The sequence below is a fragment of the Electrophorus electricus genome, chromosome 24 (genome assembly GCF_041902795.1).
Source record: "Electrophorus electricus isolate QZ-2024a chromosome 24, ASM4190279v1, whole genome shotgun sequence".
NCBI lineage: Eukaryota > Metazoa > Chordata > Actinopteri > Gymnotiformes > Gymnotidae > Electrophorus > Electrophorus electricus.
In genome coordinates, this window is record NC_137520.1 from 12,239,084 (window position 1) to 12,465,211 (window position 226,128).

The 226,128-nt window shown below is 44.0% G+C and overlaps 11 protein-coding genes and 1 long non-coding RNA gene across 63 annotated transcripts in view; 9 read left to right on the top strand and 3 right to left on the bottom strand.

Annotated features, from left to right (window-relative positions):
- Positions 1 to 2,673: 2,673 nt before the first annotated feature.
- ctnnbip1 (catenin, beta interacting protein 1) lies at positions 2,674 to 19,155 on the top strand. The gene is made up of 4 exons (XM_027016337.3): positions 2,674 to 2,832; positions 9,058 to 9,172; positions 9,551 to 9,641; positions 17,064 to 19,155. Exons 2-4 carry the CDS (start codon positions 9,077 to 9,079, stop codon positions 17,120 to 17,122), a joined length of 246 nt encoding a protein of 81 aa, XP_026872138.1. The 5' UTR covers positions 2,674 to 2,832; positions 9,058 to 9,076; the 3' UTR covers positions 17,123 to 19,155.
- Positions 19,156 to 31,111: 11,956 nt separating this feature from the next.
- On the top strand, positions 31,112 to 61,506 carry clstn1 (calsyntenin 1). 4 transcript variants are annotated; one of them, XM_027016341.3, is made up of 19 exons: positions 31,113 to 31,398; positions 42,225 to 42,347; positions 46,003 to 46,032; positions 47,619 to 47,814; positions 48,218 to 48,426; positions 49,055 to 49,204; positions 49,586 to 49,771; positions 50,184 to 50,432; positions 50,991 to 51,112; positions 51,672 to 51,834; positions 52,189 to 52,233; positions 53,126 to 53,283; positions 53,486 to 53,634; positions 53,790 to 54,016; positions 54,402 to 54,572; positions 55,201 to 55,346; positions 55,609 to 55,744; positions 57,239 to 57,423; positions 58,073 to 61,506. In XM_027016341.3, exons 1-19 carry the CDS (start codon positions 31,317 to 31,319, stop codon positions 58,265 to 58,267), a joined length of 2,922 nt encoding a protein of 973 aa, XP_026872142.2. In that variant the 5' UTR covers positions 31,113 to 31,316; the 3' UTR covers positions 58,268 to 61,506. The 4 variants fall into 4 exon arrangements, with proteins under 4 accessions (XP_081562715.1, XP_081562716.1, XP_026872142.2 ...); XM_081706589.1 differs by lacking the exon at positions 52,189 to 52,233 and having other exon boundaries at positions 31,112 to 31,398; XM_027016342.3 differs by lacking the exon at positions 46,003 to 46,032.
- Positions 61,507 to 62,180: 674 nt separating this feature from the next.
- On the bottom strand, positions 62,181 to 64,932 carry lzic (leucine zipper and CTNNBIP1 domain containing). The gene is made up of 7 exons (XM_027016343.3): positions 64,644 to 64,932; positions 64,241 to 64,350; positions 63,892 to 64,027; positions 63,708 to 63,806; positions 63,519 to 63,614; positions 63,185 to 63,266; positions 62,181 to 62,818 (listed from the first exon to the last, which is right to left on the bottom strand). Exons 2-7 carry the CDS (start codon positions 64,339 to 64,341, stop codon positions 62,760 to 62,762), a joined length of 573 nt encoding a protein of 190 aa, XP_026872144.2. The 5' UTR covers positions 64,342 to 64,350; positions 64,644 to 64,932; the 3' UTR covers positions 62,181 to 62,759.
- A 69-nt stretch (positions 64,933 to 65,001) lies between these two features.
- Positions 65,002 to 68,825, top strand: nmnat1 (nicotinamide nucleotide adenylyltransferase 1). Of its 2 annotated transcripts, none has more exons than XM_081706591.1 (5): positions 65,002 to 65,065; positions 65,957 to 66,111; positions 66,420 to 66,603; positions 67,007 to 67,137; positions 67,770 to 68,825. In XM_081706591.1, the coding sequence occupies exons 2-5, from the start codon at positions 65,997 to 65,999 to the stop codon at positions 68,165 to 68,167; spliced, it is 828 nt and encodes a 275-aa protein (XP_081562717.1). In that variant the 5' UTR covers positions 65,002 to 65,065; positions 65,957 to 65,996; the 3' UTR covers positions 68,168 to 68,825. The 2 variants fall into 2 exon arrangements, with proteins under 2 accessions (XP_081562717.1, XP_081562718.1); XM_081706592.1 differs by lacking the exon at positions 65,002 to 65,065 and adding an exon at positions 65,086 to 65,137.
- A 1,007-nt stretch (positions 68,826 to 69,832) lies between these two features.
- rbp7a (retinol binding protein 7a, cellular) lies at positions 69,833 to 72,721 on the top strand. Its single transcript, XM_081707247.1, is given in 6 exon segments — positions 69,833 to 69,877; positions 70,021 to 70,108; positions 70,447 to 70,625; positions 71,408 to 71,453; positions 71,456 to 71,508; positions 72,656 to 72,721. Coding segments are annotated over 6 exon segments (477 nt in total).
- Positions 72,722 to 73,782: 1,061 nt separating this feature from the next.
- ube4b (ubiquitination factor E4B, UFD2 homolog (S. cerevisiae)) lies at positions 73,783 to 91,066 on the top strand. 2 transcript variants are annotated; one of them, XM_027016328.3, is made up of 29 exons: positions 73,783 to 74,067; positions 76,156 to 76,375; positions 77,844 to 77,979; positions 78,478 to 78,565; positions 78,752 to 78,896; positions 79,021 to 79,246; positions 79,553 to 80,023; positions 80,540 to 80,659; positions 81,702 to 81,843; positions 82,242 to 82,342; positions 82,593 to 82,707; positions 83,117 to 83,200; positions 83,549 to 83,605; positions 83,708 to 83,824; positions 83,923 to 84,021; positions 84,239 to 84,352; positions 84,881 to 85,079; positions 85,387 to 85,525; positions 86,097 to 86,196; positions 86,360 to 86,487; positions 86,574 to 86,672; positions 86,845 to 87,080; positions 87,357 to 87,483; positions 87,608 to 87,752; positions 87,949 to 88,083; positions 88,566 to 88,757; positions 88,953 to 89,127; positions 89,807 to 89,953; positions 90,118 to 91,066. In XM_027016328.3, exons 1-29 carry the CDS (start codon positions 74,044 to 74,046, stop codon positions 90,183 to 90,185), a joined length of 4,149 nt encoding a protein of 1,382 aa, XP_026872129.2. In that variant the 5' UTR covers positions 73,783 to 74,043; the 3' UTR covers positions 90,186 to 91,066. The 2 variants fall into 2 exon arrangements, with proteins under 2 accessions (XP_026872129.2, XP_026872131.1); XM_027016330.3 differs by lacking the exons at positions 79,553 to 80,023; positions 80,540 to 80,659.
- Positions 91,067 to 91,818: 752 nt separating this feature from the next.
- On the top strand, positions 91,819 to 147,787 carry kif1b (kinesin family member 1B). Of its 37 annotated transcripts, none has more exons than XM_081706901.1 (53): positions 91,841 to 92,135; positions 93,734 to 93,885; positions 107,375 to 107,451; positions 107,660 to 107,839; positions 108,091 to 108,156; positions 108,402 to 108,580; positions 109,390 to 109,501; positions 110,006 to 110,083; positions 110,338 to 110,403; positions 110,533 to 110,550; positions 110,763 to 110,838; positions 110,924 to 111,002; positions 111,166 to 111,308; positions 111,931 to 111,972; positions 112,366 to 112,452; positions 113,687 to 113,898; positions 115,889 to 115,968; positions 116,259 to 116,334; positions 117,451 to 117,513; positions 117,764 to 117,843; positions 118,041 to 118,147; positions 118,440 to 118,523; positions 118,819 to 118,999; positions 119,258 to 119,330; positions 128,394 to 128,496; positions 128,702 to 128,850; positions 129,514 to 129,692; positions 129,903 to 130,040; positions 131,162 to 131,413; positions 132,575 to 132,693; positions 133,759 to 133,844; positions 134,196 to 134,325; positions 134,615 to 134,765; positions 134,884 to 134,974; positions 135,483 to 135,601; positions 135,875 to 135,930; positions 136,721 to 136,921; positions 138,371 to 138,479; positions 138,592 to 138,658; positions 138,860 to 138,944; positions 139,046 to 139,151; positions 139,564 to 139,590; positions 141,786 to 141,900; positions 142,136 to 142,269; positions 142,446 to 142,507; positions 142,608 to 142,753; positions 142,882 to 143,124; positions 143,225 to 143,296; positions 143,400 to 143,500; positions 143,612 to 143,764; positions 143,983 to 144,175; positions 144,272 to 144,390; positions 144,584 to 147,787. In XM_081706901.1, the coding sequence occupies exons 2-53, from the start codon at positions 93,780 to 93,782 to the stop codon at positions 144,624 to 144,626; spliced, it is 5,814 nt and encodes a 1,937-aa protein (XP_081563027.1). In that variant the 5' UTR covers positions 91,841 to 92,135; positions 93,734 to 93,779; the 3' UTR covers positions 144,627 to 147,787. The 37 variants fall into 37 exon arrangements, with proteins under 37 accessions (XP_035378233.2, XP_035378234.2, XP_081563029.1 ...); XM_081706907.1 differs by having other exon boundaries at positions 113,765 to 113,898; XM_081706904.1 differs by having other exon boundaries at positions 112,399 to 112,452.
- A 306-nt stretch (positions 147,788 to 148,093) lies between these two features.
- pgd (phosphogluconate dehydrogenase) lies at positions 148,094 to 154,069 on the top strand. Its single transcript, XM_027016309.2, has 13 exons — positions 148,094 to 148,209; positions 148,572 to 148,647; positions 148,772 to 148,951; positions 149,037 to 149,102; positions 149,227 to 149,345; positions 149,438 to 149,507; positions 149,599 to 149,733; positions 149,920 to 150,109; positions 151,370 to 151,500; positions 151,695 to 151,828; positions 152,150 to 152,249; positions 152,708 to 152,830; positions 153,066 to 154,069. Exons 1-13 carry the CDS (start codon positions 148,202 to 148,204, stop codon positions 153,183 to 153,185), a joined length of 1,452 nt encoding a protein of 483 aa, XP_026872110.1. The 5' UTR covers positions 148,094 to 148,201; the 3' UTR covers positions 153,186 to 154,069.
- A 4,016-nt stretch (positions 154,070 to 158,085) lies between these two features.
- Positions 158,086 to 162,537, bottom strand: tardbpa (TAR DNA binding protein a). 5 transcript variants are annotated; one of them, XR_014119712.1, is made up of 7 exons: positions 161,780 to 162,535; positions 161,446 to 161,609; positions 161,104 to 161,244; positions 160,676 to 160,846; positions 160,504 to 160,588; positions 159,595 to 159,741; positions 158,086 to 158,785 (listed from the first exon to the last, which is right to left on the bottom strand). XR_014119712.1 is itself a non-coding variant. In XM_027016312.3 (6 exons), exons 1-6 carry the CDS (start codon positions 162,018 to 162,020, stop codon positions 159,647 to 159,649), a joined length of 912 nt encoding a protein of 303 aa, XP_026872113.1. In that variant the 5' UTR covers positions 162,021 to 162,535; the 3' UTR covers positions 158,860 to 159,646. The 5 variants fall into 5 exon arrangements, 3 of the variants coding, with proteins under 3 accessions (XP_026872113.1, XP_026872112.1, XP_026872111.1); XR_003411053.3 differs by having other exon boundaries at positions 160,676 to 160,861; positions 161,780 to 162,534; XM_027016312.3 differs by lacking the exon at positions 158,086 to 158,785 and having other exon boundaries at positions 158,860 to 159,741; positions 160,676 to 160,861.
- Positions 162,518 to 167,711, top strand: ciroz (ciliated left-right organizer protein containing ZP-N domains). 5 transcript variants are annotated; one of them, XM_027016335.3, is made up of 13 exons: positions 162,518 to 162,656; positions 162,741 to 162,864; positions 163,326 to 163,436; positions 163,585 to 163,667; positions 164,015 to 164,116; positions 164,228 to 164,352; positions 164,488 to 164,631; positions 164,730 to 164,768; positions 164,947 to 165,084; positions 165,347 to 165,431; positions 166,113 to 166,309; positions 166,399 to 166,522; positions 166,687 to 167,711. In XM_027016335.3, the coding sequence occupies exons 3-13, from the start codon at positions 163,339 to 163,341 to the stop codon at positions 167,538 to 167,540; spliced, it is 1,989 nt and encodes a 662-aa protein (XP_026872136.3). In that variant the 5' UTR covers positions 162,518 to 162,656; positions 162,741 to 162,864; positions 163,326 to 163,338; the 3' UTR covers positions 167,541 to 167,711. The 5 variants fall into 5 exon arrangements, with proteins under 5 accessions (XP_026872136.3, XP_081562919.1, XP_026872135.3 ...); XM_081706793.1 differs by having other exon boundaries at positions 162,741 to 163,436; XM_027016334.3 differs by lacking the exon at positions 162,518 to 162,656 and having other exon boundaries at positions 162,672 to 163,436.
- Positions 167,712 to 196,489: 28,778 nt separating this feature from the next.
- Positions 196,490 to 198,926, bottom strand: LOC145653555 (uncharacterized). Its single transcript, XR_014119781.1, has 3 exons — positions 197,782 to 198,926; positions 197,308 to 197,469; positions 196,490 to 197,161 (listed from the first exon to the last, which is right to left on the bottom strand). It is a non-coding gene; the product is annotated as an uncharacterized LOC145653555 (long non-coding RNA).
- Positions 198,927 to 202,141: 3,215 nt separating this feature from the next.
- The window catches only part of casz1 (castor zinc finger 1), a 155,258-nt gene continuing 131,271 nt past the window's right edge, over positions 202,142 to 226,128 (top strand). The window contains exons 1-2 of one of the 3 annotated variants that reach the window (XM_035522419.2): positions 202,142 to 202,310; positions 204,924 to 205,000. The gene's annotated coding sequence lies outside the window, so the exon portion shown is untranslated. Of the gene's footprint in view, positions 202,311 to 204,923; positions 205,001 to 219,757; positions 219,852 to 226,128 lie in introns of all 3 variants that reach the window. The other 2 variants (XM_035522418.2, XM_035522415.2) reach the window with 2 other exon arrangements.

Sequence of the window (226,128 nt, forward strand, 5' to 3'; positions counted from 1 at the left end):
CTAGGATGGTAAAGAGGATACACTTATGTAAAAAGCAATGAAGATAGATACTACAGTGAAAGGTGAGCTTGGTTGAAGGCTAAAGTGCAAGCTGCACACTACGGTGAATGGGGCCCTCAGCACTGGAGTCAGAGGCAGTTCTTGTGTTTGGTTGTGCTGGTTTGCGTCTTTGGCCTCCCAGGGGTTGGAAGAGATTACGTCCAGAGTGAGAGAGTTCAGCTATGATTTTGCAGGCGTGCATGCTTTATGTCTTTAAGTGCTGGCAGGTTACATACAATAATCCCCTCTGCAGTGCCCATTGCTATGGCCTGTGGCATTCTTAGGGAATGATGAACCAACAGTTAACGAGTGCGAGAGAAATGGAAAGAGGAGGGTGCGATAATAAAAAGAAAAGAAAAAAAAACGCACGTGATCCAAAGCGTACCATCTCATTTATTTCCTTACGAATCATGGGAAGGTGGGCGTTCATGCCTGCCACTGGCCCACTTCTTTTCAATGATAATATGACTGCAGAATTAATCCTGGAGCATATAGAGGGGTTTTCAATGCTCAGATCTAATAAAATACTTCAAAACACAATGCATGGCAGATAGCCTTATAGCAGGATAACGACACTAAGCTTACAACTTTAGGGGGCTCCTTAAGAGCCAACTCAGTCACTAATTTGAATCCCATTGGCCATTTTACATATGGAAGACTGAACATGTTAGGCAGTCATTAATTTTGAACCCAAATTTCAATCAAATTTCTAGGAGTAATTAAACATGTAATTTCTCCTAGAAATGTATGCATGTATAAAAGTGCTGTGATTTGCCTATGGTTTATATATGAATAGAGAACAGCTTCAAAATAAACATTGCACAGTGAATAAATAAATAAACAGTGAATATAGCATTTCCAACAGCAGCCAATCTTTCCCAGTATCGGAATTTGCACTCACCCATTCCATCATAAGCCAGAGGATTTCTGCTCTGCTCCTGGGACCCCACTAACCTGCACAGTCGTAAGCTGTGCCTTCTCTAACATACCTGATCAAGCTTGACAGTTAATTATCCAGCCATTCAATAGGCAGATCAAGTGCGCTAAAGCAGGGAAAGCCTGAAACTGTACAGGGCAATGGGGCCCGAATGTGCAGAGCAATGAGGCAGTGATAAGATCTGCCATATTGTACAGCAGGGTATGTTCAGAATTCCACTCGCCGTCTGTTTTAGCTTGGCTTTCCAGGATTTCTTTCCTAGATTCTTATATGTTCCCTTCCCTAATGGTGATTCACCACTGCAATTACACTGGTGTGAAAGTGTAATTTAAGTGATAAGACTCACTGTGCTAAATTGAGAAATGTTTAATTTATTAGGTTAATTCTATTTTTTTCCCATGCCAAGCATAGGTTAATTGGTTTCAGTAAATGTACATTTTTTTTTTCAATTGTTTTATTCTTTTATTTAATATTTAGACAAAATGAAAACTCTCAGGCACTTCAATCCCACCCCACCCCACCCACCACATGGGTTTCAAAAATAAATAAATAAAAATCAACAAACAAACAAAAATGTAATAAGAGTAGCATAGGAGACTGGGGTTACATTACTCACAGTATACATATTTCCATACAATCAAATAAGCCAAAGGTACATTTCTTTTGTTATTCCATCATGCAATATTTGTAAAGTTCTAGGAGCGGTGTTGTTCATTCTTGCAGATGATTGGTTTTAACAATGGATAAAGGTGTTGACATAAGTCCATGCAAACCAGGCAGAGCTTAAGCTTTGATTCAATTCAGAAACTTGTCATAGAGAAAGTAAACTATTTTTTAGTAAAAATAAATAAATAAAAATGTAAAAACATTTTCACTATGTGATATTTTTCACACCACTGTGCACACTTTATATCAATTTATTTGGGTACATTCTGGAGTAAAATATGGGTCTTTATACTTCAAGTTCCTGTTTGCATCAGTGATGCTTGAAATACTAATTTTCCCTCACGTTTTAACGTCTTCATTCCTTCTTCACTCCCAGTTTGGACTTATAAAGAACCGGCCAAAATCTTTTTTTCAAAACCAGTGCCTTATTGCAGCACGTGGAATGAAAGTCACTGTTCACCATTTCATAGCGGTTAGGACATTCCAGGTGGCCAGATCACAGCCATAAACGGTTTGTGCGTACTCTGCCAAAGCATGTAAGTACCATTTTTGAGTCTGTTTCCACTGATAGTCACAGTTTTGGAGACAGGACGTTTACCTGTGCACCTCCTATAAACAGACACCCTATTCCTGGTTCCACTACACTTACATAATGGCTTGTTACTTCGGTGAGGTCATAATCTGTAGCCTATTTAGAACGTCTGCGGGAAATGCATGCTAGAAACACCAACCATTTTAATTTGGGAATATAATAGAAGTGTAACTGCATGTGCTTTTAACACCACAGTTTTAAATATATTAATACATCTAATTGAATTTGTTTTAATATTTTTAAGATAATATTATTTCATAATTCTCTTTAATTTGTCTATAGCCTATAACTGAACTTTGACTTTTATCATAAAGATACATCAGGTGGTATCGTTTTCCCTGCTCTGATCTGTGATGTAACGGAGGGCTCATTGCCCGGTGAGATGTCGCCCCCTTGCGGCGAGTGGCATGTACGCCTCGGCAGGAAGCCGCTTCAGCAGTGGGTGCTTCGGCTTGAGCCGCCCACTCCGCTCCCTCTCCGGCTACACGCAGACTGTCGGGATGTGACCCCGGAACAGGACGCTTCCTTAGAAACAATAAATTAAAAAATAAAAAATAAACACGAACGAAAAATTTAAAAAAATCCTGGACCAGGAGAGGTGAGTGGCAATACGGTGTTTGTTGAACTTATTAGTGGCCAGCGCAGGACTATATTTCAGCGGTAGGTTACATTAGCCCGTGCTAGCTAAGATAAGCTAGCTAGTACCTGGACGGCATTGTGGGAACTTCATTCAGGGCTTTGTTAGCGATCCGGTATGCTGGGCTGTTCGATAAATTGTCCACTTTCTTTCCTTCGTGCATTTAAAAATGTCGTTTGAGCTCCGACTTCTCCCGAATGAAGGTGTAATGGTTGTCACAGTCCGTCCATTTTATTTCAAAACGACGGGTTTGGCGGTTGAATAGTGGCGGCCGGCTGCTCGGAGGCTGCCTGAAGCGAGGGGCTCTTCAGCGGCCGGAGTTGTATTGTTAGTGCTCAGCTGTTTTCTGATAACGAACTGTGAATATCCAGCTGTCAGTCTACGTTTTAAACAAGTTTTACTCGGTTTTTCACTGATTAGTCAATTTTATCCCTCCTTACAAAGCATTAACAGAACGTTGCTGAACATTGTAGAAAAAAAAAATGTTGGAGGAGGAAAAATACTCTGGTAGGCTGCCACACAATGAAACTGTTTTTAAAAAGTGTATAAGTACAATATCACAGGAGTGATCATTGGTCATGAGATTTGTCCATATAAATCAGGAATCTGACAGCACAGTGAGACTTTCACTCCCTCCTCACTGTGTCCCTGAGTGGTGATGATGGTCTATTTTTGTCTTTCCACACCCTTAACTCATTGTGAATACGCCACGCTTCACTTCTCTCGAACTGTCAGCCTGCAGTGCAGCTAGTCCACATTCGGTTATGAATTTGATAGTGGCAGGCAGCGTGCCCGTTTAGGGTACGTAGGAGGTGTGATGATCATTTTGGAGCTGACTCTGCAGTACAAGCCACCTGTGTGCTTGGAAATTAAGCTGTAACACCTTCAGTCAGGACAGTCCCCAGAGGCGGGCGTCTGGCTCTTGAATCCGTGTCAACTCCCCGCTCTGAGACTGGGGGCAGGTGTTGCTCACGCAGGGCTCAACCTCCATGCCCCAAGAGGGACGTTAATACCGCGCTGTCTGTGAGCAGCCAGCTTATGCACGGTTCAGACATCCCCTCCCCTCCCCTCCCCACCCCTCCCCTCCCCTCCCCTCCAAGCTCCAGCATGGTTTGTGTGCGGGAGGGGTTGAGGCCTCCCCTGCAGAACTCAGCCTATTCCAACCTCAGTTTGTATCAGTCAGGCATGGCTCGGCCACTTCTACTGGCTCTAGGGGTACTGCTGCATGAAGAAGTTCATTCTGATCTTGTGACTATAGTTCTGGAAACTAAACAGTGAATTTTGTGTGTATGTGTATATGATGGGTACTAACAAATGTCTAATGTGAAACAGGCAATGACACAGTTTCCTTCTAGTCTAAGACTAGACTGCACAGTTCACAGTAGCCAAGTGGATAGCAGCTTGCTGCAGGTATCTTGAGGAGAGCGCTTCATGGTTATGGAAAGGAGGTGATGCTATAATCTTGTTTACTACAAAATGCTCACAAGAAAGGTGATGGTTAGAAATGAGGACTACTACTTATTTATTTAATCGATTATTCATTTAATCATCCAGTTTGATTTATACTTTTGCATGGTATAGTTGGCCCTGTATTGCTTAATTTTATTGGTGTTATCCAATTGTTTTATCATTTGATCTTTTCACTGTTTTGCGTTACAGCACCAAAATCTTTGTGTCTATGTTTAGTCAGGGCAGGTAGCTTCAGCTGCTGGGATAAGTGGAAAAGCACATTAAAAAAAAAAATTATGTGGAAATTCCTATCCTCAGAGTCCTGGTCAGCATACATGGTCTTATTATGCAGTGTAGTAGCTGGCAGCCTCAACAGTGTAATCCAAAGGGACAAACCCACTGCAGTCGTTTTTGTATTGTAATTCATGACAAGCGCTCCAGTGTGAGCCGAACAGTCGTGTATAGCAATTACCCTCGTGATTTTTAATTCCAGCTTCAGTGTAACCTAGGTGTTTTGCCATCGCTCAGGGCTCATGGAAGTTTGTCTAGCTTGTGTGATCTGTCAAGACGTCCTGAGAGCAACTAATATCTTTGTGCTTGAATACAGTAAATCCTGTTTAACTTTAGGAAACACCTCTCCACAGCCTTATCTAAAGAATTTTATAGATTAATATTAATTTTGTGAGTGAGCCAGTGTCACAGGTGACCGTTTAATTAAAACAAAGTTTTCTTTATAAAATGAACACTAGCCCAGTAAGTGGGAATCGCGAAAGGAATTGCTGGACAGCTGGAGGCAAGTTTGAGATTACTGGCATTTAGTAAACCCCACTGGAGGCTCACGCCTCACGTACTGCCAACAAACAACAAGTCATGACCTACTTATTAATCACACTGGTGCCGCCCACATCATTGCCAGTCTTGCCAAATATAGCGACAGTTCCTAAAAAAAATGAAGTGGCAATGTCCAGTGGTACCTTATTCCTAATGCGCTTTCCAAACACAAACTTCACAAACTGACACCAGCACCACTTCTGTGCCTGACTGTGGGAAAAGTAAAAAGGTCTGTCAAACCAGGGCAGATTTTCTAATGATTTGAACAAATTGGCCTGTATTCACTTATTTCTTATGGCTGAAATTTTCACATAAAAAAAAAAAGAAGGAAGCATTTTTATGTAATTTTCTATTTCTTAACTGCACAACTGCAAATGATACAGAAAATGCATTAGTATATTGGGTAGCTTACGCTAGTTCATGGTGTGTGCCACCAAGAATCTGTTGTTCTCGGTATGTGCCATCTCTGTATGTGTTATCTAACACACACTGACAGAGGAAAGACAGGGTGCATTCTTTCCAGATTAAGCGCTTGCTTGGTTTAAGTGCTTTTGAAATGACTTGGTCAGTAAGATCTGCTTTCTGACACCGTCATTCATTTAGACAAACTCGGCAAGCCAGTGAAGGCACACGAATGTTCCCTATTTGAAAAGGAATGCAAAGTTGAAAGCACCTTTTCCAGAACACGTCATTTATAGATAATTGACAAGAACATGCAAATGACTGTTTGTTTTAGTATGCAATTTCAATTCCCCGTCCAAACCGCTGAGCTAGCTAAAATCTGGAGAAGGCACTGTTCCTCCTGTGTGGCAGTGCCCTTCTGCCCATCCTCCTTGTCCCCAGCTGTTCCAGGAGGGCCGGGAACGTTGGCGAGGGTGGTATAACTGCTGGCAGATTTATGCTGAGGAAATTATTGGCTTTTCAGGTTATGCTGTATTTCTTCTCATTCCCTGCCATGCATGTAGTGAATGTGAACGCACTGAGCGTCTGAGCTCGGCCTGTGGCACCAGCAGCGGGAATATCGAGGTTACCTGCAGTCCCTCGTCGGAAACTGGTGCTTAAGTATTTGGCGAAAAGTCTTCCAGAAATAAATGAATCAGGAGCCAAGGAAAGAACCTCGATGACCGGAGCAGAACGTCTGATGATGACCATTATAATGTTTTAGTGCTTTATGTTCTAATCACACAGATGCAAATAAATTGCTAAATGCTTGTGGTTAAGCTGTTTTCCACTGAAAGTAAACATGAGTCCCTTCCTGTTTTAGTCATTTCAAGCCCTCAGAATGAATTCTTTGGACTGCGCTCTTCCGTGGTTTTGCTTTAGTAAAATGTTCCCTGCCCTTGATTAGATTACACTGAAGATGTCTTGTGTCCTTGTGCCTTTAGGACCGGTTTGGTCAGCTGCCGTGTGCTGGGCGGCATGCGGGCACCACTGGACTGTAAAAGGATTCGACCGATGGAGGGTGACCTCCACGACCCCGACACATGCATGGCCCTATCTCATTGCACTGGCTCGATCCCCTGAATCGTTGCCACGGCGCAGTGAGGGAGGGCTTCCCTGCGTCTGCTCTGCAGCTGCAGTACCTTTAGACAATCGAGCCTCCGATTAAGTGGGGTAAACCGAGACTTAACGAATGAGAAAAAGCACTCGTTTCTTACAGGTGCTCGAGGGAGTGCCAGGGCCGAACTAGATCTCTACATTTGGCAAGAGACAGCATGGGTGTGGTTTTGCCAAGATGTTTTGCAAGACCTTCCATGGGGTGCAGACCTACCATTTTTGTAGTGTCAGAATGTACAGGCGGGCAAAGGCCATGTCATGGTATCGGGGAAAACCTGTATTAGGGTTTCTGGAACTGAAGTATTTGCTTGTTTTCTCCTGCTCAAAAGTGAAGTAGTAATTAGCCTTTTATGTTGAATCATGCACCTGCTGCTGCATGCCCTGAGACGCTTTACAACCTTAATTTACTTTCCTGTCAATTTTTCGGGTTGGCAGGGAGAACTTTTTTTCTTTTTTTCTTTTTTTTAACCTTTTTTTCCCAGAAGAATACTGCACCGCAGGACTAGGGAACAGCACGTAGACGTTTCTGGGTGCGAAGCGACAATGTGCCTCTCGCCGTGTTTTTCAGCACAGAGTGTCTCAGCCTCTGAGACTGCGTGTGCCGTCTGAGCCGTGTCCCGCTGCTCCTGTGCTCAGCCCAGACATGATCAAATGAGGAGGGGACAGGGGTTGGTGGTGGTTGGGTCTCTGAAGAGCTGCCTTCCCCCCTGAAGGTGTGCCCTGTGTCACAGCGCTGCAGAGCTGATGCACTGCTCCCTCTCTGCCTTTCATCTTCCTTTCTCTGTCTCCTCCTTTCCTCCAGCATTTATCATCATCCCCTTCTCCTGCCTATAAAATGCCAAAGATGGGTGTGGGTGTGTGTTTGTGTGTGTGTGTGCGTGCATATATACATTTATGCGGCAAACTCTTTGTCATTGTGCATTTTGGTGACTTCCCCTAGTGAAGCTACAGGAGGAGCCCACAACTTGGACATATTGAAGACATTTAAAAAAAAATTTAATCCCATATTTGTGTCTCTAGTACATGTCGTTTTGATGGGCGGCTAGTCATCAAGTCCGAGTGATCAAAAAAGACCTGAAATTTCGACCTTAAACTGTGTGATTAGTAGCTGTGCAGCACTGTCTTTCCGTGCCAGACAGAATGAATCTCTGCACCTTTGTGCCATGTGTCATGGAGCTGGGTGGGGGTGTGCCAGCTTTTTAATTAAACATGACCCCACATCAGAAGAGCTGTCAGCCTGCCTTAGAGGGGCCTTGAGCAGATAAGTGGGTGAGGGGCATTCAGCGTTGGATATCTGCAGAGGGATTCGCTCCAAAAACCAGAAGGAAGCAGACTGAGCGCTGCGCAGTTTCTTCCCGTCTCTTTTGCGTCCTTTCTAACTCTGCCGTCTTCGTACGGCTGTGCCGTAGCACAGACGGAGTCCGTGGTCTCGGGAGGCCGATTGTCATCGCCGTGCCATCGTTTTAGGGACTAGAAACCGCGCTCCTCCGCTCCAGCCTGCGAGCACGTTTTTGTGCGCCTGCTGCGTATTGTAAGCGAGCGTCGGCGCGGGTGTCGGCTGCCGCTCGCGCTGCCTTGGCCCCTCCCTTTTTCCGCTCATTCCCGTCCTCTTCTGCTTCTCTCTCGGCGTCTGTCTTTTTAAAGGGCTGTGCAGGGAGCACGGCTGTAGAAATGGGTCATTAGTGGGGTGGGGTGCGGTGCTCAAAGGAACCTAGCATTAAATATGGATGAGATCCATTTGTATTGCTCTGCCAGCCTGCTCTGTGACTTCAAGTGCAACGTAGCTTCCATCGTGGTGTGTGTGTTCTGGGGAGATGCACTGATCAAAGGTTCCTGATGATTAGAAACTTTCTACTGCAGCATCCGTCTTTGTCAAAGGCTCTAGTGTGTTCTGCATTTATTTTAGGTGGAGGATGGGGGTTTGTTTAGTTTGGTGTAGGCATGGACAGCCAGAAGGGTCCCAGTTAGTTGCTTGGAAGGCAAAGCAGTTGTGGGTTTGTTTCACCAGGCAGATGATTGATAATAGCAGATGATGATGATGATATAAGATTAACTTTTACGTTTCTTAGTAAATTTATTTTATATGTTTAGTACATGTGGTTTATGGATTGGAATTATGTTCACATCACGATCGGAAGAATGTTTAGGTAGGAATAATGTTTGGGTTTTTTGTGTGTTTAAATATATCGTATTCAATTTGTGTGCGCAAGCGTGTACATCTGTGTGTTTATGCAAACATTCATCTGGTGTGTGTGTGTGTGTGTGTGTGTGTGTGTGTGTGTGTGTGTGTGTGTGTGTGTGTGTGTGTGTGTGTGTGTGTGTGTGTGTGTGTGTGTGTGTGTGCTGCAGTGCGTCAGGAGCAGGGGGGATGAATCGCGAGGAGGCCCCTGGGAAGTCTCCTGAGGAGATGTATGTTCAGCAGAAGGTGCGAGTGCTGCTCATGTTAAAGAAGATGGGATCAAATGTAAGTATTGCAAATATCATCCCAGCCATCCTTACACACTCCGCCACAGGGGGGCGCTCCCAACACCACATACGTCTCTCCCCCACCCCCCCAGCCTCGCTCACAGATGAATCGCCAGCTGTAGTTTGTATGTCAGAGCAGCAAAAATGAGTCAAGCCCTCCAGGAGCTAGCAGCCTTTATCTAATCTGATATTACCATCAGTTCATAGATAGATGGTGCCATAGTTCCTGCAAATTCAGGCACATTCCTAGGCACTGTCGGTGTCGTATTGTCTTGTTTTTGCTCATTTACCAAAAAAAAATCCTCTGCGCTTTACATGCCCTGTTGTGTATTTGGCCTTGTAATATTTTTTCTCTCCCCCCCCCGTGCCCTCGCAGCTGACACCAAGTGAGGAAGCGTTCCTACGGAACTATGCAGGTGTGGTGCACAGTCAGATGAGCCAGCTCCCGCAGCACAACATCGACCAGGGTAAGGCTGCAGTCACGCCGTCCTTCCTGCAGAGCAGGCCGGGCCACATGCCTGCTGACTCTGCACGGGTGCTGGGGGCTCTTTCCTAAAAGACTGGGTGCTCGGTGCAGAGCCAAAGGGGTTTGGTCTGACTTTATCCCATTAGCTTGCTACCAGGTCTGCAACTGTGAGGCGCAACCAATAGCTTTCTTTTTACCTCCCCAAATCATATTTCTGTTGATTTTTCTTGTAAGGAATAGCAGCTGAACAGAAAACACCATGTTGTGCAGTCATTAGCTACCAGTTTAATAAATGTAATGAAAATGGTTATGGCAGACTGAACAGAATTAGATTGAAAACAACATTGCTTACCTTTTTTCTGCTCCATGGTCAGTATTCCTGTTCACCACCAGAGGGCGCCAAAGCAATAGGATTGTGCTTCGCAGAGTTGGTTGACCCTCAGCCAAGTAAACAGTCTGATGCAGAAGCCCACTGCAAGGCGTGGTGCTCATGACTTCTACCAAGCTTATCAGCTGGGCTCCAGGCTCACGAGTCAGTTGAGTTCAGCATGAATTTGTCTAGTTCCTGCTGTTTCCATTTGCTGACCATTGCAGGCCGGTTGGTCTTTGCTATCCATAGTGAAGCCCTAGGCTGGGCAATTTGTCTCCATGACACTCCGCCTGTGTGTGGAACCTGCGCTCTATACACTCCCCCATCAGTTTTCAAACCTTGGGGGGCGGGGGGTACTGTTAAGTGAAAAGCTTTAATTCTATTTTGGCTATAAATGAAGGCATCTGGAATGCGGGACCTATGGTATAACAGCTAGCACAACACATTAGGCTTGAAATATGCATACTCGCCTAGTAAGGAGCAAGGATGTCAACGTTGTGTTTTTTTGTTTTTTGTTTTTTTTTGTTTTTTAAAATTTATTTATTTATTTTTTGAAAGAGCTGCATAAACAAATCATCACTGAGGGAAAGATGGGTATAAACATGTATTGCAGAACAGATTTTTCCTTTTCAGTGATGTGTGCGTGCGTGCGTGTGTGTGTGTGCGTGCGTGCGTGTACACATGCAGGGTTTGCAGTTCAGGCCACTGGAGTTGCTACAGATGCTCTGTTTAGAGCTGTTTAGAGCTGTTGTTCTTTCATCTGCACAAACAGTTAAACAGTTGCTAAAGAGATTTCATTGTATGAAACTGACTAGTGTGAAATTATTCAAAGGTTTTCTGGTTAAACTGACAGACTCCTTTTAAAACAGGTTTTATTGAAACAGGCATTCTGAAACCTGCTCAGATTGACTGCTTACAGTCAGTGGGTTAAAGATTAAAACCTTTGGTTTAAGGTATTACATGATTCCAGGACACAACAGTTGGCTTAAAGCTATAAACAGACAGAAGGGTTCCTTAGCCACAGGGACCTGATGAGTTCCTGATTGTATCTACACCTATGTGTGCAGCAGACATTTTGTCAGTACTTGATCTTAATGTTTTCAGACTAAAATGGCTTATTCTCACCCAATAGTCACTTTTAATAAAGATTTAATGTTTAGTTAGCTATCATCAACTGTGGCTAACACTGATTGACCTGATATGTATTTGACTCAGATCGATACAGAACAAGGAGGATATCTATAATAGTCATGCTAATAATATGCAGCCTCATAGGAGGCTATAGACCTGGGCATTTTGATCAAAATTGTAGCTAATGTTAGCTATCTAGATGAAAACACTGACCATCTTAGCCTATCTGGTGATTCGTTCAGGTAAAGTCAAAAATAAGTGCTGGCTGGCCATTCTATGGGATAATTTTTTCTGCACTGATTTTGAAACACAACAGGGACCATGTGGAATCCTGTTCTTTGGGGAGAAGGGTATTGAAATGGCCTGCTGATAATATTTTATGTTAAAGTTGTTTCAGGACTTTGTGTCCCACAATTTCCCATTCACCCTTTTAAACTTAACTTTAAACTGGAGTATTTTCCCCCATTAGAGACATGGTTTTCCCCTCTGTTAACGCATGACCTCTAGAGACATCACGTCAACAGATACTGGGTAGGGCACTATGATTGGGTGGGGTCACTGCGGTTGGGCGGTGCCATTGCACATGGGCTAAGAGCACAAAATCAATTTGGAAGCATGTCTGCAAGCCAGTGTAAGAAACTTCAGGTCTTTTTTTTTTCTGGGGGTTTAGGGTAAGAAGAGCAGAAAGTTGGGTTTCCATGGCGATGGGAAGGCGTGGCTTCCTTTTGACTGGAAGGCAGGAGCGGAACTGTTAGGTGGTGCGGGGGGTGAGCTGGGGTGTTAATTTATGAACGGACGATGTGAAAGGCCTAAAATGCAAGAATTTTGTGGCTTTGAGTGCTGCCTCCCCCTACCCAAAACACTGCACACCAACACCTGCAGCGTCCATTTGCATCATGCATATGAAAAATCAATGCAAAATCAATGCTGACGCTCTTTTTATAGTTGGCCCCTTTTGTGCTACGATTGTGGCAATCAATATATCATCCCACAGCAGTGCCATCTGAATGCGTTTCTCAGAAGCCAGACACGTACAGTAGTCTATAATCGTGTACGCTCCAAACCCTGCGCCAGATGCCTAACACAGCAGAGTTGGCACTCCTCTGTCGTCTGTGTTGGCCTTTAATCTTTGCAGGCAGCATATTTCTGAATTGCCCTCCCTTTACAGTACTGCTGGGACACAAAGGAAGGTCTTTGGGACTGTTCAGCTAAGCCAGTGGGTCATGCGCCTCAAAAAACATCCTTAGAAAAATAGGAATACTCAATAGTAGATGGTTAATTTACTGCAATTAAAATAACTATACCTTACCTGTGATTCAGGTGTCACTTATTCAGTTATTTCATTGTATTCTGGAGAATTTCTGCTTTATACAGTTTCATTTAAATGTTATTTTAGTCAGTTGTTGAGATTGGAGAGATTAGCCTGAGTCATAGCTGCACATGAAGTTTAGCCACCAGGGTTGATAATGGTGCACACGTGATGGCTAGAATACTCAGTCGCTCTGACTGTAATGTTGTCCTTTCTTTGATCTGACAGGTAACCCACTCTGTTAACTTGCTTGTTTAGTAGCCGCATGCGTGGATGTTTGGGGGTGGGTGTTCTGCTAGTTTACAGAGGAAGCCCTTGGCCTTTTGGTTTTGAGCCCCTGTTCATTCAGCTTTGAGCATGTTTAAGTGTGAGAGAGAGAGCGTGCTCATCACCTTGACCTTGATTTATTACTCCTCCCCAGTCTTCCTTGCCTTCTGAAATGGCGTCTTAATTCTGCCTGTGCTTCGTTTGCTAAGCTCTGCAGCCCTTCTGGCGTGCTGCTTCTGTTGAGTCATGATCGCTGTACTGCACCTTTTACACTCGAGTGCCCAGAACCATCATGGGGAAATTTGAATTTAGGTTTGTAGGCTGAAGTGAATGTGAGGTAAAGGCTAATGGAAATACTGAGGATTACACCGAACTATTTCATCGTGTTTTTTTTTTTTTTTAATATAATATAAATAATTTATTTTGGATATGCTGTACTTCGGAATCTAATTATTCTGTTAATCTAATCTAATTTACCATGTGAAGATATGTACGACTGAGGGAGAATGGCCAGACACAGAAGAAGTACAGATAAATGGAGCAGGTAGCAGCTGTTTGTTCATAGGCGTTAGTGGCCTGCAGGGTGGTGATGCAATCGGATTCCGCGCTGTTGCTAGGCGACAGCACCGGGAGGGCCCTGACGTCTGGCGTGTTGGCTGGTGCCCGCGGGACGCCGCCTCTCCCAGGACGGATGTGGGAGCAGCAGGCTGGGCCGCTCACCTGGGCAGGGGGACCGCGCTCCATTCCTCGGAGCTCCTCTGCTCTCGTACAGTTCCAGCCTCTCATGACAGGCAGGCTTGTTTTTAATTTCCTAAGCCTGTAAAACATATTCACATTTACAATATCAACATTATCATCAATATTATTTTTTTTCATTTTAATTTTTGCCTTTTACTAGAATGCTTGTTTATGTTTCTAATGACTAATGTCTGAATTTATTTAGACCACAGCAGAGCACAGCTAAATCTCATCTTGGGTTTGTCCCTGAGTGTGTTTGTGTAGGTGCTGGGTGCTTTCAGTCTCAGTCATCATGACCTATTTTATCACCATAATGCAAAATGACAAAAGCAGCATGCTTCTCTGAGAATATGCCCCTTCTCATGCGCAGCTCCATAGATACGTCTTTCCCAATAATGTGCCTATTCCTGTTCTTGGCTCAAATCATTGTTTTAATACACATCTTATAGTAATGTCATTACGTTGTTGATTTTGCAAATGAAGTTCTCCAGCATACAGATGTCAGATGAGAGAATGTTTTGGAGTAAACACCATCTTTGATTTGTGGGAATCGTTGTATTAAAAGGTGTGTGTGTGTGTGTGTGTGTGTGTGTTGATCCTGTGGTCCTGTTCCTCCTAGGCACAGAGGACACAGTGTCCTTGAAATCCTTAGCATCTGTCCTCTTCCTGAGCATGTAGCTCCCTGCTAGCTCTAACAGGGTGCGTTTCCTCCCCCTCTGCAGTCAGCATTAGAGCATTTGCATGACAGCATGGTGTGTAGTTTCTACCCAAGTGGGAGAGCGTGCGTTCAGGGCACGCCATCACATGGGGTTTTGCACGTAGCACTCTAAAGCAGCTCACTGCATCATTGAGCTGTTTGCCTAATGTGTTTGTTGTTGTTGTTGTTGAAATCAGTAGCCTAAAGCTTTAATTGTTAATATACTGAAGATTTTAAAAGGGGGATATAAATAACGCAATACCCCAAGCAAGCTTAATTAAAGTTATGCTCTGAGAGCCCAGCAAAAGGCACATGTCTGGCACAGATTAATGGATATACTTTTAATTCCAATAGAGAGCAGGTTATAGGAGAATTTTAATGCTACTTTTTGAAACCATATTTTTGGGAGTTGGTATTTAGAAACGCCAGCAAGCATTCAGTGCTTGTTGTTAAACTGTATTTGGGCCAGACCTAATTTTAGTACATAACCAGAATGCACTGCCCACCTTTACACTACACAGGGCGGCTTTGAAGTTAGACCTCTTCCCTTTTTCGTGTTGACGTGCAACTGATAAAGAGACTTAAGCAAAGGCTTCTAGCCAATGAGCTGAGTCCTCAGTGAGCTCTTCCTGCCAATAAGCTGAAACCTCGATGAGCTCTTCTAGCCAATGAGCTGAGTCCTCAGTGAGCTCTTCCTGCCAATAAGCTGAAACCTCGATGAGCTCTTCTAGCCAATGAGCTGAGTCCTCACTTCCCTCATGCAGGAGCTCTGTGTGATCTGGAAGCATCATGGACATGAAAGGGGAATAAGGAAACATGAAAGGGCCTCCCCTCCCCCCGACTCCATGCTTATAAAGCTTGGGTCAGCCAGAACCCAGCACAGAGACATCTTAATGATAGCCCTGGCTATGGGCCACTGAGACAACCAAGCTAAACTTGCAATGCCAGAGGCTCACTGTTAGTGGTGTAGCCTTTGAAGAAAAGGCCACACCTCTTTAAAAAAAACACACACGTATGCACACACATGCTGATGCCGTCTGGTGGGTGCTTGTGGGTTTAATATGGTCTGTGGCCTACTTTTATCTTTGCACATAATTAAATCCGTCAAGTACAGGAGGTGTTGTAGGAAATTATGAAAACTTTTTATGGTAAAGGTAAAATAAATAAAAACGGGCTTTGTTTTCGGACTACTTAAAATGCGTCTGCCGGCAGACTAGAGGCATCCTCGGATCAAAGCGTTTACCATCAATGACCTCTGCTTCGCTCTGTCTGGGTTTGCCTAGTTGCAACAAATATCGCTCAGGACACAGACTTTGGCATTTTAGAAGCTTCATACCGTTCAGTTCAATCACCTCACTCAGACACCTGCAGAAAGCGAGTCCACAGCAGTGGTTTGCCCTGGGCAAGGAGGAGCTGTGCTTCGGTTTTGTCTTGGACATTTATCACAGGTTGGTCAAAAGCCTGGTGGTTGTAACTCCGTCTGCAGTGGCGCCTGCCCTATGGGATCGTGCCAAGCTTTGGGTCACGGGATTAGCTCCACCTGCCTCGGCTGAGGCTGCAGCAGCCTTATCAAGCCACAGTCAAGGACAAGGTTGGGTTCTTGGTGACTTCCACTGGAGACATGAGTTCTTCCTCCATAACAGACACCCTCCTTATCCCCCAGGCCTTGAATGCTATATTGCGGCTCAAGGGCTTCTGAGTGTTTTGGGCTGATTTTTATTTACTGTTTTGATGAAATTGTTGTTAAACAGCTGGATCTCCAAATCCTGTTTACCTTCCACACCAAGTTCGTTTCCTGAGCTGAGACAGAATTGGTAATGAAGGATTTAAATTGATAATCACCCCCCCCCCACCCCAAGTTTCACCTGATACCTGAACAGAATCACAAGTGATGCCTTTCATCTTGTAGCTGTCAGACTTCCCAACAAGGCGGTGAAAATGACATTTCACATCTTTGTTACAGCAGAGACCATGTGGCCGATTGTTCTGCAGGTGAATCCTTCATACATTCTTGCCGACGGACACACCCCTCCACACAGATAGCAGGGGTCGTCTTTAAATGTGATTGCTAGCCACGTGTTATTGAATTATCTTTTTGATCTTTTGTCCTGCTTTAGACCTGGATGTACAGTTTCCTTGGTCTTCAGATATCTTGTAAAAATGGTCTGGGTGAATTAAAGACAATATACATAGAGGGGATTTTTTTTTTCCCTGCATTTTTAAAAAACTGCTACGGTTGTCTTGTTCATTTATCCTGCTTAGACATATCTTCTAATTCCTAATTTGCTCCTATTGACCTGATTTCATATTCCATTGAGGTATTGGGCCAAAATGTAGAGCTGGAGTTTAGTTACAACATGAAGTGCACTTTTAATAATGTACTTTGCTATCATTTGTAAGGCCTCATTCTCTGTAAGGCAATCATTCTCTAGCCTTGAGCTTGCCCCACCTGTACTGGTACGTACTCTTATGACAGTAATACCCTTGAAATGGGGGTGACTATATGGCTGGATTTGGGTTTGCACCTCCCACGTCATGATTTATCACAGCTGCCGTCTCCCTGCAGCTTTGGTCCTTTCACGCTTGGATCTTCCAGTTGGGTAACATGATAATAACAAGTAGAGACCATCTGGAGTCAAGTATGTGAAGACATGCGAGGAATTTGTTTCCAGTTAAAGACATTTGTTGTGTGATTTACAATAATAAAACAACATGGCAAGGATTTATAACCACAGCTGCACAACAGTGGTAAAGGAACGGCACGCAAAATAAGGGGGGGAATAACGTATGGCAACCCAACCGGATCCAACGTGGAGTGGCACGCATGCGAATGTGCACTGTTTCTGTTTACTTCTTTCTTGTGTGGTCTTTGCTGGACTTACTAAATCCTCCCAACTGTGTTCTCTGTCAGGTGCGGAGGATGTGGTGATGGCCTTCTCCAGATCAGAGACAGAGGACAGGAGGCAGTGAGCTCTCGCCCTGGACCGCCGCCCCCTCGGTGCAGCCCTTCCCATCACTGCAGAGGCGGTCGGAGTGAGGAGGAGTGCGGCTGGGCTGAGGAAGGAGCGGGTCTTCATTGATCGCTGCCTGCCCTCAACACCCCCACACCCCACACCCCCCACGCCTCTTCTTCATTGCCCTCCTCTTCCTTACACTAACTGTGACACATTAGCGGCTGAGCTCCAGGGCTGCCCTGGCTCTTGGATGAGGTCATAAAAATGAGTCGCAAAGAGTGACTTTTATTTTATTTTATTTTTAAAATCGTTGTCGTCGTTGTTGTTATTGTTGTTGTTGTTGTTGTTGTCGTCCTCGGCGTGACGCTTGAGGCAGCGGTTGTATGCTTCTGTCCTGATGAGAGGCGAAACGGACCAAGAGCTTCATTTGTCTGGTCAAACCAAGAACAAAGTCTGGATGAGTTGAGATAATGGACTTTTGCATTATTGTTTTGGGAATTATTTGATTTTGTTTGTGTGCATTTTCCTGTTGCTGTTGTGTATGGAGTCCTGCAGGTAGAGAATGTTAATTAGGTGACTGTGTTGTTTCTCACCCCCCCCCCCCCTTTTTTTTTATGTGTGTTTAACTCTCAACCAGATTGTAATCCTCACATCATCATGTCACCATATTAATGTGCAAGGTGTTGAGAAAGCCACTGCACTACATATAAAAACATGGAATGATTGTGTGTGCATGCATGTGGGAGTGCAAGGGTTTGTGTGTTTTGTGTGCACATGTGTGCACAATGCACACATTCTCACACAGGTGCACAAGAATTGCCTGACTCATTCAGTAATGTCTTTTTTTGGATGTTTGGATTAATGTGAAAATTCAAAGCTTTTTTTATTGTAAAGACAATACGGGGGAAAATACTAATGAGCAAATTGTGCCACCTGTTTTATTGTAAAATAATTTTTAAAGCTATTTACTAAATGTCTTGGGTCATTATTTATTTTTCCACTACAAATCAAAACTGAAGGTGAACAAGAACACTTTATGAACACTTTCTGCAAAAGAACATTTTTACCCAGGTTGCCATATATGGGGAAAATAAGTAAGCAAAGTTAGATCAATACTATCTCAGCCTTAAGCTTCATAACCCGCTGTCCTGGAGAGTTCAACATTGATTCTAGCCCCTGTATTAGATGTCTGTGCTAGAACAGACGTGGCCAAACATTTGTTCCCCCCTTTAAACTGGAACGTTTGAAATGGATTGAATTTTGCTGTTTTCATTATATTTGGCCTCAAACATTTTTGGTAACATGCTTAATTTTTAATGTGCATTCATATATTTTGTTAACTTGCTTAACTTAACAGTAACTTCAGTGTTTTTGAAAAAATGATGCATGCCTGCCTTGTGGTCTGATGGTGTACTTTCAAATAGATCTTTTGAAGGACGTGTAAAGCCTTTGCCACAATGAACATCACTGAATATTTTTTGATATCTGTGGAAGCTCTTTTTAAATATTCTCAGAATGGAAGTTGTCATGGTAACTTATTGGTATCCTGTTGGCAATAAGTGTTACACTGAATGTCCTGAGTTGTCACAGCTACTTGTGTACACAGCCTTCTCGTCTGTCTGAAAATCTGCACCACCAGTGATAAGGGTGTCTGTACAGCTGTGTTTTATTGTCATTTGTCTATGCATTTTTTTGTTGTTGTTGAAGGATAAAATGTAGATTTTTGGAGCATAGCTAGAGCACAAGTCTCTATGTAGTCACTTCCTTTGATGGTTGGATCATTTCAACAAGTTAAATTGGAGAATCCGCTCAGAGAGGAGTCATACAGAGACTGAATGTGATAGACGTTTTGTTCAAAAATGCTAAAGATATCCTTTAATCTGTAGCCCAAAACCATCTATTACTGCAGTCATATCAGATTAAATTGCATTTCTAGTCTTTTGTTCTCATTTAAGTTTTTTTTCCTTGTCTTTCTCAAAATTGCTACTTCCATGTTCTTTAACTTAATGCTTCCAAAACGTGAACCAATAAAAAATGAGTTTAAGGCTACCAGTGGTATGGAGTGTTGTTCCAGGAAGAGTTTAATCTGAAAACTCCACCCAGCAGATATGGTTTATTTGCACACAGAGTGTGTAGAAAGTTTAGGACTACATGATATGTGATTGCTGCTATCACAGGCATGGTCTGGATGAGGTCACATCTTATTCCAGCTACTGAGCTCATATTCTAGCCTGCTCATTCCTTTTGGCTCCTCATAATATGCTATAATAGAGCAAGAATGGTGCTACTCAAATCTTGTCCACCCAAAGAGGCTGGTTGCATTAACACTGATGATGTGAGTGCTATAAATAATGTGGGCAAGTGAAATAAAGGAATGATTTGATATGATAATAAAGCTGAGGCAGATTATATATATATATATATTTATTTATTTTATTATTTTTTTTTTGCATTTTTGCATTTTTGCTAGTGTGTTTTTCCTACAAATAATGCCATATGAAATAAATATATAAAGCTTTTAATACAGCAATACTATCCGTCTCGGGCCTCATGAATAGAGGAATGACACATTGCTTATTGTACTATTTTCTTAAACTACTCCACTATTATGCTCTTTTTATAAATGCTACCTTAGGACTAGGAATATGGCAACCTCCATTCATCATGCATAGATGCTGATTCTAATTGCACACTGTGGTCTAATTCGCCATAAGGGGGTATCATATTTTTTCTTATAATAACCAACATCTGTTCACCATCCTGACAGTCATCTTTCACAGACGCAGCAGAGATTCTGAAAACAGTGGCTGAGAGGGGGAAAAAAGAGACAGCTGGTGATAAATTTGAAAGAACATTCATCATCCTCAAAATGGACTAGGCACTTTCAGGCATTAACACTTTTGGCAGACCACCCAAAGCTTACTGCCTAAAGATTTAGATAAATATTTGATCTTATCTGCTTATTAAAAGATGGATAATTGTGTGCTAAGAACACACATGCCCAGACATGTGCCAGGTTTCTCTCTAGCTTGAAGAGCAATCCACAGACGGCGTAGACACACTGGAGCGGCACAGCGTCGTTGGCTGCTGCCTGAGAGAGACAAGAGCTCCTCATTGGAGAATAGCAGTAGGAGTTGGTTAGGATTCTCCGTGCCAGCCGATAACCGCCCTCGGCACTCTGCGTTACAGCAAGATGACAGGCCGGATGGCCAGATGCCGCCCAACCAGTCCAGGCGTGTTGTGACACAGAACGAGCACAGCCGAAGCTTTCCAGCACAGTTATACTGAAGGACATCATGGCTAATCGATCTGATACAATCAGAGGGACCCATCAAAATAACTGATAAAAACCTCCATCCCTCTTTCCCCTGATGCCATGGCTGTTATCATTTACTTTGAAATTAGAAGTCACCATGGTGTCTGTTGTTTCAGTCCAAGATAATATTTGGCTGTAAAAGCATGAAAAAATTAAAACCAAAAGGGTCTTTCACTTTAGCAGGAGACGCATGCACATTTTCTGTAAATGCAGCGCATATGTGGAACTTTCACACTCTCCCAAATGTTTCACAAGTGCCTTGAAAACTAATATAGTATATAATGCATCCCATCAGGTTAACACTCCTATTACTACTTACATTACTAATTCTATCTGAGACATGAGTATAGTGTAGACGAGATCACACTTTACATACAATACTCTAAACTCTGTGATGTATTGGCACAGCTTAGACCAGTTCAAAGTCATTAGCCTAGGCTTTGTTGACTTTTTAAGATGTAGCATTGACCTCTGTTTCTATAGTCAGTTAGTGTTTGCTGTATATAAGTCGATTGTCTCCTTTATTATAGTGATGTGGAAATGGGTGCATATAGCCATCTGTTCAGCACAACACAGGATAATCTTTGCGTGAACAGTAGGCCTTGCATCGTCATGGGCTCTTTCATCCACAGGCAGTCCACTTAGTTCAAAGACCCTCTTTAAATGATTCATGTGTTTGAAATACCCTGTTCAAACCGCACTCCTGCCCTTTATTCCCGTGCTAGAATCTGAATGATGCACTGATGCTTAAATCGATGCTCTCTATTGGGAATTTAAAGAGCTCTGATGTAGTTCCAGTCGATTATCTGGTGTTTTCTGACCTAGATGACAATCTCCAGAATACTGGTAAAAGAGTTCCACTGTAAAGTACTGTAACGTTTAGAGGAAGCTTGCAAACACATATGTGAATGTAAGCAAATAGCAATACTGACATTGACCAAACGCTGCAGACGTTTGTATTTTTGTACTTGCAGGTAGGATATTTTTCCTCCAATGAGTTAAGCAGACCTGTCGTGGCTCTTGCACGCCTCCTCACTATAGCCCTGAGCTATATACCTTATGACTGATCCTGGTGATGGATATGTGGGTGGGCAGGCACTGCTTATCTGTGCACTGGAACGCCATTAGGCTGGCTCGCTGCTGCTCACATTCATTCAGTTGCACGATCATTTGGTTCAGCAAAGTTCGATTCTGGCATTCGTCTGTTTGTGTCTGTGTTTTGACACCTGTCTTTTCTTACAGGATTAGGAGTAAAGCAGGAAATAACGTGCGGTGATAAGCTTAACTGAGAATTTAGACTTGCTAGTTGATGGGGGGAAAAGGATGAGCTACAAGTGAGGACATGATTTATCAAGGTGTGGAGTTATAAATAAAAGTGTTTAACACACAGAGGATCAATTTTCCCTCCTTTTGCAGTGATGTTATGCCGCAAGCATAAAGGTGGAAATCAGCATGGTGGTTTCCCTGCCTTATCCTACTTACTAAAGCTGATAATTAAGTAACTAGTTGAATAAGGTGTATTGTGCAAAAAAATCACCAAACTATACTGGACTCTAGGATAGGAGGCGAGCACACGTGAACAGGTACCATTTAACATATTAGTACAGTCCAACATATTTAATATCTGCCATGCCCACTGTAATAAGGTCTCAGCCACTGACTCAAAAATCCCCATTAACATGTAGAAGAATTCCACAACATTTAATTTGTGAAATCTTCATTATCTGCCAGGGCACTTTTTTTCCCACCGGTTTCTCACATTTATGACACATTAAAAGCACCACTGTTGAAAAACAGTCAGTGGGTTTGGTTTAGTAATGATGGAGAAGGTCTTTGTGAAGGCCACTAATTGTCTCTGCTTTCTATAGCCAAGCTCGGCAAATGAGCGCTCTTTCAGCAGGAGCATAATGGAAGGACAAGACGAGCATGAGGAGTGCCCCAGTTTGCCTTTGATGATGAACACGCTTCCGGTGATATGGAGTGGAGGCGGAAGCTCCTGGTGCCGTCTCATGACTCCACGCAAAGACTGGGAGCAAAACCGTAGTTTGCACACATCCGTCGCAGTCGGGGTTTATGAGGCGAGCGCCCCGTCTATGGTCCCAGCGCACGCCTCCCCCCCGTCTGCTGCTTTGGCTATCAGGCTGTGTTGTGGCTTCCTCTGGTGATCCGATGTGGGAGACTGTAGGGATTTCACATGTGTGAGCGAAAATCCGACACAATGCGGATTGTGCGAAAGCTTTGCTACCATGTCTCCCACAGCATGAACAAAGCTTGCACGTTTCTTGGCAGGTCAGCTGGCTTATTTAGATGTCTGATTTAAATAATGTGCTATTAGACTCCTTGCCTTATTGTCATGGGAACATTCATTTAGAAAAATCTGACTTGACATTAGTCTAAGACAATATAATCTCATTTAGTTTCTGTGACCTAGCTCGTTACAATAGACACGGCACATAGTGTCAGAATTATGTGCAATAGATCGCTGCTGCCTGCATCATTACCTAGCTTGCCACTCAGACCCAGGAATCCTGCAGATGCAGCCTGCTGGGTTATTAATCCAAGCTTTGTCTGAGAAAAAAATAGCACAGGATGATTTAGCACTGTAGAAATGCAGGAACATGGCACCAAATATAAATGCATTTGCTTCTATTCTGAAGTTAAGAATGTTGACGGGTAGACTATCACTTACAGCCTTTAACATTTGGAGCAGGATTTGTATCTGCCAACCACTGCTGATCCTGGGACTCGTGTGTTGCAGTACATAACTGTGGATTTCTGTACCATCTATCGTCTATCAAAACCTCAGGCATTTGCTATTTGAATAGGAGTATACTTACACACCCAGATATAAATATAAACAATATAAACACACACTAAAGTTAGGAACACATAGTGATCCCTTTTGTTTAGCATTTTTCTTTATACTGTTTTGCTAATTTTATTTTTGCAAAGCTCACATGAACTTCTAAATGCTGCATTAGCTCCACATGAAGGAAATTTCTCTCTCAGTGCTGTAGGGTTTTTATCTCGCTCTAGTTTGTCTTCAGGAAAGAACATCCAGGAAGCTCAGTTTACCTCAGGAGAAACTCCAGTGTGATAAAAGTCCTCCCCTGGGAAAGGGGGTGGAAAAGGGATGCACAGTAGGCAGTTGCCATAGAAGTGAATAATAAAAATGACTGTAAACTTGGAGGTTCAAAAACATATTCATTATCCCTCCCACATGGGCCGGTGAAGGTTACAACAGGAAATACATGCACCCAGATACAGTGAAAGGACACAGAAGGGTTGGGTGAGAGTGTGGGATATTCTCTCTCTCTTTCTCTAAACATTTATGCCAAATGTGCTTGTCCCTGTTATTGGGAAGAACGCGAGAGGATCTCACCTGCATGGTGCTGAACAAAGCTTATGATCCCTGTCTCATGATTTGCCATCTCACATGCGCATGTGCACGGAGGGGAATGGGCAAAACTGCACTCACACCAGTGCGTAGGGCAGCCATGAAGAAATGCCGTGCCTGTGAAAATAGGGCAGGCGTTTCGTGACTCAGCAGTCTAGGCTCGTCTTGGCAGGGCATCCATCACACCCCTGGCAGCTGGTGCTCAGGAACCTGCTGCTCTTATGACTCCCAGCTGATGATCTCTCGTAGCGCAGAGCCAGAGGTTGGCTGAATGAAATCCGTCAATAGCCCCCTTGTACCGCTCCAGTGTCAGCCGTGTCCTTTGAAAGCTGGGAGGAGCCAAGAGAACACAACGTCCTTGGATTCCTGTTTGCTTTTTTGGTCTCTCCCTCCTGTACTAACTGATGTATGATGATTCATGTATTGATGTGCTTGCTTATGGCTTGGAGAGTTATTGGATGAGGATGGATGACATGGGTGAACACATCATGTCCTTTGGTGTGTAAACAATGATATCTCCATGCTTATCACACATCAGTGGTGTGTCTGTGTGTGTGATTTCCTAGCCTTCTATTATGGGTCAGAGGTCCAAATATTTTGCTTGTCTCCGAGGTGCAAAGCTTCATAATTAAATCAACATTTAGAAGAAGAACCTACCTACTCCTTACACAGGAAAACTGTGCTTTTACGACTTACTGAGGTAGAACAGAGACTATAGCAGCACAAGGACAAAGGTCATGAGATTTGTACCTCGATCTCCTCTCTGCTGTAAGAAACGCTCAGCATCAATGAATACAGTACTGACTAAATGTAGTGTAGAACGACATTTTGAGTCAGATTTTTTAAAATGTAAGTCTTATTTGAGTCTTATTTTTTATATTTAAGAAAGATCTGGGGGATTCTACTGAGTACATATAGTCATATTACTGTAAAAGTTATGTTCGTCAGAAATATAAAGTTCTGCTCATATAAGAAATGGAGCTAAACAATAAGGGCTAAAAAAATAATCATTTGAATCATATAAAAAATAAAACAGGGAAACCTCTCTGGCACTACAGCCAGGTCACCTCTGGAGGTAGTTTGAATCCATCCGTATTAGGATATACTCTGTAACTCTACTGGGACTAGGGTATACTTTATCCATACCTTTATCCTTCTCCTTACACAGTAAAATAAGAGATGAGCTGTCCTCACATTCTCTTATACTGAGATAAATTCCAAAAATTCAGCAATGGTGGGCAGAGGAATGACACCGACAACCCATCTCGAGTGGGATCCTACTGCCATCGTAATGCGCGAGTGGGCCGAGGGGAGTGACGTGCTTGTGTGAGCAGACTATTTAAAGACTTCCATGTGTTATGCCAGCTTGGGTGAGGGACACTCACCGTTTCCTGTGGAAGTGCAAGCGGCACAAGAACAGTGACGACATCGAGAGCTTTCGCGAACGCAATAGCAACACAATCACAATTTTGAAAATAGATTTTTTAAAAACCCTGATATTAATTCCATTTGTGTGTGTTAACCTGAAGACCAGCCACCATAGTTGAAATGATACACCATCTAAGTGTTAGACATGACGAGACAGGAAGCCCGCTGGGTGCTCCTGGCTGTATATGAGGATGAAGATGGATGATGATGATGATGTATGAGCACGCCTCTGTTCCACTTCAGTGTAATCTAATGGTTCTCGGTATACTAAGGACCTGGGAAGTATTCGTTCACCTTGTGCTGTGCTGACAGCCCCGTATGAATTACCCAGCCATCTTACAGTGCTGACACTGCAGGTGTACCGCAGCCAGGAACTGAATATAAGGCTGCAGGAAAAGATGTGTGCTGCTGCTGAACAGAGGATCAATAATTAAAAGGTCACGCAAAGTGGCTGAACTGCTGGTGGAACGCAGTATGAAGAGTTGCTCTGTGTGTGTGCGTACGTGTGTGTGTGTGTGTGCATGCGTGTGTGTCCGTGCGTGTGTGTGTGTGTGTGTGTGTGTGTGTGTGTGTGTGTGTGTGTGTGTGTGCAGGGCTCAGGTGATCTCCTGCTATTGGACAGCCTGGCTGCACGTGGAACACAGTGGACAACACAACTCGAGTGTTTGCCAGAAAAACGTGCAGCAGAATAAATGCAGAGGGTGTCATTATTATGTCTCCAAAAAGCTTTTACTCCTACACTCATACATTTTACATCTCACTCACTTGTGCTGGCTCGATAGCTCGTGTATTGTGTTTCTCTTTCAGGTGGCAGAGTAATCTCCAGCCCGCTGTAATGTGAGGTACCTTCATAAGAGCCAGGTTTTGTGGGAGATCCTGACAGAAATCACACCTGAATTCATCAGGCAGCAGTTCTGCTGCAGAGTGCCTCACCCGTCTCTGGTTTTAGCGCGAGAACCTGGAACAGAGTGGAAATCAGAGTCAGTGTTGTATGCTAGCCAGCTCTCAGTCCCACACACTCCTCTCATCCACAGAGCGATGGGGTCCAGCCCCCCCCTCAACTTCGCCCACGCCCTATATCAATGGCTTTTGGGGTCATGGAGCAACCGATTCCCCACTTCCTGTGCCTGGTTAGCAGATTTTCTTCCTACCCCCAGTAAATGCTGTAACAGATCCGTCACATCTGGAACTTTGCCCTGCCTGTGTCTCTGCAGTGGTCAGCTGACTAACACACGCTGGTGATTTCGGTGTGGCTGCATTCGTCAGTTTGTGGGGAAGAGCGTGAGGGTGTGTGCCAGACTCCCATTGTCTACCATTTTGCTTTTGGACTGCAATAGAGGAGCAATGACCCTTTCAACAGACCAGCAAAGGGCTGTAACCCTTAAACTAGCCTAAAGGGTCATATGGGGTAGGGAGGGAGGGGCGTCTCAGGGGAGCACAGCCTGCAGGGGAGTGATGGGGGCAGCGTGTGAGGCAGTAGAAGGCGAGTCATCTTCCCGTGGTGCAGAGAAGGCATATGAGAGGAGCTCCAGAAAAAGGCGTGAACCCGAGAGTCCGACACTGGCTTTTATGGAGGTCAAAGATCAATGTCTTTAAAACGCAACTGGCTAAGCCTCTCCATCACTGCTCTGGGAAAAAGCATGTGCGATCTATACGGAGAAGTACCCAGGCAGGATGAGGCCCATGAGGTCTGCTCAGGCGCATGGGAATGCGGGGCTGATTTCACCTCATTATAATCTTTCGCTCTAATTTGCTAAACTGGAATTTCAGGTTACGCCCACCACATAAAGCCAAATAAAAGAATAAGATATAAGGCCAGATAATACTACTAATAAAACACTTCCTGGAAAACCACAGTATGGCCCACAAGCCCAAGAGTTTATAAATACTTATGATTCAAGAATGCATTATTTAAAGCTGAACCAAACAATTTTCCATTTGTTTCCATTTGTTACTCATGTCTTAATCAAGTTTTTTTTTATCAAGTCTTTATTTGATTCTTATTTGTATTCCGTTATCCTACATGAAGCCTGTATCTGTCTTTTTGCTACCACTTCATTCAAACACATAAAGAGGCCTGAGATCTTGTAGATTTCTGCAGAAGCTTTGTGGACTCGCCTGACAGAGGTCAAGCTGTGGTTAATCTTTTAGTGAGGAAATATATGAAAAGTATATATATGAAAAAAAAATTTCTTTAGCCAATTAAATATTAAAAGTTTTTTATAACTGATTAAATAAAGTAAATACTACAGCACCCCACTGTATTTGTTATTTTTTCAAAGCATATGCATCCAGTTCCTCATATTAATATTCTAATATAATCCACAGGCCCTGCGTGATCTACTGGGAACGTAGTTTGAGTCTACAGCAGAAGAAGAAGACATCCTCCACGGCAGAGTAGCGGTACAACAGGAAAGGACCGCACGGTAGGTGTCAGGCTTCTGACAGCTTCCTCTCTTTGTTTACGATACCGTGGCAGCTCTACAGAAAGCAGCTATCCTAGGTCATGTCTTCCTAAAGGAAAACACTAAACATTATTGTCCAGCATTACTCAAGCCTGAGAACTTATGGAATTATTACCGAGGCAGTGGAGAGATATGTTTCGTGTTCCCTAGGTATACAAGCTCAAACAATATTTGCTCATTGGTGATGCTGAAGTCAAAAATAAATTAAATAAATGTTTATTTGTAACTTTGATGTCTCTACTGTTTGTTTGTTTTTTCAGAAAGTGGGTGGAGTTCCTCTGAAAGTAACATGCTTCAGTGAGAACTGAAAACTCAAAAGGAAAGCACAGGTTTAATAAGTAAGTGACCTTGAGCAGTAATAGGCTTGACTGCTTTGCGAGAGTGACTCATAAGGTAGGGCCTTTGAAGTTGTGCTGTTGAATATGCATGAAACAGACTGCAGGCAAATCTGCTGCGAAGCGCTACTGCTGCCACACTCTCTGGGGCTCCATCAACATACTGATTTGATTTGTCATCACCCCTGTCTGTTGAAGAATCTAAGCAAACAATTAACATAAAATACAAAGAGTTCATCACCGCAATACCAAGTAGTGAAGTCTGACAAGTTTGTAAACTAACAAAAGATGGGATATGCATTAAACAACTGTTTCTACTTTTTTTCCCCCAAATGTTTTGTTTTGACATTTGACAAATGGTGAGTGAACTAAGTGAACTAAGGTGAGCTAAGGTGTACACACACACACACACACACACACACACACACACACACACACACACACACACACACACACACACACACACACCTTTTAAAGGAAATGCTTTTATGTTTAAGAGCTGCTTAAGCACTGCTAGTTCAGTGATACACCATCTAGTCTCCCCTCTCTGCTTGTTATTAATGCTTTGCATAGAGCAAGACCTGCTCCTCATAGCTATGACAGTCCTGTTATCATAACTGCAGATGGGTCTGTAAACACCGCTGTTAGAAATGAAGCATGCAGCATGAATAGCATGCTATGGTAGACGCCACTAACATTTAGGTAAATCTCAGTACAAAACGAGGGGGGTGTTTTGTGACCTGACGTTTGCTGCTGGAAGCAATTTCTTTAGTGATTCCTTTTCGTGTCCTGTTTAATGTGATGCCTAGCATTGTTGAAAGCGTGAAATTAGCCTGACTGTTCATAACCATGTGATTATGTTAATACAAAGTCAAACCAGGCGACCGCGTTAACGCTATTTTCCATGTTGTCTCTCTTACTCTCTTTCTGTTTTCTTTACGGAATACATATGATATAATGATGATATAATGTAGGAAGAGGGGCCCACACACACACACACACACACAGAGACCCCCCCCACACACACACACACACTCACACACTCACACATACAAGAACCAAAATAACCTGCCTATTTTGAAGTCTGTTGCTGCAAGCCTGAGAGAAAAAAACCCTGCATGGCTTAGGGAAGGTGAGGCTCAGCGGAATTAGGGGAACAGAAGCGAAGCTTTACTGAGTCTTGCTTTCTTTCTAAGAACATGACAAACCCAAATCCTTCTGCCCCTTAAAGAAGGAAAGGGGGACTTCAGGTTCTCCCACACACAGTCAAATATAAAAAGGTGAGTGATCTCAGCAGTAGAAACAGCTCTTTGGAGTCTGTTGTTCTGGAATGCCTGGTGAAGTTACCTTTACACCTCTATTTGAGGTGCTATTTTTAAAATGTGAGGGATTCACTGGAAAACCGGAGAAGATACAAAACTGTAACGAACAGGAGAGACCTTACTTTATACAAATTCTCAAGTGCTCTCCTTCAGCAAATAGGCAGGCAAACCAGGAGTGGAGCCAAGCTCCATTCATACCCAGGAAGAACATTCTGTCTATATCAGAGTTAAGAGGATGGACGCCTTCTGGAAACACCTCTATTAAAAAAATGCTCTTCCCTCAAACATTGGCTTTTCCGTCCAGAGCATCCACAATAACTTCACTATTCCACAGAGTAACAAACTATAGGGGTGGTGCTGGTGGGGTCTTCCACTTTTCTGAGCCAGTTTGTGTATCACCACAGAGAAACAAATGCTCTTTGTATCGCATTCCAGGAAGTGACCAAAGGCGTCCTTAGTTCATAGAGCCATCCATTTATAGTAGATAGCAGTTTATCGGTCTGTCTGTTTGGTTAATGAATAATACAAAGACAGGCCTTGCATTAATGTTAGGGATTTTATTATGAATTATCCCTAATAATTAATTATGAAATTATTTAATTCATTTTTTGTCACACACATTTGCTACTGATGCGGTTGTCTCAGTGGGAACAGTGCCAGAAATGGTCAGACTAGAACAATGAACTGTAATATTCATGGCTATTTCCCCATTGCCTCATCTTGCATTGATGAGTGTATTCAGAAATGGCCTGGGGAGCTATATTCATTCATGCACTGCTCTTTAAAAAAAAACATGTATTCAATTAACCGAATAACAATATCATGTTAATGAGTGCATCATTTGGAAAGTAACTACACACATACTATTAAAATGATCTAGATGTCTGTGCCACACAGAACAAGTAATGATGGGCCATTGTAAGAACCATTACAGGGACAAGTTTAGGTGCCAAGATCATGGATGGAGAATGCTTAATGTGGAACAGCTAAAGCGAAACGGCAGCCACAAGCATTGATCCTAGGTGAATAAGTACAGTGGGGCCAGGACAAGACAGCCAGAGCCATAAACTATCCAGTAAACAAGATATACCCTCTGTTTTGGTCAGTAGTAAATATTCACCACACATATTAGTTGTGTAAAATATCAGGTTTAGCATATTTATAGTATGCATGTATGAAATTAAAACCACTAAACAAACTATCAGGTCAATAAATAAATCAAATGCCAGTGATTTCTAAGCGGAGGAAATGACTCACTTTACAGAGAGTTTAAAAGGCACGACCACGCCCACGTTTATTTATGGTTGCTTACGACATCACGGCCAAAGTTAATTATTTTTAAAGTCGTGGATGTGCAGGCATATCTGCAATAAGACACTGTAAATTCAATAATAGTAATATTGCTAGAATACAATAAATACACAAACAAACAAATAGAAACAAATAAAAAGAATAATCAACTCACTGCCATTGTTACACAATTTAACATTTGTCAGTATTCTCAGTAATAAATTGGTCCACGATTGACCCTGTGGTCACTGTGCAGTCTTATAAATAAACCACGATCACCATGTTGTCTTAAGTAAAGGCGATTATAAAATATTTTTATTCCAGCAGATCGCATCCCCCATCCCTCCCCAGATCTATGTTTAGTTGTATATCAGCCTGCACTCTTACAATAACAGCCCTGACGTCACCCAGGCGTAGCTCCCGTTGGATACAGCTGCAAAACTGCTAGAGAGAGAGAGAGAGAGAGCGAGAGAGAGAGAGACAGAGAGAGAGAGAGGGGGGATCGAACGGTGGCGGCTCCGGCAGCCATTTTAGAGCTATCTCGCTAACCAATATACATCTTCTGGATATTTCTTCATAAAGTGAATAATATTGCACGGCGTGAAAGGGGAGCAGTAACACCGATTCAGCCCTTTCGTTCTTTAAAACAAAGACGGGATGCAAATCCGTAGGTATAAACCCCTCGTTTGTGCAATCGGACTGGTCCTTGGACTGTTATGCGTGGCGGAGGCATCCAAAGGTGAGCTTTAAAACCACGCACGCATCAGTCGATGTGTTTCCTGTGCTTTCCACTAACCGAACCGCGTCCTCGCGAAAAGGAATGTCAAGGATCTTTAGGATCCCTTGAAGGATGCGGCGTCGGCGTTCCTGACAGCGGGATCGGTGGGATAACTCGAATCTGGGACGCATGGATGTTGCGACCCCCGCGCGTCCGTGTAATTTCGCGTGACACAGTGTTTTCCTTTTGAACGCGACAACATTGCTGCAGCGTTGTGCACGCTTTGATTTGACAGCCTGTGTGAAACACGTCGTCTGAATGTGATTCTGATGTTCGTAGCTGTGCTCTTTCTCCGGACAGCTATCGCTAGCCCATTTAAAGCGTCTTCGCCGGCAACACCCTGTAGCCACGCATGGGGTAACCCTAAGCAAGCTAGGTTAGCTGTGTGTGTGTGTGTGTGTGTGTGTGTGTGTGTGTGTATAAGGGGGATTTTTGTACAAGGGAGGTTTTTGTAGTTCGTCCAATTTCTTGTTGTGTGCGATCACAAATCACGACTCAGAGATGCCTGTATAAGGTAGGAGCAGATAGCAAGCCATCTGTATAAGGTACCATATTTGGTGGCGGAGAGGTGGGGTCGTCGTAATAAAAAAAGTCAAATGGCACAGTGTTAAAGAAAAGCAATTACGCATTGCAGATCCTGCGAACAGACTCCTTGTATAACCATTTAAAAATGCGTGTCCGTAATGCGCGGAAGGGCATCGCTGCAGGTGCACAAGCGGGCGCTACGACAGTGTCGGAGAAGCGTGGACTGCCCTCTCCAAGCCAGGGCCAGCGTGCTTAGGCTTCTGCTTCCCATCGCCATGTCCCGGGAAAACGCCTATGAGACGTTTCCCCATAGACCTGCCGTGTAAAGGCAGGCGCTGCTCAGCGGAGAATATTAGACAACCTTTCGCTTGCGCTCGCTTTTCTTTCCGCGCGCCTGTTCCTGCAGCGTGTGAAACGATACGTGTAACGTTAAAGCAGTGTGTCGGCTGCACATGCCATTTCACATTAGGCCACGTCGAGGAAAGAAACAAACATCTCAGATGGGATCTGCTTTGACATACGAGGACAATAATGGGCTGAAAGGGTGGCAGTAATTGTCAAGCATAATGAAGTTGCCATGCGATGCAGCTGAGAATGCATGAGCAGAAGCCACCAGTGAAAACACTGGATAATTAAGTAATTGTGCAGAACAGTCATGATGGGCTGGCTGCTCAATTCCCTGGTATCATATCAGCTTACAGAAGAAGACTTTCATTGCTTTTTATATAGAGAGCAGAGAATATGTTTTGTATATGCAATTTATTGTTTGTTTGTTGTTGGAAGAGGAGACCAGTGTCTAAGCTTTGCTAGATATTTTGGCAAAGCATGCGTTTAACGCAGGAAATGATGAGAAGTAGACTTGTGTGTGAGTTATGATATTATCCCAAGTATTAAGGATCTGTCACTTGTTGATTAGTTGCTAACCATACAAATCATGAGCTGCACCAAATCACTGTTCCACGGTCCCTGTGCTATAACCCAACTTCCATGATTTATTGCCATTTGTGTTATTGGGTAAAGTGAGCAGTTTACTACCTTTGATGGTTTTGACAAAGGCTCTGTGTTTGACTACATCAGCACACCTGTTCACGTCCCTTTTGCTATCAGCTGAAGAGCACGTGTGAAGCCCAGCAGAGACCAGGTCAGGTCACACGTGCGGTGTTTTTTTTTTTCTCTTTTGTGCATGCCTTATTTTTCACTTGGTCCATGCAGATATAACAATGAAAAGGGCTTCAGGACCCACAAAGAGCTGCTCATTTTGCGTGTCTGATTCATGCTCCTCTCGGGCTTCAAGGAAGGACTCTTTCAGATGGTATACTTTTTCACTCTCTATTCAGACATTTCTAAAAAGACCATTGTTCCTCTTTCGCACACCTCAGAGCAAACAACAGAACGTATGCTATTGAAGAATGGCAAAATTTTAAGTGTACACCACCCAGACAAAAAACAAAAAAAACCTATTCATATAACCATGATGTCATTAACATCTCTAAATGTGTTTAAAGAGTAATACTCCAGTGTAATAGGGGCTTATGCATAGCTATATTATTGCTTATTGAGCTTGTTGAGTCACTGTGACATGATTTGCTTTTACACAGGTTTTACACAAATTTACACAGGTTTGCTTTTAGGCTGCTGCTTCCCAATATAAGCTTAACACCCCTGTTCTCAAAAAAACCCAAAAAACCTACAGATAAAATGCTGCAAATTGGCCTAGATGGCTTATTCATGGTTGCTACGTGTGAATTTCTTGGCTTCTGTCACGGCCCTTTAGAATATTTCGAATTAGAGTGGGTTAAGTGTAAACAGCTGCATGCTCATTGCTGAAGGACTCCGGCCTGCCTTGGCGGAGCAAGCTCAACTAGAAACTTGGCGTGAGGCATTTTCTGTCTTAAAGGCAGCCTGATGGGTAATCTCGAAGCATCCTCTGTCCCGGAGCCCACAGTCTGGCCGGTAACCGAGCTTGCTCCGTGTGGTTGCGTGGATCACTGAGCACATCCTCAATGGCACCTTTCTGCTCTATCAGACATGGAGGAAATGTAGGCTGAGGGCTAGGCCTCGGCGAAACAATGCCAGGCAGAACGAACTCTGCCTGGATGCTGGATTGAAATAGCTAACCATGCATGCCCTCGGGATAAAGACATTGCTTTCGTAGTTCTCCTTGATGAGCCGAGGAGAGTGAAATTGCATGCCTTAAATTTATATCCATGAAATTCAATTAGCAGCTATGGAGAATGCAGTGCACAGGGTGGAGTTAGCAAGACATAGTAAATTATGACTGCCATATAGAACTTGGACAAGGATGTAAGATTTTTTTTTTTTCCTGAAAATAATCTTTGAAGGGTCACAGAGTTGTTAGTATGTATTTCAGTGCCAAGTAAACTTACATTTGGGATAATATTTTAGTGAAATTAATTGGCTGATGGATAATATTTACAGAGACGCTTAGTGTGTTATTTATCAGGATGTATAACCTTTTGGCATGCAGAGTGCTAGTTTTGTTTTCTTCTGTTTCTTCATCCTCCATAAATGTTTAAATGCTGAATTTTGTCTCTCCGTATTGCAGATGCATTATATCACTTGTTGCTCTATGTTTGTCACAGGATCTAGACCCTGTGGAACAAAGGGCGTCTTGGCCTGAAGTTCAGGGCTGCACACTGGAATGAGCATGCCACAATGCATCCACTGTTACTAGCATATTAACTCAAGCTCTCTGCATGCATTCTAAACCAGATTCTGAACATGATCGTGCAGTATGGTTGATCTTTTACAGCCAAAAGTTATTATTACGACTCAAGAATTTTGACAGTTAGCTTGTCCTGTAATGATTTTTGCTTTTTTTTTCTTCTTCTCTTTTGTTAGGATTTGAACTAAGTCCAATTTTAAAACATCGAAAAAGATGTAATTGCAAGTATGTCCAGTGTAGGAGTAGGAGCTTTTTCCATTAATGTATGCAGGGTTAACTGAAATAAATGTGACATTTCTTTGTATGTTGCCCATATAATATGACTAAATATGAGTGGAAATGATGAAAATGTAATAGCATTCCATTTGATGAAGGGCAATACAATCACAGTATTACCTTTCAAATGAAATCAGTATATTCTCAGAGCTCATCTGAGTAGTCTTTGTCTGTGGTGGAAATGTGGCCCTTTGCCAGTTTGCGCCCGTCTGCGTCAGAACAGCTGACTCCATGGGAACAGGTAACCAGAGAGCACGTTACCTGCAGGTAAGGGTGCTCTGCGTCTGAGCCACAGGTCGGGCTGAAAGCCAACCTTGTGCTGTGTGGCAAGATTTCACTCTCACTGGCTCTTTGTGCAGCCCACAGAGGCTGGACTGAGCTCTGTTCACACCCACCCTGCCCCCACCCTCTGTGAACCGGCACTGCCTTGTGGTGTGTGTTGGGATTGCTTTGGTGGACAAACAGACGTTTCCTTGAGTACATAAGGACCCCCTGCCCTGCTGCCTGTCGCCAGCACTCCCTTTGGGGCGACAGGGGCCCCAGGCCCGGATTTGCCTACATGAGGTTAAGGTTCGGAGCAGCCATTGCCTGAGAATCACTTCCACACTATCTCTTTATTCAAATGCAAACGCTTAACTTTCTTGGCTATCATTAAGTCGGCTTATTGAAGGGGAATCTATGCTTGCCTGGAAAACCAGTAGAAGACCTAATTGAACTGATTAGCAATTATTTATGTTGTCAGAAAACCACTGGGTCATGGCCGTTATACGGGCTTAATTGAAAATCCTTGAGTGAGAGTGTTGCACCATACCAGCGCTTGCTGATCTGATGTGATGTAACATTCTGCAGCACGATTTGAGTAGGAAGGACATCTTCTGCACGAGAAAGTCGGAGTGTTATCAGCCGCCGTCTGCTGCTGGAGCGAGAGTAGGAGTGTGGGCTGACGCACGTTTTCGTGGCGCTCCGGCCCACTCTCGTGCATAAGGTGTGGTGTGACTGAGTTACCCTGGGAGCTTTCTGTGGAAGGAGCCCATTGTAATGGCGGACCAGAGTACACCATTGTCCTTGGCTTATTCTCATCGGAGAATTTCACACCGCCACAGTAACAAATTTTACAATTATACTTTGAATAGAGGGGCTTCTTTGTCAAACCTTTTAACATCTACCTGCACAATCCATCAAAGTGCAAATGCAGGTAGTTTGAGAAGGAAGCTGCGGTCTGGATCACAAAGTGCTTCGCTTTTTTGTTTCACTGTGAACAGAATTGTAGCTGCGACTGCAGACTGCATGCTTTGTGAGATCTCGCGGCTCTCTTACACTTGAGGTGTGAAGGGAGGGGGGTCAAGGGCGTTAATTGGCAACGGCTGTCGTAGCTTACGCTATAGTTGTCTTAACTTTCACTGTGGGTGGTACCGCTTGTACCATACTGATCTCAAACAGCAGCCTTAAACCAGGCCATTGGAAGGTGCAAGACACTGGGCCGTCATGTCCAATACACAGGATACACTAATTGCTGCCCCTTGAACTTTCGTTTTCTGCACTTTTTAAAGAAATAGCATATAATTAACAAAATAACATGGCTTTCCATTAGTATCCCTACAATATGTGGGTTTGTGCAGGCCAATCACACGCAAGAGCGGCGAGCTATTTTTCTAGAGAAGGGTAGCTCTATAAGTATTGTTTCACCAGCCGGGTTAACATTGTAACCTCTAACTTTGACTGATGAAGGAAGAGGCACACACACGCACACGCACACGCACACGCACACGCACACACACACACACACACACACACACACACACACACACACACACACACACACACACTATGTTGCATTCAGTGCTCCTCTGAATACATATGATAATGTAGCATTGACATAGGAAGAGGGGCCCTGTGTACATGCCAGCACTGGACAGGTTCAACAAAGGAACTTGCTAAATTGTTACATGCTTGGTTGCAGCAGATAAGATGTCTCTTGGGCTCTGTGTCCATGTCCCTTTAATTGTGCATATTTCCTATTGTGGATGGCTACTGATAACTTGAGCTAGTTCTCTCCTAATTACAGGAAAATGACTTCCATTATTCAAAAAAAGGATAATTTATGTTTCCCTCCTAAATGCTGTTGACTTTTCACAAAATCCGAGTGACATACATACTGAATACAACATATTTTATGAATTCTCCCTCCAAACGTTCTTTTGCTCCCAGTATTTCACAAGCAACCTTATTATTAGCAAGTGTGTGTGCTCCAGCACAGCTGGTGCACTCTGTTCCTTGAGGCATGCATGTATATCTTGACTAACGGGACCTGAGCCGGTAGACGCCTGCCTTAGGCTCGTGTCGTGACACAACCTGTGTGACACACTCCTGTATTCCCAGACACTTCCCAGACCTTAGCCATGAACATAACAGGCTCATCCCATTAAAGGATTAGGTGTCAGTGGGTCTACATGAGGGGAAGAGGATCACATTTCTCGTCTCCCCCAGGCACTCCCTTTGCACATGCTTCCTGTACTGCGATGACGTCGCTCATTGATTTGCTAAGTGCTAATGCCAGAGCGAGTGGCAGTGGTGGGTAAGGCCCCAGAGCAGGCCAGGCTGCCTCCAATATCTCACCTACATCAGCAGCATCCAGCCTTGACTGCTGAGGTTAGCAGTCAGAGACCGTTAGGCAGTCGTGTTCCGGATGCCTCCACTTCCCTGGGATAGATGGGGCTTATTTACCCCCGATGTCTCCCTCTCTCTCACACACACACACACACACACACACACACACACACACACACACACACACAATCCCCTGACTTTGCTCGCGGTTTCCACTGCACAGGGGCCCCACACAGCTTCAAATTGAGCATGTCTCCGTTCTCTCTGTCATTAACTGTTAATTTGAGTATACAGACTCCCATAAGGGTTTGATCACGAGTAAGTGGTGTGATTGTGCAATTTTGTAGATTTCACATGTATTAAGGAAGTCTGGAATTATGACTAACCATTCTCATTAATCATAACGGGCGAGAAGAACAGCACTAATCAGACTGATATCTCTTCCACCAGTTTTGGAAAGGAAACATTTTTAAATATGGTCTGTGTGATTTAAAGCATGTATCAACATTTTTCATTGTCAAAGTTTGGTACGTTCATTCCCGTGATGATTTTAAACTTTTTGAATCCTTTATGTCACGGTGCACAGTGTCATAAACTGAATGATATCAGGCTACCATCGAAGATGATAAATAATATAATAATATGACATTTTAATCATAATAGTATGATAATAATATGGTAAGACTATAAAACTGCATACATTGCTTGGGAACAGTATTAATGTCACAAAATATCTTGACTGACATTAACAGTTTACTGTACAAGGCTGTCTCTTAATATAACATTGAACTATATTGCCCATATGTGCGGATTGCAGTATGGGTAGGCTGCTATAATGTCCACTCTATTTGCAGCATAGGAGCATAGGACATAGGAGCTTTACTAGGCTAATAATAACACAATGCAGTGCTTTCAGAATTCCACGTGTGTGCTACTGTATTTCAGTGAATTGGGAGATGTGAAATGCACTAATGTTTTCATGTTGTTTTCATGTTGACCTTAGTATTCAAAAATAGCTTGAGTATTCAAAAACGGTTCCCTAAGCAGACCTTTAAATCAGTAATATTTGTGTGTATTTAGCGTCGATGAAATGAGAGGCTGCTGCTAATTTGTCTGTCTTTAGCAAACAGCTGTGTCTCCTGATGCAGTTTTATTTATTCTTGTGTGTGCGGTGCAGTCCTCTTGCCTGGGGGGATGGGGGGGGGGGGGTCCGTGCATTTTAGGTTAATGGTGCGGCACATCGCGTTAAGCGGTTCTGCGTATTGTGGGACTGAGGGGAGCCGGCTGGCCGCCGGCCCTGCCACGCTGCAGGCATGGGCCCGAGCGGCAGAACTCTGACAAATTATTGGCCACACCAGCGTTTCCTCTGTAATCTAATTTCCCCACAGCCCAGAAGCGAGCCCTCTCCCAGAGACTCCTTAGGACTCTGCTGTGCAGCTGGCACTGTTGCCCAGAGTCACTTAAAGAAGCTAATTTACTACAACGTCTGGGGCAACTTGTGGGTTTGGTGCCTTGGCAAAGTATACAATGGCAAGATGTCGTTTGGAGCCGGAACCATGGCCTTTTTTGGTTCCTGGTTGTGTTTTTCCACTTGACTTGTTGCACCGTAACCGCTCCTATAATAACCGGGCCCTGGTGGCATTTCAGATGCGTTCAAATGTGTTTCTAATTCCAGATGGGTCCCTAATAGGCCAATGCTATGGCTGTTCAGGCTGGGAGCGAATACATGCAGGAACTGGAAGGGCTCTGAACGTGAGTGAGGAACAGTTTTCCCCAAGGTCCCACCCAGACCACGAGCACTGCCTGATCTCATAAACTGAATATAGGAAAGCTTTATAGGACATGATGGTATGTAGAAACAAGTGTCCCTGTGTGATGCTAATGCAAAAGAGTTGTAATAAACCAGCATTTAAGAAGTTCATTTGATATGTTATAGGAAGTATATTTTATATGTTATAGGAAGTGTATTTGATATCTTATAGGAAGTATATTTGATATATTATAGGAAGCAAAACCATTAGCGCATGCAAACGCTGACGTAACGTGCAATCTAAGATACTTGCTGTATCTAGCTAGAAGGATCATCACATTCCAGTAAAATTGTTCAGGAAAATGAAAATTATGACCTGCTTGATTTACATGGCTATTTTGCAGGAAGAGCCATAAGAGTTACAAAGTGAGGCTGTTGTGCACAGGAATAATCTAAGACGGTTTAGCCTCAAGGGTTTGCCTGCAAGGCTGTGTCACATATATCGTACCACTGCAGTTAACTAAGCAGGGCACACCATTAAATGTCCATCATGAATAACTGAATGAATAATTTACCAAATACTAATTGTTATGTTCCTCCTTTGTAATTTCTTACTGTGTTCTGGAGTCATTAAAAAACTTAACAGAGGCATTTTATTGTCCCCCAAAAAAACCAAAGACTTGTAAATGCTCTAATTAAAGGTAGCGTTGTATCCTAGTCTGCCCTTGGGAGACATGTGGCTTAACTGTGTGCAGGCTCTTAAAGTTTTACGAACCCTGGACTCTAAAGGGGATTATGTGTGTAGTCTGGGCTGACAACCTGTTCAGAGACAACCAGCTGCAGCAGTCCGTGGGTCACATGAGCTTTGCTGTTATGACGATTTATGAGGCAGAACCACAAATGACTTATAGACGGTAACTACCGCACCATTTTGCTACGTACTGTTGTTGAAATTCAAAGGAGAACTCAAGGAAATCAAAGAGAACGAGATGATTGTGAGAAGTACAGTACATGGTGATGTAACATATCATAGCACACACACACACACACACACACACATATATATATATAAAATGAGAGAGAGAGAGAGAGAGAGAGAGAGAGAGAGAGAGAGAGAGAAAGAGAGAGAGAGAGAGAGAGAGAGAGAGAGAGAGAGAGAGAGAGATCATATGCATATATACACAGTACCAGGTTTGGACACACCTAATCTGTTTATTTATTTATTACTATCTTCTTCATTTTACAAAAAGAGAATATGAAATAACACATTTGTTATCATGCTCTGGTAGACAAATTTTGTTATTGTCTAAACAAATATCTAAGTATATATATAGTACGTGCTATACATTAGGAAAAATATTTGTAAAAGAACATATAATAAGATGCAGTAATTACAACATTACAAGAATGCATTCATTTAATACTGTGTTTGCCATATGAAATTGAATATGGAAGCGCCTACAGGGGTGATATCTGATCTGTTATGATTTCTGAAGAGCCTCCCCATGCATGCTCAGGTCCTGTCAGATCCCAGGAAGGAGGGCACAGCCCATCAGTCACCCCAGGCTGTTCACATATGTTAGACATAGCAGCTGCGCAAAGTGTTCCCTGCTTGCCATGCCTGTGTTCCCTGTGGAAATATACAGGTGCGTGAATCAAGGTATGTCTGGCGCGTGTGATTGTAACTGGTTATTGCTATTTTCACACACAAGCTGTGAGTTCATTCTCAGCCATGGAATTTGAAAGGGCTGTCCAGGAATTGCTGATGAAGTCTTTATTCATGGAAATTACACACGTTTCCTTGTTGACAAAGTTAAAATGGAGCTGTACATGCTCCAAAGGTCAAGATGTTTTCTCATGCTAATGTTTCAGACAGGAGGAAATGTAGCAGTTGAGCAGTAGGTGGCATGTTGGAATGGTTAGGGAAACTGATAATGCACTCGTACAAGTGCCAGTCGGTAGATGGACACGATGCATCATTATCTTCTTGGAGGCTGACAAGCCATTTATGAGCGTGCAGTACAGGTGCATGGTGGGACGTGGCAGAAAGGGATGTGAGACGTGAAGTCGCGCTGTCGACTAATCAGAAGGCCTGTCAGTCTCTCGTTTGTTGTTTTATGCCTCTGTACGGCTTGTTCCTGTTGGTATACAAGAGGAACAGGGTGATGTGCACCAAATTGTCTGCAGGAGAACTCTTTCTGATGGGGGGACCCTTTCGTAGCAATGCTGTGAAAAGAAACCATTGCCACATGGCCTTGGTTGTGTCTATGAACCCCCCTACCAAAAAATCTTTTCTAGAACTGTACAAGAATTTTTCCATAAGAGTGTTTGACAGCCCTGTTGCTATCCATTTTATGTGATTCTGTAGCGCTGGCAGTCGTGTTCGGCAGCGTGACGGCCTGCCATGCCGACGGCTCCCGTGCTTCCTGCTTCCTGCCCCCTGGCTGCTTCCTGCCCCCGTCCGGCTGTCAGCGTGGTCCGCGTGCAAAGACCTGGAGCGTGGCTGGGGTGACGGAAGCAGGTTTTGGTGCTTATGGCCTCCCGTTAGCCGTGGAAGCGGGCGTGGACCAGCGCTCTGCGTGGCGTTGCGTTCCAGCCTGAGCAAAGCCTGACTGCCTGCAGAGGCACAGCTCTCATGCCCTGCTGAGCAGAGGGCTCCCTGTCAGCATTAATGAGCCGCCTCCATGCTGGGCGAAAGGCTCATTGCCGGCTCTCCCTATGAGTACCTGTACGCCACTGCTGCTGAGAAGCGAGACAGACTGGGGAGCCATTAGTGTTCAAGGCCGAGGGTGTCCTGCGCATTTAAAATGCCATATCGCTATTTAACTGTCACATTGTGTCTTGATAAGCGCAAAAGGGTACACGGAATTAATTTGAGCCTTTGTCTAGGAGAAAGATTTCATACCTGTTTTTTTTGGTGTGTGTTTTTGTTTTTTTTTACAGTAAATAAACATAAGCCATGGATTGAGACCACATATCACGGCATTGTCACGGAAAATGATGACAAAGTTCTCCTGGATCCTCCACTCATAGCCCTGGATAAGGATGCCCCGTTGCGCTATGCAGGTAACAGGAACCTTCTTCTTACCTTCTCATCCTCTCTCAACCTTCAGTTGTCATTTCATAGCAGTGTTGATACTGTTGTACAAATATATAAAATATGTGGCTGCATGCAACTGCTTTAATCCTGTATGTGATCTCAAAGTTTTAAATTGGAACAAATTACACCAAAAAACTTCACAACCTTGTGAGTTTGTTGGGTAATATGACAATCAAGCGTATCAAGCGTGTCAGTCATTCAACCAGAAACCATATTCAGGGCAGGGTAGTTGAGGAGAGGTTATTCACGATCATGTTTCTTTGCTCCGCACTTGCAAACACTTTCAGTGACCTCTAGTTGAATAGGACCTTAATGATGTGATTGAACCTTTTCTTAGAGAGATTTCTCTGTGCATCTGTGCAATCCCAAAATGCCTCATGGCTTCAAAGCTTAATCACATTGCTTCTTCTCTAATGTCATTATACTGCAGTCAGACCTGCAGTTTTAAATCCTAATCAGTATCGTCAGCTCTTGCTGGTTGGTTATTAGTTTGGCAGACATACTTTTGGGCTGCGCTCTCCCAGGTTAAATGAGGCTATTTGCTTTGGTGAAGTATTCAAGTTGTAGTGTTGGGTGCTGTAATGCAGAAGGTTGTTGTATGTTGTACATCCTCTAGCATGTTCCAAATTTACACCATCCTGTTAATACCTTCATATTCATTATTTTTAGATGTACGTGATTTTATGGTTAGTTTGTTTGTTTTGGTGTTATGAAATGCACACGGTTTATTAATAATGGTATTGGTGTAATTTATTGCATAAATCTGTCACATGCCCCTCCCTCATCTTCCACTGGCTGTTTCATCTCAAGATCAATGAACTTTGCTTATGGATTGTTGCCTCTTATATATGAGAGACAAAAGCGAGCTGCTTTGAGCTGCGGCCTCTTCTAATCTCTGAGATTTACTTTGGCCTCATTTCAAAGCCTTTATGGGGGCCGTCAGGAATGCCGCGTCTCCGTTCCCAGCGCTGGGGCCCGGCATCCACGCTCGCCCAGGCTGCCTTACACCTGGCCAATGCTGGAACGTCGGAACGCCAGAGCAGTTCAGCTACTGGGGAATCCTGTACATCTGCTGCACTCTACAGTCTAACCTCCTTTAATTATTGCACTGCATTAAAGGTTTTAGTGCATTGCTCATGAAGTGTGTGTGTTACTTTTATTTTTAGGGTTTAATGTTTAATGTAGATGCTGATTAGATGTTGTTGGACTTGATGATCACTTTAAGGAAGCCTCTCAAGGCTGTGTGGGTGATTCAAGCCAGGTTAGCCAGAGGCGGGGAGCATGCACACAGACTCTTACCCTGCTGTTGAACTACTGGGCCCCCAGTAATGCAGGTCTACTGTCCTAATAATTCATGACTGTCCACTGCACTTGTTTTTTACACACACACACACACACACACACACACACACACACACACACACACACACACACACACAGAGACAGAGAGAGAGAGAGAGAGAGAGAGAAATATGTGCCACACTAGCCTTAGCTTTGGAACCTTAGCTGGAACCTAACCTTAGCGTTCTTAGCTGGATGGCAAATGGCTTTCCATTTTGAAATTATGACACTGTAATAATCCTTTCTCAGTGGAGTCATGAAACAAATGTTTATACATCTTACAGACTACAGCACTGGGGGAATTTATTTATTTCTAATTTGATCTAATTCTTAAATTTTCCATTGTAGCAAAAATTCAGAAATTCAGCCTGGGTGATTTGCCTCTCAAAATCAATAAGCGCACATAACCTGTCATGCTGGTTTCCAAAATAACATCCATATTTGGCAAAGACTTGTAAGGTGGTAGTTTGATCACAGGGGTGAAATAGCATATCTTAGATATGATTCTCTTTTTTTTTTTTTTTTTTCCCCCCAATTTTATGTACAAACGAAGGTGGTATGGGCTGGTTTTCCAAATGCATATCGTCTCAAGTTTGGGTTACTTATTGGAAATCAATTTTTAGCCTTTGACTATGTTTAACAATGTCCCGAAAAGCTTTGTCCATATAGATGCCTTTTCATGGCTTAAATATGAACATGTACATTCTTATGTCATCACAGAAATATGTGGTATCATGAATTCTATTTTTTTTTTTTTTTGACTGAGCTTTTTGAATAAGAATCCAGGGGCATTTTAAAGGGGCGTATAGAGGCGTTTTAAACAGGCCAGCATGACCGCTGCTCAGATGAGCTGGCATAAACAAGCTCCAAGTATTGAATTATGCTGCAGACACAATGCAATACAGTCTGGGCTTTTTGCCTGCAGTCACTTGTGAGACTGCTGTATGGCGCTATTTCAGTGCCAAGTGTCTGTCGGTTTCCAGTACTGTTTGTGACTCATAAAGATCAAGTCCTTAACAACTTTTAAGGCCACCGGAGTCATCCTGCAAAAAATGAAAGCAAAGTAAACAATGAAAGTGTATAAACAAGTGGCCTAACACTTTGCCAGTCTCATCTTTCTCATATCTCATATAGGCATGATAACTGACATAACTATTGTTATGTGCTGACTAAACAACATCTCCAGTATGGATGACCGTGGGGCAGGGGGCAATACTCATTGTTCATTTGGTGTGCTGGGAAATGGAGTCTTTGGCAGTGGGTGTGTGAGACGCAGCATTGGGTTGTTGCTGGGGAAAATTGCCAGAGGTGGTCTCGGGAGGTGTGGAGTCCACTGAAGAGGTTCAAAACCTCTCTCCCACTTGACCCACTCAATAACAATGGCCAAAGGCAGCTACCCTACCCAGGACTTGAACCCAGGTCCGGTAGGATGTAAAGATGAGCGCTGAACACCGGATCAAACAGCCAGCACGCCAGCTCGTCCTTCCTAAGTGAAAGTCTCCGTCACGCAGCGCCTTATAAAAAATCCATCTCTAATTGGTGGAATGAATATGCAGATGACTAGAGGCTGGTGATCGACAGGCAGCCATGGAAAACTAACCCAAAGAAAATGACCACTAACGTCTGTGGACTGTGTCCAGCATTATGTCAGTGTAGAACCAATGAATGACCACCTATAAAGTAGAACTTGCCTGCAGTTTAGAGCATTCCCCACCTGTGAAGAGGATCATTGCTCTGGTCTGACTGAGGTTTTATTGTCTGGTTCTGGTAATGTGACTATGCTTTTCCTAACACTTGTTGGATCATTTAGCGGTAAGTTATTCTGTGAGTATGAAGAAATTGCTGATATTTTCAATCACAATACACAGTGCTTTTTAGTAGGTGGCTTAAATCTTACTAAAACTCCTTTTCCCCCCTTTTCTGCTAAACATAATTGGCTGTTTGTTGGTTCTGTGAATGTGCATCTGAGACATAAATAACTAATGATGTAAACTTGGTACATTCCATGAACAAACATATCAGGGCTTGAAATAAGCAGTGAATCTCCACCATCTGCATCATAGAGCAAATGGCAGACGCACCTGGCCCTGCTGAATACCTGGTACTGAAGTTGGTTAGAATAGATACCAACCAGAACTACATAACACATACACCCCAGATATATTTCTAGCCCTGTATATCCATAGGAATGTGATCATATCTTTGTCTCTCTTCCTGATCTCGCCTGAAGCGCCTCCATTCTCTGACTGACCCGGGTTTATCTTCTCTCCCTTCTTGTAGACAGTTTTGAGGTGACCTTCACCAAAGAAGGTGATGATGGCCTCTTTCTTCTGCCTTGTGAATTGTTTTATTAACCCACTAATGCAAAATGGCCTTGGCACTTCACATTGAAACTCCTGTCATTGTCTTTAATTTCCACCTTCCTCTTTATGGTTTGGATTATTTTGCTTATACGGACACCCCCCTCCCCCCCGCATTTATATTTCACCAAATAAATATAACTGGATGAAAAGTTTGATGTGGGGTTAATTGAAACTAGAAATATCTGTGCATGAGACATCCATTGTAGTTTGAATGTCCTAAAAGTACCAGGAGCAAACAAATTGGACACAGGCATCTGCACTAAATGACAACATAAAACACTGAAACAGTCTGTGATAGGTGGAATCAGTTCTATTCTTGAAACCATACAGTATTGATCATAGTCACATTTTGGAGCTATTTACTGGAAATAAAAGGCATCTCGTGTGATGTAAATAATGCTATTTCTAGTAACAAACATTCCCTTAAAATACAGTGTATTCATGTGCACATTAGATCTATTGCTATTCAACTCTTGACCGATTTGACCTGCTAAACGAAGAATTTTGACTATGGTGTGGTCACACAAGAAATCTGTTTCTACTCGATGCCTAAGTAACATTTCTGAGCGTTGTAGCTGTGGCGTACTCTCTCTGCTCAAGTGCGGGGCGCTGCACCCACTGGTAGTGCAATCTTTTCTTCTTTATCTGCACGTGTAGTCCGGGTGTTGGCATGACTGCTGCTGCTTTGATGTGGATATTTCTAACCCCAGCACTCATCCAGTGGTCTAGCTCCACCTCTTCTATTCTCTCCTTTACTATTGTTTCACTCTTTTTCGTTCCCTAAAGGCTGAGAGAGACGACATTACACAGGATGACTTCCCTACCACCAAAAGTTAGCTGTGACAGATTTTTTTATTTTTTAAATCTGGGTTCTTTTTATTTGTTTATTTGTCTTTGTTATTTGTTTGAAGGTTTTGAACCGGTGCAGGACCTCTGTCGTAACTCATCACGCGCACTGTTAATGTAACATTTTAACTTTGCTTTCTTTTCTGTTTACTCTCACTAAATCCATCGAGCAGGTCCCTGTAACGCACATACTTGATATTCCTAAACGGACCGCTCAAATGGAAGATATGCAACAGATATTGGCTAGCCATTCCCTGCCTTTATTTTAGCTCCTTTCCTTTATCCTTCTCTGGCAAGTATTCCTGTGAAATGCCTGTCCACATTCTGGGTTTCTCACTGCATGACTGGATGCAATGCGAGCAAGCGGCTTGGACAACATGCTGAGCCCCTCCCTAATCCTCCCCCACCCCAACCCTTGTAAATACTCACCCATTCGACAATGCTTCTGGCTTCCTCCACAGACCCTAAAGTACCAACCCCTTTTGGCTGCCAAAACAACGTTGGCTGTTCTTATTTTAGTGTGGTGTGCTGTTTAAATTATTTCTTTTTGTTGTTGTTGTTGTTGTTGTTGTTGTTGTGGGTTTCTTTTATGTTGCGAGCAGTGGTCACTATCCATCTTGGAGGCAGCTTTGGGCTGATCCGGTGTGGGTTGTTTTTTGTTTTTTTTCCTTCTCTCGCCGTGTCTAGGGGAGATTTGTGGCTTCCGGATTCACGGCCAAAACGTGCCATTCGAGGCGGTGATGCTGGACAAGTCGACGGGAGAGGGAGTGATCCGGACCAAGGAGAAACTGGACTGTGAGCTTCAGAAGGAGCACACGTTCACCATCCAGGCCCATGACTGCGGGGAGGGGCCTGATGGAAGCAACATGAAGAAATCCCACAAGTGTGTAACTGATGTTATCCAGCGTCACCTCCATTTACATCCTGATCTTTTAAAATCCCAGATTTTAAATATTAACACTATATTATCTAAACAGCCTTTATGCATGCTTCTGTGACTGACTGGTGATATATTAACTTATTAAGGCTGTTCTAAAACCCTGGAACACATTCTAGATCTTCAGATCCCTGAAGTACATGCAGTATAATTTTTTTAGCTGAGCCACACAATTATTTCTTTTTTTAAAGATTTGTGAGATTCATTACTGCCCTAGCATTGCTGTGAATGTCATGTGGAGATGGATGGTTATATTCCAGTGCTGGCCCAGTGCTGCACAGGTGGCGTGGTCAGGACCGTTTCCTCTGCTGCTCTGCGCCCTCTGCTGACTCTCCTCTTGTCTCTGCAGGGCCACCGTCCACATCCAGGTGAACGACGTGAATGAGTACTCGCCCGTGTTCAAGGAGAAGACTTACAAGGCCACAGTCATCGAGGGAAAGAAGTACGACAACATCCTGAAGGTGGAGGCGGTGGATGCTGACTGCTCCTTCCAGTTCAGTCAGATCTGCAACTACGAGATCGTCACTCCCGACGTGCCCTTCACCATCGACAAGGATGGTGAGGCGCAGAGATGTGGCATACACACACAAAACACAAAAGCACTTATTTATAGAACACACACAGTCTCAAATTGCATTTTTATTTATTTTGCTGAAGCTGAACCTGAAGCACCAGAAACGGACACACTGCTTTTTGTGGGCCTCTTTTGGCTGGGACATTTGTAACAAGGTTCGATTGATATGTTAATGTTGAAAAATTAAGCTTTATCTTATGTTTGTCTTTGGTGAAGTCAGACAGTGAGAGCATATTTTCCCAGGTCTCAGGACTCCTGACCCTGCGAGATGCTAAAACAACTTCTCGGTTAGACTTTGAAATGGTTTCTCTGAGTTATTAACACAAACTAAGAGGCGCGTGCAGCTTGAAACACTGCAGCAGACCTAGTGCTGACGTGAGCGCCGAAGAAAGGGCGCATTACACCTGTTTGAATATACCAGCAGACATTTCAACATCCTACATTCTTCTTAAAGGACTCCAGATCTGGCAGTGATATAGTTTTACCGTTGTTATTTATGTTCTTTTTAAACATACTTCGGTTTCATGCCATGCAGGAGAAGTGCTATTTAAATGAAGAGTTTGTTTGTTTGTTTGTTTGTTACTGAAACTGCTGCTTTTCTGCCATATGCAGGCAACATCAAGAACACAGAGAAGCTGAACTACAGCAAGGAGCGCATGTACAAGCTGACGGTGACAGCCTACGACTGTGGCAAAAACCGCGCGTCGGAGGACGTCCTCGTCAAGATCAACATCAAACCCACCTGCAAACCAGGCTGGCAAGGTAACGTGGGACACTTTTAAGCACTGAGTGCTCCAACAGCAGCTAGTTCCACCATGAGTCCTGACGTACACTTTGTTAGATATGGTTCATTTTTTTTGTTTGCAATCAGTCCAATTTAAAGAAATCAAACTGCTATGTGAGGCTTCATGATGCCACAGTCTACTGTTAGCCTGCTTGTTGAACTTCATTGTACAGCTGGTTTCTGCACTATGGAGGGTCACATGACCACTCATATTTACTGCCTTAACTGATCTGCAGTTTGCTTTATTATTTCCAGAAAAGATCAGGCATCAGGTTTCAAAGAGCTGAATGTGCCGTGTGTGTGTATGTGTGCGTGTGTTCCTGTGTGTGCGCATGTGTGTGCGTGCGTGACCACGGCAGGCTTTAATAAACGTGTGGAGTACGAGCCAGGCACAGGCAGCTTGGCACTCTTCCCAAGCATTCAGCTGGAGACCTGTGAGGAGCCCATCACCTCCATCCAGGCCAGCATCGAGCTGGAAACCAACCACATCGGCAAGGGCTGTGACCGGGACACCTACTCGGAGAAGTCCCTGCACCGGCTGTGCGGTGAGTCAGAAAGCATGGGGCAGCGGATGGGGCTCAGGTGACATCCCTGCTGATTTCTTTCTGATTTCAGCTAATTTTAATGTGACTGATTTGATTTGATTTCATTTGATTTTGTGTTTACCCTCATTCATCATCAGGGCTGTCATTAAATTTACCCCTGCCTTTTGAAATCTGTTCCTTTTATTGTTATTGCCTTCCTCTTCTGGCAGTATTATCTTTATATAATATCTTTCCTCAACACAGTGTGATCATGGTAGTGCCTTGGCCCACCGCTGGGTCACTGATGGATAACTTGTGTTTATCTGCTGGGTCACCGCTGAGTCACTGCTATTTAACTGCTGTTTATCCAGTCGCACACTCCTGTGTAACCGTTGCGTAACAGCTGTGTAACTGCAGTCCGTGTGTTGTTCAGGTGCCAGCTCAGGCACCGTAGAGCTGCTGCCTGCTCCGAGCAGCACTGCCAACTGGACTTCCGGCGTGCCCACCGACAACGGGCACGACAGCGACCTGGTGTTCGAGTTTAACGGCACCCAGGCCATCAGGGTCCCCGAGAGCATGGTGAGCACCAGCCTGAGGGAGCCGTTCACCCTCTCTGTGTGGATCCGACATGGCCCCAGCAGCAGGGAGAAGGAGACCATCCTCTGCAACTCCGACAAGACAGGTGAGAGCAGCCGCTCCATAACGCTGAAATGTACCGGGATTATATTCCACGGGATCATGATATGTTACATGTTACTCAGCGTTGCAATCCGTGCATAGTGCTCATATGAAATGTTCAAGATCACTCAAAGGTGTAACGACACCACTCACCAGTGATGTTAGGGAAGGACGCAGAGCGTTTAAAGGGCTGAGTGTTGGAGAAAAGGGTTAAAGCCGAAGGCTTGTGTAAGAGGAGCTCCATCATGCGGACGGCCTTGTGTGCTTCACGGAGAGCAGGCACGTCCGTGCAGCCTCGGGCAGTGTGCCCAGGCACCTGTTTAGATTAGTGTGAGTGTAGCTGGAGCACGTGCACTGACCCAGACGCCGGACGTGTTCGCACACCACCGATGTTCCGCAGTGCACCGCCCGATCCTTCCTCGTGGCTTCGGCGAGCGGCACAAACCGCTGCAAAGCTGGTAACGAGGGTTTTGTCAACGCAGCGGTTGTCGGAGGCTCAGACCACACGACCTGTCCGCAGATGGTTAAACGTAGGTGTTGCATGTGTCTGTGTCTCCTGTAGAGATGAACAGGCATCACTATTCGCTGTACGTGCACAACTGCCGCCTCGTGTTTCTCCTGCGCCAGGAACCCAGCGAGTCCGAGAGCTACAAACCAGCAGAGTTCCACTGGAAACTGGACCAGGTGAGTGAGCAGGTTTCTAAGGCCCGTGTGTTTGCGTGCAGACGCATGAGCAGCTCTCCGTGTGTCCGGTGACTGAGCTACTTTGCGCAGTATATGAGCTTCGACACAAGCAAGGCTTAGGATTGCCACCACCTCGTCCTTAAAGTTGCACGTATGAGATAAAAAGCTAAAGAGAGTGCCCAAATATTCAGCCTGAATGAAGTATTGTAGGATGGCTGACCGGGAAACCGCTCTGAATGTAATGTTATTTATATGAAGAAATTTGGGAGAGTAAATGTTAATTTTTTACATACATTGGGGCTTTTCATAATTATTTCTGCGTAGTGAGACAAACAGGTTTTTTTTTTTCTGCTGCTGGAACCCTGAAACGTCAGCCCTTGTCTGCAGCCTGTATGGTTTTGGTGTGGTGCTGCCTTTCTCACATACAATCCTGAAGCCCTTTGAGAAAGCCGAGCTGGGGGTAGCGAGCTGTCCTCGTAGGCGGGCGGTGAATGTGCACTGCACGGCCGTCCCTAACAGTGTGTGCAAGCGCACATGCTGAGCTGTTGCCTCTGCTCAGGTGTGTGATAAAGAGTGGCACCACTACGTGCTGAACGTCGAGTTCCCCGCCGTGGCTCTGTTTGTCGACGGTGCCTCCTTTGAGCCGTTCCTGGTCACAGAGGACTACCCTCTCCACACCTCCAAGATCGAAACGCAGCTCACTATCGGCGCCTGCTGGCAAGGTACACCTTTCAGTGAAGCGTTTTATTCCATCTTCAGAAATGATCTTTTTGCTAGAGCTGAAAACTGTTTTCTGCCTCTAATGTTCTATTGCAAATGGAAGCATGAAGAATATTGGCGAGGTGGCTTATAGATTATAAAGTAATCTGTAATTTACCTCACCGATATGCCTCGTGCTGTACTAGTAGATGTGATTTGTACAGTCACAGACTGTGGTAATAGTAGTCATACTGTCAACAGCGTGCGACTGAAATGTAATGTAATGCATGGCATCAGATCAAAACCAAGCTTACCTTTTTTTCTCCTGACTAAAGCAAATGCTTTCCTGTCCCGACTCTTCTGTCTCACCTCCCCAGACCTATCAGGACACGACAATGACAGCGTCTCAGAGCCTTTCACAGGTTGCCTAAATCTTTCCCAGTGTGTTTGTGAATTAACATGGCGCTCGCGCGGCTGACGGCAGCCCCGCCTCAGCTGGCTGAGCGCCGCGCGCCCTCAGCGTCTGTTCGCGTAACATTCCCAGCATGCAACGGTCCTGGCCAGATGCTCCGCCGCCCATCCCACCTGCTCCTACGCACCGCTTTATCTGTTGTTTGTTTTTATGTACACCAACTGCTTACGCTTTGAGTTTTGCGTGCAAATCCGGAGACATATTGCCGATAGCACAGCAGAAAGTGCTATGGAGTCAGACCAACGGCGGCAGACGTGTTGTGTGTGATGTGCTGTGGCGTGTGGTTTACCGCTGCTTGGGCGGCACTCTGGCGCACCTACCTGCTTCGTGACCCCGAGGTCGCACAGCTGTGTAGGTCACAGTGCAGCGGATCTGTCTCCAGGACAGAGGGGTACAGTTTCTTTGCACAGTGCACACTTGTATTCACATACAGGAGCTGCAAACACGTCAAATATAGCAGCCGATCATTTCTAACGGGCTGAGAGATAATGCGCAGGCGTTACTAAGATGTATTTGCTTTGCGGAACGGGAAACATAACTTGAAGGCTACCCTCCCCCTTTTCACTTATCCCTGCTCATATTAATTTCCATTCATCTTCCATTGTTTGACCTCCATGTTTCACAGTAATTACGCTCCCTGCCTGGGGGAGCTGCATGAGGCTGTCCATCCGTCACAGCTGTCTCTGGGTCCGTGGCCATGGCCCCGCCTGGCCCAAGCAGAGCGGCCGTACTAACTTGCATGGGCAACAGTCACGTTTGCTTGTGCACGTGGAGACGCGGGGCATGCTCGAGACCCTGGCCCTGCCGATGCTCACCCCTCCCCCCCCTCTGGGTCTGTACAGGAGGCAGTGCCCACATGACCCAGTACTTCCAAGGCAGCTTGGCCGGCCTCATGATCCGCTCCGGCAAGCTGGAGGACAAGAAGGTGATCGACTGCCTGTACACCTGTAAGGAGGGCCTGGACGTGCAGCTGCCCGAGGAGGTGGCTTCTGCCGTGAAGGTGAAGGAAACATCGAAAAGGAGAAACTTTCTGGGTTGATCTAACATCAAAGGCTAAATGGCAGGGAGCTGCTATTTGAGATGAAAGGCTACGGGATTAAACTATATTTAGATGCAGAGCTGAGAAGGCAGTGGACTGAGGGTGTTCTGCTGCAGTGACTCAGCAAGTCTGATTCCGTACTCCCCGCTGTGTGCCTGCGCAGGTGGAGTTTAACCCCAACCAGGCCTCGTTGACCCTGGAGGGGGATGACATCGAGAGCGTCGAGAAGGTCATGCAGCACATTTCTTACCTGAACTCCAGGCAGTTCCCCACGCCAGGGATACGGCACCTCCGCATCACCACCACTGTCAAGTTAGTGTCCTGCTGCGCACTCTCCTTCAGAACACACTCACGCTGACAGTAACATCAGGCTTCTGGGGAACGTCTTCTGTCTTTCTTGTCTCCGAGTGCGTAGAGAGGAGGGTCTGCGTATAGCGGCAGGTTAAGCTCATGCTTGTGCCCTTTAGGTGCTTCAACGAGGAGACGTGCATCTCCATGCCCGACGACGAGGGCTACGTCATGGTCCTCCAGCCCGAGGAGCCGAAGATCAGCCTGCGCGGCATTGACCACTTTGCCCGCAGCGCCGTCGAGTTCGAGAGTGTCGAGGGCGTCACGCTGTTCCCGGAGCTGCGTGTCATCAGCACGATCACGCGCGAGGCCGAGGCCGAGGCCGAGGGGGAGGACGAGCCCACAGGTAGCGCCCCCCGGTGGCCATCTGCCTCACTGCTGGTGAGGGAGGATGAGGGACAATAGAGAGGGAGAATGAGAGAACCATGGAGGAGGCCAAAAGGCTTTATTGCCTTATAAGAGCTGGTGGTTGGGTGGGTGGCGCAATGACCTCTGTCTCCTGTGTTTCTGTTGAGAGGAGGAGAGGAAAGATTTTCAGGCTAGACACGTTATGCAATACTGATGCTTATGAAATTCGATAGAGGTGAAATGCAAACTTTATATATAGAATGAATATCTCTTGACTTAAGATTTTAAAAAGTATTCATTTGCAATGCTAATATTGGAGTTAGACTCCTTGGAGAAAATATGACCAATGTAATATGTACCAATGTAAAATGTGTCTTTGGCAGTGCAAGAGACTGTGGTTTCTGAGGAGATCATGCACAACCTGGATACGTGTGAAGTAACGGTAGTGGGGGACGACCTTGACGGAGAGCACGAGAGTCTCGAGGTGGACCTGGCACAGGTGCAGCAGAGAGGCCTGGAGGTCAGCTCCACCAACGTGGGCGTGGTCATCACTGGTATGTTTCTCTCTTTTCCTTGGGTCCTCGACCAGAGCCCTCGGGACTTGAGGGTCCTGCGTAGTACCTTAACTGTTCCCAGGACAGCTCCGTGCACACTTTTTGAGAGAGATCTCGGATGTTGTTCCTGGGATCTGGAACCACTGTTGCCTTCGCACCTTACTTACACACACACACACACACACACACACACACACACACACATATATATATATGTGTGTGTGTGTGTGTCTGTGTGTGTGTGTGTGTGTGTGTGTGTGTGTGTGTGTGTGTGTGTGTGTGTGTGTGTGTGTGTTTAATACATATGTATTATATTACATCAAATCAGTATTGACTAAGGCTGACCAAAAGCTGAATTTGTCATTTTTTGTCTGATAATGTTAAAAATGTGAATAAAGGCAGAACTTCTATTCTCTTTTCCAAATCGCAGTCCAATGAGCAAGGACGTAAAACAGTTCTGTGGCTAATTTCAGATGGAATCTGTCCTTTGAACTGTGTTTGAGTTTCACTCTAGTGTGGCCCTGAGATGGCTGTTACTTCTGCGGTTCTGATGGTGTGTTTCGGTGGTTCTGGTGGTGTGTTCTGGTGGTTCTGATGGTTCTGATGGTGTGTCCTGGTGTTTGGTCAGGTGTGAACACCATGGCAAACTACGAGCAGGTGCTGCACCTGATCCGCTACAGGAACTGGCACACGGAGACGCTGTTTGACAGGAAGTTCAAGCTGGTCTGCTCCGAGCTCAATGGCCGCTACATCAGCAATGACTTCAAGGTCGAGGTATTGCTGAGCGTGCAGTCTCGCACTGATTACAGCTTTCACGTCGTGTTTTCTAAACGAATGCATTGCAGTGAATTGCATTTTTATGTAAGCGCATATATTCAAAAACACTTACATTTTCAAGCACAGAAAACTAAGCGCATTTATGCAGTTTTTCTTCCATGACCATGTCAGTATCCAGTATCCTCAACATTTAAAAATAGCTCCCAGGATTCAATTTACCCCGAGTGAAATGTGTGTTGCTGTGGGTGTGCTCCCTCAGGTCAGCATCATCCACACAGCCAACCCCATGGAGCATGCTAACAATGCCATGTGGCAGCCTCAGTTCATCAACCAAGTCAAGCACGCGTCCGTGGACCTGTCCGGACACAACCTGGCCAACACACATCAGGCTTCAGGTGCCCCAGCATCCATCTGGGCTGCTCTCCTACGAGCACCCGTCCGTTCAAGCATGCCGCAGTTCCCGCAAGCATTCCGACTATCTATGGGTTGCTCCAGTTCTCAGTTTACAACTCATAATCCAGCTAAGAAGGATTCGTAATCAAAGCAATAATCTGCTTAATTTCAAATTTATCTTTCCTAGAGCCAAATCAGTTAAAATCTGGGGTAGATAAAGATTTTTTTATGGTGCATATTTGCACACCACTTGTGACATCTGGATGGCCAATCTCCATGTCACTCTGTCCAGCTGTCCACAGTGTCTGAGTGGTGATACCTGAAGTTTGTCTATATGATGATCTCCTTTGCTCTCTCTTTTCTCCGGTCTCCTTACTCTTCTTTCCCTTGTCCTCTCTCCTCTCTCTGGTCTCCGCTCTCATATCTCTCCGGTCTCCTCTCTCTGGTCTCCGCTCTCATATCTCTCCGGTCTCCTCTCTCCTCTCTCTGGTCTCCGCTCTCATATCTCTCCGGTCTCCCCTCTCCTCTCTCTGGTCTCCTCTCTCCTCTCTCTGGTCTCCACTCTCATATCTCTCTGGTCTCCTCTCTCCTCTCTCTGGTCTTCGCTCTCATATCTCTCCGGTCTCCTCTCTCTGGTCTCTGCTCTCATATCTCTCCGGTCTCCTCTCTCTGGTCTCCGCTCTCATATCTCTCCGGTCTCCTCTCTCCTCTCTCTGGTCTTCTCTCTCCTCTCTCCGGTCTCCTCTCTCCTCTTTCTGGTCTCCACTCTCATATCTCTCCGGTCTCCTCTCTCCTCTCTCTGGTCTCCTCTCTCATATCTCTCCGGTCTCCGCTCTCATATCTCTCCGGTCTCCTCTCTCCTCTCTCCGGTCTCCTCTCTCCTCTCTCCGGTCTCCTCTCTCCTCTCTCTGGTCTCCGCTCTCATATCTCTCCGGTCTCCTCTCTCCGGTCTCCTCTCTCCTCTCTCTGGTCCCCGCTCTCATATCTCTCTGGTCTCCTCTCTCCGGTCTCCGCTCTCATATCTCTCCGGTCTCCTCTCTCCTCTCTCTGTTCTCCGCTCTCATATCTCTCCTCTCTCTGGTCTCCTCTCTCCTCTCTCCGGTCTCCTCTCTCCTCTCTCTGGTCTCCGCTCTCATATCTCTCCGGTCTCCTCTCTCCTCTCTCTGGTCTCCGCTCTCATATCTCTCTGGTCTCCTCTCTCCTCTCTCCGGTCTCCTCTCTCCGGTCTCCGCTCTCATATCTCTCCGGTCTCCTCTCTCCGGTCTCCTCTCTCCTCTCTCCGGTCTCCGCTCTCATATCTCTCCGGTCTCCTCTCTCCTCTCTCCGGTCTCTGCTCTCATATCTCTCCGGTCTCCTCTCTCCTCTCTCTGGTCTCCGCTCTCATATCTCTCCTCTCTCCTCTCCCTGGTCTCCTATCTCCTCTCTCCGCTCTCATATCTCTCCGGTCTCCTCTCTCCTCTCTCTGGTCTCCTCCCTGTCCTTTCCACCCGTCACAGTCGTGCCCAGTGCTGCCACCATCGTCATCGTGGTGTGTGTGAGCTTCCTGGTGTTCATGATTATCCTGGGTGTATTTCGGATCCGGGCCGCACACCAGCGCACCATGAGAGACCAGGAGAGCGGCAAAGAGAATGAGATGGACTGGGACGATTCAGCCCTCACCATCACAGTCAACCCTATGGAGGTAGCAGACAGCAGATACAATTTACCTTGTGGCTAAACTCTGTGTCCCACTCTCCTTGGAAAACAAAATATAAACAAAAAATGAACACCGCGATCAGCTAAACCACATTCCAGACAGCTCTAGAAAAGCATCAGTCTGAATGTATTCATGTATTCGAACTGTGATTACAAAACTACCAGCTTTTCAAAACCAATGGAGCCCTTAAAGGCATTTAAGACCTCAGGGAGCCAAACTGTCAGCACCTTCGCAGTCGCAACTAATTAGCATGAACAGCATGAAGCTGTGATTGTGATGGCAGGCTGCTATGAAGGAAGTGAGTTTTTTCTTGCAACAGTAACAATTTGTTACATCATCTCCAAGCAAAACTAGAATCAGAATGACAGGTTAGAGGAAAGGCAGTGCTCTGGACTGGCAAGGGTTTCTGCAGGATTCTATCATCCCAGAAGACTGCAGAGGAATCCTTAAATGGACACACTGAAGCCAGTGGGCTCCTGAATTATGTAACGGAAATGAAAAAAAAAATCATATTCCATCCTCATCACTCCTTTTTTTTTACTCTTTCTTTCCCTCACTCATTCTCTCCCTCTTATCCTTTCTCTCTCTCTCTTACTGTCTGTCTCTCTTTCTCCCTGTGTCTGCTCCTCGGCAGACTTATGAGGACCAACACAGCAGCGAGGAAGAGGAGGAAGAGGAAGAGGAGAGCGAGGACGGCGAGGAGGAAGACGACATCACCAGCGCCGAGTCAGAGAGCAGCGAGGATGAAGAGGGGGTGGAGCAGGAGGACCAGCAGGGCACCAGCCGACAGCAACAGCTGGAGTGGGACGACTCCACCCTCACCTACTGACACACATGACCTCCATCACACGCACACCTGTACACACACCTCCACCTGCTTATTCACTGTCTCACCTCTCCACCTGCGGGGAGTCCCCTTGCCTACCTACAGAGCCATGAGTTCAAAACAACAAAAATGTTCTTCAGGCTGAGAACATGAATACATATATATTTAGTGTCTGTGGTGACAGATGTTGCAGAGTCAACTTCATTTCCATTGGCCAGGGCTTCTCTGGTATCAGCTTAGTGGTGATATTCAGTGTAGTATAGTTATCACATAATAGCTGAATGCAAGTTTTTAAATTATTTCTTGTTTTTTAACCAAGGGAAACCTGGCCTAGATTTGTTTTTTTTATTTCTTATTTGTATTACTAGCTATGTAAGGATACAGCCTTGCACTTTTTCCTTTTACATGTTAAGTCTTTCAAATTGAGAATGATTTTATGTATATTGCACATGAATTTGTAATTGGTTTGCTACAGGTCCTTTCGAGAAGCTTCGGCGTGCTGTTTTTCCCTGCGTGTGCTCTGTCCTGGAGACAGGAAGGCCAAGACGCTTCTTGCTCACCGTTGACCTTTTTCTTCTGTTTTTTTTTGGTCCTTCTCTCTATAGTGCATGAGAAAATTTGCAAAGTCCTGCATAGAGAAAAAGAAGATTGCTTTTTGATATTTTGTAAATACAATGAAACCATGTAATTAGTTGTGTGTCAGTGCGAAGCCTAACCGATGGTGTCCAGTATCCAAAGCGCCACAGCACCCGCTGTATGATTAGCGTCACAGAGCCCACGGCATGTTTCGGACAATTTAGCAGAGCTCTTCCATCATGCTTGTGTGACATGTCTTCTTGACAGAGAGAAACCCATGACAGAGGCTGAGGTTTCTGTGGCAAAATGTTGCTCATTTGGTCTTGTTTCTTGGAGGTGGGTATCTATTGCTTTGTTTTATGTTTTTATTTAAATGGAGTGGGTGAGCGTGGACTCGGTTCAGTGTTTTGGTTATACTTTAAACAGTACAAATACTATGACTGAGACTCTGATGATTCTAGTTCTCATGAAGGTCCGTTGTTGGACAGAGGTTTCTGTTTTGGAGACGCTGAATAGTCACGTTCAGGTGATGACTATACATTTGTTTTATGAGTGGTACTGTGTGTTGTATAGTTCAGGCACACTGCAGGCGTTTAAGCCAGTGGTAGCAAGAATTTTTCCTATAATGCTGTCTGCTCGGTCACGATCCATTCGGACCGCACCGATCTTACTCAAGTTTGGACAAAAGGAGCTTCCATAGTTTGCCAATTCTGTTAGCTTTAATTCTGCTTTCTGTAAACAAAATTCCTGCTGAAAAATAATCAGTTAATTGAACTGCTAAAATTTCATGGACGCTTGTTCTTTAAAGTCTGTTTAAGCTTGTTTTAAACCTTTATTGGCATTCTGTCCTTCCTTGGCCTCAGAGGAATCGTCCTTTGGAACATACATTAATATGAATACTTGAGAAAACATACAGGTATTCAGCAACAGGTAATCTTAAAACACCAAACTTTCTTTGCAGTACTTTACTAAGTTTTGCTGTACTTGGAGCTCTACTGTACATGTTTGTTTACGTTTGGTATATTTTTTATCCTCCTGGTGTCGGTTTGAATCTCTGCAGGCTGTGTGCAGGTCATTTCCACATAGATCCTTCTAAAGTATCACTTTTGTTCTTGTTACCTGCAGTGTACAGCCAGGCCCTTGGAATTATGTCCGCACAATTATAGGCAGTCTGAAGAAAATTAAGCTTTGAAGATAATGTTGGCTTGCAGCATCTTCATACATGGTACTTAATTCAGACAACTAGTTTCTTGATTCCTTGGAATCTTTGGACATTCTCAATTTATTGCAAAACAAACAAACCGTAAACATATATACTTGTCACAGATTAGTAAGAAAAGGTCTATTTTATGACCCGGTGAAAAGGCAAGTATACTGATGTCAAAAATTATTTCCTTTATTCATGTTTCTTTCTTCCTTTTTTTTTTTTTTGGTTACATTCACAACCAATAATTCCCCTTCAGAAAACCCCCCCCCCCCCCCCGAAAAAAAACTAAATAAATAAACAGGGCCTGCGGGCTCTAGATTTTAGCTGGCGGAGTTGGGAGTGCCTTTTGCCTATCACTGCGCATTACTAACATAACTAACTAAACACTCATCCACACTATTCGAGCTGTGGCCATCTCCTTCTTTTGTAATTATTTAATATTAGATTTTACAGTTGTAGGGGAATGATTTTTGTTCAAATAGGGGGCTGCAGCTAGTTTTATCATAAGTGGTTGTTTTAATTGTCCTACATAGGTGTCCTGTGTTCATGTTGATGTGTAGAGAAAGTAGGTCCATATTGTATCATCAATAAATATTGTACTAAATCATGTTTGAGTAAATCCACTTCTAAAGAGATGTATATTATTGAAGTTCTTTAGGCGGCATATGTGGATATGAATTTAACAACCTGTATAGTGAAAGCTCATTCTGAAGTGTAAAATCTGACTTCTTGACCAAGACTCAGAGGGAAGCATAAGCTTTATAACTGGTAAAATGACCTTTTCCCCTCCACACACATTTCTTGCGCAAACTATGTAGCGAGCTCTGAGATCTCTCACATGGTTTTCATAGGGTATTTTGTACATGTAACTTTTTGTGCAACTTTGAAACATTCTTTCTTAAAACCATCAGATGATACCAGACCATTCCATGAAACCAGGTTTGAGTTAAAGGAAAACTGCAGTTAATTCTCTTCCCAGTACAGTTGGTCATATGGGGGTAGGTGAGCCATGACCCTCTCATAAGATTTCCTGAGCAAGTTTGCCCATTTCATGCCCATCAAATATTCACATCATTCTGTTTTATATGCTAAAGCGTCCATACCTGATCTAGAAATCTAAACACAAGTGTGTGAATATGTGGGTATGTAATGGGCCATTGACTTTGCATGAATAATTCAGATACATTTCTCATGCATTATACACAGAACTGTGGACTTCAGAGGGTAATACAGAGACTATACTACTGAATCAAAGCTCGCCCATTTCACAGATTCACACCTTTCAAATGTCATTGTCTTTCAGATTGCTTTTATTTTTTGCTCTTAAAACATAAGGTGGGGAGTGGTCTTGAAATGTTGGATGCTGCCCTCGTGCTCATTCACTTTTCTACCGTTCAAAGGCAAACTGTAGTGAAGTTGATGCTTGCTCATGAACAAAATAAAGGATGAGGAGATGGGATTAAGTGTGACGCTGCAATTTTTTTGTTGTGCATTTCTTTCCAAAAATAAATAACTGGAGATACTAGAGGCCATGACTGGTACTTATCTGTAGCCAAACTGCTTTAACTTGGGAGTCTAAAAATGTCTGTTTTCAGAGTTTAAATGTTCAATTAGTTTAAATGAGAAAGCATATAGTTTATAAACACTAATTCATTATGGGGCATTCATTATTTAGTAGTGTTGATCTTTCCTCAGGCACACCCATCTTCCGCGATGATTGTAGACTGTCATCTACAAATATTTGTTGAACATCGCCCTCTAGTGGGAGACTGAAGTATGAAGTGGAATAGAAATATCTGCAATCTCATTCTGCATTGGTCCTAGTGATGCAGGGATGTGGTTATACAGTGGGTCTAAATTAATCATTTATTTTTATTCTGGAAACTTGGTATTGCTAAAGGTTCTTCCTTTAAAAATAATGAATTTGCATTATGTTAGCACCCGAACAAGGCAACCAGATTTAAGAACTGCAGTACTCATCTTCATTCTCTGGAAATATGTCACATATGATGTATAGAGCACGAGATATTTAAATCACTTGAATGCACCCATGTTGTTCATATCGAAAGACTTCCTGTTTTAGGTACGTTTCCCCCCCTCCCCAAATACCATTTCACAATTAGAGAACATACCAATGATAAATGCACATTTTATGTATTTTTACAAATGGTAAAACAAAGAAAAAGAAATGACTGCAACTTTCCAGATGCTGCCATTTCTGAGCAACTTTTGTACTATCATACAAAACATTATTATTCAACATTAGTTGAACCACTTCTATACAGAATACATAGAAGATACAATTATTACTCATTTTATAACCACGCAACCATAACTTACATGGCCAGAGCCCAATACATTCCTAATAGAAGCAAAGCAAAAGCATGCAGTTTTGAACACTCAAAACTGTTGAAATCTGTCGACCGTTAGCTGAAAAATGTGAAGGGTGTTGCAAATGTACATACTATACATTTCATCTGACATTCTGAGGATTCCTGATCGCAGCTATCGTACCGAATATGTATACAAGCATACATTAGTTAAAAGAGATTATCTTGAGTAAGATTATTCAGGTTGACTGTCCAAATAAGTACATGATTTAAAAACATATTTCGTTGAATGGCACCTAAAAATTGTGATCTGATCTGTAGGACTACATATCACATTAAAACACCTTTAAGAATTAACAGCATTTATATAACATCAGCATCCCTAGGCTGAGGTCTTTTCAACTCCAGAACTTGCTAAGGCCATTATTTTATCTTCTGATCCTATAGGAAATTTAGGGGGAAAAGGATTTGTTACAGTACATTTACACCATCACCTGGAAACAAAAAGGTGCTAAAGGTAGTGTTTTCCAAACACATCAGTCTGTTTTCATCCGGGGACTCAAATCAATACGGACAGGACAAGGTGGTATTTACTGAATTTGTATGTGGAACACGCAACTAGTTACTGTGCAATTGATACCACAGGAACATAATTCCACATCCTGATGTTAATGCAAAAGGTATCACAGCTCAACTCGGCAACTGTTTGCCTACTGTTTGTGCTTCTCAAATTTTCTGGGAAAATCCCCACGACTGCAATTAAATTGACCTGAATATAGCGAGACAGAATGACCCTTCAGCACTCACCCAGGTTAGCAGAAATCTTCTCAAATTGGCTGAGAGTTGCACTAGCATTTGCTGCAAGAAAAGCATCATCCTCAGTTGTAAGCTGCGATTTTAAGAGAAACGTGATGGTGAGGCAGGATAACAGTTCAAAGCTAGGAATGACAAACAAATCAATTGTTTATTTGAAAAACATCATCAAATCATGCCAGCAGTATGCCTGTCCAACTATCTAAAATTCTGCCTTGTCTTGAAACTTGTTTTTGAAGGCAAGAGAAAAAAGGGGGATTTCCTGCCACTCTGTCCCCAACATTAACAAATGGATCAGAGTGGAAGAACCCAGGCACACACAACTCACCTTCTCTCCCAGTTTTCTCAGAGCTGATAGGATCTCTACTTTCTGCTCAGTGTACTGGTCTCTAGGAAGTTTCCCCACCATCATATCACGGTCCATCTGAAGACAAAGCACAGTAATGGCAACCTGCATCAGGAACATTAGGCTAGCCACACTTAAGATCATATTAACACCTACACCCGCATGCATTACCTCTGCTAGCCGTGTCCTTAACTGTCCGGGCTGCTTCTTAGCAAACAGTCGAATAACTTCAGGGGTCTTAAACGCCTGGCTAATGGCAGCTTGGATAGCCTGACAGAAAACAAAATGTGAAATTAAGTGTGCGCTCTGCTTTACCAAGCTACAGACCAGTTAACATCAGAACTCAAAATCTTACCAGTTGCATCCCTCCTAGTTCATCAACAAGGGTCATGTTCCCCGACATGAGCTTCATTAATGACTCATTGAACTCACTCAACTGCTCCAATGTCTCTTTTTTTGTTTCCTCGTATTCCTCATTGTCAAGCTCTTCTCTAGAATATAAACATAAGTGAAGCAAGGTGCCAGTCTTCCACTAAAGTCTTCCACAGTATTCCACTAGTTTGTTAAAACAAGCCCTGAAAACCAGTCCCATTTCTGAAAAGCACAACTGTTCAAATTAGCCTTACAAGTTATATTCTACTACATCCGTGTCAGTATGCTCTAGGTAAAAACCAGCACTCAGTGCTAGTAGAAATGTTTATTACCTGCATTCCTCTAAATCTTGAAGTTGTTGCATTAGCCTATCCAGTTGCTCCTCCATGTTCTGCTTTAGCTTACCCGTTTCTGATTTGCCTCTAGAAGCCATCCTGTGTCCCTTTATTGCAGATATACAACAAACACCATTAGCTAGCCTTGTCACTACAACTCTATTAGCGTTGCCTATTCACACAGCCAGAGAGCCAAAACTCATGCAGGACTATAAACCCCAGGATGGGTCCATCAAGGGACGAACTTGTTCAATGTGGGACCTGTTTCAATTGGCAGTAAAATGCGTTCAGATAGCTAACCCTATCTAGGTTAAATGACCACCTAGCAAGACAGCTACAACTGTCAGACTGTAACTTCGTCGAGTTATCATTTTAAAGAGCAATTAAACAGAGATCTCACCGATTCGCTTTTCCAAAGCACTTCTGCTTTATATGCTTTAGACGTACCAGATTAGGTAGCGTTAGGCTAGATTAGCTAACCGCTAGCTAGAGAAACAAGGATTTCTGGCTAAATTACACTTTACCAGCCTTCATAAAGTAAAACAATTTGCACAATTACTGCGCCACACTGAGGTTTTAAAAAAAACAAATGGACAGCCTTGGATTGTTTCTCGACACTTTTTATCTAAAAAAAATCTGTCTGATACATGGTCTTGTTATGTACAATAAAGCAACGTGAGGTAAAGCCAAGACATTAAATCCTCTCACAGCTTCCTGTGGCGTTGTTGGGCGCGCCTAGAAACCAGTCAAAGGAAACGTTTAGAACCAATCACAACATCGCTTACTTACACAGGAAGCTGAGGAGTGACGTGATCTGTTTTGGTAAGTAATGGGGAAAGTATGCGTGTTTGTTTTATATGTCTAATCTAACAGCACGCAAATTACTTAACTAAGGTCAGCTATTTGAATCCACCGAGATATATTTCTTATACATAAATGTCAACATCTTAAAATATTTTTTATTATAGTTTTACTTTTTTTTTTGTTTTATGCAGCATGGCTTGACTAAGAAATGAAACTAAATACCTCACTATCTAGCTAGAAATCGTATTCGCATCTAGGTGTTTCTTATGATATAGATTATAATCTAGTCATTAATTAAGAAGTGTGTTCAATAACGTTCCCCCGGTTCTGGCTTTACCAGACATGATTCTACACGATTCAAAATCTCTGGTGACATTCGAGCTGCTGAGCTAAGACTTTCTGCTAGTACTTCACACATTAGACGTGTGGCTGCTTGGAAAAGACCCCACTAGACAAAAAGAAAGTTGTGTCCGTATAGAGAACAGTGTACATGCGTCATCAAAGGAGAGTCGTCCCCATCCCTTCCCCTCCCAGTTGTCCCAGTATTAGCATAGAAACTGCGGTACTGGTGCCCTTCTATTAAGCAGTGTCCGAGTCAGAGGAACTGTCTGATAAGGACAAGACACCGATCTGGGAGGCGGATTTATTGCTACAGTCTACAGCATCTTTTGAGATGCTGATTTTTGTTGTTGTTATTGATCTTTTCAGATAGAAACGATTGTGATTGGCCGAGGTGTTGGCTGTAGTACGAGTCATAACCAGATGTTCTTTAGTAAAACTAATGTAATTAAAAAGTATCCAGACTTTAAAAATATTGCCACTTAAACAGTGTATTAGTTTGTGTTTAGTAAATTGTTTTAACTTGATTAACTTCTCCAACTATTGACAATTGATGAAATATTTTCTCAGGTCCAGAATTAGTTCTCTCATAAGATCTCTGGCATCACCAATGGCACTGCAGGAGAGAATCAAAGTGGTTCTGTTAGCCTGTGGCTCTTTTAACCCCATCACAAACATGCACCTACGTATGTTTGAGCTCGCACGGGATTACCTGGAGGACACTGGTACGTGGAAAGTGCACAGACAAATACTGGTTCTTTTGTATGTAAATGATATACATCTAACTGCATAGATAGAGATTTAGTTTTGTGCAAGATTGTTTTAATATACTACAAATTAGATTTGGATCAAGTGGAAAGCCACCTTATAAAGTTCATATTTCTTTGGTATACAGCAAATTCAAAGTTTTTGGGGGGATTTATGTGTGTGGTTTTTTAAATTCACTTATCTATATACATTTATTTAATTTTATCTTTTCATTTTATTTACTTTTACAATTATTATTATTATTATTATTATTATTATTATATAGGAAGGTACCAGGTGGTAAAAGGCATCATCTCACCTGTCGGTGATGCCTATAAGAAGAAGGGTCTGATTGAGGCTCTCCATCGGGTGGAGATGGCCAGACTGGCTACGGAGACCTCCAACTGGATTACTGTGGATGACTGGGAGAGTCAGCAGGCCGAGTGGGTGGAGACAGCCAAGGTCGTCAGGTGAGGGCCTCTTTCACATACTTGTGATTTTGGTGTCAATCGTAAGATGGGCAAGAATGTGTGTGAGTTTCTGGGGCACCCTAATGCAGTGGGCATCGGTGGGCCTTGCTTTATGTATTTCATATTCCTATATAATCAGGGACATGCATCACGTCGGAGGGTTTTATGTTTAGTCCCTGATTCTGTGGCTGTTCTTAGGACAGAAGCACCTATTAAAGTAATATAGTAATCTTAGGATTATGTCTCTCTAATTTAGATTCTACTAATTTCTTATTGTATGTTTTATCATTTTATACGCAGACAATTAGTTTTTTTTTTAATTGTGTCATGGCGCATTAATTTTACTTGTTTGGATGAAGAAATCCTGTTTTTTCAATTCTTCTTTCCATTGTGTCTTCAAAAGGCACCATCACGCTGAACTGTTTGCAGACAAGAATCAAGCTGAGGTGGACACCGTGAGGTTTGGGAAGAGAAGCAGGCTGGAGGAGAATGATGATATATGCCAAAGTTCCTCTATAGATCCCAGCAGAACAGGTACTGTGCGAAAGCAGGAATGCTCTCTCCAATGGCAGTGTGCTTTAAGACTCAGAGGACCCTACTGCAAAGCAACAAGAGGGAGTTTGCTTTCTGTCACTCACTCATATCTTCTAGGCACATGTAAACCCACAATTGCCCTAGAGATTTGTTCGAATATTTAAAATAAATGTAAAAGATTTCATAACATAATTTAGTATCAGTGTTATGCAGTTGTGTTCTTAGAGTAGAACTCAATTATGTACTATGAACTGCCGTCAACTGAACAGCGGCGTAACACTGTATCTAACAGCTCACACTACAAAACAATATAATACTAACTGCAAGCACATGTCATTGTTTATACTGTTGCAAGAGCAGAAGCCCGGAGAAGAAACCTACAGATCATGTTTGTTTTTTTTGTATGGGGGAGGTTTCTTCTTTTATCATGTAGTTGGCATAATACTAATTGTTAGTTATAAGCTTCAGTTACTTGTTAGCTAGGCTAGCCTCATAGCTCCATTACAAAACTAAAGTTAAGTTTTGACACTAAAGAGGTTTTGGCTTTTCACCTTAACTTTGAGGCTACCTGTTTGTTTGTTTTTTTTCAGTAGTTCTTGGCGTGAAAAACTGATGCAGGTTTGCTTTTTCAGCTGCTCCTGAGCTGAAGCTGCTGTGTGGAGCTGATGTGCTCGAGTCTTTCAGCGTGCCCCACCTGTGGAAGCACGACGATATCGCCGAGATTGTCGGCCGCTACGGCCTGGTGTGCATCACCAGGAGCGGCTGCGATGCCGAGAAGTTCGTCTACCAATCAGACGTGCTGCACAAGCATCGCAGGAACATCCACATCGTGAGGGAGTGGGTGACCAACGAAATCTCAGCCACCCACGTGAGACGCGCTCTGTGTAGAGGCCAGAGTGTGCGGTACCTGTTGCCAGACCATGTGCTGGACTACATCCACCACCTGGGCCTGTACAGTGATGAGAGTGAGAAGAAGAACGCCAATGTTATCCTAGCTCCTCTCCAGAGGTATACTGGCACTGCTGACTGAGTTGGAACTGTAGAACTGGCATCACTCGCTGTGTGTGAGTGTGTGTGTGAGTGTGTGTGTGAGTGTGTGTGTGAGTGTGTGTGTGAGTGTGTGTGTGAGTGTGTGTGTGAGTGTGTGTGTGAGTGTGTGTGTGAGTGTGTGTGAGTGTGTGTGAGTGTGTGTGAGTGTGTGTGTGAGTGTGTGTGTGAGTGTGTGTGTGAGTGTGTGTGTGAGTGTGTGTGAGTGTGTGTGAGTGTGTGTGTGTGTGAGAGTGTGTGTGAACTGCCAAATACTATCCTCCCGCTGCTGTCCTTGCAACTCAGAGCCAGCACATGTTCTTCAGGCCAGATCAAAAAAATGTTTGTCTCCATTTATACACAAATGCTTTGTTTGTATTTGTTTTGACAGCACATTTTAGAGCAATCATGTACACTGTCTTTTAAAATTGCAACTTTTGCAACTGAAATGTACCTTGAATTGTAATTAATGTTACTTTTTTTTTTTTTTTTTTACAGTTTTTTGTTCTTTGAAATCCACTGAGGCACGTTTTTGATGTAGAGTTACAGTATTTTTGATAGTGGTATTATTGGAGTATCTTGAGATGTTGGGCAGTACACATTTATTTGGACTGCTTTGTTTTTTAAAATTTCAATAAAAATGTTTGTATTGCATCAGTCATGATCTTTGTGGCCTCTTTATCTTTAATGTTGTCTTACTTAATTTGCATACACAGAAATGTGCCAGTGTTTTCTGAAAGCATTGTTTTGGACAGAGTTGTAAGACAAGTTGATGGAACCACAGATTTGCTTCAACATGCTGAAGTAACCAGACATTTGGGTGAGTCAGTCTTACAGGCTCCACATGTCTAAATGTGATTTAATAGATGATCAAAAATACACCTTGCCTCACTGGATGTTAAATGTTCTGCTATATTGCTGGACCTATATTGTTTTATTGCCTCCTTGTAGTCATGTAAAAAAAACAAAAACATTCTTTATACCTACGGTTCACACTTTTAGGATTTAACATTTTATACAGCACTCCACTCCAAAGGTGAAAGAATCATATCACCTGTTGTGAAAGTTAACAATGCAAGTTATGTAAAAGGGATAGTCTTTGTTTTTTTATGTGTGTGGGAAGAACCTAATACAATCATGATTTCCTCATGCATACAGAGGAAACTTTAAGTGTATTGCTATGATTGGATGACAATGTAATACAAGGAAAAATCCAATAGTGTGGACCTCTTTACAGCTTGGAAGAGTGAAATTTGATTTTATAATGAAACTATTCTAAAGACCTGAGAATTTGAGTGTATTTTTTCTGTAACATCTGTTCCACTTATTTTAGCTGCACATTTCAAAACATACTTTCTCTGCTGGGTCAATGACTTGTTAAAAAGAAATATTTGGTTTATATATCAAATCTTTAATTCAGATAATTTATTTTAGCTACATTATCAATTTATACAGCACCCAATAATTTATGAAAAAGTGCATAAGAAAAAAATTCAGACTGATTTGTCAATAAACCTACATTATGCTCATATAAGATAATTAATTTATTTCAAAGCCTTCATTTTTGATGCTGTATCCTGCGGAATGTCATTATTGCCTGAGTAATTGCTTTGTAATCACTAATCATTTAAAACCTGAGTAAGTACACCAGGATTAATTTTGTGTTATAATGTGTGTTCTGTCCTACCTGTTTGCATACAATTCCTCGTCTATCGTGCGTGTGTGTCAGAGATATGCCAGACCACTGCCTATTCACAAAAGCTTGTCACAGCACCACCCACTTAGTGCATCTCTTTTTAAAGCCTGATATCTCTACCTATTTCTTACACTCACATTAGTCTTGTTTTTCTTTCTTAGCAGTTAATTGACAAATTGCCGGCCAGCCTTTGTTGTACATGGGATCTGCTTAGCAACACCAACTTTGAGGGATACATGATAGCTTTGGGTGAGGCTGTATTTACTGCTAAATTAGTTTGTGAATATTTTCTCTAAGATTATATGCTATGCAAACCATTCTTTGAAGATAACTGATGGTGACTTCAACTTATTATGTGTTTTCTCATATGCCTAATAGGTAAAATAAAAGGCAGGTTTCCCAGACTAAGATTAATGAGTCTTTGACAGTAAATCACCACAGACGTTTTACTGTAGTTCAAGAACATGCTTAATCCATGTCCAAGAAATTGGCCCAAAATATTGAACATAAGCCATAGCTGACTGAAACTGTTTGCTTTTTAAAATGTGCAGTGAAATCAGTGCTCATTTAATCTTGCGCTCCCCAAGGGGTTAGCCTGTACACTCGTAAAATTGCTCTGAAGTTAAAGCAATGTAAGGTGACTGAGCAGGGCGCTGATGTCTATGTAATCAAAACTCTCAGTGCTTTAAGAAATTATGTCCTCTCCTTCAAAGTGGATGAGGAGTTTGATGAATTCACCAAAGGCTTGGATAAGAGGCACTGCAGGGTAAACCATTAATTTCACTCTTTAAGATAAAATGACTCAGTGATGTATTGGAACTTTGAAGGTTACAGTTTTCATTTATAACATCTGTTCATAAAGTCATTTGAAAGAATTTTGATTATTACCAGTGGTCATAACTAACAGCATAATGGGGTTTCTCTGGAATTAAATCAATGGATTATTTTTTAGCTCAGTGACAATTTTGTACATTCAATTTAAATCACTGTGCCAGAACAAATCCACTTTTCCTCCTATAAAGTGACAGATACATGAATTATCTTATATTTCAGAAAAAAGGGATAAAGTGCATATATGTTCTTTTAACACACACACACACACACACACACAACATTCAAATATTTGACATGAAATAAACTGTAGAAAAACAGTAGGATCATGGACTGTTTGAAATCCTATCATGAATGATTTCCAAATTTATTAATTGTAACAAATTATATTCACTTGTAGTTTTTCACTTTCCATAATTACTCAGTTTGTCAACTTAATAAATTTTATCATGAAGTTCAATTTCAGATTTTAATGAAGTCACAGTTTTTTATTTACATAGCAATTTTGTGTGGAGTGTTAATTTTTGATGACGCCTCTTGAGTGTTCATTTTAGTTTGTAATGTTGAGGAAAGCAGAAGATATATGCATAAACATATTGCCATAATTAAAACTTTATATCTGAAAATCAAACATCAGCTTGTGTACCTCAAACAAAAAATAAAATAAATAAAGCCAGTGCTTAAAAAAAAGAAATGATGAAACCTGTTTCGTTACAGTCTCTGGTCACCTGGAAAGGGAAGAAACAGGTGTGCACACAGAATGGGGAAAGAAGAACAGAGCCTGGGCACACTGGATCGCGGACGACAAACTACACCTGGTATGAATATGACCTACAATTTATTTTTTAATACAGCAAACAACCTAAAAACCACAAAGAGTTCTAAAAGCACCATGGCACAAATTGTGGTTGTGTTTCCTCTTAAAATCAATTTTCCTCAAACCCCAGTAAAACTGAGCTTCTGTTCATCCCAGGTACTCCCAACCCTTACCATGACCTCACTGTTTCCTTTGAGAACTCCCTGGTATCACCATCCAACGCTGCCCGTAGCCTGGGCGTAACTTTGGACAACCAGTTGTCGTACTCAGCTCATGTTTCTAATCTAACCCAGGCTTGCAGATTCCTCCTTTGTAACATACGAAGGATTCGACCCTTTCTTTCGCAGGAAACTACCCAGGTGCTTGTGCAGTCTCTTGTGATCTCAAAGCTAGACTACTGCAACTCATTACTTGCTGGTCTTCCTCTAAGAGCAATCAAACCTCTACAACTTGTCCAGAATGCAGCAGCACGACTGGTCTTCAATCTTCCGAAGTTCACACGTTACTCCACTGCTGCGCTCCCTTCATTGGCTCTCTGTAGCTGCATGCATCAGATTTAAAACCTTGATGCTTGCCTACAAATCCAAAAATGGACCAGTCCCTTCATACATGAGGTCAATGGTCAAAGCCCGATCTGTACCTCAAGTGGACGACAAGCATCGAGACTATTTTCTGTCCTGGCTCCAAGATGGTGGAATGAACTCTCACTTGCTGTCCGGACAGCAGAGTCCCTTGCAGTCTTCAAACGCAGACTGAAGACCCATCTATTTGCAGAATATTTAAAGAACAACTGACACTGCTCCCTTATTGACTGACTAATTTAGTACTTATTGTAGGGCATTATTTATGCTTTTTAACAAACTCTAGCACTTACTGTTTAAAGCATTTATCATTGTTTAAGATAGACCTTATGTATTTTGCACTTCTAGGTATCAGCATTCATCCCTGTATTCTACAGTATTCTAGTTCATTGGTATTTTTTAATTCTAACCTACTATACTGTACTTGGATATATTCTATGAGTAAATGACAAAGCACTTTTGTAAGTCGCCCTGGATAAGAGCATCTGCTAAATGCTGTAAATGTAAATGTAAACTTAAATCACTTGAGTCTACCTATTAATTTTCGATACTCTGTCTTACATGGAGTTGTATTGTGAGGACCAAATCTGCAAACAAGTTTTCAAACGGACGCGAGAGTTTGAATCTCGATGAGGAAGAAGTGAAGCACTAAGCTTTAATAATGGAGAAAGTGAGTGATGTTCTTGAAAAGAACTAAACTGAAAGAGGCACAGGCTTCCTAGTAGTTGAGCCTTTTCTAAGCTTATCCAATGTTATGTCATAAGAACACACCTCAGATTTATTTTGCACATCATATTCAGATCATTTGATAGTTATCAAGCATTTCAAGAGTTGGGAGTGGGCCAGAGCAAAGAAAACCCAAAACCGTGCAGAGACTTGATGCTTTATATGGGCTGCTGGAAATCCATTTTCTGATCATTATGCCACCACGAGAGGGCGACGTATGGGCCCGTATTAGTAAAATCGTGCTATTTTGCTAGTATTTGTTCTTTTCTTGGTTAGTTATTCGTACAACCTTATTCATCTGACCTTTTTGAACGTTGGTAGTGGTTTAAAGTTTCACGAAAACACCGTTTTTAGAAAAGGGGCCCGATTATTTGGGGAAAACAGTAAGCCTACATGGAGTACATAGACTGGATGTGAACTGGACAAAAGCGTTATAATAAAACATGCAACAGGTTGTGTGCTTTCTGATACTCTTTGCTGTGACAGTAAGTAGGCTTCCAATTTTCACAGCCAATTTTCTAAGCCATTGTTTGAGTGGTGAAATTTTGTGGAAGTTTACAGTGCAACAGAATTTGGAATATGATATAATGGTTGATCCAAGGGACATTTAAGCCTAAATGATAGATCACATTGGCAGGGAGAAAGAAAACAAACCAAGTGAATAGTGTATAAAACTGGCACCTGTTGATTAGAAAAACACGCTGGTTAAATATATTATCTAGATATAATAAAGGCATTAATCTCTCTTAGGTCTGAACACTGAAAGATATTTTATATTTTGATATATTTACACCACATATAGAGGGCCTGCAATTTGCGCTGTTAAAACCTCTTGGAAAAGAGAGGAGCGGTAATTCCCTCTTGGGAAGAAAGGAGAGGTTATTCCCTCTTGGAAAAAAGAGGAGAGGTAGCTTGAAGCTTGAAGCCGCAGCTTGAAATGTGTCGTGGCTGTGTCACGTGACCACAGAGCCAAAATGGCCGCGCTGGTGTTTTGACGAATAATACTTTTGTGTTTGTTTCATTCTTTAAAGAAATCGAATAGAAAACATATCAACTGCTGGAAAACACCCATATACTCAATGTTTTAATTTAAAAGCGTCACATAGACAATCACGGCTTATTGTTACTTGTTGTACTGTTTAGACTATGCACTTTTGGTTTTTATAAGATAGCTATAGCTAGCTGACTGGCTAGCAAGATTATTTAGCTTAAAAATAAAAAGAAAAGCGATGGAAGAGCTCAGCGCCGACGAGGTGAGACTTTTAAATCGTGTGTATACACTTATGTACGCCTCCTATTTACACGAGTAACGTAACGCTAGCGATGGTTGTATGCGTTTGGGTCGGTGTGTGTCACCCTTTCAGTCGAAGCGATGACTTGCTTGGTTAGCCTGCGAGCTAAGATGAAGAGACGACTCGCTGCGGGCTGCCCGCAAGTGTGTGTGTGTATGTGTATGTATGTATGTATATATATATATATATATATATATATATATATATATATATATATATATAAAATCAGTGTGTGTTTTTATTTCCATCTTCGAGTAATCTTATGTGGTGTGTGTGTGTGCCTCTCGTTTGGGAGAATTACACCTGGCCAAGCCTCAGCGAAACGATGGCTAGTGATGCTAACTAGCGTAGCTGGATCGTTAGCCTGCCACATTAGCCACTATATCTGATCGGGAGCGGGTAATATTTCCCTCAGACAGTCTTTTAAGGGGCAACTAATCGGTCGGCTTTACCCCTCTGCCCCATTGTCGTGACGTTACTGGAACGAAGCGTGGGTTAAAGAGCCCGAAACGACCGTGTGTTAATGGCGATGCGTTGTGAACAACGTGCCGTACCACTTGGTGTTTAAAACCCAAAGCCGTGCTCCACAAGCTTTGGTCGATATGTGGCCAAGGCAACTTTGAATATTCTCTCCGGTGTTATGCTTTTGAGAAATTGATATATAGTTTTATTTAGTGGTATCGCGTTAAATGATTCTGTCGACAGAAATGATTCTGTCCCCGTTACTGATGAATAAAGCTTAAATAAAAACATGCTTTAACCTGGCTACGTCGTACTGGTGCAATGTCTGCCCACATTTCTCTGGTTACTGCCTCAAAGTGGAAACGCAGATTTAAACAAATCCTGTTGCAGGTTTTTACTCAATACCATTACACTACTTCAGCATCTACTAGACCGTTAGGCCAGATATGTAAGGACAGAATTTACATACTTCTAATATCATCTTCTATATGAAAGCATAGTCACCATCACAGGGTAGCTACAAAGTTGGTGAAGAAAGAAAAGCAGCGCTTGCAGTTGTTACAGTTTGGGTAAACACATTTTAGGTGATGTGTCGATTTTGCCAGATTTATTAAACTAGCTTTGTAGGTGACCAGCTGACCACTTTGTCTACATCTTTGTGCTATGCTTTCAGCATCAGACACAAGCATTATGCCTCATCTCTGCTTTCAGAATTGTTTTAAAATGTATAAATAGATGCTGCTTGTAGATAATATAGTAATCTGGCCTACCGTACATGTTTATTTACATGTATAGCATTTAGCAGATGTTTAACAGACATTCTTGTCCACAGTGACTTACAGAAGTGCTTTGTTTATTCTTGTCGAAGTACCACTAGGCCCAAGTATAAGCATACCATCAGGCTAAAATATACATACATATAAAACAAAGGAATTTCTAAGATGATTACTAAATGCAGGATTAGGGATCATCTAAGTGCCTTTTGAAGAAAATGGTCTTTAGTCTACATTTGAAAACAGCAAGGACCTCTGCTGTATGGACAGGCAGTTCATTCCTCAACTGCTCTCTAATACAGACCATGGTTTGCTTTCTTTGTGGTTATCTGTGAAGAAATGAGTATTCAGATCTGCAATGACAGTATACATTCCTATAATTAAACTGCTAAAGTTCTGCTAACTGCTTGTTACAGATTTTTGGATGCACAGTAGACTGAACGAGGATGAGGCTAAATGATTCCAACATGCATTCATCTCTTAGCATATTGCTGTCAACCATTAGCTTATTGTTATATGTTCTCCAGCTCCTCTGAGTCACTGGAATGTGCAGTGATCACCCTAGCCTCCTGCACTATTTTGTTGTTGGCCAAAACATAACAATGATGGTGCTGAAGACTGAGGAAAAACTGTGCTTTGCGCCCCCCCCCCCCCCCCCCAGCCTTGGGCTTTTGTCAGTGTGTACCCTGTGTTTATGTGCTTTCACTGTGACTGGGTATTTCAATATTTAAGTTGATTTAATCTGAGTCATGAAAGGGGAACTGATTTAGCCACAAGGTATGAAACAGATTTAACCGACTGTTGTCTGATGCAGATCCGGAGAAGGCGACTGGCCCGGTTAGGCGGAGGCCAGACATCCCAGCCCACCACCCCTCTGAGCACCCCCCTGACGTCACCACAGAGAGAGACCCCCCCAGGTCCACTGCCAGGGCCCTCGGGGGCCTCGCCGCAACCTCTGCCACCAGCACCATCCCACACTCTGGGCCTCAATGCCCAAAATGTCACCCCTGCCACTTCTCCGATGGGGGCTTCAGGTAATGAGGATCTGGCTCGCCACCACTCACCACAACCTCCTCCGCCTAGCAGTGTGCAAAGATTTCTGCTTTTCAGAAAGTGGCTTTTATGTTTGGTTTTTGTATTGTGTTAGAAATCTGTTCTGGGCACATCCTGCCTGCTTGCAGCTTCTTCGGATTACTCCTCTTTAAACCGAAAGCAAGCGAACTGATATATTTCTTTACATGCTGCCTGTTGTTGCAGGAGAATGAGGGCTGCCCTGACAGCAATTGTAAATGGTGTGTTCAGGCCCACATTCATCAGGAACAGATTCAGTTAAATGCCACTGCACACTGCTTGGGCAGTATCTAGCGAGTCCGGTTTAGTCAGGCTAGCTCATGTAATGTAGGGGCAGACTAGCGTACCCTTTAGAGTCTCCTCTTGGTATTGTACGGATTCCTGTGTAACTGTCTTCTTTCTGCAACTCATGGAAGGAATCATTGGAGAGCATTTTAGTATCCAAGCAAGTAAAGTGTACCTGCCGTGTCCTGCTTAACATTAAAGGTAGTGGTCACCTTAAAAGTCTGCAGTTGTACTAGCAGGTCTCAGTTTACATTTACATTTATGGCATTTAGCTGACACTTTTATCCAAAGCGACTTAGTTATGTTTGAATACAGCCTGAGTAATTGAGGGTTAAGGGTCCTGACTGACTTATTACAACTGAAGAAACAGGGGTAGACTGAGATATTAAATCGTCAAATCCATTTTAAATTCAGGATGATGAGGCCTATTCTATAGTTTCAGTTAGTATATCAACATATCAGGCTGGTGACCCAAACTAGCTGAGCCTGTTAGGAGATTTTTTTAAACATTATTTTCTGCTTTGATTCAGATCCTTCCTCTGATGACACACAGCCTCTGTTATCTTATATTTCTGGGTACTAGGCATTTGGGGTGCATCCCAGCTTGTGCAAAATTTAATTTGAGTTGTCTTCAAATAGAGCAGTGTGCTATTGAGGCTGCCATTCAGTACAGCTGAGCTCGGAGCTCAGCAACACATGAAAGTGCAGGTTTAGCAAAGGCAAAATTGCTGCAGGGTTGTGCAGCTTTTCTCTACAACCAGGGGCAGCAGCAGCTAGGTGCATTCCAAAGCTCCCCCTCGTTGAGCTGTTTCTCTGTGACACTGTTTCTGGCATGTGAGAGCTTTCTAGACAGTTCTATGACTGGCTATTACAGGTCACGGCTGTCCAGTTGTATCATCAAGGCAGCTTGGATTTGCTAATGTCATGGGGCAGGGAGCTGTTTTAATAGGGTCGCTACCTTTTTAATGCAGGCAAGAAGGACTACCAAGCTCTACCCAAAATGCATATGGGTGACAATTGGCTGTTTTTATTGAGTATTAACTCCTGCATGCATTAGTTTTAAGTATTTCACGTTGCCAAAAACATGTTTCCACGAGGGACTGGCAGCCATAGACTTAGTGCTTCTGCTTCTGCTCTTTGCTGTAGGGGTGGCTTACCGTAGCCAGAGCAGCGAGGGGGTCAGCTCCCTCTCCAGCTCCCCGTCCAACAGCCTGGAGACCCAGTCTCAATCCCTGTCCCGCTCTCAAAGCATGGACATCGACACAGCGTCCTGTGAAAAGAGGTGAGGCTCCTTTTAGGCTCCAGGCTCCTGCTAATGGCTCCTAAAAAGTGAGCTAAGGCAAATGGGGGTGGGTGGGGGGGGGGAGAGAATGAGACCAGTTTCAAATGAAAGTGCTTCATCCCCAGAACCAGGTTTCCAGAGTTGGGCCACTCTTGCTGGCAGCTCTTTCCACACTTGGCATTTCAGACTTCATTTGTCCTTCAGCCTGATAATGTGTGGAGACATGTGGAGGTGTCACTCACAAGACATCTAGATGTGCACCTGGCTCAAATCTTTGCACCTTTAACTCTGCAGTGGTTTAACTCGGTGCTGTTTTATATATCACTTGACTCAAAATTCTCCCTTGATGGTTGTCATGTGATTTACCTACTGTCATTTCCTAGAGCCATTACTTAAATCCGTGTACGTGTGTACGTGTGTATGTGTGTGTGTGTGTGTGTGTGTGTGTGTGTGTGTGTGTGTGTACGTGTGTGTACAACCCTGTCCTGTGTTCCTCAGCATGTCCCAGGTGGATGTGGACTCAGGAATAGAGAACATGGAAGTTGAAGACAGCGACCGCAGGGAGAAGCGGAACCTGGCTGAGAAGGTGCTCTCAGACGGCACAGTGCCATCTGTCTCTTCATTACAACAGTAGTTGAGTTTTTGTAAATGCCTTGTTCAAAAGATTACTTACTAACTCTAAGAGGCTGAAGTGTTCAAACATTTGCTTCCCGAACCCATCAGTGCTGGTAAATGTGCAAGCAGCTTTGTTCATGCTCTTACCATTGTGCAGGACTCTTCATCTAACCCTGATGTGTCTGAGGAGCAGGCCTTGCAGCTCGTCTGCAAGATCCTTCGTGTCTCGTGGAAGGAGCAGGACCGCGATGTCATCTTTCTGCGCTCGCTTGCTGCTGAGTTCCAGCAGAACCCAAAAGATGGTGAGAGAGCACAAGCGCAGGGAAAGAAGGGAAGAGCTACTAACTGATGGATGCATGTCCTTGCTGTTATGGCCATAATAATGATTTGTTTGCCTGTGTTTTCCTATTTTTCTTCCTCCACTAGTCTATTCTGACTTCAAAGACCTGATTGGGCAGATCCTGATGGAAGTTCTTATGATGTCTACTCAGTCACGTGACTGCAACCCTTTTGCCAGCCTGACCGCCACATCACAGCCAATTGCTGCTGCCAAATCCCCAGACCACCACCTGACGCTTGTCCCGCCTTCTAGCCAGGGGAGCAGTCCCATGATGCCCTGTGGAGGCTCATTTGGTGCCAGCTCTCTGTCCAGGCAAGTGTAGGCAAACAATGAAGCCCATTCATGACATTTGTGCATGTGTCAATTTTTTTCTTTTTAAAAAATGTGCTTTGCAGCAAGTGAAGCCCAGTGTGTCTTGTATTTTTGATGTATCCAAGTCTTTTACGCCACATCTGACCTGCTCAAACATATTTGTTCAATCACCCATATTTCTGAGCACTCTAAATCTTCATTACCATTCACTTGACCTATTTTAATAGCGTCTTCCGATGTCTTCTCGTTTGTCATTTCCTATACTTTTCTATGTTTTATGCTCTGTGATTCTTGTTTTGTTTTCAGTCTGTATGGATGTAGTCCACACCCTCTTGCTCAAAGCTCTGCCAGGATGCGCGCTCCGCCTACACCCACACCCTCAGCCCCAGTTGTAGAGCCTCCGCCTGCAGCAGCCCTGCCCGCAGTTGGCTCGCAAGCGTTGCCTCGTGTTTCTCCCGGTCCACCAGCTCCACGCCTTCCCCCGAGCGCGCCCTCTGCTCCCTTGCCCATCTCTCAGAGATACAGACCCTACTCACTCAGCCCCTCCCAGGGCTTCTCCATACCCACGAGCTCCAGCCCCAGGTCTGGCCATGCAGGGCCCTCATCCGGGCTGCTCACTCCTACCCAACCCCCGGCTGTGCCCCCAAGCCCACAGCCTGCTCCGCTGACGTCCCCCCGACCCCGTACTCGCCAGCCAGCTGTCCCCTTCCCCATGTTGCCCGCCTCTCCCACCACTATGGCCAGACGGACTGCCGTGGCCGCCCGGATGCCCACTAGGTATCTTATTGTTGCGTTAGATGTGAAGCTTTGCCCGCTAAACCAATAATAACCCAACGCCGCACTCTGATAAAAGGGAAAATGTGCGTTGTTCTTTTTAACGAATCTGAGATATTCATGCATCAACCCGTTCTTTCGATAAGCTTACTGCCGTGAGCCACATTCCAGCAGCAGCTAACCTGCATGCGGTAAATTTTTAGGTGTTGGTTGAAAACCTCTAGGTTTTAGGATGTAGGACTTGGAATCAGTAGGCGTTTGTAAACCTCCACCCTCAGCCAGCTTCTCTGAAGTTTCCTTTATGTCATTCGCTCCTGCTCTGAAGTGCTTGATAAAAAGCTCACGCGCATACTTCAGCCTTCATCCTGCACGGTGGCCTTTGCAGTCAGTAAACGTTAAACCCAACGTGCCTTTGATAGCAGTCCGTTTGTGCGTTCTGATCGTGTTGAGAAGTGCCATTAAAGCCTCTCCTCTTGTCCGTCTCCTCTCCTCCTGCCCTGCGCTCTGCCACTACGCCAGCCCGTTTTCTCTCCTCTTCTTTGCCCTGTCTGACGTGTCTCAGGACAGCAGTGATGAAGAGCTGGAGGAAGAGGAGGAGGAGGAGGAGGAGGATTTTTCTGGGGTTCAGTTTGGGTCAAGGTACCAGTGCCAGTGTGTGTTGCATGCTTCAGCGTGCTGCCTGGCCACTAACAGAAGCACATTGTGCCCTGTGCTGGCAAAAAACAGAGCTGGGCGTAAAGACAGCGTTAAGACAGCCCCGCGGCTTCAGTGAACCGGTATTTGATGTAGGTGGTATGTGTTTTGTTTTTTTTGTTTGTTTTTTCTTCCCCATTTTCATCATGCATTGCATTTTTATGCTGAGGTGAGCAGAGAGAAAAAAGATGCATATTTTTGCCTTCCGCAACAGTGTTGTGGCAGATGGTTGCTGAGGCCTTTGTTTTCAGACAATGTCAACAGCGTCACCAGGATTTGGAACTAATGTCAGCTTGCGGCATAAAAATGATGCAGCTGAACTTAACACCTTAGAACACCTGTTTGTGTCTGTCATTCCCTGTCTGTGCCCTTGACTTTAGAGCTGCCCTGGCCTTTGGGTAGCGGCTTGTAATACGCAGTTTATGAGCTTAATCCGTGCGGAATGGATGAATAACATGACTAATGAGAGAGGCAGAGGTGTGCTGTGGAGTGTGTCCTCTCACCTGGGAATCCGCCACTAATGCATGCTGCATCAGGCAGGAGGCGTGTTCACTTCTTGCAGGCTGCTGTTTTCACTGCCATGGTGTGAGGTGCTTTGCTTTGATTGGGTCGTGCTTCTTTGGTGCTGATCAAAGAGAATTTGGTCCTTTTTGTGTCAGGCTCTTCTTTGTGAAAGCTGTTAGCTACCTTGAGAAAAAATAGAAGCAATGAAAAAAGCTATTTAAGGTGTTTTTTTTATTGACCAAGTTTTTTTGGGGGTGGGGTTGTTCAACCTAATAAAAAAGGAATTTTGTGCTTTTGCACACTGCATCTACCCAGGACCTTGGCTAAAATGTTGCTTTTAAACAAAGCTTCTCAAACTTTTTCCCTACAGGATAGCCTGCGATTGCATTATATATAATTTCTCCGAGCAGGTCTGTGTTCTGTCCCTGGGTTGTGATGGAATGCCTCCATCTCTCTGCGTCTGTCTCCGTCTCTCCTCCTCCAGCCTGGGTGCTTCCACTGGGGCGATGACCTGTGACTCTGGCGGAGACCGTTTCACCATCGAAGCGTGCAAAGAGACGGAGATGCTGAACTACCTCATCGAGCGCTTCGACAGTGTGGGCATGGAGGAGAGGAAGGCTCCCAAGGTAGCAGCTCTTCACATGTAGCCTGTGTGTAAAACCTGACTCTTGAGACTATGCAAAAATAAGACCATGGCCAATAACAAGAGAGAACACAACTACAGCAAAAATAAGAACAGCAACAATAAAGGGATTGAATATGCAATACAGCTAATATGAGTGGACTTCAGTGCAAACAGGATTAATAGGCAATAGTGCTTTCAGTGTATGTTTACTGTTGTTTCACCATGTCACTACACTTCTTGGATCAAAAGAGAATTTCCCTCCCCCAAGTTATGTGCACTCTTGTAGTGAAAGAAAAACTCGTCTCACCACTGAGCCTCAGGGTACTCCGCTCCTCAGGATGGGGGTTGTAGCCAACTGCTGCGTTTCCTTATTATGGATGACATTTTGTGATGTTGCAGATGTGCAGTCAGCCAGTGGCGAGTCAGCTGCTCAGCAACATACGTTCCCAGTGTATTTCCCATGCTGCTCTTGTGCTCCAGGGTGCCCTCACCCAGCCCAGGTCAGTGCGTGCAGGCAGCCTTTGACCCTTGCTACTCCTTTGGTACCGCAGTCTGTGTAGGATGGCCTAAACAATCGTTTTTAACTCTCAGTATCAGCAAAGTCATGAGTCATCTTAATCCTTTCATTTTTTTCCTCATTTTTTCCCTCTTTTTAAAACAGTATGGCATCTTACTTTACTTTTACTTTGATGTATTTAGACATGTGGGGAGTTTGAGCTGGGTGTGACTTTCATGGCCAATTTCTCCCAGGGCCCCTCTGCAGCCTTCCCTGCTGGTACCGTACATGCTGTGCCGGAACCTTCCGTACGGCTTCATCCAGGAGCTGGTGCGCATGACTCACCAGGAGGACGAGATGTTTAAACAGGTCGGTGGTGCAGCGCACGCCACATGCTGATTTGGTTTCGTGTTTGAAGCTGAGGGAGAGCAGGATATAATTGATGTGGCATTCTTAGTGGCATTAAATTCGCTTTTGAAGACAGCCAGACTTGTTTTCATGGGGGAGGAGAAAAAAACAACCAGAAAGTGTCATGGTCAAAGCCTGATAATCCTCACCTTTTGAAAGCATAACTTTACTTAACCAAGGTCATATCCAATGTCACTTTCTGTGATACGTTCTTACTGCGTCATAATGCAGCAAGGTTGTGCAGATTTACAACTTGCTAAAGTGCGTCCGTAGTTGTTCCCGTCATGCATGGGATTGTTTTTTGGTAGCGGTGGCTCCATGTTCTCCTGCTTCCAGCACGGCGGACTGTGACTCTCCTTTCCTCTTCCAGATCTTCGTCCCCATTCTCCAAGGGCTTGGATTAGCTGTGAAAGAGTGCTCCTTTGACAGCGACAACTTTAAGTACCCTCTGATGGTAAGAGAAGGATGGCCATCCAAAGCTTAATGTGCCGCGCGTTATGTAGTCCAGTAGCAGCGTGTCCTCAGGAAGAATGAATGCAGACTATTGATTTATCTCTAATTGCTTGTTTTTCCTCCCATAGCCTAGACTGACCTGCTGCGTTGAATAAAGTTGCAGACTAGATTACATCGCAAACCATGTCTAGAACAGATTGAGTCCAAAAAAAAAGGGTGGTAGATTTCATCTTGCAGAATTTTGGCATCTATAAAAATGAGACACGCTTTCATGCAAGGCCACTCAACAGGCACTTTCATACAGCATATAGCCATTTATTGTTTTGGTGTTGTTTTGTTTGTGAAACAGGCTTTAGCTGAGCTTTGTGAAATCAAGTTTGGAAAGACTCACCCTATGTGCAATTTGGTAAGTCAGACCAAATTCATAACTGGCAAGTTTTAGACTGGCTAGAGTGAATATGAATGGTTTTGGAAAATTGTGTGTGTGTGTGTGTGTGTGTTTCTCTAGATCACATCTCTGCCACTGTGGTGCCCTGATTCTTTGAGTCCTGGTGCAGGCAGAGAGATACAGAGGCTCTCTTTTCTAGGAGCCTTCTTTAGTCTTTCTGTCTTCGCAGAGGACGATGTGAGTCCCTTTTTTAAATATAACGTCCAAAGTTAACACAGTCAACATGCTGTGCTGCTCAGAAGTGGTCCCTAACGCAATGCATGCTGCTTTGTTAGACCAAGGTTGGAGACAAGTACTTCTCAGGCCCTGCTATCACCATGGAGAACACACGCGTGGTCAGTCAGTCTCTGCAGCATTATCTGGAGTCAGCCAGGGTGAGTGCTCCAGCTTGGCACTCATGCATTTTTAATCAACCGCTCCAATCAATCAGGGGGAACATTGGCTAGAATAGTCTTTTTATAGTGCAGAGGTGCTGGTGGGTGTTTTTGTGGGGTGGGGGGTGGGGGGTCTTTTTGCCCTGTGAGGAAGAACTAGTCTGATAAATTAAAGTATGCCTCTCGCACATTTTGTCTGTGGCTTTGTGATCTTCAGGGCGACTTGTTTAAAGTCCTCCACAACCTCCTGCTGAATGGAGAGACGAGGGAGGCGGCTCTGAGCTACATGGCAGCTGTGGTGAATCGTAATGTGAAGAAGGCTCAGATGCAGGTATGACTCATTTATGACGAGGACACTTGCCAAAAGCAAACGTGAGCTACTCTTGCCAGATAAGAGAGAGATCCATACATGTTTTGACACTTCTGATATGCCTGCACAAGATATCGTTTGTTCGTCTTCATCAGTACCATGGCCTTTGCAATACTAATGTCTCAGAATATGCAAATGTCCCTTCCCACAAATCCCATGTGTGTCCCCCCTCTGTGCACTGTGAGCATCTTGACTGATATGAGATATTCCAGATAAATGCTCCATGGGTGTTTTTGATGAATCATGGTATTCATCCAACACATGTAATTATCCAACATATAATCCAACACGTAATTACTTTTGGTTAAAATAATGCAGGGTAATCTTTAACCAAATTTAAAAGACTTGCCATTGTGTTCTAACATAGTTCACGGAACATCACAACGTAATTGTTTCATGGTGCCGGAGTAACTTCAGAAGTTCCACAGGCGGACAGTTCCAGCGCATGCTGATGTGTGTTTGATTCTCGCCTGGTGGACTTGACTGCAGACGGATGACAAGCTGGTGTCCACGGACGGCTTCATGATGAACTTCCTGTGGGTGCTGCAGCAGCTGAGTATGAAGATTAAGCTGGAGACGGTGGACCCCCTCTACATCTTCCACCCCAAGTGTCGACTGAATGTGAGCCTCGAAGAGACACGTGTCAAAGCCACCATAGAGGAGCTGAAGAGCTGGCTCACAGATATGCGTGAGTGCGATGACCCAGGGCCCACTGTGTCAGCCTTTGATTAGCCGCTCTATAACCGTCACTCAGCTGGGTGGAAAATATCCTCAGTGCCAGGCAAGGTTTTAGGTCTCTTCGGCTGCTAACACACCATAGCTAGTCTCATCAAAAGCTCTGCAGTTCCCTGGTTCGGGTGTATGGCAAGCTTGGACATGGCAAAAACCTGAACTGGACTGGGTTGAGATCACGAAGATTGTCAGGTTCTTTCTTTGGACAGCTACTCTGTATTTGTGACCCGTCTTTCTGTCATCCACCCCTGTCCATTCCGCAGATGAAGACCCTTCCAAGTTTTGTGAGCCCAAATTCCCTACAGAGTGTTTTTTCCTGACACTCCATGCACACCACCTGTCCATCTTACCTGGGTGCCGCCGCTATATACGCAGACTAAGGGCCATCAGAGACCTAAACAGGTACATGTGCAGCTACCCAGATAAAAACATCCATGTTCAGAGCTTCAGAAATGGAAAAATGTTTTTGTCTGTAGGATCTTGTATTACACTTTTAAAACGATGTTTTAAGTGTTTGAAGTTTCTCAGAACCAGTTAATGGGCTTTAGTTGGAGAGCTATACTGCTGTGCTGACTACACAGCTCATCTGATTTGCTCCAAAAGCCTTTCTTGTTTAAGCCAACGATGAGCTGTCATTTTTGTACTTTTCAGGTGGTTTAAAATTTGTTTGTTTTCAAATAATACCTGTAATTACACCTTCTGTGGACTAATGCAGCATTAGACAGCCAATCAATCCTCTTATATTAGAACTAAAAGGAGATTGCAGTCATTGTTGGTTAAGTTGTTTTTCCTGATGCTAGTCTCTTCTGTGTGGCTACTTCCCCCTACTGTTGGTCCCCATAATGACCCTCCCTTGATTCTTCAGGATTGTATTTATTTAGAGTTGGGACTAATGAAGGGGTGTGTGTGTGTGTGTGTGTGTGTGTGTGTGTGTGTGTGTGTGTGTGTGTGTGTGTGTGTGTGTGTGTTACAGGACTGTAGAAGAACTGAAGAACAGTGAGAGCCAGTGGAAGGACTCCCCGCTGGCCAGTCGGCACAGAGAGATGCTGAAGAGATGCAAAACCCAGCTCAAGGTTTCTCTTCCAAGTGAAAAACTAATAATCCGCAATTGAGATCCACATATCTAATGAAAGCAAACTCTTAACGCACACTGTATAATCTCGTCTAAAAATGCTTGTGGTTGGGGTTTAGTCCATCGGTCATAATGATGCTGTGCATCTCTTGCTGCGCTTGTAGAAACTTGTGCGCTCGAAAGCCTGTTCTGATGCCGGCCTGCTGGACGAGAGCCTGCTGCGTAGATGCCTCCAGTTCTATGGCATGCTCATTCAGCTCCTCCTACGCATGGCAGACCCCGCCTATCCAAAGTCAGTTGCTGCCCACTTTACCTCTAGAACCTCCCCTTCTCTGGGTCTGCTTCGCATATCTCCCTCACACTCTGCTCCTGTTACAGCGTCGCCCTGCCCCTCAGTCCTGACATCCCCAAGAGCTTTGCCGCCCTGCCTGAGTTTTACATTGAAGACGTTGCCGAGTTCCTGCTTTTCATTGTGCAGTAAGTTGACCACATTACAGCTGGGCATATGATGAATGAATACATTATTAATGTCTCCAGGTGGGGGGAGGCGAGCGTTTCAAAAACTAAATTGAAATTAGCCACTTTTACTTTTGCGGTGAATTTGGGAGCTGCTGGTGTTAAGTGGCTAGTATTCCACTCTCTTCTCTAGGTATTCTCCTCAGGTTCTGTATGAGCCCTGCACTCAGGACATCGGAACCTTCCTGGTGGTGTTCATCTGCAGTCAGAACTACATCAGGAACCCCTACCTGATCGCTAAGCTGGTGGAAGTATTGTTTGTTACTAACCCGGCAGTGCAGCCCCGCACCCAGCGCTTCTCTGAGATGATCGAGAACCACCCCCTGTCTGTCAATCAGCTTGTCCCCGCCCTCATGAAGTTCTACACGGGTTAGTGGGCTGGCTGCACTTGTAAACCTTTTGGTTGACTTTCAGTCTTTCTCAGTGTTCATATAAGCTTTTTGTAGGATGCACTCTTTTTGTCATGCAAACAGCTGTCTTTACACATCCTTGTAATCTGTTTTTTTTCTAGTAGTTCTAAGTATTAATTTTAAATAGTAATGGAAATATGAAAAACAAACATTTGGTTTTCCCTCTTGAACTTTAGAGGAAACCTTGGCACTGAATGTTGTGTGTTTTCTTTAACAATTACATTTTTCTCTCTAGATGTGGAACACACCGGAGCTACAAGTGAATTCTATGACAAGTTCACCATCCGTTACCACATAAGCACCATCTTTAAGAGCCTTTGGCAAAACATTGGCCATCATGGCACCTTCCTTGAGGAGTTCAAGTGAGATTATTTTCTGTAGCTTTGTTTCATTTGTTAAGATACAAATGCACGTGCAATTAAATCGGCCACTACAATCGAACTATTTTTTAAAGTAGTAGTAGTATATAACTCTCTCTCGCTATAGTTCGGGGAAGCAGTTTGTGCGCTACATCAACATGCTGATAAATGACACCACTTTCCTGCTGGACGAGAGCCTGGAGTCGCTCAAACGCATTCATGAGATCCAGGAGGAGATGAAGAACAAAGAACAATGGGACCAGCTGCCTAGGGTGAGCACCCAGCGAGGCCCTCACCCTGGCCTTCACCCATCACTGAGTGGCGATTTCTGTTAAAAGGCATTTTTATTCTGTGATGAAGTCTGAACTGTGACCAGAAAGCCAGCTCTTAATTTCATGCTGGCCCATGCCCTTGCCATTAAGCTCTGTCCTTCCCATGCATTGATTTGATTGGTCGTGCTCTCTCCAGGAGCAGCAGCACAGCCGCCAGTCCCAACTGACTCAGGATGAGAGGGTGTCTCGCTCCTACCTGGCCTTAGCCACAGAGACCGTGGACATGTTTCACATTCTCACCAAGCAGGTCCAGAAGCCCTTCCTGCGCCCTGTGAGTCCTCGCCCAGTGCCCTCATGCTGCCTTAAATGCATCCTGTAACTGATCAGTGTCAGCCAAATCTGAAAAGAGCGCCCTATATTATAGTGGTTTCTGTGCAATCCAGCAGGAGAGGGGCGTTGTCAGTGACAACATGGCTCCATATCTGGGTCACGAGAGTGGATAGCATGTGAAAATGAAATGAAATGAAGTTCTAATGGTCAGTTTTGGTAAATGGGTAACAGCAGAGGCTTAGTCTGCACCTGTTCTCATGTAAATGAAGCTTCTGCTCTCTGATCACTGCAGGTATTTATAGGCTCATATGAAAGTTGAGCTGCTGCCAGCTATCGCCTGAAGTTTATTTAGAGAGGGTGTGAAAGGACGCCTGCTCACTCTTAATAAGTGAATACTGTGTGCACGGACTAATTATACGCTGTGATTCAAATTACTGAATGCCTTGTTGCGATTGCCGAGATATTTTCTGCTGTACCGGACAGGAGCTGGGCCCACGGCTGGCTGCAATGCTGAACTATAACCTTCAGCAGCTGTGTGGGCCCAAGTGCCGTGACCTGAAGGTGGAGAACCCAGAAAAATACGGTTTCGAACCCAAGAAGCTGTTGGACCAGCTCACTGATATCTACCTGCAGCTGGACTGTGCTCGCTTTGCTAAAGCCATTGCTGATGATCAGGTGTGCTCCAGGTTGCTCATGGGCTGAGCAACAGCTTTAAAATTACCCTCTGGGATTTGGTGTAAATGTTCAGTTGTACAGAATCAATAGGGAGAAATCAATGGTTTGTCCCTTGAGACAACAAAGTAAAATGGTTTTTTTCCTCCTCTTTGCTCTTTCTTTGTGTTTTTTTTTTGTTTCTTCACCTACCATAAGAGATCATACAGCAGGGAACTCTTTGAGGAAGTGATTTCCAAAATGAGGAAGGCGGGCATTAAGTCCAGCATTGCAATCGAGAAGTTTAAGCTGCTCTCGGAGAAGGTAGAGGAGATAGTGGCTCGCAACTCCCAGTCCGAGATGGACTACAGCGACGCTCCTGATGAGTTTAAAGGTGAGGGAATGAACTTCGCCGTGCTCTGTTACAGTCCAGGCAGAGTGGCAACGCTCACTGAAAGATATGGGCCGGAACCTTGAACCACAAACTGTACATAATCTACTAGTATCGACTAGTATCCACCTGTGTTCCAGACAGCGGATCGCTGATAATTATTGTGCTGTGCGCTGCTTTAGCTTGCGCAGACTGGCCCACAGACTCCAAAGATCATGTGTAAAACTCAACTCCAGCAAGAGGCTTTAACATGTTCTCATACTCCAAATAAGGAGTTATTTTATAGTTTATAAAAGTTAACTAGTTGACTGTTTTTTGCTTACTAATGAGAATGGCCTCTTTTAAACAGTTGTTTTGGAATATCCTGCATAAAAAAAAGTCATTTTTTTTCCTATAAAAAGAAAATTGTAAAAATGTCACAGTTGGTATAGTAGCATCAGTTTAACTTTTTTTTTCTTTGTTTTATTTTGTTTTTTTTGTTTTTTTCTTTGTGCCATGTAGTGTGGCTGACGACTCTCTTTCAAAAGGGTAGCTTGGCTATAGCTTCTCTGCTTTAAATCATAAGTAGCTTGTAGCTGCAATTTGAAAGCAGTTCTAGTTTCTAAGTAACAGTAGGGTCGGATGCTACTGGATCTTGTCAGAAGTGACAAATAACCCTGGGCTTTCCCCCCTCACATGACAGACCCTCTGATGGACACCTTGATGACTGACCCTGTGCAGCTCCCTTCTGGGAACATTATGGACCGAGCCATCATCCTGCGTCACCTCCTCAACTCGCCCACTGACCCCTTTAACAGGCAGCCTCTCACAGAAAGCATGCTGGAGTCAGGTACACTGTGGTTCCCCATTGTGCACTGCCCCTTGTTTCAGGTCTCTAAGGTGGGGTGTGGGTGAGTGTGTGGGGGTGTGGGGGTGGGGGTAGGTGTGGGGGTGGGGGTGGGGGGGTTTGGGGGGTTGTGGGTGTGCATGCTAAACTGTGTGTTTCTGGTCCAGTTCCAGAGCTGAAGGAACGCATCCAGGCCTGGATGAGGGAGAAGCAGGGTGGACGCTTTTCCCAGTGAGCCACTCTGCCTGCTGTTTAGGGACATTTGCACCACACCACAATTTGACAGTGAGCAGATTGAGGGGGAGGGGGGGATGCAAAGAAGAAAAAGAAGAAGAAGAAGAGGAGAGAAACTGTCATGAAAACTAAATAGATTTTTCTCCCCTGGTCCTTTTTTTGTTTTCTTGGGCCGTTATCTTAAAGTCTCTAGGCTCTAAATTGAAGCAGCATAATAAAGTTTAGACTTTTAAAAGGTTTTGCTTATGACTTTGTATATATTACCTATATACATATATTTAATTGTGTGAATGCATACAAAGGTGTAGCAAGACTAGGTTTCACAAACTAGACCTATGAGGAGAAAAAAAATTAAGATGTATTTAAAAAAAAAAATCCTAAAGTCAGATTGGTATACATCCTGTTTTCTTTTGAGTTTAAGATATTGTATTTGGCTTGAAGAGTGAATTGAAAGTAAGGGAAAATGTTTAGGATGGGAGACAAAAGCATTTAATGCATTTTGAAGCCCTTTTGAATTTTGTTAATCCAAAACCATTAAACCTAAGTGCTTTGGATAAAATACATTAATTCTAAGTACTGGTCATAGTCATAACGTTTACAAACCCTGGCTTCAGATGTGCCCTTAACATATGGAAAAAATTAAAGCAAAAATCTTGGAAAATGGGGGAAACTTTTTTTTTTAATTTATTTTTATTTTTATTTTTTTTTTTTGCTTGAAATGAACATGTGGTTGTCTTGTAGGAAATGCAAGTATAGATGTTGATGTCATTTGTGGATGACAGAATCTATAGTGAGAGTGTCATTTCCCTTGTTGCTCTCTCCGATCATGTCTGCATGGCCTGAAGTACAAGGCCCACTCGAGCGCCTCATCTTATATTTCCATAGTGTTAAAACCTGACCAGGAGAGAGAATGTGAAAAGTTTGCTTATAGCATGATGGTTGTGAAAAAAGATGCCAGTGCACCAAATGTATTTTCTTTGAACTTTCACAGTTTTATACATTGAAAGATTCATCAAATCTCGCTGCTTATATTAACCTTGGCTGTTGAACGCCGGCGTGGGTTATGAATGAGTCATTTTCCATTGACATCAAGGTTTATGTACAGGAATTTGCTTTCTTTGCTAGAAACTTTTTTGGACCCAGGACTTCAAACTGTAATAAATGGTAATCCACGCACATTAAGAACTGTTTGTAATTGCTTTTGTATGCAGTAGCGAATGCACAAAACCTTTGGCTCGGCTCTTATTATATAAGTAACTAGCGGGTTGACGGAACTGCATTAATGGACCAGATATAACAAAATTGATCTGTAGCATCGCAATAAACAACTGGAGTCTTTAACAGAATACTGGGGTAATAACATATGACGATAGAAACCAACGTCAGCGGGGCTTTTTTAAAATCCAGGCTTTCTGCTGTATATGACCATTTGATCTGCTAGGCGGCGTCCTTCGCTTTTTCTGCAGGACAAATGCGCGTCCCAGTAGAACTGCAAGACATCCTGCAGTGTGGCGTCACACGCGTCCAAACCCACCCGTGCGGGCTTCTTGATGCTCATTGGTTCAATGACGCATTCCGCCAACGTTGGTCAATTGCTATTTGTTGCCCGATGTTGTCAGTCACGATGGTGACGGGGCAGTTGACGTAATCGTTCGGGTAAATCCAGGCGTTCAGCCATATCATAAACTCGGCACAGGACCGATTTTTCCCCGACACCAGCATCCACCGTAGAAGACAGCCCTTAAACATAACCTTAGAGTGTAAGCCCAAGTGGAGGAAGGTGAAGTGCGGCTATAATGGGTGTATATAGCAAAAGCGGAATGGTTGAGTGTTTTTCTGTCGGTTTTCACTGATCGTTGCTGATTCTGGTAGAAATCAACGCATTTCTTCGCATCTCGGGGCTTTTCTATGGTGTTCTTCGTCCTCTAGAGTTTAGTCTGGATTTTCAGAGGTGAGTTATGCATTCAGTACTGGTTTACTGAGCTGGTCTACGGGTCGCACAAATAGATTTACGGATTTATTTATTTATTTATTTATCTATTTATTTATTTATTTATTTATTAGTCTTGATTACTGTTAAAAGATATTTTGCTTTGTTTGTTTGTTTTTCTTCTCTAACGCTGCTTTATTTATTTTGCGTCGTGAAAGTATAAACTGGAAATTAAAATGTGAATGGAGCGAGGTCGGCAACAGCAAGTCTGCGCAAATGCTCGCTGCTGGTTAACAGCGCTAGTCTCGTCAGACGGTGCCCCATTATAAGGTCACTTTGTTACAGGTGACTTTTTTTTATCGGTTTGTATCGGCTTGTCTAATTTTGCCTCTTCAACATTAGTTTATTTGACCCGTAATCTAATGAAGTTGCTACAGTGATACTACAGTAGGTGACAGTGCGTGTGTAGTGCTATGGTAGTATATGCAGAAGTTGCTTTTTTTAGGTCGGTTTTATCTAATGAAAAGTCCGTTGTTTGCTGCTCTTGTTGCAGGGTTTAGTGTTTTGGGTTGGTGTGGGGAGAGGGTATAAACTCACACTCCCTGCCTTTGCAGCAGATCGGGATACTTTTGTTGTCTACGGCCCGGTCGACAGATTTTATGGGCGTATGCCTCTATCTGCAAGGACAATCGTGAAAGCCTCCACTTTTTGATTCCCAAGTGACTGATATGACTACATGGCTCTGCTCTGATGCGAAATGCATGATTTTATATAGAGCCAAAGGTAGCAGTGGAAATAACAGGCCAGTGTTTTACATTTGGTCACATTTTACAACTAGTCTGACTAAAGGCATCGCAGTTGATCTGTGGCGACTAGGTCTCCAGCATCCGATGTGTGTTTTTTGACTTCCAGACATCCAAGTATGCGCCATGTCTTTGCGTCAGTGTAACATATGTAGGATTTAATCGTAATGACTTGATTTATAGCTAATCTGGAGACGGCGCCCATCCCTGCTGCAGTTTACTGGCAGCCATGTTCGGCTCATGAGGGAATCGTCTAATGGATTTTAGCTCTAGCACGCAATTGTAAGCCCTGTATCACTTATGGGATATTTTAAAGAATCGTCTGCCTTTTCCCCTATATAAATATATCTTTTAAAATTAGCAGTTCTTTCCACAATACAATAATTACCACATGTCATTATTTTTAAATTGGGGTGTTTTATGTAAGCAATTTGCGTCTCTCTAAGAGAATACTAGCGAAACGTATTATTGTGGATGCTACTGTTACGTTAGCTTTACTAATAAACTGTGGGCACTATTTTTTTTTGTATGTGATGAAGTTTAATGATGACAAAATAAATTTGAAATAAAACACTGTTCTAAAACAATGTCTTAAGTTAACCTAATCTTTTTTCTTTAGTGTCTTTAGATTTATCTGTGACCCTATCAACTTTCAGTTAAAACTAATGATATCAGGCAGAGATATGTACTTGAATAAAAAAAAAAAAACGTGTATATATACATACATACATACATACATACATGCATGCATGCATACATACCTACCTGGTCATATCAGTTTAACAATTGAAAGAATATGAATTTCTTTCCATGTAGGAGCCAATTCAGTGGGATCACGTTGTGACAAACCAGAGCTCCGACAATGTCCGGGGCCTCAGTGAAAGTTGCTGTCAGGGTTCGCCCCTTCAACTCAAGGGAGACCAGCAAAGAATCAAAATGCATTATTCAAATGCAAGGAAACTCCACCAGTAAGTATCTGGGTTCTTCTGAGATTCTTTGAATGTGTTGCTCTTGGTGTGTGCTGTGTAGACTGTTTTTCATTTCACATTCCTGCAGGCATGTGACATAATAGTTGTCTGAGCTGGCTATACTCTTAATGCTAGGCTTTGAGGTGAAAGGCTGATCAGAAAATGGCACAGATTTCTATTAACTGTTCAGTAACACGAGTCTCTCTGAAGATGCCAGTTTGAAGAGCAAAATTTAAAGGAATCAATTTAACTTTCTTTGAGAAGCAGACTGAAGGGTTAGACTCTTGGTCTGAGAAGGGTAGCATAACTGCTAAACTCATCCACTATGATGTGTTCTCTAGTTGTTGGTACAGGCAAAGAGAGAGCATTAGTGGACTGCTTTGCTTATCATGACATGCAGTGAACTGGTGAAAGGAAATGAGTAGATCTTCTGGCTTGTAAGGCTGTTATCAGAAGGTGTTTGTCAATGATAGGACTTGTTTGAAGAATTATGAAGTCTATCCCTCACACATCACTATAGTTAAGAACCTTGAATTCCAGGATACTTCACATTGGACCACAGTGGAAGATAGCCTTGTATGATCTACTAACTCTAAGATTTGCAGTGGGGTGCAGTAAACCCGAAGGTTAAAGAGATAATGACCTTAGGTGGTGGGCCTATTTGGTGCAGCTCTCTGGTGAAGGATGGCTTATCAATAATATATCTGATGGAAATACATTATTATATATGCCAGTGAATGCTGAGTGGTGTACAGGAAAGGACATAAAGGTTGCTTATCAAGAAGCTGTTTTAATTGGTCCAGCAATGAAGTGACTGACCTGCCTAAAGACACTTAATTCAACACATCAGTTAATTGCCAGATTTACTTGGTATGTTTATAATTATGTGGAATGTAATGGATTATTTTAGTGTAATGGATCGTCAAGTCAGTGAATGAATGGCTACATTATTAACCATTGTTCATACAACCTTATTACATCTATAATATTACAGCCTTAGTACATCTATAATACCACTGTGAATTCAGTGCAGATAACATGTCTAGGTAGTGTCCTTCAGTACTAACCATGTACTAAGTAATTGGACAGGATAACAGTAATAATTAAATAAAATGATCATGTTTAGTGCTTGGTTGCAAATCCTTTGTAATCAATAGCTGCGTGGAGTCATTGACCCGTGACCATGGCCAGCTGCTCTGTATCTGCTTTGGTGCAGCTCTGCCAGGTCTGCAGTGCAGACTTTGCTGAAACGCAACATGCACTCGTTCCACTTCTTTCCAGCGCTTTATGCATCTTCAAGCCTCCTGCTTTGTCATCCATAAGTGAAGTGCAAGCTCAGGAGCGTTCTGGCTGGCCAGTCAAGGCCATTGTGCTCTGCCACCTTCTAAAAGCCCATATGTGCTTTGGCCGTGTGTTGGAGGTCACGGCGTCTAGGTGAAGTGCCGTCCAGCGAGTTTTGAAACATCTGGTTGGTTCTCAGCAGTTGGGATCCTTCTGTTCACCCCGTAGTTCTCCTTCCTGCTGCTTTCAGCTGTGGCCTTGTAGACATGATAAAGATATCAGAGTGAAGCGGCTACACATGCAGTCAGGCAAACTTGTGTTGCCGTGTTTCAGAGATGAATTGGAGTGTGCTCGTTCTTTCCACATAAACGTACATCCCCTCGAAAAGCACACAGTCTGTATTTGAACTTCATGCTTATGGTTTAATTTCACATACAGTGTGCTAAAGTGCAGAACATTAAAAATTACATAACTGTCCAGTTAATAGAATTTTGCAGTTTTAGGTTTTATCCATCTGGAATTTATCAAATGTTATGAAGTGTTATGTAATATGTACAAGACCCACCCAGTTTTGTTTTAAATGGTTATATTTCTTGCTTGTTGATCGTTTATACTAATGGGTACTGTAAGAATGCTTTTGACTGTGAGTTATTAGTAATTAGTGATTTGTCATGCATGTTCTTGGATCTGATTCACAAGCTAGTCACACACATTGTTTCTGTTTACCACATAATAATCTTTGACCATCTAATGTGTTGCCGCGTCGAGATGAGCAGTGGCCTCTTCAAAAATATGCATAAAGTGATTTTATGAGTTCATAATTGTTGTGAGGAGCCATTTTTGTAAATTGTGAGGTGAAAAGATCTTGTGACCAAATAATCCACTCAAATAGAAATAACCAGCAGCTTTGATTTAAGGGAAGCCATTAGGTTTAAAGATTTCTGCAGTTCAAGGCATTTTTGACAAACGTAACCGCTGCTGGTTGTAAGTTTAGAAACAAAGCTGTAAAGCAAGTCACAGTCTGCGCTCTTGCTTGTAGCCACGTGCTCAACCTTTGCTTTCTGAGCTCAGCGTCTGAAAGCGAGGGAGCAGCTATGTGCCCCAGAGGTGCTCAGCTCCGGCGTCCACCTCAGCTTTTGTTCGGAAGAGGAAGTGGAGCCGAGAATGAACCGGCCTTGCGTGCATGCGCACTCAGGAAACACGCCCCCAGGATACTGTATGGCTGGCGGCTGGCCCGTCGCTCCTGATTAGGAGTCTCCAGCAGATGGTATGCTGGGAATGTTATCCTTTTACAAGGCTGGACCGTGCAGGCCTGCTTGTGTGGGTGGGACTCTTAACGGGGTGTTGGAAGTCCCCCGTGGTGTGGGGAATGTGAGGAGATGGTGTTTAAACATCTCACCTGACCCTCCGCTTGCTGCTTGGTGCTGGCTGAGCGAGTCACTGGTCATTTGTTTTACATAGAACCGAAAACCTATTTCTAGCGTAAACCTGAGGCAGGGTTTCCATTGTGTTAGAAATCAAGCATCCTACAGCATTAAACACAGTACACCCTGTGCAACCTGTTTCATATTGATGTGAAAGGTCGTGGGTGGATTTGGACCAAGGACAAGGCTTTTTCTCTGGTTGGTGACTGATATTGGCAGATTGGTATTGTATTGCAGTCAGATGGCAGTGCACTTCAGAGGAACTGCTCTGGTATTTCCCACTTCCTCATAAAAGCTCACCAGCTGCTCAGCACTGTTTCTTTTTTCTTTCTTTTTTGATGCGCCAGAACAGAGAGAAAGTGTTTTGAAGATAAGTTGTGAATTAAATGGGATGCGCCTGGTTTATTGCTGCTTTTATGTTTTCCTCCCTGCAGTGTCGGGTCAGTGCAGAATGAGGCATTTTTCTGGAGCTGGTAGATAGCATTGCCAAGGCTTTCACCTCACTTCTGCTGAATCTCTCATCTCTGAACATCAGGCAGGGAAAATGGGCCAGATTTCTATCTAAGCAGGAGCGAGTGTCAGTGAAAATATTTATGACTTGATGTGTATTATGCTCTCCCCCTGCAACGTGCCGGGTTAATCCGTGGTTTTCAGTTATGGGTTTGGGTAAGATGGTTGTTTTGACTGGGCTACAAACTGCCGTCTTTTCCCTTGACTGTTTTCTATGAGGGCAGGAATAGGGTAGGAGGTTGGAGGAAGCAGGAGCAGGCAGGAATGTTCTGCGCATTCTCAGCCTTTCCTTTCATTACCACAGGGTGCTGGAGAAACCATGAGCAAGGGGTGGGGGGATTTGGAGGTGCAGCGAATAGCTGGGGCTCTGTGGGGGATTGTGTTCATGCAAAGCAGCACAATGGCAGGCCACCCTGTCCTTCCCCATGAGCTCTGCAGCAGCAGACCTTTGCTAGTCCTCCCAAAACAAACTGAATTAGTGGGACTAGAGTAGAGGGGATGCTCTACATGGGTACGATGGCACAACGTAAAGATACGAAGCTAAGGCCTGACCTCAGTGTGAAAGTCTTCTATAACCTCCCCATTGCTTATTTAAGATGTTGTTTCACTCTCTTCAGCTGTATAGATTATTGTCCTCAGAAATGTATCCTACTGGAAGGTTGGTTTCCTTTACTAGATAAAAGTAAATTCGGTCCCACAATACTTGGCAGTAAGCAAGATTTGGCTTATATCTCTAAATCCAAGTAGAATGCGTTGCTTTAGGGCACGGTGGAAGCACTGCTATTTGCTTCTTACAATTGGAAAGCTCCTGGCAATGTCTCTGCAAGGATGGCTGCTGCTGAAAGAGACAGAGAAACACTTGAGTCAGTAAATGCCTTTCACGCTGATTTGAGAAACAGAGAGAGAAGTGGGGGGGGTAAGAGAGCGACCGAGCGAGTGTGAGAGCAGGCAGCAGAATGAGTGTGACTGAGGAAGGGTTGGGACTGTTTGGTTCAGTTTACCCTGGCTGAGTGGCTCTGGCACCAGAAAGGGCTTGCGCGTGAGCCTTAATTGTAGAGCCAAGCCACTGACCCAAATAGGGGTATAATCCTCACCTGAGGTCACTGAGCTGCAGCCCTAATCCTCTCAGTCTGTTGCAGGTGCATACCTGACCACTCCATGTACCACTCCTCCTCCCACAGTGCCCCTTAACCGCAGGCCAAGGAGAACGGCGGTCGCTCAGGGTCATGCTGCAATCTTACTGCAGAACGGCCAGAAGAACTGTTGGCGGCGTGATCCTTGCTCCAGAGTGAGCTGTGTCTTCACGTGGTGCTGCGTTGTTAGCATGGTCACATTAGCCAACCCCGGCCATTGTATGTTGTAAAATATTACGGTATATCACTTTATGAATTATATGTTTTAAACATCCTTCCGTTCTGCTGAAATGTCCATCCCTTCACCAGAAGATTACTGGAGGATGAAGTTTAAAACTGTCCAAGGTTAATTAGCTAGATGATGATGATGATGCACCTCTGGCTTCACAGAAACGTACACTCACTCAGTGGCAGTTAATTTTGAAAATGTTGACAGGAATGTTTTGATGTGCCAGGCCAGAGTTGCTCTAGTCCAGTGGACATCACTAGCTGTCCTTGTTTTGATTCTGTGCATGAGGTACTGCTGCTCCTACCAGACGTATTCCCAGAGCATCACGCTGCCTTGCATCATGTGCACTAACTAGTTGCGGTGTCCATGACAATCGATACCAATATGCCTCGCGATGGCTGCTGGAGGCCATTACAGATGAGCTCGTCTTACATGCCGTCTTCATGTGCATGTGGACAATGCACTTGTGTGCTATCGCGCACGCCTGTTTTCTCCACCCATCTTCTGGAATCCTGCTTATCTGCTTACAGGCTGTCCCTGAATATGCTTTTATATAGAAATGTGTCATAAATATGTAAACATGTAAGACTCTCCACTCGTTGCCTGTCAGTGGTGCTACTGAGTGATGATATTCCACTGTTTCATTAGTCTAGGTTGCCAGCTGTTTTAAACCTCCTCGTAGGCTCCATTTCCAACGCTTCTCATTTTATTCTGCCTTTGTCATACTCTCATACTCACCTTGCATTTGTATAATGAACACAAATATTTTGTTCACAGTGAGTTGAGGCTAAAGGCTTTAGTATCTGCTCATGTATGGGCGGAAGTCAGACGAAGGCCACTCTCAGACTGGAATCAGTTGTTTTGTGGTGGCCTGGGAGGTGCTTTGGTTAACCATGGCATGTCTTTGCCAAAGGATCTTTTTTACTCTTGATTCAGTATCGCTGTGAATTTAAAATGTGGCATTTGTGGACATGACTGTGGCCAAACCCTCGAGCCGGCTGGGAAAGCAACAGGGTTTTCGCTGGATTGCTAATTAGTGGTTTTCTGATGTGATTTATGTGAGAACTCTGGTACACAAACAACAGATTAACAGTAATAAGATGATATTAAACTTGATTTATATATTCCAATAGCCATTCTCATCTCATTTTTTATACGCTGAGCTTGGCTTATCTGATCCTATCTGCTTTAGATATTTTTGAAAAGTTGTCATATACTAAAAAGTAGTCATATTCCACTTTATTCCTTCATATATGGAAATTGTTTGTGTTTTTTTTCCTCTCCTAAAAGTTGTTTTTATGCTAAGATGTTTATAATTAGGAACATCATGGAAGCAGGCTGACCTCAGGCCTGTGATCTCCAATGTATGGTAATCTCTAATTAGGAATGCAGTGACAATGGGCTAATCTCAGGCCTGTGATCTCAACTATGTGTTGTAATTTGTAATTAGGAGTACAGTGAAAGTAGGCTGATTTCTGGCCTGTGATCTCCGTTGTGTGTCGTGATCTAGGTGGGAGTGTTGTGACATTGGGTTGGACTGAGGCTTCTGTTTCTTGTTTGGAGAGTGTAAGGGGGGGGGCTCCACCATGTGTGCAAGGGTGGGATTCCTGGCCCCAAGCACTGGAATTGTGGGGCTTTTCTGCTGTAGCAATGTCTGCATAGAGAGCAGCTCCTGCTAAGTTAGGGCTTGGAGGGGTCACAGATTAGCTCTCTTCCTGACTTCTGTCCCTTCTCTCTGGCATAGGAGCAAGTATTTTGGAAGTGTCTTGAAGTGGGTGTGGAGTTATTTTGGCTTGGCCCCATACTCTGGTCAAGTCTGTACCGGTTAATGCAGAGATTGGGGCCAGTTCAGTCTGGGTAAAAGCACTGTTCTGCTGGACGTCCATGAGCTGAAGATACCAGTGCAGCGTCGGATCTTCTGGCCCAGTGTTCACGAAACCACAAAATAACGGCCTAGTTAGAAAGCCAGTGTGCTTTAAAAAAATCGGACAATAGCTTGTACTTCCACGCACTCGCGTGCACCTGAATGGCACTTCTTAAATTGCAAAAGTGTGCAAGGTGCTGGAGAGGCTTTGTTTGTATGCTTTTAAGCTCTTTATGCATTTCTGTTTATTCTTCAGAAAACTAAAATGTATTTTGTGTATTCCAAAATGGTTGTGTAAACCTAGGCTGGGCTCACTGTTTGGTCCTTGACTGTTCTTTGAGAGAATTTTTTCCTGCTTAACGTGTCCAAAATTGAGTGGCTCAGGTCTGTTAGAGGTGAAATGCCTATTTTGAATTCAGTGCCCCATGTCATTCTGTTCAGTAATGTGCATGTGCAGGGAAATGGGGAACAGTTCAGTGTTCCAGCATTGCACAGAGCATCTTGTGAAATGGTTGAATTGCATGTGTCCCTCATTCATTTCACTCTGACTGGCAGCAGCGCATCATGTAAGCCTGAAAGTGCTCTGTGTGACGCTACGTTAGCCAGCATAGAAGGCTGCTTCGGAGCTCCACACTTGGGTGTGCCGTCCATGAAGTGGCATTTAAGCACTAAGGCTTGGTGTCACCTGACTAGTGCGAGGTTAGCCTAAATGGATCTGCATTCTCCAGTAAAAATCCAGCCATGTGTCACCGTGACATGTTGGTACCTCTGTGGCCTACATTTCTCATCAGCTTGTATCTCCCTGATAGCACAAGCTGCTTAATGCACATAATGAATCGTCTGTCTGTCTTCACATGGTCCTAAGGAGGCTGGTTACCTAACAGCTGGGACTCTCTCTCTCTCTCTCTCTCTCTCTCTCTCTCTCTCTCTCTTTCTCTTTGATTTGATTTGATTTGAGACTCAGATTGTGCAAGGAGATGAATGGCAAAAAATCTCTATTTATAGTCCAGGCATGGCCAGTACTCTTATTCATGCAGTTTTAATCCCAAGAAAGCAAAGCAGACGTTGTTGTTGTTGTTGTTTTGTTTTTGTGCATTACAAAAACTTGGAAATCCTGCAGTGGAGCCCTGGCTCCTACAGGAAGTATGGCGCGATGAACTTGCTGATGGTGAAGAAGAAAGCTTCTTCACTTTTGTTGCTTCTAGCGTCTTCTGCATGCACTCTCTCGGTCGGTCCCTCCTTTGGTCTCTCCTTTTCGCCCTCCTGGAGGCCATCAGCTATCTCAAATGTCAGTGCCTTTTGATCTAGAGTTCAAGACATTTGCAGCAGTCAGGCATTCAGAGAGGTATTGGATATGGTGTCGTTTTTTGTATTACACCAGCAAGGTAGCCATTGCAGTTCATTGGAAGGGCACAAAAAGTTTTCCCAATGCAACTATATGCGGATGGATGTTCCGTTTGTGGGGTTGTTTTTTTTTTTTTTAATGTTTGTCCATCTTTCTTCATTTAGTTTCTAATCAGCAGGTAATCTGGATATAAAATAGCTGCTGATGTACTTTTCTTCTCCACTCACCCTATTGGGTATGTGGAGTGGAATGTGCCGAAGGTCTTTCTCACACCACACACGTTGTTGCTCGTTCTCATGCCGTCTCCGTTTCTGCATACGTTAAACGTGCACCTGCAGGGGGGTTGGGCCATCTGTTCAGTGGCCACTTCTGTTTCCTGTTGGGTAGTTCTCGTGTGCAGAGCAGGAAAAAGCAAAGCAGCTTTCCTCACGTCTCCTCTGGTGAGGAGTAAACTCTAGGTCAGGCTCTGGGTCCTGCTTTACCAGGGTGAGGAGGGTTCAAGCTGGCTTTGGTGCAGAAATAACCTGCTGCACAATGCGACTCATGGAAATAGCTGATGTGATACCCAATCCTGCACCTTCTATCATCTTTAGAACCCAGAAGTCCTTCATCAGCAACCGTCTCCAAACATCAGCATCGCTGTCTGGTTTAAACGTCTTCCCAGCCCTCTATGGCCTGTCTGGTGCTTGAGCTGTGTGTGTCTCTGCGTCTTTTGCGTTTGTCTGTGTGTGTCTGTGCGTGCGTGCGTGCTTTCTTGCTGAGTGGAGTGTGTCAGGAAAACGTGCCCATTCCTTCCTGTCACTGCGGATCTGTCAGCATATTGAGGAGAACCTGCCATCTGCTGCCGTATAAATAGCAGGAGTGGAGCAGGCCTCTCCAGCAGCTGGGCCGCTCTGTACGGGCCCAGGGGTTCCCCTCTACGCCCTCCCTGCCCCACCTTCGTTTAGCTCAAGTTTTTACCCCTGCGTATCACTTCTTTTTTTTATACGTCGTGCTCTCATTAGGTGATGTCTGTTTAAAGCACCTCCATTAGACTCATAATGCAGATTATTCAAGGACAGATTTTAAAGCATGTGAGTGCTTTGGCTTGTTTGAGTGAATATTTATCACCGTTATTTGAATATACTTTGGTCTGCTGCCTCTGAGGGTCCTTGACCTGAGCATTCCCTGTGTCAGACATTGTTAGATGGAACCGGACTATGTGGGGAAAAGTCATTGTGCTCTAAAAAAGGGCACAGGCTTGTCATAACCGATGACCTCACGCGCTGTGCAGGACTCGGCCGTGGACGGGACTACCCGGCCGCTTGCCACTGCTGCATTGTTCTCCAGCCGTCTCCTTCCCCTCTGACCTCTCTCTCTCTCTCTCTCTCTCTCTCACTGGGCTAGGAGACAGAGAGAGAGAGAGAAAGTGGCGTGGACAGTGAGAGGCCGGTGGGGTGGGGGGTGACCTGGATTACTGGAACACAATAGCAAAGTTGAAACCCTGTTGCGGTAAACACGCCCGGATGTGTCTGCGTGGACGGAGGAAGAGAATCCCCACTGTTCTCGCCAGCTGCCTGCTCTCTCTGTCCACATTTGTACGCCTTTTTCATTGATCTTGCAAAAGCCCACCGCCTTCCTGTTGTGCAGTTTGATTTGTGTCTCTCTGACAGCTGTTTGCATTGTCTCCGTGCTGTGCGGTCGTGCCTTGTTATCACCTGGGCATGCTTCCGTAACGCTTCCTGTTAAACTTCCGTCACGTGTCTACTCCACGGCGTGCTCCCAGTCAGGGGTATGTGTCAGGATGACGGCGTCTGTGTGATGCTGTGAAGAGGCTATCTGTTATCACTCTTAATTTGTTCATGTTGTAATTGTTGATGTGTTCTGTCACCTGGGTTTGAGTCTCTGCTAAGTTCAGGTTTCATGGTCTTGTATCCTATACCTGACCTCTGTTAGACCATGTGATCAGCAGCACTGTATGTTCTGCGCAGATGTTAGTGTTAGTTTACCTGTGAATAAATTGGTGTGTGTGTGTGAAGCCAGACAGACTTCATATGCTAGAGCGACAGACTTCCTTGAGCTTCCGTCTTTAGGATCCGGCCCACTGGAATGGGGGGAAAGTGTGAATTTATTCCTGGTATTCCTTTCTTTTCTGACCCGTGTTAAACATCTGCCCCCTGCTTTTACCAGCCTCTTGGGGGCCTGTTTTGAACCTGGGTATTTTTAGCTGGCTTTGGAAACGCATTGTGACAGATGTTGGATTCTAGTCAGCTCTTTGTGATGCACCACTGTTGCAATTTTCTGTTTTGGGGACTAGTTGTTACCTTAAGAGTTGCTGAACACTGCTAATTGTGAGTATAGAATTGGCTTTGGGCCAGATCCACATCAGATGCCTGGAGAAGAGAGGGGAGGGGAAGTCTGGGACCATGGCCCTCCATCAGACGGAGCACGGCTGCTCCTCCTCTGGGCCAGGTGGACCTAGACAACGGAGTTCAAAGTTCTACAGGCCCAGAAGCCAGATGTTGGTGGATTCTTGCTCTCCTCTTGGATGTAAACTCTTTGCAGGCTGGTTAAAAACAGCCTGGTCCTTGTTAAGAGTCCCTTCTGCCTTTCTTTCGCACTGCGATGAAGGGATGTGAGCTCATTATTGTGGGCCTGTGTGCATCTGACCCCTGCCTGGGCCACCCAGCACGGTGTGGGCTGTATTTCTGCACCTGAGTGTGGACTGAGTGAGTGTGTGTTTGCATGCACAATTATGTGCATGTGAGGAGCAGAGCCAGTAATATCAGAGACTGCATGGTCACATGACTACGGAATATGGCAGGAAAAAGAACAGAAGAATGGGGGGAAAAACCCCCAAGTTGAATTAAAAGGCAGAGTTGGAACCGGGAAGCTGCTTCCAGGAAACGGGCGACACTTTCAGCGTGACGTTTGCATAATGATCAACTTCCTACTTGTCGCTGGAGAGGTGGAGCGCTAATTACCTCCACTTGGACGGTACTTGTCCTCTTTGTTTAATATTGTGCTTTCACACGGATCATTGAAGGTGTTGGCTTCACGTTGATTGCACAGGGGCTGGGTGGGGCAGTCCTGCCTAATCGGAGGACTCCGCTAATGGCCGGGTTCGTGTTCCAAGGCTGGCGCACGTGTGTCTTTGCACAGGGCCGTTTCACAGTCTCCTCCTGTCTTCTGCAGCGTTCATGCGTGGTGCTACCACAAAGCTGTGCTCTCTGCAGACTTAAGCAGCTTGATGTCTGGCCTACAAGTCTAAATGTGTTCATTATGAGTCTTTTTTATGCATCCCGGCGGGTTTGAGGATCGGTCGACTTTAGCGTAGGCTAATTGTTTAATGATATATATACACACACACGGTTAAAATGTTCAGTGGATGCAGAGTGTGACGGCAGCAGTGGAACAGTGAATTATGGCACACGTAAGAAGTGATTCCTGCTGAGCAGTGTGCCGGTTGTCACGGTGACGGGCATGCAAGGTCCTACCTGTTGCCAAATTGGTCAGATGATCAATATAGTCATTGTACAAAGTGTGTGTGTGCGTGCGCGTGAGGTGTTGTGTACGTTAAGTACGTGCAGGACCCGTGATATGGAGATTCCGTGTGGGATAGACAGTCAGGTAAACGGAGGGAGGGACACGGACCACAGACAGATGGAGAGAACAAGCCGGATGAGTTGTCGTGATCGTGCATCACGTTCACCGTTGGGAAAAACTCTTCCCTCCTCAGAAGGTCTGGATGAGACATGGTTGCCTTAGTGATTTAGCCATGAACGGAGGCTGCGGGATCGTGCGTGTGCGTGGTACCAGCACATGTCTCAGTAAGGGGAAGTCCCGGAGGAAGGGGGCGGGGCTCCAGCGCCCCAGCCATGGCTATGCCTAAGGAGCACGGCCGATGGGGCCAGAGTGGGCGCAGGCATTTATAGCCTCTCTGGGCTTTTTGTTCCAGGAAAAGAGTGCAGATCAAAGCTGGACTCACTCGTAAATTAGCTTTGCCCCTTCTCAGACCCCTCCTATGAATCGATGCCCAATAAGGCAGGCTGGTCCTGGCACGTCTTGAGGGGCTTGCGAGGCGAGGTGGTGTCTCCTGTTCTCACCTGTGTGACCTCAGCGATCAGACAAACTCTGCTGTCGTGCTCCGAAAGGAAAAACAGTGACTCCTGTCCTGAATACCCTGGAGAACCTACTGAGTTCACTCTCCTCTGTTGATCTTTCTCATTAGACTGTAACCTGCAGGAGAGAAGAGTATTGTGCTCACCCCCCAACCCCATACTCACACACACATACACACACACATTATTATACGGCATTATTGATGAATGCCCTGAGATTGGGGTGTCAGGTTCTCTGCATGAGCACTGTGCTTCTGTTTGTAATTGGACTGCCCCATTCTTCCTTTATTTTTGACATATAGGGTGATCTGCCTGAAAACGCGCGCGCATGCGCGCACACACACACACGTTGTGCTATGCGCACCTCTCTGTGGCCGGAGGAACTGCGCGTGTTGCCGTTCTGTTTGGGTGGTTGCTAGGTCGGCAGCATGCACAACATATTCACCGGTCGCCCCCTCAGCTTTTTCCAGGCCCCCACCCGTCGTCCCTGCTGGCATGGTCCGCTCGCGGGCACAAACCGGGGATCTCGCCAGCCTCGGCTCCAACACGCTCACTCGGGAGGGTTTTTAAGCAGCAGCTGGCCCCCATGAGGACTATAAATATCCCACTGTGCGTTCCAGCCGCGGGGGGGGGGGGGGGGGGGGAGACTCGTGCCAGTCGCGGCTGCAGATTACTGTTGATTAAGACGGCACGGCTGGTTGGCCCCACGAGGAGAAGGAGTGGTGGGCACAGCCTGGTGGGAAGGAGGGCGAGATGGGGGGGGGGGGGGGGGTTGTATGTGCACAGGCATGTGGGGAAGAGGTGGTCCGAGAAGCTGGGATGGTTTCATGGAGAGAAGAGGAGAGTGAGAGTGGGTCAGGACTGAAGTAGCCAAGTGGAGCAGCACGCAAAGGGTCAAACGCGTGACCTCTGCTCCTACTGGGTTTGGGGCGGTTGGCTCTCGTCTGTGCATCGCGCTCAAAAGGCCCCTCTATTCTGCGCACGCCGTTTTTCGCGGACTGGGACATGCTTAATCAAGGGGTTTGTGCTTGTGAGCTGTGAAGTCATGTGCCACCCTGGTTCTCACTTCCTGTTCTGCTAGTGTTTGGCTGTGGGGAAACCTTACAGCATGTTAAAAGGAAAATAAGTGAATTAAGTGTTTTCGTAAGGAGGGCAGTTATGTTGCATGGATGAGCTTGTTCAATTTGAAGTCTTGGGACATACCCCAGAGATATCTTTTGAGGTGACTTTTGAGTCCAAAAGGTCAACAGAGGCAGCCAGACCCTGAGGCCATGGCATTTGATCAGATGTTCAATTCAGAAATCAAGATACAGCTGTGTGAAAAGTTCACTCTGTAAGATCCCAGAGACTTCTTTTATGCTACCCATTTTTCTGGAGGGCATCACTAACATGACTGTTTTATAGATTTTAAAGGATAGTTGAACATTAGAGGTCTGCATACCACCAATAACCTTTAATATTACAAAGGAATGCTTTTCTTTTTTTTTCCCTCCCAGATCAGGTCTCTTGTCCTCAGTAGAGCAGGGACCCAATAAACACCTCACCACAAAGAGATCAGGCTTCCTTTATGTTGCACTCATGTCTGTCCTGTCCTCTCTTCCAGCTATTTTGAATCCCAAAAACCCAAAAGAAGCACCAAAGTCCTTCAGCTTCGATTACTCTTACTGGTCACATACTACGGTAATTCCTGTTTCTCTTTTATTTCTGCCTTCTTTGTCTGTCCTTTTTTCTCTTCATCTCTCTCTCTCTTCCTCTGTGATCCTGTACTGTTTTTTCTGTTGTGCTTGCTCTGTATAAAATGCCCATTTGTGATGATTGAGAGTAATTAATCATCAGCTGATGTCGTGCGTGCGTGCACTCTCCACCCATTTCCCCTGTCCTCCCCTAGCTGGACGACCCAAGCTTCGCGTCCCAGAGCCGCGTGTACAACGACATCGGCAAGGAGATGCTACAGCATGCATTCGAGGGCTACAACGTTTGCATCTTTGCCTACGGCCAGACTGGTGCTGGCAAGTCCTACACCATGATGGGCAAACAGGAGGAAGGGCAGGAAGGCATCATCCCTCAGGTGTGTCTCAGAGCGCCATATGGGACAGGGAGGCATCTCGCTGTCAAGGAATGTCAGCGGAAAGAACCAACAGCAGGCATGAATGAGTCAGGTTTAGCTCCAGAGTCTCTAATCCCAGAGAACTCTTGCCAGAAGACATTAAGGAATTGGCTCTTTTTCTGGCCTTTCCTGCAGCAGCTTGAGTTATTTGTGTGCTTTATCGATCCGTCTCTCCTCACCGCCTAATGCGCCATTTTCACTTCCCTGCTCAGCTCTGCGAAGAACTCTTTGAGAAAATCAACGACAGCGCCGACGAAGATCTCTCGTACTCTGTGGAGGTGAGTGGCCTACGTGCGCCCCTTCTCTCCGGATCCTCCCCGTCGCGCGAGGAGGCGCAGGACCGGCCGGGGCACCCACGCTCTGCGGGGTCGGCCTTCCTCGGACGGTCCTGCATGGCTCCGCCCTGCCCTCAGCTGACCCCTCATCTCTCACACGCCTATCATTCAGCAACTACAGAATAATCCGATTTTGTCCGAATGTGTTGCCATGACCTTTAAACCTAAACATACGTGTGCGCGTGTAGGTCGCGTACATGGAGATTTACTGCGAGCGGGTGCGGGACCTGCTCAACCCCAAGAACAAGGGGAACCTGCGTGTGAGGGAGCACCCCTTGCTTGGGCCGTACGTCGAGGATCTGTCCAAGCTGGCCGTGACCTCGTACACGGACATCGCTGACCTCATGGACGCCGGTAACAAGGCCAGGTGAGGGGACTGACGTGGAGGACGCAGAAGCGCCGGCCTGAAAATGACCTCCCTTCAGTTAGGCGCCGCCTTTTGTCCATTTCCCAAACGACATGTGTGGAGGTCCCCTGCAGGGTAGCTGGTACCTTCCGTCTTTGAGAGACCATGTTGATTCCCTCACAGTCACTAAAAGTGAAAGGTGATGTGAGCACTTGGCTGATGGGAGCCATTCGTTTTGTGGCTGGATTGCCAGAGATCCGGAAATTGCATTAGCGGACTGAAAAGGTACTACAGGGGATGCCTTTATACTCAGTAAATATAGCTCTTCTGCAGAGGAAGGTCATGAGTGGTCATGGGACAGCTTAGTTTTGTGTGTGTGTGTGTGTGTGTGTGTGTGTGTGTGTGTGTGTGCGCGCGTGTGTCTTTTGAAGGAGTGGTACCCACTGCCTGCTCTCAGGGTTTCCTGCTGTAGAGCACCACATAATGCCAATTTCTCCACTGTCTTTCCCCACACTTTGAGAGTCTGGTCGCCCTCCTGCACTCTCTAGTACTTTCCAGGATTACGGTCGGTGACGGTGACCATAATCCTGAATATGCGGCCTGTACGCATCCCCGCTGTGAGCGGGACTGGCCTGTGACTCACACGTGGCCCTCAGAGATTAGCTGCTTTCACTCCTCCAGAAAGCGAGTCCTAGTGATAGGTCAGGAAAGCTCCTCAGCAGGGTACTAGTGTGCAAATGAGTCTGCACAGTGTTCTAGGAAGTGTTCTAGGAACAGCCCATCACGCATGCTTTCTTATTCCATGTTTTACCCACAATTCCTGTCTGCAGGACTGTTGCCGCCACCAACATGAACGAGACCAGTAGCCGCTCCCACGCCGTCTTCACCATCGTCTTCACCCAGAAGAAGCACGACAGCGAGACAGACCTGTCCACGGAGAAGGTCAGAGCAGGGGCCCGTCCCCCTGCGGGGAGAGAGGGTGGGGTCCTCTGCTCTCGTGTGTAGGGCTCATTGTCTGACGGTTTTACGCACAAAAGCATCTCTGTGGCGCCGGCGTGGACAATAGCCTTTGTGCAGCGCGAACGCATTCGATTTTCCTCCCTGGGCTGAACTTGCCGCTCTGTACGGCTGCTCTCAACCCACTGTCCCCTGGGCAGCCAGTGTGAGGCTGAGTGAGCAGAAACTGTGTTCCTGACCCAGATTGCTTGGTCCAGGGATCTGTAGTTCAAGTGCGTCACCGGTACACTCGAACGAGTTCACCGCTCCAGCTGGTGAACCAGTTTAAGCTTTTTAACTACGATGAATGGAAAGATGAACCGTGAATGGGTGGGAGAAACCGAATGAGAAGTTGAGGTCTTTGAGTGGCCAGTTGAGATTTTCTCTGTCCTGTTGGTTCCTGTCTCTGTGCCTCGGGTGTGATGGGGCCTGTGTTGCATCGTGTTGCAGGTCAGCAAAATCAGCCTGGTGGACCTGGCAGGCAGCGAGCGTGCCGACTCGACCGGCGCCAAGGGCACGCGGCTGAAGGTACACACTTGTCCCGCTGCCCTTTACCATGGCAACGCCGCTGCTGGCTGCGCACACACACACACACACACACACACACACACACACGCACACACAACTGCACATGTAAAAGTGCCTCTAGTCACATTGTGTACTCTGATGCAAAGTGCTACAGCAAAAAAAATCCCTTAGAAACATAATGGCCTCTTCACTTTAGGGGCATTTAGGCCACAGAGCGCAGCTTAGGAATCAAGACGCATTATTTTGCTCCACAGGAGGGTGCGAACATCAACAAGTCCTTGACTACCCTGGGAAAGGTGATCTCTGCGCTGGCTGAGGTGGTGAGTATTACTGCAAAGTCTTGGTACTCTGCTGTGGCCTTCCTGTCTGTCTCTCCTGCCTGTCTTACTGCAGTGCTGTAACACTGAGTGCTGTGTGTGTCTCTCTCTTGCCAATGCTTGCCAACCCAGGATAACTGTACCAGCAAGGTAAAACCCGTGTTCACTGATCCCTTTAGTGAAAGCAAAGACTAGCGATCTGTGCTCTCATTGTTTTAGCTTTTGTTCTCCCCTCCAGCGTATAACCTGTGCCCCACCTCACATTAATGTCCCTTTCATTTTTCAAAACTAACCATTTCCTGACATGATATTGTGGTCATTTCTTCTGTGAGTGTTGATGGATGATCATGTTTTGAAAACAGAGCAAGAAGAAAAAGAAGACAGACTTCATTCCTTACAGGGACTCTGTGTTGACGTGGCTTCTGAGAGAGAATTTAGGTATGTGTAGCCCATTATAGGCCTCAGTCAGATGTTATAATAGTGGTGTTGGCTGTTGTATTGATTTCTACATTTCTTTAACTAGGTGGAAACTCGCGCACAGCTATGGTGGCTGCCCTGAGTCCTGCTGACATTAACTATGATGAGACCCTGAGCACCCTGAGGTTAAAGCTCCACCACCCCTCTGACCACAGACACCCCCCGACCCCATGACCCTGGCCACGCAACTGAAACTCAAATGGTTTTTTAATTATCTTTGTGTGTCTCTCTCTTATAATGTGCGACCTTCATGTGGTCTCTCTCTCTCTCTCCCTCCCTCCCCTACAGGTACGCAGACCGAGCCAAGCAGATCAAGTGCAACGCCGTGATCAACGAGGACCCCAACGCCAAGCTGGTGCGTGAGCTGAAGGACGAGGTGTCTCGTCTAAAGGAGCTGCTCCGAGCCCAGGGCCTCGGTGACATCCTGGACAGTAAGTCGGCGGTGTGGTGTCCACAGGAGACCCCTGCTACGCTAACCCGCCAGCACCACACACCACCGTTCACAATATCCCCAATATCCTCCTCAGGTGTGATCTAGCTCTCGTCCTGCTGTCTTCATACCATTTGCATCTGTGTCTCTAGATCCGAACTCCTTTTATTAAACTGCTTAACAAGGAATGAAACTGTGTAATACACAGACACATACATAGCCAGATATCTGTTGTCTTATATACAGGCAAGATTAATAGTATTTCCAATTTTTGTAGGCCATAAAGCTTTGCAGTACATCCAATCAGATGTGGATTCCTAATAATGAAGTGCGCTAAACGATAACGTGATTTCACGTTTGTGATGTTGGTATCCTGCTTATTTATGAATCAGATCATATATAGACAAATGTCATAGGAATTCAGTAGGGTTGAAATACATTGGATTGAATAACTGGATATGGCCAGGGTCAATTAGAGTGAATTCTGCATGCTAAGGTTTGTCTGGTCCATCACATTCGTATCTTTGGTGTATATTTCTACCTATTGGGTCCAAATTCTCCAACTTCCTTCCTTTTTAAACGTTGACCTCTCACCCTGTCCTGTTCTTCCTGCTTCCCTTCAGTCGAGCCAATGGGGGATGATTACCCTGGAAGTGAAAGCAAATGTGTGTATATGTATAGCCTTCCGTGTGTCCTCCCCCTCCCTCTAGTGCACTCTACCCTCCCTCCTCACTGCTGATGGCTTAAACATCGCTTCTGGCTCTCTGGAAGTGAACCCACTGGCTTTGCATGCCTCTGTTTCTCTTCCTGCCAGAGCTTGAGACCCAAGGAGTTCCAGACAAATTCCGCCTGCCGGGTTTAGGAGGTGGGGCCGGGCGCGGGGCATCTAGCGTGCGGGCTGAACCCTTTGCCCTTGCACTTCTATGGGCTGGGACCCATCTGCACTTAGCCCCCTCACTGACTAGCAACAGGCCCCATTTATTTGTCTCAATGTTTAGCTCATCCCTACCTTCTATGCTGTCCTTTTACGTTGCTCTTTGTTTTTTGTCATTGAAAAGGTTTTTGTGATGTCCTGTACCTGTCCATTACAGGTGACAGTATTCAGATTGCTCCTCAGGTTGCAGCTAGGCACTGCCGGAGGAAAGGTGCATGCTTACTTTCACCTTTGCAGACGTAGAGGTGGAACTGAATGGGTGACCGTGAAGTATTGGCCGTGCTAGCTTACTGTAGCTTTTATCGATCTAGCTGCTCCCTGTCCAGTCGTATTTCCCTCTCCCCTCCAAATGACTCCCCTTCTCGGCTTCCCTGTCCTAGTCTTGGATCCTCTTGCGCACCCTGTGTTCCTCTTTTTAAACAGCTTCAAGAGCATTAAGGGCTACTGATACAGAACTGTGTTATTTTGACATCTGTCTGGGAGTTCTTGATCTGTAGAAAAAGACAGCTACTGCCCCAGCAGTCAAGATGGAGGTTTTAATGCAGCGGAACCGCTCAGTGTACTGCGCGCTTGCTGTTTGGATTGCATGAGTTATTTGCATGGAGCAGACGGAAGCATAACTCTCAGCTGCGCTGTAGCAGCGGGGTCCCAGACGTTTCAGGAGGCTGTCGTTCCTCACACAGTAGAGCCAGCAGAAAGAACAGGCAGCTGAAACCTCTCCTATCCTGAGGCCGAGCTCACTGGTAGAGGTTTCGTCCGGTCATTCTCGGTCACCCCGGGTGCTCTCATGGCTAATTTGTGGAGCTCTGTGGCTTTGCTTTCCAGCAATAAGAGCAAGATGTGTGTGGGTGTGAGACGGAGCCCACAGCGTCCCAGCCTGGAACTACAGCATGTGTATTCGTACAGTCCCTGCCCTGCTCTGACCTCTGGCTCCGAGGCTCCTGTGTAGCCCTTCACCATAAACCCCTCGCTCTCCTGAAATGAAAATGGTTTTCACCCAGGTCTCCAACTTTTTTAATCAAATAAAGATTACAAAATTGAATATCCAATTTGCTTTCAGATACTTGCGCTGGCGTGTGACATCACAGATCTTCAACAATAATTTGATGTAATAAAAGACAAATATAGTCTAGCCTGAAGCAAATGACAAAATCAAACAATTAGTCACACTAATTCAAATTAAATGACATCCTAACAGGTTTTGGCACCCCTGGTGTGAAAACCAACACCTTGTGTATCTGACCATTTGATTGGGTTGTGTTTTGTTTTTATTTTTTAATGTGTATCGTGTGTCTTGCTAGTCTTTCGTCCTCATTGTCCTTTCTCTCTCTCTCTCTCTCTCCCTCTCTCTCTCTCTCCCCCCCCCCCCTCCCTCTCCCCGTTACCCGTCTCCGTTGTTTTCATGCCCCTTTCCCCTCTTCCCATCTGTCCTCTGTGGGCCCCAGACCTGAAAGACATTCACAACAGTAAACATAGATACTTGCTAGCCTCAGAGAACCAACGGCCTGGCCATCTCTCCACAGCGCCGATGGGCTGCCTGACGGCGTCTCCGTCCTCCAGCTCCCTGTGCAGCCAGGCTGGCCTGCAGTCTGTCTCCAGCATCCAGGAGCGTATCATGTCCACGCCCGGCGGAGAGGAGGCCATCGAGAGGCTCAAGGTACGTTCCCGCACGCTTCTCTCCTGGTCAGAGAGGCATCTGTGCTGACCTCGAAACTCATGTGAGCGACACAAACAGAAGTGCTCAGCCCAGCACCTTGAATCCAAAATCTAGCCCTGGATTTTGTAATAACTGGAAATTATTTTATGTCAAAGTTCTCATCCTAGGAGACTGAAAAGACACTTCTATAACGGATGCCCCTTGTGCAGTGATCTGAAAGTTGTGTGATGATTTTTTTTTTTTTTTTTTTTCCCATGACTAGGGTTAGGGTCGGAGAAAGGGTGAGCTTCACTCCCTGGCCTCTGATTTACCCAGCACGCATCCAAAGCTGATCACTGAAATCACCATCTGTCTACTTCATTCTCACAGCCTGTGCCCAAGGGACTGTCGTTCTCCCAATGTTCTGCAACTAATAAATTGCACTTGTTAAGTATGCAAGCTGTGATCTGGTTCACCATGGTAACCTCCCAAATGTTCCCATTTTGTGCTTGCTCGTGTTGTTGATGCAGTGGTGCCAGTTCCGTTCAGGAACAAAGCTCTCCTTAAGCTGTTGTCTAGTGGGGAGCAGCGGCGTTTGGGGGATGACTTATTACAGTTACGTGTTGATAATAGTCATTTAGTGCAATGTACTGGACATGGATATGGCTTCATCCTTTCTCCATTACCAGCAGGTCTTTCTTGGATTTCTCCCTCGCTCACACACACACACACACGGAACTCAAGCTTATCAGGAGCATCTTGCCGTCAGGAGCTATAGTTTCCATGGTTACAGCAGTGGCCAACACTCTTGTTTGTCATCCAGTGACGTCAGCCTCCAATGCACTTCAGAAATCGGATGAAAATAGACCTGCTCTTTGTGACCATTAGGCATTAAAGGCAGGCGTAACACGCTGTTATTTTCTCCCCTTGTTTTATTCTGGGCATATGGACGTGTGTCAGTCCAGCGTCAGTCATGTGGGAGTACGCACGTGAATTGGAAAGATTACAGAAGTGAACTTATCTAACGGTTACTAGTATTTCTGTCCAAAATGACTTATTGTATTGCTGGAGTAGGACTTCTATGTAACCTTCCCATCTTGTGCTGAGCTACTGAGTGTGTTATTTAAATTATTTCATTTACTGCGTTAATAATATTGTTAAAAGCCAAGTAGCATGGTTATTTCACAGTCACCAGAGGTCAAAGGATATTAACCCTTTAGGAAGGATCTAAGGAGGTGTAGTCTGCAGACTTCCTATATTTTTATGCCCGATAATTGATTCTCCTCTCCCTTTCAGCTTGTATCAGTGAGTTACATACAAAGTAGAGAAGCCAGAGAACAGCTGCCTCTGTGCTCCTTAGCTCAGTTTTCTTCTCCTTAGACCAGTGATGCTTCGGTCACGTTGCCGTCACCTTCAGGTAGTGTCCTGGCCGTAGAGTCGTAAAGTACATATGCTGCTCTCGCCATGGTATGGCTGTGAGACTTTAACATGCGGTGGCTGGGCTTTTCTGCAGGGTTAGGGTTACGAACGCAAGCTGCCACAAACATGTGAGCTGACACGCCATTGCACAAACATGAGAAAAATGGATGAAGTGAATCGGTCAGTGGCCTTGTCCATTTAATAAAAGCTGTTTTTATTTTAAAATATGCCTGAAATGCCTGATGCGTGAATGTGCCTTGTTTAAGTTGGAATCAAGTCTGCAGAGTTTCTGGAGTTTTCTCTTTTCTTGGGTTTAATGAGCATATTCTGTTGCAGTCGCTAACTTTCCAGTATTGCAAAGTCTGTTCAGCAGGGCCGTCTGTCTCCAGCCTCTAGCTAAGACTGTTTGCTTCTCACCTGTTTTTGCAGGCTAGTTGAATAATCGCAGGTAGTTTAATTGTGGTGTTTGACCTTTCATCTCTGTCGCTATAGCATCATTCCGCTACGTGTAAAACCTTTTATGATGGAATGTATTCTTTCGCCATAACGGCTCACGATGGCGTGACTAGTGTGACTCTGTCCCCCACTGCAGGAGTCGGAGAAGATCATAGCCGAGCTGAACGAGACCTGGGAAGAGAAGCTGAGGAAGACTGAGGCCATCCGCATGGAGCGGTCAGTACCAGCGTGCCTGGCATGCTAAAACACTTCCTGCCCCTCCCACAGTTCCCGTAAAGACTGTCAATCATGGCTGTGGCGTGCACTCTCTGGTGGCATATGATGCACTAGTCTCTCGCTCTGTTTGATGGGCCTGTTCTGCAGGTTTGATTTTTGGCAGAAATGTGTCTGTTATGCATCGTAGTGTTGTTCTGGGCGGCCGTTCCTGCCTGTTTCCTGTCGCAGGCTGCGTTCCTGACTCATTTGGACTGGTCTGCGTTTTTATGCACGTCTCTCTGTCTCCACAGGGAGGCTCTGCTGGCAGAGATGGGCGTAGCCATTCGCGAGGACGGTGGAACCCTGGGCGTCTTCTCTCCTAAAAAGGTACGTCTGTGACAATCAAGAGGCTGTCGTCGCCGTCTGGCGCAGACGCTCGCTCCAAGCGTGCAGGAATGAGCTCGCTCTTGTTTACTTGCATGTGTGTGAGGTCTATTTTCAAAGGCCTTCCCTTTTTTTCTCTGATTCTTCCAGGTTGTAAAGGTGTTCCCTATATGAATTAACGGTGCATTTTGTCCTAGTCCACGTTAAGCAGTAAAGCTCAATAGAAGGAAAAAGTAGGAATGTTTTTTAAATCGTTTACTTTTTTCTCCTTATTTTTATCTGTATTGACTTGGGTCAAAATAGTTTGACTTAATTTAGAGTAAAAAAAAAAAGTTCTATAGATACAGGCAGCATTGGTTGTTTGTTTGTTTGTCCCCCCCCTTTATTTTTATTTATTATTTTTTTCAAAAATAATTTCCCTCTGTGTCTGTGTGCATTGTGTGTTTTGTGATGGCATAGTAATCAGTAATTGTGAGAAATCCCATCAGTATAACTATAAAACAGTTCACAGACATCTTTAAGTACACTAACCATGTTGATGGGGTCTAATGTAATCTGAAGGTTCAGTTTTAACACTGCATTGTTGGATCTTAGCTGAATGGGAACATACCCTGGCCTCAGTCGTGATTAGCGTCACCGGATGTTTGCGTGTCGCTGTCATGGCAACCCTTTTAATGCCGTCTCGCTCTACATTCGCTAAAAGCCGCCCAGCTGCGTTTTGCTCACAGGATCTGACTCAGTGAGCACCACTGAACAGAAGATCTGACTGGGAGAAGGTTGGAGGTGCAGGGGGAGGGTGCGCGAGAGTGGTGGATCTGTGTGGTGGCAGATGGGGGTGGCCGAGGTCTCCCTCGGGAAGGCTCTGTCCCTCCTGCAGAAACAGTACAGGCTACACTCACCATTTACACTCGTGTCATTAATTGGCTAATTATCCTTCTTCCCCCTCCTCTATGCATCTCATCCAAACCCGTCTGCTCTTTGGGACTTTGCGTTTCCTTTTTGCTTCGCTTCAGTTTTCATTTCCTCACCATTTCAATTCTTTGTCTGTTTGCTGTCGTTTGAATGCTTGTACTCTCTTTCCCGGTGCCTTTCTTCACTGAGCTGCTGTCTGTCAAACAGCTGTTCGATGACAGGCCTTGCGATCTCTATGCGGACTTTAATGGGGTGTTTTCTCCGAAAAAGGTTGGTGCTGTTGATGTAGACTGGAGATCTGTTGCCATAGATGCTCACAACACAGTGGCTTTGACGTAGCGCCCAGATGCGAGAACCCCCCTTTTCAAGTGTCTCAGTTTGGAAGGATGTTTAGTGAAGCTTTGTTGGAAGCTGTGGCTTGTTTTGGGCAGCTCTGCACATACTGTGGAATCTTCACTGGTCACTGGCAGACTAAACAAAGTTTTCTGGACTCATTTGACCTCTGCTTCCCTTATCTCAGACTCCTCACCTTGTTAACCTGAATGAGGATCCTCTCATGTCGGAATGTCTGCTGTACTACATCAAAGACGGACTCACAAGGTAGGAAAGCGTTCCCCCGTGCCCTGTGGCTGTCTCCTAACGCGTTGCGTTCCCACAGCTGTTTTTTGGGGGGGTTTTTTGATGACAGACTGTCAGGCCGGAGGCCAGGTAGCTTTGCCCAGGCTGCCGGGAGCCGGTAACCCGGTGGGGGCCGTTATCCCTGTAGCAGTGTATGATGTGTGCCGTTGCCTCGACAGGGTGGGCCAGGCGGAGGCGGGAAGGAGGCAGGACATCGTCCTGAGTGGAGCGCACATCAGAGAGGAGCACTGCATCTTCTGCAGCGAGAGAAACGAGAACAGAGACGGTGAGGGCGACAACCGCGCTGTTTTGGGGTTTTTTTTTTCCCCACGCAGAAGATGAGTGACTTGGCATATTAAACGTAGTTATAATATTTAAGATGCTTAAGACCATAATATGATCTTGATGATGGCTATTTCATCAGGATGTCGTCCATGTAATCGCCCCAGACACACAAAGCCTGTTTTAGTTACGTAAGATACTTGAGCAAAGAAAGCAAACAGTGAGGAGGGGTGAGTGGAGAGGTGAGGGGCGTGTGCACGTGCACGTGCGTGACCATCGCACTGCTGTGCCTGCAGTAATCGTTACACTGGTGCCGTGCGAGGGATCGGAGACCTACGTGAACGGCAAGCGTGTGACTGCTGCTGTTCAGCTGCGCTCAGGTGAGCCTCCACTTTCAGTGTTACACTGAACCTGGCGATTCAGAACTGTGACTGAAACATGTTTTTCATTAGACCACTAAGATATGACCTTTTGGTTATGCAAACTTTCTGTTCACAAGCGCTTGTGTAGTGGTAATTAAGCTTAACTGTGCGTGCGTGTGTGCATCTCTCTCTGTGTGTGTCTCTGTGTGCGTGCTTGTGTCTCTCTCTCTCTCTGTGTGTGTGTGTGTGTGTGTGTGTGTGTGTGTGTGTGTGTGTGTGTGCGCGCGCGTGTTCCCCCTTGCTCATTCTTCAGGCAACCGCATCATCATGGGAAAGAACCACGTGTTCCGTTTTAACCACCCCGAGCAGGCCCGCGCTGAGCGCGAGAAGACCCCGTCGGCCGAGACCCCCGTGGAACCCGTAGACTGGACGTTTGCCCAGCGGGAACTGCTGGAGAAGCAGGGCATCGACATGAAACAGGAGATGGAGAAGAGGTTAGCGCAAGACTGCACGGCGTTAGGCTTATGTGCAGACACCCATGGAACAGACTTCTTATCAATCTGGTCTGTAGAAAGCTAAGCCACCGCATCCGCGTGTCCATAAAACGGGCTGGCAGTCCCTCGAGGGCAAAGTCTGTGGGGTGTAGTGCCTGCTCTGGATTGTTGTCCGAGGGATTATGCAGCGAACAGCGGAAATGAGCTCAGATTCAAGCTGCGATCTCACGAGTGTGTCCTGCACTGTATTATCTTCAGGCTTACTGAGATGGAAATCCTTTATAAGAAGGAGAAAGAAGAAGCTGATCAGCTACTGGAGCAACAGAGACTGGTAAGACCTGCTCTATTTGTCTCTAGAGTTTTGGTGTTATTTCTAGTGAGCTTTTTGGGGGCGGGGGTGTCGTTTTAAACTGCGTCAGGGTGGCTTTGTGAAGGTTGCCTTTGTTTTCCTGTTTTGAGGGCCTTCACTGACGTAAGCGTGCTCCGGGGAGATGTGCTGATCTTTACTGGCCATCAAGTGCACCTTTTTATGTTGTTGGCTAATTGGGAACGTGAACAATATTATGCCCTGGTTTTCCTTGTGCTCTGTCAAGGTCCAGCCAGCACTGATTCTGCACTCTTAGCCCTGATGCCTTGAAACGTGTGTGTGTGTGTGTGTGTGTGTGAGTGAGTGAAACACACTTCTCCCAGTGCATGGCTAAACATCTTTGCATGGAAATGAAATCTTTTGTCTTTGGACTGAAATAGGGAGAGCTGGGGAGGTAAATGAAATTGACCCCCTTCGCTCCAGCCAGGGACCGAAACACAATACCCTCTGATACAGCAAAAATAAGATTTCCGTTAGAGTTCTTTTGCTCATATGATTTCTCGCTTAGATTTGAGAAACGGAATCTTGCAAAACAGCATCATCAGAAGAAAAATGATTTGAATTTTAATAAATAAACAGAATTCGGCTCGATCAAATCAGAACCAAGCTTTTATTTGTCCCTGAATTAGCCGCAGCGGTTTTGTAAAATGACAAAGCACGGCTTTTTAGTTTTGCTTAAATTAACAAAATTGTTTATAAATATCTCTCTCTGTATATTGTATGCTTTAACTCTGTTGCTGCCTTTGCACGGTCTGTGTGTTTTTTGTTTTTTTTTGTTTTTTGTTTTTTTTCCCCCCTTTTTCTAGCATGTTCTGCTAACAGTTTCATTTCCCAGACGTGCCTAGAGCCTGGTGTTCGAGCCCTTAGCCGAGCGGCATGGTTAGCAGGTCAACCTTGAGTCGGCCTTTGATTTGCGGCCATAGATTTCTGTTCATTTGAGTTTGACTTTGTTGGCTCCTCAATGCAGTTGCTGATCTCTCCAATGCATTGTGACAATAACCCAAGATTTCTGCTGTAGTTGATGAAGCCTAGTGACAATGTGGTTTCTCATTGATGTCTGTAACCGATTTGCATTACACATGTCTGAGGGGAGACAGAGGGCATGCTTGAAAAGTTTTCTGTGCAGGGGTCTTAATCAATGATGACAAGTGCTCCAATGCTCTGGTGGTCTCATCAAAACAATTCACATCCACGGGACATGACACCAAGACACGACACACTGCGCTCATAACTCAGATTGCAATTACGTGCTCACCACCTGTCTCTTGTTAGTGCCTTTGCTATCTGGCTACGGTTTTGCACTGCACTCTGCATACCTGACCTGGAAAACAAATGAGAAACTGCATTTTCTCTCGACTAACTTCTTAACTGTAGCGGATGAAATCGATGCTTTTAACTTCCTTCCAGTCTGTCCTTTCTTCTTCTTTTTAAAAATATTTAGTTTTTCTCTTCCTTGACTGACCCTTTTAATTAAAACACACAAGAGTCTTCTAACCCACTACTAGAGCTGTGTCCACCTCAAAATCAACCCTCCACCCAGGACTTCAGTTGGGAGGGATTGGGGGCGGTGTTGGGGATGGCCAAAGCTCCACTGGCTTTTCCTGCATGATTTCTGAAGCATGTTTATCGGGTGCAGCTTTGAAGTGCACAAAAGTGAAGAGGAGACGAGCAGAATGAAACGGCCAACCAGAGCAAGATCCATCTCCCCCCCTCCCCTGCTTTTTTTGTTGACATTTTGATCATGTCATATGATTTTTAATATTGATATGCAACTTGGGAACTCTGTTTACCATTTGTAGTTGCATGAACATTGCAGTGCTGTGTTCAGCGAGTGGGTCTTCGTTCAACTGAACAGACATCTAGAAAATAGTCTGTGTTGGATGTTCCTCTGTGCACTAATTAGTTAATAGCTTCACTATTTATAGTTTGGAAAAACTACACAAATGTTTGTAATCCACAATGTTCATATACATTAGACAAAGTGTCTTTTTTTGTTGTTGTTTTTGTTTTTTTGTATTGTCAAAATATCGAGGCTTTAGTCACTCTGTTTACATAGAATAAACTTCTGTTGAGTGATCTCTGCTTTAATACTGAGCTCATTAACTCACAGCTCATAGCAGTTTCCCATTTTGCATATCATAACTCGTGTCCATTCTTTACAGAAAACATTCCTTTTGATTTGAATCTCTCATTTTAATTTTCCCATTTTGTTCCGCACTTTTTTTCCCCGTTCTTTTTTTTTTTGTTGTTGTTATTTTTGTTCTTTCAAGGATGGAGACTCTGATAGTGGCGATGACTCTGATAAAAGGTCATGCGAGGAGAGCTGGAGACTCATCACCTCCTTGCGGGAGAAGCTTCCTCCCGGCAAACTCCAAACCATAGTCAAAAAGTGTGGCTTACCCAGCAGCGGCAAGCACAGGGAGCCTGTGAAAATGTACCAGATCCCTCAGCGGCGCCGCCTCACCAAAGACTCCAAGTGGGTGACCATCTCTGATCTGAAGATTCAGGCCGTGAAGGAGATCTGCTATGAGGTGGCGCTGAACGACTTCCGCCACACGCGGCAGGAGATCGAGGCCCTGGCCATCGTCAAGATGAAGGAGCTCTGCGCCACGTATGCCAAGAAAGACCCCAATGAGCGCGACTCGTGGCGGGCCGTTGCCCGGGACGTCTGGGACACGGTGGGGGTCGGGGACGAGCGGATCGAGGACGTGATCGGCAACGGGCGGGGCGCGAGCGACATGGACGAGCTTAAGGTGCACATCGACAAGCTGGAGGACATCCTGCAAGAGGTGAAGAAGCAGAACAACACGAAGGACGAGGAGATCCGCGCCCTCCGCAACAAGATGCTGAAGATGGAGCGGGTGCTGCCCATGATCTCCGCCGAGGGCCAGGACAGGGCCGACCCAGGCGGAGCTGCGAGGGAGCGGAGCTCCGACGAGAACAAGGCTCCGCCTGTGAAGCTGGCCGAGGGCGAGCCGGGCGATGGCGACCAGGTGTCCCAGCTGTCAGGCGAGGACGTGTCACTCAGGCGTGGGCACGTGCGCTGGATGCGGCAGGAGCAGGTGCGCCTGAAGAACCTCCAGCAGCAGGAGATCTCCCGGCAGCTCCGCCGGCAGAGCGGGCCGCATCGCTTCATCCCGCCCGAGGACCGCAAGCTGCGCTTCCCGTTCAAGAGCAACCCCAAGCACCGCAACTCCTGGAGCCCGGGCACGCACATCATCATCACCGACGAGCAGGTGATCGAGCTGAAGGTCCCCAAGGAGGCGGTGCAAGAGGAGGGGGGTGCCGAGGAAGAACCCCAGCCCCGGGAGCGACCGGTGGCCCCCGTCCAGGCCGCCGACCCCCTGCAGCCCAGCCCATCGGGGCAGCGCAGGAGCAAAGACCTGGAGCAGGGCCTGAGCCACAGACATAACCAGGGCTGCAGGAGCCAGCCGGCCTACGAGAGAGGCCGCCGCCACTCCTTCAACAGCAGCCAGCAGCCCTCTGGCTCCATGGAGTCCCTGCACTCCTGGGATGGGAAGCAGCCACTGCAGCCGCAGGCCTTTTACCAGCCACGCTACAACCAAAACCAGCCTCATCCTCATCACCATCTTCATCTCCACCCACATCAGCAGCAGCAGCAGCAGCTGATCCCTTCCCAGTCATACCACTACAACACCAATGGCAGCTACAGCTATAACCAGCAGTACAAGCTCAGCCAGCAGCCGAGCCAAAGGGGCAGCTTTCAGACCCCACCCCGCATGCGCAGGCAAATGTCGGCCCCCAATTTGAAATCCGGACGGGAAACTGCAGTGTGAACGGGACGAGATGGGACAGGAGGGGGGGGGAGTGAGGCTTTGTCCTGTGTACTGAAGTATATAGCAGCACCCTTGAGGCACCACAGACTTGCAGAGAAAAATCACAGCATTGGACAGCTTGTCCTCATTGAGTCGGACTGCTGGTCTTTGCAGTATGTAGTTTTGTCCGGTGTTTGCGCAGCATATTTTGATCTCTTTTTATTTTTATTGATATTTGATCCCCTGATGATATCAGCTGAGCTGTCCTGGTTGTAACTCTAGCACCAGGACGGCTTTTCTAAAGTTTCCGAGCTACACTGGATCTAAAATGTCTGTTGTACCTCAAGCATTTTATTGGTTTGGTCAGTTTGAGCATCAGGAATCCTTTCTTTCTTGGCTGAGGTGGTGTTTTCTGGAAAAGCTAAATGGTCACCGGGGCTTCGCTCTGTTTAATCAACATCACATCCTCGACACCTCTCAAGTACCTCTAGGGCAATAGTATCTCACTTAACATTGTTCTGCTGAACGTTGAATTCTGAATGACCACTTTCCCAGAGGGCCATTGCATCCAACATATGATAGTGGTTGGACTAAACATCAGCTCAGTAGCTCTATATCTGCAGTACATCTTCTAAACATGACCCATAACATTTCACGAAATGCAGGAATTACTAGGGGTTAGCAGTAAATATTTTAACCTACCTGAGTATGTCCTAGGAACTAGAAGTTCGGAAATGCAGCCAATGATTATCTGGTTTCCCAATTCCAAGGAATTTTGTGATCAGCTACACATGATGAATTCCATTCATTTCATATTTGAGCTAAAGGAAGTTTGAATGTGATGAAGATTTAAAAACAAACAAACCAACCAACCAAAAAAAAACCCCTTGATGTTTTGTGACCTGAAAAGGGGTGACACATTGTGTGTGTTATGAAAAATGCTTCTAAGTGCCTTACTGGGTCAACAGTATGTCATTAACTTTGTTATTTCTACCTTGCTCTGTTAGCCTTTATGAAAGCTCTGTCACAGAGTCATGAAGCAGTGATTTGTTGATCACAAACAAATGAGGGCATGTGTTTCCCTCTGTTTACTTTTAAAACTGAAAGTGTTTTATTGTGCATCAGCAAGTTAGTCCTTGATGAAGCCTGTCTCCTTTCCTGTAAGGAGTCAACTGTCCAAACGGCCCATTTTAGCAGCACACTCGGAAAAGCTGCGGTGTGGCGGCTCTGAGCCTGCGTCACCTGCGCCCGGCTCCCGCCCTTCCTCTCAGCTGCCAGCCACTCCCCGCACCTCTGGGGGCGGAGGTAATGTTTTAGAATGCTCCGCTGCCCTGTATGCGTAGGCTGCTGGTGCTCCAGAGACCTTAACTGAGCTCTTTGCTGTAGTTCCATCCTCAAACGATGTACGATTTTAGGATCCTGTTTAGTTTTTCGTGTCCTGAAAGTGTGCATAGTTGAGCCCAGAAAGGAACCCCCCCCACACACACACACACCATCACCCCAAACACAGGAGTCACATGTTAACCTGGGACTCATTTTAAACCTCCCAAGGAAGGATGGAGCAATAACTAGGAATTTTTACAAGATTTATAAGATGGGTATATCTTTATCTTCATTTGTCACAAATTTCTCTATATAAGGCGTTTTAAAAGCACAACCCATTTTATCAACTCGTCACTGTTATTACAGAGCCTACAATTCCAGCTTCAATGAGAAGAATCTCATTTTAAAGTTATACGCCAGTGTTTATCCAGACTGCCAAGCCAGTGGGATTTTCTGCCCTAATGCCACCATTGTAATGGCACGTTTGTTCATTCGTGCAGTCCCAGCGTGCGTGTCCAGCCTGGTGGTGTCGCTCGTTCAGCGTTCTGCATCAGCTTGAGTGGCGCTGTGTGTGATGGAGGAAAGGTCCTCCACTTCAGCAGTGTAAGAGTTTAGCGTCGACCGCTTATACTCCAGCTACAGAGTGGGAGAAAAAGGATGGAACTCGCTTGTGCTGTTACTCTTCCTTTTCAGTGTTTTAAACAAACAAGAACCTGCATTTCAGATCCATTAGAAGGGAGGGTTGGATCATTTTTTGCTGTAATACGTGACCATCAGTTGCATGGTTCACCTGTTTGAGGAATGTTCTATGGAGTGTGTATGGTGCTGGCAGCAGCTCCAGCTTGTCCTGAGCAGAGCTGATGAAATTTGTACAAAATTATATGGGCAATGTGTATTATTCTTGTTAAGTATATAAACGTGTGTGGGTGTGTGTGGGTGTGTGTGTTCAAATGCAACAGTGATCTCGAGTGCCTCCAAATGGCCATGTAATGTGTTGCTTTTCAAAGCCTATAACAGCATATGTGCAAACTGTGAACTTTTGTGTTCACTTGATTTATGCTGGTTTTGTTCAGAATAGTTGTGTTAATATTGAATTTCAAACAATGAATGCAATAAAGTTGTGACTGAGTTCAGTGAGCCTTTCTGAAACCCATTCTTCAGCGTTCTTTATTATTGCCGTGCTCTGTGTCTGCATTTGTTTGCTTGCATATTGACATGTCAGTGAATTCCAGATAATGCATAATGTAACTAGTAGTCTGGTGGTGCAAAATAACACCCCTTCCCTACTGGACATTAAAGCAGCCATACAGGTACCTGGTGGTGGTGATGATGATGATTATTATTATTATTATTTTGTGATAGTATGGTGATGCCTTGATTTAGTGTGTTTCAACTCAGCAGTCATGTTTTGGCCCTGTGAAAAGACCATGTGCTGTTTTGATCCAGTTGGGTGAGCAAGGTGTGTATGTAGTTTCAAAACTGTTTGTTTAAATTTGATCTGTTATCATCCATAATTATGCCTAATGCATGAGATGAAAATATCACTATCAGCAGTTATAGAAATATTGATTATTATGCTTGAGTCACTGGTTTTCATCCGTTTAGTTTCACATATGCAGACACCTGGAATGTCATATTAAGTCCCTGGTTTTGAGACGGAGAGACTAAAGAACCTTCTAAGAGTGGACCACATCACCTTTTTCTCAAATGCTTTGACCCATCACTTTTATATTATAACTATATACATATATATTGATCATTAGTAAAATTAAATCTGCTTGTCTAATATGGTGCCGCTTAAACTCGTCGAGGCATTGACTACACAAAACCTCTGAAGATGTTCTGTGCATCTGGCACCAAGACGCTGGCAGCAGATCCTGTAAGTTGCAGGGTTGGGGCCTCCATTGACTGGTCTTGTTGCTTCAGCACATCCTACAGATGCTCGTTTGGATTGAGGTGGGGAATCTGGAGGCCGAGTCAACACTTTGACTCTTTTGTCTTATATCTCAAACCATTCCTGAACAGTTTTTGCAGTGTGGTAGGGTGCATTATCCTGCTGAAAGAGGCCGATGCCATGAAGGAGCATACTTGGTCTGCAACAATGTTCAGGCAGGTGGTACGTGTACTTGGTACATCCACAATGCCAGGACCCAAGATTTCCCAGCAGAACACTGCCCAAAAGCATCATACTGCCTCCACCAGCTTGCCTTCTTTCCATAATGCATCCTGATACCACCAGGCCACCTTCATCTATTGCTCCATGGTGCAGTTTTGATGTTTGCGAGCCTGTTGTAGATGCTTTTGGCAGTGGTTGTGCGGTCAGTATGGGCACTCTGACCGATCTGCAGCTACGCAGCCCCATCCATACACAGCAAGCTGCAGTGCATTGTGTACTTACACCTTCCTATCAGTGGCAGCATAAACTATTACAGCAGTTTGTGCTCCAGTAGATCTTCTGTGGGATCAAACCACATGGGTCAGCCTTTGCTTTGTAAGCCTGACCATCCATCCATCCATCCATCCATCCATCACAATATGGCCCTTGTCAAAATTGCTCAGATCATCACACTTGCCCATTTTTGCTTCCAACTTTAGGAGCTGACCGTTCATTTGCTGCCTAATATAATCCCCGCCCCCTTTTGACAAGTGCCATTGAGATTATCAGTGTTATTAATTTATCTTGTCAGAAGATTTAATGTTGTGGATGTTCAGTGTATGTGCATTTTATAGTCTGTTATTAAAATTACCCTGTGTTGTTTTGACTGAAATTATTTCTTTTGTTGGGACATGTGCATACCATAATTTATTAAACACACTGGACACACTCTCAGAACACTCCTCTGCAATGTCTGAGATGTTGCTGCCTTTTATGACCAGCAAGAATGATTAACAAGCCATATATTGTGCTGCCCTGATATTATTTTCCTGAAAGTTTGGAAACCAGCCCCACTGGCTCCTGGAAGCTTTTTTTTTTTTTTTTTTTTTTGGCATAGGTCTCCTGAAGTAGGAGAAAGTACTACTGAAGAGAAGCTGGTGCAAAAGAACGGAGGTGTCTGTGTGACTATATGCATGAGCTGTGTGTGTGTGTGAGAGAGAGGGAGAGAGAGAGAGAGAGAGAGAGAGGGAGAGAGGGAGAGAGAGGGAGAGGGAGGGAGAGAGAGGGGGAGAGGGAGGGAGAGAGCGGGAGAGAGAGGGAGAGAGGGAGAAAGTGTCTGTGTGGGAGAGTGATGGGGAAAGAGAGTGTTAGAGAACAGAGCAGCCCTTCAGCTCTGAGTAGAGAAATGAATGTGCTGAGCTCATTGGCTGTTGCCTCATGTGGGATGAGTCCCAAGCAGCAGAGCATCTGTGGACCTCCTCTCCTGGGCCTCCTCCTCATCCAGCATTTGCAACTAGTAAAGGAATGTGGTCAGATCTGTATGCGCAACAGGAAGTCAAGCCCTTTCTCCTCCACATTTGTTGTTGAAGAAAATGCTGTTTCTTTCCTTGTAAAGACCATTGAGTGATCATTAGAGTTTAGTACAGTACACCTCTCTTTCACCTTGCTGTATCTAGTACATCTCTGTTAAGAGCTGGTGTTCAGGGTCTTACTGAGTGGCTCCTTGTAAGAGTGCAGAATTGGTGATGTGATGAGCTTAACTGTGTACATTACTGTACACACTCTGTCTCATATTTTCAGTATGTGAAAACAGAACTTTAGAATTGTTAAGGGTTTTAAAAATCATTTTCGTATTCAGCTGGGTGTTAAGTTCTGCATAACTCTCACTGTGGCGGGTAGGGGCGTGTGTGCGTGCGTGTGCGTGCATGTGTGTGCGTGTGTGTGGGGGCGTGTGTGTGGGGGTGGTAGTGGGGGGCCTCTCCCTCCTGCACACAGGCAGTGTGCTGATGCATTGGCTCTGCTGTCCCCCTGTCCCACTGCTCTGCTGTGCAGGTGTATGAGACCAAGCTCCAGGAGTTGCAGAAACAGGTAGAGACTCGCTCCCTGATCGCAGAAACTCCAGATGAAGAGGAAGAAGAAGAGGAAGTAGATGAAGGTAACATGACCGTCCTCGGTATCGCGGTCGGGAGTGATCTAGTAAGGGCCACCTTGCAGTTAATGGCGTTAGTAGGAGCTCTTGCACCTTCAGCATTTCTAGATAGAGTTAAGTTAAACTAAAATGTACCTAAAATCTCAGTCTCTCTCGTTATCCCTATAAGTCTCTGTCTGTGTGCATGTGTCTCTTGTCCCTATCCCGGCAGTGCCGTGGACGCAGCATGAGTTTGAGCTGGCTCAGTGGGCGTTCAGAAAATGGAGGTACCATCAGTTCACCTCGTTAAGAGACCAGCTGTGGGGAAATGCTGTGTACCTGAAGGAGGCCAACGCCATCAGCGTGGAGCTCAAGAAAAAGGTACATCACTGGCACTGTCGCCTTGTTGACTCGTACCGTGAAAACAGGTGAATGCGTGCCTTTGATCCAGTCGGAAGTAAGTAGTCTGTAAACTTGATTTATCGAGCTACACGGGGCTACGTCCAGACTGGTTCATAAACCCTAGCACTCGATGCCAGGTCCAGTCAGGCGTGGCTCACCCATCCGCAGCCACACCCCTGCTGAGTTACGATCCTGTTACCCGAGTGTCCGTTTCCTGCGGGTGGCTTTGGAAAACTAGGGAGAAGGGCACACTTCTGCCTTCGCTCCTGCGTCCTTTCTCTCGCGCTTTTATTTGCTGTTATTTACATGCGTTCTTTTCCTCAGACCTTTTGAAGTACAGCCTCAAAGCACTTGCTGTGAGGCCCTGAAGTTAAAGCACTTGCAGTCAAGATTTATAACGGTTCTCGTGTCTGCCTTTAGCGGAGAGATTTAAAGTCTCTGCCGACCTCATTGAGGTGCAGTGATTGAGCGTTGCGTTAGTGCCAGGCAACCACAAGAAGCCCGACAGATGTGTGCTGGTTTCATTTTTCCTTCTTGTCCCACCATCGCTCAATGCCTGTTTTCTCTCTCCCTCACACACACACACACACACACACACACACACTCACAAACAGTCACACACTCTCTCTTGCATCCTTTAAGGTCCAGTTCCAGTTCGTGCTTCTGACGGACACGTTGTACTCCCCACTCCCCCCGGAGCTGCTCCCTCCCGAGCCGGAGAAGGAGCGCGAGCCACGGCCTTTTCCCCGGACCGTGGTGGCCGTGGAGGTCCAGGACCTGAAGAATGGAGCCACTCACTACTGGTCCCTGGAGAAGCTCAAGTAAGCACCAGAGCACGGTGCACATGCCTTTTCCGCTCCGGTTTTCGTCTCTGTAATTCCCTGCATTTTAAGTGAACATCCGAAAAATTCAAGCTTATCCCAGTAACGGTCTTTTCGGCCAGCAAGAAGCCTGCAGAAAAATCCCTGGTGGTGTGTGCATGTCCTGTCCTCATTGTGTCCTCACTGGACTGTATGTCTCTGCTCTTTCAGGCAGAGGCTGGAACAGATGCGTGAGATGTATGACCGTGCTGGTGAAATGGCCTCCTCCAATCCAGAGGGCAGCGAGGGGTCCCTGACTGGCAGTGACCCCTTCTATGACCGTTTCCACTGGTTCAAACTGGTTGGGAGGTATGTCGGTCACTCGTGATGTAGGATGTTTTCAGCCCTAAAATGTATTAATGTATTGGTAGGTCCACAACAAAGAACAGTGGGAAGTGTATGACATTAAACTTACCTATTGGGTATTTACAGAGAATAAATTACATTACATTGAACACAATTTTTAGGCACATTTGCTTAGGCTTATAGCTACTGTAGTCCATGTGTTGCAATGAAGTGTGCATGGGCTTGACATTGTAACTGTGCGCATACAAGGTTTTTCTTATAAATAAATGTTTCTAATAAAGTGGGCAGTCAGTACACAGCAAGCGATGTGTTGTTTGCTGTTTGCAAGCGGAAAGTGCAAGGTGAGACGTGATGGGAATTGTGTATCTGTTCACGTGTTGTGGCATGAGACGCGTTAGGCCGATCAAAGGAATGTGTTAGAAAAGGGGGAGGTGCTTTCATGAATTATTCATGTTTTATTCATTTAGCTCACACTTCTGAGGCATTCCACACCCAATTACCATAACTCGTTTTAATACACTTTTGGTCTGAGACCTTTCTTCCTGTCTGATTAAATCATCTTGTTTGTGTTTGCATTTGCCATTCTAGTTTGTGTAGTTTCTTTGATTGTTATTACCAAAATGAATCACTTTGGCTTTCCTTTGTTTATTTTTACTTTACACAATGTTTTATGTAAAGTTGTTTTTCATCCTTCCATTTGTTTATCATTTAGTTTTAATGTTTTCATTTTTCATTTTGTGTTTTATCTGTCAAATTTCTTAGTTTGGTCATTCACATCAACAATTACTCATCTAGACCATTTGATTCTGAATTTTTTTTTTTTTCGTTTTTATTTTTAGCTGACACTTCTTCAGTTATGTGTCTTGCACCATTACCCTTGACTGTATTTCATCTCCTGGTTTTGAAAGACAGTTACTGTTTGATTTCTTAATGGCATACTAGTCACTGAAGAATGTTCTAATGAGCATTTATTCATTACTGTAGACCTGTGTAATTACAGTTTCAGTGAATTACTTGGCACCACTCCCACGGAGTTGAGATGGGCCCTGGGCTTTAGATGGTCTGGTGTGTCTGGGGCCATCCCACTAACCCTCCGGCTGCCCGCCCTTAAACCCCACCCCTAGCTCGCCCATCTTCCAAGGCTGCGTGAACGAGCACCTGGCCGACCGCACGCCTTCGCCCACCTTCTCCACGGCCGATTCGGACGTCACCGAGTTGGCCGATGAGAGGCAGAGTGAGATGGAGGACCTTGTGGATGACGAGGCCTTTGTGGACGACACCAGCTCAGACGCCGGCACCGAAGAGGGCTCGGACATCTTTGGTGATGGCCACGACCCCTTCTACGACCGCTCACCCTGGTTCACGCTCGTGGGAAGGTTGGTGCTTGGGGGAGACATGGATGGACGGAGAGACGGAGAGAGAGTGGGGCATTTTAGGGTGTTCCTTCAGAAACGTGCCGTTTAATCTGGCGTCACCCGCTGCTCTGCTTACAGCTCCGACTCATTGTAGCACACGGGTATTTTGCAGCTGTTTTGTTGTTCGTGGCGAAGAGGCCTTTTTTTTGCCGTGCGTGCTTTACAGGCAGCACGTCTGGGGAGGCTGTCGTCTCCTCTCCCTCTCTCTGTGCAGACAGCCTGTCTCCACTTACCCTCGCAGCACAATTGGCATTAACAACCGGCACTAAACAGCCATCCACCTGTTTTTGCTGTTTATCATTTTAGTTCTTGTTGAGTATTTGTTTTGTCTGTGTTAAACATTTTGTTTATTTATTTTTATTTTTTTTTATTTTGTTTGTTTTTTTTGGTGCTTTGCCTGGATTGTGTCCTTCCGTGTCATTTTGTGGCTGTATCAAAATCTGCCTCATTCTGCTGGGAGAGGGATTTAGAGCACTGTCATGGGGAAGGTTTGGGGGAGTGAAGAGAGTGCGTCGTCCTGTCGTGAATGACCGTGCGTAACTGTGACCTCACCGATGCCCTGCAGTGACCGCTCCACACGATTTCAGCCTTGAGGCTTTCAGGGGTGGGGGTATGAGTATAGTGGCTACAAATCAACATTGCACAAAGCAATGGCGCGTGTGTGTGTAAGCAAGCATGAAATATTCCCGTGCTCTGATGTTTTAAATGTTTTTCTTTAATTCAGACTGCAGCTTTTGTCTTGTTTTGTAAACACTGATTTTTATTTTGTCCTTTTTTGCCTTGGTTGTCATTTCATTTTCAGCTATGGTTGGTCCAGTAGTACAAATCACTGAGTTGTTTCTGATCAACCTTCAAAAGATAAACCTAGGGACTGTCAGTGTGTAGAAACGGCATATGAACAGCATATTGTAACTATTATGGTGAGCGTGCCTCAGTATTTCTAATGTCGTCGTGTTACTTGTTCTGTCATTTGGGTAAATGGAGAGAGCGTGTGTTTGGCCGCTGCCATTAACGCTGATGTTTAAATCAACACCTGTACATTTCATCCTACTACATCAATGCATCGTGGCCTAAATAGGCGTGTGTGTCTGTGTGCGCATGTGAATGCTTGTCTTTCTGCAGAGCTTTCGTGTACCTGAGTAACCTGCTGTTCTCGGTGCCCTTGGTGCATCGTGTTGCCATAGTGACGGAGAAGGGCGAGGTGCGCGGGTTCCTCCGTGTGGGGGTCCAGGCCATTGCAGGTGAGCCGTGTTGCATCTCTCCCTCCTGCTCGGTTCTCTTGTGTCACGTCTACTGTTTCCTGCCCAGGCGTCCGAATCACCAGTAACGTAGAGGTACCCGTCTTTGTAGACTTCTGTTCTCTCGTGTTTATCTTTTTTTTTTTTTTTTTTATATATGTTTAAAATTTTAAAAGTGATCACAAGAAAGGCTATTATGCAGTGCTACAGTGTATCTTGGTGACCTTGGACTGTGTGTTTTGGTCATTTTAATGCTCTTAATTAGGTCATTCCTATAGCAGGTGCAAATAAATCCCATGCAGCAGTTGCATTGGGGCATGCAACACTGACCTTGTTAATCATGGTTATCACTCACTTGCACCAGATGGATGTGTTTGCTAAGAAGCTTACTTTCCTGTGTACGTCCGCAGCCTTTTTAATCAGACGCTGAATGAAATGAGTCATAACTGTCCCCTTCATCCTTCCTGATCTCTACATGCGTGGTGTAAGCGAGGTGTAATGTTACACTACTCCCATCCACACACATACTTCACACTACCTTCAGAGCTGTGCGATAGGATGTAAGACACAGTTGTGCTGTTTTCCTGATGCTCAGTTGAGCTTGTTGATGCTGTTCAAAAGAAAGGACTCCGACATGATTGGCTAAACAAACAAACAAACCCAAAACAGTAATGAAACACCGGCTTCTATTTATACTCCAGCCAGCCTTGTTTCACATAACATATATGGATCTGTAAACGTGGATGAACCTTTGGATGTGACCATGCCACGTTTCACAGGTCATTGCGCAAGACCATATTCCATTGTCCATAGTCTCTGTTGACTGACACTGATGTTGAAGTGCTGACTAATTAATATCGGATGGCGATCAACTGCACTGGTCAAATATGACAATGCACCTGAAAGCCTCAACTGTATTGGTAATTATTTCTAAGGCTGCCTTCACTAAGGTTTGTGTCATGGCTGCCTCATTCTAAGAAGAGTGTAACTCTGAAGCTTTGTTTGTGAATGCTCGGGCCCGTTAGCGGTCCCATTTTTGTCTTACCTGATATTTGTGATTTACTTTAGCCGATGAAGAAGCACCAGATTATGGCTCCGGTGTCCGGCAGTCTGGCACTGCCAAGATATCCTTTGACGACGAGTATTTCAAAAAGGTACGAGTGTTGAGCGTGCCTCTTTGTGTGCTACACTCAGCCCATCCACTCAGAGCCATGGTTTCGCTATCCGAGTTCTTCCCGTCTCCTACAGTTGCGTAATTGGGAAGAATAGTGTACTTTTAAATTTATGGAAGTCATACGTTCTCTTTAAATACCATAGAAGCTGTTTGCCTTTGGAAGGCAAAACTGATTTATCCAGATGCATTGGGGTTAAAAAATAAGCCCTTCAATGTGAGAAGGGTTAATTACTGGCTGTTTTATTATTTGTTTATTATGGGCCATCTTAGTTGATAACTGTATTGAATTCTTTCCTCTCTTCTCCTGTCCTGTCCTCTCCTCGATATCTAGAGTGATTTCACTTCAGTGGCCATGACCCGTTCTGGCCTCTCTTTGGAGGAGTTGCGTATTGTGGAAGGCCAAGGTCAAAGTTCAGAGGTCATCACCCCCTCAGAGGAAATTAACAGAATAAACAACATGGGTAAGAAGGGATGGCGGGCACAGCTGGTGTCCCTGGGTCAGCCTGCAGCATCTCTGTAATGGCACTCTCACATTGTCACCAGAAATGTATACAGACGTTCTTGCAGATGTTTGGCCACCAATGTGTTTTTATTAAAGTGTGGACTGCATCGTGAGTGTCCGACTGTTGATGATTAAGATGCATTGGCTCTAGCAAAGATCTCAGAAATTCCCGTGGCAAAAACCTCAGATATGAACCTTGTAAGCCTCTTAGGTGTGTACATGGTGTGTGATGATGATGTGTGTCTCAGACGTGACCCTGGGTGGAGTGGAGTCTAAGCTGGACATCAGCGATGGTCTGCCCAGCCAGCTGGAGGTGGGCAGCGTCTTCACCTTCCGCGTCACTGTGCTGCAGGCTTCCGGAGTGTCGCCCGAGTATGCCGACATCTTCTGCCAATTCAAGTGAGTCAGCACATCTCCATGGAAACCCCTTTTTCTCGGTCACGGTGTCCTGTACTTGGAGAGAGAGCTCTTGCGTGGATCCAGCTGCCCTGTAATCCTGTAATCTTGTCGTCGACAGCTTCCTCCACCGCCACGATGAGGCGTTCAGCACGGAGCCGCTGAAGAACTCTGGGAAAGGTGCACCACTGGGTTTCTACCACGTGCAGAACGTGAGCGCTCCCGGCGTCCCACCCTGACAAAACACCACCCACTAAAAACAATTACATTCCCCTTCATAAATTGAGAAATCTAAGATCAGAGGACTCCCCACCAGCGGTCAGAGACATCGCTCTAATGATGTCTTCTCTGTGATCTCTGATAAATACCAAAGTATGAGAGATGACCCAGACTGATGAGAGTAGGACCTTCTCTAGCCTGCATGACTGGCACCCACACATTGGCACCTGTAACTGTACTGATCTACTTCCATACGTATTACCACTCCACAGCCATTCCACCCTGACCTTCTCTCACTACCCTCCACACTCCTCTAACTGCAACAGTAGTCAAATCTTCTTTCTTTGCGACAGTGATTTTTGCACTGATAGTTTAGGCCTTCTTTAGGAATGGAACCCCTTTTGTTGCCATGTCACAGCTTCTGGTGCACAGATGAACACACTGACATGACACGTCCACTACACTCTCAGCCTGTAACCTGATGTTGGGCTTCCTGTGCAGATTTCCGTGGAGGTGACGGAGTCCTTTATCGAGTATATTAAGGCCAAGCCCATTGTGTTTGAAGTGTTCGGTCATTACCAGTTCCATCCCCTATACCATCATGTAGAGAATCTGCCAAGGTAATGGCCTTCCTCCTGCTCTCTCTTTCTCTCTCACACACACACACACACACACACACACACACACACACAGCTGCACAGCTGGACATATTCACAGCAATTTCTGAGTCTGTTCCTTGCCAGTCATTTCATCTGGAGCAGATTATTAAATCCATGTATATTTGAATGAATTTATTTTATACGTATTATTTGTAATGCTTCTGCTGATGTAGTAACTGAAAGTAAGTCATGAATATGTAGTAATCTTTTCTACCCCACCCCCTTGTCTTTCAGCCCCCCCCAATCTTCTAGGAAATACTACCCCCCCGCTATGCCTTTGTCTAAACCAGGTACGGCAAGTCCTGTTTCCATGTCTTTTATGGAAGTGCGTATATATTTAATAAACCTTTAGGCAATCTTTAGGAAAATGCTTAATTTGTGATTATAATTCATTATAAGAAGTCACTTAGACCAGCCCTTGGCTCAGAGCATCCTGAGAGTACAAAGTGTGACCACTATCATACATCTTATTACACGAGCCATTAATCAGCAAAACAAAGCTGTATAAACCCCCTTCAGACAACCCCGCGGGGCTTTTAGCTGCTAAGCTCTCTTGGGAATGTTCTTTTGATTTTTGATTTACTTTGTGACGGGTACGTTGGAAAGATGCTGCTGTCTGCTACGCTGTCTCGGTTGCTGCCGTTGGGAGGGGAACAAATCTTGTTTTTTGCGACTAAAAATAACCCAGGAGCTGCAGCCTCGTTGTGTGTGCAGTGTCTCGGTCTGTAGCCATGAGCTGGCACTGTCCTGGGCCCAAATGTGTCAGTAGCTTGGTGTGACTAGGAAGAACTGAAAAAGCTTTATGGCTGTTGGTGATCTAGACTGGGCTGTGTAGGATATGCGTCATGCATAAGTGGCTTGTGTGTGTAATTCCCAGAGAAAGCAGCGCTGTCAACACAGTGCGGTGATTTATTTATTTTTATTTACTTGCACATCATACTCTCCTTTTGGTCTCTTCTGCAGTCATTTGCAAGCTTCCTTATTGTGTGTTTATTTTTCTCTGTTCTCATTTGCCATTTGCGTCCCATTCAAACTTGGCCCCTCCTCCACTCTTCCACCACCTGCGCGGCCCTGTGGCAGACCACGCACGTAAGATCCAGTTGATCAGGCACCTGATGAGCGGCTATGTGCACGGTCAGGTGCTGGACGCACTGTCGGCGCACGCCAACGCGCTGGCCTCCGCGGCCGTGGCCACGCTGGAGGGCGGGGCCGACTGCCCCATCCACTTCCCCATGCTGCCCGTACCAAACGACTCCACCCTCTCTGTGCCCAAACATCACGGTTGGTACACGGCCTCACCCGGGCCGTGGAGACGAGATCTGCGTGGTATAGGGAGCTGGTGTAGGCCCCCAGCTCTAGGTTCTGTGTGCTGACGTGTATTGTGGCCGTAGCGCTGCCTTTAGTGTTGTATGGAAGAGAGTCGTGTGACATAGACTTGCTTCTCCTAGTTTCTCCTAGCTCCTCCCATCTTTCTTGCATGCCCCACCCCATCACGCCACAATCGTTCGTTGGGATCGCCAGAATGATTGAATGAATGGCATGCAGCAGCTCTAAATTGGCTTTCCCATTCTGATCATCAGGCTTGCCTTAGAAGTGAGATGAGGATGAAAGCTGGCACATGTCATCCTGAGGGGGGCGCTCTCTAGCTGGGTGTGAACAACTCTCTCAGTTCTGTGGGGGATTTGTGTGTTGTGTTATTCCCTCTGTCCCTGCCCAGCTGCCAGTCCCCTGTAGCGGTGCCAAGCGGTCTGTGCTGCCCTGGCATCATAGTACCAGTCTTTCCACTGGTTTAGGCTTGAATTCCTTTCCTTACTGGCCAAGCTTTTCCCTCCAGTCACGTGCACCCCAGTTCACATCAGTCTTTTTCCTGCGGGTCATGTGCTTCATAAGGCGGGTCTGTCTCCATTCCGTCAGCACCCGTCAGCCCAGGAAATGAGGAGGGCTCTGTCTCCACCAATCAAGTCCGACCCGATCACGGAGACCATACTGATCAGGGCTGACCCGATCACGGAGACCATACTGATCAGGGCTGACCCGATCACGGAGACCATACTGATCAGGGCTGACCCGATCACGGAGACCATACTGATCAGGGCTGACCCGATCACGGAGACCATACTGATCAGGGCTGACCCGATCACGGAGACCATACTGATCAGGGCTGACCCGATCACGGACACCATACTGATCTTGTTGAGTAGCTATTGAAATGCTGAGCAGAGCATCTTCACTGTGTACATCCACACTAATAACATCCCGAACATGTAGCGCAACGTGCTTGTTCTGCTTGTCATTGAACATTTTGACATGGGCTCAAACATGGTCTCCTACTGCCACAGGTGGAGTAAGAGGCATTGGCTACACACACACACACACACACACACACACACACACACACACACACACACACACACACGTGTGCGCGTGCAGAGATGTGTATCTATAACTTTAGTACAGTGAACTTCAGTAAGGTCTTGTTTGTGAAGTCCAGTGACTCAGCATTACCTGTAGACGTTCCACTATACACATCTGCTTGTATCGCAGCTAGCCGATTCACTTTTATGACCGGGACTGCCACACCCACTTGTTCTCATAAAGCAGCAGTCGTAGAGTTAATTTATCCATGTAATTTAATATCACCTTATTTGGTATTTTTGCTTTATTATCCTGGGTGCTGTACCCTTTCCGGTCCCCAGCTCTGTTTTAATGTTGTCCTCCCATCTTTTGTAGTGCCAGCCACCAAACTGAACGCCATTAGCAAGTCTAACCTGGGCCAATGTGTGAGCAAGTACGACCTCCTGGCCTGGTTTGAGATCAGTGAGCTGGAGCCAACCGGAGAGTGAGTATAGCTCATCTGTTAGCAATGCCCCAAACCCTAAACCAGCTGGTTTAGTGCCTGTAAGCATTCCTTTTGTGTTCTGCTCAAATAATGGTTTGCTTGGGTTTGGCAGGTATATCCCAGCAGTAGTGGACCACACAGGAGGCATGCCGTGCCAGGGTACTTACCTGCTGCACCAGGTAACAACCAGCCTCCCTGTACTGCCACTACACGGAGTGAAGTTCCTTTCAGATTTGACATTCATTTCAGTTTAAAACCTAAAGATTGTTCCTGTAAGACTGATTCAGGTCTTTGTCATGGGTACGGTATCCTGGTCACTGGATGCCAGGACATGCCTACAAGTGTGCAGTATGATTGATGCCAATGTTTTTCCCTCTCAGGGCATCCAGCGTCGGATCACCGTCACACTCATCCACGAGAAGGGCAGCGAACTCCACTGGAAGGACGTCAGGGAGCTGGTGGTCGGTGAGTCCTTCCTGGCTGCCTGCGTGGGGGGTGGGGGGGACCAGGGGAGTGGTCTCATGTGTTGGACGGGTGGACTAACGGTTGTGGCGATTTTACCCCAGGGCGTGTCAGGAGCAAGCTGGAGGCGGACGAAATCGCCGCCGATGCCGTGCTGTCTCTCAACATCATCTCAGCCAAGAACATGAAGTCCTCCCACAACTCCAACAGGTACACTGCATGGGTCCACACAGGCTGTCTGCGTTAAACAGAAAACCCCAGTGACGCCATATAAAATATTGGAACAGGCTTTGAGTAACTACCTTGATTCTGCCATGTTGATTTGTCTTGTGCTGATGCTGGAACATGATGTCCAGAGCTTATACAACCTTCCTTCCTTGTGTGTAAAAATGAGTCATGAGTCAGTGGTGTTGAAATGGTACAAGTGAGACCCCTGCTGGACAAAGATGGAAATAACCAGAATTTCATGTTTATTTTGTCTCTGTATGAGGCTTTTTGTGTGTTTTGTTGCATTTTCGCATGAGTTTCCTTTGGCCTGTGTCATTTTATTGTCATTTCTCACTCTCTGCTTTTGTCTCTTTTGTTTTCCTGCTGCTGCCGCCGGACTTTTGGTTTCACACAGTCTTTGTGTTGATAACGATATTGCTAGGTATCAAACACACATAAACATAAAGCTCTTTCCCTTATAACCCCAAATAGCCCAAATAGCCACCTTAGTGAGGTTAGACATTAGCTGCAAATAGCCATGCGTTGTCTGTCTTAAGATGTGTAGTATCCCACTGACTACCTGTTGTCTGAAACTGAATTATTGAAATAAGAACAAACATCTACCTGAAAGGAACAAGTCCTTCTTAATATTACTACTTAAGCATGTACCCAGTCCTTCTAAAAATGTTGCATTACCCAGCTGAACGGAGACATAAGGAGCTGGTCACTTTGCTGTGAGATGAAAATCTCCATAACTCCAGCCTGCCCTCTAGTGGTTAAAGGACTATGGTTCCTCTCCAGTCTGCCCTCAAGTGGTTAGAGGACTGAACAGTCTGTGGCTCCTAAATACCCCCCCATATGCCTCTACAATAATTTCTAGTTCATTCAAAAATAAAGATGCAGACTTGAGAATTACTTTAAGAGAACAGCTGATCCTGTTCTTTATTGCCAGTTAATGTTAACAAGCATTGTTGAAGCACCCTTCAGAGAATGTCTCACTAGTACACAAAGAACCAGTTTGCAATGAATACAGTTTCCAGGGGCTGTTATGTAATCACCCCACCTTCTTTTACATATTAGGGTATGAAATCTCCACCATTATATTCAAACCATACATTATTTATCATCACACAAATTGAAATCCAGCAATATGCAAGTTACCTATCATTATGCAAATTGGGATCCAGTACTATGTATGCGAAGTGACCTTAACTCACACCACCAAGCACCTGCAAGATGGTTATTTTTATGTACTCTGTCCTTGTCGAAGAGACAATTAACCTTTTACTGAGGCCTACTGAGACTCTCAAAGAGACTTTCAGTTCTTTTCAAATATGATCTTACGCAGTACTCATAGTTATTTCTTATGACTGCTATGGGAATAATACAGAATGATCCACTTTATATTTGTACAGAGGCATTGTAGTCTGCACCAGGGATTGCAGGGGCCTTTGGAAAGGTCTGCAGAGACCTCCACTCCATACACACATCACGTCATAAGGAACACACAGTCTGTTTTTATATTATTCATATTTCTAGTTCAGTGTTTAAACCTGTCTGCCTCTTCTTATTACCTCCTTAGTACCTTTTTAATCCTTTTTTAATCCCTGTGTTTAAGATAGCTAGGCTTAAGATAGTAAACTGATCAGTAATGTCTGTGATCATCAAACAAACACTGTCACAGCCAAATTCTGTCACTGAGAACATAAACAATTTCTTGTGATGGACATACCTTATTTTCCTGATAAATATCAAAGCAGCAGTGAATGATATACATATAATAGCCTGTACATTCAGGCTAGAAGCATGGTGCTTGTTTTTACTCACTGTGTCCTTAATTTATCTTGCACTTTTTTGCTAATAAGTAGTCAAGCCTCTACCTGGGACGTTTGAGCCCTCCAGCTAGAAGAAGGTTATGCGTGGGTGTGCTTATCTGCACACACACACACACATGCACACGCTCGCTCGCTCGCTCACTCACTCTCTCTTACTCTCTCTCTCTCACACACACACACTCTCTCTCTCACTCACACACACACACTCAACTCACACACACACACACACTCAACTCTCACTCTCACCCTCTGGCCACCTGTCTCATGATGGCACACCATGAGTTTTGTAATGGCAGTGTCATGGTTGAGCACAGAAGACGCTCCTTGTTTCTCAGCCTTGTATAAGGCTGATGTATAACGGGCTTGTGCAATAACAGTACAGTCTGAACGTTGGCAAAGAGATGGCAGTGGCATGTTGTCCTGGCATTGTGAGACCAAGTGTTCTTAATGTGCCCCATGTAAACCCTCAGAATGCTAATGTTGTCTTTAGATCACTGGAGACGACTTGCTAGCAAAATACCACAAGTCGACTTGTGAAATTGATGTTGCAGATCAAATATGGGCACCACTACCACTGCAATAACTGGGCCACAAATGTTGGAATATTCTTGAATATTACAAAGGATGAGCATTCTTCCTTTTTCTCATCACGTACCCCCTTTTGTCAAAATCTCACATTTATCTGTGGATTTCTGCAGCTGCTTGACAATTTATTTCCTTAAATTATGACACATTGTAGCAAAACAGGTTTAAGGCGTTTCTACAGAGCACAGAGTCTGACCATTCTTACTGTGCTGTGCAGGACGTTCTATCGCTTTGAGGCCGTCTGGGACAGCTCTCTGCACAATTCTCTTCTGCTCAACCGCGTCACACCTTACGGAGAGAAGATTTACATGACCTTGTCTGCATACCTGGAGGTCAGCTTGGTCTACTCACCATGGGCACTGGTTTACACTACTGATCACAATTCTATTACACGCTGCATAAACTTCTTTTTTACTCTCAAAGTAGTGGTTAAATATTAATGAATTGTAAGCATAGGTCATTGAATGCTAAGACCAAATGAATAATCATTATTGGGTTTTACTTGAACGTGTGTGTGTGTGTGTGTGTGTGTGTGTGTGTGTGTGTGTGTGTGTGTTCTGCTTAAAGCTTGACCACTGCATCCAGCCCGCCATCATCACCAAAGACATCTGCATGGTGTTCTACTCCAGAGATGCTAAAATCTCCCCACCACGCTCCCTGCGGAACCTGTTTGGTACTGGCTATTCAAAGACCCCTGACTGGTGAGCCCTACGTCTGTGTGTCGTCAATCTTGTGCATAGAATCTCTTTTTAAAAATTTTTTTTTTGTCTAATGGTATGTGTCGTCATGCGAGAGCTCTAGCAGTTAGTGTTGTATGTGCAAGTGTGCAAGTATGTTGAAGTGTCCTCAGAACTCCAGTGCTCTATTCTGTTCACAGCAACAGAGTGACCGGCATCTACGAGCTCAGCTTGTGCAAGATGGCTGACACAGGAAGCCCTGGTGAGTTCTCTTCTGTCCGTGCCTCATGCCTTTTGTGGTGAAGGATTGGTATGTGTATAAATATCGGCGTATGAGTTCGAATGCGTCCTGTGTGACCCAGGAATGCAGAGACGGAGACGGAAGGTTCTGGACACATCGGTTGCGTACGTGCGTGGAGAAGAGAACCTGGCCGGCTGGAGGCCCCGGGGAGACAGCCTTATTCTGGAGCACCAGTGCGAGTTGGAGAAGCTGGAACAGCTGCATGAGGTTGCGGACCCCATGCCATGCTTATGGCTTATGGATTGTCCTGTACATTTTATTGAAAATGAATTCTGGTGTAAGCCCTGCTACCTTCAGCCTCATAAAAGCTCTCAACGTCGCTTCCTGTGCGACAGGTGGAGAAGACCCGACACCTCCTGCTACTCCGAGAGAAGCTGGGCGAGTCCGTTCCTCTGAAGTCCCTGAGCGACCCTCTCTCACCCAGCCTGAGCAGCGGCACCCTCAGCACGTCCACCAGTATCTCCTCGCAGATCTCCTCCACCACGTTCGAGAGCGCCGTCACGCCAAGCGAGAGCAGTGGCTATGACTCCACCGACATCGAGAGCCTGGTGGACCGCGAAAAGGAACTGGCCACCAAGGTACTACAGCCAGCATGGCATAAATAAAATGCCACGCCTACCATCATTAAATAGCTTGACGGGGCTCTGGGGTCAATTTTAACGACCTTCTCCCTTGTAGTGCCTGAGACTCCTGACCCACACCTTCAACAGCGACTACAGCCAGCTGTGCAACAGCATCAGTGACTGCAAGGTAACGCACTCACCCTCCCTGTGCACTTCAGAAAATATTTTGAGATGAAAGGCACGAGCTGCATCTCAGGATGCACCTTCTTGTTCGCGCTGTTCTCCCACAGCTGTCCGATATTTCGCCCATGGGCCGCGATCCGTCCGTCACCAGCCTCAGCAGTGCCACCCTCACGCCCTCCTCCACCTGCCCCTCACTGGTGGACCAGAAGTAAGAGCTCCGCCTCCTCCGGGGTCGATATGACTCCTTAATACTCGTATTTGAATAATGTTTGGGGGGGGGGGGAAACCTGCAAGCTCCTCATCGGTACCCTCTGTGCAGGACTCCTGAGGCCAACTCCTGCGCCTCCAGCCCCTTGTGTTCTGAGTACGAGAACTTCCCCATTGTGCCCCCCTTGGAGATGTCCTACCTGGCACGTGCTGGCAAGCACGAGTTCCTCAACCTGGTACCCGACATCGAGGAGATGAGGTCTGGGTGAGTGCAGAGAGAGAGAACAGCAACAGCTCAAGAGCTAGTGGTGGTGTGACCCAGGCTGGTTTGCCTCCCACAGAAGCACCAAGTCCATGACCTCAGCCTCCATGACCTCAGCTTCTTCAGCAGTGTTATTGTAGTTTATTCAGAATATAGTGTTGTGGTATATTTTATGCCATATTTAAACATGAGTGAACCTTGCCTGCTGTCCTCTTCTCCAGGTCTGTGGTTTCTAAGAAGGGATTCCTCAGCTTCATGGAGCCCCGCTCCAACTCCTGGGTGAAACACTTTGTGGTGGTGCGCCGGCCGTACGTCTTCATCTACAACAGCGACAAGGACCCGGTGGAGAGGGGTGTGCTGAACCTGTCCACTGCACAGGTGGAGTACAGTGAGGATCAGCAGGCCATGCTCAAGGTAACCCTTGAACTCTTGCCGAGAGCATGAATTCAGCTTAACAGAGTGTACTGTACAGTGTTGCTAAAAGATAATGGCCATTCTTTTTCTGTTTAGACTCCCAACACGTTTGCTGTGTGCACCAAGCACAGAGGCATCCTGCTCCAGGCCAACAACGACAAAGACCTGAACGACTGGCTGTATGCCTTCAATCCGCTGCTTGCAGGAACAATAAGGTAATCTATAAGAGTCCTGCAAAAACAGAGGGACAAAAAACATAGCCAGTCCGAAGTACGTGCACATACTCAGATGAACATCGTCATTAGTATTATTGAATCAAAGGTTTTCAGAATAGCAGTAAGTGAGCAGTTAAGCTCTGCTTCCCCACACAGCTGTTCACCCTGTTTCCTGGCCTGCTTGCTTCCACAGGTCGAAGCTGGCGAGAAGACGCTCTGGCTTGCTGAAGAACTGATCAAGCCTAGCGGTGTGAAGACACAGTGCTCCCTTTTCTTCTGCCTAGCCCTTGAACATGCCATGTGTTAAAACTTATTAATCTTCGTGATTCTTGATGGTTTTCCCTTGTATGTAGACCTGTGGCTTAAGTCTCTTCTCCAGCAAATTTACTTTTGAGTTCCTGAACACACACGCCCCCCCGACGCCCGTTTTTCTCTCTGAGCCTTTTGCTGTTTCATTGGGATCCGTCTTTGCTTTTCATTCTTTGTCATAATGGAACCTTCTAGTAGCATGTCGTAATGGTCTATTTCTGTGTGCACGATTCTTCAGAACAGTTTCTCTCCTTCCCTGAGTTCCTACTCGTCGTTAAAAGATGTCTTCTTCAGTGTTATCTGTTGAGTTTGGACGCGTTCTCCTGCATGACCACAGCTGCAGTCCTCAGGATATGACCAGTTTGCTTACAAAGCTACACCAAGTACACAAGTGAACTTAGATTAAAGACAACGGCATACGACTCAGTAAAAGAATATGTATTTCTCTCATAGAAAAAGAAGGTTAGCTCAATAGTTTTTATGCTAGTAAGTAGATCTCCTAACACCGGAAAATAATGAGACTTAGAAGGGCCAAAGCATATTCCTGAAATAAAATGTTACTCACTGTAACTAAAAGCTGGGTGAGGTTTCTCCTCCATTTTGTGTATTACCTTTGTACTGGACGAGTGAGTTGTTGGAGGAGGAGGATGTATGTTTGAGGTTGCTCCCGCGTTTCCCAGGACCTGGCACCAATACACCCATCAGGCTGTGCTTTAGGACAGTGTATCTGCTTAGCATAAACAAACTCTATTTAGTAAAGGAGTAAAACGTGCACAATTGTAAAGAATAATTACCATGTAGCACTTGGGGAAGATGTCCGGGATAAAAGACAACATTACTTTTCCTTCGTGGTGAGCTCAGCCGCTCCGTGTTCTTCAGAAAATGTAACATTAGAAAAGAGGAAAGGGGGAAGGGAAAAAAGACCAGACGCAGAATCCCACAAAAAGAGACGGAGGCGAAGGCATGTACTTTTCAGGATGAAGGTGCTTGATGCTTAAGAAACAAAGCATTCCTTTTGCGCTGTGCCCACGTAACGTGTTACTTACTGCAAGACTACAGCTTTTATTTCAGTTTAAGGGATTCGACGGCCACAGGCTGACTGCTAGGCAGCCGGCTGTAGGAAAGGGTGAATGGTGCTGACCTTGCAGACAGCTTTGTTAAGTAATGATCCACATCTTCCAGTGATCTGTCGGCCGTAGAACCCTTGAGTGTCGTGCTGTAAAGGTTGTCAGGTCTTGGCTCTCTCTCAGAAAACTGCTGCAAGACTGGGAACAAATATGAATTCATGAATTTAATGTTGAAAGCGATTATTGTTTTTGTATTGTATTCCCGTTGTCTTAACTTTATTTCTAAAGAACCTCATTTGATAACGCTCATTCCGTAACTTATCTTTGCTAAAGACAAGGTTGTGTAAGAAGGGCTTTTTTTTTTCCTTTTTATCCAGCTAATAGTTTTGCACATTAACATGTCACAGATACAGCTAAACCACTGAAGGAGATTTTGGTCTCAGCACTGTCACTAAAAAAGTACTTTGTTTTAAAGGCTTGAGTGCAGTGATGTTTCTTTTGTATTTTGCAGTGTAAAGTGTAGGAAAGGGACAATATTCTGTTTCTTAATTTATTGTTAGGAAAATATTTGCTCTGTATGTTTGATTTGAAACCAGTAGCCAGGACTGGGGATACGCAGGACTCCAGTGGCTCAGTCTCTGTCTTGCATAGAACGGATTTGTGTGAGAATTTCGTGAACCTCTGGCCAACCAACCAGCAGGTTCTGTGCTCCACATATTGCCAAAATATACTCCACATATAGCCTGGATTGTAAGGTTTGGTGCTTTAGATGCATTCCCAGTGCAGCAAAGTCAAAATAGTGAGCACTCAAAGCATTAGATAGTCTCCCGTGTCTCAATATCCATCTGATGTCTTTTTCGCAGATAACAAATGAAAATGGCCACAGTGGTCTCATTCTCCGGTCAGCCAGCCTGAGCGACTTAAATGGGATTCTTTCTTTGGGCTATTTGATTGTTATTGAATCTGTTGAAAATGAACATGTATGTAGCCTAAGATTACATGTACTGAAGGAGGAAAAATGTATATTTTTTTCCCTGCACTTATTCCACCATAATTAAGCATAAATGAGCTTGAAGCTAAAATAGCAAATAACCTGGTTTTCAAAATCATAACAGAGCAAAGGTTTTCAGTTTTGAGTTACATCACTAATGTATAGACATATGCATCGATGATAAATTGTCTGTTATTTTGCAATGTATATATTAATTTGCAGCTCTTTGCACATTACAAATGGTTACGATGACTAACAGATCAAATAAAGACTGGAGTGGATATCTGTTCTTTACTCAAACACCAACCAAATGATGGGGTAAAATCTGATGTCACGGTGTGTTGCAGGTTGAAGTGGACTTTGAATGTACCTCTGGGATTTCACTGACAAATGCATTCACTTATGGGAAGGGTTTTAAAAATCATTTTCAATATAATATTTTTGAATCATGGTAGTGCTTCCCTTTTGCTTTTATTTGCTTGATAGTTCAACAACACTACTTCAAACGGTTTGGTCCAGGTCTGTAATTAAGAGTTATTATGCAGGGAGGGCTACTGCTTAGATTTCTTTTCTAATATCAGGGAATAGTTGTTTTTTTAAGAGATATTCCAAAATTAGTCATTGCGTATGCATTTTTTTGTTTGTTAGACTTTATAGCTCAGCGTGTTTGCCCCCCCCCCCCGCCTTCACAAGTAAAACGATATTTACTCCCTCTTTGAGACCTCCTTTATTAAACTTGCATTCCCACACATTTTGTTGAGACACCCAGTTAAACCAGGCATTAACACTGTACATTATTTGTCAGATTGGCTTCATTTTCATACTTATTTTGTAAATATTACATGTTGTATGGAGCTTGAATTAAAATGTAAATATGTCTTCTGTATTTGTAATAATTATAATCCATTCGCTGTATAGCCTAGATGTGTAATGCAGATATGTTAATTCTGTGTATGGTAATCTTGCACCATTGAACTGTTTAGTGAATGAGGTGACAATAAAAGTCCAACCCACGCATTACCAGTATAAATGTAACTTGGTTTTTCTTTCATTGTTTTTAAACAACTTTAAAAAGACCCGTCATTTCTGTGAAGGAAAAAATTAAACATAAGACTTGAACTTAGTACAAGTTTAAATTAGGTATATCTCTTTTTTTCGTGCCATCAGGTCTATGGTCGGGGTGTCCGGTTTAAATGATTGATCTACGTTACTGGGCGGACAGCACCTTGAGAGGCGTGTTTATACTACTGAGCCAATCAGCGCCTTACCTGTCTGGCCTCAGGGCTTTTTCACCAATGGGGTTGGAGGGAGGTTAAAGTGACGTCAGGAGCTGAGCGTGTCAGTTGGAAGCAGATACCGGACGGGTAGCGAAGGAGGAAGTTTGTGACAGCGCAGTGGATTTGACAAAAATCGGTGCATTTGCTAAAATAATCTCGTTCCAGTCATGGCACAGTAAGTATTGTTTTACAGAGTCTCATATTTTGGCCACGCTCGGTCAGTATTGTTGCTTTGGTGGTGTGGTTGCCCCTGGCTGGGTTAGGCTAGCTATCCTTGCTAGCATCTTTTGACGTTACGCTACCCGAGGAAACAACTAAACTCAAAATGTTGGAATGAGTTTGAAACGGAAAAACACCTGAATTCACCTACTTGAGAGAATTAAACTCATGCGTTTTAGCCCATTTCGCTAGCTAGCTAGCTAGTTTTGTTAAAAATTCCATAGGTAATACTGGATAGGAGTATTAATTGGTTACGAGTTCTGTGGTTTGTCATGTGCGTGTCGCTACTCTTGTTTCCTAATTTTTCTGATTGCTCAGAGCGGATATTGCTCTCATCGGCTTGGCCGTGATGGGTCAGAATCTGATCCTGAATATGAATGACCATGGCTTTGTTGTAAGTCACTAATTCACAGTTCTCCTTTTTAGACTATCAGCTTTTCAATTGGTCAGAGTTGCGAATGTCTGTAAATGTCCTTTTTTTTTTTTTTTTGTCTTCTGGATTTCTTTCTGTCGTTCAGGTCTGTGCCTACAACAGGACCGTATCCAAAGTGCATGACTTCTTACGAAATGAAGCAAAAAGCACAAAAGTGATAGGTGCGGAGTCTCTCGAGGACATGGTCTCTAAGCTGAAGAGTCCTCGTCGTGTCATACTCCTTGTGAAGGCCGGCCAGGCTGTCGACGACTTCATAGACAAATTGGTTAATGTCCACTTAGATGTGTCATCATTCCTGTGTCATTATATAATCCTCTATTAGAGAAGTTACCATCAGTCTCTGTTGGTAGGTTCCTCTTCTTCAACCTGGAGACATCATCATCGATGGGGGCAATTCTGAATACAGAGACACAACAGTAAGTCATGAGAAATGCTTGGAGTCGCGTGTGGGTGTGTGTACAGTGCGTATCAGTGTGTGTAAATGCTGTTTACGGGGGGTGTACATCAGAGCATATAAATACTGTTTGTGTGTGTGCGCAGCGACGGTGTCAGAGCTTGAAGGCCAAAGGCCTGCTGTTTGTGGGCAGTGGAGTTAGTGGAGGAGAGGAGGGGGCACGCCACGGCCCGTCTCTTATGCCAGGCGGACACAAGGAAGCATGGTAGATAGACCCTTAAAGATCTCAGTCTGACCAAGCTCAGCACCTGTCATGCAATAACTGGTTACCTTATGAAGTTGACTTTCATTTAATAGGCCTCACATAAAAGACATCTTTCAGAGCATCGCTGCCAAGGTTGGCACAGGGGAGTCTTGTTGTGACTGGGTGAGTCCTGTGAAACAGTGATCCATTTGTAATCTGAATGCATTCAGTATTTATATGGTTTATAACAAGCTGACTGTGACTTGATGCACAGGTTGGAGATGAGGGAGCGGGGCACTTTGTAAAGATGGTCCATAATGGCATTGAGTATGGAGACATGCAGCTGATCTGTGAGGCCTACCACCTGATGAAGGATGTCCTGGGCATGGATCATGACGAGATGGCCCAGGTAAGTCCGATCTCACTTCCTTCTTTACTCTGTGACCTCACGCAGGCTTTGTTTCCTCGTTGCTCAATTTGTCGTCTCATCAAAGAACCGGTTCCAATTTAAAGCGATGAATTTCCTCCTTTGAGATGTTATTTTTGCTCAGGTTCCTGCTGTGTGTCTGAGTCTCTGGGGCTGGGTTCTTCTCAGGTTTTTGACCGGTGGAATAAAACAGAGCTGGATTCTTTCCTCATTGAGATCACAGCAAACATCCTCAAGTACAGGGACACTGATGGCACTCACCTGCTGCCGAAAATCCGAGACAGTGCAGGGCAGAAGGGAACGGGCAAATGGACGGCCATCTCCGCCTTGGAATATGGCATTCCTGTCACACTTATCGGTACGTCCTGCTACACCTTTGGCTTCATGCTATATGTTGTTTGGTGAGACATTAAGGGAAGATGTGGCTCTTACTAGGTGGAAAATCAAGAGTTTGGTTTCAGGAAGGATGATGAATGAAGTAGTCGCTACCTGAGCAGATGAAAGGCATTGCTAGTCTTCAGCTGATATGTGGGATTTTGGGGTCTTGTTTGCTTTGCCGTTGAATGGGGTCTGGTTTCATAAAGAGTCTGACTCTGGCCTTGTGACATACTGTACCAGGGAACTGATAATACTCTCACAGGGGAATCTTTACATACATAAGTCATACATTCATATTTGAGATGAAAATTTACATACGTTCATGCATATTTATGTGGCAGAGGGGGAAGCGTTCTCAGACACTCGAGGTCTGAGATGCTGTTAAATCTCATGATCAGATTAACATTCCTTCCCCCTGTGAAGGGAACACACAGCTGTGTATTGTCTTTGAGAGTGAGGGCTGGAATTTGTGCTTGAGTGTGCAGGTTTGCTAGCGCTGAGGTGTTTAGTTCACAATGACATTTTTGTTCCCTTTCTCAACCTCACTTCATGGATATTTCATTGGGAGGGCCTGCTAAAACTACAAAGTCATGATTACTCAAGTCTTTGACCCTGTGGTGAACGCTGTAGTTGGTGTATGTGGCAAGCGTTGTTTTTACAAAAGCTGATTTAATCGTTGGTTATCTTATGTATATCGACAAAATGTTGGTTAGAAAACAGCAAGAAAAATTACAAGGGGTTTTCTGAATCTTGATTTCTGCATGAATAGCTCCTTAAATGTGACATGATTGCTTAAACCATTTGTTTAAGAAATACATGGCACAACTAATTTATTGTGTGTATTTTGTTAAATGTCTTTATTTATTATTATGATGTCTGATCTTGTTTTCATTTATATTGGGAGCCATTTATGGAGAAATCCAACTAATTCTGAGTGGTTCACAAACACTTTTTTTCTGATTTTACTGTGGCTGGTATTTCTGGTGCTCTGTCATCAGTTGCACTGATACATTTGGGTCCATATAACTTTCTGGTTAATGTTCAGCAGAGTCGGCACTGTCTGTCTGAACCAGTGTTAAGTTTTAAAACAGTTCAAATGCAGCCTTTTGTTTTGCCACATCTTTCTTATTTCTTAGTTTTACTGAATTTAGTTAGTCAAAAATCTAGAGTTGAAAAACCCTGGCCTAGCTAGCTTTCCTGTCTGGAAATGACACTCCTCTGCACTGGTGTTTTCCTGCAGGAGAGGCTGTCTTTGCCAGATGTCTCTCCTCTCTGAAGGATGAGAGGGTGTTGGCCAGCAAGAGCCTGAAAGGGCCTCAGGGGGCTAAGTTTACTGGGGACAAGGATCAGTTTCTCGAAGACATTAGAAAGGTTGGTACAGTTGTATTGGGCACATTGCCCAGATTTAATTTGCTTTTTATTTCTTAGTGGTTTGTACAGAATCTGAACACTTTCAGAACTAAAATGTTTACACAAACCGTATTTAGGATTGGCGTAACAAGTCTGGACGTTCTGTAGCTTTCAGCGTTTTTTGTGTATTAATGCTCTCTCTGTTTCCCACTCAGGCTCTGTATGCCTCCAAGATCATCTCCTACGCTCAGGGCTTCATGCTTCTGAGGCAGGCGGCCAAGGAATTTGGCTGGTCCCTCAACTACGGTGCCATCGCCCTGATGTGGCGGGGTGGCTGCATCATCCGGAGGTAAGCGCCACGCTGGACCACAGGGTTCAGGGTGAAAAGGTTAGTGGGAACAGGTCATTCTGAGCACGGAGGCTTTGTTTGCTGAGACGGAGTACAATGTAATGATGCATGATGTCATTCACTGTCTGCTCAATGTTGTAACACTGGAACAGCACATGAGGAAACAGAGCTTCTGTTTTAGTTCCTGGTAAAATGTCATTTGTACTGGAATACTAAAATGTTGTTTTGTTTTTTTTTCCTGCTGAAATGATGAGACTTTGTGTTAGGAACGGCTGTTGTTTGGAATCACTATGAGCTTATATTTGGATGGTCTACTTTTAGTGTTTTTTTGGGAAAGATCAAGGAGGCCTTTGATCGGGACTCTGAGTTGCAGAATCTGCTGTTGGATGGCTTCTTCACAAACGCTGTACAAGACTGCCAGGTACAGGAGCTGGGGAAGACATGACCCCACACGACCTTGTAGCTAACTAGAAGTGAAGCTAAATAAACTCCAGTCATGCCCATCACTATCGGCTATGCTTTTAATGATGTATAGGGATACACAGAGGTATGGGCGCACTTAATCTATAGATGCAATTACATATACATACACAAGATATCTACATATACAAAACATCACCTGATCCCTTTTTTAAATGGATCATTCAGGGTCGACTGGAGGCATGGTGGTGGTCGTTGTTGTTGTTATTATTAATATTATTTATCAACAACAGTCATTAAGTGATCTCTGTGTATTCACAGTATTCCCACCATCAGCTGTGTATGTCAGGGGTGCTTTGCAGTTTCTCCATTCAAATTCAACCAATCCGCCGTCTTATGATGTTGGTGTAATTAGATCTGTAGTGTAGACCGAGTTTCCATCTTTGTCCCATGCTGTAGGCATCATGGCGACGTGTCGTAAGCACGGGAGTTGAGCTGGGCATCCCTATGCCATCCTTCACCACAGCGCTGTCCTTCTACGATGGCTACAGGCATGCCATGCTGCCAGCCAACCTGCTGCAGGTAAACTCTCTCCATCCAGCCAAGCTCTGGAGCCCCTCACTGCACTGCTCCATTGGCTGTGTAGCCCAGCACTCTGGCCATTTCTGGGGGTGGGGGGGTTGTGGTCATGGGTCAGGTGTCTACACTAAAGAAAAGGCTTTTATCTTCAAACAGCTGTTAAATCATCAGTGTTCTTGTTTTTACGCTCAAAGGACCCACCAAAACGTGAACTATGTATCAATGTTTTGTACTACAGGCGCAGAGAGACTACTTTGGCGCCCACACATACGAGTTGCTGTCAAATCCTGGTCACTTCATCCACACTAACTGGACAGGCCATGGAGGAAATGTGTCCTCCACTTCCTACAATGCCTAAGGCTAAGGAATCTCATTCCAGCAGAGAGCGCTGTTGTTCAAGAACATGGGACTAGGGCACCTGAACAAGACAATGCCTCCAACTTAGAACCTGAAGTACAGCCCTATCTAACCATTAGTCAAGGGTTTTATGACGTCCTGAAATAATGCAGAGTTCTGTATGTAATGGGACACAGTCATGTGTAAACATTTTGCAAATTCTTCCTCTTTTCTGAAAGTAGTACAACGCATAAGGCCCTATGCCACAGACAATGAGGACTAGTGTAGTACTAGTTATTTTCCCCCAAAGTCGAAAGCACTGACCGTGGATTACGGTTCATTATTGCACTGTCTTGGCCTAAATAGAGTTGAATCCATTTTTAATTAGCTTTGGTCCACTTCACTTGACTTTTTGTTTTTGTATATGCAAAATTAACCGTCAACAGCAGAGAGAATTTTCGTATTAAAAGGGAGAGTTGTGTTTTTCGATGCTTCCCTGACTTGGAGAATATATAATTTGGTGTTTTGTACAGTTACTATGAACCACATAGCAGCAGACACTAGTAAGTGTCTTGTTGGTAAGGAAGTTGTTTCCATGAGGATATTGTGTTGTGTAATCTATATTACCTTTCTCAGTTGCATCACATGATGGGGAAACATTTATGATACAGTAATAATATACTTACACCAGAAGATATTAGGCATCGGAGAGGAGACTGGGAAAACTCAGAAGACTCGGAATCAGATAGGGAAGCAAACGCCTGCACTTCAGCTCTTTCCACTAGCCATTTGGAATGTTTTCCCTGTTGTGTTACTTGAAAGCAGCTTTTCATGGAAAAGGAAGTTGTACTTAATAGTTTTTGCTCATTGTGTAAATGTATATTAAAAACCAAGACAACCTGGCAATCTTTGTTTCAGCAGACAATCCAGTGTTTATATGTGTCAACAGTCTGAAATATGAATCTCTAACAGAAACAGAATTTGAGTGGTAGTCTAAGTGTCACTATCTTACAAACTAATCTGTGTAGAGTATTAAAATATTAATCCATTTGTACTTTGTGATTGTTAGTTTCAGCCTGTGCTAATGCATGTTCGACACAAAGTCCTTTAGATTTCTTGTTCACGCACATTTCAGCAACGGGGTAGTAGTGGCTCATAAAAAAAAAAAAAAAAAAAATTGTTACGCTTGAGAAAAGATATTAGATCATTATAATAAAACAACAACAAAGACACCCCACTTGTGTAGTCAAAAACAGGTAATTCATTACATTACAGAGATGCAGTCAGCTGACTTCTGAGTGGGGTCAAAGTAGTGGTCTGACAATTCAAAACAGATCAGGCACAATGCCTGTGGGAATCTCTGTTGGCTTGGAGTACCTCCCGCAGGTGTGCTAACTCACTAAACACAAAGATATAAAATATTACAGGTATTGCTGTTTACTGCTGGTGTTGTTTCTGCAGCAAGCTAACAGTATCTAACAAATCTCGATTAAAAACTCAGAATGGTTGTGTTAATAATTTAATAGTGTTTTGGTACAATGTAGTTCCATAAATGTTAAACCTAACCGACTCTGAGTCCTGCGAAGAAGATATGAGTTATGAGATATGAGAAGATAAACTGCTGAAAATACTGCCAGAGACAATGTCTTTGTGAGGTATAAACCCCATGCCAAACATTTCCACGTTTTCTGGACATGCCATTGACTCCGACTTTTGATCTGAGATGTTTGATATTCTTAAGCAAGCCCTAGTTTGTGACCTTGACCCTAACCCTCTAACTACCCTGTTTGGAATTCATCCACAACCCCACATCCATTAAAAAGCAACATGTTATTCCCTTTACTACATTGTTAGGCTATTCTCCTTATATGGAAGTGTACCAGCCCTCCAACAGATGAAAGGTTTTAGCTTTATTAAACTTGAAAAGCTAAGGGGCTGCCTGAGGCAATCCCTTAACTCTCTCTATGAAACCTGGGACCCTTTCCATTCATTTATTAATGACAGCATTGTTTTGATTGAACGGAGCAGTGGTACCTGATGGACTATCTGGTCTACTGAAAGAGTTACACTGTGAGGGGAAGTCAAATGGAGCAAATAATGTTTTGGGTATGTAGCTGAAATTCGATCCTTTTATACTACACTGTAGTCTTCATTGTGTATACAAACACTGTATAGTGAATATAAAAAAGATGATGAATTTATAATGCAAATTTGCAACCCTAAAGTCTTTTGTTTGGATGAAACAACAGTCTGAACCATGTACCTGAGACAGTTAACTGAGAGGTGGCAGGCGAATCTTTCTGTTTGTCTTTAAAAGTAGCACAGGTGTGAGGTGGAGAACCTGTTAATACAGTAAAACCTCCCTGGCTGCATATCTAAGACACTTTGACAAACACAAGTGCATACTACATGAATAATAATAAATTTAAAAAAACCTTACTTGTGTATAACATTGACCAGAATTTGTAATTGTTGAGTTTTAGAGTACCGTAATCCCTTTTCCCCTGAAACCATGTGCAAGTGAGCTACAGAAAGGAGAATAGCAAGAGAATCTCAACCAAAGGTTACACGTATGTGTGAGCACTAAATCAGCACTCCCGCTCCATGGGATGTCCTTCCTTGGCCAGGTGCCACAGTCAGCGCCAATCTTATTTGTGGCTTTCAGCTTCAAAGCATCGACCACTACTGTCTTCCAGGACCTGTATATTGTCCTTCCAACACAGCAGCAGTTGAGAGAACTTAGGCTCGCTTAGCACTGTCTGCAGCTTGCCATTTAATCCTGGAATAAGATGCCTCCCTCTGTTCACATGAAAAGTTGGTCCGGTTCACTGATCATGGTCATGCCCACGACCCAATTACTCTGTTGGAAAAAGAACATCTCTGTAATTACAGCCCACTTCAGAAAGAGGAACATGGTATATTCCTTATAAGAGCTTATGCCACAGAGAGGATGCGGCAGAACCTGGCAGCTTTACAATAGCGATTGGCTGAGAGCACGTGGGGGTGATGCTGAATCATCACGCATCGCTCCAGTGCGCGGACCACCGTGTGCAGTAAGTGGACACCCTCTCCAGTGCCCTGCCCATCAATTATGCATGGACTGCACTGAGAGGGAGAGGCAGTCTGGCGAACAATGAGGTCTGATGCGCTTTGAGTTGCAGCAGTTTCCTCTGTGATATGACTAAGAGCTTCTGGTGTGTGTATGTATATTATTATCTTAAAAGCATGTTTTTTTAATCACTGTGCATGCCTTCTTGCATTCAGTTTGGAAAGTGACACCATCATTGTTAGAATGCAGGTCAAATATTTGACTAAAGGCTTTCATCGTTTCTTTATTAGTTAATAATTAAATTGTTTTGAGTGTTGAAATATAAACCCAGTTAAAAACAATGGAAAATTGGAATACAGCAACATTCCTAATCTACATATTAGTACACATCAAAACATATCGGCAACGATTACAAACATTAATTTATTCTATTTCACACTGAAAGACTGTAAAAAGCTTCTAATGTTACACGTATGAATAGCCAAACAGAAATGCCATTTTTACAGGAGTACATGTAACTAAGTCTGCTTTGACTTGATTAGCATTAAATCTGTTAATTTACTTTGTTTCCTGTGGGCTGTGTCAGTGGCCCTTGTGACTACATTATAAAGCATGCGTCTGGGTGGCAGAGCAGATCCCCGTGGAGCAGAAGAAAGCGTAACGTTCATCATGAGAGTGTTGCTAAGCATGGTCCCTGTGCTGCTGATCGCATGGTGCACCGTTGGAACTGATGCTCTGCCTGTACAGGGCAAGCTACCGCACAGCAATGATGTGAGTCTACACCTCCACCACTTTAAACTGTATAGACTTATCAATAACATCCTTCTTTCATTTAGGTTTTGTGGTTTATAGATGCTTAGGTTATCAACTATTAAAATTTAAATTACAAATAGAAAATGTAACTATTGCTCAGGTTTTGACAAAAGAGCAGAAGGACTTGCTGTTGAAGATTCTGTCAGAGCTGGCTGAATTGAACATGACTGCTAAAGACCTAGGCGCACTGGACCTCGAGCAGCTGTTGAGTGGTAAACTGGGAGAGCGGGTGGTGCTGGGCCTGCCACCGGTCCGGGAGAAGTCTCCGTGCAAAAACTTCTTCTGGAAGACCTTCTCTTCATGCTAACACATACAGAGTGAACAATGTCTCCTTGAATCTGGTCTTCTATACCTTACATAACTAACAATAGCTGAATCCCCAAACCTTGAGTATTAATAAACATTCGAATGCCTGACTTTCTGAGGTGATTTGAGTATACACTTCTAAAACTTGTATATTCCACTGTTTGCTTAGTGGTGACATTTTGCATGATTTTCAAAACAATTTGACCCCCCTGGAAATTAAGTGTTAGATACTATAAAAAGTTTGCAAATGGCTTATTACAATGCTTATGACTTTGGCACACTTCCACAATACTAACTGAACTTTCAGCTTTCTTTTTTAGCAACATTAGTATTGGTAAGGTTACTGAAGACAAACAAAACCTGCCTGAACTTCTAGATTAAAACCTTTCCAAGCAGTCCTTTGCTGAAGTTTGTGATGCCTTAAATTAAGCATGTTATCTTAATTTAAAATAACCTAAGAGAATCAGAGAACACTGCTTTGAAAATGTGCTGATCGTCATGCAGGTTAACGTCAAAAACAAAAGCATGCCTCATAATGTAAAGCCATTGTGAATACTCAGACCAAATCCGTTATATCAGCACACGTTATCCTAGTATCTTCAGTTGCCTTCATGTCTCCAGTTTCTCACCTGCCTAACCTGATGCACAACCAAACATAAACCTACAACCCAACAGCTGATAGCAAAATTAACTGTTTATTTTACACTTTAAGTGACTAAAATTGAATTTATGGATAGGATTTAAAACACAGTGATATGATTCCTATGGGCCTGTTTATTGGGTATTACCAGAGATGAAAGTCATTTACTACTTTGCCCCAGTAGAGCCCAAACATTTCACAAAACCCTTATGTTCTATACATTTCACCTATGACAGAAATGAATAAGCTACTGTTTATAAAAAAGGCCTTTCATTTTCGGTGAAAACTGACCACTTAATTACAATCGCTAGGCCTGCAATTTGACAACTTACAAAACAAACAAACAAACAAAAAGCCCCAAAACAAAAAAAAGACAAAAAAAAAAAAGAAAAAAAAAAGGAATAGCAAGAAAAATTAGTCTGGCATTAAACAATACTAACAAAGTGAATAGCATAGATGAGTTTTTAAACCAGATAATCATTTGAAATGGGACTGAGGGGTTCAGGCATTCTTCCATGAAAAGAAAAGAAAGAAGAAGAAAAAAAAAATTATATTGCCCTTAATTTTGGATTGGGTTTCTTTAGACGTGTGCTCCAGCCAATTTGGAATTGTCCGTTTAAATTTCAATAGGGATTCCAGGGATCCTGTTACAGAGAAGTGAAGAAGTCCCTTTTCAGGTCTAAGGCATTCAGCAGCAGCTCCACAGTTGAACTGTGTTGGGGCCGCCAACACTACAACTCCAGTCTTCAGCTTCCCCAAAACTGACTTCACTCTGGGTTCTGATGTAAACCTGGGCCAGCCGAGTCCAAGGTCCCTATACATGCGAATTAAATAAGTTTTTGCAATTCAATTAATTTTTGTAGCAATCAAAAATACACCACTATCAAATACCTAGTCAAATTAGCTTTATTTGAGTTCCCTTTGATTCACAAAACATATAAAATGCATTCAAAAACACTTAACAAACGCAAAGTTTCTATAGGGATTCTTCCAACTCCCACCGCCACAACAGCCCTCGAGTCACTCAGAGCTCACGATCACCGCCACACACCCCCACTCCCCATGTTCACACTTGGAGGTCAGTAACAGGGTGAAGATAAAACACACACACCATACAAGCATTCACAACAGATAGTATAGCATGTATACAAATATTTAGATTTTTATCTAGACATTCCACTACATACATACACACAGATATATATATATATATATCTATCTATATCACACAGTGTGTGTGTATATATATATATATGTATATATATATATATATATCTCAGCTATAGAATTTTTTTGCAGTAACTAAACTTGATTTAACGAGAAAAAGGATGAAAGGTGTCAGATCAAAAGGAGGATGCAACCAATGTCCATTTGATGGCGCTATAGAAAACACGGGGCTCCTGCTCACACTCGCTCACACAGGTTCTTCTCACATCTTGCAGTCATCTTGTTTTCATCGCACAACCAGCTTTTTCACACTTGCGTTCACGTTCTCTCAGTCCGTTCGCTCATTCAGTCTCGCACTCGAGGCTCACCATCAATCGATCACCTCACTCGTTCTCAAAGCCATACACATTGGACAGATTCATCCACGAAAAAAGGGGAGAAAAAGACAACACCCACCGTCTAACACAGTAAATGCAGAGTGAAGCTGTGTTCTTTGATGGCAAAGCATTTACACATGGGAAGAAGGGTACTGATACTGAGATCGCTCGAACATTGCGGCCAACGAGGGGCTTCTTCCCGGGAAATTGGAAAAGAGGTGGTGAACTGTAGAAGAAATTTATGAAGGCTTGACCATAAACTTCAAAAAAAACAATTCAACAAGTCCACACACTGCAACTCAAAATCAGGTTCAAAACAAAGCATCTCTAAACACGACTGAGAGGGCACTGAAACAATATGACGCTTGACATTTCAGTTTAGTACCCATAACATAAAATCACATTTTAGCTAATCAATGAAAACAAAAGCAACTTTCTTATTCTTCATACCACTCATGATTTCCCCCACTCAAATTTTACAGAGCTAGTTTAATGTATAACAACCTTCAGAACATTTCCCCCTTTAAAACAAAAATGAAACAAGATTGGCTACAAACTTCTCAAAATACTTACCACACAAGCGAAACAAAAGCAACCCTCTACATCCCCCAACTGGATTTGGTCTCCATACTGGAGCCAAAGCCTGAGCTGAACCCACTGCCGGAGGCCGAATTGGTGCCTGCCCCCCACCCGAGACTGGCTGAGCTGGTGGCACCGTAGTTGTTCCCACTTGTGCTATAGCTCTGATTCTGATCTCTACTGCCGCTGGTCTGGCCCGCTGAGGTGGTGCCAGAGGCAGCCGTCTGACCCTGCTGACTAGCCAGCATGCCCATCATTCCCCAGCTGCTCTGGAGGGCAGCCTGTGCAGCTGCCATCATAGCTGGGTTGAGGCTAAGAGCGCCAAAATTCACACTGCTACTACCACTGCGACTACTACCAAAGCCCTGCCCGAACCCCCCAAAACGACCACGATCCATCATTTGCCTACTATTATTGTGCTTAGGCTCTGCGTTGGAGATGTGCACGCTGGTGCCCTTAATGATCAGGTCCTCACCACACAGCGACTGTGCAACCTGGGGGACAACAACAATTTCCCAATTACAACAAATCAACCAGGCTGACGGTGAACAAATTCCTGGTCAAACTGCTTAGTAACAAACCTGGTCATCTGCAAAAGTGACAAAGGCAAAAGCCCGAAAAGGTTTGGGTATGAAGACATCGGTGACTTCACCATACTGCATAAAGAACTGCCTGAGGTCATCAACAGTCATGTCCTCTGTACAGCGGCCCACAAACACTTTCCTGCTGCGCATAGGCTCATCCAGTCCAGCCTGTTCCAGGAAATACTAGATCAATTAATAGAAAATAGGGTCTACTCATGCAATGCTCACAACACTGTCACTGCACAAAATGTACAATCACTTATTTCCATACATCTTGGCAACTAAATATGATCGATTATATCTACTTGCAAACGCTACATATTTTGGGCTACATTATACTGTGGAAACTATAGCTGTTATTTGAAATGTGTGTGTTTATATTTAGCATAAATATTTACTTCAGTGGTTACACTGATGGGTTATACCTTTGAGTTGGGGAGCTTGCAGTCACACCACCGCCCATCAATCATGTGCCGCTGGGACATGACTTTAATTTGTGTCTCGTAATCTGTAAATCTCACAAAGCCAAATCCTTTGGAGTTTCCAGTTTTTACATCTCTCTTAACCTGGTGAGGAAAGAGGCAACATTTAGCACAAACCCTAGCATATGTATACTTTATGCAGGATGGACAGGGCACTCTAAAGTTCAGTGTCTTTGGTGGTCCAACACACCCAAATCAAGGTGTGTTTAGATAAACTAGGTGGGTTTAATGAGGAAACACCAAACCCTACTGTGCCCCCAAGACTGGAATCTGAGTAGCACTGACCTGCACCATTATCACTTCTCCAAAAGTGCTGAAATAGTCTTTCAGGTCTTGCTCTGTTGTTTTCCAAGGTAACCCAAGAACAATCAAATCTGAGGTTTTTTGGATACCTCTCTTAATCTTCACAGCAGAGGCAGCATCCATTTCATCCATCTTCCTTTTGTTATCTGAAAATATATTACGTTTCAAATGCAATGCGCCTCATAGCAGCTTCGATAGCAATCAGATTACTTACACAGCACAAGTCATTATCGTCGTCATCATTCAAACTACAATGCCAATGCACTCAGATTTAACAGCCATTCTCTGCAAATTTATTATGCAATGAAATATTTACCTTTTGGATAATTGACGACGTAAACCAGATTGCCCCAGTCTGCGTCTGGTGCGTGCAGCACGCCCTCGACCAGGCGGACGCCTCGCATGCACTGCGAGACCGGGCTCCGATAGCGTAGGCCGCACGCGCCTGGAAACTGTGCGGCTACGCTCGACAGCAGCACGGTGCCGTCTTCCTCTGACGGAATCTCCATCGGCTCCTCGTTTTCATCCTCAGCCACACGAATGTAACACGTTTCCATGTTTCGCTAATTATAAGATTCGCCAGCCGGTACTTAAACGCGCCAAGATCGGTCGCCTCGTGCTAGCTCCCGTTAGCCACCACACTCGCTAAATAATTCAGTTAACTAACTACCGCAGCCAGCTTTGTGAAAAATATCTAGCAAATCCGCGCGTATTTGAACTGAAAACACTAACGTTGCACAGATTAATACTTTATCCACCTATATATCAACTGTTCGTGATCACGATTCTCACTTGATGTGGGCTTATACTTCATAAAAGTGTTTTACTAGCGCCCATGAACAGAGCAGGCCCTCGCGCTCCGCCAGCTAGTTAGCTCTCCTGCTAACAACGAACACGCTTGAGAAAAAAAAATGAATGGCAGGGAGGTTTCCGCGCTTTCCGACGCGTCTAAACTTTGCTTTCAGCGTGTCCACGTCCGGGAAACTATCACACAGTGACTTTCTGAAACAACATTTAATGCTAAAAACAAACTAAAAAACAAACGCACCCGAGTGTTTATCTCACCTCAAACCGCCATCAAAATGGCCGTTAAGGTCTCGCCGAACTAATTACATCATCATTTGGGAGGTCTTATTGTATATCAGACTGCAGGGGTGGAATGTATTTATTTTTTGCTTTAAAATGTCACAAAGGTAAACCTATGCAAGCACCTGTTTATGTTTATATATATATATATATATATATATATTTGTCGAAAGACGCGAATGGCTTTTCAGTTCTTAAGGTGCCGTAGACGTGATGAAACGGATCCCCGGTCTAACGGACAGTGGTGCGGGCGAGGCTCTGTGGTCCTATCGTACGCAGGCACGGATCTACGCTGCGTTTCAATCGGCGATGTTGGTGCGTTTGTGTATTTTTATCTGCAAACTGCACACTTAAGTTCAATAAACACAACTATTCTTCTTTTAATGGGTTGCCAAAAAAAGCAGACGTTCTTTTTTTTTTGCTTTATTAGCAATAATACACAATATAATAACTGCACCCAGCAGCTTTGAGTTGGCTGAATTTAAGGCAGGCCTTCGCTTTTTTTAATCGTTACAATATAGGTCAGTCTTACTTTTCAGTCTCGTTTGCACCACTATCCAGTCACGTATAGGCATGGAAGTAAACAGTGTAACGTTTAATCTGTCGAGGTATTGGGACAATAGCTTTCAACATGAAAGACCTCAAACTAAACGAACGCCATAGGATGTGTGAAAAAACCCCTAACAAACACAACCCTTTCTTACTACTGAGCTCTTTGTAGCACAACCTGTGATGTACATTTTATATTGTCCCCTTCACCAAGCTGCGATTTTTAGTAGGCAAACACAGATGATGCTTCAGTTTATAAATGCTGCAAGCTCAGCTACGAGTATTACCGACTTGGCAATCATGGTCTCTGGGCTGTGTGGATTTTTCCTGTTTTCCTTGTAAGTATGCTGTTCTTTTGCAGTATTTCCACAAAGTAAAAAGCCGAACAAACCTTTGTCAGTGTGTTATAAAGTAAACGATGCGTGCCAAATGATAGGTGTATGCGTTTCTAACGTTGGCCACTGCCTCTGTTTCTTTTCCATGTAGGTATTTATTCTTACCCATATGTGGAGATGTTTTACCAGTTCAGAAGCGAGATTGGATTGACAGCCCACCTGAAAGCACCATGGGTAATTCTCCAAGAAGTGTCTATAAAAGAAATTACATTAATTTAACTGGAGGGGGCATTTGCTATAGACATTCATGAGCATTGTAGAGGTCTGTCTCAACATGGGGGTGTCAGGGTCCCTCTTTACACCTGTTGTTGTCTGAAATACATTGGAGTGCTTGGCAATGCAATGTAACCAGCATTTGGAAAGATGTATGGTGGGATGTTTCATACAATTTAGGAATTGTATATGGGCTCTCACCTACTACAGTGGCATGCAGATGGAACTAAACTGGAAGTGGATGTGAATGAATGAAAAGTGTTCAGTAAAAAGCAGCTGTACACAACATTCTTTATTTTTTGTTTCAGAAGGCGATGTGGGGTGCTTCTCTGAATACATGGAACTGTGGATCCACAGAATGAGAATTGAGGGCTTGAGGCTCTGGCTTTCAGCAATGCTGAGGATTCAAGGTGAGCTGTGGCATACAGAAATGTTCCTAAAAAATAAACACACTCTTGGATTAAGTACATTCAGATAGTTTACTTGCAACAAACCTCACACATCCAACCCCTCTGGTCTAGTTGCCCTTGCGTCTCTAGATAGCTTAAACCATCAGCTGTCTGCATGTGGGTTTGGCCTGCATAAGGATCCTGACCGGAACTACATCTTCCGAGTCATGTATAGTGGATGCTTTGTGCAGTTGGAGGTGAGAATAAAATATTCCTGTACTGTATTCTTTAACATTACAGCACATGTCGTGTTTAGGAGCTTGTTCCGGCCTGTTCAGGCGCTGCTATCATGACAGTCGTTTTACAACAGCATCTGGTCTGCTTCCTTTCAGCATGGCCATTATGTGATGCCGCTGAACTTGCTGAAGAGAATAAGCCGTTTTGGGGGCAGGATGCGCAGTTACGTAATGAAGTGTCCTGTATTGGCAGCACCACTCAGCAGTGAACACATTCAGTGTGACCCCGACTTCATTCAGGTAGAGCGCCAGTGATCTAAATACAAAACCCAGGGCAGGTTTGTCTCTTTCTGCCATACCTTTCTCACTTTTAAGCATGTGATGTTGGATTTTCAAAGGTTACCAGACTGATACCAGTGGACAGCTGGAACAATGAGGTAACATTCCTCAAAAATTCGATCACAAACTGTGTGTGTAATCAATTACGCCTATATTTAATATTTAGATATTTATGATGATGTAAAATACTGAGGAAGTTGAACTTGGTATTTTTTATGAGAGTTCTTCATTAAAGCAGTAAGGTTGGTATCATAATGGTGTTATTTCCCCTGCTAGCTCAGCTGGTCTCTTGCTTTGGGAGGCAGTCTGGTGGTGGCGTTAGAAGATGCCAGTCTCATTCAAGTATACGTCGACATTCATAAACCATACATTACTGTTCAAGGCAGAAGGAACACGATCCTTAGCCCTGTGCAGGTGAGTTAAAATAGAATAGTTTACCTTTTATTTGAATATTTTATGCAGCTCTCAAACTGGTTTTTAATGAATGATGCTTGAGGGTGCTTTCCTTTAATAGAGCTTGTATGGACTGCCATCTTGTGGACATTATGCTATATAGCATATTTTCAACTTCAGCTCTATCAGTAAAGATTGTAAAAGATAGTAAAGGCACCGATTTTACATGTTTTAAAATTCAGATTGGCCTTTTTTTAAGCACAGACAATGCCATGTTTTTTAGGTTCTTCAGACTGAGGGGCAATTCTTACCTCTCAAGCTGGTCAGTGGAAATTATGCTTATAGCATGGAGGCTACCTGTCCAACAGGTGGGTACTGGTTTTCTCATTGAACTTTCCCTCTGTGTTACGTCATTCCTAAATCCCCAATCAGCTAGTCTTACAGTTAAACATACAAATATAAAATATAGATGCAGACTTCAGAATTAGTAGAAGAGAATAGCTGGTCCTGTATTATATTGCAGGTTAACGTTAACAAGCCTTATTGAGGCACTCTCCGGAGAATGTCTACACACATTTTTATACATTTGTCAGAAGTGATCATGTACTCACCCCAGCATTTTTACATACTAGTGTTTGCATTTGCCACTATTACATCCAAACCATACATTAGTCAACATATGCAAACTGATATTCAACATCCACACCAGTTGGAACCTGTTACCACCATATTCCAAGAGAAGACTTCTCTTGACCTTATCCTAAAGAAGATTGTTTTTACATACGGTCCTGAGCCTTGTAGAGAGGTCATATATCTTACCCTGAGATCCACTAAAGCCTACCCAGGATCCTTTACAGAGCCTCTACAGAGGCCTCTGCCCTGTACACAAATCATTCTGAAAGGACACGGAATCTCTATACTCCCTTATGTTTTATGTCATTATTTTTTATGCAATGTTAGGCCTCTCTTTCCTGTAAACACTCTTTTTATTAACTCGGTTACTCTGTTTTTCTACATCTAAAGCATGTTTACGTGTTTATCTGATTTAGTAACTATGTATTCATCCGAGAACACAGTACTGCACATCTACAAACGTCGCATGGGTTTGACCAAGCGGGGAGGATATGACAGTGAGACTCTGTCTGTCAGTAGTGTGTCTGTAAACCAGACGAGCGCCTTCACCTGGTCTGAGAACAGTGGCTTTGTGAAACTCATCATTCCAACTGCCCTTATTCAAAAGATGAAGGTGAAGAAGCATGCCATTCATCAAACAGGCTTTCAATTCCTTCTTTCTTGTGTGTTTTAGAACTACTATCCTTGTGGTTTCTCTTTCAGAAATGCACTGAAAAAGAGGGTCGTGACCTGCAGCAGGCTTTCCTCAGAATTGACGTTGTGCTCACTTTTAAAGAGACAAACAACAAAATGGTCTGGACTATGGAGAACACGTCACCCTGTTTAGGTTAGTATCTGTAACAGTACGTCAATGTACTTAATGATGCTGCAAAGTCTGACGACGCTGTCGGATATGAGCACGATCTGTGTTTGTTTCAGGGACTTCCATTCCTTCATTGGTGACTGAAACTTATACTTGAGTGACGCCTAAACCTTGTGTGACATTTGCAGAGGAACGCATGACTTCAGTTACCGCACCCCCATATGCTGAGGGCACGGGTCGCCCGCTGCTCTCCGCTGAGGCTTCTGGCAAGAACCCTCAGCTGTTATCTCAGACAACAGAAGGATTTAGCAAGACATTTAAACTCGCGCAAGTGTTTCCACCTACTGAGGGGCTCAGAGTGGCATCGGTGTCTCCATGGAGCACCAGTTCACTGGAAACTGACACCCTTCGAGCGCTAAACAGTATCAACTCCTTGTTAGCAAACGGGGGAAAGTCAAATGTGCAGGCTGCAGAAGTGATGAGTACACGTTCCTGGGAGTGGACAGGCTCCAGACCAGGAGGTCTCTCCCGCTTTGTTCCAACTACGCCCTCATACGTTACCCACGAAGCAAACCTGGATTCAGACGACGCATCATCGCTTGGTTTACATGGTTCTTCGCTGAGCACTGGAGAAACCTCGTCAGCCATAACAACTGAACCATCTAATTTGACCGCAGATATCAGCACAGCCACAGATGGGAGCATTAGCAAAGCTGCACGTTCCGGTGTGGCTCCTCCTCACCACGGTGAAGTCAATACCATGGTCAAGTGGACCCCTGTGACGTCACCATTGCCTTTAGAGAGCACCAGTTTATCACTGTTGGATCTGAAGGAGGTTATAATTCCGAAGACTGTCTCTGATGTTCCTTTAAACACTCGTTCTGCCTCCCAGAAGCTCCTCCAACTCCATCGAGGACACACTCAACTCTCCCTGACTCCTCCTTCACCTGATATTGTGATGCACTCAACAGGGACTAATCAGACAGAACCAATTCACACACCAGATGAGCAAGTTGCAGGCAAGTATGCCCCCCCCCGATGACTGTAATGCCAGTGTACACATAGCTGCTAAGAGGCTTGGTGAGAGAACTGGTGCTGAACAAACTACCCCAGCTATGGGTCACCAGGTCCACATGCTTCTACTGAACTAGACAAGAGCTATCTCCCCCCCCAAATTAAAACCAGCCTAATAAAGGGAACTTGCAAATCCAAACTGCTCATCTGTCATGACTGTAACTATGGAACTATCTATATGTGTAACAGTGTGATTGGAGGCCTTGTCTAGGTGAATGCGTGCTGTGTGTCTTATCTGTGCCGTGAGTTTATCTGCGCTGCTAAAGAGAAATGTGTGGCTGAGATTGCCACTGCATATCAATCGTCATGCAGTGTCATGGCAACTGCTGTGTGGAGTCATGCTATTCCTGCCACAGAGCCCTTTTGAAGTGGTGCGGCTTTTTAGTTTTCAATGACCACCAAAGAACGCGAGAAGCACATGCTATATGTCGATGCAGCTTTTGCTAATTACAGAAGTAGTGCAAACCTGAAGTGTTACTCAGGTTTCCATGGCAAATTTGAATAATACACACATGCAAAGTCGTGCACACATGTCCCTGATGACACAGCCAGTGGAAAGGGTTGTGGTTGCATTTCTGTCTGTCTGCATCGGAGTCGGAGGTTTTTCTCAGCTGTGTGAAGTGTTCTTTCAAATCATGTGTTTCATCCTGTTTTCTCCCACATGCTTATATCCTTTACCTTTCGTGAATATACTCGGTTGGCTCATTAATCTACATACTACTACTGCTACTAATAATTCATTTATCAGGGATAATAACAAAAGAAGCAACACTTCGGTTACAAAATTTGAACGATCAAAGTGAAAAGCACACCATTACCCTGCAGGGTTCATATGAAGATATGTATTCAGGCAGGAAAGCATGTCACTTGCACAAATATCTGCACGCATATATGATATTTGCCTAAACAAATTTAGTTTTGTCACAGTCCTTGCAGGTCAAACACATCACAAAGAGCAAGGTTAAAGCCATGGAAGGACATGGTTTTGTTTGAAAGTGAGGAAACGTACCGCCTAGTCGATGAATATGTATATATTTTTACTTTAGGTTTGGTATACGCTATAGAAACAATCGCCTTTTTATTTGAGCTTAGATACTATTTGTGGGACAGTAGATGGTGCCATTGCTCACACTTTGACACCCCCCCCCCCCAGTACACGTTTCAGCCTCTATTGATAGTCCATGCTATTAAACTAACAAAGTGAACTGTAACTTATCTGTATGTTTTGGTCATGCTTGATTATACTAAGAGAGCGTTTTTTATTCTGAGCATGAAAGCATAAATACTACTCACTAATGTACACGTATGCACTAAGATTCTGTTGCGAAGCAACTTAACTTGAAGCTCAGATGGGTGGTTGGCTAATTTGGCTTTACTGCGCAATTTTCCATGCTTGACTGCATTCAATTAGATTGTTGAAAGGGCAGCCTGTTTTAACGTAACACAGTCAAGATATTCTTTTAAAATTCTGAATGTTTGGGTGAACAATACCGTACATACAATTGAATTTCATAGTAAATAGACTTTCATTTTGTTGGTGACAAATTGACTACACTTGTTCATCCTAATTTAGTGTTTATAACCCAAACTCGGTTTGCACAAGGATTATGTTAATTGTTGTAAATAATAAAATATGTACATTTAGCATATTTGTCAAACCCAGGCCTGGTTATAAATAATTGACAATAAGACACTGCATAATAAATCTAACCCAGAGAGATGAAGGGAGGACAGCCTTGTGCTTTTGTGTGGCATCTGGTACATGAACTTGTGAACAGGAAACACAATAGCACCACAAAGTATAGCAATATCACAAGCCTCTCATGTGGCTTCTGCGAGCCATTATATTTTCTGTGTAGGCTATTAACTGTCACTATCTGTTACGTTTAAAAAAGCCTTTCATGTTTTTCTTCTCTTTCTTCATCATATGGTTTGCACATATGGGAAGTATTCAATGCGCTACAAAGACTCTGTGGCTGATTTTGATAACGTGGTGCTGTTTCTCTTGCTATTTGATCATCCCTGCATACTTCATGAAGGATCATCCAGGTTAATCGGCATACGGACCGTTGCATCGGCTGTAAAGTCATTCGTGCCTTGTGAACACAACCGTAACTTTTAAGAGACTCGCACATCACTTTCCATTGCTTTTTTAATTCATTTCTCTGAAGGGCTGATAAAGCTTGATAAACCTAGATAACCGTAGATAAAACCCAGCAGTTCCACTTGACTCACAAGCCTGCAAAGTCAAAGGGCAAGTCAGCGAGTTTCATTTCACTTCTCCGGTGTTCAGTGGCCACGGCGTTGGGCTGTGGGGGTTTGAGCCTGCCGAGAGCACCCGGCGCTGAGGGGACGGAGGCAGCCAGGAGATGGAAGGCACACCGGCCCTTGGTGGTTACACTCTGCCTCTTCATCTCACTTGCCGGGTAATTACAGAATCACGGGTCAACCATGCATGTAACCACGGTTACGTTGCACAGTAGCAGATGTGCTTGTGGCATTATCGGGAAGGAGCGTGAAGGTAAACAAAAACAGATGCTGCTGGTTGCTAGGGTCCCTCGCCAAAACTCGTGCGCGCTAATCGTTCCCATGTGTGCGAGCACGGCTGGAACAGTGGGGTGCAGGCAGGAAAATGGCATGTTAGAGCAGTGCCCAAAGTCTTCGCTGAGAAATCTGTGAATGAGCTTCATTCTTTTTTTTTCTTTTTTTTTTGGCATTTTGCCTTTCTTGGTGAAGGAGGGCTGACGAAGCCTTTTTTGCACATGCTCAATGCAGTAGCACATGGCACATGTTTAACAAGGGGCTGATGGTTTGGATAGAAACAATGAGGTAACTTAACACATGTCTCTTCTGCTTTCAAGCTTGGCCTCTCATTCATACCTCCACGATAAGCCATTTTTATGATTGTATTATTTGTATACTCTCCAGTGCAGTGTTTCCTCCTGAGCTATACAGCATTCGGCACACCTGTCTGCGACGACGGTCACGTCATTCTCCCACACGGCTGTGGAGTGATTGGCATGCTCGGAGAAGAATGCTAGTTGGTCTCATACTATGCAGAATAGACAGTATATTGTTGAGCTGCTTGCTGTAACTTTACCACAAGACACATTTGCTGACAGGGAGCAGATTTTGAGTTCATTGTTTTAATGTGTCATTGTACATCAGCTTCAGTTTATAATTTTCAGCATTACTCTGTATAACAGTTACTGTATGTATTTATTTAAAACTATTTAAATATATATGTTTGGTGATTTCCCCATTTACAAGTTTGGGAAAAGGTCCGTTATGTAGGACCTCCGACATAATACTGAATCATAATTAGAAACTAATAAAGTTTTTATAAAATATTTTGAATGCTATGCAAACATGTCCACATCAGACTTGGACTTCAACTGTAAAAAGCACTGGTGAAGTACAATATCCTAATAATCTGTAGATTAAAGATCGCTTGGGTGACTCACATTTGCCCTTTGAGATATGTAAGATATTTCTGTGGTTAGGGGTTTCGGTGCCCTGCAGGGCTGACGCACACTTGTGCTCCCTTTGCCCTGCTCATGGGAAGCAAACTTCAGTTTTCTTAACTGATGTAGCAGTTGCTCTTTATATGTGGTATGTTTGTACTTCTGCCTTATTTGAGGCCTGGTCCTTGTGTAGTTTGAATTGTGCCTATTGTGTGCGTGACATTGTACAATGTCTGGGAGGTCCCTTCTTGGACGATCTCCAAGCCTGCAGTCCAGATGAGAGATTAGGGAAGGGGGTCAGTTTCTGTGATATCCTGTGTGTGTTTGCCATCTGATTACACCCAGAGCTTGATTCCTTTGTGTGTGTGTGTGTTTGTGTGTACGCGCATGCATGCATTTATGTACTTCTGGGTGTGTATATAATGGCATCTAAGATACAAAAATGCATGAAGATTTCCATGAAGATACTTTTCTATTAGGCTTTTCTGTCTAATATTCTGATTAGCAGAGAAGTGGGCTTACAGTTGCATCTTATGTCAAACAGGAATGTACTGGCTCTCAACACCCCCCACCCCCACCTCACCCCACCTCACCCACTTCTTTGCTGTGAAGCTTTCTGCCAGGAGCATGTGCCTCTTCTCTCTCTCATTAACCACAACTGTCAGATCCTCCAGATGACGAGCAATTAAAGCAGATAATAAACGCTTGCCATCAGTTCCTGTTTGTTTGTTGTTGTTGTTGTTGTTGTTGGCGGCGGCGGCAGGGGCTCCTCTCCTGCCACCTTGGTGCTAACTAGTAGTTCTGTAGTGCACCGGTAGCAGGATTAATCTCTTGCAGCTCTTCACCAGCGCTGGCGAGGCTTGAGCTGCTCTGCGTTAGGCACCAGGCTGATAACAAGGCCAAATGTGAACAATTAGATGTTAATCAGAGCCAGCGTGCGCCCGTGATGCTCTTTTATCCCAGGGCTTGAGAGAAATGCAAACAAAGCCGCGCAGACTGCCAAGATAAAATACTACTTCTGAATGATCATGTCTTGGCTTCCAAAAGCCACGTAAGCCGCATGGGGTTAACTGGCGGTGGGGGATGGCACGCCGCCGAGTCTCCGCCGTGGGCTCGTGCGTTAGACGATCAACTCTCCTGACCTTGGATCAGTTATCACTTGCATCTGTATGCCGAACTTGTAGGAGCACAGTGCACTGGAAGCTCGCGATTTAACCCACGTGTCAACCTGTGTGCCACAGACCATTACTCTGATCATCGGCGCTGCAGAGACGGTGAGAAGCGGGGCCTGAATGGGTGTAAAAGCCTTGAAAGGTGACACACACAAAGCCCTGAGACAGTGGAACAGTAGGATTGCCAGGAAAATACACATGGTCAAAAGGGTCAGTTAAAAAAAAAAAAAAGACCCTGAAAAACACTGAAATATCTGATTTCCCACAGACCATGGAAACATGTACATTGCCTTTTGTTTTGAAACCAAATTTCCCACAAAAACACTTTGAAAACTAAACACATTTGACAATCATTAGATTAATTGTCTTTTCATCCTTTGTTTTCAGCAGGGTGTGTTTATGATTTTGCCATGGAAACGCAGAATTATTTACTTTTGTGTGGGTTCACAATAACCTCCCTTCCCTGGCTAACAACAAAGGAAATATTGGGTCAAGCGTCTTCCCGCTTACATTATCTGGTCAGTTTTGTGTGTTTCAGAGTTTATATACAAGGGATCACAGTGATGCGTTTAAGCGTCTATTTTTGAGCTCTGAATGCTGAAACTCTTGAACTCCTCCAAACGGCCATCCTGTTTTTGCCCACCTTGTGCATGTCGGTGTTTTGTTTTTTTTTCCCCCAAAGTGCTCAAAAAAAAAAAAGGAAGTTCACATCTATGTCTTTTATCTGAAAACACACGCGACATCCTTGACATCATAGTCGGCTGTCAGAATGCCAGACAGAAAACTTTGCGGATTTCTTCCATATGGAACTGAGGGATGTCCAAGGATCTTGAGTGGCAAAAAGCCATGTTCCTTTCGCGTCTCAGGCACGGGGATCTGATTTGAATGGATGTGGCATGGTGGCTGAGAGGCAGACTACTTGTTTGCGGCTTTAAGGGGGAGGGGCGCACTGTTCCAGGCGACAGTATCTGCTGATAAAATCTAATATCTGGCGATGCCCCTCAGTGGCATCAGACAAGGGCCTGGGTGGGGCCATGTGGACATGCTGTCTGACAGCTAACTAGAAGCCCTTAGTATAAAGAGATGAGATTCACAGCATACACTGAAATTATTCTTTTTTTTCCTCTCTGTCTGGACAGCTTATTGCCTGATGTACAGTAAGAATGCTGGTTAAGGCACTAGGTGGAGACAGTGAGGTTTACAGTGAGCACTGCCTAGTCTGGTATCCAGAAGTCTGTGAAGGTGATAGGGGTTGTTTGTATACATTAAAGCAATAATCAGTTTAAAAAAAAAAAAATTACATTTTGAGAGTTTTCCACTTGTGGCTTCAGAGTGCCTTCATTATTTTTGGGAGGTGATGTTGCTCTCAAACCATTTCACTGCGAATTATACCGTGTATGACTATATACGTGACAAATAAACCGAACTTGAACTTGAACTATAGTATTCCTGTTCAAAGCCTCCTGTTCAGGTACCCTGCCATAACATTTAATTTGGACTAATAATAGTATTCTTTTAATCTAGGACCATAAGAAATGACTTTATTTCTTAATCCTCACCATATACATGCATCTATTGTGTATGCAGTGTGGTAGCATATTATCCTTTTAGTCTTGGAACTTTTAAGATTTAGCATAAAATAGACTTGGCTCTTCCTGGCCTCTGAACATGCTATGCAAATGAGTATGGTACCTGAGGGCTCCAGCGTGCCTGAGCTGTCTTGTACTGCCCCTCATGCTATGAGGAAGATAGTTATTTCTTACAGTAAAATGTTCCCATTAATATTGTTTAAGTAATGCATACTTTGCCTCAATCCCACAAAAGTGCTTTAAATAAGAAAAGCATGAAAGCACAAGCTGAGTAGAAAGAGCATGTCACAGTTACGCTGGTTAAGGGGTGGACGTCTCCAGAAAGATCACACACAATCTACATCAAGAGTCGCTCTAATAAAGACTTAACATTGAAATTGAATTAGAATGTTGAATACATAACCAAAGTGGTGAAAATTGAACTCACGAGGGTGTCGGGGAAGGGGGACTTTTCTAGTTTTACCCTGAGGCAAAAGGACCCGTTAATTTAATATATTCCATGTTTTTTCCTAGCAGCTTGTCTAAGGTACATGTGCATTTTCCTACTAATGTTCCTAATACAGCATCAGAGTCTGACAAAGGTAAAAAAAAAAAAAAAACCACTGTTGTTATTGTAAGAAAGTACTATATGAAGCTAGACCACTTTCAATCAGTCAAGCAAGAGGAATGACCCAGCTGAAAAACTAAAAAGTATGAAATGGATTTATTGATTTCACTTTGAAATATATATATATATTTATATGGGCAACTGTTCATGGGGTCGTTTCAATAAATTGCTTTACTGCCACCTTAATTAGGAGCTTTGTTAGTGTTTTTCCTCTCCTTTCCCATACCAGTGGATGAGAAGCACTTATTCAGCTACAGAGCATAATAAAGGTCTTGGATCTCCGTCTCAGAAGAGAAGAGCTAATCAAAGCATTAGTCATTAACAGCAACTTAGTAAATACAAGTTTAGATGAAGGTCGATCCACTTCACATCATGTAATGAATTATACAGCAATTACAGTGAAAGAAAAAATAGTTGTTTGCCTGTCCTTGTGTGGCTGATAGTGATAGGTCACGGAGAGCAGAGCGGTGAAGTCTCCTCTTCCGTTTTCTATGCTCAGCTAACGGTCTGAAGTGTGTTTGGTGAGCCTCTGTGAAGAGGAAGTTTGACCGAGAACAAACTGCTCACACTTCTTTTTTTTTGGTACTTTCTAATTCAATATATTTGAATTATTTGCCCATTTCTAAGTGCTGCTCCTTTTTAAAAAAATAGTGTCTTTGATTTTTAACCTTGCATGCTTCATTCAGCATGCTGTTCTTGCTCTTTCAAATGTGCTTATTTGGACTGAAATAAACATGATTGTATGGAGAGAGAAGTCCATGTGTGTAATTCAGTGCTGGGGATGTGTCAGCCATGAGGAGTTTGGCTCTGAGTGGTCTGGCACGCAAACACTGGTCACCGTAGTTAATTACATTAATATCAGCAGAGGTACATTAATATCAAAAGTACATTAATATCAACAGCAGCTCCCTTAAAATGAAAGCACATGGGCTAAGGAATGGCACGAATTATAAAAAACTAATTATAAATGAACAAAACATGGATGTAGTGCTACATTTACTTGTTTCAGCATTCATTTGTCTTTCATTGCTAAATTTTTAATTTTCCCCTGTAAGATCGATGCTACTTATAATCACCAACTTTACACCAGAATAATTTCTAACAAGACTTGATTTCTGATGAGCATTTTTTGAGAGGGAACAGTCACCTAAGCATTGAAAGAGCAAATGTGATTTAAATATTACGTGCACTGCTTTGGAAAACTGACAAAATCATTTGAATTAACAGAAAAGATGTGACGCCCTAATTGAGAAAGTTTTGATTTATTCATAGATGTTTAGAGAGCACCCCTCATTTCCCACAACTAGCCAGCCCATCCGCAAACGCGTGCCTTTTCTGTCTCCAGCAAAAAAAAAAGCAGAGAGATTTCAGAGTGCCTGTTTTATTTATTCATTTTAAAACAGACGCTTTCTTCCAGCTTAATCCAGAGTTTGCCATTCGGAGGAGTAATAATGGATGTAGTGGGAATTTAGATTTAATGGCTACGTTGGAGGTAAATGTGACGTTTGAGATGTTCTCTTTCTCTTCCCATGCTACTGAGCTGTAAAGCCCCAGCGAACAGAGCAGTACTGGAGAAAGCTGACTTTCTTTAAGGTCGTGATCTGTGCCCAGTGGATGTCTGCTTTATCTACATGTGTTACTACTACTTGGGGAAGTTGCCTCTGTGTCATAATTACTCACTGTTGCCTTATTTGCCTCCTCGTGTTCATCACTTCCCAGAGACTGTCATAAGGCACAAATAAATAAGTGTTTTTACTGCCTCCACCTACTTCCCTGGCGCTTCGGGTTTACCTGCTTCAAGGAGTCTGCAATGAGAACATCTTCTGGTTGGACTTAAAGTAGTTAAAGTAATTCACATGCAATATGGTGCGCTAATTTTGACCACAGAGACTAACTACAGTCCTACTAATAATGTGTTTGGGCCCATTTTTAATAAGTCATCATAATTACGCTGAGAATTTGATTGGGCATCTGTGCCCAGGAAGATGAAATATGTTGTGTGGGCTTGATGGTAAAGGATATTGCTTGCTGTTCATACATAATTGAGAGATCTTGAATGTCAGACCCGTGGGAGCAAATGCTGGAAACAGCATCGGTGCCCCCACCATTAGGTACACAACAGCACCCGCACCCTGCACGACTGTGGGGAAGGATGTGTGTCACTGCATGCCTGACCGAATACAGCTTAAAATGTCTAAATTTGGCATTTCACATCTCTTGCTCATTAGTCAAATGACAGAGGGGCTTGTGTGGTGTGGTGTTAGCTATTACCTAGGTTGTTTTGTTACATCTACTTTGTTTCATCTTTCATGACCAGAAGACACCAAACGTAAAGGACTTGTTAGAGAGCACGACTGTTTATAAATATAAAAAATGCCCTTAAACAGAACGGATTGCCTAGCGGCTCATGGCTAACAGCAGACCACTCTCCGTGTTTTCGGGGAGAGTCGGGGAATATTGAAATTCAGCTGTCATGTTTGTATGAACTTTTACACCCTTTCACTGCCATTTGATCTCAGTGTCTGAGTTATTTTCCCCTTCTGTGAAAAGTACTCCATTTACTCAGCCTCGGAGCCATTTTTCACCCCCCCCCCCCCCCCCCCCACAGGCCTCTTACACTGATGTGCCTTCTCAGGAGGTCTGGATATGAGCATCGTCTATAAAGCGAAAACCTGACTCTGTAACTCAATGAAATGCAGGAGGAGACAGGCTGCTATTTATTTCCCTTTGAGCTCCAGTCTCAGACGAGATAAATGGGAAGGGGGGGGCACAAGCCAAGAGCCAGCTTCATATTTTTGACATTTTCGTGTTTAATGTGTTATATATTTTATAAGGCCCATCTTTATGCTCTCCCCTTTTGCATTTTCTGTTTAAGCTTAAATGCAGTTATTGATGCGCTGGCCAGAATGCATTATGCATTATTTGTTAGTAAGCACCATTTTTGCATATTGACGGTAACAAGAAAATGCATGTATGGAAATTCTAATATAAATTGACTTATGTTTAGGGGTTTGGTTTCTGCGCAGTAAGCGCTTCTACAAGTAATATATATTCTTTATATTGCTAATCCAAGCATACAGCTTTTAAGAGTTCGAGTTGATAAAAGAAATGCACAGAGACCTTTGGCTTTTAAAGACTTTTATCTTATGTTACTGCTTTGAAAGATAGCTTCTCTTCTTATGGCATCTAAAGCAGCAAGAAAACAGCGTTGTTTGATGAAAAAGGAGCTGGTCATGTTGCTAAGTGCAGGGCTGGGCTAGGCCATCCTCCTGCAAGCGAACCACTCACAGCGTTACAGTGCCTGAGGTTTCATTTGACTTCCATGATATTTCTACATTTGCAAAAGAAACGTGGCAGAAACTGTCACTGAGATCAGTAATGTCGCTAAGCTGCCTTTAAAAATGTGTGTCATTACGATCACAGTTTATTTACCCTCGACAGGAGCATGGAAATGTCCTTTTCACTGTTGTGCCTCTGAGCGGCAGATACTTGTCTGGATAGACATGCTCCACAATGCTCATCCCATTAATTCTACCCATGATCCTTCACTGTCTTAGGTCAGCTAAATTAATAGCTGCAGGTGACCTTGAGCAGGACAGACACGAGCGGAGTCGCATTGTTTTTGTTTCGATCTGCCACTTGGACTTTTTGGGTTTGCTGTGAACTGGCCTGCTGTTGTTCACCTCACTTTGAGCTTCAGAGTCGTGGACGACAGTGATGCTCGTGTCTCCGGACAGACGGGGTGCAGTCAGGAGCCAACGTTGAAAAGGCCTGTGAGGCCATTCATTGGCATCAAGATTGAAGGTCTAAAAGCTAATAAATGTATGTTCTATACTGATATGTGTATGTAGGCAGTATATACGGATAGTCTTACTTGAGATTAATTAGGCGCTGCTTATTTTTTCATCACTTAATTGCTTTGCGCAGACTACGAAATGACAACAAAAGTGGATAGAATCAACGTATAAGTGAGGCTAGCGATGTCTTTCCATTCTGAAAGCTTTGAATGTGTTTGTTTTTCTCTTGTACTCCTTGTGTTTCTTATGCGTAAAGCTTTCACGAGAGGTGCTTACAGACAGCCTCAAACAAAATCAGGCTCTTAGAATCGGTTTAGATGATTTTAAAGGGGGAGGCTGTGACCCTCTGATTTATGGCAGCTCGCTCTTTGCTTGGATTGATGCTATGCTTTCCTCAGCCCTTGCAGGTTTTACTGTGTCATCTTGTATCCAGAGACATGGCTTCAGCCCAACCCCCCCACCAGTCGCGAGGCTTTCTATAAACAAAAGGATATAAAAACATATTAAAAGAACTAATGCAAAATGACTTTGACTCCGGCCTGGTTAAAGGGCATTGGGTCTACTGTACACACACTTCAGTCTTTGTGAGGGTAGTAGTTTGTAGCCCTGAATCGAGCCTCCTTATATTCCGGGAAGCGTCACTGGAATGAGAATGAAGGTTAAAAGCAAAACAAGCGGAGTTACCCGGACAGGTGGAGCAACGGAGAGACATCCGTTTTAATCACCAGCTACCTTGCGCAGCATTACGGCCCTAATACGAACCGGCTGAAAGTGAGCTCGCGAGCTGAACGACCGAGACAACTGTATCTTTCCCTAACTATCACATACCGCTAGGCAGTGGTGTCTGATGCAGGACTGTGCAATGAGTGATGTTTGTGAAAAGAGACAGTTCTGCCCAGTAAGCACTTTCATGTCGATGCGCTAGCATTTTTATGTAGCGTTTCACCTAATGCACCCTGACACTCTGTTTTGATATCATTACTGCATTATACTTGCAATTTTTGAGTGAAAAAATACACTACTTAGAAAGTCGAAATTCATAAATACATTTATGTCAAACTGCACTTAATATTGATTTTGTTAGTGTTCAGATTCAATAATAAGGTACAGGGTGCATGAATATTTAAATATAATCTTCATTTCTGCATCTCCTAATGGCCTCAGCTCCTCCACACTCAATTTAAACACAATTTAGAAACTATAATGTATTGAAAAATATAGGGATTTGGCAATAAATCATGGGGAGAATATCCTGGGCCTATTATAAGATAGTTCAATATTAGCCCCCAGAGGGGCCTGCACAATTAGATTCCTGTTTTTAAGCTACTCAATTATCCTCCTGCTCTCATTTCATAGGACTTTTACCTTTATACCTCTCAAAGCAGTTTGCTTATAGAAACAAACAAATGCTGAGATACAGACTGGGCGGTTGGGGGTGGTGGAACATTTCTGGAATGAGAACGATGCCTTCGCTGTTGGGTATTTAAGGACTGAAACGTGGTTATGAGCTTATTATCAGTGATCTTCAAACTATTCAGTTCTGAACATGAACAATTTAATGAAAGTCACTTCAATGTATTATTTAGAATTACATAAATGTTTCTATAGTGTGCAAAATCTTATGTATTTAAATAAATGCATAAGTCCAGCCAATTCCACTGGTCCACACAATGTCTTGTTCCTGAAAGTCCCTCAATGACTTTTGTCCAGTGTAGTCTGAAGATGTAAGGATTAGTGTGGAGAACCCTGGCCCATACACAGACATACCAGAAGGTATAGTCTCCAGTGTTGTTCCTAAACATCAAGCATTACATCATTTTTGTTTGGAACAACACTGTGCCATCTTGGCTTGATTTGGTATTCCATTAGTGATTTCCTGTCAGTCAGCACAGTTGAAAATAATTTCCCATCTAAAAGAGGTGCAGCCTCACATTTGTAGGCCCACAAGATTCTAAAAAGAATATTTGAGTGTTGGCAAGTGAAATGGCATCATTTATCACCATTCATATCTGGGACACAGGCACTGTGGCACACATTAACACTTTCCCAAACTGTAAACAGATTGGAGGCGTACTGCCTGCATTCATACTTCTGAAGGAGGTTTCCAGCTTTTGTTGATTCTATGACATAGACCAACTGTTTCACATCCGCATCAGAGCAGCAGCGGATTCTAGCTAGGACAGGAGAGAGTCTCAGTGCACATCCATAAGCCATGTGCTTCCTGTTAATCAAATCAGACTTTCTTTATATTCCCTTGTTGTCCAATGTCTGGCGGCACCTTTAATGAGTGCCATCCCAAAGACAAATTCATGTTTCAGTTTTCACAAATAGCCTATTGGTCAAAAAGTGCAGCAGGATTTGCTTATTGTTTGAATTTTAACAACTTTATAAGTGTCGTATTAGTCCCTAGGTGTCCAGACTTCATCCTAGTGATTGTAGCAGGGTCATAGGTCTCTCCTCTTGTGCATGACAGTGCCACCTGTCTCAGGGGTCAAAAGCTACTATAGGACACACATGGCTCTACTCAGATTTGAACTGTAGTCCCACTGGCATGACTATCAACTTGTATTTATAGCACAACTGATAGGGTCTAGGAATATTCTGATTCAGTAATTTACCATTTCTGCCTATAATTTCCATTTAACTTGATATTAAGGCTTCATGCAAGAAAATTTGTTTACACAAATTGAATCTAGAATTTTAATTCTGTTCTGTTTTAAAATGTTGCCATTCTGAAGCTAAAAAAACCCAACCCCTTTTCTATTGTAAAAACAATAGATAGTGCTATTTTGATTTTAAAAATGTCCTGCTAAGTTATGATGTATAATCTGTGTAACTCTGGTTTCCAGTGATTAGTAAAGAGTGTATTATGTAAAGGTGGCCTAGCCATGTTGGCTAATGGCTTGGCTGTCCATGTAAGTTATGGATGTAGCCTTTTGTGCAGAAGGGTCACCCATAAAGGCCCACCTTTTTAATTCACAGTCACCCCGGTCATGCTAAATGGGTGATAGTGGAATTGGAAGGCTCGTTTATACCAGTACACATGCTCTTTGTTCCAAATATAGCCATTAACTTTGATGAGTGAACAGAGGAACATTCCCCCTCCCTCTTTGTTTTCACAAGGTTAAACATTTCTTATATCAGCTCCAGGCTACGGCTTACGCACATATCCCTCAAATATATCTTGTATATAAAGCTATTTCTGTTTGGGGAAAAAAAGTGAGGACTAGCATTAATTTTGCAATTCAATGTATGAGTCATTATAAATATTGCTTGACATTTGTGACCATAACCAGAAATTGCTGAATTTTGGAATGAATCGTGTAAAAATTTTATGACACTGCATTTCACTGCTTGTTCTTTTAGGCAGTCAATATCACTTCTCGTTCCTGTTCCAACATGTGAATGCACTCTGTGAAAGACCCTTTCATGTTAATTGCGTCTGTGTTGCAGAAAAGAGCCTTCCGACGCTGTTGCCTGGGTCCTCATCTGCTGCCAAAACACTTATTGTAAATGTAGCAAAATCCTGATTGCTGAATTTCTGAGCAGCTCCTTTGTGTATGCCACTTCATTTTCCCTTTCTTGAGTAGATTATTAAAAATTGATATTTCTTTGTAATGGCCTCATTTCTGTCAGTTTTCATATTTTAATCCTGTTTTAAGGAAAACAAGATACATTAATCAAATATGACAGAGCACTCTCTTAATGTAATGATGCAAGGGAATATGAATTGCAAATGCCCACCCCCTCGGCCCCTCCCAAGTGTACTTCCATTAATGTTACAAAATAAAATAATCATGACCATTTTGAATAGAATTCGACTACATGCAATGCAATATTTACAGTTTGGTTTGTTGCAGTTGGACAAAAGCCATTGCTTTGCATCAACAGCTGGGAGCAGGATGTGTTCAGGTGAAGCCCGAGTCTTGGAATGTTGGGAAACCCGTGACAGATGACGTATGCCTTTGGTCTGACCGTTTCCCCTGCCGCTGGAGAGGAAACACTGGGGTTTTTATGTTACATGCAAAGCTGGGCCTTTGCTTGAATGATTCATCTCATACTACATCTCTTCACTTCCCTGAGCTGGGCCTTGTTTGCCAGCAGGCAGCTGTAGGGATTCAAACATAGACTGCGGCTTAAGTGGTGCAGCTGTGGTTTGGCGCAAGCTTGCAGTAACTAAAGTGTTTTCTTTTTTTTTTGCTTTTCTTTTAGGGCTATCTATTAATAGCACGCTTTGTTACTTTAATAAGGAGTGAATATTTCACACAGAGAACGGAGCAAAAATGAGAAGCGCTCGCAATTAAGATCAGTGTTTTTTCAGAGTAATAGAGTTAGAGTACAGAGGAGAGCATTTCAAAAAATAAGTATGTGTTTTCCAAAAAGAAAAAAAGGCATATCCCCAAATAGCGCTCGTAAACAGAAATCTGCATGCAAAAAAAAAAAAAAAATGGAATGAATATTTAAAGAGGTTTGAGAGAAAATGGCTATAACGAAGAAAGGGGGTTCTGAAAGGCTGACCCTGGCCTCTGGAGTGAAGGAATTCTTCCCAGGACACCTTAGCCACACTTAGAGAAAAGTAGATAATTCGTTAATGTCACGCACTTGTTGGAAATGGCAGACAAATGGATTCCAGCCGTTATTTGCCAGCCTAAGTGAAGTGAAGGAGGCATCATTGTGGAGAGGGCAAACCCAGTTATGAGTGATAAGTGTCTGAAAGCTAATGAAGGCTGAGAGGCCAAGGTCAGCGCCTGCCAGTGTGGTGTCTGTGCTGCTCTGCTGTCCCCCTGCTTAAATATAGTGGAAATATACATTGAGCTTTTAACACCTTGAAACATGGGAGAGGATGGAATTTGAAATATGGGCTTGTAATGGCTTTTTAATGATGTCCCCCCCAACCCCCCACCCTGGCCTGAGATTGGAAATCAGAGGTGAACCTTGATATCGCTGCACTAAGTGCTTGTAATGCACCGTAACTTTTTTTCTGCCCTCAGTGTGGATGAGGCTATTTTACACAGGTGACGGATGCCTTGCCGACGTATTGTACCGGAGGATGATACTGTTCCACATGTACTTAAAGAGACAATATCGCCAGCTTTTTTTTTTCTTTAGAGGTTATTGTGATAATGTGAAGGTGAATTGCCCTTTTTTTTTTTTGCATAAATTAACAAGACAAAGTTAAATGTACACATATAATATTTTATACAATGTAAAGTAAAAATACAATGTATTTTATACAATGCACATATATAAATGGTGATTTATAAGCCAATTTAAGACATATATGTTGTTATTTCTTAATTTTATCAAGACAAACGCAGTTATTTAAAGTTGTTTATTGTGTCTGAAATGTTGAGACAGTGTAATATTATCTCCTAATTTAATTCTGAAAAATAAGACAACGATCCCACCTTGTGTTTTTTTTTTTCTTTTTCTTTTTCTTTTTTTAAATCAGGTACATTGTCCTACTGGTTAAAACCTCAAAGAGAGATGGCCTGTCAGTCTGAGGGTCTGTCAGTTCCCTTCTCTTGAGTGCTTAATGTCCTCTAAAGACCTATATTACACCCCAATTAGATGCCACTCTTGTTTCCTTACATCAAGGGCTTGACTCTACTGGCTTGTCACCCTCCCTGGGTCCAATCAATTTCATTACTCCAGTTACAGCCTAGCTCGGGCAAAGCTGTGCCCTTAAACTTCCACTTCCCTCCGGGATCGATCTGAAGCCCACGTTCTTGCCAAGGTTCCATTTAAAGTTCATTTATTTCAAGCCATCATATAAAACAAGACAGAGCATCAATGTGGCCCCACTTTGTTTTATTTGTCTGAGGATCTCCCGCATGACACTGTGTCTGGTGTGTTGGGAGGACAGCCTGCGAAAACGGCGTGGTGTGGTCCTGAACACACATACACACCGCATACACACTGAGGTCACATACACACCACATACTCACTGAGGTCACATACACACCGCATACACACTGAGGTCACATACACACCGCATACATACTGAGGTCACATACACACCGCATACACACTGAGGTCACATACACACCGTATACATACTGAGGTCACATACACACTGTGGTCACATACACACCACATACTCACTGGTAACATACACACCGCATACTCACTGAGGTCACCTACACACCGCATACACACTGAGGTCACATACACACCGCATACACACTGAGGTCACATACACACCGCATACATACTGAGGTCACATACACACCGCATACACACTGAGGTCACATACACACCGTATACATACTGAGGTCACATACACACCGCATACTCACTAGTCACATACACACCGCATACACACTGCGGTCACATACACACCACATACTCACTGGTAACATACACACCGCATACACACTGAGGTCACATACACACCACATACACACTGAGGTCACCTACACACCGCATACACACTGAGGTCACATACACACCGTATACATACTGAGGTCACATACACACCGCATACTCACTAGTCACATACACACCGCATACACACTGCGGTCACATACACACCACATACTCACTGGTAACATACACACCGCATACACACTGAGGTCACATACACACCACATACACACTGAGGTCACCTACACACCGCATACACACTGCGGTCACATACACACCACATACTCACTGGTAACATACACACCGCATACACACTGAGGTCACATACACACCACATACACACTGAGGTCACCTACACACTGCATACACACTGAGGTCACATACACACTGCATACACACTGAGGTCACATACACACCACATACTCACTGGTCACATACACACCGCATACACACTGAGGTCACATACACACCACATACTCACTGGTCACATACACACCGCATACACACTGAGGTCACATACACACTGCATACTCACTGAGGTCACGTACACACTGCATACTCACTGAGGTCACATACACACCGCATACTCACTGGTCACATACACACCGAGGTCACCTACACACCGCATACACACTGAGGTCACATACACAGTGCATACACACTGAGGTCACATACACACCACATACACACTGAGGTCACATACACACCGCATACTCACTGGTCACATACACACCGAGGTCACCTACACACCGCATACACACTGAGGTCACATACACAGTGCATACACACTGAGGTCACATACACACCACATACACACTGAGGTCACATACACACTGTGGTCACATACACACCACATACTCCCTGGTCACATACACACCGCATACTCACTGGTCACATACACACCGCATACACACTGAGGTCACATACACATCACATACTCACTGAGGTCACATACACACCACATACTCACTGAGGTCACATACACACCGCATACTCACTGAGGTCACATACACACCGCATACACACTGAGGTCACACACACCACATACTCACTGGTCACATACACACCACATACACACTGAGGTCACATACACACCGCATACTCACTGAGGTCACATACACACTGAGGTCACACACACACTGAGGTCACACACACACTGAGGTCACACACAGACTGAGGCCACACACACACTGCATACACACTGAGGTCACACACACACTGAGGTCACACACACACTGAGGCCACACACACACTGAGGCCACACACACACTGAGGTCACACACACACACCACACACACACTGAGGTTTAGTGAGTGGCTGCATCCTATGCCACCCGAGCTGTGCTATGAACACATTGTTTCTATACATTTTTTCACTGTCAATGACACTACCAGTTCTGTGGTTTATTATTCTAAGAACTTTTCTGCAGTTTAATAACATTTGCATATATAATATTTATCACACATTTGCATATATAATATTTATCAGACAGAATGCTTGTAATAGGTAACTGAAAACTACTGAAACTTCACTGATTTGAACTGACACTAGTTAATTCAGAGCAGGACTCTGTGTTGTTACTGTCCAATAAACCACACCTTGACAGCTTAATGAGTAAAACAATATCCACAAAGTTTATAGGAACTAGGTCATATCAATGTAATTGGATTTTAATTTCATTACTATTATTATTGTGTTTATGTGTGAGCATTACAGTTTGGTACAATTTATTGACAAGAGCTCTCACAGTTGCTTGCAGTCAATATTATGGCTTTAACAAGAGACTGTCCATAGCCTCTGAGGGTGGGGTGTGGGTGGGGGGCCGGGGTTTGTGAAGGCTATGATGGTGCACATGATATTCCATATTATAGGTGTGCTGTCTATAACTTGGAATATCATACATACATATTCTTTTGGGTAAAGGCTCTTTATATTGTGGAAAATCAGTGACTAATTTGCTGCTGATTTAACAATATGTACTATAATAAAACAAATGTTTTCAGTTGATGTATACATACTGCCTGTTGTTATGCACACAGTGAGTGGACGGGGTCATGGTAATTCTATGAACTTGTGGCCTGCTTTCACAGTGCTCTTCCCTGTCTAGAAGTGTAAAGCCAATACACAGGAAGTGTCATTCTCAGAGACCACAATAAGAGCATTAGAGAGAACACTATCTTTAGGTTGTTTAGAGTACTTAGCTACAGTGTTCCAGCATTGAGGACTCTGGAATAATCTGAAGTGAACTCCACTTTCAGAAAATTCAGTTTTAATTATTTTAATTTATTATTGCCCTATCGTGGCCACATGGACAGATCTGTCTTTGAAATCTGGACAACGGCTCTGGTCTATGGTTAGTCAGATTTAACATTTGCCTGCTTTTCATTTACAAATATGGCTTTAGAGCCCCAGATTCCTAGATGTCCCCTGTATCTGGATATTGAGTATCAGTGTCAAGCAGTGGCAGGGTGTTTGTGAGAGGAGTTAATTGAATGAGAAGGGGAGGGGGGAGAGAGAAACAGACACCTTTAGTGTTTTTATTATGTGGTGTGCCGGTGCTGCTTACAGCTTATCTCTCAGCAGTGGACTTGGCAGTGTGTGACAATTCTCTTGAAGTGATTTCTTGCAAAGCTGGACCAAACGTAGCCATCTCATTTGAATCACGGGCCCTGGCTGGTGTACCAGTGGCATGAGCTAGAAGCCCTGGCAGCGAACGCATCGCAGTTCCGTGGCACACGTACAAAATACACAAATATTTCCGCTGTAATTATGTGACAAACTAAACAAGCTATGAAAGGTGGACCCCGTCGTGCCAGGGAGAGTCTGGACATGCTGTGGCTGGATGTCCAGCATTGAGACTGACCCCCAACACGACAAATTAGACCTTCAGCTATTGATAGGTTTTGAATTGGGTTCCAGCAGTGTAATGAGAGGCAGTATAATTGTGACTGCTCAGTGGATTGAGTTACATGTGGTCTTGGCTCTCTTCTGATGAAGTGGTGGAGGCCTCCACCAGTTACCCTACCAGATATGCTTCAAAGGCTGGGTGGATGGCCAAGGGGCCATGTAACTGTGAGATCACTGTCTTGCCTTTTCAGTGGTTCCTTCCTTTTAAAGACCCTTCTGCATAAATAAAAAAAAGCATCAGAAATGAAATATGACCAGAGTTGTATGTACTTGTCTCTTCACTTCTGACTGAAGCCTTGCAGCGCAGATTGTGTGAAGAGACAAGTAATCAACTTTACTGGGTAGCCTTAGAGAGCTGTGATGATGATGATGATGATGATGATGGTGACGACGATGACAAAATAGGGTAATTAGCACTGGCAACAAACAAACAAATAATGGAATAACTAAATTTATTAGCTAATTTAAAATAAGATGGTTAGTGGTAAGGGCCGGGTGCTGTCCTGGGCTCCTACAATTAATGGCAGCATGGTATTTTAAACGTCTCGTCAGCTACTTTATGTCCTCTTAAAATCTAAGCCTTGCGAGAAAAGAGTGTGTCACATATGGCACTGTCTATCTCCCTGCTGCGTTATAACTGCCCTTTGCAGATCTCTTCATTCTTCAGCACTCTCTAGCACTTACGAATATTTTCCGTGCCTTGCAGATTCGCAAGCTTTTATATTTGTGTATTACTATATGTGTGAGTGCAACAGACACCAAGAAGCCAAAGATATTTGTTTAATTTTGCCTCGTGCATATGGGATATGACGCGCAGAATTATATGCAGAGCCCATTCGCCAAGTTTCTCGACCCAGGTGGTAATGGAGCAATGAAGAAACCGTAGCATGTCACTGAGCCTCCTTGAGTCTATTGTTAAGGGTTTCCTTTATAAGATTTCCTTAAGTTCTATCTTCCTTCAAATAAGACTATAAGGAAGTTTTGTTGAACCTTCCTCTAAAGTAGAGGATTTGCTTCAGTATCCCGAAATATTGTTTTCGTGTGTTTTAAGAAAGATAGATTATATCAGTTACGTACATGTAGTTTGTCACTGACATGCCGCCACCTTGCCATAATTTGAAAAATAAAACCTACGTCTTGTCTATAGCCTGATTGTATAATGTTATTTACCTTTTTATATTAAAAAGTAACAGTAACGATTACGCATTTTGGATAAGCATACATTGCACAGCAAACAAACGAAATGTCGTCAATCGTTAATTTGTCGTTGAGAGAGTCATGCAAAAGTACACTTTATTCTAACAATGTTCTCATAGTGTGTATGCAAAGAGCGAATGCTTCGAGCCAGTAGGGGGCGCTTTAGCTATACATAATTCATATCCGCTGAGCTGCGACGAGAACGTCCCGCTTCCAAAAAGGAAACTTGTCTTGTATCGACGCATTATTTTTGCAGACCCGCGCATTGGGTAGTGAGTTTATCTTTTGTAACTTGTACCACGTGAAAGATAATCATTTAGGAAAAGTGGCCCATACTTTTGTCATGTTGGCACCGCGCAGGCATGCCGGGGCTGTGGTGTCAGTGTGTGTGGTGCCAGTGTCAATCTAATGAGGCTTTTCATACGCGCGTCCTCACTCCCCAGATCGCTAAAGAATGTTTTTGAACAGAGATTAAAGTTAGTTTTTTTTTAAATTACGCAAACAGAGCTGTAACGTTTCTTAAACGTCTGAAAAACCCGATGCGTGAATTAGAAGTCCACGAGTGCCTTGTAAAAGTGTCCATGTGAGTGAATGCCTGGCCTGCGGTAGCCATGGCACACTAGTTAACTCGCCCAAGATGAACCGGGCGAAACCGTGTGAAATCGAGCCATCTCCCGGCGTTTGGCGTGTAATGTTTTAAAACCCCGGCCATCTTTTACACAGAGGTGCTATGGTCCAAGCTTTGGGTCAAGGTCAAGGTGTGACTCAGATTTCGTGTCATTTGCACTAAGGCAGACAGACGCCCTTCCCTGATGAGAGTCAATATCAGGATCCTTTTAGGACGAAGACGCACTCAAACTTGTCCGGTTGCGCTTAAACTTGCAGAAGGGACCTCGAGTGTATTTCCAACAGTACGCACGGAGATCGGCAACAGAAGAGCGCTGTCAATACACAAAAGGTGAAGCCTCAAGGACTCCTTAATCAGACCGGTTTAATCGTTTAAAGCGACGCATCTTCGCGGAGATATTTTCCCAGTGAGGTGAAAGCGACTCTAAGAATTTCTCTTTTGTCGCTTGTACACACTCGACCGAAAACGAAGCCTTAAAGAAAGAGACGTACGCTCTCTGTATTAAGCCATTCACATAAAAACAATGTCGAGGTGATACATTTAAATCCAAGTCCTATTATTTTTATTGTTATTTTGCATTTTCTCATTCCCTGCCTCGCATCTTTGGCTACCAGATGTGTCCCACACAGAAGAATTATTTCTCATCCCCAGAGTCAAATAAATGCAATCAATATGAGTATTGCTCTCAGGCCTTGAAATATTACATTAATGTTCCATGTGGTGACATTTTAGCTGGAAATTTCGAATACATCATGAAGGCTCAAATTAATATTTATCAGCGAGAGTTTTTTATGCTTTGCAAAACAGTATTAGCTTGAACTCGAATTATACTGTCCTCTAAGCACACGAGCAAATGCCACTCACAGTTATTGTAGTTTATGTTTAGATGAAATACGTTTATTGGGGATATTTTTAATCTCTTCTCTCCTAACCCAATTGTGAATGTACGCCTTGTATACGAATGATGAAATTTATTTACACATTTTGTATATAAATTCAACGTAAAGTGAATCATTTGCAAAATTCTAGAAAAACGCGCACAAAATATATTCTTACTGAATTTCAGACTTCTCGTCTAGATGATTACTTTTCATGAATAAAACCAAGATACTAAACGGGGGTGTTTGAAAGCACTCAGAGCATTTAATGTGATCAGATGAAGACACGACGGTGGTTGACCTGAGGAGGAGGAGGAGGGAGGGGTCATTTGAGGAAGGTTAGTCATCCGCTGCAGAGGTTGTGTATTGTGGTATGTGTTAAATGCATTATCATGCAGTAGGCAAAATGGGTAGAGCGTCGAAGTTGCTGTCAAAGTGCTTGAGAGAAAGAAAAAAGAAAGAAAGAAAAGAACGTCGAAACCTTCAGATTATTATTATTTTCGGTGAACAAATATGTACCGTTTCCTTCCAAGGTTGCTCAGAAATAGCCTAATCCCGTCCGTCAGAGGAAGCAGCCTGTGCATGCACCTCTTCTGGGAATTGCATACTATCATTTATAGATCTGTTTTAAATTATTCTTGTCATTGGATCCAAATTTATGCCGCCATTGATCTCAAAGGAAAAATATTAAACGATTTGGGCTTGGTCTTTGGTGACCCGTAGGTCAAGGAGAATTTAACATTGGTGTTATTGAGCGTCGCCTCGCTCACCTGCCGCGCCTCGCGCGCCCCCTTTGTTTCACCTGATTTGCATTTTGCGTGCGTGCACGACGAACAGATTACCGGTGTGCAGTAATCTCAGTCTGCGCCCCCTAAACACTTATCAAGTCGATGTTTAAGAGGAAACTATCACATTGTGCATTAGTTACCATCTGAACATATTCGATATTCTCCAGTTTGATACGGAAAGAACGAATTCACGCTCGTCCTTAGTTATACTCCATTTACGAATTTTCAGTGGGGGGGTCCTGGAAGAAATTAATGATGGCAGTCAGCGTTCATCGGTGCAACTATTTTGTTTCCAATGTTTATGAGTTTGGTTAGAGACGTAACCAAACTAAAGACATCTGGTAGAATAACTTGCAGAATATTAGCCGACCGCCATACGGAGTACGTTTCTAACATATTTCAAACATTATGGTTTAATGATATAAAACGTTTTGGAAATGAAGCCATTTTTTTTATTTGGTGAAAATATGGGCAGTGCATAGTGTAATAAGTAATGAAAAAGGATGAGGCCTACAGTGTCCTAATGAAAATGTTGTAGTTTACACACCCTTTATCCCCCACTCCTACATTACTGCATTATCCTGAACACCTCTTAAGAAAGATGCTCCTGCCATCGTGTAAACCTGAATACCTGTTTATAATGACTGGATATAAAGTGGCTGAGTATCGCGTTATGACGTTAGTGCAGAGACAATGCTCTGAAATGGGCTTTTCTTGTTCTTTGGTGAGGTGCTGTAGTTACTGGCTGGGTCACAGTGGCTCATGAAGTAGCAGCTTGGCGTACCTCTCCCCTGCTGAAGTGGAACAGCTGGAAAGCCTCTGTTCTGGCCCTTCTGTCCTGTCCGCGATATGACCAGGCGATGTAGCGAGCAGTGAGCTGCGTGTCGACACATGGTGTCTGGGTCCTGCCGCGCAGCGTCCTGTACCTCCCGCGCCCAGACCTGCGCTGGTTCCTCCTGTGGCATTCGGCCATGTTGAGGTTATGTGGGATACTAAAGAGGTGGGAACTGATGTGTGTTGAGTGGTGTGCTCCCGGCTCAAGATCAGAGCTTACCTCAGACAGTCTGGGCAAGGAGCAGTTTTTAAAGTGGCAATTGTACTTAGTTTGGACAGTTGAACAGGACCTTTGAAGATAATTTCGCACTCAAATAACTAAAGGGCTTGAATGTGAGTGAGAAAAAAATTAAATCTGTTGGTTATTGGCATATTTTTTTCTTATAGTTTCATTTGCTTTCCTTATTGAAAGAGCAGCCAGTGAATTCAGCATATTGAGATGGCACTTAACCTTCTGCTGTACAGTAGATGGTAGAGCACTGGGGGTTTTCCCTGCGGTGATATCCTTCATGCCCAAAACACTTCCAGGTGTGCTTAACGAAGCTGTGGAGCTTGTCACGCTGAATTTAACCAATGTCACTAAAATCGGCACCATTTGAAGGTGAAAGGAAGGTACTGGTCGATGGAAGTCTAATTAAGTTTCACAAAGGAAAGATAGCACTTTTCTTCAAGGTGAAACGGCCCTTCAGGTGACTGGGCTCTTTTTAGTGCATGAAGTGTACCAATGCACACGCACCATTATCTAATAACACCCCTACCTGCTTTGGCTTTTTTAAGCTATCCCTGCCAATTGTCAGTGAGATTGCACATTGATAGGAGAGAAACATTAATATCTTGGGAGAACTCATTTTGAGTTCCATTGCAGATAGTGTGCATGTGTTCCAGCATACGTGACACAAAGGGAGTTGAATATGCTGGAAGTTTGCCCTGCAGCTCAATTGAGAGGCAGCCACTTTGTTATCAACAGCCCCTGCAGAAATAAAAAACAATATATAGGAATGTGTGATGCTGAGATTTAATTTTCCCACTACTCTCCATTTATATAATATATGAAATGAACCCCAAATTAATTTGCAGCGAAGCTCTAAAGTAACAATGTAATCTCAGTGTTAGACCGCAGTTGCAAATGGATTTCTGTCTCTTGTAATTTTATAAGAAACACTCTGGGGGTCACCTTAAAAGATGTCACCATTTTTTAAAAGCCAAAACTATCCTGCAGCCTGTCAGCAAAGAAACCTTTGCAATGCAATCTGTTGTGTTCCATCGATTTGTCCAGTGTCACGTCCTGTCATACAGCATGCCTGTTATGTTGGGTGGGATTGGCACAGATGACTAATTTTATACCCAGATGTCTGTAATAAAGTCGAAGTATCTGCTTGCTTGTATGCTATCTAGTGCTTAGAACTTCCTGACTTGTGCTGAATGATTTGAAGGCTTCTAAATGTTAAAGGAACAGCATGGCACCGCATGGCACTGCATGGAGGTGGATAAAACACTGCTGTCTATTTGAACCATGTTTCTCAGCTTTCCTCTTGTGTTTAATTACATGAAAATAAGGTGAACTCAAACTGTGACCAGTCCATATTTGTTTAACATCTATTAATTAAAATACTACATTTACATTTTACATTTACATTTTATAATTTTAGTATTTTACAATGTAAATGTAAAATACTAAACCTTAAAACATGGAGACTGCTCAACTTTGTTAATAAATCCCTGGTCTCTTTTTTCTAGAATGTCTTTTCTAACATACATTTACCTCTGTTTTTTTTTCCCTCTGAAATCTCTCTTTAAAAAAACAACAACCCATGAATTTATCACTCCTGCCCTTTCCTCTGGTTCTGATGACATACTGGAAGGCAATTAGACACAAATCCACTAAAGTCAAGCAAGCATGTTAAAAATGAGCTGCACAGGTGCAATCAGATCAGATCAGATCGAATTGTGCGTCATAACCGAGTTGGACGTATCAGTGTCACTGTAACGTTTGTTGTGCCTTTATAGGAGGAAAAAGAAAGTTTCTGTCAAAGTATCACGCACAAGCAAGCAAATGAGGAAGAAGAGGTCAAGTACAGACATTTCGAACCATGCTAGACCTTATATGCACCAAAAGTGTTACTTGAGTATTAAAAAAGTCAGCAACTTTCAGATTTCTAAATGAGAGGTTCATTTGACACTGTGCCCCTCTCTAACACCTGTCAAGCTATTAGTCACGGGCGGAGATCTCCTCCACTGACACAACATTACCCCTTATACGGCAAATGCACTCAGCATTACTAGATCTTTTCAAACGTCACTGGAGCCTCCACAAATGTCCTGCGCACCATAGCTTAGATCCTAAATTTAGACATTTTTAAGATACTCCCTCACTACCTCTGTTAAATGTGCCTTCTGTCTGTAACAGAGGCACCTTTTGGAAATGATGTGACCGATAAGTAGACAATTTATTGTCCCTCAGATAGATTATAATATAATGAGTTTCTGGAAGCACCTTGAATTGTGTTTCACCCTGAGAGTTTAGTCATTTGAAGCAATGCTTTTTGCAAATTAGAGATGTTATTATTATCGTCAGACATTTGCTGCTGATATGTTTTCTTGCTTTTCCTGTATTTTAAAAAACTTGAAAACATGCGGCACAAACAATGCTCACACATGTTTTGTGGAAAAAGGAATGTGGCCATTTATGTTTGTGACATTTCAATGACCTTTCAATGATAGAAGAGAAAAAAAAAAAGGAATAAGTGTTGGGTCATTCTATTCTTAACACACAAGCTGTGTACTTAACACGCAAGCTCTGTTTCCCTAGTATGGAACCAAAAAGCTTCTCCGTCTCCTGTTAGAAACCTGATCAGATGGCTTGTTAATTTTATCATTTCAGGACTTTATGGATTTTCCAGTTGCTGCACTTTTCGGCGGCGCCCCTCCTCTGTCCCCCATGTATGTCAGCGTTTTCTCTGAAGGAAGAGACTGGAGGCCTGAAAGTTTATAAATAAGCCTTCTATCAAGTTCCACAACAGGTGTGACCTCTCTGTGTCCTAAAACTGAACACTTTCAGTGGCTCATATCTGAAAAAGGGGTGGGGGGGGAAGAGCGAAGGGGATTTACTGCCATCTAAAATAGAGACATTTATCCTGCACTCTAGGTTACCTTTCCCTGTACTGCATTGCTCATATTTTTGTTTTGTACTGTAAACAGATAATTACTCACAGCTTTCCAGATACGCGTACTGTATGTGCAGCACAGTTAACCCACTAAACTACAGAGTGGAATTAAACATAAATGCCTTGCCAGCGTATCTGTAGCATGGACTCTGGGGCACAGCTTGGAGGTTCTGCCAGAGAAGCTTCCTGGATAAATGGAGAGCTTGTCTTTTGCCAGGGGAGTGCTTTAAACCTAACTAGACTCCCAAGGACTCTCACCTTCCCTGTGCTTAAACCACATGCACAAAGAAGACACTAATTTCCTGGCATTTCCCATGCATACAGTGTATTGGAGAGAAAAAGGTCCACTTTGCTTACCAGACCTCTGCTTTAAGTCATCGTGAGTCCATTGTTAGATGGACAATAAGTGCATTGCCTTTTCCCTTAAAACCTTACCACTGACCACATTACATCATTTTCTCAAGAGTGTACTGTATGTGCCTTTCTGTGGTGGAGACTCGGAGCACATGATCTCTAATTAGAGAGGACATTGTTCCTTTTTCTCATTTGTTCAGCAATGTTTTGTGTTCACATGGAAGGCCCTCACCATTTTCAGTGAAAGTCCAGTTGTCCACACTGACATTGTATCAGATGAATTAACGCAATGTAATTGTTCCAACATTTTTTTTTTTTTTTTTTTTTTTTTACTGTTACTTAATATTCAAATTAAAATTTAAATTCAAATTCAAGCTGCTTAAAGTGAAATTTGGTCTTTGGATGTGTTTTAGGAGATGATTCAGGTTCTCGCATCATCAGTCCAATGTGAAGGATGTCTCCTTTAATCCGTGTACCAGAGCTGCCGTCTGCACTGCGCAGTCCAACCGTGGCAAACAGGTGGGAGAGAGAGCGAGAGGACGCTTGCTGGATTACTTTACATTATTTTGATTAATTATTCAGGCGTCTCCATTTTACCCACGATAGCTTGACATAGTATGCCATAATGTGATCCAGTGAGATGTCATAAACTGCCTCACCTGGAAGAGAAGTACCAACACCTGAAGCCAACATAAGATGAAGTCCTTACATTTACAGTAAGGGAAGTAAATAGATTAGTCACGCTCTGTCTAAGCGGAGTATTATAAGTAGGCTTCATATGCCGAGGCATTAATTACTTAATACATTTTCATTTGGGGCCACTTTAACATTTTTAACTTACATTCATTTGTATCTGATTCATGGAATCCTCAGCTAGAGTTGGAGCAAAACCATAAATGTGGCAAATGATTAAAGAAAAAGACAAATAGCTGAGATTGTTCTATGTCAAATGAGAGATTAGCGTGGGAGAGTCAGTGTGGGGGGGGGGCACGTAGTACCCTTTGTCATACCCCCTATTGGAGTGGGTCAAATGCATATAAATATTTCAGAATGTGCTGTGTGCACAGACACAGGGGATCCTATTAGGCATCTGGTCTGCTGGGCTTTTGGACCAACACAGGTATGGACAGATGAAAGAGGATTTTATTTACAAAACACCATTTAACTCCTTTTCCCCCTCCTTCTACAGATCCCTTTTCCTGCTTCTGGAGATCCCTATATGGGAGAAATTTTCATGTGATCAGACACAAGCCCTGTAAATTAGTAACAGTGATCCTCTGGTCCATATGATGGCTAAATCACAGGGTGGGAGAAAACAGTAGCATAGGACATGTCTGGGGAGATTACTAGATAGACAGTTAAGGAAAACAAAAAACAAAAACAAAAAACAAAAAACAAAAACAAATCTGTACATCTAAATCACAGTGAACATACTGGAAAATACATAGTTTGGAAGAACCAGACTTCCTTCATCTGTTCTCATGCGTGTGTATTTTACATCCATTATCTTTTGTTGTTGTGCCAGTTGACACAAAAGTTATGCTCAGTGGCTTGTCTCCCGAACTGAACACGGCTCCCTGCACCTTGGTTCAAAGATTTAATTGTGTTTTGCAAAGGATGTGCTAGACGAAATGGCAAAGTTACAAGGTCTCTTACGCTGTTAAGCATCATGAAGAGAATATTAAAACTAATATCTTTGACATTGTCTTGTGATGCTTGTGTTTAAAGAGCTGTTTATTTTCGTCATTAGAGGAGTGTGTTGTCTCCTGAACATGCAGGTCAAGCTTGCACTCCGCACCAGCCTCTGTCTGTCTTTTTTCCTCTCCTATTCCAGTCATCAAATGCTGCTTACAACATAATGAGAGATGTGGCAATTAATTTTCTTTTAATCAAGGTCGAAATGAAGTAAATTGGTACAGCTCTGCAAGCCCTCATTTTCTATTTTTGCAGTGATGCAAAACAAATACGATAAAATGATGGCCCTCCTCACCTTCAGTAATTAGAAACCGTGAACGATCAGACGTGGATGATATGTGATATACAGCGCTACTGACTCCCTTTCTCCTCATGAGATTGCATTCCTTCTCTTTTCAAATAGATGACCATGCTTCCTGCCTGCTACCTCCTCCACTCCTCTCCCCTCATCTTAACCCTGCCACACACACACACACACACACACACACACACACACACACACATATTTGGCCTACGGACAGAGGGAACAGCTTAACTTGACATTGACTGCTGTGTTGTTGTAATGCCTCTCAAATCTTATTAAAGACCACAACTGCAAAGGACCTTGCTGACTCCACAGATTTCCATTAACTGCGTTGTTTCAGTATCCTACAAGCTGATTAAGAATTTATTAAAATTAGATTTTAAACTCTGCACCCAGATACCTTATCAACACCATATGGCCACATGGTTGGTAGGCCGCATTATTAAACACTTTGAATTAGCTTACCTCCAATAAGAGAAGAGCTGTCTGACAGTCATTCCTATGAAATGGTGATGCAGATTATGTTGTCTGACTGTGAAACCTCTTTTCAGTTCTTGGATCAGTTCCAGATTTATTTTCATTCGTTGCAGAGATTCATTCATCTATGTGCACACAGATGTATGTGTTAATATCTTGAAATCGCCGTCTCTGTTCTCCTGTGGGTGCATGGCTGCGTTTTTGTTTTGTTCGTATTAGGTGATATTCTAATGTGTAAACAATGCCCCACACCTTCATTTCCTGTGTAAGTGATTGAGGAAATGACCATCTACCTGTTATTGTGCACAAATTAGGCATGTACATAAATGGAAAAAACACATTGTTATACTCAAGGGCTTCCCAAACCTCCCTCAGAACTATGGGAACCTCTTGGCACTTGACTCTTGCTTAAAAGGCTGCATTTTTAGCTCTGTACATGTCTCCGTTTTCTCAGCCACCTTCATCTGCTTTTCACATCTGGAATGCATAACGTGATGAATCAAATTCTTTTACACAAAATATATGCAGTGATAATAATGAAATAATGCGAAGTATGGAGAAAGCATTAACTCCCAAGTCTACACTGAGTGAATAAAATAGCAACAGCTGCCCGATCTGTTAAACTTTCCTCTGCTCAGCTGAATTGCTCTCCTTCAACGAGCTGCTCCTTATTCACTGATCACAGGCAGCTGCCACAACCCCTAACATCCGGTGTGCAGTCTGATGCAGGCTTCTGCAGGACCTGTGGTGGGTTTTTTTTTGTACAGGTCTTCATCTAATCTAAGGTGATTGCCAGTCTCATGCCCTTCGATACTATGCAGCGGAGTACTGCCGTCCACCTTGATTAAAGTCTGCCCAGGTTATTTGGGCACCTCTGCAGGCGTTTACGTGGAACAAAATCGTGCTTTTTTAAATTCAGAGCAAAACTTCGCTACCACAGCATGCAGAAAGAAACGAAGCCTGTTCAGCCTGTGAATCCAACCTGGCGTTAGGTGACTGGTGGCAGTTCACGATCTTAAGACTTTCTTTCTTTTGTTCTTTTTGTGATTTTGTAAGTCGAGCTGTTCCATTAGTGCAACGGACATGCTGCGATGCTGAGGGGTCAAAATGTCCTTGCTCAGGTGGTCAGAGGTGTTAATATCCCAGTAAATCCAGTGTCAGGGTTTTCTGTCTGTGCAGAGTGCAGGTGTCTTTATGGTAGAAACGCTTACTCATTAGCTTTGCCATATGGACAGTGCTTTATCACATAGTCAATGTGGATGCTGAAGGTGGTATTCATCAGTGATGTCAATTCCTATCGTTCACGTGTAGTACTGTCAGTATGTTTAAGCACAGTTTATTAAAGATGGATCATTTTCTGTTTGCTCAGTTCAGAGGATGGACTAGTCTGTGGGAGAACAGAGACATGTTCTCACTGTTGAGTAAAGCTTGAATGAGCAACCATTATCACACTACTTCATTATTCTGTGATAAATGGTCATACCGCTAGTAAAGCCATGACATTTGATCACTGAGCTTCTAACATTTTTCATTGTTTTCTATCACACATTTGAGATGAATATGAGACTAAAATAAGAGGCCAGATAGGCAAAAAAAGGGAAAATAATTGCATTAAGTGGTTTAATGCAGTAGTGTGGCTCTTCTAACCTTGTCCCTCCTTGATATTAGCTCTTAATGTTTCAGAATTGGAGATGGCACTGGTAGAGGCTTGGGGTTTGTTGGGTCTACCCTTGAGACTGGCCCTAATGAATCAATGGATGGCAATAATTGTGCTGGTCATTACTGAATCAAGTGATCTGCAGAATAATGTATTGATTTTTGGCCTTTCTTACTACATTATTATTCTGTATCACCGTATTGCAACATCAGGGGAATTGATTGATGGGTATGTGGAACCAGTGGCTTGATCAGAGTTTGACATCCGCATTCCGTCATTCACCAAGTTACGCAGGCCTGCTTAAATAAAGTAGAAACACTTTTTTAAAGTTCCATGGACGGTGTTTTCTCTCTCGTTATATGTCTAGCATGACAAAATGCAGCAGTTTATTTACAGGTGTATACTTGGAGACTTCTTGTACTGCTTCAGAGAAGCACTTTCTTGTGGTGTTAAACCTGACTGTTTAAAAGTGTTGAACCCAACCATTTGAACCACAGAACATGAGCAATGCTTCTGAACACAGTGGACTATCTCAACATTAAATATGTACGATTTGTAACAGTATCCCACTGACAATAACACGATGGGGATTTGAACTATGAATGTGTCTTGTAATATTTATCAACTAGTAGATTTGAAATATTATTCTATTCAGCTTTAATAGCGAAAAGTGTGAAAGTTTAAGGGTAAATTGTTTCTAAATAAGCATTAAGCAATAATACTTCTCATGAAGTAATAAGATTATTCATAAATCAGAATGATTTAAAGAATTTAACATAAAACTGTTCATCATTATTGTATCCCAAAGTATATATAGTGTATATAATACTCCTGGCAATCACCCTGAGACAACGTGATGCTTGTTTTAATTTGGAATTAATTTTGATTTTGGAATTAATTCTGACCAAGTGATATGTGGCTTTATGCTGCTCTTAGTGAATGATGTACACTCTGACACTGGGTGACATGGGGACATCAGTACCTCACCTTGTTAGTTGACTGTGCAATTGATCACTTCTGATTCTTTATTATGTAGAGCAGGGCACATCACAAAACTGCTAATTGGCAATAATCTGTTTGTCAATAGTTCACAAGACTGCAGAATTTAGATAAGGCAAAGTTCAGGTTTAAAACACATTATCACTTCTTCAGTTCCTATGGGCTCACTTCTGCAACAACACCACTGAAACTGCATTTTTTGTATTAAAAAAATGTATATATATAAAAAGATTTGCCACTCATCCTCCTCTGGGCAGTCTCTTTATCCTTCAAGCTTGGGTCCAGAGGCCTTGGAGTTTGAGGTTCCTGCATAGAATCTTAACTGTTCCCAGGACTGCACTCTTCTGGACAGAAATCTCGGATGTTTTTTTTTTTCCCGGGATCTGTTGTAGCCACTCTTACAGTTTCGGGGTCACTGCCCCTAGTGCTCAGATGATCACGGGAATCACAGGAACCACTGTTGCCTTCCACATCTTTTCCAGTTCTTCTCTCAGCCCTTTTGGTATTTCAAGCTTTTTGTGTTCTTTGGTCCTGATGTTGCCATCATTTGAGATTTGCCACATCTGTCACTATGGCCCTCTTCTCTTTGTCTCCCACTTTGACCTTGGAATATATATATTTGACCTTGGAATATATATATATATATATATATATATATATATATATATATATATATATATATATATATATATATATAGCAATATTTTGTATTTTTATAGACTACTATTAATGTTATTACCACCCATGTTGTATGTATATTAATAGTCTACACATTCCGAACATAGCATTGCATTGTGCCATTTCACATTTAAAGTCAGAAGTAGCAGTAATCTCTGAAATCTTTCACTTCCTTCTTTTGTTTCATGGATAATCACATGTAAAAGGTGAAAGGTTGCTCTTACAGAAACTGCTACCTTTCAAAACTACTTTTAGAGTCCACACGGGAAGTGTGAATGGTGAAGCTGTGCTCTATGATGCTGAACACTCATATTTAGCCCATTTGTAGCCTTTTTCGCCCGTCCAGAGCCGGACACTATTACTGGCAGAGCTCTTTGTTTCTCTTCTTTCCTTAGAGTCAAATCCCCTGCATTAGTTTGCACTTCTCAGTAGATAATGACATGGTAGACTTTGTAGCTTGGTTTTATTTGAAAATGGAAAAAATTAAATCAGAAACAACATCATCTAGAGAGAGAGAGAGAGAGAGAGAGAGAGAGAGATAGATAGATAGATAGATAGATAGATAGATAGATAGATAGATAGATAGATAGATATAATAGGGAATACACAGTGTTAACCTCCAGCTCTTAAACTCATCATGATTTTTCTTTAAGATAAAAATAATAATTCCTTTTCTCTCTTATTCAAGCTAAGCTAACTGGCTCTACTCACAGATACAAAAACACATGTTTACTTGTTAATAGACTATGTTGAATCATCCCATGAAAATATTACATTTGAAATAAGCACTGTATGGTTGGGTGGTCTGTAATACCCGACCTCGAAGTTAGGCCTTTGTCTTGTACGATTCGTTGTCTTAACAGGCCTAAAATGACTGCAGGTTAAGTACCAGCCTGCAGTTAACCTGACAGGTCAGAAAAGCAAAATCCGTTCCAGCTTTTGCGCCTCACAGCTGCTCGCCGAGAAATTCAATTAAGGATTCCTCTTCCCACTGCGGTCTCCAGGGCAGATCTTCCGGGCGACTCGCCCTGTGTTAGAAATAGGAAAATGCAATAATAACACAAGAAAAAAATGAAAAAAAAAAGAGACAACTTTGATCACGCATGCTCCCTTGGCATCCACCTTTTGCACAACATTTCTCTTAAGTTGGAAAGTCAACGAAAACCGACGAAGTAGTTCACAGGTAAGACTTTATTTCGACTATCGACTACTATTCATATCACTTCTGTCGGTGTGTCAAAATAAAGAATTTGCCTACGGCTCTATTGACTTTAATATGATCAGGTGTTCACGGTCAGTGAAGGAGATGCAGACTATTTAGAGCGCAGGGCTTGACACACTTGACCGGCTGGACAGTGCAGACTACTCAACTCTGCCTATCTGAACACAGACGCAGAGCACGCTGACCGCTCCGGAGACCCGCACTTACGCGAAACATAAAGTAGTTCAGAATCTTTCGTCTTTGTAGAATGTGTCTAGAAGTTGAGACGAGGACTTGATGCAGTACTTAACATCGCCACGAACATTCAGACAGTCTGAAAAGGGGCTAGCTGTCAACTTTCTTTCGATAGCCTGCCGCATCTTTAAAGCGCAGTGACTTTGGGCTCCTTGAGTCCCTGCGCCGCTGACCCAGTACGCCTTATTCGCGTCCAGGTTGGATTTGTAAATAGGGTATAGTAACCTTTCTTTAACACGTGTCATCTACTGCAATTAAAAGTTGTAGACTTCCTTAGTATGGTATAACGTGTTCTCTCCAATTTGTAATGCTGGAATATTCTACAGTTTATGTATCCGATCTTTTTTCTTGTTTTTTTTTTTTTTTTTTGATGCAAGTATGTTCTAATGTTACTCCTGTGCTGTGGCATGTTATAGTTATATTATCAGCCGACATTACGCGTCTGAAATCCTAGCAGTTTCATACCTTGCCCACTCATTTCACGCAACACTGGTTGATGTGACGCGAAATGAAACTAAATGGGGGAAAAGAAGTTTTTGCATTGGGTAAATACGCCGTGCAGTTAAGCTACACTAAAGCAAGTTCTCACGACGCACACTTTACGCTAGTATTGTGGACATTAGGTGAAAACCACCTTACTTGACGCGGAAGTTATCTGAGCATTCATACATAGCGACCTCAACATCAGTATAAGATAGCTGGCCGGTTAATGCTCAGTAAGTGTCTGTGATCTGAATAAACAGCATTCGAAGTTGGCTAGTCGGGTCTTTTGCCCTGGGCTACTGAAATAGTGCCTGATGACATGGGAGGACTATAGGTGATTGGGACAAAGCACGGATTTGGAAACGTGTTCTCCAGCAGGCTCGCCTTAGCCTGCCGACCTGTACCCAGCCGCGTTTGGCTGTGGTTTCTGTTCCGATAGTCCCGTCTCTGTAGCCGCTGTAGCTTTGTGAAACTTTCCACAGCCCCACGTTTGTGTCTTCTATTATTTTTGATAATTGCAAAATAGATTACCTGTGATTTCTGGTTGAACCAGAGCCTCTAAACACTGACTCTCGGTAATGACTTATTGTGCCTCTGTTGCGCTCTAACAGACTAATTTAGTCCATGGTAAAGAAGTATACGAGGGATTGTAGATTGATTAAATTGAATGCAAGACGTCTCACAAATTCCACCTTATGTTTATTTCCCTCCCATGTGTTCAGTTGCTCAGGTGCCTATCTTAACATAAAATAAACTGTATTTAGAAAGATAAAGACAGAGAATTAAGTTAAGGGCTTGGTTATTCATTATATCACAATTAACACGAATAAACATTGTTTACTGTGTCATGCAACTTCATATAACCTTTTAAAAAGCATTTCTATTGTAAGGGACTGGTAAATATGAGCAACGTGTATATGTTTGTGCATAATTTGTGAACATAAGCTGAACACAAGAGAGAGTCAAAAAAGATCACTGGCTCTTTAAACCCCTGGGTATGCGTATTCTCGCTGGATCTTTCTTCTTTGCTAATTATTGTGTTGTTTTCAGAGCAAATATGTCATATCCATGGCGACCAGGCAGGTTTATTGTCTTTCTCATGCAGTGGCTCACATAAGTAATTAATTACACCCCCACTCCCAGTTAAACCAATCATTCAGGGAAAGCCATCTTCTATTTAAAATGCCTGTGGTATCAGGGTGAACATAAACACTTAAAAAAAACTTATTTTTAGTCATGATTTTTTCCCCCCTTTGCTTTGTAAATGTTTTCTCTTAAATACCTGTTGTATATTCTTGAGGCTTATTTCACTTAGCTTTGATGCTTTGGTCAATGTCAGAACCTTCTAGCCGTTGACAGCATTTTAAGAAATGACAGCGCTGCGTGTCGCGCACGCTTCTGTCTTGTTGCATTTTTGCGTTTTACACGTGCGTCTGCCGTCACCTTTATTTCCCGATGCCGTGACCCCGCTGCCGCGTGAGGGAGAACGGCAGAGGCAGTTGCTCGTGTTTCGACATCGGACAGCATCAAGTCCTGTCGGGGAAATCCGTCTCGTGAGCGGGCCCAGCTTCGCTTCCGCGGGTCGATTAGTGACAGGCCGTATGTAATGGCTGATGAACGCGTGCGCGAGCTGCGGGCGTCTGTGCGTCCCAGTGCCCCCGGGGCTCTGGCCACGCGCGGGGCTGCGCGTGGCCCGGGGCAGAAGGCACGCTCCCATCTGGACAGCCAGCCACCTCATACTGGCCGCGTGCTTTTGCAGGTGCTCCGCCGCCTCAGTGTTGATGAAGCACGGCAATGTCCATCTGTCACTTATTTTCTTCTCCTCCTCTTCCTCCTCTTCGTCTGTTTGTGCTTCAGCTTCAACTCCTTGCCCGGGGAAGGAAGGCCCACACTGAATTTGCAGTGACCTTATGTGCTTGTGATTAAAATTGGTGGTATGTATACAGAGAGATCAATATATTAGGGAAACGGCTTCCATTTAAATAAGAATGCACACTGATAAAGTGTGTGTCAGATCCACTCTGACACACGCATAACACCACACTGCTTTAGTCTATAGAAACATGACATAACTTACCATGTGAATGTCTGTCTATCTAAATGCAAAAATGTGCACATCTGAGTGATGAGAGCCCGTTTGAAATGGGTTACAGAGTGTGAGGAATTAGCATTCGTTTATCTAGGTTATATGTTTGCTAAAGCAGCTTTTTAAAAACCCAAGTACAGATTTTATGTTTAAACATAGTTGAATAGTTGGGGATATAAACCCCCCCCTAAACATCTTAATAATGGCTTCACTCAAGTTTGACAATCTCTCATCAGATATAAATTAAATGCATTTTTACTTTTCAGTGCGGACTATATGTCTATGGTAGTTTTTTTGTCTCACCCACAAGGGATGTGATATTTTTGTTTTGCCCTCTGACCAGCAACTTTCATGGCTTAAGGGATGTTTTTGTTTTCTTTTTTTATCTGACCTTGGCTTTGAACCTGGAGCCCGTGCTGTGCAAACGTACATTCATAATTCCACACCACGCCTGACAGAACTCAAGATGTAGTGTAATTGCTTTTTCACACCTCCACTTTGTAAATTGCACAATGTAATGATTTGGTATCTATATTCGCACTACTGTAGACCTTGTAAAATCTACTGCTCCCACCACAGAAGCATGCACAGCCTCATGTTTGTTTAATCATCATTATTATTTTTATTTTAGTGCAGGGGAAATGTCTTCTTTGCATGCTTGATCAACCAGTGGAGAAATCCAATATAATTGAGGTTCAAGGTGAATTGCGTCCCGAGCGTTTCCCCTTGACCGAAGGAGCACGCAAATTCTTGAGCAAAATAAACAAATCACAGCGACAACAGTAATATAGGCTTGATTTTGAAGGCATGAAATAAGTATCGATTTAAACCTTCACTTCATAGATGAAAATGGCCTTTTTGGTAATTTGTCCAGGGCCCTTTCAATACAGGAGGAAGAGCGAGTGAGCGAGTGAGAGGAGAGAGAGAGAGAGAGAGAAGGAGAGAAAGGTATGGAGTGACAGAGGGAGAAAGACATAAGAGGAGGGAGGAGAGGAAAGCAACTAACAAGACAGAGGAAGGGACATGCTGCCCCTTCCTGAGCTCATTATCATTCTTAATAAGTCTTAAGGAAAGAAGGAGCATTGAGTGTAAATGCAAGCTAATCGCAGCATCGGCCAAGGTTAGCGGGGACGTGAGCACGTGCTCTGGCCGGCCAGCTGGCTGCCCGGGTGCTGCCAGTGCCGAGTCCGACCCGTGTGCTAGCCCCGGTGCCGGGGCCCGGGTGTCCGCCATAGGGGTCGTGTGCCCACTTTTCCAGCAGACCTGCTGTAGCGGAGGAAACGAAACAGGGTTTAAAGTGATGACATGTTTACTCCAGTGCGCGTACTCGGGCGCGAAACCTTCCTCTGATGATTTCTCAAATTCCGACTGTCCGACCAGCCATAATTAATTCAGAATTTGAATGTTTGTTTGAATCAGATGGGTTTTGCCCTGTTGCAGTATGGCATATTCTTTTTGGTAATAAATAAAGAAAGACAGACACAAACAAACAAACAAAAAAAAACCCAAGTTATTTCACTGATATGTTGCACGGTAAACAGGTACTGATGAGTGCAGTTGTGTAGGTGTTTGCTGCCAGGTATTTAATACAGTTGCGAGAAGATTAAGTGATTGCATAGACAAAGCTGCATTTAGCTTACAAGTGAGTTTAGTGAATTATCACAGAGGCAACTGGTTGAGTAGTTGAGAGGGACTTGGAGCATGTAAACATGTACAAAGTGACAAATCATTTGCAGTGCTTGCATTTATATTACTGAGGTTTGTGCTTACGTGATCTTTTTTCCTCATGAGAAAAGTTTATTTTCAGCACATGCACTAAATTACTCTTACTCTGTGTCATTTTATACTTCAGATGCCCTGTTGGGTACCTTTTTCAGTCCATATTTAGAGGCTGTGTTTATTTACGGTTCTAAAGCAGGCTTATGATAAGTGTGCAGTGATGCACTTTGCTGCATGTGCGATGCGTGACGTGTGCTCTACTGCATCGGCCCAGATCTGAATAAAAACACAATTATGCATTGCGGTAAACGAATGGGCCCTTCCAGCCTGATCAGTTCTTCTCCCAGAGAAAGCGCTGCCCCTGTGCCTCCGTCCGGCATGTAAAGACGATATACCTTCAAACAGACGTTCGGGGCCTTCCGCTCAGACCGTTTGTTTTGTTTCCGGCCCTTTCTGAATAAAGCGCAGCACGTTCGCCACGTCAGCGGTGCCCGGTAATTGGTCGTGTTTTGCGGTGCTGTTTTCTGACTCGGCGATGGAAAGTATCGAGGCAGGCTTGGAGATGAGCCTCTGGGATTGGAACGGCTTCGTGCTGGCTGGCGATGTTACATCAGCGCGGAGCACCAGTAGGAGCAGCTTTCCCATAGCGGAGCATGCGATGCTCTCTCTCTCTCTCTCCCCTCGTGTCTCTCTCCTCCCTCCTCCCAGTCTCTCCCTTTCTTTCCTCGTTGACGGCAACCTGTGCCCATGGCCCCCAGGGGCGACCTGGGTGGCAGAGAGTCATCGCCATGGTGATCAGAGCCCAGAACCTCCACAAAGCAGTCCATTGTGACTGGTGTGCGTTGAGGTGAGAGGAACAAAATGTCACAGCAACGGGTCTTTTTTTTTTTTCTTTTTTTTTTTTTTTCCTTTTTGTTGTTTTTGTCTTAAAGGCCCGGTGGGGTTTGTTTAGCCTTTGATTCATCTGTGCTGCTGTCTGCTAAACGAGCTGTTTGTGATAACGCTTAATTGCCTCTTTTAAGGCATCCATTTTGGTTTGCTGTACATGCTTTGGCTGTGGCATAAAAAAAATTAAAAATTGGTGAGAGCAGGTGGAACCTTAGCTGTCAGTCCTGCTAGAACTGACATATGGGCATGGAGTATGATGTCAGTAATTCCAAAAATGCATTTTGTTTAAAGGAAAATCCTTTTTATAAAAAGAGGAATTGTGAGAATCCTGCAATAATTTGGCACTGACATTCTGAACCCAGTGTGGGACGACTGGAAATAATGCCACCACATAATTACAAACATCGCACAAACACAAATCTAATACTTAATACATCAGAGAGCTGTTCTTCTATAATGAATAAACATAGGTAACATTTAAGAGAAACAAATCCCGCAGTGATACCCGGTATTTCACTGCTCTTCGTCTGCGTTTGTGTTATTAGGTCTATCACTGTCTGAGTACAGGAGGAAGTTCCTCTCCACTAGGGGCAGCAAGAACAAGTTAAAGTGAACTGCAGCGAGCAAAGGAGAGCCCCCTCACAGGGAGACAAACCCGGCAACAGTTGCGACAGCGTTGCTTTATACATCTGCAACCTGTGTCCTGTTCCAGTGGAGGATGAGTGTAAAACTAACTCCTCTGTGCCTTCGTTCTCAGTTATCACATGGCCCTCGCTAATGTACTGACCACACAGTGAAAACTGTTCAGTGGGCAGCTGTTAGTGCGAGCACTCCTGAGGAGGGGGAATATTCCATGCTCCAATTGTGGGCTGCGTACCGCTGGCTGCACTGGGAATCCGCGAGACGGCAGGATCTTTTAGTTTATGGTAATTGATGCTCGCGTGGTAGGTGACATACGGTGGGGTGTGACAGCCGGGGCAGGAGGGCACGTGGCTGTGGGGCAAGGCCGTGAAAGGGGTCTGCAGTCGGCACGTCTGACCGGGAGGGAGGCGGCGGCTTCTCCTCCTAACCTCTGGGAGGACGCGGGGCCGCGCGGGCTGACAGGCTCAGTGTTGAGCTTGGCCTCTGGCGTAGCACGGGGCTGTTGTTCCGGCTCAGGGTGGAGGAGTGCCATCAAACACCCAGCCCCAGTGTGCCACCACTGTGCCCTCTGCTGAACAGAGATGCAGACAGTCTTACTGCTCTCCTCAAACTGCTCTCTCTCTCTCTCTCTCTCTCTCTCTCTCTCTCTCCCTCTTTTAATTTTACCTTCCTTTTCTTTCTTTCTCTCCTCTTTCACATTTTTATCCTCCCTTGTTTTACATCCTTGGTTTAGAAATGTTCGCTTGTTGATATGGCTGTTATGAGAGCTCATCTTTATGGGGGCAGTATCAGTGCTTTTATGTGTCCCTGTCTTAAGAGCAGGCGCCGTGTTGTGTTCTGAGACGCCTGTGTATCCTCCCGACGCCGGGTTTGTTTCGCCCCCTCTCTCTCTCTCTCTCTCTCTCGACGAAGACCACAGCCACTGCATAGCCTCTCTCAATCAGCCCCCTGCGCTAATTCCACTTCAGAATTCTACTTGGCGCACAGAGTAAATAAATTTTTCAGCGTTTATTAGGATCCAGCTCTGCCAGAAGGGATTCCTCTCTTCTTCTAGAGCCGCTTCAGTAATTAGCAAATTGATTAGGAGAACTTCAGCACACCTCCTTGGCTCTTATCTCCTCGTTCTAGGACAATATTGTTGTGCCACGGGACGACGTAAATATTTTAAGGGGAAACCCTCAGCGAATCTCATTAATGACTGTGGGGTGTTGCAGCTGTCTCCTGCTGTTGGGCCCAGCCAATTTTCTTAACTGTGATTAAAGAAAAGTCCTGGATTGTTTAAACATGGCAAGTCTTGTGGGGCCGTTCTGTTCAGCCCAATCCGGAGGTCTTTTTTTTTCTGTTACATGTTCTTTCGTCAACTCCCCTCAGATCGATTAGTACGAACTCACTGGAGCAAAGAAGCTTTGAGCGCTCCGGTCATTCGGCAATGCATCGTGCAAAATACGACAAAGACCCTCTTTTATGTACAAATGCTAATTAAATTTTTACCCCTTTCCTGTGCAGCAGTGACGATGACTTCGTAGCAATTTGGCAGCTAATCAAATTGCATTTTAAATGGAGCCGTTTAAAGATGACTGTAGACTGCTCTCAGGAAGACACACTGGTGCAAATTAAGTCAGAATAGGATGCTGTTTGGAGAGAGGAACAATAAAACAGAATCCACATTTCAATTGTCTTATGGGCTTAAGTAAACAGGCAACTTACAGTATTTGATTTGCTGTTTTAATTAGTTAAAAGGAACACAGGTATACAATCAGCCACATTTGAAGAGAGAGACAAGAAAACTGTTTTTCTTTTAATTATACTGCCTCTGTCGTGCATGTCACCACAATTTAACTAACTGAAGGAAAATGCACAATCAAACAAACAGGAGGCTGTTAGATTGGTAAAAGGAGGTGGCACCCTGGAAATGATTCATCAGCCCTAATTTGAGATTACGCCTGCTTAAAATGACAAACCCTTTTAGAAAATCTTGTCAACAAGTATGTTTTCTCACCGAAAAGAAGCTATTCTCAGAGGCACCTAAGATGCTGTCCTCATACATTTGGCATACATCATTAAGTTCCTTGTAGCCAATCAAATTGTCCATTCACCCAACATTCCAGAACATATTAGTGACATCTCGTTAGCAGAAAACAGATAACGGAGGGGAAAGATTAGGGAGCTGGCTGGAACTGTTTGTCATGCAGAATGACTAGAAAGAGTGATTCTTCTGAAATGAGGTTTGTGTGTGTGTTTTCTGAGGTGCAGTCCTCCTCCCACTGCACTGCCAGACTGGCTTCTCCTGCTCGGTTTTCATACAGGACTCTGAACGAGATGTTTGCCCTTCCCTCAACTTTCCTAAATTCACATTTATATTATGTTTTAACATGTCATGACATGAAGACCATGACTGAACTGCACAGAATCCAGTAATGATTGTATGAGCTAAATCAGCAAATCCCCTTTTGTAACTGACAATAGATAATTTACTTTGAAGGAACTCTTATCCGTCCAGTCTTAGCTGTTGATCCTGCACTAATAGCTCTGTTTGATGAACCTTACATTAGAAACAGTTTTTCAGAGGACCTTGATAAGTCCTGAATCAAATTTTAGCCTCGACCTGCATTAACATGAACTGCACTGGATTCTGTCAGTACCTGGACGCATTAGGGGTTCATTATTTTCAATAGTCCATGCAAACAAATACACCCCCCTAATGTTTTGAAATGTGATGAGTGGCTAATTAATTCTCTTGCTCATAATTTAGATTTTGTGATGTTGTGGAAATGAAGCGTCAGTAATGTTGGAGACTGAGGCCTTCTGGTAAGGGCGTCTCTTTAGCAGACAGGGCCTGAGTTGCATCTGCTCTGCCATGCCAGCCACAATTAGACACTGCCATGTGATCACTCCATTATGGGAAAATGGAAAAAAAGAATGTACAAATACATTTTTGGTGTTTATTTTGCAACCACACCCCAACAGTCTACAGTATTTAACTTGGGTGGAGAGTAATATGGGTGGGGAAGTTCTTTTTGTCAACATAACCTGTCCTTTTAGTTACAGAAAGAGTAACGTGACAAAAACCTTTTAAAAAATCCCCTCAAAATGTGCGTTCGACAGGCCGAGTAAGGTGTGGGAGGACTTGGGGCACAGAGGTTACACTAAAATATTGGTTTTCATTTGAGAATGCCTCGGTACATTTACACACCAGAAAAAAATAAGTCTCTGGTTTTATTGGGGGTTAGAAACCCAGAACTCAGAAACAGCCTTTACTGTCAGTCTTGTCTGAATCCACATTCCAAACACTCCATGGGTCAGCCTGCATGTCTATTTTGGGTCGTGTGATAGTGTTATTCAGCGTGTATGGAGACAGACAGGGAAAAACACGTGCTTGGTTTGGCCTGAAAATGTGTGGCTTGTTTTGTGCAGGCTGCACCTATCAGTGGATTGATTGGCTGGGAGTTGGTGGACACTGCCTGACATGCACCTTCTTTTTCAACAGGCATTCTGCTCCACACCCTTAATTCTACAAGTGAGAGGCTAGATAGCAAAGGTCCCTGGGACAGGGAGCGACAGCTTATTTGCAAATTAATGTCACATGACATATTCTCCTCAGGCTGATAAATGAATGGCGCAGTGTAAATGAACGGATCGATGCAGTGGATGCCTGATCCTGCCAGGCCGGTGTCCACAGCACATCCAGCTGTAACCACGCTGGCCGCCAACACTCCGTTTCAGGTCCACAATGCATTTCACAAATGCAAATCAGTCTTAGACTATGTAAATTTGGTTAATCTGTATAATTTACATATTTTAATTAAAGTCATCTTTTGTACAAAGTCAGTGTTTTCAGCTATGTGTTTGTTAATAATTAGGAGATAATAGGTCGTCACCTCTTTTAATATGTGAAAATTATTTATTTATTTATTTTTTGCTTTCTTAGTAGCGAAAAGCTGCTTTTAAGGGTGCTATCTTTAGAAAAATGTCACTTGGTGAAAGTTTAATTAATAAAAGAGGGCTAAAGCACTATAGCTATGGGAAGAGGAGGTGCACTGCTTAGTTCTACATCTGGGCTATCCTGCACAAAAAAAAAACAACTAGTCAATTAGTGTCTTAATCTGCAGAAACAAAAACCTTATAAGATCTAGCAAAAAGATTTTAGGGTTTAAAAGGTTTTGCACGAAAGGTAGCAGGCTTGGGCCAGAATGGAATCCTGGACTGTCTAAATTTTTAACTTTTCCATGACCTCTAATAAAGGGAAGTTAAGAAAGAAGGTTTGAAATGGAAAGAGAATAAAGGTTTACCAGTGGATGTTCAAGTAGTTGTATATTAATCTTGTATTAGAATGTGCCAGCTTTGGAACGTGTGAATTTTCAACCTTGAGAAACACAGAGTAACCACTGAGTCTTTCCAGGGATATCCTGAAAGATGTGCTTGGTTTGAAGGCTTCATGTTTTTATTATCTTTTCTTGAATGACTTGGCTAGCCGCCAGCATGCTGTGACTTCTTGAGATCCTGGTAACATGGATATTATGGGATATAATTCCAAAATAATCATCCCCTCTGCATACAGCCTCGCCCTCTGCTGTGTCTTCAGGATATTTGACATAGACACAGAAATGGCCCTGCTATTAGACACAAGGTGATCCTGTTGGCACCGCACCTGGCGCTGTTAAGTCACATCCTCACAGAAGGCGGGCAAAGAAAAAGAACACTTCCTCTGTCGCTGCACTCAGAACCATCACGGACGTGACGGCAATCTCATCAGAGCTGTTTATTTTGAAGCATCTTAATGGACACTTTCAAGCACTGTTCTTCTTGAAGGAGCCTCCTCATGGAAGAGCTATGATTGCAAATAAAAATGTGGTCATCATTCAGGTGGACTATTAAGTCCATCTAATGAAAAGCTGATTGGAGAGGATCAGTGAGGAGAGGCATGGCGGCGTCTTCACCTGCGAATGTCCTGAGCGATGGTTTAGTTGTGCTTGAGGTGGGAGTCAGGTGAAGACGGGGTTTGGCCGGGTCTGCACGAAAAACACTCTAGCCAAAAACAAGGCCGTCCAAGTGCCTCCGACATCTCTGGGCCCTTAGCAAATTCAGGCAAGCGATTGGCTGCGGAGGATCATCAAATAAATTAATTGTTTCCCCTCCATGGTAAGAAGGTGCTGCTCTTCCAAATCGAGTGCCTGCACTTGGTTATTGCACTTTAATAGCTTGCTCGCCAAACTAACCATATATTACTGCGTGTGCAGGCTCAGATCAGTGAAGATGAATAGGCTATTAATTAGAGTTGCGCTGAGAGGGCACAAGGGAGAGACTACTCATAGCCCTGCAATCAGCGTCAACGGGGCCCTGCTCCCCGCACGCCAGCCAGGCCACCACTGGGTCAAAAACCTCCACTTTCCACTCGCCGACCTAAGAGGACAAACGAGTCAGGCTGGGCCGATCCGAGATGGACACAGCATCTCGGACTGCGGAAAGGTGCTTTGTTGCTGTACGGTCTCCACTGCTCTGGTTTTTCTTAATTAGTAATAAGGTTTTAGTAGCTCTAGCCTATGAGAGACTTTGGAAAGCCTAGTCAACAACTGGCTCACGTACTGTTGACTGTAAATTAGGAAGTTATGGAGGAAATATTTGACAGCCGAGGGTGATTTGCGACAAAAAAGTATCCCTCGGCTTCCTTGAGCTGAGCTTCTGAATTAGCTTTTTATCACAATTAATTAAACTACTCTATAGGAGATGTTCCATCTTGCGCTCATCCGTGCAGGATAAATAAGCCATGTTGGCGGATATATGTTCCTTTATTAGCTGACATGATCTCGCCGGCATCTGTAGCTAGGAAGCTGTCTGGCTTGGCGCGACTTTGCAGGGGAGTTGCATGCCATCATTCATGCCGTGCACCAGCTTTATGGCTCGTTTTGTTAAAAACCTCGTTTTTTTAATGCAAGGTGTCCGAGTTATAGCCCGTCTATGCAAATGAGGCAATTCTGACAGTTTGTTATTCATGTCATCGCCTTTTTAAACACTTAAAGGAAATAAATCCGTCGCTGACAGGCAACTCTGAAATTGCCACTAAATATTATTAAATATTTTAACAAGTTCCTTGTAAATATGACTTAAATGTTTGAACGATGGGCAGCAAGAAGAATGGCCTTGCATCAACTTATTAGAGGCAATAAACAGGACATGATTTATAGCTTATTGTGGAAGGACTTTGGACACGGTTTTAATTTTTTCTTTTTGCCTATCCTGTTTGCCTCCTCTGTCTTGATGTGCTCGGTAAACAGATAAGCATTCTTTAAAACCCGGCGCTTTTTATAAGCCATGGGACGTTGGCAGAGAAACGGTACAGCCATGGCATCAGTGACACGGTCACTCTGATGGCATACTGTACATCACGGCGCGCTTTTGACATCTTTTAAAGTGCCCCTTATCTCTTTATTGTTCCATGCTTTAAATTTTGTGCTGCTGCCAGCCATGAGGGAGGAGAAAGTTAGATGATGTATTTGTATGTTCATGGTAAGTATGGTGGTCCCATAATGAGGGCTAGTATGAAATCACTTTAATTGAACTGGGCCCTCTCTGAGATCAGGGAGGGAGTGGTTTAGCTTCCTACTGTATTAAAAGTCTTAGCCTTGGCATGGAATATTTGTAGCTTTCACATAAATACTGCATTTTTTTTTTGTAGTTTTTTCAGAATAGTTTCTATGGCACATAATGTTTACTGTACGTAACGAAGGTCATAAATGACAGGTAGCTTAGCAGAGGACGGCTGTGTCTGTTTTGGGAAAACGAGGCAAAGAATAGTCGTCTTAGCCTACAGACAGCGTTGTAGCTCTTGTTGCAGATGGAGCTACTCTGTACTCCCCAGATGTTTCAGAAGAGCCTCACTCTCCACCAATGGCAAATTTATTTTGTTAAAAAGTCAAACGAACTGCACTTTTTAAAAATAGGAATCATTACACAGTATTAAAACCAAGCGGCTGATTTGTGGTGTATTATCTCTTGTTAAAGGCCATAGTTTTGAAAGGGGGGATTAGTGCAAATGAGCCTATGTCCACCAGAACATTTAAGTGGCCTCCAGTTGTAAAATCAGATGGAGGTCACTTTTTTATTTTAAAATGGTTTTGATTGTACTTGTTTCTAGTTTGACCCAAAAAAAAAAAAAAAATTGGCGGGTGCTTCAAATAATCAGTTAAAAAGTTTCTTTTTGTGACAATTGATCAGTATCTACATGATTAAATTATTTAAAAAAGCAAAATAAGATAAAAATGAAAAACGATTACTTGTAGTTTATACTATGATGATGTATTTAAAATGTATTTAATGTCATCTCACACGTTCAGGAGCCTGGTTTAGCCCACGTGGGCATGGATGAGCGAGCCTGCTGTGAAGTGCGTGTTCACTGTGACACTGCCGATGGGCGTAGCTGGAGGTGGGTGGAGGCCGCGTCCTCTGATCAGCCCGCTGGCCTCGGCCACGCTGTCCGAGCGCGGTATTCTTTCCGGCTGCGGTGAGGTGACGCTGCCCTGTCAGCAGCGGACGCCTCCACCCTTGCTCCACCCTTGCTCCACCCGTGCTCCACTCGCGCTCCCCTCCGCTTACTCTCCTCTCTCCCAGCCTTTTGCAATCCTTTTGGGTTTTTTTTTTTTTTTTGTCAGGATAGGAGCATCTTGTCCGCCGGGCTGTAACTTTGCCACCAGCTCATGGGTGTCCCCCTCCACACCCTCAACCCTTCAGTATCGAAATGATGACTCAAGCCACACATAGGGGCTCTTGAGGGGAGAAAACAAGACTCTGGGCGTAGAGGCGGAGGGAGACTTACCAGGGTGTGAGGTGCTCCTGGGCTAAAAGCTCAGGCAGATCTCCTTCCGGCTTATTCGATTAGGCTGTCTGCTCCACAGGAAGTGCTGAAAGACACGGCCGATTGTATCACTGCGAGGTTCGCCGCACGCAAGCCTGAGACGCTTGCCAGTCCTCCTCTTTTGAATGCCAAAGTGGTCTTCAATCTCGTTACAGTGGGGCTGGCGGATCTTGCTCTCCCCGAGACCCCCACTCCCATTCCCCCCAGGTCCTGATTAGCGGGGTTAAATATAGAGAGCGCTGTGTTGGTATTTCTGCGGTCGCTCGCATGCTCTGCGCATTAAATATTTGTGATTATTTTTTTCCCGAACACCACGTGTCCCGATGATGTTTGCACCCTCAGCTGCAGAACACTTCAGAAAACCTGCACCGTAACTGCATTTCTGCTGTTTGTCTGCCTGATGTGTTTGGAATTTTTGACAGGTTCTTCTGTTTTGGCGCGTTGAGACACTTTATTTGCTGTCTTTATTTTTATGTAATATTCTAAAACGTAACCATCTGTGTAAAATACTATTGCATGGAGCACTGACTGAAGATGTGGTAGACTTTTGCACCAAAGAAGATCCCCTGTTTGGTAGAAAGGGAGGCCAGCCCACGGAGTGGCTGGGAAAAGGCCTGGAAAAATGGGGTCCTGATCTTCTTGGAAATGCCACAATAAATCGCAGCACCTCCCCAATGCACGGATGATTAAATGTGCTCCTAAACTGCCCTGATTTGTGGGGGCACCTTGCCGATTTTATTTGCCACTGTTAACATTTTCATTCCTGCATTATGCATGCCGCTCTGGGGCAAGAAGTGCCACAAACAAATGGCCTGCGGGATGAGTGTAAACACAAGCTGCCTCCAGACCTGAGAGAGAGACAGACAGACAGAAAGAGAGAGAGAGAGAGAGAGAGAGAGAGTGTGAATGAGTGAGACAACTGACAGAGAGACTAAGAGAGAGAAGCAGGAGCAAGAGAGGGAAGAAGCGATGGGGGGGAGAGAGAGAGAGAGAGAGAGAGAGAGAGAGAGAGAGTGTGAATGAGTGAGACAACTGACAGAGAGACTAAGAGAGAAGCAGGAGCAAGAGAGGGAAGAAGCGATGGGGGGAGAGAGAGAGAGAGAGAGAGAGAGAGAGAGAGAGAGAGAGAGAGAGAGAGGGAGCGCAGCTAAAAGGAAGATTGAGCGAGAGGGAGTGAGAGCGAGAGCGTTGGCGCGAGCGGCATCACTCACTCACTCCACTCCTCCTCCATCCAGTGGCGGGCTACTGTACACCCACTGTCAGAGGCCCCTCCTCTAGGGCCTCTGTGTTCCTGTGTGCATGAGGCTACGCAGACAGCTGCAGAGGCCGCAAGGTCCCCTCACTCATGTACTGCAGTTTAATGACACATCTGAATTAAAGACGATAATGTATGGAAAATGGTAAATGTATCAATGGCAATGGTATGCATTGTTCAAAATAACTAAATCACCAAACTAACAAAAAATGTTTTTATAATGGGACAAAGAAGTAATGCTTGTTGTCCGATCATTTGTATTTTATGATTTTATTGGCATGGCTCTCTTGTAAATGTAGTTGATAATTAACTAGCATTTTCACAGCCTGTGGAAACTCTTTTCCTTTCTCATACCTCTTGTAGACATCTGTTTAGTCACATAAAATGTACAGTGTTTTTGGAGTAACTGGCTGACACATTTTCCACTTACTGGGCCCAGCTATCTCTCTGTATGTCTGCGTGTGTGTGTGTGTGTGTGTGTGTGTGTGTGTGTGTGTGTGTGTGTGTGTGTGTGAGTGTATTTTTGATTGTGCGGTAAGCGTACCTCTTTGCGTGTGCGTGTGTGTGTCATTGATGTCTGAGAGAGCGTGTCACAGTGCAGTTTGAGGCTCATCCTTGCCTCCTCCCTCACTGCAATCTGACCGCGCAAATCTATATAAATATCAATTCATTGCTGCACAGTTCACCACAAGGCTGCACTGTAGAAATAACTTTCCCAGCTCCGAAAGAAAGTTCCAAACAATACTTTTGATTTGCACGAAGAAAGTGACTAAAACATATTTTGCAGAACCTCTAATTGATTTAAGAGACATCATAAATTAGGGGAGAAAGCAGAGCTCTGATTGAGAAAATGAAACATATTTGTCATATAGGCAAAATAGAGCAGTCTGTCCCCTGAGTGTTTGTGGCAGTGCTGGCGAGACACAACGGCAGACCCGTCTGCTAGCCATGCTCCGTGATTTCAGCTCTGGCTGTTAGAGTTCTCTTTTGCTTGACATAATGCGACTCATGCACAGCGCGTCAGAGGGAAGGCCGATATTGTCTTTTTACGACTTGACCTTTGAGTTATTAGTTTCCTCTTTGATGAATAACTGTTGTCGTCGTGCCTCTGAATGAAACGAGAGCGCTTTTTTTGTGGAGACTTTCAGTTTTCTGACAGTGGTGTTACCACTCCTGCCGTCCGCTGTGGCAGGAGAGACGGGTGACGTATTATGAAAAGTTATGGTTTGCTTAATTGAGTGGAAAGTTGGGAGAAGGTCAAGAGCAGTTTGTTGGAAATGACTTTTGGTTCAAGGAAAATGACCTTTCTCTGCATAATTCTCGAGGGTTGTCACATCTATTGGAGTATGGAATGGAACTGGAAACCATTAGCATGACAATCTCCTCATATGTCACTCATTCCGTCCCAGTGAACTTAAACGTTCTACCGATCTGCTCTGCACTGATCCAGGCAAATACATGGCGTGCGTTACCCTTTTGTGGTGATGTTTTTGATGATTATACAAATTTTGATGGAGGATATGAGTCAGATATTTTTTTGGAACTGCAGTGGGTCGTAAATATTGTGCTGTCGTGGCGCACGTTTGCTTTCTGGGGGAGAAATAGCTGTACGTCCTTATGTTTTGTAAAATGTAAAAACAAACCTTTGTGAGGCCAGTCAAGATGATGAACCAGGTGGAATATATTATGGAGTGGAAGTCATAACTTATTCGGCAATCCTATCTCTCCCATATGAAGCCGTTAGGCAGAGGGGGTAAAGACGCAACTGAAATGATGAAATATAGATGCACTTTTATCTGGGATTGACTTTTTTTTGATTGCTCTCTCTCCACTGGAGATGTGATGGTGCGTCACTGGCATGTTGGTGAGCCAGTTCTCGTGGAAGGGAACGAATACTTAAGGTGTCTTTGAGTGTGATGCGCATCTGCGTCCCAGCTCAGGGGCCAAATCCAGCACCCAACAAGGCAACAAATGCTGAGTGCGACCTTCTCTGCGGCAAAATAAAATACGGCTCAAGTTTTCATTAAGGTGCTATTGATTAGCTTTTCCTGGCAATGAGTTATGGATGACATTAAATAAAAAGGGGAAAATATTTTTACGGCTTTTCCCGGGCCTTGCCAGAATCCGCACTCTACACGTTCGCTAGCCTCGACAAGCATTTTGTTTTCACTCAAATTCTTGTGGTTCTCATAAAGCCGGAGTGATGCTATGTGTATTTTTTTCCCTTTCCTCTGTCTCTCTCTTTTTTAAAGCTACGGAAGCCGACGTTGCGCGTTCTCATGATGAACCGTGTCATCCTCTGTGGGAGCGAAGAATCCCCCAAACAAACAAGCAAACAATAAAAAGGTGAGGGTAGTGGAGTGGTGAGAAGGATCTTGGGAGATTGTGCAGGCCGCTTGTTTGAGCCGGCTGCAGCAGGAAGTGCACGCGCGCGCGTGCTTGGCTGGCCCGCGCGCTCGCAGAGGCGCCGTGAGCGTCCGAGAAGGCTGTCGGCGGAGCCGTTCGGAAGACGCCAACGACGAGTCCTGAAGTGGCGGGATGGCTCCGATCCGTGTTCAGCCCTCTTTCACAACGTCTCCCGGAGTATTCTGTTTTTATCCCAACATCAAAGACGGTCGATCCTCCTCTCCTTTTAAAGTTTAGCCTGGAGTTCCTTATTCTCCGGGACCTCCTCCTCCATGCCTGGATCAGATTGCGTATCATGTTGGGGAGATGGACAGGGGCACGTTTAGGAAATAAAAGCCTAGGTGAGGCAGAGCAGAGATTTGTGAAAAGATGAAAGGCATGTGGTTAATAAGAATTCTTATCCTTCCTGTCTGTTGAAATGAGCCTGACAAACAATTGTGCTCTAGAATTACACGATGATATATGACGGTAGATTGATTTCCCTCAGTTTTCAGGTGAGTTACAACGATGGAGAGATTTTCCCGTGTTTAATGTTTGTTAGAAATTAGTCCCCAGTTTTGAGTTCTTGATTGACCTGTTTTCCATTTCTGAAACCACTTACTTTCCTGTCTTTGCATGTATGTTGCATCTCCCAAAACATGCCTGTTCCTGATCTAGGGAATGCCATCTTCCAATCTGTATACACAATAGCTCTCAATTTCAGCTTGTGTGTATGTTTATAAAAGACTAATGAGTATGGTGTTTCTGGGTGTAGAAATTGTCAACCCCATCATATTTCATAGTTTCATGTAACACGTTAGAAAAACAGCGGAAAACAGAAAGAAAAGCAGAAGGCGGTTAAACCCTGAGGATGGGGTAGTCTGGAGACAAGTTGTCAGCTTTGCTGACTTCACTGCTGTGGACCTGGAGAGTTTGTGGAAGCTTGTCTTGCGAGCCCCTTCATTCTAATAATGACATGTTTCATATTGTCCACCAGCTAGTTTGACTTGTTTTGTGTTCCAAAAGACATCTTGTTTACTCCAACGGAAAAAACCCATCAACCCCCACCCACCCTGCCATGGACTTCCTGGGCCATTCTGTGCGTGACCTGAACCAAGTTCATTTATTTCATTTTCTCCTCGGGGGTTGATTGGCCTCAGCGCACACATACACGTGAGGACATTTGTGAAATTCTCAGACATGGAGCATTTCTTGCGTGCTCACATGCGGGGCGAGGGGTTGTGGGCCGTGCGGTCTTTGAAACGTGAGGCTCCACAGGTAACATTTCACACCTGCCAGCGTAGCCCAACTGTGTATGCCTCATCAATTAGGCCCCCGGCTGCTGTTTCAGCTTTACGTTTTCGCCATTTCGTGCTGACGGGCGTGCCGTCGTGTCGTGTGCTGGGGAACCGACTTGAAGCACGCCCCCTCGTGAGTGCATCTGAAAGGACCCACACTGGTCCCGTTATGGCTGTCTGCCAAGGGGCCACACAGCGGAGGATCCTTTCACAACAAACGCTTTACAGGAGTCTCACCGTACCACTAGTATACCTTGATTCCTAATGTCGTTCTCCCTTACACACATTTGAGAAGCACATTACGTTTTGAACTTGCAACCCCTGAACATCCTTGAATGAGGAACTCAAACTTGTTTTTCTAGCTAATACACAAGCTGGAAAAAAAAAACCCAAACATGTGAATAATTGTTGTCAGCATGAATATTGTGTAAGGCAAAATCTCCCTTAATAGGCAAAATGGTTGTGGTCTTTGTTGACACAACTCTCATGACTTTGCTGCCTGAGTCTTATTGCAAAAATATCTAGAAATGTCAGTAGCAGAAAACGTGGAATAAAGTGGTAAGATTTTGTTAAGTTATTTCCTCTGATGAACTTAACAAGGTTGATTTTACAGACCTTGATTATTTGTGGTTTAATAAAAGTGTACATCATCACACACATCGTCTGCGTTTAGGTTGTGTAGATCCACTTTTGGATATCTCCACACTGTCTTGTGGATGACACCCTAAGCTCCTGGGCTGCCATTTCTGGTCTGTAACCTGAAGCCTGAGGTGTGTACCAGGTGTTTTACTTTAGATTTATTTTTCCACGAGCCAAATGGAAAAGTGCCATATAATTCAACAATATTAATATGTCTCATGCAGCTTCGCAAGATCGACCCTCAAAACACAGTTTTATTGCAGAATCTTGTTATTGTGAGACATAGCTCCCCGTTTACGTTTTCAGATAATAACAGCTTTGTGCACACAGAGTGTCACAAATTAGCACTTTGGGCAAAAGATCAGTTGGCTGAATTCCCAAAAGCACCAGTGTATCGCCAGGACATGAGAGGGAGATAATGCACGTGTTCACACACATGCACACAGTCATACACACACATTCCCTTGCTCTCTCTCTCTCTCTCTCTCTCAGGCGCACATCATATATATATATATATATATATATATATATATATATATATATATATATATATATATATATATATATAATATAAAATACACACACACACACTCACTCTCTCTCTCGCTCTCGCTCTCACACACTCTCTTTCTCTCTTTTAGGCGCACACCCATACTCACTCACTCACTCACACTCACTCTCTCTCTCATATATACACAAACACACACACACACACACACACTCTCTCTCTCTCTCTCTCTCTCTCTCTCTCTCTCTCTCTCTCGCTCTCTCTTTCTCTTTTAGGCACACACACACATACTCTCATTCTCTCTCTCTGTCTCTCTCTCACTCACACACACACACACACACACACACACACACACACACACACACACGCACTCACACACACTCATGCACTCATACACACTGTCTCTCCCCCCTTTCTCTGCCTAGTCAAACATACTAAACATACACACCACGCATACCGTTGAGGTTGGACTCTTGTGTGTCTGAGGCTGAAGTACAGAGGTCTTGTTGGGACTGGCACTAGGGTGGGTGAAGTAGGTGCGAGGGGGTGTTGCTCTGTGCTCATTTCCTACGGAGCTCCGAAACGCACCAATGAGGCAAGGAGAAGAGAGCGCGCCTCTTTCATCTGGGTCGCAACCGCTACCATTCCCACGGGGCCACGCATAAGGCCCCAATTAGGCAGACGGCCCCACGCCAGGAGCGCTTTGCTCACAGATTTGTTCGGAGGGAGAAATAGATGTTGTAAGTGGGCACGTGGAAGCCTGGGCCTGCGGCCACCGCCACCGCCGTGCGCCGGCACGGAGCGCGCCGATCCAAACCAGTTCCTTCTTATTACAAGTGGAATTTCCTCCACGCTGATTGAAGTTACAGCATATTGCTGCCACATTCACTGCTCCCACAAAAAGATGCGAGAGTTTTAAATATTTCGTAGAAAAGGAGGGGAGGCCCGGGTGAAACAGAGGGGAGCGGGAGCAGGGAGGAGTTCAAAGTGAGACTTTTTTCTTCTTCGCTGATATCGGGCCATCTGTGACCAAAATTTCAAAGTGCCATGATTTAGTGGAAGCTCCAGTTTCTGGCATGATTTGACTCCACTCCGAAATTTTTTTCTTCCCGAAGTGGCTTCCAGTGACTGAGTGATTTATACGATCAGCTCATTTAGCAGCAGTTGTGTGTACAGCCAGATGAATTCAGACATGCCTTGATGTGAGATCTAAGCAGTGTGAATTCACATCAGAAATTGATATTGATATTCCTTCTTTAATCAAAAAAAAAGCAAGAAAGAAATGCAACAATAATAAAACTCATGCCATTTAGCGCTCCTCTGTGCTAAGTTAATGGAATCCCCTAATGTTTAGTGTGAAGCATCAATCATGCAAAAATCTATTGTTGCATTAGCCTTGAAAGAACAATAATAATAAAAATACTATAATGGCTTTAGCTTCCTTTCCATAAATCATGTTGCAGGGGGTACAGTGGTGTGTGAAAGAGTGTGTGTCTGAGTGTGTGTGTATCTGTGTGTGTTTGTTTGCGTGTGTGTATCTGTGTGTGTTTGTGTTTGTGTGAGACTTTGTAGAATAAGCAATTTCAGCCATCTCAGGTTGTTGAGGACATTGAATATTGATGTGACGGTAAACAATAATCAAAGTTTTTTTCACCCCTTGTGTCTCCTGCCTGAATACAGTAGGTGACAGCGTGTATTTCCATGTCACTGTGCTGTGTCTGGCACCAGTGGCCGTGACTCGTGCGCCACAGGCTGGGTAGCTACTCACCGTTCAGCTGTAAATCATCAGCTCATGCATAAAAATGGTGTCGGATGGGAGATTTACTGTAACAGTGGAAAACCTTTTAAACAAATATTAAAATAAGGTAAAAAGGCGTCTGAAAGTCGTTTAAGAGGGCATCGCACTTCAGCAGAGAAGTGAGCAGTGAAAGTTGACAGGCCGTCAGAATTTACATTGGTATTAGCATGTGATTGATGACATGCCGCACACACGCTCACGTTGCGTGAAGCTGGAGGATGTGGTTTTGGGGGGAGGTTGGCGTAAGACAAAGTATCAGTGCATCAGTCTCGTTCTGCCAGATGTGTGTGTGTGTGTGTCTGCGTGTGTGTGTGTGTGTGTGTGTGTGTGCATGCGCGTGTGTAGTCGGGGCTGTGGAAGAGTGATGCAAAGACAGGACATAAAGAAGACCGTTCTGAAGTGTGCGTTCGTTCAGGTCTGAACATTGGCACGTGCTGTACTCAACAGCGGCAGACGCGGGGTTAAGGGTAGGGGGCGTCAGGCGAGGGGCGTGCTGGCCTCGCTGAACAGGGTTTCCCACCCACAGGGAGTTTTTCGAGTGGCCCACAGACCTCTCCACAGTGGGGCCAGCCAGAAAAGAACACTCCATTACCCAGTCCTGCACATACCACTCCACGTACCACTGGTTCCTGTCAGCAGGGCAGGCAGATGCGCTCCAGCACAGAGGCAAGGGAAAAACAAAGAAGTTTGACATTAATAAAGCTTTTTAGCTGGCATAATCAGTCATTTTGAACTTGACTGAAGAGAGCAACAAAACAAATAAATTTTGGGGAAAGAATACATGTATTTTAATGCCTTCAAGCAAAACTAATTAAAGACGACACCTTATTTGCATAAATAAGCATTATAATTTGCATGGAGGCACCGGGGAATATGTCGAAAAAAAGAAAGCAATATTTTGCAGTCTGCTAATTTCATTTTATTTAGGATTTAAGCCTAATAAAGATTCATTTTGGAGGGGAGGAGAATAATCAGTGGGGGAAATTGGGAAATTTCTCCAAAGATGCAGTGGCTTCTGTTGAAAGGGCCTTTTCAGAGTCAGGAGAAACCCCCTAATCAGGAGTGGCGCGTCCTGGCCTGGCTCCAGCGCCAGCTCCTCGAAAGGTAAAAAATTTTAGAGCCCAATTTATTAGTATGCAGTTCTGGCATCAGCGGGTGAATTAATGGCGGTGACTGATAATGACTGTAATCGTGGCACAAATGGGGTGTTGAAATAGCAAACAACGGGCACCGGGCATGTAATGGAGGTTTTATTAATTACCCGAGCTGGGGCAAGAGCGAGCGGGAGGATTTACAGTGGTAGTGGCAGTCGGTGGTCTGGGGGACAGCCTGCTGTGATCCCGCGGCGGAGAGGTCAGCGGGTCGGCGGGGTGAGGTGGGCGAGAGACCACTCCCGCACTCACATTAAAAACGCTTTAGAATGTTGCCACAAGGCACTGGTTAGAACCCACAAGCATGAGGGCACCAGAGCCGAGCTTTAGGCACACGTGATGTGTGTTAGTGTGTGTGTGCACGCGCGTGTGTGTGTGTGTGTGTGTGTGTGTGTGTGTGTGTGTGTGTGTGTGTGTCTGTCTGTCTGTCTGTCTCAGGAATACAGAAGTGGATTGCATTGTATTTTATTTGGGGTTCATGATGGTGCACTTGGTTAACAGTCAGATTCAGTATCCACAAACAGTTCTCATAAAGTATAAGTTATACTGTCATTCTTTGGCCTAGTCTAGAGGACTTTCATTTCATTTCAATTTTAATTAGTCACTCTTATGTGCTGTCACGCTAGGTGTGGTCTGATCTGGGCAACGTGAACCTTTTCTTTCACTGAAATGTCCTTAAGCCAATATGCCCTATAGAAAAAAAATATATAAAAGGCAGACATACAAGTTAGTCACACGTATCTTCGTGATAATTGGACCAGCTGTTCCAAACAGCGTCCATTTTGTACAATATTTGCACACTTTATTAGAGTGTGACCTCAGTAGAGATTTTACAGATTATAGG

Bases quoted from the DNA above. Each gene is read 5' to 3' on its own strand.
- pgd (XM_027016309.2), top strand. The intron at 151,501-151,694 runs GTTGGTACAGTT...TTTCCCACTCAG, and splicing joins TTCTCGAAGACATTAGAAAG to GCTCTGTATGCCTCCAAGAT. The intron at 152,831-153,065 runs GTAAACTCTCTC...TTTGTACTACAG, and splicing joins TGCCAGCCAACCTGCTGCAG to GCGCAGAGAGACTACTTTGG.
- ctnnbip1 (XM_027016337.3), top strand. From the start codon at position 9,077: ATGAATCGCGAGGAGGCCCCTGGGAAGTCTCCTGAGGAGATGTATGTT. The intron at 9,173-9,550 runs GTAAGTATTGCA...GTGCCCTCGCAG, and splicing joins TAAAGAAGATGGGATCAAAT to CTGACACCAAGTGAGGAAGC. The intron at 9,642-17,063 runs GTAAGGCTGCAG...GTTCTCTGTCAG, and splicing joins GCAGCACAACATCGACCAGG to GTGCGGAGGATGTGGTGATG.
- tardbpa (XM_027016310.3), bottom strand. From the start codon at position 162,020: ATGGAAACGTGTTACATTCGTGTGGCTGAGGATGAAAACGAGGAGCCG. The intron at 161,245-161,445 runs GTCAGTGCTACT...TTTCCTCACCAG, and splicing joins GAGAAGTGATAATGGTGCAG to GTTAAGAGAGATGTAAAAAC. The intron at 160,862-161,103 runs GTATAACCCATC...TAATTGATCTAG, and splicing joins GCAAGCTCCCCAACTCAAAG to TATTTCCTGGAACAGGCTGG.
- ciroz (XM_081706793.1), top strand. From the start codon at position 163,282: ATGTACATTTTATATTGTCCCCTTCACCAAGCTGCGATTTTTAGTAGG. The intron at 165,432-166,112 runs GTGGGTACTGGT...TATCTGATTTAG, and splicing joins GGAGGCTACCTGTCCAACAG to TAACTATGTATTCATCCGAG. The intron at 166,310-166,398 runs GTGAAGAAGCAT...TTTCTCTTTCAG, and splicing joins CCCTTATTCAAAAGATGAAG to AAATGCACTGAAAAAGAGGG.
- kif1b (XM_081706901.1), top strand. From the start codon at position 93,780: ATGTCCGGGGCCTCAGTGAAAGTTGCTGTCAGGGTTCGCCCCTTCAAC. The intron at 107,452-107,659 runs GTAATTCCTGTT...GTCCTCCCCTAG, and splicing joins CTTACTGGTCACATACTACG to CTGGACGACCCAAGCTTCGC. The intron at 133,845-134,195 runs GTACGAGTGTTG...CTCGATATCTAG, and splicing joins ACGACGAGTATTTCAAAAAG to AGTGATTTCACTTCAGTGGC.
- ube4b (XM_027016328.3), top strand. From the start codon at position 74,044: ATGGAAGAGCTCAGCGCCGACGAG. The intron at 78,897-79,020 runs GTGAGAGAGCAC...TTCCTCCACTAG, and splicing joins CCAGCAGAACCCAAAAGATG to TCTATTCTGACTTCAAAGAC. The intron at 86,673-86,844 runs GTAAGTTGACCA...TCTCTTCTCTAG, and splicing joins TTCCTGCTTTTCATTGTGCA to GTATTCTCCTCAGGTTCTGT.
- lzic (XM_027016343.3), bottom strand. From the start codon at position 64,341: ATGGCTTCTAGAGGCAAATCAGAAACGGGTAAGCTAAAGCAGAACATG. The intron at 63,615-63,707 runs GTAATGCATGCG...CTTTGTCTTCAG, and splicing joins TAAGGACACGGCTAGCAGAG to ATGGACCGTGATATGATGGT. The intron at 62,819-63,184 runs GTGAGTGCTGAA...AATTTCCTATAG, and splicing joins GAAGATTTCTGCTAACCTGG to GATCAGAAGATAAAATAATG.
- clstn1 (XM_027016341.3), top strand. From the start codon at position 31,317: ATGCAAATCCGTAGGTATAAACCCCTCGTTTGTGCAATCGGACTGGTC. The intron at 50,433-50,990 runs GTGAGAGCAGCC...TGTCTCCTGTAG, and splicing joins CTGCAACTCCGACAAGACAG to AGATGAACAGGCATCACTAT. The intron at 52,234-53,125 runs GTTGCCTAAATC...GGGTCTGTACAG, and splicing joins CGTCTCAGAGCCTTTCACAG to GAGGCAGTGCCCACATGACC.
- nmnat1 (XM_081706591.1), top strand. From the start codon at position 65,997: ATGGCACTGCAGGAGAGAATCAAAGTGGTTCTGTTAGCCTGTGGCTCT. The intron at 66,604-67,006 runs GTGAGGGCCTCT...TGTCTTCAAAAG, and splicing joins GAGACAGCCAAGGTCGTCAG to GCACCATCACGCTGAACTGT. The intron at 67,138-67,769 runs GTACTGTGCGAA...TTGCTTTTTCAG, and splicing joins TATAGATCCCAGCAGAACAG to CTGCTCCTGAGCTGAAGCTG.